General features: G+C 47.7%; 8 protein-coding genes across 14 annotated transcripts; 6 read left to right on the forward strand and 2 right to left on the reverse strand.

Moving 5' to 3' along the window:
* The first annotated feature begins 11,078 nt into the window (after positions 1-11,078).
* Positions 11,079-33,992, forward strand: LOC149364790 (uncharacterized). Its single transcript, XM_089574716.1, has 4 exons — positions 11,079-11,218; positions 24,618-24,760; positions 26,574-26,729; positions 28,165-33,992. Exons 3-4 carry the CDS (start codon positions 26,682-26,684, stop codon positions 30,064-30,066), a joined length of 1,950 nt encoding a protein of 649 aa, XP_089430842.1. The 5' UTR covers positions 11,079-11,218; positions 24,618-24,760; positions 26,574-26,681; the 3' UTR covers positions 30,067-33,992.
* LOC149364791 (gastric triacylglycerol lipase-like) lies at positions 11,080-82,831 on the forward strand. Of its 5 annotated transcripts, none has more exons than XM_089574717.1 (11): positions 11,080-11,218; positions 40,870-41,376; positions 42,089-42,283; positions 58,906-59,119; positions 64,973-65,084; positions 65,985-66,135; positions 72,337-72,429; positions 74,984-75,139; positions 79,103-79,174; positions 79,783-79,851; positions 82,426-82,831. In XM_089574717.1, exons 2-11 carry the CDS (start codon positions 41,356-41,358, stop codon positions 82,693-82,695), a joined length of 1,353 nt encoding a protein of 450 aa, XP_089430843.1. In that variant the 5' UTR covers positions 11,080-11,218; positions 40,870-41,355; the 3' UTR covers positions 82,696-82,831. The 5 variants fall into 5 exon arrangements, with proteins under 5 accessions (XP_089430843.1, XP_089430844.1, XP_089430845.1 ...); XM_089574718.1 differs by having other exon boundaries at positions 42,092-42,283; XM_089574721.1 differs by lacking the exons at positions 11,080-11,218; positions 40,870-41,376 and adding an exon at positions 41,392-41,970.
* Positions 82,832-92,365: 9,534 nt separating this feature from the next.
* LOC149364792 (uncharacterized) lies at positions 92,366-96,618 on the forward strand. Its single transcript, XM_089574722.1, has 3 exons — positions 92,366-92,888; positions 95,137-95,225; positions 96,002-96,618. The coding sequence occupies exons 1-3, from the start codon at positions 92,373-92,375 to the stop codon at positions 96,543-96,545; spliced, it is 1,149 nt and encodes a 382-aa protein (XP_089430848.1). The 5' UTR covers positions 92,366-92,372; the 3' UTR covers positions 96,546-96,618.
* A 9,790-nt stretch (positions 96,619-106,408) lies between these two features.
* Positions 106,409-127,732, forward strand: LOC149364793 (gastric triacylglycerol lipase-like). Its single transcript, XM_089570197.1, has 9 exons — positions 106,409-106,591; positions 110,236-110,470; positions 113,275-113,386; positions 122,026-122,176; positions 122,333-122,425; positions 123,195-123,350; positions 125,517-125,588; positions 125,818-125,886; positions 126,709-127,732. Exons 1-9 carry the CDS (start codon positions 106,463-106,465, stop codon positions 126,961-126,963), a joined length of 1,272 nt encoding a protein of 423 aa, XP_089426323.1. The 5' UTR covers positions 106,409-106,462; the 3' UTR covers positions 126,964-127,732.
* A 4,116-nt stretch (positions 127,733-131,848) lies between these two features.
* Positions 131,849-155,377, forward strand: LOC149364794 (lipase member K-like). Of its 3 annotated transcripts, none has more exons than XM_089574725.1 (11): positions 131,849-132,019; positions 135,561-135,804; positions 140,208-140,418; positions 142,393-142,504; positions 143,056-143,206; positions 148,619-148,711; positions 149,098-149,253; positions 150,061-150,132; positions 150,927-150,995; positions 152,177-152,314; positions 155,176-155,377. In XM_089574725.1, the coding sequence occupies exons 2-11, from the start codon at positions 135,667-135,669 to the stop codon at positions 155,296-155,298; spliced, it is 1,263 nt and encodes a 420-aa protein (XP_089430851.1). In that variant the 5' UTR covers positions 131,849-132,019; positions 135,561-135,666; the 3' UTR covers positions 155,299-155,377. The 3 variants fall into 3 exon arrangements, with proteins under 3 accessions (XP_089430851.1, XP_089430849.1, XP_089430850.1); XM_089574723.1 differs by having other exon boundaries at positions 131,849-132,008; XM_089574724.1 differs by having other exon boundaries at positions 131,849-132,008; positions 135,570-135,804.
* Positions 155,378-157,899: 2,522 nt separating this feature from the next.
* Positions 157,900-177,621, reverse strand: LOC149364795 (uncharacterized). Its single transcript, XM_089570198.1, has 6 exons — positions 177,449-177,621; positions 165,534-165,880; positions 163,668-163,715; positions 161,954-162,087; positions 160,656-160,933; positions 157,900-159,372 (listed from the first exon to the last, which is right to left on the reverse strand). The coding sequence occupies exons 2-6, from the start codon at positions 165,796-165,798 to the stop codon at positions 158,937-158,939; spliced, it is 1,161 nt and encodes a 386-aa protein (XP_089426324.1). The 5' UTR covers positions 165,799-165,880; positions 177,449-177,621; the 3' UTR covers positions 157,900-158,936.
* A 25,284-nt stretch (positions 177,622-202,905) lies between these two features.
* LOC149364796 (uncharacterized) lies at positions 202,906-210,248 on the reverse strand. Its single transcript, XM_089570199.1, has 2 exons — positions 210,067-210,248; positions 202,906-203,106 (listed from the first exon to the last, which is right to left on the reverse strand). The coding sequence occupies exons 1-2, from the start codon at positions 210,160-210,162 to the stop codon at positions 202,906-202,908; spliced, it is 297 nt and encodes a 98-aa protein (XP_089426325.1). The 5' UTR covers positions 210,163-210,248.
* A 2,090-nt stretch (positions 210,249-212,338) lies between these two features.
* Positions 212,339-214,069, forward strand: LOC149364797 (solute carrier family 22 member 7-like). The gene has a single exon (XM_089568757.1). The coding sequence runs from the start codon at positions 212,339-212,341 to the stop codon at positions 214,067-214,069; it is 1,731 nt and encodes a 576-aa protein (XP_089424883.1).
* The last annotated feature ends 2,769 nt before the right edge of the window (positions 214,070-216,838 follow it).

Raw genomic sequence — 216,838 nt, forward strand, 5'->3', positions numbered from 1 at the left:
GTGTAATCCTAATATCGCAATTACTGACGTCTACGTCATCACTCAGCGAATCCTGGGATTGTTGAGGCACGCCTCATACGACGCAAAAAAAAAAGTAAATTTCTTCGCAGCAGACGCTGCACTCTTACCCTTCTTCCGGAAAGGGTTTGCTGGAGCACCGCCCATGAGCGTGATTGCGTGCTCTCAATCCTTGAGAGAGAGAGAGAGAAAGGAAGCTTTCTCGCACGGAATGGAGCCGATGCTATCGTCGCCCCTGAATAGCCTGTGCGCTCCGCCGCCGCACCCGACGACTACAGTGTCAAGTATTCATGCCACGGCATCCTGGGTCTCGAGCAAGTCTCCCAGCGTGCTTCTCAACTATATACCGCTGCATCCTTGTAAATTGAGCATTGCACGAAAAAAAAAAAAAACAGATTCATTGTCTTTTGTTTCTTTCTTCGAGTTCCTTAAGCCGTGGCACGATACCAAGGCAGAAGTCGGGGACTCGTTTTTGCGTTGTGCGTAACCCTACTGGCATCTAAATTATGCGGAGGGATTACCGCCAAATCTCTTGCACTTATTAATTATCCCTTCATGTTGGCATTAGCGCTCACTCTCCTTATTACCGGATATCACCGATAAGGAGCAACCAATGGATTCAATAACTCGAGCTTTAACATGGAGTGGAGTGCCTTTTCATAAAAGAATATCAACACTAGGCACCGCGATTAAAAAAAAAATATCACGATGCTATGCCGCATGGTATGAGTGAGCGGTATAGAAGACTGATGAAATTTTCTGTGTTGGTTCCGTGTTGAATAATTGTGGCGGTGATTATGATAATATTGGTTAAAAATAATTACATGGTCAAAGAAAGGCCTTCTAGATCTGATACGAATCTTTATATTAGCAGCCACAAATAGCATTGGTGGACGGGCAGTGTCTTTGTCGGTTCATGTTTCAGGAAACTCTGTTCCTGCTTAGAGAGGGAGGAGAAAAGGAAAGAGGTAAACAGTGACGTAGTGTCAATGAATATTGCCTCTATCGCAAACATCACGAGGAAAAAGAAATAATACGTCATCGGGAACGATTTCTTAACAGACCAGCCTGAACCACCAGAGTGGGAGTTGTGTGAATGTGTTGACATAACACTTATTCTGCCCGACGCGCATGGTCCACATCCACCTATCACGGATTTCAATTCTCACTGGTAAGCATTTCTTACCGGACGGAACTCAGACCACAATCCCAATTATTGATCAGTGGTGACTCGTGAAGGCTTCTCAGATAGCGAATGCTATCTCAACAACGTATTACGCTTCAAACCTAGGAAGGAATTTATTGTATAGAAATCGTTGTAAATCGATTCAAATTTTGAGGCGCGCGTGTAATTAACTAACTGCTTAATTAATTCGTCTTGCGTTGAGTAAAATAAAAAGTAATAAGTGTTACCTTGCCTTGATCTCTTTAAATCTTTTTTTCAGAAATTACGAAAAACATACAAAAAAAGGTTCTCTTACACTTACAGAAGGCTTTTAAGCCAGGAACATGTAGTCTGCGACACAGTACTCAACAAAACAAGCACAACAGAACACAACTAAAAAACAAACAACTCAATACGGGACACAATGCAACACAACGCAATGCGATGCAACGCAACGCAACGCAACACAACGCAACGCAACGCAACGCAACGCAACGCAACGCAACGCAACGCAACACAACACAACACAGCACAGCACAACACAACACAACACGGCACAACACGGCACAACACGGCACAGCACAACACAGCACAACACAGCACAACACAGCACAACACAGCACAGCACAACACAGCACAACACAACACAACACAGCACAATACAATACAATACAATACAATACAATACAATACAATACAATACAATACAATACAATACAATACAATACAATACAATACAATACGATACAATACAATACAATACAATACGATACAATACAATACAATGCAATACGGCACAATGTAAAGCAGAAATAACCGAATAGACAGCTGGGCTTTTTGGAGGCTGTTCATGGTGAAATTTGTAGACGCAAACTTTATAAGCACATAGAAAAAGAGCACACAGGACACGCGCAGTATTGATTTTGGTTTTGTTTTCTTTTTGTTACTTTTTGTCGTGTCGTTGTTGTTCCATCTTGAAGCAACCGCGTCCTCTCAAATAAACCAGTTGCGAGAACAGCGCGTGTCCTGTGTCCTGTTTTTATCTGTACTTTTAAAGTTTGCGCCAACAAATTTCTTTATGAGAAATAAGCGAGCCCGCGGATGCGTCGAGCGTTTGTGGGCGACTACTGTACTGTGAAGGTCTTTCAGGCCTCTCCAAGGACGTGGAGCGTAACTTATTGGTTGTGTGTTCCCCTACTTCGATGTTCAGGAGTTACGAGGCCACCCGTGGGGGCTTGTTTACGGCGTCGTAAGACGCCATTAAGGAGATTGCAGATAGTAGTCACGTCTCGACCTGAACACTTCGTCGCCCGGCTTGTGTCATTGTTTCTCTTCTGTCTCCTTGCGCTGCCTTGCGCAGCTATGCCTTACCAATATTAGCCGCCCGAGAAATAACCGTTCTCCATTGCGAAATGGCTCTTGCAATAACTGCCCAAACTGTGGCCACAATACACTGAGCCGCGTATATCCATTCCCGCCTTCGGTAGCGTTGCTTCGGGGTAACAGAGTCTGTGGAAGCACTTATGGATTACATAAGTTTTAATAACACCGTGATTTTGGCTGCTGCATCACTGTGACGCATTGTTTACTAGATAATCAACATAGATCCCGAAAGAACATGCGCATGTAGGTATCTTCAAGGCGCACTACTGGTAAACATAGGTTATGGCTCCATATTATGGAATAACCTTTATAAAACGAATTTAGACAATTATGACCTGTTGCATAGCTTCCTTTATTACTATAAAGCGCTGAAATATAGAACCGGCGCCTAGTGACCCTCATCGGTGCCGTATAGTCAATTTCTCGCACTCGCGAACGAGCCTCTTACAGTGCGAGGGTCAGAAAGTGGGCCCTTTTCCGGCCTTGCTGAGGACATGTCCGCCAGGATACACCAAATGCGTACATTCGGTTGTTTGTATCGCACGTGGCGTCGATGTCGAAGTTTCGGAATGCGTCCCCGAAGGAACATTCGCTGATCGCCCTGTACGCCATCGTGTAGCAGTGGCAGCGACAAGCACCCGGGAATATAGAGTGCCTCTGCGAAAATGAAGCTAGGAAACAAGAGAGGAGGAACAGCAGGGGAGGGAAAGGGTAGGGAATAGAAGGAGGATGGGGTGGGAAGGGTGGACACGTCCCTCGGGAGTAGAAGGGAATCTCATTAGCCACATCGGCGTGTCGGCCGTTCCCGACACCCGGCGTGGTAAGCGTGCTATGGCCCTCCGAACCAGACACGTCATTTCGCCGCGACGCAATCCGTGCTTTCCCGCGGCATGCTCTCATTTTCGTTTATGCTTCTCTCTCGCTGTCATATTCTCTGCGCGGCTGTAATGTAAACAAAAAACAAAAAAATAACTAAGACAAAAACGAACAAAGCGAGAAAAAACACTTGTGACGAATATCTTTACAAGTTCTCTTCTGCCGCAGAAGGTCTGGCTTGTGTAACACTGTTTCTTTTTTCTCTGCGCCTGCTGCCGCAACGCTTCCCTCTCCCTACGACTGTTCTCCTTGTCGCGTTGCACGTTCGATCGGCTCTAATTTCATGCAGGCCTCCTGCTACTAATTTAATGAGTTGCAGCCGTGCAAATAATGAAAACGAGGAATCACCTGTCCCCGTTCCGCGAGATATTACATATGTTTATCGGGGTTCCTGGGAAGTCGTATGGTGTGTGGAGCCTGCGTGCTACGTCAAACGAAAGCGCTTTTGATCCGTTTGTTATTATTTGCAAGCAACTCTGCGACTGCATTTTTACTTATTTTGCTTTAAATTTGAGAAGCACTCGAACAGCACTGCTGGCTCACTAATGGCTGCAGTTTTATTCCTGGGTATAATCATTTCGTAAGTAATAATGCGGGTGCTCAAGGAGTGGGGTCAGTGGCCTGACGGCATAGGTACATACCTGTACGCATAGGTCGGAGATCACACACAAAAATAACAACAAAGGCGGAAAGCACAAATGAACAAAGAAAGAAAGAAAGAAGGATAGAAAGAGAGAAAGAAAGAAAAAAGAAAGAAAGGAACCAAGAAAGAAAGACAGAAAATAGAGAGAGAGAGAGAAAGAAGAAAACAAATAAAACAAGCAGTTTCATATCAGAGTTCTAGCGGCTCTAATTTCTATGCGGTCGTAGGGCGGCGTTCGGGCAAAAATGCCACCGAATAAGCATTGAATCGATTTTGATTTCGGCAGGTAAACAGTGTCCTGATATGTATGGGGAACGTCGGTGATACAATGTCTTTTGCCATTCGAAGGCTTGCCACACGCTGGTTATTTTATGTTTGTTTTTCTTTATACAACACACACCGTCATGGTGTTCTTTCGAAAACATTTACGTTACTTACAAATTTTCGTTTATGCCGGTACGCTTCGTAACTAGGTGAAATAGCAATGCGTATAGCCACGACGTTCACTGCGCCAAACAATGAGGGTGACAGAGGTTATATAGCTGAGTTTCCTTACAGGTCACTAGGCGAATGCTTTTAATGAATTAGTAACGTCGTGAGCAGAGGAGCATCTGAGCTGTTCTCTGGAAGATGACGAATAGATAATATTTATTCTAATTTAAATAGGACAGTAATGAAAATAAGCAAGCGCAGGCGAGTAAACATGCAAGAGAGTAAGTAGGGAAAGTACAAAAACTACTCTGCAATGAAAGCACGTGGGTATAAGTACTGGTGAACCTCCTTATAACGACGTTGAAGAGGATCGGTGATTACTTCGTTATAGCCCGTGTTGACTGAGCTTCCAAGGGAAATCTTCATTACTTCGTTACATCCATTATTTCGTTATAAACTGTTTCTTTATAACGAAGCTCGATTTGTTTAAGTGATAATAAGCGAAGTTTGCAAAGCGAGAAACCGAGTTAGCAAGTATAGTGTAATCAAACAAGCAATCACGAAACCGGGCGACGACTGAGCGAGAAAAGCTGCAACAGAATAAACCGAGGAGTGAAAGTAATCACAGGTGATTCGGCCGGTAGTTCGACTGCTTCCGTCCTGTCAAGAACTGACGAATAAAACCTCCGGGCTCATTGTTTAGCTTTGTCCTCGCTTGCCTAAGAGCAAAGCGGTCGCGCCCTTCGTGCGACGGATCTGTCAGTCGATCGGGCGATAAGCGACAAACCCGACTGCAAAAGACCCGCAATGTACGTGTCACCACCACGATGCCCCAGTTTTTTTGTTTTTTTTTTGCCTCAAGCACCCCGTCGGCCTTGAGGCATATTCGTTCGCCGCCACTGCCTTACGACAGCGCAGAGCCAGAGCAAGTGGAACGAATTGTGGTGGCTTCGCGAGACTGCACTATTTACCCGCTCATAGTCTACGACCCCTTTCTTGCGTGAACAGCATTGCACTGCAGCATTGCGAAGCACCGACGTTGCGAGGTGTTGTGTGGGAGGAACGGAGGCATTTCTGGCCAAACCCCTTGAAGTTCCACTGAAGGGTGCGTATTGCTGCATTTCGTTTTTTTCTTTTCTTTCTTTCTTTATTTGACCGCCACACCGCGACTGCGAACTAAAAGATGACGCCGGAGTAAAGAACGTTTAAGCAGAAATACCTGTCAAGATTACGGCCAACATTAACGGCCAAGATTAATATTAACGCAGAATGAAGAATAAGCTTCAAAAGTTAGAAGAGCATCGCCCTTACAGGAACTATTCATAGTGCAACGCAGAAATGGCTTCAGCTATCAAGGGGCAAAATTTAGAAATTCGTCCGCACGGTAAAACACACTGCGGATAAGCCAAGGCGCCAGCCAATATGGGAAAAAATATCGCGTTTTAAGCCCTCGAATCACTGATGATATACAAGTAAATCTTGAACGGTTCCCTTCGGTATTAGAGATATCAGCTTGTGTAATTTCCATAATGCTACTTCGGGAAGATCTAGATAGGGAAACGTGGCGGACGTGAAGTCAAAGTTAAACTCTAATTAAAGTTAGTTATTCCAGATGGTAGAATATAAAGATAAAATACACAATGCTGTGTCATGCCTGAAAATACTTATTATTTACATCCTGCCTGGCGCTAGAAGACGCAAGTCCTGTCAATTGTTTCTGCCTTTTGCCCATATTTGTTACTCTAGCTCAGCACGAGGCTTTGGATTATTGCCGGCGCATGGCAAGGCACGGAGGTTCCAGTTTATTTCAAGTGAGCAATACAATGAATCAGTTAGTTAGTTAGTTAGTTAGTTTGTGGGGTTTAACGTCCCAAAGCGACTCAGGCTACGTGAGACGCCGTAGGGAAGGGCTCCAACAATGAATCAATAAACAATTAAGGCTCTTAATTGGACTAACTGGGCTCTTAACAATTAAGGCTCTTAACTCTACCGTCTGTTTCTTTTTGCGCTAGTTACTATCACTGAATAAACAAATCTTTGGGCTCGAAAGATGGGGTCTTGGAGTTTATAGAGTATATAGGCTAGGAGTGGAGCGTGCGAATGCCGGCACAGCAAGCAGTGTCTCGTCGACGTCTATGGTGCGCACTGGTGCGGAACCGAACCTTGTAGACTTCGTGCATTGAAGCAAAGGTGCTGACTCCTTTACGTTTCCTTTTCTTGCCGATTCCTCACTGATTTCATTATTTTCTTAGGTTGCGTCCATGTAGCACGATGGAAAATTTCGCTAGTAATGTTTTAGATCTAATTATGTTGCAACGAATAATGAGAACGGCTACAACAAGAACGCAGTGCCTTGTTCCGGTGTCCTTTGTCCTGCCGGTTACTCCCTGGAGCGCTCTCCAGGGAACCACTGAGGTACATGCTTACGGCCACAACCTGGGGCATTCCAACGAACTTTGCAGTATGCCTGGTCTCGATTCTCTGAGGCCTGCTGACTCATGCGTTTAGCTACTGACGCCAGTGGTTGAGGGAATAATGAAGAAATCTATAAATGAATAAAAAAAGCGATACTACAAGAAGAACGTAAAACTAGGAAGAGAGTTTTGGTACCAGAGGTATTCATTATGCAGACAAATTGTGAAAATACACCATGAACCGCAGTACAGCAGAACTTATTGCACACCATGAACCGCAGTACCGCAAACTTCTCGAAGGAAACTTGAAAGGAGCAAACTTTTTTCGAGCTTTTGTGTGGAATCAAAGTAAAGGTAAGGTTAGTGCTGCTGTACTAAATCTGCAGGGCAGTATCTGTTTCGAATCGCAAGATGTTTGCCAGGCTCAAAAGTAAATGTAAGGTTTTTCGGCTGTATGCACAATGAGTTTGCACAGAGATTAGGAGTGCCTTAAGGCCGAAACTTGAAAACCGCTTTTTTTTTTTTTGTAGTGGTGATTTGCCGCCACACGAGACGAAATTTATAGCCTTCTTTTTGTAGTTCTTTGCTGATGATCAGAAATTATTCAGTAAGATTCAGAACTTACGCGTAGGAGACTATTGTCGTTTTCAAGCTGACATTAGCAATATTGAGCAACGGTGCTCGATGAATAGGCTTCAACTGAACATTAAAAAACTTACATGTTGTACCTCACCAGAAAGCGCGATACAGTAATGTTAAATAATACTTCTAGAAGGACAAATACTTCGTGTTGACTACGTAAGAGACCTCGGTGCTATTGTTGACACAAGACTCGTTTTCTGGTTACGTGTTTCGTCCATTTCTTTACGCCCAACTGATGAGACGCGTTGCTGTTATTTCTCGGTTAGCAAGAAAATGTCATCGGCACGAGTGTCTGTGCAGACATTACCCTGCCCTCCTGAGGCCATGTCTAGAATTCATATCAGTAGCCGGGAACAGCGTCTCTACTAGCTATATTAATCGAATCGACAATGTTCAGGACAAGTTTATACGCATCATTTATGATAGACATATCAAGGCGAAAGCCTTTAATGGCTCATACTGTCGTCCGTTAAGAAAGCGTGTCACAAGCGTTTAACCCGAGAACTAAAAAAGATAGAAGAAAACCAATGGTTGCTTCAGATAGAAGACAAAATGAACCCAGAAGCCAAGTTTGATGACTGCAGACTAATTAGTTATTAATTATAGGCAAGAATGTCGAAATTGCATCGAAATAGCGCGGACGTCAATATAACCACGGAAACAATGTGACGTCACATGCACCGGAAGTCGTCACGGCGTAGTGAAAATTATCACAGAATGGTCGGAAAAACTTCAGATTTGTGTCATACGAGGGGGTACCCAAAAGAAACCGGACTAAATTTTTTGGTCGGCAAAGCTTCTGTGGTACCGCGTTTTGCCACTAGGAGCGCATAGAACGAACATTCCAGAGTCAGTAAGCCGAGTGCCGTCGTTGAAGGAGCTCAGACTAGTTTAGGCAGAGTTTTAGTGTGACGACTGTTTTTTGTGAATGTCGTTTTTGAAATGGCTGATTTTCGTGAACAGCGTGCGCCGGTGAAATTCTGATTTTTGTTTTGAAAAAGTTGAATGTAAACTCTTGAAATATTAAGAAAGACGTACAAGGACGATGCTATGGGGACAACTCAAGTGTTCCTGAATCGAATCCTGAATCAAAGCAACAATAATGCCAATGGAAAACTTCAAATTCACCTCGCCTCAAGAAAGCTCGTCAAGTGAAACCAAACCTCAAAACAATGCTGATTTGTTTTTTCGACGTGAGAGGAGTCGTCCATTGAGAATTTGTTCCGCAGGGTCAGACAGTTAGCCAGGCTTTCAACTTGGATGTTTTGAAAAGATTGGGCAACAGTGTGCGGTGGAAGCGGCCAGATTTGTGGCGGTCGGGTGACTGGTTTTTCCATCATGGCAATGCCCCTGCTCACACAGCCCTGTCTCTACGACAATTTTGGACCAAAAATGGCATGACCCTTATTCCTCAACCCTCATACTCTCCCGACCTTGCCCCGTGCTACTTTCTTTGTTTCCTAGAATGAAAAGACAGGTGAATGGAAAGCGTTTCGCTGATGTTGCTGAGGTGAAGAAAAAAACGACGGAGGCACTGTCAAGCATCACAAAAGATGAATTTAAACTATGTTTTGAAAAATATAATGAAAGATTCAACAAGCGTATCTTTGCAAGTTGGGAATACTTTGAAGGAGATTGAAGGTCTGTACTTAAAATGTGAACAAATAAGTTCAAACAAAAATAAGTCCGGTTTCTTTTGGGTACCCCCTCGTATATCTCGTGGCTGTATCATTAATTAGAACCGTTTGTTCTGAAATTACTAACAGCAATGAAGAAAACGTGGTGGGGAGCATAGGTTAAAAATTTCTGCTTGTTCTCTGTAGTCCCATAAAAAAAAAAAATGTCTTCTCTTCAAACAAGGTTGGATGGTTCTAACAAAACAACGACAACAACAACGTTGCGACAAAAAATCGTCTTCAAACAAGGCTGGACGTCTTCCAACGCACAATGCAATATAGAAGCTCAATTGTCCATTTAATATACGACACTGGTTAGTGTCTACAATCCTGGACATGACATTAAACCGGGCGGAAAGATCGGCGACCTGTTCCCCAAGGGAAAACAAAGGCGAATTTTGGTTATGGCTGCACGCTGTCGGTTGTCAGGCTCTGTGAGGTCCCCTGGCATCCCTCCAGGTCTTTAAATTGTTTTCAAAACTCGCAGACGGGGGTAACTCTCGGTGGCATCATGCGCACTGGCATTAATTATTACACTGCACTGCTTGGTAACACAAAAGAACTCACGTGTCATTTTTGTTACGTTGGTTAAAACCGCGCTTCGCGTCGTTAACTCCGCCAACGTGACCAGGCACAGCCATAAGCGGCCGGCTTTTATGACAGTGGATATGATACGTCGCAGCCCATCAGCGTCTGTACAGTATAATGACTTCAAGGACGAGCTCGATCGCCAGCTGACATGACTCTGTGGGAAATTTTAACAACATGGCTGACCTTTCACCACGAAAAAAAGAAAGAGAGAAAATTTTATATAAGACAACCTTAATCACAGTGGATGGGGCGTAGAGTTTGTGAGCTCCGGTTTTTGGTCGCAAGGTATACCAGTGTGTAATATCGCGTTTACTGTCGGAGGAACTTTATGATACTGGACGGACTCTACTCAAGAGAAAACAAGAACACAATTAGTGCTTCGCCCACAAAATACAGCTGCCCGTCCTTGTCTGGCCTGCGTTGTGAACTTGCGCATGCGATATGAGCAACCCGCCTACTTTCCCGTCCTATCGAAAAGGCTTTCTGGACAGATGACTCTTCTACACGTACTGCGGGACAGACATGCCACAAATTCGCAAGCGTTCACAATACGTGCATCTGAAACAGCTGCACCAGCGGTAGCGGCAATGACCAGCGGTAACATTAACTGACCAACAACCAACCCGCTGTTTACTGTAACCCCGCCGGTGGCCGCACGTCCGTTCGGCGTACACGGGACGGGATACCGGCCACGCTTGGTTGGGGTCCTTGGCGCTCGCCGGCTGAGCCAGACGCGGCGATCGCGCGCGCGGGACGCTACGCTGGCTGCTCTTTTGTTCTTGTTTGAGAGGCACCCCTCCCTCCACCGCACCCTTTTCTCTCTGTACCACCTCGCGTGCTAGAGCCGGCGGCGATCTCTCTCTCTCTCTCTCCGCTCGCTTTTTCTCTCCTCCTCCTCATAGTACGGGCTGTGCGAGAGATCGATCCTACTACGCAGTCGTCGCCGGCCGGCCGCCTGTCCGGCCGTTTGGAGGTGGGGGAAGGAATAGAATTGAGGCGCTCTCCCCGCTCGCCCTCTTGTCGTTATTCTAGCGCGCCCTACTCTGGCGGCGCCGTAGACGGCGCAACGCTGAGAGCGATCGCGCGCGTCACACGCACCCGAGACGCCGACGCTGCCAGCGCGTGGTCGCGGCGGCGCGCGGTGGAAGCGCGCGCGTGGTTCTTCTTCGGGGCGGCGCCGGTTCTCGTGTTTCGGAGGCACCCGTAAGATATCTGTGCCGCGCGATGATGACGTTGCGCGGCCGGAGTGTGTGTGCGACTTGATCAACCCCCTCGCTTCCAGACTGGACGAGATGGAGATTGATTCGGACTTTCCGGCTCCGGGATTGCCTCTTCGGTTCTTTTGTTTTTCCTCCCCTTTTCGCCGTAGCCGCATGAGGTGAGTTTCGAAAGCAACTCCGTGCTTCGTCGGTTGCGCGAGTAGCCAATGCAGTCGAGCAGAGAATGACTGAGTGTTGCCGGCGACTGTTTCAGCATGCTTGCGTGCAAGCGTGTGTATGTGTGCGGTCTGCACGTGCATGAGGAAGTGAAAGTTAGTGATCAAGCGAGTGCGCTTTCTTGCATTTTTGAGAGAGATAGAGTGAATGCGCTGATTAATCAACATTGTCACAGTAGCCGAGGCTAACAACTCTCTTAAAATTGAATGCTTGAAATCGCTTCAATTGTTGCGTGCATGTGAGTTCCTGCCTTATTCTGAGCTGTTCTCAAGCGTATGGGGTTTGTTTATAAGCGGATATGCCATGGGCATGCATGAACGCTCGTACGTTTGTTTTGTTTTGCGTGCACTCAAGCGTTTCAAGCTCGGTCATGTTGTTTTAGTATCTAGACAACTCTGAAACTCTACAACGCAATTGGGCACCTGTAGCACGCTGATCGAACGTTAAAAGATCGCTTAGGGCCGGCAGGAGTAAATCGAACAGCGTAGACGCTGAAAGCTTATTGCTTTTAAAAGGGGCTTTCATCAAAAGGACAGAAAAACTTCTCAGAGGTTCCTGAAATTTAGACTGTGCTTACAGCGTGGGAGACAAGAACATTTAGGGCGGACCTCACCTTCCCCGTTAGACTGACCGCACACGAACGCTTTGCAGATGAATCAGAGTTTCAAGGATGCTTAAAACTAACCTAGATTGGCTGCTAACAGCCACGCAGCTTGTGGCTGGTGCTGCTTATAGTGCATTCAGCGATAACGCAAAAGCAAGCACTGGTTTCGGAATGAAAGCATTCGAAATTCGCCGCCATGTGGCTTGTCTTGTGTGTGTAGTTGTCGTATTTTGCTCGTGCGTAGGGTTTCAACTCAATCCTGAGGATCAGGATTTCTCATTCTTTGAGCCAAGCGAAAAAAAAAAAAAAATGTTTCGTCGCTTTTCAAATCTCTAAACTGATATTAGTAAGGCTCGCAAGATCCTCCATTATAATTGCCGTGAATCATCTAGCGGCAACCTAGAAAAAGTTCTTTTGTGAGCTTTAACCATTTTACTAACAAGTGTGCGTGCTTAGAATTATAGCGAACACGAAGTCAGCATTCTTTGATACGGATACTGCCTAAGATAAAGAAAGCACTAAGACATATGTACCTGATGGAATAGTAAGTGAAACACTTTCTTCTGTGTTATGGATGACATTTCGATGTGACACACTTGTGTACGTGGAAAAGGTATTCAGGAATTTGTGGAACTATATAGCTGTCCTTTGTAGCCGGATAGCTGTGCTTGGGTGAGTGCTACTGAGGATTTACTCCTTTATTGCAAAATCCCCCCCCCCCCCCCCCTTTTGGTACAAACTTGTTCAAGGCATGAATGATCAGCGATGATTACGCAGTGCACTGCGTAATCATCGCTAATCATTCATGCTTTAAACAAGTTTATGTCCGCCGTCTCCACTCTGTTATCGTGTGAAACAACACTAAAATGTCTGTTGCCGTTCCCGGCGTTAGTAAGATTTTTCCCTCCCACCTGTAATTAATTATCCTTTCTGGAACCGGCTACTCGTCCGTGAAATCGTGCGTTAAATAGCCCATTTCAACCTGCATAATAAAGATCGGTGCATTACCACTAAACATACATGGTCTGTTCTGAAAGTAGTAGGACTCATTTTTTTAAACTAAATTTATTCAAGAGAATAGTACAAACGATTACAATTTTTCAAGGTAGCACCCTTACGCTGCTGCCAATGAGTTTTACAATTTTCGTACGCCTCCAGGAACGCATGGACCGGAATGCTGTTTAGCTCCCTCGTCACGGCCTGTTGAACCACCTCTACCGATCCGTGATGTTTCCCCTTGAGCGTCGATTTTATTCTCGGAAATAGAAAAAAGTCTGGCGGGGCCAAGTCGAGACTGCAGGGGGGCTGAGGCAGCGTTGCTGCCTTGTGCTGGGCAAAAAATCTGGGTCCTCATTCACATGATGAAGAAGATCCTACCGGGCGCCTTTTCCTCCTCTGACAACACTCCCGGCACCAACTTCGCGCACGCTTTCCTCATGGATAAGTTTTCTGTCACGATTTCAAGAACTTGGGTTTAAGGAATGCTCAAGTCATCAGAAATCATTCTGATACTCATTCTACGACCATTGTTAAGTAAATGTTTCACTCGCTACACATTTTCGTTGGTCTTGCTGGTCGAAGGGCGTCTGGAGTGGTCGTCTTCCTCCGCTCTTTCCTTACCTTCTCGGAACAGCTTGTGCCACACAAAAAACACCTGATCTACCCATAGAAGCGTCACCGTAGGCCTCCTTAATCATGTTGTGAGTCTCTTTGCCCGTTTTACCAAGATATACTCAAAATTTGATCGCGTATCGCTGATCCAGTAAATGCTCGATGATTCTGCGTGACGAGACGTTTCGACAGGGGTTCACAGTACAAGCGACCTCCTCTCTTCAACGGCCGAGAGCCGACTGCCGATTTTCCCCAGCATTCCCAATATCCCCCTTCAACGATCCTGCACGCGCAGACTACCTCTCGTCCGCCCGTTCGCCCAGGAAAAAACCAGTCCTACTACTTTCAGAACAGACTCTGTAAGTGGCGCATTCAATTAAATTGAAACAGTTTTTTTGCAGCTGTCATAATCGAATTCTCACTTTCCCTCAGCAGCTCTGCTCTGAAATAGTTTCATTGTGGCTGTCCAGTAACCACTGATAAGTTATAACAGTTGGCAGTTGGCTAAATTTTCTTATTTTGATCGCGCAGCGCGTTGCAGCTCCTTTAGGGACATGATGTTGCATAACCTTCTCCAGGGTAACAAACGGCGCTAGTTAACGCACATTGAGGGAATGCGGCACATTAAGGCAAAAGGCAGTTTAGCAGTCGCCGAAGATGGATTAGCGGAGCTTGCTTAGTGGAACGTTGTTTCTTCTTGCCCTTTATCTTGCCCTAAAAACCACTAGCAACTTTTCAATTCGCTATTAACAGACCTCTTCAGTTGCATAATTTCCTCAGTCTCGTGTACTGCAGCTGAACAGAAATTCGGGCGAGTTTGTCCAGTGGCATCTAGAACCCAGGTAACGCCAACCTATAGGCAGCACGCAATGTTGGGCCCATGTGGGTCCCACATTGGCAACTAAGGCTGGGGCAGTCCCTTAGATACGTTCGTCAGGCCCCTGTGGGGAACGTTTGGGCAACTCGCAGATACGTGGTTTTAATGGGGGTTAGGAAAAGGTCATGTCATTCCAGCTTTGTTTTCAGTGTTTCAGAAACGCTTGAAAAAAGGAACGATACGAAAAATGCATGAAAGTTCGACCGAAGAAGACAAACAAACAACAATGTTGCAGCGTTTTGGAACTGCCTGGAAAAGTGCGTATCATAGAAACGCAAACAAGGGATCAGACAGAACGAATATTAAGCTCGATACCTTGATGATGATGATGTCTTCAGGCTCAATGGCACATACCCACGGCGGGGGATTCCTTGACTTGACACCATAGCAACTTCGAAACGTAGGCACACTACCACGCGAGAAGTTGTCGAAGAATTCTATATTGCTCATACCACTGCCACTTGCAGCCCCGTACAAAAATTTCTTAGACAGTCTATAGACTGTCCGTAGAGTTCGCTCTATAACGTCTGCAGATTCTCTATAGACAAATCCTAGAGAACAGTCTACAGGCAATACAAATGTTATCCACAATCTATAGACAATCTACAGAGTAATGGCCGTACACTTTTAGTAGACTTTTGTCTACAGACTATAAATAGACAAAAAGAGATATATGTAGGACGGCAGTAGAGTCTATAGGAAGTTTATAGACGGTCTACAGACCATTTTTATGAGGGCGGTGAGGAAGGGCACTCGGAAGGACCATGTTTTGGGTACTTTTGATTGTGAATTTTTTTTTGTTATTTCAGACTTTCCTTTCGCGTTGTGCACACAAGTGCAATTTTTCGAGAAAAGTTCTTGCTAGCAAAGTAGGCGCCCTCTGCCCGTGTGTTTCTTCCGTCTATACAGCCTTTTCGTCTTCCTGCTACGCACAATTTCAAAACTTCTCTCTCTATACACTGGCGGCCTTTCAATCCTCGGGTCTAACGAACGCGCCTCGTATTCCCGTATTCTTCTCCACTCGACGTGATCATGCAATCAGGCCTAGGCATTTCCTTCAGGCACGCCGCTACTTGCGAACGAACCGGCTCGCGGCCTGACCCGGAGTACCCGCCGAAGCTTGGATATGCGATTGTGTTGCTTCACGTTCGCGCCCTCGTGAAGGCTTTCACTCGGCGGCGCGAGTCGAAATTGCGAGTGGTACGAGGTTTTTGACAGCTCGCCTCTCGGTGAGCGCGATTTCGACTCACCCCGTCAAACACAAAGCAGCGCAAACGTGACTCGCGCAGGACTTCTAGACGAGCCACCAAATTGTTTCCTTCACCAGACATTCGCAGCAATGGACTCCAGTTGTCCATATTTTTCATTTAAAAAAATGAGGCTACGCAGTAAATGTTTTCTTTCACACAAAACTGAGAGTAAGATTGAGTGGCTATCTGAAACTGAAGCCGACTGCAAGATGCACTGTGTTTCATCGCCAAGTAGATGTTTGAAGAGCTTCTCGAACATACAAACAAACGCATGCTTTCGGTTCGTTGAACGAGGTAAACTGCATAAGACCGCAGGAGCGAACCATGCTAGTCTAGGCAGAAATTAATTTAATGTCATTGCTCGCATTCGTTCTCAAAGATGGGTTTTTGATGGTAATGGATTTTTACGGCGCAAGGACATTAAAAAGTGCCTAGGCGTAGGGCATTTTCTTTCCACAAGGCGTCGTCAAAGCCACATTTTCCAAGCATTTTGCCGAGAGAAGCCGAGCACGAGGACAGGGTAAAGGTTGTACCAACAGTGGGTACCTTGCGGCACTGGGGGGGTCGAACCCGAGACCTCGCGATTCGAGGCGAAGGCTCAAATCACCAGGTCACCGCTGCGGTAAAAAATATGGCTTTCTGTACAGTACGCAAGGAGTGTCATCAGGCTGTTCCGAGCACTTTGTGATTCAGCCAGTTCGAAGGCTGTACTGGCTCATTTCACCTTTTACATTCTTAATCATGGTTACCGGCAACAGGGGGCATGCGGCTTCGCTTACCATCAGCGCGTTCTGACGGGACTCGAGGAACCAGTGTACGTGCTCAGTGCGTGTCTGAAACCTGTCTGCGCTTTTCCCATTACTCCCTGAACAGCTGAACGGTTGGCGCGTTTTCGCGTCTCATGCGCTAGTCATAGTACAATATTTTGCGCGCCTAAGATAATACATTAGTACATGCACCTGAACTACGACATCACGCTTCTGTTAGTTGCGCTGAAGGCTGTGAAGCTCATAAACCTCAAATAACATTAGAGTAAAATGCTGAATTTGAATTAATTTTTGACTTTGGTGGGTTGTGTGCCGTGATTCGAGATGAGCAAATGCATTGGGCTTTTTTGCCTTGTATTTTTATTAATTATGATTCACATTGCTTCATTTCAATGCTGTGGTTTCAGTGAAGTTGCATAGGTTGCATAGCCGGGTGTAATTTTTCATTGTCTGCTGCTTTGTTCATTTTCCTCTTTTTTATGTTTTGTTTTTCATTTTCGCTTAAATGATGAATTATTACTAATGAGTATATTTCCAATGTCCTATGATGTGTTTTTGTTTTCTTCTTTATTTCTGGTTTATTTTCTATTTTTGACTAGTTGTCTGTACTCCCCCCTCCCCCGCCCCCTCTGCTCTATGTAATACCCTCATCCATGAGGGCCTTTAGGGGCATTTTGAATAAAAAAATTATTCCGAGCAACAACAACGAAACAAAAACCACAACTTTAATTTTTACCGTGGTGGTGGTGCGCACCGTTATTGACGAGGATAATGATAATGGACTGAAGATAATCGGAATAACGATGAGGGAATGAACGGCAAGTTGGGCTTGTCGGTATATATGCATGGTGGAAAAGCAGCACCAAAGGGAGGAAAGCACGGAGGTAAAGGATCACATAGGACGAGCGCTGTCCGAACAATATGGGTCAGATCAATGAACGGTGATTGAGCGCTAAATAAGCGAGCGCTCGTACCGTCTGCTCTTTTTCCTCCGTGTATGAAAGGAAATGGCTCTACAAACGGAAAGGTGCTTACTTTTCTTTAAAGAGCATACTTGCCTGCACCATGTATAGGGAAAAGGTAAAGACAACGGCATCAAAAGGCGTACGTAATCTCCATTTCGGCGCGGGATTGTTCGCAGCCGCTAACAGATAACGAATGAGCTGCGTTTACTCTATGCATGACCTGGTTAAGCGTACCGCGTCACACAAGCCAGAAGTCCTGACGATCGGTATAGCGTATCCGTAAATACCCGAAGAGCTCCAACTTTCGCCGGCGCGTCCTAGCCAAGATCTCTCACGCACGTGAGCACGACATAACGGAGGGACGGAGCGCAGAAAGAAGAAGTGGGCGTGGTCCCATCCCAAGGCTGGAAGTCTTATCGACGAGACACAACGGCTCGCGCACGCTACGGCGCGCGGCACCCTGCAGGCTATATTGTATACTGGGTCAGCGATCCACTTTCTTCCGAGGCGGGGCGGAGATGAGACGGCGGCGGCCAAGTGGGTTGGCGGCATGCCGACGGCCCGGCTAGCCGGCGTGTAGGAAAACTATTCGCCCCCCTTTTTTTTATTTGCTTTTCTTTTCACTGGCGGCCGGCGTATTCATGACGCGCCCTAACGTCTACTCTATATAGCGAGTAAAGTGAAGGGGATATTCAGGGTGCGCAAGCAATACAGGAAAACGCTGCCCAAGAAGCGGCGGACGTGAGTGAAGTTTCAAGTCGAAAACAGGTTTGTTAGCGAGACGTGCTTCTTCGCCCGCGTTCCTATAAAGGGGGAATCTTCAAGTACACTGCGGCTGCGCTTGAAGTTCTCAAATTACGGGGCTTTCCTTTTCCTCTCGGCAATGCAAGCGTGCTGCATGGTGCAAGGCCAGACTGTGTGACGCTCGGACAATGTTACGTCACTATCTTCGCATTTCTTTTCTTTTCCTTCCTTGTCTCGGATGCACCTCTATATGTGCTCTCCTCTTGAGTAAAAGGAAAATTGGTCCGCGCCGCTTTGCTTTAATGAGCGACGCAACAAATGTCTTGAAAAATGTCCCGTATTCGAGGAAACTCTAGACAGGGCTGGCAATGTTTTTTTTTCTTTCAAGATTCGTTAAACGAAGAAGTCTGAGTTGGCTCTTTATTTTATACGATTAAAGAGTTCCGGCTCATTTACGGGTAAAAATAAGCTAAAAGCACCCGAACATAAAAGCCGCTTGAAATCGGGCGCTATTCGTATGCTTAAAAGGCCCAATTGAATCAATGTTCTTCGATCTACGCAGCGAGTTGGAGACATTCCTTCAAAAACTAACTTTTGCGATTGCTTTTTGTACATTTTAATTGTTTTTTGTCGTGTGTGGATTTGTTTGAACACTATAGCGTTCCTTATTTTTCTAGAGATATTGTTAGCAATAGATGATTTCTTTCCTGCGTGAGTATGAGCGCAGAATTTTTCTGCTACTATAAAGCTCATATAATTGTTACGACTAAAGTTTCTGTACACTTACCTGCCCTCTCCTTCCATTTTTATCTTCCTTTTATAGCTCTGTCCTTGTGCGGAATAGTAAACCTCCCATTAACGGTGCTAACACCCATTTCCTTCGTTTCTTCACTATCTAGCGAATGATTTGCACTTAGTCACAAAAGACCGAGTGTTCTGCCGTGACGACAACTGAGCAGACCTCTCAAATCAGTCACCTCTCCCAATCTGTCGGCACAAGTCGGCACTGCCCAAAATCCAGTGTGTGCCCTACATAATGTGAGAAACCAGGCTGGGTTTTCTCGTTAAACCTGCTTACCTTGCGTTCATAAGAATACGCGTCGCGGGACTAGAGCCAAGTGACTATGTGCTGCTTTTAGATGTCCTATTTCAAGATGCCACAGGGAGGCACAGTTTAGTGAACGTTCGGTGAGTCCGCCTGGTGGCGGGGCCATTAGAGCGGTCGCTTAGCAACCGCGCGCTGTTGGACAAACAGCGAAAGTCATTAACAGATGGCTCCACAGGTAAATTTGGAGCACCTCTGAAGCACAGCGCGGCAAGTTTGAATTGTCAAAGCGGGAATATAGCCGCTGAAATGCCGGGCAGCTAACAACAATTATAAAATGGTCATAGTTATTAGAACACGAGAGCGAATAGTGACTGGGCTCGATATAGGAATATATGCGTAGAGGTTAAAATGAAAAGTTGATGATATCGTGTGTGCAAGAAGGCGTGCCAGGGGTCGCACGTCGGTTGGACCTAAGATCATGCTTTGGTCCATCGTCAAGCCCGCTGAGTTCATCCACAGAAACAATTTAGGGGAACAGTTTTTAGCTCTCGTGCTTCGTCGTTTATCCCGGCAACCGAGATAGCAGAGACACGACGCCAAGGCGTCGAAAGCAGTAAAAGGCGACGGAGGAAATCGAAAATGAGCGCTTCCGCAAGGAAGCTTCACTTGAGCATAAACAGTGCGACGTTTGATATCACATTTTAGTTGCATTCTGTTCTACAGAAAGCCGAATTATTTTGTTTCCTCTACTCGGATCAAGACTACGGTCTATTCCATTTCATTGAACTCAACAGACGTAAGAATCAGCGCCTATATAGATTTGGCTGTTTTTACCGTATTACACGCCCACTCGAAAAATGTTCGCTACACTCGAGTTTTCGCAATCTCTGCTGTATGCCATGCAAGTTTAAGAATAACCGAAGGGCACACGGCTCACAGGCACTAGGAGGATCATGGTAGGTTCTAGAAAAAAAAAAGCTAGAAACAAACACGAGCATGTCGATTGTACAGTACTTTCCGCGTGCTGCATGCTTCCAAGGTCACGGACAGATTATACTTCTTTTCTCCTGCAGTTGCAGTGGTCACCGACCACCCAAACAGTCGTCGATGGCTTTGTAACGACCGGGAAACCGCCACTTGAGAGGTCTATCTACTGGGCTCGTATATGTACGCAAAGCATGAATATAATAGAGCGCTCGTGTCAGCTGTTGTAAGCATGCAGCTAAGTGGCTCCTGCGTTTCCCATGACCGCGGGGTCATACGTGAACAGGTTTCATGGCGGTAATTAGCTGCGTTTATTTCCAACGTTCGTTCGCCATGTCGCCCAGGCGTTTTTAAGTAGTCTGCAGGCTTGAATTATAAGTCCTCTTCGTACACGCTTCAAACGGCATTTAAACTGATTGTTTGAAAATTATTTAGCATTACAAAGCATTACTAAACTCCGCATTGTTTTCTGAGTGCAGCAAGCCCTCGCTTCTCATATGAATGGGTCTTTTCCTTTTGGCATTGTCCACGAAAGAGCAAACAAAGAAAGGAAATCCCTGTGAAGAGTATCCTTATTATGTAGAGCACTGAAAAGTGGTAAATCTTACAGCCGCTGCTGCCTGCTGGGCCGCTGATTTTGTTATTTGTTCTCTTGTGTAGTCCACTGGATGACACTATTCACGCAGCGTAGAGAAGGAGGCACAAAGGCGGATCGGTTTCGAACAGCCTACCATTCTTGAAGTTGTCCCGTAAGCACGAAGGAAAGCCGACGGTAACAATTCATCAGTGCAATAATAGGAAGACGCATATAAAAACAAATCTTGTAAAAACAAACAATGTTCGAAAAGACTAAAAACTATTCATTTGCAGAACAGAAACCAGAAACAAATCTGCTGCGGACAAGTTTTGCTGCCAGGGCTTTCTTTTAGCGACCCAACTTAATGACTGCTAAGTTAGTAACGAAGCGACTTCAGTGATAAAGAAAAGCCGCGGTTAAATGAAGGCCGCACACTCGGCTTGCTCGTTTTGTACGACAAGCCGAATTGCACCATCCAGGCTGGGCAGCTGGTTTTAACTGACATTTACAGCCGCGCTTGCTGATGATGCTGACAAACAGCACAGCGCTTTGAAGCAGCTCTACGGCAGCAAACGCACGCCACAACTACTGAAACGTTACTGAAACCTGCCCACTTGCGCCCTCTCGTGCGCACACGCAGAAGGCTTTCGTTTTCCTTTTTATTTGCATGGATTGCTTGGCATCAAGCAACATGGCATTGTTTTTTTTTTATTATTCGAAAAGTCTGCCATGAGGCATAAGTTGAGAAAGTGGGAGTGGAATGTAGGATATAAAAAGTTAAAAGAAGGAGTGGAGACCAGTTTCGGCGAGGTAGTCGCATAGGCTGCTGGTGAACTGATTGTCCATAGTCCACTTCACATGGCATAGCTACAACACCCAACGACTTATACAATTCATAGCACTCCAGCAATGTTAACAGCGAACGTTAAAAGAAGAACTGTAAAAAGCACCTTTTCGTCACAGTCATCCCCTACATCAGCTATTGTATCTTCGTACTCATAATTGCTAGATCTCTTCATAACAATCTTTTAAACTGACAATCTTATATCGGTCACCACTTACCACTTCCCCATATTCGTCCCTGTGCAAAAAAAAAAAAAAAAAAACGAAATAAGCACGTTTAAGAGAGAGCTTCCAGGTTATTAAGAATGCAAATCTCCCGAAATTAAGGAGCACTTCAGAGAATGTTGACTGGACTTATACGCTTAACGAAGCAGGCAAACCCGAACAAAGCCTGCGGTAATTTTTATGGATCTTCAAAAAGTACCTATAATAAACGTTTTCTCACAAAAACAGCAAAGCGCAATCTTTGTACTCGAAGATCAAGAAATAGAACCGTTACATTAGCAGAAGACAAGTGCTTCAAGGTTGTTAGTTCAGAATTTCAGATATAGTGCCTGGCTCGGCTCGAGCCAGTTGGCAGGCCCGTGCAATTTCCTTTTCATCCTTCTCTCAGTCGCAACAACAACAATGCTGTATTTCACGAAAAAATGACCTAAGACGATCATATCTGTTTTGTTACCAGCAAACTGACACAAATTAATGGCTTAATATATCGATATCGCCTGCAGGTTCTGTTGCCAAGGGCAATTATGGCAATGCATCACTCACTGTAGTTCTCGCCTCAATTACGGTTATTCGGTTTTCGGAAGAACACCGAAAAAAAAAAAAGCATTGACAAGCTGCATATCTTACAAAAATCTCTTTAGAACAAATGAAAATGTATACGTCGGCATGCGGCTTCACGGCGCTAGCGCTGCCAGCAGATGCCGAAGGCCGCGCAACTGACCCGTCTCCGCACGCGACAAATAATCGAATAGAGCCCTTAGGAGAAGCTCCACTTATAGAGTCCTGGCACGCCGTTCGATTTATCGAATGACCGCCTAAATTGGGTTGGATGTACTGCACGAATGTACTGCACTTGTATACGTGATTTTCAAAGGGATAATCTGTGGGTTCGATATATCTAATAATTCCAAATATCCGCGTTCGATATATGCAATAATTCGAAATATCTGGTTCAATATATCCGGCCTTGACTTATGAACTGCTGCTGTGTCCGACAGCGCAGTTGTGAACGATTGTATGATTTACGGCAAAACCGATTAAAGGAACTACGCTAAGTGTGCTTTTTTTTTATTATTCTGGGGCTAGCAGGTCTAGGTGAAAATGCGTGTAAAAGATTAAAGTGGAGGGGCGTGAAAGGGAAGCCATTGCGCCCGCATCGAGCGGAGATGATGCGGCTGCCTCTGCTTCTTCGTGGACTGAGGTGTAAGGCGCAGTATAGTCTTTATTTCAGTAAGTTCGCCTAGCTGACAGGAACTGCAAGTGACGAAATGACGTGCTACAACTTCCGCATGTCCAAGATATGCAGGCCCGTTATATCCGGCGGCCTTGGCGGGACTTGGGTTTCTTTGCTTAGGTCTCAGCAGACTGCCTAAGGTAGACTTGCGTCACAAGGTTTGCCAGTAAAAAGGAGGAAGGTGTAGTAAGTAAGCGACGAAGTCTTCCTGAAGCGCCCTTCCTCCTCAGGCAGAATGCTTGGAGTGTTAGTCTTGATTCCGGCTGCTCTACGATATGATCTCTTATCGCCTGTTCCGTGTTGCTTTGTCGCGTCAGTTGTATGGCTGGTGCGAATAGTTTTTGTCCTGGTGACGCTTTGTGGCTGCAACCACATAAAGCCACCCGCACTTCCTGGTTCTAGAGCGAGCCCTTAGAGTCGGCAAAGGAAGGACGTAGGAAAGAAAGAAAGAAAGAAGGAAGAAATAAAGATAGAACGAAAGAAAGAACGAAAGAAAGAAAAGAGAAAGGAAGAAAGGAACGAAGAAAGAAAGAAAGAAAGAAGAAAAAAGGAACGAAAAAAAAGAAGGAAGGAAGGAAAGAAAGAAAGAAAGATAGACAGAAAGAAAGAAAGAACGAACGAGCGAACGAACGAAAGAAAGAACGAGCGAAAGAAAGAAAGAAAGAAAAAAAAAGAAAGAAAGAAAGAAAGAAAGAGAGAAAGAAAGAAAGGAAGAAAGAAAGAAAGAAAGAAAGAAAGAAAGAAAGAAAGAAAGAAAGAAAGAAAGAGAGTGAAGAGTGAGATGAGGTCAGTGCGGTTCTACAACAGAAGATTTCTCTCCCCGCCGTAAATCTATCCCCGGAAAAGTGCCTTCATTTTTGGCAGCGCATATCCTGGTGCATGCTGTGATGAGCCGTTGCATCAGTGAGTCACTCGCACTTCGCCGGAGCCTCCTGGATGACAAAACTACTTGCTCGCCGAGTGCTGTAACGGCCGACTTGTATAGCTGTCTGCGGGGCGGACGTGACAGTCGGTGACGGAAGGCGAACGCGAAGCGGGCGGCGGGTCAGGAAAGGGTCCGGAAGGCACGACGTCGCAGGCGAAGGCGGCGGCCTTCCAATTAAGAGTCACGAAAACAAAAGGCCCCGCACGTCCCCTGCACGCCGTTCCGAGCCACCGCCGCTCGCGTGCCAGTACATGCGCCTCAGGCTCACGCAAGGCGAACGCCGTACACAGGCCTGCGTGCTATACTCGTACGTGCGTGCGTCTCCATTGGGCGCGCCGCTGCCTCGGCAGCGCGGGACGCTCGTTAGAACCTTGACGCTGCCTGCTCGCGTGTACTACGTAGCAGTTTGGCTGGCTACAGCTCCGTGAGCGCGGCCCGCGGTCTTTGTCGGAACGCGCGCCGCACGCCTTCCTCTGTCTTTGTTTTGACGCGGGAACCGCGGGGGAGCTGTAGTAACAGCTGTCCGGCTCCTCGAGGGTACTACTTGCTCGCTGTTTGCGCAGGGTGACAATTTGATTGTCTCCTTCTTCTGCGCCAGCCCTGGGGCGGCTCGAGCGACTGTGCCACTCTCCCGGGCCTGGAAGGGGGCGGGTCTCCATCACCTCGTGGCGTTTTGTCACTGCACAGGCCGCCGTCTTTCGTCCCGGTTCTCCATGGCTGCTGCTCGAACGACGAGAGCGTGGACCTGTCAGGCGTCGGGAGACGGGATGGCCGGTTGGGTGCGGCTAATACTACCACTCGACAAGAATGCTGGGTGAAATACACGAACGGTGAGGCTTTCTCAATTCTTTTTTCTTGAAGGTGGTTATGAGGTACGGACTTTTTGATGGGAAGTTTTAATCTATTTTTAAGACGTCAACATGCAGTACAGACTTTATATCTTGCCACACTTCTCGTCTAAATACTCTACCGCCCATTGGGCCGACAAAACACAAAGGTAGGTTCAATATGCCAGGGACCAGAGAGCTTAAAAAACAAGAAGGAATCTTGTTGATATTTCTGCACTGGAGTTATAAATGACTCATTGGAACTGTGCCGAGGAAAACTAATTATAAGAAAAGACAATGCGTGCTAGTCATCCACACAGTGCTAACAATGTGCTTCCTTTCATGTTGCCATTACGTGTACGTACGGCCGAACAGAACTAGCGTTAATATGACATAAACATATGACATCAACGCAAGTGTTTAAGCAAAAGGTTTTCGCCTGATGAACGTGTAACTTGCATAATTGCTTTTTACTACTCGCCAGATTGATCTGGAAGTAACTCAGCTCGTTTTTAACGTCTCGTAGCAGTGTTGCGTATCTTTGGACGACCTTCGACAAACGCATGAGTTTTTGCTTGTCTGTAAAATTGACTCAAAGCTGAAGAACATGCGTAAAGGTCGAAAAGGGAGACGACAATACCTCAGTTAAGTGCAAACAGCGGAAAGTACAATTATGTGCTTGACCTTTGCATTTAACGAAGTGCAGTAGATCGCAAATTATCTTAGAAGACGGGGCGCGTAATACCCTCTGGCATTTTCGCTGAGATATTAAAGAATTCACATGGGCAGATGACCTCAAGGTCTATTGAAATAAATTGATTGCTCAGCAAAACGTATTCGTGCCGAGTGTAACGTGTCCAGATTATCTTTATCTTGTCTCGTTTCGCGCATTGAGGGAGTAAACGTACATTCACAGCGACGTAACTAATGAATACATGGAGAAAATCGCTTTCACAATCGCATTTTGTGAGGCGGAACAAAGCAGCCACCTTTGACGGCAATATAGACTGCTCGCCAGAATTTCGCTGAGTTCTAATAAAAGACTTTCTGCTTTTGTCCAGACATGGAAATTTTACAATGCTTTTCTTGTTGGCATGTGCAACAGCCAAAGAGCCCGCCTCATGCTGCAAGAATATCAAGCCTCCGCGGCTTCATGGGCAGCTGGCTGAAACAGTCTGTTTCGAAATCCGCGCGACTGAAGTGAAAGAGCGACTTCCACGAGCAGTCTCCAACTGCACGCTCGACTGTGCCCTCCGTTATGCAGGCTTCGTCTCTTGTCAAATTCGGTCGTCGTTCGCCATGAGTGTTCGCGTGCATGTAGTATTTGAGACAGGCGATAACCACAACCCCAGAAGCCTGGAAGCTCGGGACTTGAAATAGGTTTACCGAGCAATAGCGGCGTTTTGTCATCCACCACGCGGGATTGACGGCTCCGCACCGGACGCGCATCCGCAGCTTGCTAGCTTATCCTAGTTGGTTGTTTACAAAGGAACTGACGTCGACTTGTGGCGTAGATTTTTAAACGGTTGACCTCTTGCCTTCGGCGTAGAAACAGGGCTAGGCGATATACTGTCACAGCCGAGCAGAGTTATAAGGAAGTCCCAGCACGTGAGCCTCAGGCTATTGCATGAAAGTGTTCTAGCAAGTGTTATATATTTACGAGTGAAGCCAACAGTCCCTGAGACCTTATTGTCAAGTGCTGTAGGCTCCGGTCGTAAAGATACTCTGACGAGCCCTTCAACTTCTTTATTCCTATCTGTTCACAGAGAGGGTTACTAGCACTTATACTCTACGTGTTTTTTTTTATTTGTTTCAGCACAACCGGTCGTCATGACTTGAGGATACCGGGACGGCGCGCAATGCTCACCACGGTTTCCTGTAGGTTGCATTCAAGAAGAAATCGCTCTGCACCCGACGGAGACGAATGACTATGGCTCCGGCATCGTTGCAAAAGACGACGAGACCGTCAGTGGTAAGTCAGGGGCGCTTTTTTCGCCCCCTTCTTTGTGTTCTAATTTGCTGGCTGCTAAATGAACTTTTCTTGATGTGAGTGTGCTGTTTGACTGAAATATTCGTAGTTACAAACTTCACTTTAAAGCTATTTCAGAAGTTAGGTTGCTTATCGCGAAGTGAAGGAAATAAATATATTCGTCTTTTGGGGCACTATCTTGCAGTCCTAGCTACTTTGGGGTCCTTGGAGATTCATTCCAAATAAGAGTTCCTATCCCTTTCGTCGTGCGCTGCAGCAAATTTTTCCTAACGTCATTCTTGAAGGCAACTCTGTGCTTTCACATGGTGGTAATCCTGTGTTTGACCGAAAAGTATATGGCAAACGAAATGCGCCTCACGGAAATGAAGCTAGTGGAACCTTCCAAACTTTGCAAAGTACAAGTCTGGACCATCGGCATCGTTAACTTGTAAATGCAATTAACCAGAAAAAAGTTGTGTGATCCATTATCAGAGAAGGCTCCCATTGAGACATATAGAGGCGGCCACCAAGGGGCGCTACAGATCACAGTAAACTTGCCTAAAGGCTACAAAAATTACTGGGGCTCTTAAGTCACCTTAGGAGTGGAATGTGATAGCATGAGATTTCACATTCTTCGCAGCTTCTGTTGCAGCTTCAGTGTGTGTTTGCGTCAATTTCTTTGCAATTGTCGGTCCATCAACTATCATTTTAGACTGCTAGCTAGAGTAGTAGGTAGCCATTATGCTTTGGCGGTGCTGATATTTGCATACATAACATTTTTTTTCTGGTGTTCCATTTCGATACCGTTTCTAGGTTTCTGTATAGAAACTTGGTTGCTCGCAACCCGGTAGACAGGTTGTGACGACGTCACAAGCTCACGCGACGCCACTCGACCAATCACTAATTTGCCACCTGCCACGGTGGGCAGGTTATGATGATGTCACAGGGTCACCTGACCTCTCAACCAATAAGTGAATTTCGTCTTGGACATCGGCGGGGCGTAGTTGTGACAAATCTAATACCATAACACTAAAAACGTAGTTGAAGTCGGTCAGTTTTAAATCAGTGCTATGCTTCGTTTCATATTTCACAATATCCTTCACGCACCATTAACGGAAATAAAAAAAATACTCTGCCTTTCGCGTGTAGTAAATCGGTGGCACGTAATTCTTGGCTGAAATATCTGCCTACCATGTGCCAGCTTAGTGTGCTTTTGCAGTTGAATTTCGATACATAAATTACAAAATTTCGCAAAACAGCTAAGTGAGACCCTTTGCTTTGAAAGCTTTGAAAGCTTGACCGGCATGGCAACTTAACTTGCTGACGCTCATAATCAGGAATTATTTATAATCGTTACTCCTATTTTAATTCACGAATTCCTGCTCGCATGCTCAGTTTTCCCAACCACGTGCACACAACTTTAATTCAACTCTTCCAGGTGTCCGCGAAGTCCGTGCGCAAGAAGAACACGCTGCTTGCGGTCATCGGGACGGTCGGCGTGGCGTCCATTTTCTTCTTCTACTCTCGCCAGGACGATTCCTTCTGGCTCAAGCCCGTGATCGTCGCGAAAGAGCTTGTACGGTTGGGGCAACCCGGTTACGTCGTGTACACGAACGGCTGCAAGATCCCTGCCTTCGACCCGTTCCACTGGACCGTGGCTAGTCTGTACCGCAAGCAGACCATGTACGTGTGTCCCGGAAAGCCTAGTTTCATACGCCTTACGGCTAACGTGCCTTCTATAGATTCCCGCGTCCTCTGGGAGCACTACAGGCGCAAGCCTCACGACGTGTTGTGCACTTACCAGAAAATAACGCGCGATGAGAACCGGACAGAACCGGATTCGGCGGTAGTGTACCACCCTAGTTCTAAGCTTGCCTTCGGCGCACCGCTATCTACGGATTTTGTGTTTGTGACGTGCTCCGCCTATGGTGTCAAGATTCACGAGGAATTCCTCATGGTGCCTGTGCTGAAAGAGCAGGTGGAACGGCGTTGCAAGCTGGCGGAAGACTCGGCGAGGCCAGAGTTGAACAGTACGAAGGAGCGTTTGAACATTGTGATCGTCGGCTTGGACTCTGTCTCGCGGCTCAACTCCCTCCGTCACCTGAAGAAGACTCGCGAGTTCTTGTTGGACCAAATGGAAGCCATTGAATTTTACGGATACAACAAGGTTGGAGACAACTCGTTTCCGAACCAAGTCCCCTTACTGACCGGGAAATCGGCCGAAGAAGCCATGGCACAGTGTCCGGAAAAATTCTTTGACAATCTAGATTTCCTGTGGGACAGATACGCCGGCCTGGGCTATCGCACGTTCTTTCTGGAGGAAAGTCCGAAGTACGGGCTCTTCAATTATCTTCTCAAGGGATTCAAAGACATTCCGACCGACTACTACTGCCGTCCCATGATTTTTGCCATCGACAACTCGAGATTCAAGAAGTTTATCGGTGGAGGCAAAGGCTGCGTAGGCTCAAACGTCCAGACAGAAATGTACCTCGATTACTTCAGCTCTCTGGTCGCCTTTCTCGGAAACCGTAGCTACTTTACGTACACATGGATCTCCGATGTGACTCACGACAATTTCAATTCCGCTGGATTCGCGGACGAGCCGTTCCTTCGGACTTTCCTAAGGCTGAATGCCAGCGGCGTCGCGGACAAGTCTGTGATCGTGTTCCTCAGTGACCACGGCATGCGCTACGGCCCCATCCGGCAGACGCTGATTGGCAAGTATGAAGACCGTATGCCCTTTATGTTTTTAATTCTGCCCCGCGAGTTCCGTCGCAAGTACCCGGATGTCGTCAGGAATCTCAGGATCAACCAGCACCGCCTCATCACGCACTACGACCTGCACGCCACTCTTCTGGAACTCGCCGATTTCCCCAACGATCTCCCACCTGTCAGAACCGACCATGGTATGAGCCTGTTTAGAGAGGTGCCCGAGAATCGGACTTGCAGGGATGCCTTCATCGCTCCTCATTGGTGCTGCTGCCACGACAGTGGCCAGTTCCCGGTCAATGACCCGCTCTCAAAAAAGATGGCCAACTTCGTCCTTCGCACCGTCAATGGCTGGCTTCAGGATGGTGCGCCGGGCAAGTGTATGCGCCTGCAGCTTCGCAGTGTGGTGGACGTGTACGAGGTCACGGTCGATGCGAACAGTGAAGTCCGTTACTTCTGGGTCACCCTCAAGTGTTTCCCGGGCGAGGGTATGCTGGAAGCCACTGTGGCCGTGAATGGAACAGACGTGTTTGCAGCTGAACGCGTAAGCCGCCTCAACTGGCACGGTGCCCAGTCGTCTTGCGTCAAAGACCACCTACTCGAACTGTACTGTTTTTGTAAACACCAATAAGTTATGCACTGGCCTTCAGGGCACCGATGCCTTGGAAATGGGCCCTTCAGGGCAAGCTTTATGCACGTTTTCCTGTAAGCTTTCAGGCAGCGGTCGAGTCTCGCAACGCGATATTTCATTGTTAGTCCTTTGTACAGTTTTTTACTCATAGGTTCGCATCGCAGTTCTCTTTTTTACCTTTGTCAGACAATGTTAGATAAGAGAAAGGCATACTGAGGAAAGTGTATGCCAAGCGGCTGTTGTTATCACTTCATACTAGTCAAACTGAACTCCGTAAAAATGCTCTTTATGATCATAACAGACATGGGGTTCTTGAAAACTCAGACACCAAGTACATGCATCCATGTATGGCCGAATTTACGCAAGCAGATCAAGGGAAACTGACTAAAGAGTTTTATGTAGCGCACTCATATCCTTGCCGATGTTTGAAATGTGGTCACGTATATATTACTATGGTGTGAAGGGGTTAAAATTTCTCGGATCGCAGTTTATTCTTAGTTTGTGCAAAAAATTTTGCCTGGATCTCCAGCTGTATTCGAAGCGGAATAATATTTTTGGGACAAATGTATTTACCGCCGAATAATACTAACAGCGGGAGTCGCATCTGCTCCGGTTCAGCAGCTTCTCTTTTACGTAACGCCAAACTTCTTCAACGGCACAGTCGCCCTTTTTTAACCTTATATTTCAAGGATATAGTTAAAAATTAAGGAATGCACACCAAATCTCCGTTGCTCAACATATCTTGTGGCACGAACGCAGTGTTAAATTGCGTAAGAGCCGATTATTTTGCACCTAGCGGGCAGCGTCACCTTTACAATGGAAACCCTACAAACTGGTTTTGTGCTGTGAAACGAGAGGGGGCGGGTATTTATATGTATTGCGTACCATCCATTGCTTTAAAAAGCGCCGAGTAACCCACCTTTCTATATCGCTTAACCATAGCGAATTTTTAAAAATGTGATCGTATACTCCGCTTAGCTGTTGTTGGTAAAAGCGAACCTTCTGTGTTAATTTTCGCAATTTTAGTGCACGTTAGCTTGTGGCCAAAGCTCGCTGAGAGTGAGACAAGAACAGTGCTGCAGAACGACTTTACGGGATAGTGATTCTGTATGCAGAAAGCTATGCGGATGCCGTAGTCTTTAAGTTACAAAACAGTGCGGAGTGACGGAGCTTTCAGCGCCATTCAGCGATTTAGAAACGCTGTTATAAGAGTGGCTTTTGAGAATACTGAGGTACGAGAATGACACTGGTAGCATTTCTTGTTTGGATTTTTCTCTGTTCCTTAAAATAAGCGGATGAGATCGTATCGCTCATGCGGAGGATGGCGGGTGCACTTTTATTTCCCCGCCCATATAAAAATGGTCTATAGACGGTCTATAAACTTCTTATTGACTCTATTCACTTCCAGTAGATATTGCTTTTTGTCTATTCATAGTCTATAGACTGTCTATAGAAAAAGGTCTACTAAAAGTGCATCGCCATAAATCTATAGATTGTCTATAGACTGTCTATGGGATTTGTATTGCCTATAGACTGTTCTGTAGGATTTATCTATAGACAGTCTATAGACTTCATAGACAGAAGTCTATAGACAGTTTATAGACTGCTGCGGTGTAATAACTGCTAGAGCTTCTTGTCTCCTCCTGGTGTAATAACAAATGCTTTGCTGTTTAAAATGAATTAACTGCCTCATGAGTTGTTTGCTGGCGCTGCGTTGTCGGGGGCATTTTCAGTCAGTACTTAAGGCCTTGCTCTATTGTTCAAACGCGATGTATACGTACTTCAAGCACTCAGGCTCTGCAGTTGTGGCTGCATCACCCCATCTTGACATCTACTATTTTGTTCAGTCATTCATATATATAACCTTTTATAGCAAGCCTCCATTGCTACCTAATTCAACGATGCTATCGCGTTTTGGAGCAAACAGAATGAATGGTATAACCACAACAGTTTTGCCGAACATCAAGGCAGCTTCGGTTGGATGTGTGCGTTTTTTTTTACTCGTAAAGGCAGACCAGTTTCCCTCGCACGCGTTGCAGCGTTACTGGCGGTGTTATCTGCGAAAGCTATGCCCATTTTGGAGACAATCTAGAGAGCCGTGCGCTGGCTGTATCCCCATCCGTGCTTAGAGCTGCGTTCTTGAGCGCATGCAGCCTGCCTGTTCACTTTTTGCTATCGCCGATACCGTTCTTCACAACGATCGGGCTAAGCCCGAAGCCGTCGTCGTCAGCACTAACTCCACAAACTATCAGCAGTATTCAAAAACACCGCGTGGCCGCACGAACGCGATTTTCAGTTTCGCGAAGCGTGCTGTTCGTGTGATATAAGCGAGTGTTCGTCGCGTTCCTGCCTAGTGCATTGTGCTAGATGTTCACGGCGTATAAAACCCGGTAAAATGTTTTGCCGTTATTTCTTTTTTACAATTTACATAAGTTATACGCAGAGATATTATTTATACTAAGATTTTACACTCTTTTGCTGTGCTACATATTGTAGATGCACTCGTAAAGATGAAGGCACCTTACAGAAAAACTGTGTGCAGTAAACTATGCGCGATGCAGAGCACAGTGCATGCTTCTGCACAACGTCCTATTGGTCCTGTTTAGGGTGTTGCGACATCTGCAGGTGGCTTTTGGAGTCAGCGTGGATGCGTAGTCGCAGTGGACACTCTTTAGTTTATGTAGAACTTCGTGTATGATGTCTCTCCTTCGTGCCGGCAACCGTCGCCTGGTGGATGCAAATAGCATCAGTGTCTGCGCAGAAATAAACAGTGCGCTTTGTTTAATAAGTTTAGTTTTATGGGTTTCAACGTCCCAATGAGGGACGCCGTAATTTAGGGCTCCGTATAAGTTCGACACCTGGGGCTCTTTAACGTGCACTGACATAGAACAGTACACGTACAGTCTTTGTCAAAAGTAACCAGGCTGCATGGTTTTGCTTCTCAGTCGTTTATTTAAACTATTATGCCAGCCCTCAAGCTCTGAATCTCTGTATGGCGAGGAGAACCCCTGTCCTCACCTTCAAAGAACTTTTCGACCTTAGGGAAAGCTGTAAAGGCTCTACTATACAAATGAGAAGCAAACCATGCAGCCTGGTTACTTTTGACAAAGACTGTACCTCTAGCATTTCACCTCCACCGAGATGCGACCGCCGAGGCTGGGGTCGAACCCGCGTCTTTCGGGTCAGCAGCTGAGCGCCGTAACCACTGAGCCACCGCGGCGGATCGTTTAGTAAGTGTTCACACGTATAGCGTGAACATGCAGAAACGTGCAGAAAGAAAATACATGACATGAAGTAGCAGAACAATGGTGCCAGGCTTTCCAAATTCTGGTAAGTAACGCAGCAAAAAAAAAAAAAAAATACCTCATTGTGTTTGACAACACAGATGACACTTGTCCCAGCTTCGTTATAATATAAATATTCCTAAGAAGTGCGCTGTCTACTGGCTAAAGAAAGGAAGAGAACATACTGGCTGTTTTCCAAATACTGGGCGAATATTTTCCGACTCGATGCTCTCTCTACGCGGTTGTTGGAGGGTACTTGCATGGACTCATGATTTTCTCACTATGCACAGAATTTTTCGTGGGTAATAAACCCAAGGTGTAATTACTGACTACTATGAGCCGAGCAGCACTCTTTGCAACCTTCTGTCGAAACTCCGACACTGAAATTCATCGATAGATAATTAAGCTGAAAACATGTTACATTCATTGGGCTGGTGCTGCAGCTATTGTTTGTGTAGCTTTCTGCTGATTGTTGTTTCGTACTAGTGCGCTTGAAAACAGGTTTGCTAATGAGGTCGCACGTTTTTCTCTTTCTCTCTGTATACAGGGTGAACGTGCTCCTTTTTTTTTAAAGACATTCTGTGTGGGTTGGAATTTGAAATCAACGTGTGAGAATTAAAAAAAAAAGACGCGAAATGTTGTGGCTTGTTTGGTTTCTTTTGGTGTTATTTATTCAATTCCTCGCGAACAAGAACTACGATTCTGTTCTTTCTCTTCTCGGCTGTTTATGGCCGCCCTTTGAAAGAGAAGCTGCTGTAATAATAATAAAAAAAAAAGGTAAGTAAAACATTCCTCTTCCAATGTTTGGCCGCACTGGGGTGATGTCAAAGTCATACCCTGTCAGAGAAGCAAACTTAATAATCACAAAGTGAACAAGCTGAGGGGAAAGCCTCAGGGTGTTTGCCAACATTTCGACAGAGGACTCAACTGTCTTCGCCTGGGAATGTGATTCGAATCGAATGGCATTCGATGCATCTAATGTCATTCGATCTCTTTCGGTGTTACACATTAAAAAATAATGCCTTTGGCAGTTGATACCAGTGACGATCAGCGAAAAAAAATTAGTACAAAAGAGGTCCCAGTACAGTCACCGACTACAGGACCTACTTCTATATAAATATGTCCGCCTTATATTTTCTTCCTTGACAAACTGATTCTGATTATGTAAAGGGACATCAGTGCGCATATGCTTGAAATTGTTGTGTAGTATTTTAGAAGCAGGTGAGAACATTTCTGTGAAATATTATTATCTTCAAATATTCTGTCCCACCTCTGCAGCACTTTAGCCATCAAAAGCCAGGCAAGTACAAAGTCAAGAATGAATCCGATAGATGTAAACATACAAATGGCTGACACGTCGCAGCGAGCGCGGAGCGTGGAAATGACTTCGAAAACTGAAGCGTTCAGTAACAGATTTAAGTACTTGCGAGCTAAACGCACATGGAACGCCAACCAACCACAATACTCGACCTAAAACGATCGACGGTCATGGACGGGGCCATGCTTCACACTCGGCCGCTGCCGTTGGCTGCCGCTGAGACCGAGAGTAAAAGGTAACCACGACAACCTCTAGTGCGAGTAGTTCCACACCAGAATTAACATTTTTTAACAGACTATATAAATATAATTTCTAACTCTGGCGGTGCGCACCTTTTCGCGTTGCGTGTGTCTACAGCGTATCTGGCGCCCAGAGTGCACATCCGGTTCGATAGCATCCTCGATCGGCGGCACCGGTGCGCACCGGGGCGCCTTGGTGCACACCTTCCAATCCATCCTCGATCAACTGCACTGAGGCGCACTCGCAGTCCTCGATCACCGGAAGCGCACCCTACCGGGTCAGTTCTTCGTTGCCCCGACTCGCACCCGGAAAATCGGCGGTTTGCAAGGGTGTAATCCCGGCAAGCATTGCGGGACGCGTGCTGCGGACAAGCCGCCTTTAGCCGTCTTGTCGTGTCTGCGCAGAGACTCACGCGATGGAGAGGAGAATACGGATGGTTGCCGCTATTGATGAACTGCTGTCAAGTTCGTCTGATAGCGAAGATGACATGATAATCGACTTGATAGCCTAAACACGGCGATGAACGACCGAAAATTCGTTGATCGGGTCATCATGCGCCTCGCTGATACCTGAGTGAGCGTCTGTTTACATTGCACTGCTTGACATATATAGCTGCAGTGTGCATGGCCTTTGACATGTGAAGTATGTGATTTATTCGCAGTTCCAAAAGCATTTTCGGGTTAGCAGGGGAGCGTGTGACCGGTGTTGTGGTTTACAATCAAATGCACGAGCCAGGAGAAAGGCACTCTAAAGGCGGCGCTGCATGCACGAGCCCCCGCGGGGTGCAGCTTGTCCTCGATGTTGACCCTCGCCGGGGCGCCACCGCCGCGGTGCGCAGGGAACCGCGCTGGTTTCGGGGCGCACCTGGTGCGAGGTGATCGAGGACGCGGATAAGTTTGAAAGGGTGCTAAGTGGAATAAAGAAAACCACCCTCTCCACTTTTACGAGAGAGCAGGAAAATCGGCTGCAGGAGGTGGTTGGTTCGAAACCCACCGCCGGACAAAGATGGGTACAAGTGTTCCCTGGCCCGGCACCCAGCTTTCTCAGGGGTGGGCGCTTTCATGGAAAAGGGGGCAATACAGGTTTCGAACACAGGTGGTTCATGTTTCCGTGTTCAAACGGGGGTCCAACTTGGAAGTTCGTGCATGCTAACCAGCGCGCCTAAGCAGACGTACACGTTATGTGTCACTCCTTCAAGCGGTCTTTCGAAACAAGTTTACTTTGGAGTATCATTGCAGTCCTGGGCAAGTCCGGATCCTCTTTCGGCTGCCGGACTTCGTGAAAAAAAAAAAAATTGCGAGGACACTTTGGCTTGTGTTGAGAGGCGAAAGCCGAGGACACTATGCCGTGAAGACTTCCGGTGGATGTGACCTCACACAGTTTCCGTGGCTATATTGATACTAAAATTATACATTTTTCGGGAATCTTAAGTGAAAATTACGCTTAATTACACATTTTTCCATCTCATTTGACACAAATCCGACGTTTTTCTCCTCTATCTGAAGCAACCTTTGGTTTTCTTCTATCTTTTTCAGTTCCCGAGTCAAACGCGTGTGACGCGCTATGCTAACGGATGCCAGTATGAGCCATTAAAGGCTTTAGTTTTAAAAAGCAACACCACCTCTCCAACATTCGCGGTACACACTCGTAGCTGTCCTCTGTTTTTTTTTTCCTCCACATATCTAAAAATAATACACGCCTGAAAGGAAATGCAGCTGTAAGCGTCGAAACACAATCAGGAAAGTCGAAGAAGGAAACACGTGAAAGGGATTTCGCAACCATATAACTGACGTGCATTTACGGAGAGAAAACACAGGTAATGAGAAAGCACAAAAAGGACCAGGATAAAGATGATTCCATTCCAACTCTAAGTTATTCTCTTCATTTTTCGTTCAGGACACTAGCTTGGGCATGTTGGTTATTCATTGTTGGTTAGCGCTTGTCTCTTGTCCCGGTGTTTTGCGCTGTTCCGTCACAAATGTGTTATTTCAGTTTTGCTTTTCATGGTTTATGCCGCGAGCTACATTGCACCGCCTCGCGTTCGCTGTTCGATAATTAATCGGTTCAAGAGAAGAAATACATTAGGACGCGGCGTCATTTCGGCCAATCACCTAAAAAAAAAATACCCAATCAGAATATAATTTCTGCAGTTGGTTTGATATTTTTGGCATAAAATAACGGGGCTTAGAACCTTCGCGCTTTTTCGATAAGCAAGCCAGCCCGTGTGTGCGCGTGTCTGTGTGCGTGCGTGTGTGTGTCTGTCTGCGCGCGCGCGTTTGTGCGTATTTCGCCTCCCCTTAGTTTCGAGTAGCACCCGTTTTCTTCATGTTTCTCTCGTAACTGCACATTATCAACTAGCCCAACACTTAACACTTTTGAAGGATAATCCTTTCAGACATTCAAGGATTTACTAGAAATGTTTTCCCTTGGTTATTAGACCACCAGTTAGACAGAGCCTTCGTTACGTCATCGTTGCACACCGTGATAGGCTAGCGTCGGCCTGTCATGCCTCTCTGCTTTCGGCACTTGATGCCAGCTAGCAGGGCAATCACAGCCGGACAGGACACGCCGCGCGCGCGATTTGTAAGTACATATCTCTTCTTAAGCCCGACCCACATGGAGTGATTTTCTCGCGAAAAACCTGCGAACGGCCGCTTGGCCGCCGGTGGCCGTTCGCCGCCGACCAAGCCGTGCTAGATCAGCCAGGTGCGTTCGCCTGGCGGTCAGCCGCTCACCGGAAGCGGCGAATGCTAGCTGTCAGCGCGGACTTATGACGGTGCGGACAGGGCACTTTTTTTCTTATTTCTTTTTTAAGCCCAAACTAATATCTGTCAGCGCGGACCAATAAGGGCGCTCTGCTCCCTCGAAGCCGGACCCCTCGCTTCGGACTGAATTTTCGTTGCTGCTGCCCTTTTCAGTGCGTTCACTGGCTGTAAATGGTGCACCGGTCTTTCGCTTCGTCTCACCTTGCTTACAAAAAAACGTATAAGTGATGAATTTGCTTTAATTTTTTATTTAGAGTGGCAATTCTCCCACTTCTAGGCTTAAGAGGAGAGTCCGTTTGTTTACAGTAATGGTTCCTGTCTTGAGCACCAGATGGCGCCACTATAGGTTGAGTTTATTTTTGTTTCTCTGTTAGCGTACGCTGAACTAAGAGTGGGAATGCGCCTGCGTTTAGCGTACGTCAGCATGCATACGCTTATGGTACGTAGACAGCGCAAATTTAAGTTCTCTTTTCGCTGTATATGTGTAGGCCGCAAGCGCCGACCTGGTGTAGAAAAGCGAGAAACAGCAGCGGCGCGGCGGTTCCGCCTCGCCCGGGCGTCGACAGATCAGAACAGGTACTAGTTTTCGCGGCGAGCGAATCCGCTTCGGTTTTTGGACAAGTGTGAACGCGCCCTCACTCTGCCTACTCTAGCCTACGGTCTGATAAATAAAGACAAAATTGATAAAATTGAAACAAATCTAAATAATAATTTGTTTCCTTTGCCGCGCTCTAATAGACAATTGTTTTAGAGTAAGTTTAAAAATCTTTTTTTTTATTGCAGTTTACTATGATTAAGGCCATGCCGTTGTTAGCAACACTAAAATCAAGACGGCTGCGGTCTGGCAGCACGGCGCCAGCACGGTGGTGCAGCACGGCGCCAGCGCGTCGGCGTTCCGCCGCGCCGCATGAAATTCGCAGCGTCTGTTATCTCCATGTGGCTCGGTGTTTAGGTGCCCGCGCCGCCACTGGCCGCCCCGCGGTTCATGCGTGTAGCGTCCCCCCCCCCCCCTTCCCCCCCTCCATGCTTCGGCAGCGCTGTGCCTTGAAATCGGAGAGGACAAAGTGACTCTTGGAGCTCGCGCGGTTGCCGCCTAGGACGATTTGGGCGGACGCTGTGACACAAGTGAATGCCCCCCACCCCGCAGTGACAAGCAATGCAGTGTTAAGACAATGGCGGGCGGGTGTCGTGCTCACGTACAGCTACTACCATGCCCCTAGCACTGTCCCTTTTCCCTATCGCTCCCCTCTTTTATGTTCAGCTCTCTGTCACTTCGTTTCCACTGGTCGCAGCTCAGGTGCTTCAGTATCCGGCAGCAGATGCCACCACCGTCAAAAATCTTTTCCTTCCCATTTCTTTTGTTTAATAAACAACCACATAATTGTCAAAAACCACTGGCATGAGCGAGACTGGCTCGAGCCAGGCAACCGCGGCTGTGAATTCGCGGAAAGTCACTCCTGCGGCAAAAGCAGTTGTATCGCGTGGGTTATAAACAACATGAAGCTGTAGTAATTTTTTTAGCTCTTTTCATTTTTAAAAAGCTCGAACGTATTAGAACGCACAGCCAGGAATAAAAATAAGAGATCACAGAGGAAGCTGCGTCGGCGCGAAGGGTAAGGTGCCTGAAAATCCGCTCACCTGGCCATCGAAGCACCGTGGCGAAGGGGCACAGTTTATGACTGCATGTTACGCGGCTGGCAGTGTTTTATGTCCCCTGGAAAAAGAAGTAATGCTCCTAAACAAACGCCGCGTGGTAGAGCCTTGACTGCCAAGCTCACGCAGCTTCTTATGGCATGCGCCAACGCTCGCATCCTCAAACAGCGCCCCACCTTGCTTCGGAAACTTGGGAGGAAAATACGTTTCCTGTAGGCTAGACGGGCTTCTTGGGAACGTGCGAAAGCAAGACCGTACGAGGCCAGAAGGACTTCCACACAGTGAGCGGAGGGGGGGGGGGGGGGGACAAAGCGGGAAGGCTGAGCTCGGAGCCGAGGAGGTTACAGTCTATTCACGTGACGAATGCTTGTCATCACCACAATGGCAGGCTCCAGCAGTCGGCACTGGGCATAGCTGTCATTTCTTCCTCTCGACTACAGGTGAACTCTCCCCTTACACGTCAGCGGGGTTTGCATTGCTTCGACCGAGTCGCAGCGAGACCGGTTTTCCTCGCTTTGACGTCAAGTATTTGGATCGCTTCGCTACAGTGTCGCAGCGGAATGACTGCGCCAGCAGGAGGCGGATCTAGTCCCGACTGCGGCTCTCAGAAATGCATGTAAACCCGAAAGCTCGTCGCAGCGAAGCGAGGGGGCCTCGGGGCATTGTGGGAGCGCTGGACAAAAGCAGAAGCACTTGTAAGCGGGTAGTGGTGTTTCCGAACATAGCGGACATAGTTCGCAGGAGCCTCTGTCTGCGCGAGGTCGCCGTCTTCAAAGAGCCACCGAAAAACTGGAAAACGCAGCAGCTGGAAGCCGAAACTGGAAGCCGCAGCGGCCTACCAGCTGCGACACCAGGTGGCGCCACCCTCGCGAAAGCTTCGATGCGCTCTCAAGTAAACAGTGCTTTGTCGCAGCGGCCGGTGTGTCAACTCGCTCCGCTGCGACTCCGTCTGTGCCACGGAACCGCGGCTGGATTTTGTGACGCTTCGCATTTCGATCCTTTCATTCTTACTCGAAGAGAGACGAAAAGTGCAACCCCCCCTCCCAGCGGCAACACTACAGGTGCATGCCAACGTCTGGTATGCTGTCCAGTGAAAGTTCAGTGCACTCCCTCGTCTTCGTGCTCATATGTTTGCGCTGAATTCAAATTATGAAGCCGCTCCAACTCGCCGTGTTCAGCATTCCCTTCGGGACTAATCGCGGTTCATCAGGGAGTGACTGTTAATGCCTCTTGCTTAGAAATGGACTAATATTATGCGTGGAACCGAGGCTGTGCAGCCGCACAAGTGTCAAGAGTCGTCTTTTGAGGTAGGAAAGCGATTTGGGCGACAGAAGTCGACACCAGTCCCCTTTTTGAGGGAAAAAGCAGCTTTTGAGAAAGAAAGGCGTGATTCGCCCTCTACTCTTTTCGTCGACGTTTTGGCGCCTACTCTCAAAAAGTGGACTGCAGTCGACTTCTCTCGAATTCATGTAACCATCGCTTCTTGACAGCTCTTAGCTCTGAATACTTTTTAGTTGTTTTTTTTTCATTTTTTTTCTCACAGGGGATGGCCGACAGCAGTGCGACACGCTTCGCGGCTTGAGCTCGGCAACCGGCAGACGGCGCAGCAAGAAAATCGCAGAAAAGGGACAGTGAAAAAAAAAAAAAAAACCAGTCGGCGGTGCCCACGACGCCCCATCACAATAGAATGACATTCATCCGTATGCGTGTCACTCTTTCATAACCTGCTTGACCTCCCTTCAACCCTTCACTTACCCTTTACCCCCACTCGACTAACCCCTTTCCCCTGATGACTTCAGTGGGGTGTCATCACGTGACCAGTCAGGGAACACGTGTCCGTGCGACAGCTACAGCCCAGAGAAGGCAAGTGGCGAGCAACTGCACTGAGTGTGACCTCTCCAAACCCCCGGACAGGCCATTGATGACTTCAGACTGAAAAGTTCGGAGCAGTGTTTCGCTGATCATCGCGCCGCGCTGGATTTGAACGCGAAGGAGAGACGTTGCGCGAGTCGCCGAGGTTGAATCTCCGATGGAAGACCTCCCGGCAAAGGTAAGAGCACCCACAGTTATAGCGCGAAAGACAGGTCAAGACAGGACGACAGAACGCGGCGTTGTGTTCTGTCGTCCTCTTTTGTCCTGTATTTTGCGCTGTAACTATGGAAGATCCTCACCAACTCGCCCAGCAGCTTGCTTTAACGCTAAGAGCACAATCTTGAAGCCCTGCTTTGTCCGGCATTCGGCGGCGACAGGAAGATAGCGAAGATATCTTGGAGTACGTAACAGCCAAGAAGAAACAGAGCGAAGAAAAATTCCTAGCGGGAACGTTTGCCCGACAACGCTTTTCCCGCTCCTCGTGTTGGATCAGAGTGCATTGCACTCTGCAGCTGTTGCACGCCAAAGAGCCACGACAGGGTCAGGTTTTGCCGATGCCAGCGCTCTTATCTAATCGCCCTCCGCATCCCAGCTGACTCCTCCGGCGTAGCGTCACTTTCACTTGTGACCGCCTCGGTTATCGCCCCGTGCCATTTCTTCTGGCTCCGTCTATGAACGAGGAAAACCACCGTGGTTCCAACTGCGTAGTCCAGGCGTCAGCGCCCTTGAACCACGGGGATCACTCGATTAGCGGTAGATCTTCCTCCTCGAGGTAGCTGGTACACGACCGCGGACGCGGTGTTTACAATCCCGCGGTCGAGTTATACCTGTCCATTGTTGAGAATAGCTGGGGAAATCCGAGACGGCGTTAACGACCGCGTATGTTTCAGCAGGAGGCGGCGCCCGGCCGGTCTTTGTCGCCGGTCGAGTCGCCGTCGCCGAGAACACGGGTCCGCAACAGTGCGATGAGACTGATCGGGATCAAGCGGGCGCTGGCCGTTTTCGTCGCGTGCCTCTTGACCCACGTCTGGATTCTGGGATCGTCTGCCGTAGACAGCGTCGACCCGGATATCTCCAGAAATGTGGTAAGTACCCCCTTGTACGACGACTGCGTTTCTTTATTGAAGTAGCAGAGCATGCTGTATTGTTGATATTGTACACAACCGATCCACGAAGTGTGATACTATCAGTACGCTTTAGTGATAGTGCAGCTCACTGTAAACTTCTCGTCATGAAAGGAAGAGATGAACGGAGGTAGGAAAGCGAGAAAATTTAAAATTTAAAATTGTGCGTGTGGTACTTTTGGTTTTTGATTCCTTGGAATACGTTGTGACAAAACAGTCCTAACGGCCTCTTCCTAACGGGCTCTTACGAACCATGTTCACTGACCTACGCGCTGCGTGCATTGTACAATTCTTGCTTCGTGAAAAGAGCTCAGTTTGAAATTTCGCTCCTTTGTAATAAAGGTTTCATTCATTCATTCATTCATTCATTCATTCATTCATTCATTCATTCATTCATTCATTCATTCATTCATTCATTCATTCATTCATTCATTCCATTTCATTCAATACGATTTCATGAAATATAGTCCAGTGTAGTACACAAGACGATGATATATAATGCGTAGCGGCCGCAGTGATCCGTAATTCATTCTGCTCCAATATAACGACGTTTTAAATTTTAACCGCCGCCAACACCACTTATTACAAGCTTCCCGTGTGGATGAATGGTCATTGCCTTTCATACGATAGCCGAAATTACAGTTTTGTTTTTGTTCTCCCTTTAATATGACCGTCACGGTTTCGTGCAACTACGAAAATGTCTGTTACAGAGGTTCTAACACACTTCTAGAGTTCGCGGGTTTTTTTCCTCGTTACATCTTTTATTCTTTGCGTTTTCTCTGAGCAGTAGCAGTTGCAGGAAGCTATTAAGTGTAGCACCCAGTGCAGCCCGGGTTAAAAACAATATGTAACAATTAGAAACGAAAAAAAAAAGTCGCAGAGAGATTGGGAGGAGGTAGGCAGAAGGAGCCTGAAGCCACGTTGCTGCTTCGCGGTGAAACCTTTTTTCTCTCTCTCTCTCTCTCTGTGTTACGAGCCGGTTTAATCATTTCTCGTGGTCTCTCAAGTATAACACGTACTGTTCTAGTTTACCTTTAACTTTCGGTGCCTTTCTGAAGGATGCGGTTACGAGGACGCTCTCCTTCACTGTCTTGTAAGAAGCACAGTGACACTTTCTCCGCAGTTACGTTGATACCTGTGCCGAACTGAAGTCGACGAAGCATTGCGAGAGGTTGAGGGAAACGCAGTTACAGAAGAAGAACGCAGTTTGAAGCGGGATGGTCTGTAGATTGTCGAAAAAAAAATAAAAAAAAGTGGTAAGAGAAGGGGTGGGGGGGAAGGCGGGGGTTGAGGCTCTGTGATATTCTATACATAGTTTTCACCGACGTCACAGCGGCCGCCATCTCTGGGTACCGAAAGCGCAGCGAAAGCCTCGGCGTTTTGTTAACCCTCCCACCACGAACCGGTTCCCGCGTACACTGTGGAAGCTAGCCACAGTACCCTAAGATTGGCCAGCGTTTGTGCACGGTCTAATCACGTTGCGCTCTTACTTAAGAGTGTTTTCGAGAATACGGCTCCAGAATACAGGAACACAGAATACGAAGTTAGAAGAGGTGCGTGTCATAAGGCTCGTGAAGAAAAGAAAGATAGAAAAGGAAATGTTGGGGAATTGAAAAATTAGCGCGGAATGAACATCACGTATGTGTTTCGACAAACACAAACCACCACTCATGGGGTCACCGAACTCACGTCATCGCTTGCGACCATCATACCATGCTCGCGCCTTGGTCAGGCCACTAACGTGGTGTGAGGCAACAAACTTGTTGGCCTGTATCAGCGCGTCTCTCTTTGGCTGTGGTCGCCTCGAGGTTATCGTCGTTGGGGCGATTCCGCATAACGCCGCCCGTATCGCGCCACACATCTCCCTGCATACGGAGCCTGCCTTCAAGAAAAACCATCAGTGTTCGGGCTTCCGACGCCGAACGAGCGCCCTCACAACAGACTGCATGTAACTCTGCGAAACCACTCGAAACATCACCGGTGTTGTACTCCTCACGGATCACCGACCAGCTCGCGCCATCTTTATTGTTTATGCAGCACTGCACGGTTTTTGTGAGAAGGGACGTAACATCGCTCCATGTGCATGGTCTGGAGATGCGCTGATCCCGAGAGAATTACGCTCACTGTTGGAGACTGCGAGAATGCATACGAGGTGAAAATTTAAATTTTCAGGAGCGGGATGACTTTATTCTTCTTTATTTTCTTTTCGCTGTGTACTTTTGGCTCCTTCTCTGTGCTCCTTTTTGTAAGGGGCAGGCGCTTTGATAGCTGGGCGCCAACAAAAATAAAAAAGAAAGATAAGACGTTAGCAGCACAATGAGAGGAAGCGCAGACGTGTGATCTTCCAAGACGAGGGGAAATAAGGGCGTAATTGAATAAAAGAACAAAAAGCAAAAGTATTATGTTAGAATCTGCATGAAATAAGTGAATACAACGTGTGAGTAAGAAGTAATACGAGAAAATAAAAAAGTAAGTCAGCTTTGTCGTGCAAATGCCTTGATGGGGAACAGGCGCGTATAGAGCCCGTATAAGCTGACGACTATATCCAATCTTCAAGGAGGGAACTAAATCGCGTTACTCCATGCACGTTGCTTCACTTTTCCTTTGCTCTTCGAAATGTAACGAATAAAATAAATTAAAACGCGAGCAGCCTCCCCTTGCTGAAGAGATAAAAAGAAAACTGTTCTGACTAGATTAAAACGCGTCACCGCTGCATTCTTTTTGAACGGACGTTCTTCTGCGTGATGTCTTTTTTGGGGGAGCTGTTGTTTGTTCTCAGCATTTTTTTCTCCGAAATCTTCCAGTAGCGCTGAAAGGAGCGAATGAGAATGGAGCCAGTGACCCCTCAGTGCGGGGATGAATGTGAACACTCACGAATGCATGAGAGAGAAAAAAATATATAAATAAAAGCCAGGAAGGGGCATAATGTTACATCTTTGCAAGGCGGCCTGTACGTATGCTTACATTTCCCCCTTTTTTATATATATGTAGCGCTCTTGAGTTACTTTGTATCCTTGCAGCGAACTTGTCCGGGCGTCGTCTCTTCTTTGCAGTGTAGCGCTCGTAGAGGTGAATCCATTTCACGTGTTTTCTTTGCTCACTTTCTCTTCACGTAGAAGTCATGTGAGTGCGCACAAGAGAGAGGGCGATGAAGAGAGCGTAAATGAATACCGAGCGCCAGCTTCGTCGTCTCACGGGAAATTGTACTCATTTGCAGCGTGTGCAATTTGCAGAGACGCAATTGGTGCCAATTTAGGAGTAATAATAATAATAGTTTATTTTGTCCAACTGCTTACAAAGCGTACATTCCCGCACCGCTTGAGCACTGTTGTGCTTGTCTGCGGTGCCGGCAGCCTGCGAAATGCACATATTTTCTTGGTATCTTTCGTAGAACTAAGTAACTGGCTTGACAATCTTATCAAAGCACGACGTAAAAACAAACGCACATGTTACCGTCGTCGCTATCTGGACAGCGGAAATTTCTTAAGTAAAGCAGAAGATCATTCACAGTTTTTGTACACAGGCGCGACATGTCACCATCGTTAGTCTGTGGACAGATTGAATTTTGTTAGTAATTAAAGAATTGGGCAAACATACAGATACACTGCATCTTCTCTACGACAGAGGGAAATTCCATAAACAAACAAAGTAAAAAGGCCATTATGTATATTTACACGTCTAGACACTTGAATAAAGAAAATGAAATAGTGAATGTGGAAATATACAACGTAACACATATACAGCATGTAATGTTAAGGTGCAAACCTTTTCATAGATTTTTAAGTAAAACATCCTTTAGTACTCGTTTTACCTTTTTTATCGATGTATGGTTGATCTCGCCATCGGAGAGTTTATTGAATAATGCAGGTACATAGTAAGTGACTACGATTAGTCGGGTGCGTCTTGTATATAGAAGTGTGAGGAGAAAGGAAGAGAGGAGAGAGTAGGTGCGATGAGAAAGGAAGATAAGGTTTGCAATACTTGCAACATCTGCAAGGCGCTGAAATAAGCATGTTTCGAGAGATGCAACATGCGAGATACAAGCATATTGCTCAAAGGCAGAGAGGGAGCAGAACCGGTTTCGCTATCTTACGCAGGTGGTGGTAGGAACATAGGTCGGCACACTCACTCATGAGTGCACTCATATCGCCTCACTCACACTCACACTCACGTCTGTGAGTGTGAGTGAGTGGTCGTGAGTGCGAGTGGACGTGAGTGTGAGTGCGAGTGAGTGGATATGAGTTTCGGTAATCATGAGTCTGAGTGCGAGTGAGTGGATGTGAGTGTGGGTGGTCTGAGTGTGAGTGCGAGTGAGTGGTCGTGAGTGCGAGTGGACGTGAGTGTGAGTGTGAGTGAATGGTCGTGAGTGTGAGTGGACGTGAGTGCGAGTGAGTGGATGTGAGTGGGGGTGGTCATAAGTGTGAGTGTGAGTGGACGTGAGTGTGAGTGGACATGAGTGCGAATGCGATTGAGTGGATGTGAGCGTGAGTAGAGGTGAGTGGGTATGATTGATGAGTGGATGTGAGTGGGCGTGAGTGGCAATGAGTGGTTGTGAGTGGACGTGAGTGGCAATGAGTGGTTGTGAATGGACGTGAGTGGCAATGAGTGGATGTGAGTGGTGGGTGGAAGCGACAGTGAAGTCGGTCGCCCATGTTTCGTGACGCTGATGCCCGCTTAGCTATTTTCATGTTGTTGACAGCTGCGGGAAGCAAATATTCACTAGTGAATACGCTCGAGGCAGCATAAGGCATCATGCCGGTGTCTTTGGACAACCGAAGGAAAGGATTCCGCTGGCACGGGAACGGCAATCTTTCGTTGCTTTTGTAGTTCATCGTTGGCACGGGCGCAGGCCCTTCGCGCATGCCGCTACAAGTTTTTTGAGACCCTTTATCGAATTTCGCATTGCCAGTCCTGAAAATATAGATATATGTCTCTTGCCACGCTCCCCGCATGGCTCGATCTCGTATACATATGAGTTACAATGCTTACTGCTGAAACAACGACTGTCCGCTGCTCGGCAATAACTACCGTAAGTTGGGACCTCGGGTGCTGCAGTGGACTTAGGTTTTTTTTCTTTGCCCAGGTGTGCACATTGCAGAGCTCTCATCTGGCCGTAATTTGTTCATAGGCTCTGACCCATGCGGTAACCCGACCTCCTTTATCCCAGGTCTTGAACTGCACAAACCCGGCTCAAGCCCGGAAACGACGCGAAAACCAAGTGCGCTTTTCGGTAACGCCAGAGGATTCTTGTTTCTATCATGTACTTTAAAGAGCCCAGCGTCGGAAATCCAGCATGTGGCTTTTATAATTTATTTTTTTTTTGTATGCATAGCATCAGGCATGGTAATGTCTTTGACGCCCAAGGAGATATCCAAAGCGGCAATATTTTATGTTTTAATTTGCGCCAGAAATTATTGTTTCGTGCTGATGGTGGTAGTGAAGTTCGCGGTCCTGTGCATTGTTTGCCGCGTCCGGGTTCGCGATAAAGGAATGTCCATTGAGTTTGTTTTTTCTGCCCTCCGCACAACTGCAGGGAGGGAGATGAGTCACACTGGCTGCACAGCGGTATAAGGGGAGCGGGATAGCGACGGATTCCGAGAATAAGGGAAAGGTCAAACACCCTCCGGGAATATATACGTCAGGTCGCATTTCACTGGGCACGTTCTTGCGGAAAGGCGGATCCTCGTCGTGTAGCTTTTGTCCCATGTCTATGGCAGCACGCATTGACAACTTGAGGCGCGGTCAACAGGACATTGCGACGCTAGCTACAGGCTTGAAGACAGTTTGTAAGTGACGGTACTGAACAGATGGGCCTTGAGGTGACTTTCCCCGAACCTGAGTTTACCAGAGGTTGAAACAACCTGCACCGTGGGAAATCGAGAATGTTTGCGAAGCTCGCGGGACGAAGGGAAAAACCTCCGAAATCATGATGGTGGAAAATGTACATATTTGTGCAGTGTTTGTGGAGGTGAGTTATCTTCTTTCCAAAATCACTGATTGGCTGTGTTGTCCTTTTACAGTTGTTGATTGGCGACGTTTTCCTTTCCCCAATGATTTATTGGGTTGATGTTTGTGGAGTTACCTAATTGGTTACTGTCTCCACCGACGGCAGGGTCATAGGGTTTAAAATCAAGTGTTTGGGCGGGACCGAGGGCTGGTTTCGTCACGTAAAGCTACTGGTCAGTCAAATGTAAACAAGTTTTCTCCTTGCTTGTATCTTTCTTTGTTTTATTAATTGGTAATAAAAAGTTAACCTCTCCAGAAGTGTCCTCTGGCAACGTGATCGAGCAATATCGAATCTGCAAGACGTCAAGCACCCTTCAATAATCATCATCAACGTAATTTACCTCTACAAGATTGAGAGGGAAACTCAACTGTGATGAAACGTTGCGGCGATTTTCGGAAGTGGATATGAGGTGGCAACCAAATTGCCGGAACTTTTTTGATTGGTTGGACGTACAGTTCGAAATTAATTTTTATGTACTCGGGAAAGGGATATAAAATACAATGTGTCTGAGTATTGTCACCGTTTCGCTCGAGAAAAAAAAAGCTACAGAAGAAAAGCAGTACACGCGACTGAAAGTTAATAAGAATCAAGCTAGGGCGACACTTTTCGTTTGGCTTAAAAGTATTGTGCAAGCGAGTGCTGCTAAGGCACTGAGGAAAAAAACATACGACGCCACAGCCAAAAATGTGACTAGAAGAGAACAGAAAACTGAGGGCGGCGGGCGGAAAGGGGGCCAGGAGCTTTTCACAAACAGTTCGAAGGGTGCCGACATATTCGACTCTGGACTGTGCTCGCAGCACAGGAAAGAGTTGAATATTAAGCTCCCCCACGCTCTCCCCGGAGTCCAAAAAAAAAAAATGTTTTTTCTTTGGTCATGAATAGGCTTCCGTCAGCGTCATGTAAGCAGAACTACGCCGTTGGCAATATGAGCAGGTGGGGGCTGCCCTGGCAAGTCAACAACTCAAAAGAAAACATTCGACAGAAGTCTGTCTGGTTGGGGTGCTGGCAGAAGGGGTGCTGGCACCGCACAAACCGACCAGCTCTATCGGTCGCCTTCTCCCCCGCCCAAAAAACCGGCAGCCCAGAGAAAAGGCCCAGGGCGTCGTGTACAAAATTCCGTGTTCCGTCTGCCCGGCGTCGTACATAGGGGAAACGAAGAACTTCGCGGAAAGGATGAGCCAACACAAAGCGGACGTCCGTCACATCAATCGTCAACGCAGCGCCGTGGCCGAACACTGCGAAGGGTGTGACCATCCAATTGACTTCGACAGCACCATTGTATTGGAAACGGAAGCTAACCCACGCAGGAGGCGTCTACTTGAGTCGTGGCACATTCAGCAAACACGAGAGAATGTTAATCGTTCCCTGGGGACTCTCCCCTCATCCTATGTCCATGGGCTGCGGCCATTGACCCGGAGGTCCTCCACGCAGGGGCTTCAAAAGCCAAGCTGCGCTCGCCCGTAGTCACACCATGAAGAAGGGGCCGAGCCGGTCCCGAAACGTGGTGTTTTTTCTGTTTTTTCTGTATTTTACTTGGTTGGCGTCACTTACCTTCTCCTAACAAGTCAACAACTGCATACAAGCTTCCGCTGCATGTATGCGAGGCTTGGTTCTCATTTGTGCCGCCTAATCTTCGGCATTTGGCGAGTGAAACCGAAATGAGCTCGTGAAATGCGATTTTGTTCATTTTTCGTGTACAGCAAGGGGATTAACTTCTGTTGGCACGCACCGATTTCAGCAATCTTACCCTAACTGATATCTGGAGAGCATGAGGCATCATTTGAAGCAGATACTATGATTTCCACCAAGAACTTCTGGATAGCGCTTTTTCCCAGTAAAGTCATATCATTTCAGATTGGCTCAAATTGGCTAACAAGTTAGCTGTATATGCATTCTTCCGAGAACGACGTTGGAGAATAATCGGGTGCAAAGTAAGCACCCCCTATTACCACGCGGATACGCATGTGGTCTCCGCATGCACTGGCCTCAAAAACACCGCGTTGGTTTGTACAACTTCCTTCAGACAGGGATTATGGGCAATACAGAAAACGTACTGCCTGCAGACATGTACAGTACACAGATCGGTCACACATAGTAAGCTTAGTAGGTTTTGTAAATTGATTGATAATGGCAACCTCCCCTAGCATCGTTATTACGCGGGGAAATCCTCTACTTGCGACCCATTCCAGTCATTTTCCTTTGCGTGAGGAAATCACTCGATCTTTTGAAAAACACGCTCCATTTTCCATGCCGCGAAAAGTATTCATAATCGTCACTTGACTCCAATGAGTTGATGCAGAGTCACGGACACGTCATTGTCAAGGAAGACCAAATCTTGGTAATTAGACACCATCCAAGAATATTGTCAAGGCAAACTCATTATTATTACTTGCACACCGTCATAGGCACACGCACAAGAGAAGGAGGTGCGCCCCCCCTTCCCCCCTAATGGCCAAGTCTGCCCCATACATTTAATCTGTCGGACCTATTCGGTCATTGTTTACAGTGCAGTGCTACCGCCAAGCAGGTTTTTTAACGGTCAAAGACCTCTGATGTTGCGTTCCAAGAACTGTTTACTTGCCAGGTAATTTTGGAGGCAATCTTTTCAGTTTCTTTTTTGCTGTGACAGTAACCAAAAAACAAATCTGTCATAGTTTCTGTGGTCTAGAGAGAACGGAAATTACTCCGGAAGCGCGATGCTACAACAATGCCTCAGCGACGCAATGACTGCCTTCCTCTGCCGGTACTCACGTGGTGAACAAGGGAGGGAAAGCCTCAGGGTGTTTGCGAACGTTTCAACAAGAGGACTGTCTTCGTCTGGGTGGAGACAAGACCTCTTGTGGAGACGCTGGCAATACTGTAAATCTTTCCCCTCACTTGTTCACATTTTGAGCGTCAAAAAAACCAGCCGCTTATCCTCTCTATACCCTATATTCCTCTGCCGATGCTACAGATTAAAATAAAAAACTACACCTCTATAATATTCTGTATATTTAGCAATTCCATCACATGGAAATAAATGTTTTATAATCATTCCTCATATTTTCTCTCCGTTTTGGCGGCAGGGGCCTAGGTGAGAGGTGGTTGGGGTGGGGGGCGGGGAGGAGGGGGGGGGGCACTGCGCTAAAACTTGGCTCATTCTCATGGAGAACACTGCGCACGCCTATGGACACTGTTCAAAAACTTCTCTAAGCATCTCAGCTGCTGACGCTATACAGGCAATCATCGTCTCAGCAGCAAGCGCAGGAGCACAGGTGCGTTGCATTCGGTGCATGGAATATGCGTGATGAGTGACTACTTTCTTCGAGCATCGAAACTGTGCAAATTGGCCAAATAGCCCGACAAAGCCTGGGCAGCTCACCACCACATCTTTGCGACTCAGGGTAATGTTAGGGGAGCTACGAGGGCAGTCGCCGCGACAGTAAATCTCTCATCCCCTCCGTTGTCAGCAAACAAGGAAACAGTACACTGTGGGTTTTTTTTGCGCAAAAGACACGACACAAAGGAACGAGGTAGACAGGACAAGCGCTTACTAACAACTCAGGTGTTTATTGACATAACATTGCTTAAATACAGCAGCTGCTCTTATCAATCACGAAAAGGGAAAGAAGAGACTTAGCATACATATATCATATTTAAGCAATGTTATGTCAATAAACACCTGAGTTGTTAGTAACCGCTTGTCCTGTCTACCTCGTTCCTTTGTGTCGTGTCTTTTGCGCAAAAAAAAACCCACAATGCTTATGCACCAACTAGCCTGCAAAAACATACTCGCAAACAGTACACTGAACGTAAATGCGAGTGAGCGGACATGAGTATGAGTGTGAGTGGAAATGAGTGTTAGTGTGTGGTTGTGAGTGCGAGTGGTCATGAGTGCGAGTGAGTGGTTGTGAGTGTGAGTGGACATGAGTGCGAGTGAGTGGTTGTGAGTGTGACTTGTCATGAGTGCGAGTGTGAGTGAGTGGCTGTGAGTGTGAGTGGACATGAGTGTGAGTGCGTGTGAGTGGTTGTGAGTGCGAGTGGTCATGAGTGTGAGTGTGAGTGAGGGGTTGTGAGTGTGAGTGATGATGAGTGTGAGTGCGAGTGAGTGGTTGTGAGTGCGAGTGGTCATGAGTGCGAGTTTGAGTGAGTGGTTGTGAGTGTGAGTGGTCATGAGTGCGAGTGTGAGTGAGTGGTTGTGAGTGTGAATGGACATGAGTGTGAGTGTGTGTGAGTAGTAGTGAGTGCGAGTGGTCATGAGTGCGAGTGTGAGTGAGCCACCGCTCATGGTGCCGACGTATGCTTCCACCCACCACTCACATCCACTCATTGCCACTCATATCCACTCATTGCCACTCACGCCCACTCACATCCACTCATCAATCATACCCACTCACCTCTACTCACGCTCACATCCACTCAATCGCATTCGCACTCATGTCCACTCACACTCACGTCCACTCACACTTATGACCACCCCACTCACATCCACTCACTCGCACTCACACTCACGTCAACTCGCACTCACGACCATTCACTCACACTCAGACCACCCACACTCACATCCACTCACTCGCACTCACACTCATGATTACCGACACTCATATCCACTCACTCGCACTCACGACCACTCACTCACACTCACGTCTGTGAGTGTGAGTGTGAGTGAGGCGATATGAGTGCACTCATGAGTGAGTGTGCCGACCTATGGGTGGAAGCGACAGCGAAGTCGGTCGCCCGTGTTTCATGACGCTGATACCCGCTTAGCTATTTTCATGTGGTTGACAGCTGCGGGAAGCAAATATTCACTACTGAAGGCGCTCGAGGCATCATAAGGCATCATGCCGGTGTCTTTGGACAACCGAAGGAAAGGATTCCGCTGGCACGGGAACGGCAATCATTCGTTGCTTTTGTAGTTCACCATTGGCACGGGCGCAGGCCCTTCGCGGATGCAATGAGCCGATACAAGTTTTTTAAGACCCTTTATCGAATTTCGAATTGCCAGTCCTGAAAATATAGATATATGTCTCTTGCCACGCTCCCCGCATGGCTCGATCTCGTATACATATGAGTTACAATGCTTACAGCTGAAACAACGACTGTACGCTGCTCGGCTATAACTACCGTAAGTTGGGACCTCGGGTGCTGCAGTGGACTTAGGTTTTTTTCTTTGCCCAGGTGTGCGCATTGCAGAGCTCTCCTCTGGCCGTAATTTGTTCATAGGCTCTGACCCATGCGGTAACCCGACCTCCTTTATCCCAGGTCTTGAACTGCACAAACCCGGCTCAAGCCCGGAAACGACGCGAAAACCAAGTGCGCTTTTCGGTAACGCCAGAGGATTCTTGTTTCTATCATGTACTTTAAAGAGCCCAGCGTCGGAAATCAAGTATGTGGTTTTGATAATTCATTTTTTTGTATGCATAGCATCAGGCATGGTAATGCCTTTGACGCCCAAGGAGATATCCAAAACGGCAATATTTTATGTTTTAATTTGCGCCAGAAATTATTGTTTCGTGCTGATGGTGGTAGTGAAGTTCGCGGTCCTGTGCATTGTTTGTCGCGTCCGGGTTCGCGATAAAGGAATGTCCATTGAGTTTTTTTTTTCTGCTCTCCGAACAACTGCAGGGAGGGGGATGAGTCATACTGGCTGCCCAGCGGTATAAGGGGAGCGGGATAGCGACGGATTCCGAGAATAAGGGAAAGGTCAAACACCCTCCGGGAACATATACGTCAGGTCGCATCCCACTGTGCACGTTCTTGCGGAAAGGTGGATCCTCGTCGTGTAGCTTTTGTCCCATGTCTATGGCAGCACGCGTTGACAGCTTGAGGCGCGGTCAACAGGACATTGCCACGCTAGCTACAGGCTTGAAGACAGTTTGTAAGTGATGGTACTGAACAGATGGGCCTTGAGGTGACTTTCCCCGAACCTGAGTTTACCAGAGGTTGAAACAACCTGCACCGTGGGAAATCGAGAATGTTTGCGAAGCTCGCGGGACGAAGGGAGAAACCTCCGAAATCTTGATGGTGGAAAATGTACATATTTGTGCAGTGTTTGTGGAGGTGAGTTATCTTCTTTCCAAAATCACTGATTGGCTGTGTTGTCCGTTTACAGTTGTTGACTGGCGACGTTTTCCTTTCCCCAATGATTTATTGGGTTGATGTTTGTGGAGTTACCTGATTGGTTTGTCTCCACCGACGGCAGGGTCATAGGGTTTAAAATCGAGTGTTTGGGCGGGACCGAGGGCTGGTTTCGTCACGTAAAGCTACTGGTCAGTCAAATGTAAACAAGTTTTCTCCTTGCTTGTATCTTTCTTTGTTTTATTAATTGATAATAAAAAGTTAACCTCTCCAGAAGTGTCCTCTGGCAGCGTGATCGAGCAATATCGAATCTGCAAGACGTCAAGCACCCTTCAATAATCATCATCAACGTAATTTACCTCTGCAAGATTGAGAGGGAAACTCAACTGTGATGAAACGTTGCGGCGATTTTCGGCAGTGGATATGAGGTGGCAACCAAATTGCCGGACCTTTTTTGATTGCTTGGACGTACAGTTCGAAATTAATTTTTATGTACTCGGGAAAGGGATATAAAATAGAATGTGTCTGAGTATTGTCACCGTTTCAGTCGAGAAAAAAAAAACTACAAAAGAAAAGCAGTACACGCGACTGAAAGTTAATAAGAATCAAGCTAGGGCGACAGTTTTTCGTTTTGCTTAAAAGTATCGTGCAAGCGAGTGCTGCTAAGGCACTGAAGAAAAAAACATACGACGCCACAGCCAAAAATGTGACCAGAAGAGAACAGAAAACTTAGGGCGGCGGGCGGAAGGGGGGCCAGGAGCTTTTCACAAACAGTTCGAAGGGTGCCGACATATTCGACTCTGGACTGTGCTCGCAGAACAGGAAAGAGTTGAAAATTAAGCTCCCCCACGCTCTCCCCGGAGTCCAAAAAAAAAAAAAAGTTTTTTCTTTGGTCATGAATAGGCTCCCGTCAGCGTCATGTAAGCAGAACTACGCCGTTGGCAATATGAGCAGGTGGGGGCTGCCATGGCAAGTCAACAACTGCATAGAAGCTTCCGCTGTATGTATGCGAGGCTTGGTTCTCATTTGTGCCGCCTAATCTTCGGCATTTGGCGAGTGAAACGGAAATGAGCTCGTGAAATGCTATTTTGTTCATTTTTCGTGTACAGCAAGGGGATTAACTTCTGTTGGCACACACCGATTTCAGCAATCTTACCCTAACTGATATCTGGACAGCATGAGGCATCATTTGAAGCAGATACTATGATTTCCACCAAGAACTTCTGGATAGCGCTTTTTCCCAGTAAAGTCATATCATTTCAGATTGGCTCAAATTGGCTAACAAGTTAGCTGCATATGCATTCTTCCGAGAACGACGTTGGAGAATAATCGCGTGCAAAGTAAGCACCCCCTATTACCACCCGGATGCGCACGTGGTCTCCGCATGCACTGGCCTCAAAAACACCGCGTTGGTTTGTAAAACTTCCTTCGGACAGGGATTATGGGCAATACAGACATGTACAGTACACAGATCGGTCACACATAGTAAGCTTAGTAGGTTTTGTAAATGGATTGATAATGGCAACCTCCCATAGCATCGTTATTACGCGGGGAAATCCTCTACTTGCGACCCATTCCAGCCATTTTCCTTTGTGTGTGGAAATCACTCGATCTTTTGAAAAACACGCTCCATTTTCCATGCCGCGAAAAGTATTCATAATCGTCACTTGACTCCAATGAGTTGATGCAGAGTCACGGACACGTCATTGTCAAGGAAGACCAAATCTTGGTAATTAGACACCATCCAAGAATGTTGTCAAGGCAAACTCATTATTATTACTTGCACACCGTCATAGGCACACGCACAAGGGAAGGAGGTGCGCCCCCATTCCCCCCCCCTCCCCTTTCCCCCTAATCGCCAAGTCTGCCCCATACATTTAATCTGTCGGACCTATTCGGTCATTGTTTACAGTGCAGTGCTACCGCCAAGCAGGTTTTTTAACGGCCAAAGACCTCTGATGATGCGTTCCAAGAACTGTTTACTTGCCAGGTCATTTTGGAGGCAATCTTTTCAGTTTCTTTTTTGCTGTGACAGTAACCAAAAAACAAATCTGTTATAGTTTCTGTGGTCTAGAGAGAACGGAAATTACTCCGGAAGTGCGATGCTACATCAATGCTTCAGCGACGCAGTGACTGCCTTCCTCTGCCGGTACTCACGTGGTGAACAAGGGAGGGAAAGCCTCAGGGTGTTTGCGAACGTTTCAACAAGAGGACTGTCTTCGTCTGGGTGGAGACAAGACCTCTTTTGGAGACGCTCGCAATACTGTGAATCTTTCCCCTCACTTGTTCACATTTTGAGCGTCAAAAAAACCAGCCGCATATCCTCTCTATACCCTTTATTCCTCTGCCGATGTTACAGATTAAAATAAAAAACTACACCTCTTTGATATCCTGTATATTTAGCAATTCCATCACATGGAAATAAATGTTTTATAATCATTCCTCATATTTGCTCTCTGTTTTGGCGGCAGGGGCCTAGGTGAGAGATGGTTGAGGTGGGGGGCGGGGAGGGGGGGGGGGCACTGCGCTAAAACTTGGCTCATTCTCATGGAGAACCCTGCGCACGCCTATGGACACTGTTCAAAAACTTGTCTAAGCATCTCAGCTGCTGACGCTATACAGGCAATCATCGTCTCAGCAGCAAGCGCAGGAGCACAGGTGCGTAGCATTCGGTGCATGGAATATGCGTGATGAGTGACTACTTTCTTCGAGCATCGAAACTGTACAAATTGGCCAAATAGCCCGACAAAGCCTGGGCAGCTCACCACCACATCATTGCGACTCAGGATAATATTAGGGGAGCTACGAGGACAGTCGCCGCGACAGTAAATCTCTCATACCCTCCGTTGTCAGCGAACAAGGAAACAGTACACTGAACGTAAATGCGAGTGAGCGGACATGAGTATGAGTGTGAGTGGAAATGAGTGTGAGTGAGTGGTTGTGAGTGCTAGTGGTCATGAGTGTCAGTAAGTGGTTTTGATTGTAAGTGGACATGAGTGCGAGTGAGTGGCTGTGAGTTTGAGTGTGTGGTTGTGATTGTGAGTGAGTGGTTGTGAGTGTGAGTTGTCATAAGTGCGAGTGTGAGTGAGTGGCTGTGAGTGTCAGTGGACCTGAGTGTGAGTGCGAGTGGTCATGAGTGTGAGTGAGGGGTTGTGAATGTGAGTGATGATGAGTGTGAGTGCGAGTCGTCATGAGTGCGAGTTTGAGTGAGTGGTTGTGAGTGTGAGTGGTCATGAGTGCGAGTGTGAGTGAGTGGTTGTGAGTGTGAATGGACATGAGTGTGAGTGTGTGTGAGTAGTAGTGAGTGTGAGTGAGCCACCTCTCATGGTGCCGAGGTATGACCTCCTCCTCCTAACGTGGTGATTATCGTGGCCCACTTTTCTTCTTCGTTTCAAAATCTTACCTGTAAAACGCTTACTGCGCTCATACCAGCTATTTCCGACGGTCATAGATACAGTGAGATGTGCCGAGCATTCAAATTTCCCGCGGTGATTTTGAGTGTGCAGCGCCACGCGGAATGATGTCGGTATGGGACAGCGCTATAGCCTCCTCTTTACCCCTCGAGAAAGGAATTTTCTCTTCAAGAACTACGTTCGGCCTTTTCTTTTTAAGTATATAGCTTTGAAAAGGTTCAAAGCGGTAAAAAAAGGAACCCCCCCCCCCCATTCACTTTTTGCTTTCCAAGGATTGCCCAAAAATCCATCTATGGCTACCAGTTCACAACTATGGTCTGTAAATTGGGTTGTTTTACTGCACAGTAATACACCGGAACCTCGTCGCACATGCAGGTGGTTATCTACAGGAACGGGACAAGTACCGGCTGTGCCCAAAAGTGTTACTGTTAAGACGCCAGGGAACTGCAAAGAACACTTCCCTACTGGCTACCGCGAAAATTACCATCTTGGTTGAAAGGAAGCCTCGCAAAAACAATTAACATAGCACAGAAACACAAAGGAGAGAACATAGAAACAGTTGCATGTGTAGCTTCTTTTTAATATATGTTTCCTGTTTGCTCTGGTTTCTGTTAAGTATGAACGAACCCAATATAGCTGTCGACACCGTAGCCGCTTACTCTTTACAGTCGACGCACTATGGAGTCATCCGCATTGGAGCTGTTGGTCATCATCATCATCATCAGCCTGACTACGCCCACTGCAGGGCCAAGGCCTCTCCCATGTCTCTCCAGTTAACCCTGTCCTTTGCCAGCTGCAAACCGCATCCCTACAAACTTCCTAATCTCATCCGCCCACCTAACTATCTGGCGTCCCCTGCTACGCTGGCCTTCTCTTGGAATCCTCTCCGTTACCCTTAAGGACCAGCGGTTATCTTGCCTTCGCATTACATGCCCTGCTAAAGCAAATTTCTTCCTCTTAATTTCGACTAAGATGTGATTAATCTACGTTTGTTTCGTCACTCACTCCACCCGCTTCCGGTCTTTTAACGTTGCGCCTATCATTCGCTCCGGTACTCACCTACGGGTTAGAAAAGTGGCATAAGTTAAGGACCTTTCGATATGCAGTCGCAGATCATCGTCGACAAGGGCTACCCTGTGCAAGAGTACGACGTGGAGACGAGCGATGGTTTCGTGCTGTCGGTGCAGCGTGTGCCTTTTGGTCTGAAGGGCCGCCCAAGGAAGGCCCCCCACGGCCGAGAGAAGAAGGTCGTCTTCCTCCTGCACTACCTCCTCGGGTCCTCCGCCGACTGGGTCATGAACTACCCGGAGCAGAGTCTGCGTATGTTCACCTTTTTATACGCGCAAAGAGATTACGTTTTCTTGAAGAGCTACCTGCTAAGATTATTTCAACTCATTTCTTCGTCACTTCAAGGTAGTAAGAGCTAAATTCAACGAATGGGTGTGCAGCTTGTAACCCGAAAAGGTAGTTCGCTTCTGAAGCTCTCTGTCATTGCATAGCGCTTTTCCTTGTTTGTCTCGCTGTGTCCGTGTCAAATTATAGCGCTTCTGAAATGACGTATATGCACCAAATAGCTCGAACCGCCACATTTGTGGACTTATTACAGACAGAGAAACCCTTTCATTTAAAAGCAGAGATTTTAGCTGGCATGAAAAATAAGCTGACATGCCATTGGGATAGAAAGGTGGAAGGCTAAGGGCGCCCGCAGCCGACGGAGGGACCGGTTTTTGGATCGTTTTCCCCCCCAAATCGGGCGGCCGGTGCCGCCGGGTCCTGCTCTACGTTTTCGTAGAGCGGCGGCGACAGAACCTCGCCCCACGGAGAGCGCGCCTGTCAAGGCCGGTTCACATGCAAGCGACTGAGCGATTGAGCGGCGCGTCGCAGCGAAAATTTCCAACTTGTTGAAACCTCGCCGCTCGTCGCAGCGACGACTCAAAACCGGTTTTTCCGTCGCGGCGGCAGGATTCGCTAGTATATTCGCTTGCATGTGAAACAGGCTTCACAGCGCGAGCTCGCTTCACGTGACCCACCGCTTGCTTGCTGCGACCGAGAGATAGCGCTGGCGAGCGTCGCGGCTTCGGCGGCGATGTGCGGGTGCGCGGGCAGTGAGCAGCAGCGAGCACTGAGCAGCGAGCGCCCACCCAAACTGGCTTGCCGGTGTCCGGCGCCTCTCTCGGTTAGAACAACTCTCCGTTCCGTTGAGGCCGCGGTTTCCGCCTCCGTCGCCGCCGCGCCGTAGGGGAGACCGGCTGCGAGAATCAGACGTAATGCTACAAGATATTAAATTGTGAAGAGTGCATGATTGTCAGGTTTACAGAGATATTAGAGTGCCTTCTAAATAGGTAGATATAAGGTTGATTATAAGTCTATGCTGCGCAGAGCAGGTTAAGGGACCTAAGGGCTCATTCACACTTGCGAGTCGCAAAGGGCGTGCGACTCGCAGTCGCTTGCGACCAAGCAGCAGCTCGACAATACCGTTGTTCACACTTGCAAGCGCGACCAGCGGGTCGCCTTCTCGTTAGATTCTCGTTTGAAGCGAAAACTCTCGGGAATGACGTTGTTCGCGCGCTTACGAGAGTTTCGCCTGTTTTGGCCGCGCCTCCTGTACTCGCGCTCGATAGTCTAAACTGCTATTCGCAATGTAATACAACTACCCGAGCGAAGATTAGGTTGTCGTGACGGTTTTGATGTGCACCGAGGTCGTACAAGCGTCACGATGACAGAGGCGCGCTTCTCTGTAGGGCCGGCCTACCAGCCTGCAGTACGCCGGCCGCCGCGGCGTCACAAAAATGCGCAAATATTGCTTGTTCGCGTTCATGCCAAGCCCTTGGGTACAGGAATGTAAAAAATGAATCATTTTTGAAGATCGCTGGCCAGTACCGAGTTGCTGGTAGAAGGGATAACAGCGACAAAAGCAAATTTCTTCCCAGAGCGCCGCTTTGCTGCTGCTGCTCCATGCGGCTTGACTGTTGTCTGCTAGCTCCGCTGCTGAAGGCGTCGCGGAAGTCGAGCATGTCTTGATATTATTATGATACAAGGTCCACAATAAAGTGGTGACGAAAGCAGCATCTTAATTACTAGCGCTGGCCAGGATCCGAAGCGCCCTCAGTTGCGACATCGATATGAAACCGGCTAGGCTTAGCGACGACTACGGCAGCCCGCTGGGAGCAGCGCAGGTCGTCGCCCGGCGCGCCCGCGAGCGGTGTCGTTGCCGGAAGCTTGGCTCGCTCGCTGATTGGTTCAGAGGTTTGCGACTCGCAGTCGCGAGGCTGAAAAATCGAGCACCGAGCGACTGGCCCGCGACTGTCGCTTTTCGACCAGGGCGACCGTTTGCGACTGTCGCTTTTCGACCAAAACAGTCGCGCGACCTCTGCGACTCGCAAGTGTGAACGGGCCTTAACACACTGTGCACTAGGCACTTGAGTGAGCGGCACCATACAATGTTCCCAGTACGCACAGTCGTCGGCATACGCTTGGCCTTCAAACAGAATATTTTGTATACTGTTTCTATTTAGTGGCAGTTATCGCAATTCGGATAGTTCACTTGTTCTAAACGGTATCGCAACCTGTTTGTAATCACGCAGTTCAAACGTAGACGATAATAAAGCTTCCAGTTGGTGTGGAAGACTGGGCGGTAGCCTAGATTGGAGTAGTGGGTCGATTGGGTGGAGAAATGGGTAATAGTGTGACGGCGAGCTCCAGAGCTGACTCTTTTCTTCATGGGCATCTTTTATCCAGTTGGGACGTACTAGATTTAATGAAGAAAATCCTTTGTAGTTCTGATGCTGTAGGCCTTTCGGGCCTCTTCATCTGCTTTTCGTTGGTTAGAATGACACACTGAGCTGGTATCGACTGAAATGTTACGTAGTGACCAGGCTGGTGATTGATTTTATTCAACAGGTTGGGCAGGGTTTGTAGAGCTGCTTTGGAGTTGATGAAAATCGCCCATCGACCAGGGGTTCGGCGTAGGATACAGGATCATCATCATTACCAAGCTGATTACGCCCACTGCAGGGCAAAAGCCTCTCCCATGTCTCTCCAATTAACCCTGTCCTTTGCCTGTTGCGGCCACCCTAACCCCGAAAACTTCCACACCAGTTGTGCTTCGAAGTTGCCCTTGTTGATGACGTTTAATAACTTTGTTCACAGCAACTATGCTCCGCCATATTGCGTGAACGTAGATGTCGGTGGACAGATATGCAACGCGCTCGTCTCTGCAGGATACCGTGATGTCGAGAGAAGATCCTTCCACGGGAACGTCCGGGGAGCATTGGCCGTTTTTTGTGGGTGTCATTTAGAATCTCTAGTGGCCCTCCTATAACTCCTTCATGCGCACGCTTGTAGCACACGCTTGTATTCATTAAGATAGCTCGTCTTGCGTAAATAGTTACTGACTAATCCACCAGTTACCCGTGCCACACGCGCACAAGAAATGGCAGTAAATGCTTAAGGCCTTAAGTTTGTTAATGCCATTATTTTCGGAGTTGGTGCTACACGTTCACATTTAATGCCATTATCGAAAGTGAGGATGACGATAACGCTTGCAAGGCAGTCGAAAATTTCATCTGAATGTAAACAGTGCTAATGAGCACAATATATCGGGAATGTTGTTCAAATGTAATGTAAAAATGATTTTCCAGAAAATACGGCTATTCTTGCTTTACAAGTAAAAAAAGTAGCCATAAAGTCGCATGTCGGCACACAAGTCGAGAGTACCTGTCAAAAACGCTAGTTAAAACGGCGCTCTTCGCATCGAAAACACGGCATATATTAGATGCTTAATCTGGCAAAGTTACGAATCAACCGTTTGCTACTGGTTAGGAAGTTGTTACTCATGCTTTTCTGTGTGTGGAATGGGAACGAGAGTACGCATTGCACGGGCGAATGAGTTGTGGTGAACTCAGTAGGTCGCGAATGGCAGTAAGGCTAGTGCCATTAAATTTATGCGTGTGGCACCACACAAATGCCATTAAAACTTAAGGCAGTAAGCACTTAGTGACAATAAATCTGACGTGTGGCACGGGTATAAGGTTACTAGATATTCTAAGCGACTCCTACCGCTTATGTACTCAATGCCCTAACGCATGTTTTGTAGTGGAACGAGCTTCACTCGACATCGCGGCATCCTGGAAAGACGCGCGCATTGTATGCCTTTCCATAAACCTTTCAATCAGTGCGAGAGGGTGGAGGAGATATTTGTTATGAACCGAGTGAAGAAACATCGGCAACAGGGGCAGCTTGAATGCTATTCTATGCGTCTTTGCAATGACAATGAGAGCGTTAGGAGTGAACCACATTTTTGCCTTACAGGCTATGCCCATTTATTGATTTTAGTTTATCACATACAATGATGACTGCACTAACTTCGATTGTTTGAGTTTTTTGACGCAAAAATATTAACAGATTCTCACAGTATTGCACAAACCTCATTTCCCAGCTAATTTCTCGAGCCAGTTTGACCTTCCAGAGATGCATAAGGCAGGCTGCGAGATCATTCACGGCAAAAGTTATGCGTTACGGCGAAAGCACGTAAAATGTCACTGGGTGTCGTTTTTCATCAGCAGATTATGGAATGATGCTGGAGTCTGCTGCTGATTTCACATATCCGCCGGAGCATACATCTGGTAATTTTTGTTGGTTGGGGACGCTCAAAATTGAATGTAATTTGCTAGTTATTAACCGTGGAGTAACGTTATTTTTTGCAATAAATCGATCATTTGATTTTTACTTTTGTGCAATGTAAGGGTCAACGACGACATCCGGGGCATTCACAGCTTTTATTCGAAATTTTTATTGCTTGTACAATAGAAGAAAATGCTAAGGAACAACCGTGTCTTTACACTTTGCGTGCATTGGCGCTGGGCAGTGTCAACCTTGAAACGTAACGTTCGCGTAATGGGCTCATACCAACAGTGCCGAACCATCGCGCGAAGCGCAGCATAGCTGTAAGCGAAACCCCGGAAGCTCCGAGCCACGGCTTGTCTCCGTATTCCGTCCGGCAACCGAGTCCGGGAAAGGCACAGCTTCAGCGCTACAGCGTCGTGCTCATCTGCAATTCCGAGCCCGCAGAATTGCTGACGCGGCTATTACCGAGCGCACAATTGCCCAGCAGACGCGTACGTGTTCAAGATTCGTGCGTAGAAAGGCAGCTGCGGAATCGTGACTCCCTCTCCCGCGGCCTCTCGCCGTGCGTGTTTCCGTGAGTGCTATACGGGACAGCTTGGAGCGGGCCGTGACGGTAAAGGAAGCGGGACGCCGTATAGTGTGATCAATCGTGCGCGCCTGCTCCTTTGGACAGTGTCACGCGGGGAAGAAAAATGAACTTAAGGTGAAACACGGAGGCTGTTTATTAGGGACGAACTGCTGCCCGAAGCTATATGCTGCGGGAAGTACACAGGCATACTTCGACCCCACGCATAGTCCCCGCTCCATGCACACATATTGAGAGGTTCGTAGGCGTTGTTGCCGGGATGAGTGGTTGATTTATTGAGCGGACTGCGCCCCCTCCTAGCAATATCTCGCAACTCTGCGGAAGCGTATGCCTTGTAAAGCACGCATGCTTATTCCATAGGTGTACTCACGAAAGAAAAAAGGGGCAAAAAAAAAAAAAACGAACGAAAAAAGGGGGACTTTCTCCTTGCTGCCTGCTTAAACTTGCTGGAGACTACCCGCACTAAGTAAATGACTGCTTGTACGTGTATATTATTGAACGCAACTTTGGTGTCATCTAGTAGGAGCGCTCGGCAGACATGTTTTTAAACATTTAGGCCTACAGATCTTTCTTATTTGAACTTCTTCTTGCGGAGAAAGCATTTCCTGTAAGAAATTTAGAATATATGAAAACTTGGAGCGTGTTGAAGGCGGATATATGTTACCTGTAAGGCACTAACGAACACACGTTCTCGTAACAGCGAGCTGTGGCGTGGACAAAGCAACCAATGGAGAGTTGTGCCTCCGAAGTCGTAACTACGCCACTTGAATCCATGTGGCCGGAGGCAAATGTAAGCTTGAGTAACAAAAACATTTGCGAGACCATGTGTTCAAATACTTTACCGGTCAAAAGAGACCTAAACGCGCTGTAGTAATCGGCCTCACGTGTTCACACTGAGTCGGGAAGGGTATTTTTATAATGCAGTAAATAAGTCTGACGTCTATCTCGCATTTCTCTTTCAGCTTACCTACTGGCTGACGCTGGGTACGACGTCTGGCTCGGGAATGTGAGAGGCAACACGTATTCCCGCCATGTACGCTACCGGAGAGACCAGAGGGAGTTCTGGGACTTTTGGTAAGACGAATGTCACGACACGCTTGTCTGGAGAGTCATTCTCTATTGAGAGTGCGATTGCTTTATTTGTTAATCAACTTTATCTCGTTGTCTCTCCCTTGAGCGTTCAAAGGACGCTAAGGGTCAGTATAAAATACATTCACTCTTTTTACGTGACATGGAACGATGAGCGATAAGAAGCTCTTGAGGAGGAGAATTTGGACATTAAGCTCCGAGAATATTTCTCGCGTAGAATTGTTTGCGACAATTTTGCAAAGTGCCTTTGGTTACGCAGATGACAATGTAATGACATGCGTAACTAATGACGTGGCATTAACCACTATCCTGTAAAACAAGCGACAGCTGAATGTAGTCACTTCCACGTCAGTGAGAAAACACGGCTTTTATTGGGAGTATATAAGACGATCCTCCTCAACTTTGATTTCGCGAATGGCGTTCACGAAGGAAATATTTAGCTTTCTTAGCTTTCTTTTTTTTTTCTCAACATAGTTACTAAGTGAGATAAATAGTTGAGGCTGCAGGTACAAGCACGCCGAATGCTGAAGAGTAGGAGGTCAAGCAGGAATACTTCCGGGCAAGCAGCTAACTGCCTGCACCTAAATGGCTCGGTTAAGATAAATCACTGCTATAAGTACTGCAGAATATCTGCAGAAACTTATCATAGCGTGTTAATGAGCCCGAAAATTGCGCAAAATTGTCGGAAATTTAGAATGGAACGGTAAAACACATTTTTTTTTTTGTCGCATTCGTCGAAAAAGAAAAAAGGCGTTACGTCGAAAGGTGGTTTAGAAACCGCCCAGGAGCACTCTCTGCATGCAAGTTGAAACCGTCTTACAGTGCTTCTTGAGCAGCGCGAGATACGCCTGACGCTCGCTATGTTCGTTCCTGTACCGAGGGAAGCTTCGACGAGATGATCTCATACGACCTGCCGGCCATGCTGGACTTCGTACTCAACAAGACGGGAGAGGAGAAACTCTTCTTCGTGGGCACTTCTCAGGGAGCGCTGATACTCTTCGGACTGCTGGCGGATAAGCCCGAGTACAATGAAAAGGTAAACTCGCACGGTGTGAACGTCTTTAATTCTCGTTCTACTTATCAAGCCTCAGAATCTTCTTGCGGGGTTTGACCCCCGTGCCGCAGTGCACCCAGCGGTGATACAATGGCTGCAAGCTTTCGCCTGGCCTGGTGCTCGGCGTCTGAGGGGTGAAATGCTTGGAAATCGGTGTCCGACCCATTTTTGTGTACCGAAAGTAACTTGCGTCATGGATCTCATTGGCAAAAGCTGCCCTAATCATAATCATCATAACAAATCTTCTTGTTTCGTTATATTGAGGGGGTTATAGTTGTTACTGAAAATTCAAGCCCTCCAAGATTCTTTCAATAGTGAATGCACATGATTTCCTCCATCCAGCAATTTACGTGCTCAATGATTTCGGTGGTTAAAGGTGCACTGAAGAGGATTCTGAACTTGTCTTTTTGCCGCGGGAACTCGATGTACACGTTCCAAGCATTCTTAGAAACTGCAACTTATTACCCTGTATGGCCGATTTCCCTAATTAAATCGAATTAACGTCCGGCTCCCGCCCTTTTTTTTTGAATTCTGCCTCGTACGATGGGCGGAGTCGACCAACGCATGAAGTTCCTTTCAGCCAGCTCCGTGGAGGCTTTGCTTTCGCTTTATTTTGTTTTTTAGGTTTCCATGATTAAATAGTTTCATTCGCAGATAATATAGCCGCAAAATAACCCCGCAGAAATAAAAATACGCGCGGACTATTTGCTGCTACGGACTACTGCGTATTACTCCGCCGATGGCAGAGCGGCTAGCCGCCACGGGACTGGGTGAAAGGCACTCCACGCGTTGGTCGACTCCGCCCACCGTAGGAGGCAGAATTCAAAAAAAAGGGCGGGAGCCGGCCGTTAATTCGATTTAATTTGGGAAATCGGCCATACAGGGCAATAAGTCGCAGTTTCTAAGAATGCTAGGAACGTGTAGATCGAGTTCCCGCGGCAAAAAGACAAGTTCAGATTCCTCTTCAGTGCACCTTTAAGCTTAAGAGTAAACAAGCCAGGTAATTCATTTCGATGCAGAATTTCGCAGTTACCGGAGTTTTCTTCTGGAGATTAAAACTTATTACATTACATTGAACATTTTTGGAACAGACCTTTTATCACTCAACGCAAATTTTCTAAAAATAAGCCCGTGGGTGCGACTGTGCGTCGGTTTATTCCGTAACTGCGCTCTCCGAAGGGACACAATAGCTCGAACTGCTTCCACTCGTCTATAGGCGTCATGCAGGTGGATGTATTACGGCACATATCTATAACTGATATCGTCAGTAGTCGATGGGGCTTGAAATACGAACTGTGCGCCAAATAGGCGTATGCTCAAAAACAAAAATCGAAGAAGTTGTCATGAGCTCCACCTATTTTTATGTATGCCAGGGACCGCACGATCACAAAATAATTAATTACGAAAAAGCCGAACTAGAAGGCTGGTCCCCGCAGCTCTGCAGTGGCTCTAATATCTAAGGCCATTCACAAAAGTATCTGTAATAGTGCTCTCAGGCTGTATATATCGGCCAGATGAGCAGTGCCTTATCTTTTGTTAAATTTAGTTCATTTTCATTTGCTTCACACAACGTATATCTCCACGGTTCTTTGTGTCATAGTTGGAGTATTAAGCCCAGGAAATCTGGACAAATCTTCTAGTTTGCACGGCTGCCACGGCGCGCCGCGTGGCGCTGTACTCAAAATCATCGCGGGAGTTTTGAATTTTCGGTACATTCATTGGTTATGGCCGTCGGAATTAGCTGGTATGAGCGCAAAAAGTATTTTATAGGACTGATTTTACAGCGAAGAGGAAGAGTCATCATGTTCACAAAGATTCTCTCGGGACTCTAAGAGTTGCCTCAAAATTTTAAGTTCAGAATAGCTTCGTTTAGTTACACTGTGTTTGCTACTCGCGGCAACAGATGGCGCTAGTTGCAGATTGTCCATGAAAACCGGGCATGTGCGGGCACTTTAACAGAATGCTTTGCGGTGACGTCATACTGTACAAGGTAATTTTTTAAAACCTTTGTAGGTTATTATTTTAAAAACTATGAGAGATATGCGGCTGCGGACTGTTGAGCCGAATTGTGGAGCTAGGCGGTCACTATGTACTTCATATGGATGAATCATTAGACTGTTAGTTAACCTAAACTAACTATTTTGAAATTAATTTAAGCGCCCAAGAATACGCACACAAGAAGAGGAAACACACAGGACAGACGCTAACTTCATCTGATTTATTCGCAGCTAAGAGAGCAAAAATAAATACATAAAAGGAGACATGCGCAGTAAAGAAACACATCGTCAGTTCATAATACGTCCTCAAGATACCTGTACTCTGCCTGCAAAAGATTAACAGACGTGTCACTCACACAGTCATGCCCCCACTTCCTGATGTGAAAGGCTTCTAATAGTTCACGTGCCGTCTTATCACCGTCTTATGCATGACTGTGTGAGTGACCCGTCTGCTAATCTTTTGCAGGCAGAGTACAGGTATCTTGAGCACGTATTATGAACTGACGATGTGTTTCTTTACTGCGCATGTCTCCTTTTATGTATATATTTTTGCTCTCTTACCTGCGAATAAATCAGATGAAGTTAGCGCCTGTCCTGTGTGTATCCTCCTCTTGTGTGCGTTTTTCGTGTGCGCTTAAATTCATTTCAAAATAAGCTATGCACCATCTAGCCCAAACAGAAGTTTTGTTAAACTAAACTAACTATTTGTTTATTTTTTTTATTTTAGCGGGAAAGCTCATTTCGCGAAGTTGATGGCCGTCAACATCGGTGGTGAGCCCTGTTTCTAAAGTTGCTTAATCTGCAATGTGGTTCGAAATACCGCAGGTCAAAAATACGCCTTTTAAAGCTCATTGAGTTGGCTTTCACGCATTGCATATTTATAAAATGTCGTCTCCAGACTTCTTAGTCATCAGACAGGCGCAGTTGGTGTATTTGATGACGTAGAAGAAGTAAAACTTGATTTCGGCGAGGACAGCACGCAGAGCGACGCCATTTTATAGTTTATCATGCGGGAAAGCCAACTTAACAAGCTCTCAAATGCGTCTTTTTGGCATTCGTTATTTCGAACCACATTGCCGATTAAGAAACTTCACAGGGATCACACTCGATGTTGACGGCCGTCAGTAACGCAATATTACGTTGCCCCCTAAAAACAAAAATATAAAGTTATTAGTTAATTTAGTTATTAGTTACTAAATCTTGTAATGATTTATTTACATGAAGTACCTAGTGTCCGCCTTGCTGCACAATCCAGCTCAACAGACCACACCGACATACCTCTGAGTTTTCAAAATAAAAATTTGTAAAGTTAAAAAAAAATCACCCTTTATAAGGCACTTTAAAAATGGATAATGCAGAGGCAATAATCCTGCCGAGCGCTTCTCTCTGAGACGGCCTCCAAGATTAGAATGAAGAAGCGTTATAGAGCTTCTAGCAGCAGAAAGTTATTGAACGAATGCGCGCATCTACAGATTCCTCAGCGTAGCTGGTGTCGCCTTTTGGGTGACGAAATCTTTGGGAGCTGTACTCATACCCTCACATCAGACAACTCCGAGATTTTCCCCAGTTTCTAACAGTGTTGTCAGTAACGCGTTACAAGTAACGGCATTACCGGTAACGCGCTACTTTTTTCGGTAACTTAGTAATGTACTCGTTATAATTTTGGAACTGTAACGGGTAACGTACTTACGTTAACATTTTTCGGTAACGTGAGGTCACGTTACTAGTTACTTTCTATTTCAACTGTCCCCCCTCCGCCTCTCTTTCAGAAAAAAAACGACGAAAATGATGTTGCAAATAAACAAAATCTGCAGGTGTTCACGACGACCCTTTTTGCAGCTCGCATGCATGCCAGAAAACACCTGCCCTTGACCACGCACTCCACCAAAAAAAAAAAAAAAAAAAAAACACGAACACGCATTCACACACTTGTCGTCACCCCAAAACCACACACACACACAACTCTCTAAACAGTGGACCCATGCCGAGCCACCAATGGACCATTTGCAGAAATCTGTCAGTCAGTTTCTCCGTAAGCATGTTTTCCAACCAAAAGGTCTCAGGAAGCAGTTCCCTCTTAGGAGTAAACTCAGGAATGTCGCCAGTTTACTTCAAGATGGCCCCTAGAGAGCAGTCGAATAAGTACAATGGTACAGCACAGAAAAGAAGATTGCAGTCAACTGGCTGCAGCACTGAAGTAGACGAAAAAGGAAATGGGCCTTTGTTCCTGTGCCAGCTGCAGTGAGCTACGTCATACCAAACTCTCTAAAAATTTTCAGCGTAACAACACTGTCGCTCCAACTTTCTTCCAACCAAAAGGTCTCGTTCCCACTGACACTCTCGCATTCTTTGTGGAAGCATTTCCCTCTTCTGGGTAAAGTCAGGAATGTCACCAGTTTACTTCCAAGATGGCCCCAAGGAAGCTGTCCAAAGAGTACAATGGTACAGCACAGAATAGGGGATTGCAGTCAACCAGCTGTACCACCAGAGTAGAGGAAAAAAAGAAGGAAATGGGTCTTTGTTCCCGTGCCCGCAGTAGTGTGAGCTGCCTCATGCTAAACTTTCTAAAAATTTTCTACTCAACAACATTGTCGCTCCAACTTTCCCCCTTCATAGTCATACCCTCCCCTCTTTCTCCCCTTGCCAGAACAAAGAACAACCCACTCCCCACAGCACTGTGACAAAGGACGGCCTCCCGCTTTTTCCTGCCTAGACTCTGTTGCAAGCAGAGTTCGACCATCCGGAGTTTTCGTTCGTTTGAGGAATATGAGCGTGTCGCCTTCGAGTCGATAGACTATCGGTTCGAGGGCCTTCGAAATGTCCGTGTGCAGGGGTATACCCCTGTCACACGGCCAGTTTCAATGGCCATCGAGCAACACCACCTTCATCGAGTCGAGGGCCTTCGAGATTTTCGATCGCCATCGAACTCGAGGGAGTTGTGGTGCTGCTACACGGCAAATCTCAATGGCCATTGAAATCGTTCTCGCGTCTTACGCCAAGCTCGTGTGGCGTCACAATCGCTACGTTCGGTTTCGCGCAAATAACAAAAATATATTGACGAAACTTAACTAAATGTTGAAATCATAAGGCGCGTTCACACTAGTTCAAAAATCCGGCAAGCGAAGCGGATTCGCTCGCCGCAAAAACTAGGACCTGTTCTGATCTGTTGACGCCCCGGCGAGTTGGAACGGCCGCGCCGCTGCTGCTTCTCGCTGTGCGCACCACGTCGCCGCTCGCGGCGCACACAGATACAGTGAGAAAAGAGCATAAATTTATGCTGTCTACGTACCACGAGCGTATGCACGCTTACGTACGCTAAACGCAGGCGCATTCCCACATTTAGTTCAGCGTATGCTTGCAGAGACGCAAAAATAAACTCAGCCTCTAGTGGCGCCATCTGGTTGTCAAAACGGGAACCATTACTGCCAACAAACCGACTCTCGTAGGCCTAGCAGCGGCAGAATCGTCACTCTAAATAAAAAATAAAGCAAATTTATCACTTCTACGTTTTCTTGTAGGCAAGATGAGACGAAGTGAAAGACCGGTGCCCCATTTTTGACCAGTGAACGGACATCAAAAGGCAGCAACAACGAGAATTCAGTCCGAAGCGAGGGTAGGGTCCCTAGAAAGACTTGCTAGGGACCCTAGCGAGGGGTCCGGCTTTGAAGGGCGCTGCCATGTTTGTTGTCGTTCGAAGCAATGCTAGCAACCTTGGGCAACGCTCGAAGGCCCTCGAAATCTCGATAGAGTTCCGGGCTGCTCCGTCGACTCGATAGACTATTGAGTCGATGGCCATTGAAACTGCGGTTGGAAAAGAAGCCTTGCAGAGAAGACGAGTCACAGGATAGAGTTGCAGTGAAGACGCACTGATTAAAATTTACAGGCATGGAGTGACGGCAAAGTAACGTGCGATACTTTTTTTCAGTAACGGTAACGCGTTACTTTTTTTGTAGGTAACGTGGGGCGGTAACGCGTTCTTATTTTTTTAGCGTAGCGAGTAACGTATTTAGTTACTTTTTTTTCGGTAACGCCTACAACACTGGTTTCTAGACATGGACTACGTCGGTATTATTAGATGCTTACACAAGCTTTATTTCGATTACATTCATTTTAGACTTTGACATTTAGCGTGACTACTTCTCGTAAGCGTATAATGACATCAAAGCGACCAATGTTTTCGGCACAGATCGAACTGTTCACTGCCATGGGGCCGGTGACCACAGTGACGTACATGAGGTCGCCCATTCGCCACTTGGCCCCATTTGTGGAGAACGTCAAGGTGAGTATGAATACAGTATGTCCAAAGCACGACAGGTGGAATGCGGTTTCTGCTTATTTGTTATTTTTTTTCTGCAAAGCTTTCGAATCTGTTCGCCTGCACATCACTCAAGGCATTTCGCAAGCTTATGAATAAAGTCGAGTTTGTTATTTGACATGCACTCTATCATTCAGAGCAAGGGGCAGACAGGGGACTGGAATAGACAGACTAGATTGTACAGAAGAGTAGGCTGAACAGCGGAAATAGCACTGATAAGGGGAGAGCCGCCGCGGTGGCTCAGTGGTTATGGTGCTCGGCTGCTGACCCGAAAGACGTGGGTTCGATCCCGGCCGCGGCGGTTGAATTTCTTTGGAGGAGAAATTCGAGGCCCGTGTACTGTGCGACGTCAGTGCACGTTAAAGAACCCCAGGTGGTCAAAATTTCCGGAGCCCTCCACTACGGCGTCTCTAATAACCTTAGTCGCTTTGGGACGTTAAACCCCATAAACCAAACCAAACCAAACCAAATATTAAGGCGAATGCCTTTAAGGCCTCATACTGTCGTTAGCAGACGCGTCGGCAGCCGTGTCGACAGACGCGTCGGCAGATTTGTCCGCTTTTCGGCGTCACTGCTTAACACGAAACTGCGCCGAGGGTGGGAATTGAACCAGGGCCTTTGGCATTTGAAGCGGAGACGCTACCACTCCGCCACGAAGGCTCAAGGTTGGAGCACGACTAAAGGCGCATCTAGTGAATGCATGGGTTTCATAAATAAAATAAAAGGAATAAAGCCAAGAAAAATAAAAATTAAAATAAGGAAATAAGCAAAAATAAAACGAAATAAAAATAAGATATGAAATAAAAACAATAAAAATAAGAAAAGGAGCAAAAATTAAAAAAAAAAATATGAAAATAAAAAGTAAATAAAAACAAACAGTGCGCCAGGAAAGGCTTTCGCCTTGCAGCACTTTAGAGAGCCAAAGTTCCTCCTGAATTTTTTTTCTTCTTCGATGTTGGCTGCTCATAATAACCTGCTCTCGTTATTTCGTGAGCGAAACCATAACCTCTTTCTTCCGCTCACGTTACGGTTACGATGTAGTACATGTAGCGGCAATATGAAAGGGAAACACAGGAGCGCGTGCCACCGCGAGCTGGTGAGAATGGACGGCACAAGACGCATGCGCGGAAAGCCGCCCGTGCTTGTTGCGCATGCGCCTTTTCCGCCCGTTCTCACCGGATCTCGGAGGCAGCGCTTGGGGAAGGGCGGATGCCACGCGCTCCTGCGTTCCCTTTCATATTGCCGCTACATGTACAATACGGTACAAGCCAGCTGAACATTTGGTATTCTCTATAGATAGTTTTCACGTGACGTCACGGGCGCCATCTTAGGGTACTGTGGCTAGCTTCCACAGTGTACGCGGGAACCGGTTCGTGGTGGGAGGGTTAACAAAACGCCGAGGCTTTCGCTGCGCTTTCGGTACCCAGAGATGGCGGCCGCTGTGACGTCGATGAAAACTATGTATACTTGGAGCACTATTTAAAACCGAGCTTGTAGCTTTATCTAGAAGGAGGAGGAGGGAGAAAAGACATGAAAAAGAAAGGAAAAAGCAAAGAATATTCGGCCGCCACACAGATGCTGTTGGAAACGCAAGAGTGCTGCCACAGTTTTTATATTTGATCAACGTTCCTGCGCATTCCGCTTTCTTCACTTTCGATTAGGCTGTCCATGAAGGCTAATTTTCGCTGCATTCGTTTGCCTGACTTGAGGTAACTGAACATAAGCCAAAGCATTTCGGGGTGAGGGCATAAAGTAAGAACGAATATCGAATACGGAAAAGGGTATGAAAAATGAATAGGTGAATGGGCTGTTTGTTGAATAAAAAAGATAAGTGTATACTCCCGTGTACCGTGCGATGTCAGTGCATGTTAAAGAACCCCAGGTGGTCGAAATTTCCGGAGCCCTCCACTATACGGCGTCTTTCATAGCCTTAGTCGCTTTGGGACGTTAAAACCCCATAAACCAACCAACTTTTCGCTCGTTTCTTTAGAGAATCAATTGGTTCGAGCAAAATGACCTTGTGTAACCCAAGCTGATGCCTTTTGGCTGTCCACGAAATGTGAGTGCTGGAGGTTTTAGTAGTATCTTTCACTTATTCACTGATCCAGACTAACATAACTTGTTCCGCTTATTTTCTTACTGTGTAAGCAGAAAAATGAACTAAACCCGTGAAAAGATTACTTTTTGAAAAAAAAAAGTATAAAAACGACTTCGCCTTTCTACCTTTATCGCCTCATTGCAATTTGGCTAACTACCGACTCTCGAAGATAGGCGTGTACATAGTATTACTTTAATTTAATTTATAGTACGTTAATGAGACGACGCCTAGGCTTGTGCATATATTATAAAAGAGGGCTTCAGATTCAGGGTGGCGGCATCTTGCAAAGGACGGTTAATTGGAGAGACGTGGGAGAAGCCTTTGCGCTGAAGTGGGCGTAGTCATGCTGATGGGGATGATGATAATATCTGTACATGTCAAGACGAGATGCTTGCTGGACTGGCTCACTCGTGCGCGCAGGCCGTGTTCGCCCTGTTCGGCGAGTACGACTTCCTGCCGAGCAACGCACTGATGAAACTCATCGCTGGGACCCTGTGCCTGTTCGAGGAGTCTCGCAGCCTGTGCGAGAACACCATCTTCTTCATCTGCGGACCGGAAGGACCACAACTGAACAAGGCGAGCTCTAATGATCGATCAATCGATCTGTCAGTCGACTGAATGATGTATCGATCTACTTATTGATCCCGTGCTTTCAAGTCCGTATATTGGTAGAACACATACGCCTGTACCGTAGCAAACAATCGCAGGCAGAAAATCCTCTACTAATTCAGAGGACAGAATAGATGGAGAGGGGCAATAATATAAACCTTGCGAGAGGAGCAGCAGACTGCACGGGGAACATTTCTCGTTTTTAGCGAGAAGCAGGATCAAAAAGCGCATGGAACGTGGTTCTCGTCGTCCTGACGCAGCGGCCACAGCATGCTTCGCTGCTAACTTAGCTCCGGATGATTTCGCAAGAGAAGCAGCGCGGAAGTTTTTTCCGAAGTATGACGTGTTGCCTCCAAGGACCGCAGGAGCCTTGGCTGGCATTCCAGCATATGTCGACAGGCTTCCATCTACAGCCGACGCCGAGGGTATCGCAAGCCCATTTTCCATGCCCGAGTTGCTTGCAGCAATAGATGAGGCCCGTCGGAAGACTGCACCCGGCCCGGACTCCATTCCGTACGAGGTGTACAAGAACATGAGTTCCGCTCTACTGCCTCAACTCCTCGCCACCATCAACAAGGTATGGATAGAAGGCGTCGTACCAGAAACTTGGAAATCGGCTATTGTGATCCCCATCCCAAAGCCAGGGAAGCCGCCGACAGACCTTGGTAATTTCCGGCCTATATCACTTACGCCCACTTTGTGCAAGCTTACTGAAAAGATGCTTGCCACACGCCTGTCGTGGTGGCTTGAGCACCACGGTTTCTATCATCCCGCCCAAATCGGCTTTCGAACGTCCATAGGTACAGAAGATGGATTGGCTGTCTTGGCGTCATCAGTTCTAGCATCAACACGCAGCCACAATGTGCGTACCGTACTGGCCATGGACGTTGAAAAGGCGTACGACAATATCAGTCATGCTGCTATCCTGGAATCACTTGACATGCTGCATTTCCCCGTTAGAGTGCGCAATTTTGTAAAATCCTTTCTGGAAGGCCGACACTTTGCCATACGCCTCAGTGGTGAGGCCGTCGGATCCTTTGTGCCTCTTCGCGGCGTGCCCCAGGGATCGGTACTATCGCCAACATTATTTAATATTACTTTTATCCCCCTTGCTTGGCGCTTACATGAAGTGACTGATATTAAGTTTTTATTGTACGCTGATGACATCACTGTGTGGAGCACCCACCACGACCTGTTGACTCAAGCCTCCGCCCTACAGTCAGCCCTAGATATAACGTCGACTTATGCCTCTTCAATTGGTCTTCAGCTTTCAGTGAGCAAAACTACGTATGTGTCTGTTGCCAACCGCTGGGGACGCCGTAAACTCGCTGCGACACCAATTCGTCTCCATCTATCCGGAACTCCACTTCAAGAAAGTTCGATAGTCAAAATATTGGGCTTGACGATTCACGAGTCAGGAACAGGGACTGCTTGGCTTTCTCGAGCTAAAAAGCAAGCGATTCAGGCGTTAGGTCTGATTAGACGAATTGCTCCTAAAACAGGCGGCGCCCGCTCTCATGTTGCAAGGCAGTTGGTGCGGGCGGTTGTGCAACCGCGCCTCGTGTACCAAGCCCAATTCCAGCATTTGACGAGGGCTCAGTGGGATCGCCTTGAAGCCGTAAATCGAGAGGCAATGAGGGTCATCACTTGCCTTCCCCGCATAACCCCGATCGTGGCGCTCCAAGAACATGCGCAGCTGAATACTCTAGATGAGCTGGTGCAGCAAAGACGTGATGCTCGCCGGCTTAAGTCTAACCTTACACACGCAACGTGTGCACTCAGGGCGTATGCTTCCTCGCACTCCATTCGACAGCCGCCTCCGCCAGTTCTCCCTCCCTGGCATTTTGTGCAGCTAAGCGAAAATAAACCAACAGATCTACGCCGGCCATCATCTACCCTCGCGGCGGCGTCGTTTCGCGAACGAATTACACAAGAAGACGCCCATCTGCCGCATGGCTCCATCGTTTTATACGTTGACGCAGGCATCCAGGCTTGCGAAACCACTACTGCAATTTACTGCCCTTGCAAGCCTGCCCTCAACAAAACGTCTAGGTTTCGCTTCCCAGAACCTCCTTCCTCCTTCTGTGTGGAGATGCTTGCCGTTCAAGAGGCACTATGCTCAGTGACCGCCGTTCCCCTACTACCTACGGCTCGCATTGTCATCCGCACCGACGCTCTTCAAGTCATACGCCTACTACGACGCGTCAGTCGCACCCCAGGCATTTGCCAGGACATCCATCGTCTCGCGGCACGCATCCCGCAGCCAGTCCGAATACAGTGGGTCCCACGAGACCTCCTGAGTTCGCAAAGCCGTGCAGATTCTGCGACCCACCTTGTGACCCCAACTTCGTCTTCGCCTCGAGTCCTAACACTGGATGACACCACCCTCCTTTTAACAAAAAAGGAACACCTCCGGCGCCGCACACGTGCTCTAATCCCTCCGTGTGCGGTAACCCTCCCCCGTGGTCTTACCCGTGCAGAGGAGGTTGCGCTTCGGAGGATCCGGGTCGGGGTTGCCCTAACTCCAGCCGTTACACGAAAGTGGCCGCAATTTGAAGGTGTATTTCCCCGCCCCGGGTGTCCAGTCTGCAAGAACAGAAATCTTGAGGCCGACATTCACCACCTGCTGTGGGTTTGCCCGGCGCTGAAGCCTACAAGAATTCGGCACCTGGCGGCAGCGGGTCTTTCGCCCGAGAACAGTGCGTCATACACCGCTTGGACACAAGGACCTCATCATCGTTCACTGCTCGATTTCATTAGATCAGCGAACCTTTACTCATTTATTTAGGCATCCTCATTTATCATTACATGCCGTTTTATGCCCTGAGGCAATAAACATCGCATTAAAAAAAAAAAAGCGCATGACTTTGTTGAACAAGTCGTATTGAAGCCGCCAACGTTTACAGCTAGCCGTAAGGTACAGTTCAAATACGAACGTAGGCATTATTGGGAAAAAAACTTCTGTCGATACTTGTTCACAGTGATGCTAGTTCGTCATTTTGGGTTTCGAATAGCGCACGCAAGTAAGGCCATATCATATCATGAGCCGAAATAAAATGCGTAGCACTATGCTGATAGCCGACAAATCGGTCAATTGGAACACATCGCGATAAGTGCAAGGTCGAATGGGTAAGTTGGAACACATCGCGATAAATGCAAGGCCGGAAAAACCTGGACTACGGCAGAGGCAGAACTATGTAGTGTCCATGTGCGCGTGTCGCCGTCCGCGTTTTTTGTCAGTTTTCTTTTCCTTTTCCAGCAATATGTTGTCATTCTGGAAGTCAATTAACGGCCATGGGGCGAACTATGGATTGTTGGTTTCGGTGTAGACAGATGTGAAGTGACGGTGTCTGTGACGGAGTGCAAGCACATACAATTGTAGCTTCAAATATGGCCGGTAACGTTTGGACATGATAAAGTGACGTCATTTCATGTTCTGCACGCTCGTTACTGAAGCCGCAGATAGCAGAAGACTTCCCTGACAGCCCTTTTGCTTGAAAAAGAAAATGAAAAGAAAAGAAGGAAAGGTGCATTTTTTGCAATAACTGTTCAGAAAGGACATTGTTAAAGTCTTCCGTCAAAAAAGGGAGAGCAGAGATTGAAAACTTAAAGAAAAGAAGAAGAGAAAGGATTTATTGAAAGACAGCCTAGAGCCCATCCCGATAAGTTGCCATCCGGCTTGTTACTAAACAAAGAGAAAACGTTTGCGGAAGTTGCCGATGCATGAATCAATGTAGAAATCAATGCTAAATAAATCTGTACCCACCAGGGCTTGGCTGAGCTCTCGTGATGCTGTTAGAGAAGGGTGGACAGCACTCCGAGCGGGGCATCCAATGTTCCGTGCACAGTGCGTACATCCTGTGGGCACATCCTGTGCGCCCAAATGGCTGCCGTATTTCACAACGGCGATGGTTTTCCGTTGCTTTGCAGACTCGGCTACCTGTTCTCGTGAGCCACACGCCGGCAGGCACTTCGGTCAGGAACATGGCACACTACGCGCAGGTAAGAGGCCGGCTATGTCTTGTCCACGTGGGTTCGCGCATGCGCCGAGTTGTACGCAATAAAAAGGCTTGAAAACTAGCACATTAAAGGGGGACGCGGAACAACTATCACCGTTCATAATAGCCGTCGCTACTTTAAGTTAGAAAAGACACAAAGTTCCTGTCGTTTATTTTATTCTTTTTTTGTCACAATATTGCCGCGATGTTTGTAGTGTTTGTTCATTTTTCAAAGCTGCCGGTACGCCGCTTTATCGCTTTGTGATGCAAGACGCGCCTAGATTTATCTCGATTGATCGCATCCAGGCGGAGCTGATTTTACGTTGTTCCAGAATGTTCTGGTAACTTTCCGAGCTTTGTCTCAAGAGTTCGCTGTCAGCTTTAAAAAGAGCATGGCCGAGAGCGGCCGGCATTCTGTTCGACGACCGCCGAGCACGATTGCTGCTACGCCGCCGCCGAGTGATTCAATTTTCTTGCGGGTGCAAGTCAGCCCAAATAAAGAGTTTCGTTTAGAAGCCATTCTCGCTGTTTTCCTGTCCGCCGGACTGCAGTCACCACTACGTGACAATATTCTTTGTATTGTCACCGATTCGCATCTCGCTTCTGATGCAGCTGGTGCTGAGCGAGCGGTTCCAGAAATTTGATTTCGGCACGACCAGGAATCAAATCCTCTATGGACAGGTGAGATGATTCTCTTACTTTCTACCGTCATAGTCTACAACACGACTTCCACTGTGGTTTAATCGCACGAAGCAACTGGGTGAACATACAGGACAAAAAGTTGGGGGACACTAACCTGCGCCTTAAGGCTATGACGTGATAGCATTAATGGGTCCCTTTGGCGTCCTGGGGTACTCTTTGCATATCACTTCGCATACACGGACACTGTTATTTATTTTGTTTTTATTTACCAGAAGACGCACAAGGACTCCCTTTAACCAAGTCGAACGAACGTGGCTCAGTGGTGGAGGGGCTCACGACCAGGGGCAGCGGTTGGAGTCCCAGCTCGACCATTTGGCTTTGTCTTTGTTTGGCGTTTGACTTATCCGCGCTAGGTCATGTGGTTGTGACGTCACAATACTCTTGACCAATCCCGATCTTTTCGACACGGCAACTATGACGCCGGATTCTCCGCTCAACGGGACCCTTAAAGCTACCACGTTAAAACATCTTTGCTCATTAGGTCATCGCCACCATCATCATCTTCGTCGTTGTCGCTATCGTCAAAGTTGTGGCCGCGGCAGGACGGAGGCCAAATTAAGGTTGTTTTTTTTCTCCTGTATTAACGGGTATTACCGTCACGGCAGTATCCGTTGCCATGGATATGCCCTGCATATGCCATTTACTTTTAAGCGTCTGCCGAGCAGCGGCGCGTTAGGCAGGTGATTACAAGGAAATCGCACTGACAAGGTGCTCTCTAAAGTGTGGCCCGCATGAAGCGTTTTTCCGGGCGATTCGTCGGCGTCGACGGCACCGGAGCGTTTTTTTTGCCGCCGGAGAGAACGTTTTTGCCAAATCGTCGGGTTCTGTCGAAACAGAAAAAAACGTGGACGCCGCGCCGACACCGGGAGAGGGCAGCGACAGAGGGCCAATGAGAGCCGGAGCGGGCGTCACGTGACTCTGGACGGAGCCACGCCGGCCGAGAGAGACGCGCTCGCGAGCTCTCTCTGGCACTGTAGCTGCGTCGCTTCTCGGGTATCTGCGTCGTGTAACTGCGTCGTGCTTCCTGGAAAGACGGGCGTTTGGCGCTCCGAGGGTACCGAGTTCTAGTTCACTATAGTACCGGGGCTTGGGCTTCGGGTTTCTCGGCCGCAACGGCCGAGCGGCGTGTTGTCTTTCGGAGGAGTCGCTTTTAGCTGGCCGCGACTAAATTTTTAGAAAAGCTCATAAAGGGACTTTAGCCGCGACGTCCCTCAGGTAGCGCCATCTAGTGACAAGGCGCCAAAGCACATGAACGCTGTGTTGAAGAAATTTTTTATCCGTAATTACTGATAACTACGATGGGTGCGTTGCGAGCCTCTTTTCGTTCCAAAAAGAAAAACTGCAAATAGATGAAAATGTAGCAAGTGACAAAAAGCTAGACAACTGCTTCACCAGGTGTCGTTCTTGCGAGGTAAACACACAGTATTTAGTTAGGCCTAAGAGCTTGAAAATCGCCAAATTATCTGAAAAACAAGGTCTAGTTATCGCTTATACCTCTACGCGTGGGCAAGAGTAGGCGGAATAAAAGCGAACCGCTACCGTTTGTGCGAGCTATCACTTCGAAGAATACAGCGGTGACATGTATTTATTCCGAAGTGGGCAAGCAGGGCGCCGCCATCTTGTCAACGTATCCCGTAATGCGCCCGTAGCGCGCGCCGCTCGGCTGCTGACCATGCGGGAGTGAATTCGTCGACGCCGGCGCGGGCGTCGGGCGCGCGGTGCGATTTCGCGGGTAAAAAACGCTCCATGCGGGCCAGGCTTAAAGCGCGTTGTCCTGAATCAGAAGGTTTGACCATAGCGCTGCTGTATGTTGCTCCCGCATACCGCTACCGCCAGATGCCACCTTAAAGAGCTGGATGGCTGGATGCCTTCCGCCTGGGTGGCAGGCGGGTCACGTAGGTCACGTGACATTGTGACGTCATCACAACCTGCCCACCAGAGTGTGAGCAAGCTGCCCACCGTGACAGGTGGCTGTTCAATCAATAATTAGTTGCGGTTTCTCACAAGCCTCACCGGTGGCACCACCTGCGCCATTGCAAGGCAGTGGCGCATTACTTAACCGCTGCACCACAACGCCAGGGGTGGCATGATGACCTCCAGGAATCTATGAGTGTTAATTAGAGAATGACCAATTCTGCATATATAGGCATTACCCCTTTAACCCTATCGCGTCATGCCCTTACGGGGGAGCTTAGATGTCAATTCCAGATTTAGTGCTATCGATAGCACTATGGCCCCCACTCACAGGTTTCACCAAGTAAAACAACTAGTGCTTGCGCCCCTATGTCGCATTCGGCTAAACCAAGCTAAAGCGTCCGTCATTTTTATTCTTTTACACTGTACCGTTAATCTCCTTCAATACGCGAAAGGACTAGTCACAGACGAGACTACAGTCACCCTAAGCTTTACAGATTTGGCGAGCAAAGCCCTTGCTTCCTTTTGATGGCAATTAGTGTTGCCATCTACAAGGAAAAATATGCGAATCCAAATTTCCTTGTCACTGGTAGAAATAAAAGACGCACTCGATTGGGCCTGACGACTCCCCATTCGCAGGACACGCCCCCCGAGTACAACCTGTCGCGGGTGTCGGCGCCCGTAGCCCTGTACTGGAGCCGCGGCGACTGGCTGGCGGACCCGCAGGACGTGTCTCAACTGCGGAACCGGCTACCGCGTCTGGTGCTCGACTTCCAGGTGCAGGAGCCCACCTTTACGCATCTCGACTTCACCGTAGGCATGGGCGCGCGCCGACTCGTCTACGAGCCCGTCATGAAGGCCATGGCCAGCGTCCGAACTCTCCTGCACCACTTCTACGGCTGCTCATGATTCCTGCTGGCTCTGCAGCACAGCCTGGATGTGGCCTTGCTTCTTGCCAGCATGTTGGCGCGAACGGAGTATATTTCACAAGATTCCAGAGTTGCGAGATTGTTTTGCATTCACTAAACCATTTATTTGTTTTACGGTTCCTAGCCTCTTTGCTCTACGCAGTGGCTATGACGTTCGGCTGCCGAGTCCAAGAACATGGGATTGGATTACGACTACTGCCGTACTCCCATACGGCGTTCCGCATAGCGCATGTGCAGCTGCCCTTATATAAACGGTCTATAGACAACCTATAGACTTCTTATAGACTGTATTGCTTTCCTATAGATATTTCTTTTTGCCTATTTATAGTCTGTAAACTGTCTATAGACAAAAGTCTACCATAAATCTGGCCATAAATCTATAGATGGTCTATAGGCTGTCTATAGCATTTGTATTGTCTATAGACTGTTCTCAAGGATTTGTCTATAGAGAGTCCATAGACTTTATAGACAGAAGTGTATGGACAGTCTATAAATTGTCTAAAAAATTTTTGTAAGGGTGCGTGGTGGTAAACACTACACACCGTACGATAGCTAGTAGCCGTGGCATTAATTTCAAAATGTTGGGCGAGCACGTTGAAGGTACGATGAAAAAATTTCAACAAGATTTTAATAAATACAGGAGAGGTCTGCCTGGCTGTTAGTCCGGAAGATCGTCCGCTTGCATAACTGGCAGCATCATACTCTTTAGACAACTCTACAGCAGTGCGTGTTCGCGCGCATACCGCATTGGATAACAGCAATTTGAGTGGCTTAGTTTGTTTTTCCAACGGTGCCAACTGGATTCTAGACGCCAGCCGCGAGTTTAACGTAATAACAGTGATAGCCGGATTCCCTGTGTTATCAGTTGCGGAAGAAGTGGTCTCCTTGCCAATGCACCGTTGGGTAGGCTTAGCTAAGAGTACCCCACTCTAAACAGAACGGAATGAAAAGAGAGTAAGGTTGCACAAGGCCTTGCGACAGCTGTGGGCGTTATCGGCGAAGTGATAAGAATGCCGTACCCCAGCAAATCACCAACGACGAGCCACGCGCGTGCCCTTGTTTTAAAAGGGACAACGCGTGCGAGTTGAAGTCTTCGGTTTCGTAACTGCGGGCGACGCCACGGAAAACTAGTATTAGCCTCAACCATAGCCTCAAACTAGTCTCAAGAAAAAACTTTTAATTTTTTCTTCTCCCACGCACTGAAGTTGACTGGAATAACTGAAGATACAGTTAAGTGATTGCGGATAACATCACGCGATGGGTGGCTAGCCAGCATCCTCGATATACATAACATTCTGTACGCCATTCTCTGATGGCTGGGAATGGAAGATATGCTAAGATTTTTCTACAGAACAAAAAGTTCGGCGCAAAAAAAAAAAACTTTGGTTAAAAAGAGGTGGACTCGCGCGCTTAAGCGCACGGCTGTTTTTGCCGATATGAAGAACTTAAAATATATTTCGAGACCTGTGACAATTTTTAGACACAACCTGTAATTACAATAGAGTGCTCCAGGCATTCATGATTTCTGATATGTATATATTTTTAAGGTTTTGGCAAACTTGGTTCATAGGAAACTTTTTTAATGACTTTAGAGCTCCTGATTTTAGGGAGGAGGCTATAACCAGTTGTATTTTACTCTGCGTTCTATTAAACAATATAGAATTCATCAACGCATCTTTCAAGTATAGGGAAATATTTTTGCGCAAATTTAAAGAAATTTATTTATTTATACATACTGCAGCGGAATTATATGCGCTATGGCAGGAGTGGGAAAGACAAAAAGCGAAATACGCAACAAAGGTAACAAAATACAACAAAATGTACAAAGTGAGCACTACAATAAAGTCCAAATCACACAAAAAGTATCAAACAAGAAAGGAACTGTTAATGACACGGTAGGAATATTCAGCGATTATGCGTCTTCGATGGCAGTTATAAAACTTCGAACTGGAGATGAACGAATGGACCCAGGTAGAGAGTTCCAGGCTTCTATTGAACAGGGAAAAAAACTGAACTTGAACAAATTAGTACGTGCAAAATACGGTATAAAATTTTCACCCCTAGCAAAAAAATTTTTGACTGTGATTAGAGGAGGAAACACTTTTGTCATTCTTTTTATACTCTGCAGGAAATACTACATGAATATTCACATGTATTAAAATAATGATGAGTAATGTTGATGATGCTGATCATGAATTTCGATGGCGCAAGAGAGCTGTAGACAAAGTGCAGTGACACAAGGTATATTTCCTTACAAAAGGTGAGTTATCGAAGACCAATTTCCCAAGCATTTCACCACGGAGCAGCCAAGCACCAAACCCGGGGAAATCATGCACCATTGGATAACCGGTGGCTACCCTGCAGCAATGGGGTTTCAACATCCCATCTCCCGCACACAGCGGCTGCTCAAACATCTAGGTCACCGCTGTAACTTTCCAGCGGTAAGTTTTGTTCAGGTCCATGCAAAACGGAGAACCAGTCTCGCAAACAATACTCCAGGAAGACTTTCTGCCAATAGAGCAGAAGCTAAGGCGCCTAATCACGCCCTGCCTCCCACACATGGCAGTATAGCCAACGCTTGCAGTTATTAGTTTCGCAAGTATATTGGCAATCTTCGTTAAGGCATACTTTTAACATAGCTCCCAACTTTCAACGCTAAAAAGTAAAGAAAAACAGTTTATTTATTACAACGAGTTTGATAGGCACGTCTTGTTCCAAGAAGCTTCCATAGATGGCGCCGGCTATGCCAGCAACGGGCTCTCTCGCTCTCTCTTACGGCCTGTGCATGAGGGGCAGTTGCTACCTATCGCCGCAGCTCTCCGGGGCGCTGCGAGCCAACCCTCTCAGCTCGAGTGGAGCCGCTGAAATGTACCCTCGAGGTAGCCTCGGTAAAGCTCACTTTAGCTTCGGCGCGCGCTGGTTCTGATACCCGTGTTGCCGAACGGCTCCTCCGAGCACTGAGCAAGAACCTGACAACCATATCTTATGCAGCCACCGCTATCGGCACGCAAAGCATGGAACTGGTAGATGGATCTCAAAACACTGAGGTTGGCATGCAGTGATGGCGCATAGTATTAGCGGGTAGGGCTGTATTATTTGCAACTGAGAGGAATAAAAGTGAGGCAAGATATTTCAGTGCAAAACCAGGGTTAGGAAACATTTATTTTCAGAGGAGTATATGCTTGGGCTTGTTGGTTCATAATTGAAAGGTGAAAAACGTAGCGCAAAGAGACAAGGACACAGAAAGACAGACAACACACGGCGCTAGCGGCGTGTGTTGTCTGTCTTTCTGTGTCCTTGTCTCATAGCGCTACGTTTTTACCTTTCATTTATTTTCACTCTCAAGGCTGGCACTGTCTCTGTCGGTACTTGGAAATTTAGGAAGAAAATAATAGCACTTGCCGTTTGAAAAGGTTTAAATGTATCTGTGCATCTGTTCTCACAGTTCCGAGGGATCTCCGTTACAGTCTGAAATGCTTTCGCGTTGGCTTGTGGACGAAACCAGAAGGCTTGTCATTTTGGTCTGTCAATTTCTTCGAGTAGTTGACGAGAAGAATTCGGAGAAACTTCTCAGAAATCAGATGTGCTAGGCGTTTGGTGTGACTTCTATCAATACCTTCCGGGCAGCATAGGAGGGGCGAATCTTCCAGATGTGGCTCAACGATTAACTGCAAGGCTTCGAGAACCTTTGATCGTGGGAGATCCTTGACCGCCTTTTCAAAAAACGACGAAATCGTTTCCAGGAGAGCTAGAAACTCGGGCTTTGGGTAGTGAAGTTCACCATTTTCTTGACTACGCAGAAGTTTATACAGAGGACTGCAAGTGTTGTTTGTTGTCACAAGCATGACGCAAGCGTCACACCCAAGATCACTGATAAGCTTGGCAATATAACCACCTACATACACCAAGCCCGAACAAGCAACGGACGCAGGTGGAGCTGGAAGATGTGCATGCAGAGCTTTCAGTTCTTGAACCACTTCTGGAGGAACAGAGACGGCCGCTTCTTCAGCGTCTTCACTTTGTACGGTGACTTCTTTCGATGGTAGTGCTTTTTTCTTGACAATGTGGTCCAAAGCTGCTGTAACGGCTCTTGCGTCCAGCGCATCGTTACCTCCACACATAAAGCGCAGTTTTCCGAACAATGCCTCAATAGGATCACTATTGAATTTTCTAGTCAAAACGTAGTTGACGCCTCTTCTCAGAAGGAATTGGGTTACCTCCACTGTGGACTTTGTGCTAAACAGTAGGGCATGGTATGTTTCCTCTGTGAGGTTCCCAACACCAGTGGCAATGGAACATTCTTGAATCTTCGTCACGTAGCTGCAAAACTCATTTTGCAGCCACAGTAGTCGGTCATCGTCTTCCTTAGAGATGGGCATTTTGCAGTCGCTTCCTTTGTATGTCGTGTCGTGAATGTCAAACCACTTCTTCATTACTTTCATGAAGTTGATTGTGGATGTTGCGTCCTTGAAAGCAAAGAGAACTGAGCTGACTCGCGAGTTCTGCTGGAGATGTTCCAGCGCGGCCGTGACTTGCAGCGAAAACACCTGCACGGCGCGTAGCATGTTCATTTTCTCAAGGTTCGACGGATACACATGTTTTCTTGTCAGATTTCTGGCCAACTTGACAGTCATTTCCTTCTGGTGCTCATACAGCTTCTGAACAAATGTGCCACTGATGACGCCAGTGCCATCTGTGAGCTCCCGTTCCAAGAATTGGCTGCGGACATTCTTGAAAACATGGCAAGGATCGAAGCTTAAAAAAATTACTCGTTCTTCGTCCTGAGGATGTTTCACTACAGTTGACAAGGAACCACTCCCCATGAGCTTAAACATCGTTCTGTTCGCTGAGTAGTTATCGGTAACAATACGGATCACTACAAAGCCGCATTCCTCAGCTGCAGAGATGACGTCCTTCGTCCACGCGTACAAGTCTCTCCCGCTGAGCTGCTTCGTGAAGTAGTAAGAACATGGGATCTTGTACGAGCTTGCCACTCCGTGGAGCACGAAACATAGGACTCGGTTAGCAAGTGTTTCGTTCTTCGCACGGGGAGCACCGTTTTCTGGCTTGTCTTTGATCCCAAATATTACGTCAGACTTCCGATCATATATGCACTTTGGCTTTATTGCTGCTTCATCGATTATTAGTGAAGCCATGTGCTGTCTGTGGCTGAGAAGGGACGCCTCGTGAATCAGCCTTTCTTTCATGGCACTACTCATTCCAGAAGAAGTTGAGCTAGGGCCGACGTAGCGCTGTAGTGTACACTTATGCGGCAGTGTCAGCAGAGTAGAACGGGCATGATCATAACCTTTTGGCGAAAGGAAGCGCCATATGACGCACTCTCTGATTACTTCTTCGGGATAAGACTGCAATTTCTTCTGGTATCCTTCAACTTGGTGAAGCAGGAAGACAGCTTTTTTCTCTCCCTTCTCGGCGTCTGAAGCAATATTTTTCATGGATGAGTAGAGCTTGTCGTCACGATATGACGAGATCACCTTTCTCTCTGCTTCTAGTTGCTGCTGTGCTTTTGAGCAATTGGAGCGGTAGTACGCTACCTGCGAACGAAGTCTAGCTATCATTAAAACGTATCGACTTGCTCGCTGCCCATCGTTGTTTGTTGTTTGCGTGCATACAGTGGCTTTCTGCTTGGATTCACCTTCCGGCGACTCTGACACCGCATTCTCGCAATCTTCTGGATCTGCCTTTCGCTTTGCTGGCTTCCTTGAAGGAGCACTGTCTCTGACTTTTAACGTCCTACGTGCTTTCTTCGCAACGGGTGCCAGGTAAGATGGATAGCCTTCAAATACGGTTGGTACCGCTCCAGGAACCAGTTTTCTTATTTTGCGATCACTGACGTAGTCACTTGCCAAGAAGTGCTTGCTGCATACTGTAGTCGAAGGTGATTTGTCATTAATGACGAGATTTTCCCGAGAAATGTTTTTTTGCCATTTGGTGCACAGTTCTTGGTCAACTGGAAACTGGTGAAACGACACACCGGGAGTCTTTCCGGGACGCGACTTACAATACGGCACACAGCAGTACACCATAGCCACAATATTGATATGCGCGCCTTCACTTCACAAGTTTGGGAGACGAGTACCCATTAAAAGTCGATGCAAAAACTTACTGAGCAAGGCACACGAAGAATGAGGCTCCACGTGGCAAACTTTTCGGTCACGCGTTTAAGCACAGCGTCACAACCACAATGCGTAGCTTCAGAGGTTTCTGGGACGAATATCCATGGAAAATCCGATGCACAAAACTTGCTACCTCGTTAGCAAGACGCGCGAAGCATGAGGCACATGGCAGCGACAAAACAAACACGTGAAAAAATAGGCACGTGCGCGCCGACTGGTCAAGACAGGCTCCGATGCTGCCGCAGGAGGGGTTAGGAGGGGTTGGCTCGCAGCGCCCTCTCGCGGAGATCAGCGGTGGCGCAGCGCAGAAAAAAATGCTTTGTTCGCTCGGCGCCCGCTCAGGCCGTATGGAGAGAGGAGAGAGCGCGCGCGTCAAGACCGGCCGTGCAACGGGATGAAGGTACTACCACGGCCGCTCAATGGGGGCGCACTTGGTGTGGCCCGCCTAGGGTGCCCCTAGGCCCGCCGCGTCGCGCCTCAATGGCTGGGGAAGCGCGTATTGGGAGAAGTTGAAGTTTCCGCCGCTATTCTCAGCGGGGGCGCCACCACTCCGTGACAAGCCGCCGACGCGGAAGGAGTGCGCTGGCTGTGCTGGCGCGTTTTCGCTGTAACTACTCTGCATGACCGCGTGGTTCTGCTAGTTCTGCGTGCTTTTCATCGGTGCCTGTGTCAACAGCGTCCTAAGCGCATGCGAAACCATGCCACGCAACTGCTGCGTGCCGCTGTGCACCGCAAACGCAAGAAAAGATCCGAAGATCGGTTACCATGAGTTCCCGCAGAAGCAATGTCCGGAGTTGATTTGCGAGAGAGAAGACCGCAGTCACACCGAGGACCTCTGCAAAGCCTTTTTAACCAAACTAATGCGACCACTGCTGACCGATTTGGTAGAAAACATCAGTCTTACGGTGGAAAAAATCACACTTGCTCATAAACCGCTTTCGAGGAAAGTTCTTCGCTTGTAAAATAGGCTTGAATTCCTTCGGTGCATCACGTGGCTTCAAAATAAAACGAAAAACATTGGCTGAGCCTGCTAACGTCTGGTTGAACTGGCTGTCTTTAATTGTTTCTTTTGCAACTGTTTGTGACAGCAGTATATTTACGAGGGCAATCTTAAAAGTGAGGTCTCCAAAGGGCTGCGGCCGCCGGGAAATTATATGCGTGGCTGCTCGCTATACTGCTGTGTTCATTGTTCCCCGTCTTCCAAACAAGCCATGACTCAGCGCGAAAGGGACTGTCAGTCTTGGCCCGGCAACCATTTGAAACGGAGCTCCCGTTTGTCACTACCGCCAGGAGCGAAGTTCACGCAAATGGCGTTCAACCAATAGAAAATTATCGCCAGTTGACGGAAGTGTACGGAGAGTCTTGTATGGATGTTAAAAACTTCCCCAAGTGGTGTAGGAAGTTCGCAGCTGGTCGCACTTAAATTTACGACGAAGAAAGAAGCGGGAGGCCGTCAATTTTTGATGAAACAGTCGCGAAGGTCGAAGAAATGATGCAACAATAACGGAGGATCACACTCGATGAACTCTGCATTTTGGTTCCTGGCGTTTCTAGAAGCACTATTTATAGCAGTTTAACAGCAAAGTTTAAATATCGGAAGGTGTGCGCAAGACAGGTTGCGCGAATGCTCACAGACGACCATCAACAGCAATGCGTTGACTCCTGCGAATTTCTTCCGCGTTCTGGAGATGAAACGGAGATATTTGCATTCTATTGTTACGGGTGATGAAACCTAGACATTCCACTTCACGCCTGAGACCAAACAAGAATCACGTGAGTGGCGGCACTCATCTTCGCCCTAGCCGCGAAAATTCAAGCGAACACAGTCTGCCGGGAAAGTCATGGCAACTGTGTTTTGGGATCGAAAATGGGTATTGTTGGTAGACTTCTTGGCTCCTGGCACCACAGTAAACGCGGATAGATATTGTGAGACCCTTAAAAAACTCAGAGGGGCGATTCAAAATCGCAGAAGAGGAACAACGCTCGCCCCCACGTTGCCTGTCAAACCATCGCTCTCCTAGAACAGTTTGTATAGGACGTCATCAGCCACTCACCCTACAGTCCGGACTTGGCACTAATTGACTACCACTTCTTTCCAAAGCTAAAAGAACACCCCGCTGGAAGGCGCTTCACTGATGATGACGAAGTGAAAGATGCGGTCAAACGCTTCCTCAACGGCATAGCGGCGAGCTGGTATGACATGGGCATACAAAAACTGCCGCAGCATCTGTAAAAATGCAGACTCCAACGGCGATTATGTGGAAAAGTAGAATAATGGTGTCCCTTTTAAGGTTTGGTTTATGGATATTTAACGTCCCAAAGCGACTGAGGCTATGAGGGACGCCGTAGTGAAGGGCTCCGGAAATTTCGACCAACTGGGGTTCTTTAACGCGCACTGACAACGCACAGCACACGGGCCTCTAGAATTTCGCCTTCATCGAAATTCAGCCGCCGCGGCCGGGATCGAACCCGCTGTATCGGTAGCTAAGTCATCGTCCCGGAAGCCACGGGACATGCGCACACAGTCGGCCTCTGGGGAGAGGAGGTCGCCCTTCTTTCCAGTGGTGGCTATAAAACCAGCGCGCAATAAAGCACGAAGGTTCCTTTGCCCTGCAACCGTGTTGTCATGTTCTATCGACTGTGACAGCCGATACATGGTGTCAGAAGTGGGATGCCACCGACCAACAAGATGGAATTCCTAAAGCCACCGGAGCCGCTGCGTGTGACAGGGGACATCAGCAAGCACTGGGAGCTCTTTAAACAGAAGTTTGAGCTCTTCTTGACTGCATCGGAGCCAACCGGAAAACCTCGACCAGAGTATGCGAAGGCCGCGCTGCTCTTGAGCATCGCAGGTGAGGAAGGCATCGCAATCTACAACACGTTTACCTTTGCGGATGGCGAGAACAAGCTCGACTATGCGACGGTGGTGAAAAAGTTTGAAGAATACTGTGCTGCCCAACGGAACGAAGTCCACGAGCGGTATATCTTTAGGAAACGGATGCAAGATTCCGGTGAGCCCTTTGAACATTTTTTGCGTGATTTGAAGACTCAAGCCCATTCATGCAATTTCGGCTCATTGACGGAGTCAATGATTAGAGACCAAATAGTTTTTGGCACCAGTGATAGCAAAGTACAAGAGAAGTTGCTCGCAGACAGCCAGCTCACCCTCAAAAAAGCAGAAGGAATCTGCAAAGCCGCTGAGAGCGCAGCTGAACACCAAAAGATATGGAATGAGCGCCAGCAGCAAACGGTGGACTTGGTGCGAAAGGAAAGCCCGTTTTTGGGTAAAGCGCAATCAAAGCAATTCAAGTGCAGAAAATGCGGCCGAACTCATGCGCCGCGAAGCTGCCCAGCGTTCGGACGTACATGCAGAAAGTGTCAAGCAAGGAACCATTTCGCGGTCTGCTGCAAGGCAAGTAATCAGGTGGACGCACTGCAAGAATCCGAAGAAGACTTTAACGTACTCGACGTGTCGGTTAGCAGCGTCAGCAGTCGACGTGCATGGACCGTTGAAGTATGCATGAACAGTTTGCTGGTGAAGTTGAAAGTGGACACGGGATCCCAAGCTAACCTGTTGCCCTTCGGTCTTTACAGGAAGATGAATCCCAAGCCATCATTAATGCCGAGTAGTGTGATCCTGAGATCGTATGGCGGCGGCATTATCAAACATATGGGTGTCCTCAGAACTCAAGTGGAGCTGAATAACCGAAAGAGCGTTTGCAACTTTTTTGTAGTGCGCAAAGGAAATCAAGCAATCCTTGGTCTTGAAGCAAGCGAAGAACTGGGTCTTCTGCCGCGGGAAGTTCACAACGTAACAGTGAACAGTTCTGATAAAGTCATTCACGATTACCAACACCTGTTCAGCGGCACAGGCTGTGTTCGACGCGAATACCGCATGGCCCTGAGCGAAGGCGCCACACCTGTTGTCCAAACAGCGAGACGGGTACCTCTGGCTCTGCGAGAACCGCTTCGGCTAGAACTTGAACGCATGGAAAAGGCTGGGATCATCACAAAAGTCACAGAAGCCACAGACTGGGTGAGTCCTCTCGTTATCGTTCGCAAAAAAGACGGCAATATCCGAGTGTGCATGGACCCTAGAAAGATAAACGAATGCATTAAGCGAGAACACTACGAAATGCCAAGGCGAGAAGATATAGAATCCGAGCTAGCGGGCGCAACAGTGTTCTCCAGACTTGACGCAAACTCGGGGTTCCATCAGATCCCATTGCACGAAGAAACCTCCAGGATTTGTACTTTTGCAACACCGTTCGGTCGATATCGTTTTTTAAGGCGGAAGCCTTTAATGTCCCATCGTTGTAAGCAGCAGTTGTCGACAGAAAATGTCACGCTTTTCAATTGGTGGAAACGGTCGTGACGTCACAGTGCGCGCATTTCAAACGGGGCCAATTGCACTTTGGCTAGTAACCATACAACCAATTGAAGGGATCGTATAGTGATGCTCCAAGTAAGTGGGACTGAGCTTAGTTAATTGCTTAATTACCCAATTAGCCTAATTATCTTTACTAGTCAGGCCATATAAATAAATAAAAGCGATTAAGAAATTGTTCGAGCTCAGGAATCGAACCCCGGTCTTCGGCGTGAGAGACGAGCACGCTATCCACTCCGCCATGCCAGTCGATGGTTTGGAATGAACAAAGGCGCGTCTAGTGAATACCGTGTCTTCACTCACTATCATCCTCCTCCATTCCCTTCCGGCGAGGTTTAGGTGTCCACCGACAAATGAGAGACAGATACATTTCCTTTCCTCAAAAATCAATTTACCGACGAGCGAGGCGTAGAACCGAATGGGCGTTAGCGTTCTATGGACTCCTTGGCAGAGTTGCAAGACGCTGTCGCGTTCCACTCTTAGGGGCGAAGCTTAACATCTTAACCACACATCAGTGACCACACTTTAGGTCAAAAAAGTGCCCCCTGAATTTTGACGGGTGTCCACCGAGATATGTGAGACAGTTACTGCGTAATTTCCTTTCCTCAAATACAATTTTAATTTTCTTCATTACGGCTCCTCTTTATCTATCTTCTTTCACTCCCACCTCCCTTCCTCTAAGGTGCGGTTCAGGTGTCCACCGAGATGACAGAGAATTACTGTGCCATTTCCTTTCCTCAAAAAGCGTTGCGTTCAAAGGGCAAGGCATCGCGCCAAACGGGGGGTGGCGTTCCGTGGACTCCCTGGCAGCGCTACAACACGCTGTCGCGTTCCACTCCTAAAGACGAAGCTTAAGCGTCATTAATTAGCAGTTAATTAGTATTCAGGCATTAATCAGCAATTAACAATTAATTAGTGATTTGCCACCACTTAGTAATTAGTACTCAAATATATGTGACGCCACCAGTGCCACAGAAACAGCGAAGGTGGTGCGGAAAACGCTTCCGCCTCTACCCACTTTAGACAGTCAAAGTGCCCCCTGAATTTTTACGGATGCCTTTCGGTATTTCGTCGGCATCTGAAGTGTTTCAGAAAACACTAAATGAAGTTTTTGAATCTCTTCCCGGCGTGAAAGTGTACGTCGACGACATACTAGTCTGGGGCACTTCCCGGCAGGAGCACGACGTACGCCTTCGGTCAGCTCTGCAAGCAGCTGAGCAGGCCGGCCTCACATTTAATCGTGAGAAGTGCACAGTTAGCGTTCAAGAAATTGAGTTCTTGGGCGACGTTATCAGTGCAGGAGGTATAAAACCGAGCCCTTCACTAGTGAAAAGTATGTTGGAAATGCCCGCCCCCTCTGACAAATCGGGAGTTCTGCGAATGCTGGGGGTCGCAAACTACTTTGCAAAATTTTTACCCACGCTGGCGGAAAGAACGACTCTTCTCAGGAGCCTAATCAGACAAGATGCAGTTTTTGAATGGACAGATAACCATGCGAGTGAATGGAAACTGCTATGCCATAGCATGAGCCAACAACCGCTCCTGTCAATGTTTGACCCCAAAAAACCAACACAAGTGCCCTGTGATGCATCACAGAATGGGATTGCTGCAGCTTTAATGCAGTGTCATAGCGATTCCTGGAAACCCGTGGCTTATGCTTCCAAAGTGCTCACTGACGCGCAGCAGCGGTACTCTCAAATAGAGAAGGAAGCACTGGCTATCGTATACGGGTGCGAAAAGTTTCACCACTTCGTCTACGGCCGGCAGGTTATTGTGGAAACAGACCACCGCCCATTAGTTGCCATCCACAAAAAAGCAGTTGGCGATATGCCGCCAAGGCTGCAGCGGTTTTTTCTTAGGCTGATGCGTTATGAGATCACAATATTCTTCGTCCCAGGAAAAAAACTTCTGCTCGCCGACATGCTATCAAGGGCCCCCGCCGAGGACGATAAGAGCATCCAGAGCGATGACGTGGAAGTTCATGCCGTAAGTGTGGTTTGCTCACTTGTCAGCGACGACACGTGGAAGCGACTGGCCGTAGAGACGAGGAACGATCCTTATCTGAGCTCCGTTCTAAAATGCCTAAGTAATGGTATTCCTATCGAAGGGCCGCTGAAGTCAAGCGAGGGCGAACTGTCCGAAGTTAGAGGCGTCCTGCTAAAAGGCTGCAAGGTTATAATACCAACTACTTTACAACGGGAAATGTTAGAAAAAATACATCATGGTCATATGGGCATTAATAAGAACAAACTCAGGGCACGGCGTCTAGTTTTCTGGCCTGGAATGAACTCGGACATTGAGGCGTTTGTCAAGAAGTGTAGCGTATGTATGCAGTACGCCTACAGCCAACCAAGAGAGCCATTGAAAATGCGTCCTGTGCCTGAAAAGCCCTGGTACCGAGTGGGCATCGACATCTTCCAGTATGGTAGGAAATCCTACTTGTGTTTATACGATGCGTTGTCAAACTTCCCCGAAGTAGAACTGCTTAACGACTTGTCAGCGAGGAGCGTCATAGAGTCAACTAGCTCCATTTTTGCACGATACGGCATACCAATGGAGGTATGCACAGACAATGGTCCGCAGTTCGCATGTAACGACTTCGCTGCCTTTGCAAAGCGATATGATTTCAAACACACCACCTCGAGTCCGCGATTCCCTCAATCAAATGGTCTCGCGGAGAAGGGTGTGCAAATTGTAAAGCGCATCCTAAAGAAAACCACCGAACTTAAACAAGATTTTTGGTTGGGACTTCTTGCTTACAGGACCACACCTCTAGAGTGCGGTCGAACCCCTGCAGAGATCCTCCAAGGCCGCGAGCTTCGCACCACATTGCCGGACTTGCGCTGTAGTGCCAACTACCAGGTGTACAAGCATCGCCAGACCGAAAGCCTCAAGCGGCCGTTGGCTCCACTGCAGAAAGGTGACGTCGTTCGGGTGAGGCAGAACACGTGGTCACCGAAAGCTCGGATCTTGCGTCAGTCCAGGTTTCCCAGGTCGTACGACGTACTCACCGAAGGTGGAAGAGTTCTGCGACGCAACCGGCGGCACCTGCTACCGACCAGTGAACCCTTTGAGCGGGAGCTGCCGGACTTCGTCGACGACGAAAACAGCTCGGACAATTCGGCAACCTCGGCCCGCACTGGTCCACCGCAGTCGCGTACTATCATGCCACAGCTCGGCACAGCGCCTCCAACGCAGGATCCCCCGCGCACTGCCTCGCCAGCACCAGCACTAAGGAGATCAACAAGACAAATAGCACCACCTCGGCGGCTCTCGTACAACAAGGACTTTGTACAGGTGCCCTAAATTTCCAATGCAAGTGAAGTCAACAAGGCGTCTGTGCGAGGGCCATACACCATTCAGATTTGTTTGTAACAGAGTTTTCTTTTCTTTTCTCTTTTCCTTTCTTTTTTTTTTTTTTTTCCAAACGAAGGAGGATGTATCGGTAGCTAAGTCATCGTCCCGGAAGCCACGGGACATGCGCACACAGTCGGCCTCTGGGGAGAGGAGGTCGCCCTTCTTTCCAGTGGTGGCTATAAAACCAGCGCGCAATAAAGCACGAAGGTTCCTTTGCCCTGCAACCGTGTTGTCATGTTCTATCGACTGTGACAGCCGATACACCCGCGTCTTTCGGGTCAGCAGCCGAGCGCCGTAACTGCTGAGCCACCGCGTCGGTGTGTGCCCCTTTTAAGTGATTTGTAATTTGCTTAAAATAAAAATGTCTTTCGATTTATAAAAAAACTGCAGTCCTTAATTTTGGGATGACCCTCGTACGGGGTGGTACCCACTTGAAACTATTTCCAGCGAAAACGGAGCAACAGGCTGAACTATAATGCTGAATGTTACGACCTCAAACGTAAGTTTACAAAAAGTGCATGTTGAATAAGTGGCCCGAAACCTTGTCCCGAGTTCAAGATTATAATATGTAATCAGTTATTACAGTGGTTGAAACGCCTGTCACCGAATGGGTGACCGCTCGGCGAAGCGCACTTCTGCCTCGATTCTCGCTGTAAACGCACGGGCGATTTGGAAAAGCGCAGTGATGGTGCCATGCCGCTATCACGCTATCAATAGCAAACTTGCACGTGGCACCACCATAATCTGTGAAACGCAGCTTGTAAATGCTAAAATTATAAAGCGCCTACCGCGCGGAGTACTGCCTCGGCCGCTGCGCGCAGCTCTCCGCCCGGACTCGTCCCGGAGCGGTGGCGCCGCAGCGGTGGCGATGAGAACTAGGCGCGATACGGCTCTTTCGGGCGACGCGACGGGCCGCACCCAGTGCGCTCTCCATTGAGCGGCCGTGGTACTACGGTGAGAGCAACGCGTCAGGAGGCTAGGCACGCCGTCGTGCGGCCGGACTATGTAGCACACACACAAGGACACAGCCTTCCTACATTGTAGGGTTTCAGGGCTTAGTTACAAAGTGATAACCGCTCCGTTTTTTTTTTGTTTTTTTCAGCGAAAGCTGCAACACGCCCGTTTCTGGGTTTCGCGTCATCGCTATCGTTTTAGCAACAGTTCGTAGTATTATTATTTGTGACGCTGAGTGTGCCGCGCGGCATAAAACGTGGTGTTAGTGACTAACGGTGGAATATGTTACAAAAACGCATGGAGCCCGGTTGCGTGCAAAAGTAACATAAGCTTCGGGCGTAAATGTTTTTCGTTATCTACACGTGCAAAGTAGAATCATTGTTGGCAGACAGGCCTGCCTCTTGAAGAACTCGAGCGCGCACCAGTAAAGTTCCTGGACATGTCCACAGAAGGTGGTGGACATTGGTGTCGGAAGCGGGTGCCTCGCAGTGAGGGCACTTTTGCGGCGCAGGAATCTTGTCACTTTTCCACTGGTTGCGAACAGCAGGCGTAAGGGCCACTCCGACACGCAGCCGCCTCAGAGAGACCTCCTTCACCCGTGATAGGTTGGGGGGAAGGGGGTAGGTACACGGGGGAATAAGAGCACGTGTACGCTGCCTGAGGGAGGCTGAAGATGTTAGATGTGAGTTCGTAGTAGTCGTAGTCGGTGTAACCGGTGGGTGCGTTGCCACGGGAACCACCTGGCGGGTAATTACAGTGGGAGGAGAAGGGTTACCATGCCAAGAGGAAGGTATGATGAGAGCGTAAGGTATAAGCGTAAGGGGGTAGTAACAGGAACCGCCCGAAGGGTAGTACCGAGAAATGAGGAGAAGGAGCGTTTAGTAGAAGTATGAAGGTATGGCAAGAGCGGCGGAATGCGCAACCGGATGGTAGTTGCCGAAGCGCGCCGCACGAGGAGAGGGTCATCGCTGGCGCTGCACGCCTAGAGTGGCGGGCTGCAGAGCAGAGCTATTCGAAAAATGAATGGGTGTAGAAAACTAAAAAGTGTCTAGAACTATACAAATATCAAGTCGCTTTCATATTCTCTAACTCAACATATAGCAAAACTTAAATACCTTAACAGCTGTCGCTGAATCTCGCGCTACACACTGGTAACAACGCTGCCAGTTTTTTAATGCGTTAGCGCTAGATCTTTCATTCCGCCACTTAGCCGTTGCCTGTGAGGTCTCTCTTCTCACCAGGTTTTGGGCAACCTACCCTAGGTGGCCCCCTAGGTCAGGTGACCATGTGGCGTCATCACAGCCTGCCCACCGGATTGTGAGCAAAGTGTCCACCGTGGAAGGTGCCAGTTCAATAAATAATTAGTCACGAGAGGTTGCTCGGCAAGGGCTACCTGGGCCTCACAAGCCCCACCGGTGGCAGAACCTGCCATCGCAGTGCAGTGGCGTAATCGCTGCACCACTGCTCCAAGAGTGGTATGCGTACTCCCAGCGATTTATGAATTTAATGTAGAGAATGGGGTGTATGAATGTAGAGAATAACCAATTTCGCATATACGGTCATTAACGGTATCTCGCAAACCCATAGAGCGGAGCTTAAGTCCGGTTTCCCCGACCTTTGCCTGAAGCCTGCTTCTACCTTGAAAACCGAGCTTCGAACCGAAGTGAAAACCGAAGTTCTAGCGCAGCTAATTATCATTTGGCTGGCCACGCTAAATCGTCTGTTATTTTTCATGTCCATCGTGTGATGTCATCCTACCGCTGCCGCTGCTGGCTCTTCTCGCCGCCCATCACGCTATACACGACAGCTGGTCTCGATTCATTCCTGCTGTGATGGCTGCCTTGATAGCGTCGACATTGGCCCATCTAAACGCTCCTCAAAATGATGCTTCCTGTGTCAGTGTATACTGCAGCTGTTCAATTTGTCGATAAGCGTTGATGTAGTCGAATCGTTGTGCCGCAGAGCGTTTCAGATCTCGTGCGTCTCGCTGCACCTGTTGCGACCTGAGGGCGGGAATCCGCAGTGCGCAATGCTGCTGCTGCTGATGATGATGATGATGGGTTTTTATGGCGCAAGGATATCGGTGGCCAAAGAGTGCCATAGCACAAGGTATTCTTCTTTTACTCAAGGTGGGGCCATAAACCCATTTCCCAAGCATTTCACTCTTAATAAACCGAGCACCACACCAGGGGAAAGCTTGTACCCATTGTAACAAAGGTGGGGTACCCGGCGACACTGGGGATCGAACACCGCACCCCCCCCATGCGAGGCGGATGCTTAAACCAGTAGGCCACCGCAATGCATGGAGCCGCTCCGTCTCAACGTTGGGCGCGGTTGGTTTAGCCCCAGTCTTGTACAAGTCACAGAAAACAAGCAACCAATTACAATTACTTCCTTTGAAACGTAACTGATTCCAGTGGTCAATTGCAGCCCATGAAAAGTAACTGAGCAATTACAGATAAGTACTCGATTACTATTGCGTTATTTTTCTTCCATCTTTTATTAAAATGGAACGAGTATACATGGGCGAGAATGAGCAGGTGCGGCTTGAATGATTTGCATTATGCCGCAGAACTTACATTAAAATTTACCTTCGAGTTGCTTTTTTTAAATTTTTTTTCTATGAAGTTTTCTCCATGCTAAGTTGAGAAAACAGAAGTATATCGACACATAACAGTATCTCGATGTACAAGCTGGAAGAAAGTGCGAAATGGTTTCACACGTATACGAAGACTTTGCACAAACCCTTGAAGCTGTCCGAAGCGCCCCGCCTCGCTTTTGTTCGCCCCCTGAAGGAACAAAGCGCAAGATCATTAAACATGACATTCCCGTGCGCTGTCATGACGAAATGCAAAGCGTGTAACACGGGGCTTGCAAATTGCAGGCTGTTCTGCCGAATCTAGGCCTCGCACGGAGTAGATCGCTAATTTTGTCGCACTATAGTTGCAAGTTAACTCTTACATGAGCAAGTGTCATTTGCATAAGCTTTTATGACCTGCATGCCAGATGACAGGGTGGTATAGGGGGTATCTGTTACTGCAGCAGTCGCTTGAGCGGACGTGGCTGCGGCGACCCGCCTATTCTTTCAAGTCTCTTTCTTTCAAATTACTTCTCTCTGCACGCGCCAGTTATAGCGGCCCAGTTAGAGATAGCCATTTTATGGTGGCGTGGATGGACACCGAATGGACGGGCGGACGGACAAAAATCTGCGGACGGAGAGAAGCAAAAATGTAGCCGTTAAATACATTCCTGCATTAAAGCACTTTGCCGCAGCACACATTGGAGGCTTCGGCATTCCATGAAGAACTGCCTGCTTGCTGTATGCCCGGATACACTGGATATGTAATAAAATGTAATATACGAGCAGCGCATGAACCGGAGAACAATACTGTCAGTATTTAATAGGAGCAACGACACCTAGCCGGCGGGAGGTATTGTGAACAGAGACACTTATCTCAGCATGTGTTGCAAACAAAGCTAACGAGATATCTGCCGGCATCCTCGACAAATATCATCGTGTATTGCCTGGCCTATTTAAAAAGCACCTCGAGGAACATGCCGGTGGGCGTAAACAAGCTTTGTATCTGCGTTGGCTGCCGCCGCGATCGTTCCAAAATCGTGTTTTATGCCTGCCATAGACCATGCTAAACAAAGGAGCCGCAGGCAATCTGGAAGCTCCCAGGGGACTGACCCTTTGTTATTCCCTTAAAAAAGCAAGTACACACATAAACGCACGAAGGAACAGAAAAAGAAAGACAGCAACCAGGCGTATGATGCTACAAGTAACTCTAAGCACCCTGCACCGCGACTTCGATAATGGATTCAGGTCCGTGCCTTCAGCGGCGTTCTATCCGACGCAGGCGTCTGTTTTTCTTTTAGCAGGAAAGGGCGACGACATCTGACATCGCCTTCTCCTCCAGTCGCTTTCTGCTGGGTTTCCCCCGGCGTGATGGACGCGAAGTAGCGACCTTTCCTTGCGTTGCAGGCAGTGCAGTCGAACGGTGTTTTATTGCAGAATTGGAAGATCACCGTTGTGCGCCTCACTTGGATATAGTGTGTGTCTGTGTGTGTGCTTTTTCGGTCTCTCTGCAACACCATCCACGCTCGCTTCAAGGCGTACACACAGGGCGCTGGCTAAGAGAGGCAACACGGGGCTCGGAGCTCCGCATCTCCCCAACTGACAAGGTAAGCAGAGATTATTCGCCATCCGCACGCTTTCACAGGCTTAAATATGCACAACGTTCAATCTTTTCGCAAAAAAAAAAAAAAAAAAATGGCTCGTCAGCATCGGAAGCATCATTTACTATTCATAGCCTTAAATTCGGATAATCTATACTTCATTTATGGGTTCTAAGACGTCCTGAAGAAGTAAGGTTTGTTCCTTATCCGACCATGAGGAATGCGCATAGTTTACTATGTGTACTGAAATATCAGTAAACACTAAATGCTTAACGTAAGCAAAAGCTAAGCGGGGATGAACACTCGCCAAGGAACCTACAAATTTTATAAGGGTGATGCTGTATGATCCATAACATAAGAGTAGCGCAGAACCAGGACGACGGACAAAAGGGGAGAGAACAACACCAACAACAGAGGCGCTAACTTCCGACTGACGAAGAAAGCCAAACCCAACCAAGTGAACGGAACCTGAGCAAAAGTAGCGCATGCGCGGACCTAAGAGAAAAAATCGAAAAAGAAAGAAAGAAAGAAAAAAGGTGCGATAAAAAAATGTGACAAAAAATGTGAGATCACGGACGTTTTGAACCCAAGAAGGCCAGCTCTCGTTTAGACAAGAAAATTGACGGAGTACTAACGCAGTTATCTTGTAAGGCAGCAATCTGTGCAGCCTCCACAATTTCGCGAGTTAGCGTATCTTTACTCTTTGCAACGACTGAGCATTTGTCCAAAAAAGGCACGCACTTGCAATCTTTGCAGTGCAAAGCTAGATTGCTGCCGGTATAAGTCTTCATGTTGTTATTGTGCTCTCGAAGCCTATCGCTCAGGCACGAGGAGCAAGGCGGCTGTCATTCCTTACGTCCATTGTCTCGTGCACAATCTCAAGAAAATAGGAAAAAAGGCAAACGTTCGCGTGGTGTTTTCAGCTCCAGAGAAGCTCAGTGTGTTATGCAAAAGGTCCGTGCCCTCCGCACTAAGCTCCCAAAAGCAGCAGTGTACCATCCGCCACAGGAAAAGATTTGTTAAATGTACTGAGGGCATTGTGCACAGTATTCCGCTTTCCTGTGGCAAGCAGTATATTGGGCAATCTGGTAGGTGCCTGAACGATAGACTTCGAGAGCACAGTAACAACATGAAGACTTACACCAGCAATCTAGCTTTGCACTGCAAAGATTGCAAGTGCGTGCCTTTTTTGGACAAATGCTCAGTCGTTGCTAAGAGTAGAGATAAGCTAACTTGCGAAATTGTGGAGGCTGCACAGATTGCTGCCTTACAAGATAACTGCGTTAGTACTCCGTCCATTTCCTTGTCTAAACGAGAGCTGGCCTTCTTGGGTTCAAAACATCCGTGATCTGACATTTTTTATCGCATTTTTTTATCGCATTTTTTTATCGCATTTTTTTATCGCACTTTTTTTCTTTCTTTTTTTATATTTTTTTCTCTTAGGTCCGCGCATGCGCTACTTTTGCTCAGGTTCCGTTCACTTAGTTGGGTTTGGTTTTCTTCGTCAGTCGGAGGTTAGCGCCTGTGTTGTGGGTGTGTGTTCTCTCCCCTTTTTTCCGTCGTCCTGGCTTTGCGCTACTCTTATGTTATGAATCAATACCGACTTGCCCAAATTTCCACCCTGGTGAAGCTGTATGATACTTTAGCTTTAAACGTGCGCGTTTATCATTTACATAAGTTTATGCTGTGCATATCAGAGAATGTGCGCTTTTGCATGCATGTTGGCGTTACAACTTCCAAGGCACGTGTATGCGCTTACGCGCGGGTACGAGCGCATGCAGTGCGTAAAGAGGCGCTGAGCTATAGATAGTTTTCATTTATATTGTGCTCAGTGGTTTTATCTAGCGAGTATGCGCTCTTCCTTTGGCAACACTATCAAAACAGACGTGCAGGAATCAAAATTTTAGGCAGAACTGCCGTTTTCCTTGCTACTAGCCTAAAAATTAATTCCTTATTTTGATTTGCAGCCGTTCTTCTGAAGCCCCTTTATTCTTGACAACCAGATGGCTTTTGGACGATATGACTTGTATTGCGGTAAAGTTTGCCCTTCATCGAACCATAAGCGATCATTGTTAACCGTTTAGTAAAGAACTGGAGCCCGTTTCCTGTTGTATTTAAAAGTGTGCTCTTCCGAATAGCGATCATTTTTTTGTGTATACATTTGCTTATTTTGCCTTTTTATTTGTATTCTTACTTGATTTCTCGGATTTTGCATACATATAGGCAACTATTATCATGGAGCTACTAACTTTACGGTCAGTAGTATTTAAGGAAATAAATACTTCGATCAGGTGAACAGAGCAGAAATTATTGCGAAATGACGCGGAGAGCAGCAGTCTTACAGAATTAGGTTACGATTTATCACGTATTTGAGTCGCTGGAACTGGACGCAACTGAATGAATGAATGAATGAATGAATGAATGAATGAATGAATGAATGAATGAATGAATGAATGAATGAATGAATGAATGAATGAATGAACTAAAAAGCCAACAAATTAACAACGAAATCACGAATGAAACACAAGCAATCAATAAACTGCGATTTAGTTCCGGGCCCTTAATAAAAGGTGTGAAACTTAAAGCGACAGGCGAACTGCGTGGTTGTAAAACAGGGAGCAGACATAAAAATCAGCGGGCGGACAAATCTGCATACTAGAGACATTTCAACCCACAGGAAACAAGTTCTAGCGAAAAAGCCCATGCCAAAAGTTGAGAAAGAATCTTATGTGATCTTGTGTGCATGTGAGTTCCATTAGAAAGCATATCAGCTGGTCGCACGACCTTTCTAGCAGTGGGTTGACGCCTGAGATATCGGGCAACGTTTGTTGAAGGCACGATATTGGGCAAGGAGGCGAAAGGGGGTTAAATGAATAGAGGCAGGAACAGATCAGCTTCGCTGACCACTGCACGAGAGCACTATGCCATCACCGCATGTGTTTTTTCTTTATTGCGTGGGAATGAAACCCTCTGAGCTACCAAATGCTTTACGTACACACACAATATTCCGCGATGCACACACACATTCTCCTGTCTTCGTGCACTGCACTCCACCTGCACACTGAAATTGCGGGAGACGTATACGTGCGTCAAGAACAGGCAACCATTCAAGCGGCCGGTCCTGCGGCGCATAAACCCCCGAACCATGGTACACTGTTCACTGAACAGCGACTTAGTTGAACAAGGTGGTTCTGCGTGTCGACCCATCATGCCGCTCTTCCACACGCTTTAAAAAGTCCAATCAGCACTAACAGATCGCACGGAATCCCGGAGTCCTTCAGGACAGGCAAAAGCCCTATAGTGTAAGGCGAGATCTTAATGTCCTTTCTCATTGACCGTTGAAGTATGTCCCAAAAAAACCCTGCATCACGGCATCACAAAAAGCAAGTATCGATCGTCTCTGGTTGGCCGCATAGGCGACAGTTCGCCGACCGCGGCACAAAAGTCGCCTTAGAGCGAAGCCAGGCCTTGACGCGTAGAGTTGATCTCTACACCCTGTACCCGTGTATCGAAAGCCTTAGCTTGGCTTTATAGATTCTAGTTTATTGAAGAAAGCTCAGCGAATGCATATTCAATCTGTAGCGAAATCCTGCTTTTTTAAACTCTCTTTGCTATCGCCACAGCCGATCGCACCTCGTCTTAAACTGAAACACACTCTAGCGCAGTGCACTGCGCATCGCCGTCTTCATCAACTTCGATCAGCGGCGCGAACAGGTCATATCAGCCTAACCTCGGTCAGAGCTTAACATGAGCCCAGTATCATCGCCAGACGTTCTGACGACAGAGCAAAGCAAAATCACAAGCCAGTCAGGCTAAACACATGCTTTCGAACGTCTAATCGGTTTCAATACGTCAATACCCAACCAGTTTTTATGCTTACCTTAGCATTTTGGCGATGTGCAACATTATTTCATTTTATTACACCTGCATGGCCACCTGCTGTTTGATTTCTGTATCTCTCCTTTCGCAGAGCAAATTGAAATTTACGCGAAGAGAGCGCGCGCTGTCGCTAGCCCGCCGGAACAAGCTGTCAACGCCACTGCATTCTGTTCGGGTGATATAATGAGGTCTTTTTGTTAAATGTCGAGTAACGTGACCAATGTGCAAGTCAGTGCACGCACGAACGAGCGTTATTAGTTTTTGAGCTGCAATTCGCGATATGGCATGGCTTGATTAAGCAGTAGCCGATGACCTTCGTGCTACATACGAAGAACCAATCCAGATTACAGAGCCCAATTTATCTGTTAACCCCGTTCCTGCCTCCGCTCTCCACTATTATTTTATCTCCCGCTCTCACACTCATACACTGGTACGCGACCAGTCGGACAGCATGCACGCGCGCCAAGCATAGTAACCGGATCTTTTTCGAGTGCCCCGCTTGTATAGCGAGCGACAACATCGTCATTGGCGCAGCACGCCCTTCACAGTGCCAAGCGGGCGGGTTTCCGGTCGCAGAGAGTCTTTGATCGGCGATATTGAAGAGAGCAGGTTTTATCGGCATGCCGAGCTTCCCGTTCTGAAGCCATATCTGTCACTGTGAGCAGAGGAGTGCAGCGCAGTCCGAGGAGCGTCTTCATAAGTTTTGTTTATGTCGCTGCTGTCGGAGCAGTGTAGGGTTTTCTGACGTGGAGAGAGACGCGTGCATTGGGAGAGTGAACCGCGTCGGCGCTGTAGCCTCCGCAGGCTGCGTCGATTTCTCGTTGCTATTCCACACAGCGAAAGGCGGCGCCAGCATGAAGGGCATCGGCTTCTCGTCGGGAGGAAAGTACAAGCTCGGCGCATTCGCCGTGCTCCTGGCGTCGTTGTTGTGGCTGCGACAGCCGCCCTTGGGCAGCGTGGACCCAGACGCCGAGAGGAACGTGGTAAATAAGCACCTGGTCCTGCTGTTTCTTTCTTTTTCTTCCTTTCTTTTTTCTCAGCGAGCCTCACTCTCCTCATCTCTTCCAATCTGCCTGTCGTCATTTTTGCAGCTGGACAAAAACAACAGGCACTGCAACGTAATTTTTTTGTTTTTTTTTGTATGTGTTATTTACTGACAGCAGCTACGTTGTTAATGGTTCTGCGCGGTCATGAGGAAAATAGCGTAATAAAGTAACGAATACACCGGGCAGCTCTGGCTGTTAGCGTGAACATTGAAAGAAGAATGCTGCGGAGGGCATCGCGGAGCGCTGCTAATTATTTCTTTACTCGTTTTTTTTTTTTTACTTTTGGAATGGACAGCGAAACGAGAAAGGGACTGTTTTATCAAAGGTTGGGATCTGGCTTAACTTGACTGATTGTACACGCACCAAATTCGAACAACGACATGCCAGGGACGTACCCATAGCACGCTGCGGACATACTATTGAGGAGTGCAATGGTGAACATAGAAGACACTCAGGCATAGAGGTCGCTGGGGATTGCGATGTCATATGGAAATAGAATACGCATGCTGCTGCGTGCTTCGCGCATGACAGGTGCTGCAGCAAGCAAGCAGTAGCAAGCTTTTTATTTTATATTTTGTAATAGTCTGATTAAACCGCAAAGCATGTACCTGCCACTAATTTCTTCTTAATCCTATATGGCGCTGCCGTATATACATTCTATCTGACCGACATTAAGGATCTCGAACGCCTTAATGTAGGGCTACACAACGAACATCCCCGGGCTGCATTAGCACAGCAAGGTGCCTGCACTTGAAAGCGCTGCTGCTTGGCCACCACTGTAGGACATCAACCGGACATCCGACGCCACGTTCGCTTGTAATATACCCTACAAGGCCGGCACCCTCTGGCTCGGGACTTCCAGTGGCATGACGATGCTGCCCCCTCACTCAATCTTTATCCGCATGGGATCAATCTCTGAACACTGTTTTCTGTAGTGCTCTATTTTCAGTAAGAATACTTTCTTTTAATTATCAATACAATGCTCTCTCCACTGCCGCCAGTGAAAATATCTGTGCATATTTAACAGTCCAGGGACTCAAACAAATTGTGCTATGTACAGTTTGAAGTTGTGCTATGTACAGCAGCGGGGATTTGGGGGGTTGCTGGTGCAAAAAAAAAACAAACAAAAACCTGTAAAGCTGCAGTAGGCAGAGGGCACAGTATCAGCGATGATTTCGAATTTTGATTGAGGCGAAATTCTAGAGGCCCGTGTACTGTGCGGTGTCTGTGCACGCTAAAGAATCCCAGGTAGTCGAAATTTCCGGAGCCCTTCTCTACGGCGTCCCTCAGCTTTAGTCGCTTTGGGACGCTAAACCCCCATTAAAGAAGGCTATATAAAGGGGTTGGTTTTCTCAATCACCTGATTGATAGCGTGAATATCTTCTGCTGTAGAGTTACTGCACCATTTCCTTTCCTCAAAAACGAATGTTCAAAAACCAATTTTCCAATTTCGCTTTCTTTTTTCGTTTTTAACTGAGCGCGCCTGGGCTTTATTGTGGGTACAACTGAATCATCACCAACTGCGTCAGACTGCCAGCGAGTTGTGTTAAAGGAACAGCAAAGCCACCAAGCACCCTTTGGAAGCCGTGTGGCAGATTTTTTTCGTTACAATCGACGCTCTTCCGGCGTTTTTTTTTTTTGCGGGGGGGGGGGGGGGGGCACCAGAGCTGCACTCGGCGCCGCGGTGGGTACTCCTGTCAGTTACACGGTGGGCCTTGCCCACCTGAGACGAAAAACGAACAGGAGTAACAGACTACCGAGTAGAACTTGTTGAAATGATTGTGATAGAAGTAGTTGCGAAGACTAAATAAAGAAGTGGTAACCAATGAACGTAATTCCATAAGGGCGCAGAAACTACTTGGAACAGAACCCAGAGAATCGAACAAGTCATCAATGTCCGTGCGGCTCTTTTCGGGGAGAAAACACCATGAATTCCATATACACTTTTTAACAGACTTTCCATAGCCACCATGAATTCCATATACAATGACTTACTCCTTAGGCGATTTATAGGAAGCAAAAAACAGGGTAACAATTTATTTCAAGAGCTATCTAACCTCACAAGAAATACTAACGCTTACGATACCCGGCATAACGAAACATGGTACATTCCAAAAACACGAACTAACTACGGAACCCAGGCACTAAGTTACAGACTGCCATCATTACTCAACTCACTCGGCAATATTACATGATCATTTGTGTCCAGCGATAAATGTCTGTGTGGAAAACTTTTTCATACTGTTTGATTTGAACTGTTATAATTTTTGATAGTTTTGTATTTTCCAAATTCTGTTTTGCATTTTTGATTGCTACTTCATATTGCTATGTTGAATTGTATAGTAAACTATTAATAAGCATTGTTATTGTAACATATCTTAATCACTTGTATTCCAAATTGACTTTATTAATAACCGTCATTGCTATTTCATACTCCTGTGTCGAATTGAATACTAAACTGTGTTTTTTAAAGGTGATCTTTGTACCATTTCCTAATCGTTGCTGTTGCCAAATTGTGTTTGTTACCAGAATTCATAACATATGTAGCCTTTATTCATAGGGAACATGGGCCCTGTCAAGCCGCGCTTTTTCCGGCTTTTTGCCCATGTTCCCGACATTGTGTACACATGATGTCAAATAAATCTCTGTCTGTCTGTCTGTCTGTCTGTCTGTCTGAGACATTTACCGCAACCAAATCTAAACTCTCAGTCAGAACCGAACGGGGGGAACATAGAGGGGAATGAGGGAGGCACTGATAACCGTCACATGTGTAGATATTTCAGCTTGTTAATCTTTCATCTTGAAACGGCCAAAATATGTTTTTTTTTTATTTTCTTCTCGATTGTTTTGATCTCCCACCCGATATGTCCAGATATCTATCAGCGAAAACCATCGGAATGATGGACTAAAGATTCCGCCCATCGGACTCATCCAACATTTAAAAAAAAATTAAGCTTTATCTCTATCTTCTATCTCTCATGTGCTTCTCTCCATCTTTCTGGCACGTGCGCTTTCATCTGTAGAAACAATGTCCTTTTCCATGTCCTGTGTGCTTACGTCGCTTGTATTACGGCACTTTAATTTCCCCGCTGCCTCAAGTGCCTGCCTTATAAGCATTGGTTTTACATGTCATTTCATTTTTATTTTGATCACCTTGCCATGGCTACTTTTAATTTCATTTCGGCGTCGTTTTTTTTTGTTCTCCTGCCGCGTCGGCTTCTGTTGGGTGCAGGGAAGAATGGTGGGCCTGTTGGTAAGGCATGTCAAGGGAGAAAACCAGCCAAAAAAGACGGAAACACAAGAAGAGAACGACACAGGACAACGGCTGTTGGGTGGACGCCTCCGGAGGGTGGAGGTGGGGTGAGCCTGCGGAGGATGGATGTTGGAGGGTGGGTGGTGGATCGTAGGTGGGAGGTGCACCCATCGGAGGGTGTCCGGAAAGTGAAGGCTTCACACGCGCACACGTATGAACAAACAACAGATTTTTCGCCGGAACTGGACTACACTGGTTGCGCAGGAATAATAACGATAGACCGCGCAAGAGTGAAATCTGCAACATGTCCTTCTCACCCTCGGCGCAGACGGAGATCATCACCGACAAAGGCTACCTGGTGCAAGAGTACGAAGTGACCACGCGCGATGGCTACGTGCTGCGTCTGCAGCGGATACCGTACGGTCGCCACGGGCCCGAGTCGTCGCCCTCGACTTCCAGGGGCCTCCGAACGCAGGGGGTGCCGCGGACGCCTGTGGTTGTGATGCACGCGCTGCTTTTCTCCTCTGCCGTCTGGGTGGTCAACGGGCCCGACCAGAGTCTGCGTGAGTATCTCTTGGGATAGTGGAAGCGCTGCACACACCATGCACAATACAGGAACACAGGAGAAGGGCCGCCGCGGTGGCTCAGTGGTTATGGTGCTCGGCTGCACACCCGAAAGACGCGGGTTCCATCCCGGCCGTGGCGGTTGAATTTCTTTGGAGGAGAAATTCTAGAGGCCCGTGTACTGTGCGATGTCAGTGCACGTTAAAGAACCCCAGGTGGTCGAAATTTCCTGAGCCCTCCACTACGGCGTCTTTCATAGCCTTAGTCGCTTTGGGACATTAAACCCCATAAACCAAACCAAACCAACCAAACCACAGGAGAAGGTGCTATAGATGAAGGAACACTCGAAGAAGTGCCCTATGTAAGAGATAAATGTTTCTTGGAATGACACGCACGCACGCGCACACGCACGCTCTCTCTCTTCGAAGACATAGCATGTTCGAGAGCGCTGTGAAGCGCATGAATGCAAGCTGAGAAAGTTGCGAAAAGCAGGGACTGTGAGAGAAGGATTTGTTATTCATGGGGTAGTGACAAAAGGTGAGGGGGTGGGATGCAACAAAAATTTATTGTTCCTTCTCAGAAGCACAAAGCTTTTATTTAATTACTGGCTTTGGTACTGGTATGTGGATTTTAACGTCCCGAAGCGCCACATGGCCTTAAGAGAGTCGCTGTAGTAGGAAGTGTCGGGTTATTTTAGACCATGTGAAGTTTTTTAAAGTGTACTTTCAATTACTGTGGGCGATAAGTGCACTGGGCATCCCGTCTCTTCACTGATCAACAGCAGCTCCCTACGCGCCATTCGCCACTGCAACCTCTTCAAACTCCCACGTCTAACTCGCCCCAGATAGTGCCATTTACACATTCGAGCTTTAGGGGAAGGAAGTATAAACAGAGTCAAGAACTGAACGTTCTGTCCTCGGCAAAGACAAGTCTCCTTGTGCAAACGAATGTCAGCTCCGTTAACTTCCGGCCCTTGTAGGTCTCAATGCACCTTTTTTCTCAATATCTTTTTTGCCTCTGTCTTTTCTGTTTCCTGTATTATATTAAATATTGGAAGAGCAGATTTTCACGAGGCTTCACTTGTAGAAGTCTGTGTTGCCAGCACTTCGCTGTTGTCTCAACTCAAACATTTCGGGGCTCAAATGAAGAAGACACTGGTACAGAACTCAGCGTTGACATTTTTACTTACTGCATGTGTTTGAAACATTACGGATTTATTTCGTGTTACGCCGCGAAACAGCAAATGCTGCTACTATTATTACTGCATGCACCCCTTATCAGTCTATATCTAACACTGTAACGTACGTGAAATGCTGTTTCTGAAATTTCTTGTCCTGAAGGTGCCGTAGGTTCAATATACGGCATCTTCAATCATTGCAATTCTTCAATACTTGTTTAAGGACGCGCCTTTCCAAGCTGTGCGGTAAATTCGTCGCCCCGACTGTGCACTGCACAGGAAGGGTCGAGTCATGATATGTGCATGTAAGTTCTGAATCCGCAATTAGAAAGGCTCATATTAATATTGCTATGCCATCGTACCGACTATAAAGGAAAAAAACAATTTATCAAACAATACCCTTTCGCGGAATACTTCACGAGTTGTAGCCTTCAAGGGGCGATAAGATGCCGCCGAGTATTAATGAAATCAAGGGGCGTCGACTGTCGCGACAGATTAGAATTCGAATAGGCAGAGATAACAAAGGCGAGTAACGTGTAGCAAATGGCATATGTGCTTCTCTATGCCATTTGTTTTAAGATCGGTGATTGTGTGATAAATATGCACTCAAGTGAAAATGTATCGTTTTATGAATGCGGCACTCTTCTGTTTATTATTTTTTTTCCAACCTGTTCATGCCTGCTGACCTCTGACAACAGCTTTCTGTCTTTGGCAGCGTATTGTGAATTGCGCCTCCGTTATGAACGTCGCCTTCACGCGAAGTATTGAGGCTAGCAACCTTGTCAGCCTCTATACGCGGAGGTTGGCGACCGTCTTCTCGATAGAAAAGTGGCAGGGTTTTAACGTAGTTAAACTGAGTAGACGTGCGAAAGCATGTGTTCCTTATTAGCCTTTTCTTTCTGGAATCTGCATGCGCACGCAACCGCGTTTCTCGCTGTTCATCTTCACACCTTCTCTCCAGTTGGCAGCAACTGAGACAACGCCCGCCTCTCATTGGCTGCAGCATGCCCGACGCTCCTCCGAATTAACCCGAGCTTACCCGAGTTAATCCGAGGCTTCACACAAGATTCTTGGTTGGGTTTGAACGTGTTAGGTAGCGCTTTCATGCTAAAACAATACCAATAAAACGATCCATGCGCTGCATCTGCTCGCTCGGCGACCAACGGAATGTTTTTTTTTTTTTTTTGCGCCACTTTGGTCGCCTCAATTTCACACCTAAATTTTTATTAATAATGTCGCCTTCTCGCGCAGGTAGTTTCTTCTCTCGCTGATAGGCTTATTAAAATGGTACCCTCTCTACCAAATTTATAATTGCAGTCAAAGCTGCATTTGCCACAAGCATACAGTTGACCTCAAGTTAATAAAGCTGCCATATAGAGTGCAGATGGTGTGGTGCTCATGCATTATCAAGGTTTCAATGTGGCTAGAGCTGTTACAGCAGTCTCCACAGCTTCGCAGAGCAGAGTGAGGGGCTGAAGGCAGCCCGACGTCGTGTTCACTGCGCGGGTAGCCCTTTAGTTTTTGCAAATGTTGCATGGCATTCACTGAACGCAGAACGCTTTCGCTGAAGGCTGCTTGACCTGTACCGTAAATGAGCAGATAACGAAGCAACAACCTTAACCGCAGCGTACGTGTTGGCCGACGCTGGATTCGACGTGTGGCTGGGCAACATGAGGGGGAACACCCAGTCCAGGCACCTGCACTACACGCGGGACCAGAAGGAGTTCTGGGACTTCAGGTGGGATGCCTAATTTTATCGGAGAAATGTTATTTCAAAACTCATTGATTTCATTCATTTATGCATAGACCTAATTAAGCGCTTTTACAGGAGTGGATGATGACACAAAATCAATAAAAGAAATACCAAAAAAGCATTGAATCCATAATGTAATTCTACATAACATCCAGAGTTCGCCCTTATACACAGGTCACTAGAACGAAATAAAACTAGAAGATAAAGCACTGTTTAGTTGACCGAAAATTCGCTCAGTGATTGTGATGTGACAACGGAGTTCGGTACCACGTCCCATTCTTGGATGGTTCTCGCAAAAAAACTGAACTTGAAACAATCCTTTCGGACAGACGGTATTAGGTAGTGTGCACATTTTGTGACAATTCAATGATGGGTCTCGTGTTATAATTTTAAATCGTTTTGATCTGTTATTTTTGCTTTATCTTTAGCAGTCTGAAGAAGAAACTTCATCCTGTCCTATTCAGCTCTCAAATGAAGCGTTTGGGGATCACATTTTACAGTATAAATGATCGCATAATGCACGGTTCACGATGTACAGTATTTACCTGAGATTGTGGCAAGACGTGATACACAACTGCGAGAAAAAGCGGTCGAACGAAAAACCCGCTGAGCAACATCGATGACCTTGGGATGTCCTTGGGCTCCATCTGTCGCGCATCAATAGAGAACACCGTGTAAATGAAATGGAATATTTTCATTTGTAATTGAAAGAAAACTGAAGCCTTCCGTGAATGGTGTGCAAAGTTGAGGCTGATGGCTTACTCTTCCTAAGTGCTTCAAAATGTGACTTACGAAGTTCTTGTTACGCTCGCACCGTAAAGGTTTGACGGCCATAGGAAATAATTGTAGTGTGCCAAAGATTAAAAATTTTCGTAGTAGTTTTTCATGTTCAGACCCATATAGCCCAGGGTGGCAGCCACACAGAGTATTAGCGCTGTCCAAATTTGCTGGGATCGAGTGGTAAGCCGTATAAGTAACTAACCATGGCATGGATTACCCTCGTTCAACGGAGACACAGTTTTACACATTGAAAGGTTTGCAGCGCAGTTTCTTCCGTGTTCCCTCGTTGTGGCTTCCTTCGTGTCCCTGCTGCCATTCGTATCCTCGTCTTTGCTACTTTCACAATGTCAGCTGATGCGTTCGTCACCACCGCAGTTACGCAGTCGAGGCATTGAATAGCCACGCAACAAATGAGTTCGCTGTTCACATTCGTAGAAAATAGACCTTTCCACAAATTCCGCCGCGCCACCAAGCGGCCGCGCAAAGCACTCTGGGAAAACGGAGCGCCGCGGCGCCCGCGGCGCCGCTCTCGCGTCTTTTCGTTCCGTCTCTCCGACTGCGCCTGATCACCGGAAAGCCTTCCTCTGCCATCTCGTCGCCATCGCTGTTGTGCTACACGGGAACGTTCGAATGACATCTCAGTCGAATGACATTCGAAAACTGGAATGACATTCGGACTCGACGGACGCGCGCGGTGCTACACGAAACCTTCCAAGCGCATTCGAAAGCCTCAGCTCGTTTTCAGTGTACAACGATGACGACGGCGGTGGTCACACTGCTCCGACAACGACACTATCACGGTCAACAGCAGCATGTGATTATAGTGAAATATCTAGTTTATTATAATATGATTGCAGTGGGACACGTTTTTCAGGCCAACGACACCGACGAATCCGATCGGCGGACGGTCAGCCTTGTCGGCGGCTGAGCGAAAGCACGGTGATGAGGCGGCGGTGCAAATATGTTCGCGCTTCTAAATGAGCGAAACGAACGGCCATATTTCACATGTGCACACCTGAACAGTCACCAGCGATAAGCGCTTGCCAAATTAATTTCAGTCGACGACGACTCCCTCCGCGACGACTAGGCCTAGCGGGTCCGTGGGATATGATCTGTGATTGCGGCGGTTGCGATGAGCGAATCACTAGCTTTAGCGAATGAAAATGGTCACCGAGTGTAGTTTTGGCAATAGTGACCCGAAATTAATTATTGCTTACATCGCTGGGCACGCATATGATGAACGTGAAACGCCGGTGTGACCCAGACTGCCGAGCCGTGCTTTACGGCCAGCAGCAGTCGTCGCCGTCGGTATAGCTTGTGGATGACAAGTTAGGCCGTTTCAGTTAAAGCGAACGGTCGCCAAACATACTTCTGGATAAAGTAGTTTAAAATAAAGTACTGATCACGTCGGAGGAAGCCGGGACAAAAAACGAGAAGCGCCGGTCCTGCGCAATGTCAACAGCCCGCGGTTGTTAAGTGTTTTTCAGGCGTGCGATCGCACCATCGCTTCCCACACATTATCGCACTGCGTAAACAAGCACGGCTACAGCCGGTAAAAAAGAAAACAGGTTGATTAATAGAACTAAAGCGACGATTGCGTTTTATGTCATAAAAACGAGTACTAACTGTTCGTACGCAGCGATGTAAACAACAGTATGAGTGCAGTTGTCCTCATCGGCGCACTCCTGGGGAAATTTCATGCTGACGCGGTAAATGTTCACTGCTGTAATATATAATCTTCAAGCACTCGCTTAGACAGAACACGAGCTATTTGCTAAACATGACACAGTTGGTTGACACAGTAAGCGTGACACAGTCGGATGTTGCGTTCCGCGGCCACGGATCACCAGCCGAGCACCAGCAGACGCAGACCGGCGTTCTCCCAATGCATGTATACACAGAGCCCTCGCCGCTCATGTGTCCATGGTGGTGGTGAATAACTTTATTCATAAAAGCCCCCCCCCCCCACAAAAAAAAACGAAAATTATTCAGCAGCATTGCGGGCGGCCTTCAGGCTGCCGGTTGTGGCTTCCGCCGTACCTAGTCGCGACGCCCTCTGCTCTGCCCCGGTCACCAGCCGAAGTTGGAGATTCGCATGTGCCCACTGCTCTGCGTAATCACAGCAGGCGTCCGTTCCGCATACACTCGGTGTGGAAGATCGTGGAGAGACGATCCATGTATTCCTTGCGCCCGCTATAGGTTGAAATGCGGGTACCATATATTTTGTGGTGTTTCAAAGGCTTCCACAGGGTAAATCGCCCTTGCGAACCTTGCCGATTTATCCTGCGCACCCATTCTAGCTTCAGCTTCTTGTCCTTGGGGAATACGTGGTATGAAATGTTGATGCCCTTTCTCGTGTTGTTACTACAGCCGGGCACGCAGCACCTTTGACCGCCACCGCGATTCTAATCTGCACACATGTCGAATGTCTAAAAAAATCCCCACATAAATGCAGAATAACCACCACAGCAGTGCGCTGCAACATTTATAACGCGCACGAGAAGACGCACAACGCCTGAACACGGCGGCACAACACAGCAACACGCTTGACAGCAGACGACGCGGGCGGCGACCGCTCCTTTCTCCCATCATGCTTTGCGCGGATCCGCTAGGGGATGGCGCGGCGCTGCAATTTGTGGAAAGGTCTATTCAGGGGGCACTTTGACTGTCTAAAGTGGGTAGAGGCGGAAGCGTTTTCCGCACCACCTTCGCTGTTTCTGTGGCACCGGTGGCGTCACATATAATTGACTACTAATTACTAAGTAATGACAAATCACTAATTAATGGTTAATTACTGATTAATGCATGCATACTAATTAACTGCTAATTAATTACGCTTAAGCTTCGCCTTTAGGAGTGGAACGCGACAGCGCGTTGTAGCGCTGCCAGGGAGTCCACGGAACACCACCCGTTCAGCGCGATGCCTTGCCCTTTGAACGCAACGCTTTTTGAGGAAAGGAAATGGCGCAGTAATTCTCTGTCATCTCGGTGGACACCTGAACCGCACCGTAGAGGAAGGGAGGAAGTGGGAGTGAAAGAAGATAGATAAAGAGGAGCCGTAATGAAGAAAATGAAAATTGTATTTGAGGAAAGGAAATTACGCAGTAAGTGTCTCACAAAATTCAGGGGGGGGGGGGGGGCACTTTTTTGACCTAAAGCGTGGTCACTGATGCACCTGAGTGTGGAACACGACAGCGTCTTGCAACGCTGCCAAGGAGTCCATAGAACGCCATCGCCCATTCGGTTCTACGCCTCGCTCGTCAGTAAATTGGTTTTTGAGGAAAGGAAATGTATCTATCTCTCATTTGTCGGTGGACACCTAAACCTCGCGGGAAGGGAATGGAGGAGGATGAGAGTGAGTGGAGACACCGTATTCACTAGACGCGCCTTTGTTCACTCCAAACCATCGAGCTGGCATGGCGGAGTGGATAGCATGCTCGTCTCTCACGCCGAAGACCGGGGTTCGATTCCTGAGCTCGACCAATTTCTTAATCGGTTTTATTTATTAATATGGCCTGACTAGTAAAGCTAATTAGGCTAATTGGGTAATTACGCAATTAACTAAACTCAGTCCCACTTAATTGGAGCATCACCATACGATCCCTTCAAGTGGTTGCATGGTTATTAGCCAAAGTACAATTGGCCCCGTTTGAAATTCGCGCACTGTGACGTCACGACCGTTTCCACTAACTGAAAAGCGTGATATTTTCTGTCGACAACTGCTGCTTACAACGATGAGGCATTAAAGGCTTCCGCCTTAAAAGTCAGCATTCCATTCTTCAAAGCAGAATCATTTCCCAAGACGATAAGCTCGCTGCCGTCCCTTTCTCTGTGCCAAAAATTTATCAGTAGTTTCCTCAGTCAAGCACTTCACAGCGCATCCGCATCATGCATATCTCGTATCATTAAAGTCGCGGACCCCGCACACCGTTACCTCATATGGGCCCCTGCTCATCAGGGGTTGGCAGGAAACGAGGCAGCAGACGCAGCCGCCCGCGCGCTCTCTCACCGGGCTGTTTTCTCCTCCCCGTCCGATCAGGAACCCGATTTTAATCCGGTCTATACATTCAAAGATATTACAACATATTATCAAAATTGTCATCGCCTTTACCCTAGCCCATGTAAAGGCCTGAAGAAGGCGGATGAGCGGCTCCTTCTCCGCCTTCTCACCAATACATTGCTGTGCCCGGCAGCGCTAAAACATTTTGACCCCTCCTTTAGCGGCAGCTGCGCTCACTGTAGTGCAGTGTCTTCTGACACTTATCATATGGTGTGGGCCTGCCCCTCCAACCCCGCTATTCCCCCCATCCCCAACCCAACCCGGGAGGACTGGGAGGCGACCCTGCTCGGCTGCCACGACTTACAAGCCTTAGTCGGGCGCGCCCGGGCGGCGGCAACCGCCACTGGGGTCCCATACTAGGGACCTCCACCTAGTGTTTGTAAGGATCGGTCCCTTACGGGCTGATCCAAACATACCTCCTGCTCATTCGTAATAAATGTTTTCACCACCACGACCACCAGTACGAGAGCCAGAAGTGCACCACCGCATGTCAGCGCAGATTAATGAACACGAAGTGGCCGAAACAAAATTCGAAGCTTTCAACTTCGACCTTTATCATAGCCCAAATGCGGGTGTAGGACGTGAAATCCACATATCATAACACCGCACGAACTCGCGTGCCCGTGTGTCCAAAACTGTCGTTCCAGTCATCATCATCAGCAGCAACACCATCCTAACTACGTCCACTACAGGGCAAAGACCTCGTTCACTGACCTCCATTTTAACTTGTCCGGTGCCATCAGCAACCAACTTTTCTTCGCAAACTTCCTAACCTTGTCCGCAAACCGAACTTTCTGCTTCCATCTGCAACGTTTCAGAGCTCTTTTTTTAGTTTTTTTTTCGAGCATCTACAGGATGGAACTACCTCTCACGGGACATTGTTCATGTCCCAGCAACGTTCAACTGTTGATCTTTTACACCAATAATTGGGGAAACTTGCTGTTGTAATCACGCCCCTCATAGGTATAATAGCCTCGTGCCGTGTCTTCGAACAATTGAAAAGGCTGGAGACTAATAGATTCTTCATCATCGAATCAAACTGAGCCGATCTCTAGAGTGATGCGTACGATACCACGGTAGTGGTGGTGAAAAACATTTATGGGCAATTAAATATTTTACAGAGAGGTGATTGGGGTAGGCCCTATTGGCCCTTTCCCCTCACAGTACTAGGTGGAGCCCCTATTCCGGGGCCCCATTGGCAAGCAACGCCGCCCGCGTCCGTTGAACCAAGGCCTTTTGGCTCTTTAGATCTTGACAGCCGAGCAGGGCCGCCTCCCAGTCCTCTCTGGTGGGGTTGGGGTTGGGGGGGATAGATGGGTTAGATTGACACGCCCAAACCATGTGGAAGGTGTCGGACACCTCCCCACAGAACTGGCACGTGCCATCAAAGGATGTATTGAAATGTTTAAGCACCGCCGGGCACAGTACAGTATTAGTGAGAATTTTGATGAGGAGGCGCTCGTCAGCGCGATCCAGACCCTTACAAGGGGCCGGGTAGCGCCGGTGCTCCTCCTTGTAGTAATCGGTGATTTGTTTGAATGTAATGGCCAGATTGTCTGATTGGGAGTACCCTTCCAAGGACAGGGAGATAGCCCGGGGAGAGAGTGCGCGGGCGGCCTGATCGGCCTGTTCGTTTCCCTGGAGTTCCTGGTGACCGGGGGCCCAAATCAGGTTGCGTGGAGTTGGATCTTCAGATCGACAGCTATATTCCAGTATGCGCCAGGCAAGCGGGGGAGCCCAGCCCAACTCGTAGTTCCGACAGGCCCCTCGCGAGTCGGTGATGATGTGTTTTGAATTGGGATTCGTGAGAGCCAGAGCAATGGCAATCTCCTCCGCGTGTGTTGCGCTGTAGGCTTTGAAAGTGAGCCCGTTAACTGTGTTTGTGTTGTGTACGACTGCGGCCGTGTACCACCCCTCGTGGTGTGGGCCGGCAACGTCTACGTAATACACATGTTCTTGGTTACCATAGTATCGCGCCAACGCTTCCGCGCGCGCCTGGCGACGACCGCTATGGTCTTCTTTGGACATGTTGCGGGGAAGGGGTCGGACCCGGAGGGCGCGTCTCCAGGGTTCTGGCACTCTCTCCCTTTCCTCAATGTGGCAGTCGTGTTTGATGTGTAGCCGGTCCAAGAGGCGGCGACCGGACGTGGTCTGTGCAAGACGCGTGTATTGGTTGACTAAGTGGGCTTCTCGAAGCTCCCGGAATGTGTTCACCACGCCCAAGGCCAGAAGTCTCTGGTTGGATGTGGTGACCGGGAGATCGAGAGCCCGCTTGATGACTTTCCGCAGGACGACCTCCAGTTGGTCATCATCGTGTTTGCGCAGGTGCAAGTAGGGAGTTGAGTAGAGGATTCTACTCGTTACGAAAGCATGGGCAAGCCGCAGTGCATCCTTGCTTCGTAATCCGCCCCGCTTGTTGGAGACCCGGCGGACCATTCGGCCCACCTGGTCTCCCACCGTGCGAAGTTTGGCCATGGTGGTGTCGACTCTGCGTTGGTGGTGTATGAAGAGGCCAAGGACGCGGATCTCCTTGGCCTCCCGGATCGGTCCCGAGGGGAGACTGATGCGAAGCGGTGTTGTGTCCCGTGGGGAGGGACGTAAGTGCACAAATTCTGATTTAGCTGGGGCGCACTGGAGTCCGCAGTAGGCCGCGTAGTCGTCGACTACGGTCGCCGCTGCTTGCAGGCAGGACTCCATGTGGCCCAGGTTACCTTGCGTGGCCCAGATTGTAATGTCATCCGCATAAAGAGCGTGATGTATCCCGGGCAGAGAAGACAATTTGGAGGGAAGATGAAGCATTGCCAAATTGAAGAGGAGGGGAGACAGGACCGCGCCTTGAGGTGTTCCCCTCGAGCCGATGGTGTATGGCCCGTGTTCCGCGTCTTGTATGCGTATGTAGGCTTGACGGTCTGTAAGAAATTGTTTTATGTAGTTGAATGTTTTGTGGCCACAGTTGGTGTTACTGAGGTGGTCCAGGATTACTTCGTGTTTGACGTTGTCGAATGCGCCTTTAAGATCCAAGGCCAGGACCACCTCGTCGTTGTGGGGACATTCGACAGGATCTAAGATGTCGTGGTGAAGTTGCAGAAGTATATCCTGTGCTGACTTGTGAGGGCGAAAACCGAACATGGTGTCCGCGAAAGTGTGCTGTGTTTCGAGAAAATCGGAGAGTCTGTCGCGCACCATCGTCTCCATCAGCTTGCCGACACAAGACGTGAGGGAGATGGGGCGAAGGTTCTCCACATCAATAGGTTTTCCGGCCTTCGGAATAAAGGTCACGAGAGCCGATTTCCAATCGAGAGGGAGAGGAGTCTCTCCGTCCCAAATGCTATTGATGTATTTGAGGAGCGCGGCGTAGGCTGCGTCGGGAAGGTTGGCCAAGAGCTTGACCGTAACCTTGTCCCGCCCTGGTGCAGTGCCTCGCTTCATTTTGCTTAAGGCTGCCCGGAGGTCGTGGAGTTGGAAAGGCTTGTCCAGCTCCGTGTTCTCTTCGCCTGCATACGAGAACGCCGCCTGCCTGGGGTCCTTAGTGGTGCTCAGGTAGCGATCCCTGAGCGTGTGCGCTAGCTGTTCTGTCGTTCCTGTAAAGTTGTGCAAGGCCCTATGTAATTGGCGTTGGGTTTCCGTGCGTGTTTGTATTGGATCGGTGGTGCTTTGGCATTCGCTTGATCATTTCGTTATGAAGTATGCTGTTTTCAGCTACTTTCGCATGATACGCTGTGCTCTGTACGAATGGGAAGACCGCCGATTTAAAACTTCCGTGTTCGTCTTTTTCTACTTTCAGCTTCGATGACATAGGCAAGTACGACGTGCCGGACACAGTCGACTTCGTGCTCAACCACACCGGCCACAACAAGACGCTATACGTCGGCCACTCCTTGGGCGCAGCGACCTTATTCGGGCTGCTCTCGGAGAGGCCAGAATATAACGACAAGGTGCGGACATTCCCGTTTATTGCATGAAAGCCTTGGTGAACTTTTTCGCTTAATGTAAAAAAAATATGTGTGGTGTAGGATATCCGATCGTAGCCGCTTGCGGAATGTGACCGAGAATTTTGAACTCGAAGCTTATAATTGTTTCTGTCCTTGCAGATATTGCTGTTTTCGGCATTGGCGCCGGCGGTACATTTCAACAACATGATATCCCCAATTGCTCCCGTTCTGTCTCTCATGGACGAATTAGCGGTGAGTCAAACAATGGTTTGTCGCCGGTTTTTCGTATTTCTTGTAGTTCGCACGTTCGCGAGGAGGAAGACAGATAAATTATAGTTTTGTAAAGGTGAGTCTTCGAAGCTCAGGTCGGTGGTCGTTGATACTTCGTCGACCTCTTCATCCCCACCGCTTGAACGATTGCCGGTCGCTCCCATTACAATTTTTAAAAATTTTACTGATTTGATTCATAATTTTAATTTTAACCGTATCACAACCTGTAACTTTGTTGCATTATACATTCCTAGACATAAAGAGTGCGGGACAAGATGGCGACTCTTCTCTGTTGTGATGAAAAGTGCCTCGTCTTTCCTCACATTTAAGAAGCACGTGTGTGCAGCTATTGTACGCCTCGTATCTGTAGATCACTCGCAGTAGGTCTAGACGTGCGTTCCAAGACTAATCATGTACGGAGCTGGGAGTTTTTGCTCAGCGGAGACTTGCTGGCGTAGAAGTATACCAGACCAGCCTGGTGCTAGCCGCGCATGCGCCGTGGTAAGTTCACGTCCCCACTTGGCCACTGCGCAAAATGAAGGAGTACAACTAGTGAGATGCAACGAAATACTACAGAAAGAGCACAAACACAGCGCACGCGCAGATTGTGCTCGCCTGGAGCGGTACATGTCGACCCTATAGTACGTTCCCTCTGCGCTGTCGCTCTGGCAACGATTGCGTTTAACATCAAGCACCTGCAAATAGTTGCGTCGTTTGATTCTTTACATCTGTTGTTCGCTTGCGTTTGCAGGCAGTGGCGGCGTTGTTCAGCAGGTATGACTTCCTGAGTCACGGATGGGTGGTCGAGACGTTCGTAACCACCATCTGCCGCTATCCGGCCACCAAAGCTTTCTGCCACGGGGTCATCACGTTCGTCTCAGGGCAGCAGACACGCCCCGTCAACGCAGTGAGTATGGGTTGCGCCTGGAGTGGAAGGATATGAAATTGGCAGTACAGGTGGCCTGCAACAATTCTAGAGCTTGATCGTTTCAATAATCCCGTTTGGCGAATTATCTGCACGCAACTCAACTCCTTTGTTTGTGTCCTTCTTTGCTAAGTCTTGACCAACGGCAACGACAAGAAATAATGCGATAGAGAAATACCATGGGGGCGGAAGTTGACAGGTAATTTTAGGTCCGGTACACTTTGCCAACATTATGAGGTGTAATTCTATGCTTCCATTCGTCCTCTGGAATCGTGTGCCTATATGTGGAAACAGGCTGTACAGACCCCACCTCCCTCATCGAGACTCTCTTGCTGGATAGCGCTACATGAAGGAAAACACGAACGGTCAAAAAAGTTTCTCAGAACGCCGTACCCAGAGCCGTATACGGCTCTGGCCGTACCAATACAAATAGGTGAACCAGATGAAAATAAAAAAATGCTTTTTAGGGAAACGAATGACGCAGTATCTGTCTCACATAAGTCGGTGGACACCTGAGCCGCGCAGTAAGGGAAGGGATAAAGAAGGGAGTGAACGAAGAAAGGAAGAAAGAGGTGCCGTAGTTGAGGAATCCGGATTAATTTTGACCACCTGGCGATATATAACGTTCACTCATATCGCACAGCACACGGGCGCCTTTTGCGTTTCGCCTCCATCGAAACGCGGCTGTCGCAAACAGGCTCGAACCCGACCACGTCACTTTATTTTCTGTTTAAAATAAGCTTGCGGTTAAATTGGCTTAAAGTGTTTCTCATAATGCGAGTTTTTTTTCAAACCACACGGGGCTCTTCCATGCCAAAATTTTTCCTGGGTAGTGAAAGCATGTGTGGACTGAAAAATATAGAAGAGCGTATTCTTCTTCCTGTGCCTTTATTTTGTTGAAGCTGAATGGTCAGTGCTACTCATCTTGGACAAATTCTCACCTACAAGCCTTCGCACATCGCTACTTGTCGTTGAGTTTCTAATTTATATTGAGTTGCACCCGCCGGTAACCTTCAATGTGTTGCGCTGTCTAGACGGCAAAGGGAATAAGTAAGGTTCCGAAACACTTAAATGAGGAAAATGGCACTTTCTCCACCCCCCCCCCCCAAAAAAAAAAAAAGAAAAAGAAAAATTTGAAAAGGTTTACGGGCACCGTACTTTTTGGAACAGAACCTAGAGGGCACTGATATCGCACAATGCACAGGGTGTCTTATATTTCTACTGCATCGAAACGCGGCCGCCAAGACCAGGACATAACCCGCGCCCTCGAGTACAGCAGCCGTCCGCCTTGTAACCACTTCGCCACTGCGACGGGGACTCGATGCTTCTGGTTGGAACGGTAACGAGTACTACAATGCTGGCGTAACTATCACACTTGGTGCAACGAGGTGATTAGGTGACTTAAACAAACAATAACTCCATCCCTCCATCTGTTGGGTTAGATAAAGTATCTGATCACACAGTGCGCGAAAATCTCAACACCAACCTGTGGAATTAAATTGATTTTTCTTCTCTCTCCCCTACCCTTCCCCCGAAATAACAGCGGAGCAATTGTGTTCCAGTTGGTCGGTGGGGGACTTAGAGCTAATATAACCAACTCGTGGGGGAGAGACTGACGGTACGGACCAGCCCACTTGTGAGCAGATAAGGAACTGATGTGGGTTTGCCTCCTACTGCGTAGGTGGCGCTAGCTGTAGAGCCTTGTTAGAGTCAGTGGATAAACTTATCCAGTCACTCTGCTATCCACTGAAACGGCGCTGCCCGTGTGCTCATACATAAAAAACTTGACCCCCCCCCCTGCTTCCTGCCACCATAAAGTGTGACGCCTCTTCGCCACTATTTAAAGCCATCATCTGGCGTGGCATACTGGCGGGTAACCAGTTGCTTATCGTACTCTATGCACGACTCGTGAGAAAAAAGGAATAACACCACTTTTCCTTCTGGGTGAACGTAGAAAAGCTAAAATGTGCCTTCTGTGATTCGTGTTAATTGTTCGCGTTCTGTTTCAGTCGGGTAGCACATTAGCAGTCTTCAAGCATTTCTTATCCACCGTTGAAAGCAAAGTAACGAGACTGACAATGAGCGATAATGATCTTGCCGCCGAGGCCACAGCATAGCAACAATGATAACAATACTATTTCCTTGCAGACACGCTTGCCTGTGTTCCTGAGCGACGTGCCATCGGGAACATCGTTCAAAAATATGATACACATCGGTCAGGTGAGCTAAGACAATGATGAGTGGTCTAATTAGTTGTGCATATTATCTGAATGTTGCTGTTAATATTGTGGGCATCGCCTGTGCTATGTATGCCCTTATAACATAATGCGTGTTTATGCAGTTTGTGAAGATGCCTGTGGCGACGCTTTCTGCAGCCGCAATGCTCAGCTTTGTAATGATTTGTGCATTCTCATACACGGAGGTTTAAGGCTTTACGGACTGCATGCAGGTCTACGAGGCGGGCCGCTTCGCCAAGTTCGACTACGGAGAGCAGCGCAACGTCGATATCTATGGGCAGGTGAGAATCATAACTATATATCTACACTTACGACTACTGCGTATGCACTCGTGTTTAATTAAAAGTGGGTAACCCATTTGTAAAGGGCGATCTCCTTTGTTCTGCACTGCAGTTTTTCTGCAACGTGGTATGGCTCTGGTCACAGGGAACTTACAGGGTATTAAGAATTAACTCCACTCATAATTGCTCGCTAGCTCTCTCGCTCGATCACTCACTCACTCACTCACTCACTCACTCACTCACTCACTCACTCACTCACTCACTCACTCACTCACTCACTCACTCACTCACTCACTCACTCACTCACTCACTCACTCACTCACTCACTCACTCACTCACTCACTCACTCACTCACTCACTCACCCACTCACTCACTCACTCACTCACTCACTCACTCACTCACTCACTCACTCACTCACTCACTCACTCACTCACTCACTCACTCACTCACTCACTCACTCACTCACTCACTCAATCATTCAATCACTCACTCACTCACTCACTCAATCATTCAATCACTCACTCACTCACTCACTCAATCATTCAATCACTCATCACTCACTCACTCAATCAATCAATCAATACAATAGTCTATGGTTATCTTCAAAAGTTTCCAGGACGTTTTTTTTCTTGAACATTAGCCGAGCTGAATGTCAGACATCTGTAACGTTCTGGATGCTTAGGACATTATAAAGCCAGAAGAGCCGTTGTTCCAGCTTATGGAAAGACTATCGGTTGTAACTGATGAAATTTTTATACCATCTGCATAACCATGAGTGTGAAAATGAAAGCACACTTGTAACGGTACTCGCTTTTTCCCAGAGTACGCCACCAGAGTACGACCTGCGTCGTGTGTCGGCACCTGTGGCTCTGTTCTGGACAGAGGGGGACGCGCTGGTTCCGGCCGAAGACATGCCGCTGCTGCGCAGCAAGCTCCCCAACCTGGTGCTAGACTTCCGAGTCGCTGACGAACGCTTCAGCCACCAGGAGTTCGCCATGGGCGTCACCGCCAGGGAAGCAGTGTACGATGGTATAGCGGACGTCATGCAACGCTTCTCCAGACAAGACGTGTTATGAGTGCGACCGGCCAAGGAACAAAGGAACAGTGTGTTTCCTCAGGCGCCGTTTGACAAGGTTTCAATATTACCAAAAATGTTTTCCAGTGTGCTGGTTAATATTAAGCTAAAAGACAGGAATTTCAGTCTTTCGGTGGACAACAAAAATTCTTCTGACCAACGGGGACAGTGACTTCCTCGCTGGTTACGTTTTCTTTTGGCTGTAAGACGCGAAGAGGTTTGCATGGTGCGCAAAACGCATGCAGAGCTTATTTATTGACTCAGCACGGGATAAGTGGAAACAAATACAAATTGCAGACGTGTATTTTTTTTTGGTGTACTACATGCTAACATTTCAGTTTTTACTGTTTCAAAATTCTTACTTGGAGCCGAAACTTAGGTTCAAGAACGTGCAGACGATGTGCCTCCAAGAACGAAGTGAGAAAGCGACCTGGATACGATATGAAGCAGGGAAGTTCTAATGTAATGAGCGTAAGGAGAGAGATAGGAACCTCAAACAATCGGGAAAGGGGAGACTAAAATTAAAAAGGCAGCAGCTCCCCTATACTTTGTGTTTAGTCCTTGTTGACCCTCCGCTCACATACTGAAACGGAGGGAATGTGGCGTTTATATTTATTCAAAACAGTGAGATGCATCACTTATTTCTTTTCATGCTTTAATTTTGTTTGTTCTCTATCTTGATATTTAAAACTACTTTGTATTTGTCATCCGTGATATCTGCGGCCGCAAACGAAAATGACGAAGCAGAGATGTGTCAAATGGTGCATGAATTAAATATGACATTTGAAGCGTCAATTAAACATCGAGTTCTTTATTTTTTTCATCTCATTTCTGTTTTTATGCACTACTGTCGTGTGGCGTGGCTAATCTGACAAGAAAAACTTGCAGACGGTTACTACATCTGTGTAACGCGAGATTCAGCGGCAACAATTTGCGATGCTGAACGCGACTTTCACCGCGGAAGAGGCGCTGGCCCATCGAGGCGCCATCATCAGGTACCACCTAGTGGCGCCCTCTGTGCACAAAAGCGCAAACGATGTGAGCGTTAGTTCGCACCGCTTGGCAGATAAGCCGGCACGAATCCGTGGGCCGCAGTGGGGCGGTGAACGACGTCGCTTTTTTTTTTTTGCTCTTCATTTCTCCCTCCTGCTACGACAACACTGACACCACAGATGCCGCAGAAAAGGAAAAGATGACCTTAACAGCTATCGTTGTAAAAAAAAAAAAAAATGCTCTACAACCTGGTACACATCCATTAGAAAAAACTTGATTGGAATCCAAGGTCCGACTCGTCTATAATCCCCGGAGGCTGATGAGCATGCTGCAGCCGGTAGACGTGAGCTTCAACCGCCCGTTCAAAGTGAAGTTATTACATTCGCAACCTGTGACATTGTGTGAGAAATTGCGAATCAAATGCATCAAAGAGGCACAAATCAGCGAGCTAAAACTGTCTGATCGTCCTCTATACCCTAACAAACTCAAAGATGGCTCGTCATTCAACTTTGATTATCTCGTCAAAAAAGCGGCAGCTTGGCAACGGTATTAATGAATGACTGTACGGGCAGGACTTACATGGCTATACAAACTGCACGACCCAACATTTCGACTAAAGCACGAAGTTTATAATTTACGCTGAGAAGCAACCGATAATGCCTTTAAAACTCCACTCTCAGGGGCATGTTTTCATTAGAAGAATCATGTTCTAGAACGCCAAAAATTTATAAAAAGAACACGTTAACAGTCGAAAAGTTGTACGCTTACAAGTGCGGTTGATACAACTGAAGTCATGCTATTCCTTGGTGTCAATAAAATTAATGTTTTTAAAATGACACAATTATACAAGACGACTACGTAATAAGAACGCGCCAAAAGCATACCCAGAAAGCAGAGTTGTAGAGAAGCAACAAAACGAAGGAGGCTACAGGAGGTAATAACTGGCTTCCAAACGCTGCCCGACACTTTCTATTCAACCGTATGCTGCCATCTGTCGTACGGAGAAAGGTAATAACATGTGACGTAAAAGCCACGCAGCAGAGGTAGACTATCGGAAGGCGCAGAATAACAGCGGGCTCTGTTTCCATTGCATTGTTATGGCTGCACACATTCTCCTTAGGCAGACATTCATTGCTTATTGCAATTTTGCTCTGCCTGTGGCAGCCATCAGGAGGCGTCATCAACGGAACGTCACTCGGAGGACTGCGCCGAGCGCCATCACAAGGGTAATGTCTTCCTACGCCGACGACGAGGATGATGTCTTCGCGCGCCTGCTTCCATCAGCGTTGAGTGTTTTAAGCAGCGTTACCGCATACCGCTATCATACGCTGCTAACAGCGCATGCGCTGTTGACGGCTGGAGGTTCTGGCGTAAGCGGTATGCGGTAACGGTGCGCCATCACCCAAGCCGGTCTAATAGCCTTACGGCTGGTAACGGTAAAAGCTTTGCGAGGGCAGCTGCAAGGCACTGGAGGACTGTAAGTGGCCGAGATGGTTGGCTGCTGTAGCTGTCGTCGAGTTGACGCTGATGATAAAATGTGACGCGGGAACGAAAACAGCCTTGAGTACCCGACGAAAAGCAGCTAAACAAAACAAAACAAAAGTTTAATAAGCAAACGTTTGGAAGGGAGACAATCTCATCAGCAGAGCAATGGCGCCCTCAATGTTGCAGCCATAACTGTCGCGCAAGTTTTAGTTTTTTTACTGCACTTCGAAATCTACCTGGATTACGAGAGTCCTCTCTAGTGTTTTCCGTCCTTTGTTTCTTGCCGGACGTTTGACCTGTTCTGAAGGGCGGTCGATTGTACATCATGGTGCAATTTCTGTGCAAGATTCACCAGAAGCTGCTTCTTTTGGTGTTCAGCTCATAATTCATATCTTTGGCCTGTCGCACTGAGCAGAACTTTTCAGAACTCGCTTTGGAAACAGGTGTGAACCTACATTGGCTCTCCTGCGGCTATTTGCTTTAAGGCATGCGTTTATGCTAATTATCACTTTTGTGAAGTTTGGCATGCTTATAGTTTTAGTCCAGCAGGCAATCGTGCTTTAAGCCATTTTAGTCAAGTTCAGTTTACACTTGACAGATAACTGTTGCGCGCCGGATTGGCCTTATAAGCTGGGATGGCATGCCATTCGTTTAATGAACATGACGAAACTCGAGACTCTTACAGTTCTTTCGTTACAGTTAAATGGTTTAGAATTTGTCCTAGTTTGACCGGAGCTAACAGACACATTTTCTTAATCTATTTTCTCTTTACATCACTTTGGAAGGCACGCATCAGGGCAGGCAACGTCCAAGTAATTAGTGGTTTTATTTTTCATGAAAGTAGGCGTTTGCTGATAGCGCCATAAAACACGAACACAAAGTAGTTTTTTTATTTAATTTCTCAGAAATTCGTGACCAGGAAATATTCTTGTAATTGTTGCCAACAGTTGTTCTCATAGAGACACCCTTTTTGCAGGCGTTTTTATGAGTACCCCAGTGAGCCATGGAAGATGTTGGAGCTTCAAAAACACGCCATCTAACTAACCACGAACGACAAAGGATTCTCACAGATTTTTCGCATAAGACAATCGAGGTGAAGGAGGGAAAATTACAACAATAGCTGCTCCACACATGCTTTAGCTGTACAATTAACAGCCACGCTGCTCGTGAGTAGTTGTTTCGCGTTCAGAGCCACCATCGCATACAGCCTATATTAGAAATGTAATATTAAATTCACTTCCTTCTTTGTTCTTTTTTTCATTCAAGAGCTCTCTTCTTTCGTTTCGTATTCATGGTAAACAATCGCACAATTCTTTGATGCATTAAATCTTTATTTTCCTCTTAATCGGTAAAGTATGAACGAAAATGTTTGGTTCGGTGAGCGCTTGCTTGCACCTGTTGAGGGACTATTGCTGTCTCATTCACCTCCGTGTTGTCAGAGTTGAAGTTTTGGGTGAATGTCTGCGAATTACGCGTTTATATCGATTTTTGTTTATTCAAGATATGTTTTCTCTTTTTGCTTGCTCGGTCACTCCATCGTAAATATGCTCATTTGTGGACATTAGCATGCTAGTCCCTCTCATTTTTTATTTGCGCAAATTTGAGAACAGACCCATAACCAGCGGGTCCAGACGCTGACGATTCCGCAGTATGCTTGAGGCTAATGTTACAACAAAACCATAGTGCCTTAAAAACACAGGGACAGCATCTCCTTCAGCCGTCGACGGTCCCCATTTTGCGCCTGCATCTCAATTTCTGCTCTCCCCCCAAACTATGTATACTCTACTCTCACTAAATCCGCGCAGTACCGAGGAGCGAGCTGTATCCGTTCGTCTAACCAGCAACGCTTGTTCACTCACAAGATATCACTCCGCTCCATCACGCGGCAGTCATCTTGGCATCTGGAACCTTTCTCAACTGTCTTCTGCGCTTTTATGTCCCTCTATAAAGCAAGAAATGAACTAGATACTAGAGCATCAATACTTATCCGCTCTGCGACATGCGAAGCATAAGCTCCTACAAGTTGCGCTATAGGCGCTATAGATCAAAACAGAACTCCGCTCTCTCTGACAGAAGTGTGTAGACAGGCACAGCGCGGGCGGCATGTCGACCTTGACAGGTTAACTTTCCTGCGAAAAGAAATGGCGCGCCCCCTCTCATCCAGACTCACTCACACCGACGCCCCGTTTAGCGGTGTGTTTGACGCGGCTAGCGACTCCAGAGATCGTGTTTTGTCTGCGCGGGTTTCGAAGGCCGCCCACTGCCTGAGAGGACGACGCGGAAGAGAGAAGAGTGGCGTTCAGCTCCACATGTAAGCTTAGCTCTCTCTCTACCTACTCCTCCTCCTCTCACTGAGGAGGGAGAGAGCACTGCCGGACGTCACCAACCGACCGAGGGAAAGCTGATATCCAGTCGTACGGGCTGACGCAGTGCTTAACGGCGACGCCGCGGATTCCGGAATAGACGCTTTGGCGTCGGACTTCTGTTTTTCTCCGCAGAACCGTTGTTGACGTCGCTACCTGTGGAGGGAAGGAAAGGCAGGAAGTACAGGGCCACCGCCGTCGCCAGGTGAGCAGAGGGTGAGGATGTGCATAGGTGTCGAGCACTTTCTTTCGCCCCCAGCAACAACGAATGAATGAAGCATTAATTTACGCTGTCAATTTGCCCTTGAGAACGTTTCCTGGTAAAAGCCTATATACCGTTATCGACTCAAAGAAAGCGCTTTTGCATTGTTTACATATAGGCAGAAAAGAGATATACAATGTTTTTTTTTAAGTGATAGTTTAGAGCTGTACATTACTAGTGCCTTTACTTTTTATTTGAGGTTTGTGCAAAAGTTGACTCCCAGTTCGCCGGAACTGGCCACAACACGCATTGCGAGCGACAGCAGTGTGCAACGCCCTAACCGTCACAATGCTCAGTGGGAACAACTTACAGAGGCCGCTTCTTTCGGCAGGACCGCTCGCCAACACTTGTCGACGTATACAGGAACACAGCGTCTCGTAAACTAGCAGCTCCTGCCAAATAACGCGTATCAGATAAAGTTAAGCGGCACTGTTGCATACCGACATGCCAACAGACATGTCCTTAATCAAAGTCTAACTCGTACATTGCACTTACGGTGGGAAGAAATAAGCGAATGGATAATAAAGATAAAAGAATAAATAAAATAGGCCGCCTAAGTGAACCGCTCTGAAATAATGGCCACCACCTAGCGTCGCTGAACGCGTAGAGAAAGCTCAATGTTTGGCGCTTCCTCTTTCATGGAGATCCTGTCGTAGTGTAGTGCGGTATCGAACCCACGACCTTATTCCAACGTTAAAGTGTCGTGTCCACCGAGCAAACACGGTTGGATGCAATGCGAGCAATTATGGCTTGTTTTTCAGTTTCTTATCAGGAAGCAAAAATAAAAAGCGTAATTTATCGCATAATCTGAGTGTCGGTTCACGTTCTCTGGCCTTCACTTTTCCGCGGCCAAAACAGAAGCAAAAAATCTAGAAATAGAGAAAAACAAAGAAAGAAAAATTGCACAGCCAAGAGAGAGAGATTCGCGCGTGAATTTGAGTAGGCGCCGGTCATGAGCCTTGATAATACGAAAGCAGACAAGCGATCCTCGGTCGTGTGCGTCATTCGCAGCTAACGCAGTCAACTTCCCGGCCGGGTTATTACGGTAGGCCGATTGCTCGCTCTTTCCTTGATCTGAGACAACCGAGGCTTGAGCGGGTGGCGTGACAGAACAGCACACTGAAAAAAACTACAGCCGCCAGAACACCACACGAGAAGAAAACGGCTCAGGGACAGAAACAGCACGACAAAAAAATAAAGCCCACAGAAAATGGCCCAGCGAAATAACATCACGCACTAAGAAACAGAACAGCGAAATAAACAATGAGACAAAAGAGCATGCCGAAGAAACAGCACTAAAAAAAAATGATGCGGAAACAAGAAAACATGGTGACAGAACAGCGCAGTGAAAATCTAAACAGCGTTATGGGACAAGCGTGTATTAAACCGGAACAGCGAAAGGCAATGAAAGATAATGGGAAGCTATGGAGAGAAAGGAGCACAGAATGAAGGGGTCGGCGTTTCAAACCAGTACACACCCATAATAGTTTTTTTATTGCAGGCAACGCTCTTTTGAAGACCTCGTTTGTTTTCCTAGCAAACTTTGCAAGCTGTCTGCACTGACAGCTGCGTGCGTGCGTTCGTGCGTGCGCACCGTATTTCCCGAGTAAAAGTCGCGGCTCCTTCTTTTGTTTTCGCGGCAGGCAATTTTTTTTCATAGTATCAGCGTAAACTACGCCAGCTGTCTGCGCGGTTTGAGCGGCGTTCTCTCGATTGTTTTTCCAACGAGTTCCAAATTTCTAGCTGGCTTATCACACCGAATGGTCTAAGGAGCTGATGGATGCCATGGGTGCCAGTGATGCAGAGAAACTGTTCTTTATTTGTTGTTGTTTTTTTGTTTTGTTTTTCTTGGCGGGGGGGGGGGGGGGGGAGGGGAAGGCAGGAATTAGGTGCCGTTGACCGCTTTGACCCTAACGAGAGCATTCAGCCACATCCTGCTATCCGTCACTTTGGGTGTTCCGATTAACCGGCTGCCGGTCAGGTGTTCGTTGTTCGCGTGTTTGTAGTGTGTCGCAGTTTCATTGGAACTACTGAAACGTAACCGCCGCTGGGCAACACAGAGTAATATTGCCGCGGCAGTTCCCTACAAAATATGAAGAATACAACTTCCTGTAGTGCTGCGCTGTGCAGTTTTGTCGCAGTTCCGTCTCATCACTGCTTTTCTGTCGCTATCTATTTTTTCGTGCGCATTTTTTTTTTCTTAGGCCATGGTTTTGATGTTCTGACATTTTGTCGTTTCCTGCTTCGCTGTATGCCAGCGAGATTAGGAGCATGGTGCATGCGCAGCGTTTCGCAGTACAATTGATTGACTGGCAGTGAGCGGAAAACCCATAGTAATGAACAACGAAAAAGGTTCCTTAATAACTTGCAGCCACCGTGGGACACTGACCTGCGTAATTAAGTTGCGGTCTGCTCCAGGTTGAATATATTACATTTAGCTCTTAGCTTCCACCTGTCTGAAATTTACTGCAATTTCTATAGACAAGGCAGCTTTGGCGGATTGTCTGCATGGTGGCGATGGGCTCGCAATGTGATGGCTTGAAGGCGTGTTTCGTAAGAATTTTTTTCCATACTCCTTGTTTTGCTCTCTTGCAATTGGCCAGCACTACCTTTGGCATCTACGAATGGCAATGCTTGTTTGGTCGGTAGCTGTGACGTCACAGATGGCAGCTGCCAATGATAAAGGAGCACAGGAATGATTTGGCCTTCGGAGCGTTTTAAAGTATGGCTCCTAGAGTGAGCAAGTTTGGGTAAAAAAAAAGTCCACTCACTCATTCACTCCCTCACTCACTCACTCCCTCACTCATTCCCTCCCTCACTCACTCACTCACTCACTCACTCACTCACTCACTCACTCACTCACTCACTCACTCACTCACTCACTCACTCACTCACTCACTCACTCACTCACTCACTCACTCACTCACTCACTCACTCACTCACTCACTCACTCACTCACTCACTCACTCACTCACTCACTCACTCACTCACTCACTCACTCACTCACTCACTCACTCACTCACTCACTCACTCGAAGGAAATTGCTGAATGCGCAGAGTCGATTATTTGGTTCTATGCGCCAAGTGTAGACTGTGTTATGGAGGCTAGAAGTGTGTAGGCTAGCTACGACACATTTCGAAGTATACAGAGGGTTGCGGGCTAACTTCGGCCACCTGAGTTTCCTTAACGTGCACCAGAATCTCAGAACACAGATCCGCCGCAGCCGGTGGCTATGTGAAGTGCTTAGGCAGGAACACACACACGCACGTACACACATATCACTCGTACATGCACAACACACGCGCATTGACGCTCGCACATAAACACGCGCGCGCACATTTAGATGACTCGGCAACGGCTACGCGCGTGCGCGTATATATATTGTGCACCACCCTTGACTCACTCAACTGAACGACCAGCGTCAGCACACGCTCTATGGCTCGAGTGTGCCGATAAGAGGCAAAGGGAGTGCCGCCAATTCCGATTGTTTGACAGCTCTTGCAGATAAACAGCGACTCTCGCGCGATTCGGCACGCCAGGCCGCTGCCTTGACCAACCTCGTGAGCGCGCCATCCACTCCGCACTGCGGCAGCTCCTCACCATGGCGCTGTTCCTCAAGGGAAGCCTGTCGCTCGCCTGTCTCGCTGCGCTGCTGCTGTCGTGCGCAGCCGACGACGAATGCCGAATCCCAGGCTACAAACACGGAGCTCCTGTCGACCCGGATGCGTGCAGGAACGTTGTGAGTACACGACTCAACACTCGTCCGATGGCCTATAGGATGGGAATTTACCTGTAGTGTGACGATCCTATAAGACCACCGTATGTGCGCCAGCATGGACGTTGATCATGAGAAATAGAACAAAACCTTGTGTTTTATCCCGTCTGTTATTAGTGTAGAACTCAATGAACACCCGTTTACGCACTTAGTGTGCCCAATATAGGCCCGTTAGCGCAGACTGAACACACTTACCCGAACTTGAACGCGGGCTTCATTTATACAACACAGCACTTGTAAAACAATTTGTACAAATGCCAGTCATATGATTAAGCAAGCTTCAACCCCCTATGACAGGTGGGAAGTTTCGTGCAGCATGCCCCCCTCCCCCCGCCCCGAAACAAAAAAAATACACTTTTGCAAATGCGGAGGTACATCTACACAATGGAGCATTATATAAAGGGCAGACATATATTAACAAAAACTTAATTAAATCCAAATCAGCTAATGGAACAAGCGTAAAACAATAAACAGACCTTGAGAAAGAGACAATATAGTTTTACGCGAAATATATATTTGTTGGGTTTGTGAAAAGCGCCCAAACGCAATCGAAGCAAATAAACAAGGTTTACTCATAGTGTTTTGACCAATACACCGTAGTATGTTGCAGAAAGCGAATTAGAAGGAATATAAGGTGGCTTACCCGGAGCAATGTCAAAGTTTGTCCATATATCTTCCACGTTGAAGGGTCACTCGAAAATCTGGGATATGTTAAGGAGACCTATAAAGCTATATTTAATTTACTCAAGATTACAGCGCCGTAGCAACAAGGATAAGGCAAGAAAAAGACGCAAACATAGACGCTTACATAAGCATGCGCAACATACTAGCCAGTCACTACGTATTAAGCAATTATTTTTAATCTTTCCAATAACACAACATCCGCGCTTTGAAAAGTGAACACAGCACGAACTGGCAATATCACTGTTTTAGGTGTAAAGTGCAATCGAAGAAGGCATAACAAGGAGCGCGAAGTAAATGTTGCCGTTGGTAAAGCAGCTACCTTTAAGGTCCCTGTATACTGAGAAGGTGTCAACATACATACCCTCCATCTCTGCCCGTTTCTGCCTGGAACTTTCTTGCCCGCTACTTCTTGTGATCGCTCTCAATAAGGGACGGACGTGGTCGGCAGATATAAAGGAAAGAGACGCGTATCTTTGTCTCTGTCCTGCACGTCGATTATAATCAGTTAAAACAAAACTACTGCACTCAGTGGGTAATAATCACTTGTGCAAGTAGCCTTGAGGCGAGCGTGTGTTACACGCTCGCTGAGGCTTTGACTCTTTTCCTAATCTAAGTAGAAAAAGAAAACTCCGCTAGCTCTACGAAGCTTCACGTGTGCACAATGGGGCAATCACAGGCGCGGAAGAGTGGAAAACTAATGATGTCAAAGTGGGGACCAAGACAGCAACAACAAAAAGCTAGTTGCGCAAGTTACGTGTGAGATTGGTTTGCTGCCAAAGGAAGACGTGTAGTTTAAAAGACAATCTACTCCATTGGGGAGTTCTCTCTCATATAATAGAGGACAGTCCTATTGCTGCCGGAAATTCTATTTATATTTTTGAGCGCGTGTTATCCTTCAGGAGTAATCGAACCAAGGTTATCTTACAGTATCATACAAAGAAAGTGACCGCACTTTCGATCGAATAGCCTCAGATGTGCATACATCTGCAGATAAACTACGTTATAAACAAGTACCAGATGGAATATGCTCATTCATTAGCACGGTTCTTTTGCTCCTGGTATAGTTAGGGCTGAGTATGGCGTCTACGAACTCGGACTACTGCTATTACTAAAAAATTAACAACGAACACGCGCTTTCTTTTCCCTTGTGAAGAGTCTCCGTGTATTCTTGCGGTTTCAGTTCCTCAACGTTCATCTGCATTGCTGATTCTTTGCCCGCTAAGGCCAGCCTTGTTATAACAAGCTCCTCGTCTTATTCATTAAGGGCCACAGGGCAGCGGAGCTCGAACGCAGAGATACTGCGGCTTTTGAGCGCCGCGCGCCTACTTGAGTCGATATTTTCCATCCGCCTGGGGCCGTTACTGGCTCAAGGCCAACTGATAGAGCGAGGACGGAGACTATGGCCACTGCGAAATAGTGCGGGCAAACAATCGAATTCTGAACATGACGACCGTTACGTACATGTTGACCAGCACACAGGTCACGTTCGATACCCTGTATTTAACGAAACTGGATACGAAGAATGATAATATTAGTACGTGTTCATTCTCCACAAAGATCAAAGGTATTCATTCCGCAATGTTATTAGGGACCATTCTAAAACTGAACCAGCCGAGGTAGTTCGGCAAGACTGTTAAAAGGACTCTGAAAGCGGCTCTAATAAAGTTGAGGTTTTTCTGCGTTGTTAAAGGACGCCGCTACACAAACATTCTCCAGCAAGGCCTTCTTGAATGCGTGTGTTAGAAGCAGTGTTATCGGTAGTGTAAATAGGAATTTTAGTGCCTTCGCGCCTTTCCCTCTCCTCTCGTCCCTCTTTGCACGCTGAAAAGTCTGTGCTCCACGGAAAGCACTCGCTCGGTCCCACCGCTGGCTGCCGACACGAGCGGGAATTCCCCGGGGGCCGTAGCTTCCCGACTCACCAGGGCCGCCAGGGCGAAGCGGCTGACTGGTCGCGGCCATAGCAGCTGTGTGACGTCTGAAAGAATCTAACCGACAGCCATCTTTTGACCGACATACTCAGAAGCGCGAGGCGTAGGATGGTGTATGACAAAATCACCGGAAAGTGCACGCCAACTTTCGCGCGCGATTGTGGGTTCTCTGCTGGTTGTAGAGGTGTATTATTTGGCTCAGGTGTACATGTATAAACAATGCAGTGGTTGAGCGAGGTGATATGCTCTCCTCAGAAGGTGTTGCAAGGCCCCTTTAAGTATATAAGTTCGCTTCTGTATGACTGATTGAAGCGTCAAGTGAAGGAATAGAAATAAAAAAAAAATATTTAGTGCATAGAGTGCTTGAAACCGCGAAGTAGTTGACCACGGAAGAAAGTCAACTTTTTTTTCGCGGTCGTCTTTTTCTCGTGTATATTTTCTCGCAGCAATTCTTTCGCTCTGAGCAAGAGGTTGGTAATTTTAGGGAGATCCAACGAAACTGCTCAAACTACGTAGAACAGTTTTGTTTTATCGGCTTCACAATGGCCAGCTTTCAGGATACTGCAAAAGCAACGTTATGCCTGTTTTTTAACCTTATTTGTTTAGCGCCAGTGGAACGCGGCCTTATCATTGTTTGCTACGAGAGGCGCATTATCGGTCAAATGTTCGCAAGGTGTGACTACTTCGGTCGGGACGGATAATGGTCACGAACGACTGTTTCCAGGATATTCCGGACTGTATTGACTACGTATAGAGGAGTGTTACCCGTCGCCGCGGGGCTCAGTAGATTTGGTATTAGGCTGCTGGGCCCAAGGTCGCGGAATTGAATCCTGGCCGCACCGGCGGCATTCTAATGCAGGCGAACTGCAACAACGCCCGCGTGCTCTGAGTTTTCAGTATACGCTAAGGAATCTCAGGTGGTCGTAATTAACTCTTCACTACGGCGCACTTCACAGCCAAGGTGCATGTACAGTCGCGGGTAAAAATGATTAGCACACATGACGGAACACCAGAGCGCCGGAATGACAACGCGGGGCGCTGCGGGTGGCGAATAGGGTGATAACGAGAGTGCCGGGACGTTCCATTCTACAGTATTAGGGGGTTCAGCGGACCATCACGGACCGCAAAATTACTGGCTAAAAGCAGCGCTATCATCTATTATTCCCGCGAGTTCCTTTTGACAAACCACCGCGGACACAAAAAAAAAAACAGTAATAAGAAGAGGCCATCTTTGCTCATGATAACCAAGCCAAAATAAACGCCGCAAGCACAGTCACGTAGGGTCGGCACTTCAACGCTCGGGCGGTGCACGCTTGATAAAGCTTACTTCCTGCCGTCCCCCCTACGCTGCAAACACGGAAACGGCCCGTTGGGCTGGTTTGCGTACCGCAGCGCCGCGTGGTGAGATATACGAATTCTGATCGCCAATGATCTGTGCTAATATTTTTTGCTCGCTACTGTACGGTACGTTAAACCACAAGTAGCATAATGTGCATTTGAAAGTGTTGCCCGGAAAGTTTTCGTCATATTTCGATAGACTGCAGCTGAGCGCGGCAGCCATTCAGATACCGACAAATACCCAGGGCTGTACACCGCCACCGGTGCCCAACTCCTATCTTTAAAGCACGAAAGATCGCACAAGTAAACAGCTAGTTTCGCGTTCTACGCAAGCTTCCGCGCAAGGATGACTGATAACTGTGAAGCTTTTCGGGCTACTAAGTTCTTGACACTTTCCCTCGTCTTCTTTGACGGCAGACAGAAATCATCAGGGACAAGGGCTACCCCGTGGACGAGCACACGGTGGTGACCAGCGACGGAGTCGTCCTCAACATACAGCGCATCCCCAGCGGTCGCTGGGGCCATGGCAAGGGTCGTCGCAAGGGCCCGAAGCCGGTGGTCTTTCTGCAACACGGCCTCCTCAGCTCTTCAGCGGACTGGGTGATAAACTTCCCCAACGAGAGCATCGGTACGCTTTAAGCTTGCCACACCTGCCGCGTGTGACTCGGTAACCATCCTGAACTCGATGGTATGGGTTCGGTCTCGGATGCTATGGCTGCATTTGCGCGGAAGCGAGATGCAGAACGTTTTATTTTTTTTTTGCTGAGATTTCGGGGCAGGTTAAAAAACTGCAGATGGTCGACATAGACTCGGGTGCACGCTTGCCAGCGGGGAGTTTTGTTGTTTACAAAATAAATGCCTAGCTTATTTGTGCGTTATCCTTTCACTCGTGAAGCGAGGAGGGGCCCCGGCTTAAAATGTTCAGCAGGTTATTTCAAGAAAAGCCGCTGTCGCTTTAAAGGCGTTCCTTGGGTTTCAGCAGCAACCGTCTTAATTTCCTATTGACAGCATCAAATGGCCACAGTTTAACAATGTAATGGAAAGATTTTCTTTATCCTGCTGGAGAGGCATTTTGTATGTGAGTATTTGTTCAGAAGTGTCGTTGTTCTTGTCTACTGTGAGAGTTCATTACTGCATAATTACGAAAAACAGTACCGATGCCAGCTGTAATTTCCGGCAGAACTTAAAGATATCACTAACAATTATATCAGGGACTATTTAATTAGAAACAAATGTTCATAACGCTGTCGACAATGGTTGTTGTTTTATGTGGAAACCGTAAACACTTAGACACATCGATGCCCGACCACACACGGGCAGCGCCCTGAAGTGTCACTGTGTCTTCAGAGTCACTTCTTACTTTTCTCTTTAAACTGTACTTACCTCGACTTATGAGCAAAACTCTACAGTATTTAAAAAAAAAAGAGTTGAAAAATTTCGCTTCCGTACATTTAGTTTTTCATTCGTAGTCATTGCGACAGTGGCGATCAAAACACTAGCAAAATTCCGCACAACCAGCTGTCTGTATGCAGCGGTAAGAATTATGTATAACAAGTATCGGCTACAAGTATCAGCTACAAATCGAGCTCACCACCGGCTTCCTGTGAGATTTTTCTGTATTCTTGACGAGCAGAAATCGCCACGGGTTGTATTGGCTCAATCCACCATGACGGATAGGATGCAAAACGGATAAGGGTTAAGGCGTCACAGCTTCCTTTCTGGGAAGTGTATAGCGTGAGCCAAAAGTAGCGAAAGCCAGCGGCAGTGAACGTAGCGATCACTATCAGCTAAAGGCAAAACGTTCGCTCCATGGGGATCAAGGTTGTTTTGAGTTGCCTCTTTGGATAGCATTGCGATTACCTTGGCGATTGGGCAGGCAGCAAGGACCTCCTGATGTTATCACTACGAAAAAGGCGGAAGTTCACGGAATACGTATTAGGCAAGGTAGCAGTTTTTATCGTACGTTGCTTATTACAAAACCACATGACGAAGCCTACCATATGCAAGAAGCATCAAGATATGCAAACAAACCGCACTATGCTTTCCAGGCATCTCTTGTCGTACTTGTTAGCGCACGGTGGAAAGCTACCGCAGCAGAAGACCAAGACAGAACGAGGGCTGTGATGGACTCATTAATGGACAGCTGTCTTGTTAGAAACACAAGGATTAAAATAATATTCTATGATGGTTGAAATCCTTGAAGTCTCTGACTTTAGTGAGCCGAAGTTGCAGTTAACAAAGATGAAATCAGCAACAGATATAAAAATTTTGATTACGTCCATGCCCTCTGAGCGACTGAGAAAGTAACAAGTTTAGCTAAAGACAGGTTACTGAGGATCAGGTCTATGACAACACGATGCATATATCTTCCTTTTGAAGGTAGGGTTTTTCATTCTAGTTTATGAATGTTGACTTCAAGTGAAAGCTTAAAAGGTTGGGTAGCCAACCGGAATCCTTTCTGGTTAACGTCCCTGCCTTTCCCTATCTCTCTCTCTCTTAAAAGGTCATGCTGTTCGTGTCTGCCTCTGTCTTTCGTCTTGTGTTGAGATACAGATTTTCGCAGTGGGTTCAAGAATTGAAGCAAAATTCCCTTTTATTTCAGCGTATATCCTGGCCGATGCCGGCTACGACGTCTGGCTGGGGAACGTCCGCGGCAACACCTACGCGAGCCACATCAGATACACTAAGGAGGACAAAGAGTATTGGGACTTCAGGTGGCTGTTTCATTCCAAAACTTTTCCTAAGCATGTTATCTTATTCGCTCACATATAAATACATATGCTTTCCGTAGTTTTGTCCGACTGACTGACTGAAATCCTGCCCGAGGATTCTGCTTAAAGTAAAGTATGGGTAATTTGAACGAACGCCCAAGTCTGCGCTTCCTACACTGGGGCTCCGGGACTGCTAAGAGTATTATCGATTCTTCACGCCTTGAATTCGTGAGCAGCTTAGAAATGTGCTCAGCTCATTCAAATGCTGCTAGATTATCACGGGGCAACTTCGCCAAGGCCGTGCCCGACGAGAAAAGTCTGAACTCAAGAATCCAGCCAATGTGGACGTTGGTCGGGCTTCCCAGCGGTGCCGTATTAGCGAAAATTTGACTTTCAGATTACGCCGCCGTAGGTCGTTTCTCTCGCGAGATAAGAGGTAGCCGGCTCAAGTAAATTTAAACACGATGCTTCCGAACCAAGACTGCTCGCCACCGTCTCGCGCAGCTTATATCCGCTTGGAAGCCTCCTAACTCCTTTCGTGTATCCATCCGCAGCTTTGACCAGATGATCAGGTACGACCTGCCGGCGATGCTCGACTATGTGCTCAGCATGACGCAACAGGAGAAGCTGTTCTACGTCGGCCACTCGCAGGGAACCCTCATACTCTTCGCACTGCTCTCGGAGAGACCAGAGTACAATGACAAGGCGAGTACGCTATAGGCGAAATTCGTTACTTGCGAGCGTATCATTTTAAAGTCACGAAGCCAGCGCCTTGCAGGATATGCAGCCACATGGCGGTCTCCAATGGCATTTCAAGATATGAAATAACCAAGCCGACGCTTTTCACACCTCCGGTATTGTAATGTTTGAGCACGGACAACGATGGTAGAAAAGATAAGACACGTATTTGTTGCCCTTGCCTGCGGGCGCTCTCAATTTATCGCACAAGTGGATAAGCACAAGATGGAATATTTGTCCGCCTACGATCTCGTACGGCCTCATTGCTAGCTGTACACTTGCTCCTCAGGGGCCCTGTATCACTTATGAATGAGAAAAAAAGACAACTAAATACTCTAGGCCTTTCTCTTAATTCTTTTCAAGGACTCAGTGTATAGGCGATTTATCGTTCTGGTCATGGTGTGTCGCGGTAGCGAAGTGGTGCTAACGATTTCCGGTTCCTAATGCAGAACGAACGGATGGTGAAAACGACTAAATCCAACGCACAGTGGGAAAGGGTATATCTTCTAGAACACACAGCGCGAGAGGCAGCTGTGGAATAGTGTAAGATACTGTTATGAGCATAATGATAGGAATGGCTTACGCTTTCGATGCGTAGCAAAATCTTGCATTTAAAGTTTGTACGACGTTCGCGCCGAGTATTTAAGACTGCCGTAGAAAACGAATGGAGTTGGTTTTTTTGAATAAAAACCAGAAGATCGCAAGCCTCCCGAGGAAGGGCGTGAGGATAGATTTGTTTTTGTGGTGTAATCTCACGATATGAGAAAAAATTGCGTTTATATACAACTTCGCGTTGAAAAAAATGCACTTGTCCAGAATTTCTGGATACAAAGCAAACTGTTGTGTTTGCACTTCCGCTGGTTGAATCTTACTCGACTCTGAAGTTTACAGAGCGAAAACTATCTACAGGCGGCATTCCACGAAGTAGTCATGTTTGAATGCGTGACACTACAGGGGAGCAGGTGGTGTACGTGAACACGAGTGAATCTGCGCCCCACGCGAAAATGTCGAAGGTACACCGCGATATCAGGTTGGCTGGCGCAAAAGTTTCTCGAAGAATTCCAAGCCATGCACACAGCCGCGGCAGCAGCAGCGATGGCTCTCGCTCCTCACCGCGCTCTGCAGTGAGACTGCAAGCGCCGGCGCAGAGAAGATTCCGTCGCGCGCGCTACCGAACGTCACGCTGACCGGCGTACAGGCCAGACCGAGCGTTGACGCCATTTGCAAGCCGTTGGTGCGTATGAACGTCGTGAGTGGCATCGGTAGGCTTTGTTGGAGGCTTTGACCGTCCCCGGACCGTCGACGGCTGCTGCCGAGCCTACTGGTATGCTCAAGAAGCACTTGAATTCTGAAACGCGAGCCCGCAGCATCGAGAGCGTCGTTAGCGCCAGCGCGAGGCGGTGTTGAAGAGCCGGCGCTGCCGCTAAAGTGCACAACGCAGGTCATCGCGAACTCTGAACACGAGCGTGAGATGCGCGCGAATCCTTTCGGCCACTCGTGCTTTGTGGGTGGAACGCTTGTATCGAAACTCTCCACTGCTGGATCTGAAAGCGTTCCAAAGGCAAGGTGCCGCGCCTGCAGGTGTTCAACGGGTACACGAATCCGCCGAACCTGGCGCATTTTCAGCCGCCCAGCATTTTGTCGCTTTCGCTAATTTAGGCACGTTACGCGGCCGTACGTAACAATGCACATTTTTAGTGCGAAAACTCTACTTCGCGAGGTCAAACAAGCTCACCGGTTTCTGTGAAGCTTTGCCTTGAAGGTGAACCTCAACACACTCACGTTGTGCATTGCACATCGCCTTCTTCATTAACTAATACTACTATCAAACTAATATTCGCAATTTGAGCTATGTGGTGGCAGTGACAGAGAGATAGATGAGCGCTGCATACTTTGGCATGGACAACGTTGTGACAGAAACACGACACTAGAGCAATACGCGTTGGCGCTGATAACATCGCTGCAGAAATGCGACACTGGAGCACAGGCCGCCGGCGCACATTGGGCAAATTGGCTATGGCGATGAAAAAGTTGAAGACGCGCATAACTGGCTCTCTGGGTCAGTGCACACCTCAATCACGCTTTCAGGTACGTGGTGGCGGTGTCCACCTGCAAAAAACTGTGCTTTCGCTCAGTACCTCGTGCTCAGCAATGCTAAACCGCCAGCCATTTTTTTTTTCCTCTCCTGGGCACCAGTCGGACTGAAAGTTTCGAAATATTTCGGATTAGTGTGCCTTGAAGTCCAACTTCGATTTTGCCGCGGTTTCCGGGACACGTTCGCCTTGATTTGCGAAAAATGGCAGCTAAAAGCATTTCAGGCTTGCTTTATTTTCATTTTTTTGGGGGGGAGGGGGGGGGGGGGCGGGACAAGGCATACCATCATTGACGTGTGCCTACATTTGTGACAGAGTGACGCATCCTGATTTAGGAAGGCCTCGAAGACAAGCAATCTCAAAATCTTAGTCTTAAATCACGCTGCTAATTTCTCGACTGGTTCCCATTAAACTTATTTTGCACTTTCTAATTGTTAGCGGAATCTTCAGAAAAACAAGATCAAGTAATATGACCAGGTCTTTGTGTCACCGCAAAGATGCATCGATACACGTTGATCTAAGCCGTCTATAGCTCGTTAATTCGTGGCTTGTTTTAATTAAAGCACTGAAGCGTTGATGATTGCGTGCTACCTATATACCCGCGTTCGTGCATATCTCGACGTCATCACCGAGTTGACATGTTAGCTATAAAGTTAAAAAGCCTGCAGTGATTTTTTTTTCTGTTTCTAGGGTTCCGTTCATATTTATTTTTCATTCCACTTTTCGGTTCCACGGCGACAACGCGCAATCCCAGGTGATGAAAATTCTTTCGATAACACGAAAAGTTTGAAATCGAAAATGAATGTTTGGTTTCATCTTGTTGGGAAGCTAAGCTCAGTAACCTGATACTATCACCGATTATTGTCCGCACTGGTTTCCCCACTCCGGCTCGAGTTCTTGGTTTTCGTTTTTTTCTCACTCGCATTACACGATCCTTTCATTGTCCGTCATATATATATATATATATATATATATATATATATATAGGTTGCGAAAGCGTGAAGTACTAGACTGCTTATAAGAATATATAGCGAAGTATACGCTTCGTTAAAGGAAACATATTTATTCAACTCGACGTTTCGATCGGAAGACCGATCTTCTTCAGGAGTGATTTTACATTGTGAATGCATCCCCTTTTATAGGGGCTTTTTTTTTTATGTGTGTGTGGGTCGCACTGCCTCTAATAATTTTTTATGCGTATTTTTCTGCTATGTGCTTGGTGTTTCCCACTTTCCTGTTCTGTGCCCGCCCCTATAAAAGGGGATGCATTCACAATGTAAAATCACTCCTGAAGAAGATCGGTCTTCCGATCGAAACGTCGAGTTGAATAAATATGTTTCCTTTAACGAAGCGTATACTTCGCTATATATATATATATATATATATATATATATATATATATATATATATATATATATATATATATATATATATATATATATATATATATATATATATATATAAAGAACGAAAAATTGCATTCAGCCCCCCTCTGTCTGCACTTTGCCCGCACTGGACTTGAAAGGGTGAAACTTTGTTCGTGGCCGCTGGCTTGAACAGCAACAGCCCTCGTATATTGCGCTTACTATTGAGAGAAGAAAAGCTCGCCCGTAAAATATGATGGATGTCGCCATGCCGTCGAAGGGCTTTTAAGTCTTCTTTGATAGTTATCGATCATCTGCGTTGCTATGCGACAGCTAACTCGTTTTATGTGACTGTCGTTAGGATCGATGTAGCTCCGGCTGGGCCTCTCGCGATGGCCGGCTTTGCTTCGCCGAAGTGGCCGGTCGAAGTTTTTCTTTCTTTCTTTCCTTCTTCCTTTCTTTCCTTCTTTCTTTCTTTCTTTCTTTCTTTCTTCCTTCCTTCCTTCCTTCCTTCCTTTCTTTCTTTCTTTCTTTCTTTCCTTCTTTCTTTCTTTCTTTCTTTCTTTCTTTCTTTCTTTCTTTCTTTCTTTCTTTCTTTCTTTCTTTCTTTCTTTCTTTCTTTCTTTCTTTCTTTCTTTCTTTCTTTCTTCATTTCTTTCTTTTTTCATTCCTTTCTTTTTTCATTTCTTTCTTTTTTCATTTCTCTTTCTTTCTTTCTGTCTTTTTTTTCCTTCTCTCTTTTTTTCTTTCTTTCTTTCTTTTTTTTGCTTCTTTCTTTCTTCGATAGCCTTCATGGACCTTAAAATCTATCGTATCCCTTTGGCTACGGCTCCAGCGATAGAAATTTGCAAAGAATTGCATGAAACAACCACTTGGTTGCTAATACCGAAAGAGGCACTTCAACAGCCAGATCGAGAGTATTGCGTAAAGCACAAGAAAAAACCGCTGCCCCGAAGCCTGAGACATGGAAGCAGAGTTTCGAAAGTTATGCTGGCGTGACTAATGACGCCGGCTTATGCGCAGACTTCGTACTTACTGCAGCGGCTTTCATCCTCCTTCGATCGTTTCAGGATGTTTTGGTAGTTTGGGCTAGCTTTTCGGCTATAGGGACTGATTGCAGTTTTCAACAGCTGCGACCTCCAGCATGTTGCGCCAGTTTTTTTCCTTTTCCTTGTTTGTTAAGCAGTGGCTGATTAATTTATTTAACATTGTTTTCATTTGCCGTTTTTTTTTTGTTTTCAAGGAATGTAGTCAGCTAATTTAATGAAGAGTAGTATAGGGCAGCATCACCAACATTGCTGAAAGCTGTTCCTTTCGTGGGCTTCCTTCTCCCACAAGCACTCGGCAAGCGACCAGCCCATATGCTAAGCGCGGTTGTTTACAGTTCTCGTATGAGCTCGAATTTTTCTTCCACTGTTGGGATTGCAATAAGCTGTTTCACTCTCTTTTTAGCCCGGTTGCTGGGCTCAGTATGGGGACGTTTTTCTGAACGATTCGTAAATTTGCAGGAATATATAAGCGTACATATATCAGTTTATCTGCAGATTTTCATACGTAGCTGAGGAAGGTTACAAGCTGCGGTATTAGTGCGAAGGCAATATTCCGGTGGGTGAACTCCGAGTAAGATCGTGCGATGTTTGCAGGTTTGTGCCATGAAGATGTTGCGATGTTTGTTCGTGCCTTCACTGCCGACGGGGTCACCATCCCACAACATCGTTTACACTCCTAGCGCCCCCGCTTGACCGATAGGAAAATATTGGTCGCGTGTGTGAAGTCTCGGCTTAGAATAAAACATTCATTAAACTAAAAACAATAAAGTAAAAATCACGGAGAAAATCCAACTACTATAGAAGCTTTTTCGCATCAGGTTTCATGATTCCCTCTTACTTTTTTTTTTTTTTGTCTCTCTCTTCCTATTCCAGATCCAGCTCTTTTCCGCGCTAGGGCCAGTGACAACTGTGACATACATGACGTCACCAGTGCGGCTGCTGGCTCCGTTCGCGAAGGAAGCAAACGTGGGTATCTTCTGCATACATTTGTCTTACAATTCTTCATTGTATATAAAGTGAATCTCTTAACTGGCTTAGTTTTCACCCAACATCAATTTTTCTTCGTCTGCTAGATTTGTCATCTGATGGCGTTGTAGCGGCGCAGTACACTTAGCAACACCTTTCATTCTACCCCATGGGAAAAATGTAGTGTTAAATTGATGCAGGATTATGAAAAATTTAATTTCAAGCAATTATTTGCAGCGCACAACGTGTTTCTACACTTTCATGCGAAAATCTGTCGTTTACAACCATTCCCACCTTTTATGAGAAACGCACCATTCGTGCTCAGAGCTGCAGTAACTGTGGTCTGCAGGAGAAAGACTGACGCGTCGCGCCTCTCCTCTCCGCAGCTGCTGTTCAGGCTGTTCGGCATCTACGACTTTTTGCCGAACAACTGGTTCATGAAGTTCCTGGCCGACACCATGTGCAGATACCACGTGATCAGGGAGCTTTGCGAGGACGCCATTTTCTTGATCTCCGGCACTGACGCGCACGAGTTCAACGTGGTAAGGTTAACAATGCAGACTCTTTCCACCGGTCTGATTCCGGAGTCTCTATCAGTTACGAAGTAATGTCGCCAGCATGCGTATTGGCCAACCAAGGTAATTAAAAGTTTGTTGTGATACTTGGGTATAATTTGTTAGCTGCGCTTGTAGTGTGAATGTAGCCTCTCAAAGACAGAGGTTTAAGCCAGCCGTCTGCTTCGCAATGAATTGGTGCAACGCATAGGTCTTGTACAACGACAACAGGGACGTCGTTGACCACTGATCAGCTCGTCCGCTTCGATACAGGAGCCGGCCAATAACATTGCGTTTTTAACTTTCAGTCATGACGTCGCAAGTCGGAACTAGCAGTGGTAGAACGGTAAAAAATTAATCGGGAAGAGAGTTGCTGCAAATGCCGCCCCAACCAACATTTTAAACCAAGGATCTGTTCGCTGGATGTATGAAAACGCGATACCCCATTATGGCTGATGTTACCGTAGCGCGTAACGAATTCTTAGCACAACAAAGTGTTGCTTAGTAAGGTCGAGCTGCCACAGACCGATCAAGATAGCCGACATTGCTGCGAAAAATCTCGCCAGGCATTGTAAGTTCCTAGCTCGTTCTTGGAGAATTACCAACCTCACTGCGAAGTTGTAAGCGTCGCCCTATGAGACATCCTGCGACGCCCTGTGCGATCAAAAGTCCATCACTTCCATGGTGAGTGGCCAATTGCACTAGGAGTGAAGGGATGCTCTTTTTTCTCAAAGTTTTACTAACAGTTTGTTCGTCTGTCGATTCCTTTGTTAAGATGAGACTTCTACTTCGCAGACACGCCTGCCGGTGATCATTAGCCATACTCCGGCTGGGACATCAGTCAAGAACATGATTCATTACGCACAGGTGAAGTATTCGCAAGCAGGTCGACGTTGTCACGCCAGTTTGATCTTCCTAGCTTCTTCTAGGAAATTTTAGCATCCAAGCAATCTTTTATATGTCGTAGTTTAGTTCTACTTATAAGAAGGATGAATGCGCTAGCTGTCCCTGCAAAAGAGACCTTCCTGTGTTTTTTTTTTTCGGAACTTTAGGTCACCAGCTTGTTATGCTTTATACATCAAAGTGATGGCAACAAAAAAAAAACAGTTACCTTAATCAAAAAGCCTTTGAGTTCTCTGCATTTCCGGAATAGGCTGCAGATACAGTAGTCTATGTGTGGAGTGGAGTGAACTGCGTTTTGAAGGCTTACTGCTCTAGCTGTAACTGCACCTTTCAGCGGTACGTGTAGATCTTGGTGCTAATATTTCAGCATCAAGCTTGACATATTTATGGCATTTCATCTATCATGTAGTCGTTCAGAAAGAGAGGCCTCACAAGCGTCCTGCGTTAGCATCTATCCTATCCTTTTGATGTGTTGCGTTGCAGTTTTATTCCGCGAGACTTGTTAGCGCTGATTTGGCAGATAACTTATCAATACGAGTAAAAATATTTATACAAATTTACTGCAAAGTATCATGTTCCATATTCGTGTTTGTAGAAAGATCACAATAACGCAGAACTCCACAATAACTTCTTTAGTACTTTTGTGATAAGATTACGGACAGGATATAGTTAGTTTATCATGAATATTTCGACGTAATGAATAGTCTTTCGCTGACACAAGGCATATGTTTTGTTTTCCACTTTTTGCCATCAAACAGCTTGTTCGGGAGAAGAAGTTCCAGATGTTTGACTACGGCACCGATATGAACCTCAACGTTTACGGACAGGTTGGTGTAATTGAGAACTCACATGACTTTTGGGAAAGTGAACACTTCCTGGTCCAGGGTTTTAGATGGATTCTTGAGTTGAAACACAGACTATGGTAAACAAGGCTACAACCGAAAGAAATGATATCGAGCGCTTCATGTATCTGATGTCAGAACTGCTTGATTTTGTGTATATTACAAAAGCGTTTCTTAATAGAAAGCTGTTCCGAGCATTACGAGAAACAGCTGCAAGTGCGTAAATGTATAGTCCTTTCTACGCTGAACTTCTTTTTGTGTGCTAATGATGTGTTGAGAATACCCTTAAATATTCACAGGGGTTCAGTAAAGCAAACAATTGAGGCTAGTCGGTGTCTCATTATTTAAGGAATAGTGCTAACTTTTGCACAACAAAGGACGAAACAGTAGATGATCAACAGGACACAGCGTATGCGTTCTATCTGTCGTGTATTGTTTTAGCTAACTTTTATTAGAGTGAGAAGCGTACAATATATGATCACGTTTCGTTAAAACGTGTTATAAATTGAGGGATTTTGGCTTCCCTCAGTATTTTTGCATAGAAATTAGTTACGCTTTTGGTAAGCTTCTCTCTAATAAGCTGCCGTATGTTGCCAGCACATTGTATAAAAATATGATCGCTACCTGCAAGAAAGTCTTCTCCTTACTATTGTCATCCACAAACTATACTTAATCGGGGAAGTGTCAACGTGTTCCTGCGTACTCTTAACACTGTCACGCCCGTGGCGATGTTAGTTTCTCTTTGACAAGTTCTACCTTAGTTGGGCGCAAGTGCGACACAGGCAGGTTAGCTGCCTCACTACAACTTTATGGAAAGAAGCAGACCTGCACAGCGGAAACAAGGTGAGCGCTTCTCGCCAAATGGCTTGGGTTCTGACGCTCGCAAGAACAACGCAAATATTTTGACTACAGCGAAAATGCATAGAGACGAGCGATAACACAGAAAAAACATGACTTTTTCCGCTTCGCTGCACTGAAACAGTGTAAATCGGAGTATTTCATAGAAAACGTATGTTGCTAGATGAGTGAGTGTATATTGCACATCGGTATCAGGCAGTGGGAGTGTCCACAAACGTGGAAAAACTGTCCCTATGGGAGCGCAGCGTGAGGGGATAACGAAGAAGCAGTAACCTTGTTAACGTCCAACACCTTCTTTGCTTTTCCAGGAAACTCCCCCGGAATACAACGTGTCACGCGTGGCTGCCCCCGTGGGCCTATTCTGGAGCCAGAACGACTGGTTCGCGGACCCCACGGACGTCAATGACCTCAGCAAACGACTGCCGAACGTCGTGCTCAACTACCAGGTAACAGGAATGCTACGTCCCGACTCAAGATTCTCTCATTCGTTACATGCAGTACAATAATTTACAATACGGGTCTTCCAAGGTTCAAAAGCAATGCTCTGGTCAATGTTGGCTGTGTGTTCTGCACAGTGCGAGTGCTTGAGTAAAAAAGAACACACTGAAGGTTACCATCCCTGCGTCAACTGACCCGCATGGAGCGTTTTTCATATGCGAAAATGCGCCGCGCATGATACGCACGCAGCCGGGCCGCCGAACTTCCTACATCAGTGGCGCAACAACCGTGGATGAGGAGCATCCATGGCACTGCAAGTTCGGCGGCAAGGCCGCGTGAAAAGCGCCTCATGCGAGCCAGGCTTAACAAGACATTCTCCGACAGCTTTTCTCTGTGATTAATATTTCTTTATTAATTTATTTTACTCGCTCTAGAATATTTGATGACGTGAGTCGTAACGTGACCAATCGGACCGCAACAATATTTGGCTTTCTTTGTTCGTCGCCGTCCTTCATGTTACGCCGCCAACACCGACGCCGCAGCATCGGAATAATTGCCCTTAACAGCTATTGCTGTAAAATAGGAACGTGAGTGGAGTGGCAAGTGCCTAGAACGTCCATTTAGCTTTAAGGCATTCAGAACTGCTGGAGCTTTGGGGAAGAGGAATGATTTGTCTCGTCGTGTCCCTTGCACTTTATTGCACGCGCACTTGCGCCCACCTAAATAAATTTGTGTCGGTGAATTTACTACCATAATATCTCGCAAGCAAGCAACCAAGGAGAAATTGCGGCCCTGTCGTAGAATTCATCGCTATTCATCTACTGCAGCACCTCGAAGAACTTAGCAAAAATTTTTTTACGGTATTTTACAATGAACACATTCCATTTCATCCTGCATTGCTTTTAGGCGAGCAAATACTTGTCGAGTTTTCACTTGTTTAAGTTTCTAAAGAAAGCCAATGTTTTAAATCTATTATAATGTAACCCCTATACACTTAACATAACATCATCTAACCTTGTGTTTGGCGCATGACAGCCATAGCTGCTTATGCGCCATAAAACCCCATATAACTAAATCATCTACTGCATGTTAATGAAATGCTTAAGGTATAGCTGCTATGCGACGAGGACTGGCTGGCAAAAATTGAGTGAGAGCGGCACAAAAGTGCAGGAGCAGAAACCTCAAATTTTTGGATGAATGTTCTTTTTTTTAATGATGCGCAAGAAAATAGTTTACCTTAGCCATGACGCACAATTCACCTACGCCAGCCGAATAATTTATAACTGAATTTTTTAATGCGAAAGCACTAATCCGGTGGTTCTGACCCGGGAAAAATCGTCTAGCGTTTGTCTCTCTGTCCGAGAGCGACCTGGATCTCACAAATTCCGCCGGTGGCAGCACCTGCCATATCAGGGCCATAGAGTTTCTTACTATTACCTAGAGGGAAAGCTGGCGGCGCTGCACTTCAGCCACCATGGACGCCCAAAGCATCATGGGGCGGTGAGCTACTTGTTGCGGGGCAGTCGTAGTTTTTCGGGAACACGGAGTGGCACTACTGAGACGTTTCATTCCGAAAACGCTGTTCGTGTGTGCGCAGACGACTTTCCCGCGAACGCAGTGTGCAAAAACCATAGTAATAAAACCGCAACGACACACAACGCCAATAAAAGGTTTCACTTTTCCGAAATGCCATTAAAAAACCTCTTATAGTATTTAAGCAACAACATCTTTTTTGAAAACATATTTACTTTTAAAAGTGCGCCTGTTAAGTACGAAATATTAGTCTTTATAGTGTTCATTACTAGGCCAATAGGAGAGCGAGTCGTCTCTAATTTTGGGCAAACTTTGCACTTAAATGCTTTTCTGCTCGTTTGTTGCAATCATTAGACAAGATTTTCAATGTTAGGACGTTTGTAGTTATCAAACAGCTTTATTTTTCTATTATTTTTTGGCCAAAAGTTGCAGTTCCGCAACAAGTAGCTCACCGCCCCATGATGCTTTGAGCGCCCATGGTGGCTGAAGTGGTCTCGAGGGGTCGCCATGCAAACTCCCATAGACGGGCTGCCAGCTTTCCCTCTAGGTAATAGTAAGAAACTCTATGCACCGGACAGTGGCGAACCCCCTTAACCACTGCACCACTGCGCCAGGAGTGGAATGAGGACTCCCACGGATCTATGAACGCTAAGTAGAGAAAGACCAATATATATGAATACTCGGTTTTCACACCGTATACGAATGATGTAAACATTCTCTCTCATTTTTTTATTTCGAGCCCTTTCACTTTCGGTTTCAGAAACAGAACGACGGCTGACATAAGAGACGATTTCAGGTCACAGTGTGTGATGCAAACGCTTCAACACAATCGCTTTTTTCGCTTTTTTGGGATTTCGACACTTGGGGAGGCTTGCGTAAGGGTTGGTGGGAATTAAAACGAAGAAAGCAGCGACCATACTGCACGTTTTGCATGCCTCAAGTGATCTAGAATAGTCTGTTACGTCACAGCCATCGTTCGTCTTTTGAAACCGAAACAGCATAAACGAGGACATTCAATTAAAAATTATTTCACGCTTGTTCGCGCAATCCACGCGCCTCTCCATGTGCTACTCTGCGCGTATCGATCAAAAGAAAGAACACACTACTAAAATTTGTTGTCAAGGCCTCCAACCTTAAAGCGGACACGTGGCCATATTCTGTAAGTGTGTTAATTAATGCTATCGCGTCATACATTTAAGGCGGAGCTTAAGTGTCCGCCCCCTCCTCCCCTCTTCATTAACTTAAACCGCCCTTCTCCCCGAATGAAGCTTCTTCCTGCTTTAACCCCTCAGCCGATGCGCTGGTTCCTCACTGTCTGGCTTCGCGCATCACGCAGGTTCCGGACCCGCAGTTCACACACGTCGATTTCACGTTCGGCATACACGCCAAGGACATCGTGTACGACACTGTGATGAAGCTCATGTCCAGCCGCAAGATGAAGAGGAACAGAAGGTACTAGTCTGCGCTGCGCGTGCTCCCAGGGGGACACGATCGAGTCTCGGTTTCTGTAAAATAAATCGTTTGTTTGCTTTCCCCTTTCCGATTTTCTTTGTTGTGGTGCACTTTCTGCTTTTCAAATGGGGAGAAGAGTGGGACTATGCCGCTCTTCAGATCGGGATACGAACAAGTCGGTTTGAGCATGCGCAAAGAGTCAGCCCGAAATTCGGTTCATATAACCACTTGACACCAACATCAGCATTACAGGCTGCCATTTAAGAATAGCGCCTCGCAATAAATGTGCGTGCATATATACAGCGACGTTCATGGCAGGGCTAAGTCACTTTCGCACTGCCAAGCACAGAAGTGAATTACATGGAACCTCTACGGAAGTGGCACTCCGCCTGTGTGTGCCGGAATGGTCTCGATAGACTTCAGTAAAGTGTTGTCCACCGTTAACGGGCACTCTCGTTTACAGAGCGCACTTAAAATATGCTGTGAACTGCAGTAAACAACCAGAATAAATCGATTCCCAGCGCTTACATAAATAACAAACATCAGACTCTTCAAGCGTTTCTGCGCGAAGTTCCGCAAAAGTTCAGGAGGCACCAAAATGTACATCTATTACCAAGATAAATAGGCAGCACGGTATCACAAGTGATCAGGAAGCAATTTCTAATACTTTAACGAATATTTAAAATTTTTTTCTTTACCGATGATAATCAGCCAGTAGTGTTTGAATTCTCGCCCGGTGCCCTCTCGTCCCTTGAAGGGATTACGGCATTGTTACTTGAACTGGCCGAAACAAAATCTCCTAGTCCGGGTAATATCTCCACCAAATTTTCAAAAAGCTACGCTGATTACGCTGATTACACGATTGCACGTTTTCTACGCCATCATAATTAGTCTTGTGCTCGTTGATAAAGAGAGTCCATTTCGTGATTAACAAGCACTGAAGATCCTAGGCATGTGGAAGAGAGAAAGTTTCCAAAGGACTGCATGAAATATTATTTCTTCGTTCCAACAGCGCGAGACTGGAATAAGATACACATACTATATGCGCAAAGAGCCGCGAGGAGTTCGCGCCGTTAACTGAATTATTGCAGTCGCACCTGACATATATAATTCATAAATTGCATTTGCTATGGACACGACTGTGTGTGTGCACATATCTGGAGGCTGCTGTTATGAGCAGTATCCTTGTACCTGATATATGCAAGCCATGCATTCTTGTATTCCTACGTAAATAACAGCTTTGCATGTTCATTTTCTGAACTGCTGTTGTGGTCCGTATAGTTGTAAATAATCCACTCCCATCTTCGTCCTGAACAAGACTGATAGTATATATCAAATTTAAAAAAATTAGAGTCGGCACTTCAGCCTGTATCCTCGGTAAAAGAATACCTTCTGAAACACACGAGGCAACATCCCGTCTTGCTGTGTTGACATGTCATGTCAAGAGCCCGATCAACCGAGGGCATTTTATCTACAATGCCGCAAGATAGCTTGCGTAAAAGAAAAAAAAAACGCTTTCGACGCCTGGAATGATTGGTGTGCTTTATATTTTTTCAGCCCATTCGCATCAAAGGAATTGAATCACCTTCCGCTCAGTATTTTTCTTAAGTCTAAACATGTCATTGTGTGCTTTGAGGCTGTTTCGTTCCCTGCATGTAATTCGCGCCAACCGATTATGTGTTATAATACCCTTCCTTCGAGTTATCTTTTATTTCTTATTTAACTGTACCCTACCATCTGCATATCGGCTCCATGGTGAAATGTTAATGTGCGTCGCAAACACGCTTTACTTACCCGTGCATCCAGGTCTCAGGTTAGCCGCCGCAGTGGCTCAGGGGTTATGGCACTCGGCTGCTGACCCGAATGACGCGGGTTCGGTCCTGGCCTCGGTGGTCGAATTTCGATGGAGGTGAAATTCTAGAGGCCCGTGCGCTGTGTACGATGTCAGTACACTTTAAAGAACCCCAGGTGGCCGAAATTTCCAGAGCCCTTCACTACGGCGTCCCTCATAGCCTGAGTCGCCTTGGGACGTTAAACACCAGAAACCGGAACCAGAACCAGGTCTTAGGTTAGTTGTAACTGATGTGATCTACTTTTCCTAGATGTCTAAACGTACCTTGGCACGTGTGTAAACGTTGTGATTGAGCTTTCTGTGCCTGGCACTGTGACATACGGAAAAACAGAACTCCCAAGCATGAGCACAGGAAAACCAGTGCAGAAAGGATAATCAGACACAGCTTGGAGTTGAAAATTTTCGACGACTACTCTTCAACTGCCATGTGTCTTGTCACTAAAGGGAACTTATATATCGTTAAGTTACACTGCGCGAAAACAAATCGCAACCGTCAAATGGTCTTACGAACAGAGTCATCGGAGTCATAGCATCGCAGCATAGAGAGCGTCTCCGAACGGCTTCGAAGCTGTGCACTCTGTGTTCACTTAATCAGCCTGAGTCATGCTCTCGCAATGAAGTCATCACGAAAGCCACGAAAGCCCCCCTCCCTCAGGAGAAAAAGAACAAGTGAAACATCAGCACTTCGCTCCTTATTGAACGGGTGTATTCTTGAGCCATTTCTTTTACTGCCTGACAAGAAAAAAACGCCAGAGAAAGAGCGTGGAAAGTTTATTTTCTACGCTGGCGCTACTCTAACGGTATCCAAGTGGCGAGCTACCATAAAAGCAGCAATCCACACCACACTTAGATGCCCTTTTCTTCTTTTCACTGCATTCTCTAGGAAACGACTTACGCTGTTCACAACCTGACCAACATGGTCACGAGTACAACCACAACATCACATGTTTCGTGCGTCCGAATACAGACATGATGCTGACTCAGAACGTGATTAGCCAGTGACCTTCTGCGAAAAAACACACGACTTATATTTCAACGTGAAGAAAACCCATCTTAAAGGAGCGTCCTGAGAAAGTTGGTAGCCACGGCAGCGTCAAAAAACGACTTTCGCCTCCATGAGTTGCACGAGCCATTCCGACGACTGAAGGAATAATGAAGAGGTTCGTTTTTTTGTTTTGTGCGCTCTTCCTTGAAACAAAGCACAAGCTTCTTGTTTTTTTTTTTAGAAGAACCGGGTGCACCGCTCGTAACCGTCTACGCCTGGCTTAATGAACTGTGTCCACTATCTTGAACGGCAGTGGTCGTACAGCGCAGTGGCCACATGGTAGCACCCAGACAGTAGCTTCTTTGTGTCAGCGCGAAACAATGTCTTTCGCCCCCGTACTCATTGGCATGGTTTAAAATATACCGCCGTGTAATAATCTCGACTTCGACGAAAACGATATCTCTTTCATAACACGAACTCTTAACTTCCGGTACAACATGCCATTCTAGCTTTCCCCGAACAACGTCATGAAGAATTAGGTTACCATTGTTCAGAACTATAACTGCACTGTACACATATTACACATCGGACAACTCCGGGATTGTACTGACACGACTTGGACGACTACATGACTTTTGCCGCTTCGCATTCAGACGCGGACTTGCCGGTAATGCCTAATGCTTTTCATCCCAACGTCGCACGACGTTTATGTCCGACTGGAGGCCATAGACGACCAAGATATTTCATGCCGTACGTAGCGTGGGAATTCTAGTCTGTGCGTAAATGTGCACTCGGTGCACACAGAACGTCACTTGGTGGACACCTCGAGCACCCTGTTCCCCATTTTCTTGGGCTTGAGTTCGGGCGAAGGGACGCGGTCGATGGACAGTTCCTCGTCGGTGCTCAGGCCAGAGTCGCAGTGCACCGCCGACAGCTGGTGGTGCACCAGAGAGCGGGCCGGGAACGCAAGAGCCCGCGTCGGGTCCACGAGCGGCGGGAGGCGCAGCTGGGCACGCCTGCGGTCCGTTTCGATGCTTCGGCTCGCTGCGGGCTGCGCGTTCTTCTTGCTGCTGCCACTGTTGCCGGCCGAGCCGGAGGCCGGTAGGCACTTGGCCGAAGCTGCCCGCGCGCCGTTGTGCGGGGGCCTGCGCGGAGTGCCGGTTCTCGATGTGGCCGTACTGGATTGCGAGGAATGGGGAGCCTCGTCGTCGTCGGGAGGCCGGTCGCGGACGATCACCGGCAATCTGCGCAAAGAGAAACGAATCGCTGTCACAGAAGGTACCAAAAAAAAAAAAACAGATTTCAAAGGTGAAAGGTCATAAGTTTGGAAGTTTCAATGAAGTACCTTTTCAAGAAGCGCCGAACTGCTTCCGAACGAAGCATCTAGTGCGGGATTTTCTCAGTGCAAGATATGTGGTAATGATTGGTGCTAACAATCGCTGGCAATGAACCAATTTTGCTCCGAAGGTTTCAGGTAAAGGCACGTTTATTGTGATCCCTCAAACTGATACAATCGCTTTAGGAGATCGGATCATTTAAGCTAGCCACTGAAGATCAAATTAAAACGACTTATTTACTCGACTATGGCAGTCTTGTCCCCACAGCTCCTGCATGAAGGTTTAGGGTGGTGGGTCACGTAGTGGTCACGTCGAAGAAGAAAAGATATATACATGTTTATCCATTTCATAAAGTAGATACCAAATGCAAGTGCAATAGCTAAGAGACTAACACGCACCAAATTAAGAAACACAAAAAACGAATACACGTTTCGAGACCCGTATGGGTTCCTTATTTATTCACAATGACTTTGAAAACAAGGGACCCGTATGGGCCCCGGAACACCATTTTTTTCTTTTTCTATATTTGGCGAGTGTTCGTTTTGTAGCTATTCGTTTCTACCTCGCCAGACTGGATTCCGTCAAACGCTCAACTAATAATACAGGTCGCCACATAAAGATGAATTGCTAATCTGGACTCTATCAAGACTAAAAACCCAGTCAGTATTGCTAACGTTAATATTATCATGTAGAGCATTAGGCCAGAGACACGCTCCTCGTGCCAGCTTCTCCCTTTTCCTCGGTTACTTTCTCTCCTTTTATGCGAAGCAAACTAGCCGCACAACCGAGCTCTCGTAGCTACCACTTGACCTACATCGGCGCACCACGTGATATGACGTCACAACAGCTGTGAAATCTGGGGCTCAACTCGTGCGCTCGCTTGCGGACGCGCAGCCTCCACCGGCGGCCTAACTCCCACTCCTTCCGCTAGGGGCGCTGACGTCACAACAGCTGTGAAAGCTGGGGCTCAACTCGTGCGCTCGCTTGCGGACGCGCAGCCTCCGCCGGCGGTATGCTTCGCATCCTAGGCTTAACCATAAGCTGAGCCAGGCCATTTTTTTCCTTCCCTCCCTCCATTCTGGTCACGACACTCGCTACATGCGCAAGTAACCTCAAAAGGTTGCTCACAGCGAGCCATATATATCTAGGACACTGTACTCTGACAACACGCTGTTTGGGAATGATCGCACCTATGGCTGCACTTGCGTGCTGATGTGGCCCCAGCTGCAGCCTTGGCCGATGCCCCTGTGGCAGAGCCTCTGTGGGACGGAGTGCGCACCGGCTCGACGGGCTCCACTAGCGAGGACGACGTCATGGACGCGGCCACAGGCCCCGACAACCTCCTCGTTCCCCGGCCGCGGGTGGCCATCTCGAGCTCGGCGAGCGTGCGGCATTTCCACTCGAGCTCCCTCTGGAGGTTGGCGATGATGGAGTTCTTCTCCGACAGCTCCGCCTGGTGCTGCCAGTCCTGCGAATGGTGACAGCCACGGGTTCTAATTTTCCTATCGTTCCCGATTTATGTTTCAGGTAGTCATAGCTAGCTTAGACGACCTTGTGTTCCAATCTTAGCGCGAACGTTAACGCTTGTTTTACGTTGCCTGCAGACCAGCGTTTCTGCTACAGTAGCCCCAGATGGCACAAGTCTGTTAAAGTCACCGCCGAAAAATTATCAGTTTCTCTTATACACTCCTTCATTTGGCGTGCCGATGGCGCCTTCTCACATTGGACACCCAAACCACAGTAGCGCAGCAATGAAAGTTAACGGCGACTAAAGTATTAAAAGTGAAAAAAAAAAGACAAAAACAAAACTTACTGTGTCCGCGAAGTCAAGGTCTAACGTCGCTCAGAATATTCATCATTACCAACATCATCAGCCTGACTACACCCACTCCTCTCCGATACCGTAGAGGTAGAGAATCCGCCTTGCGTGCAAGACGACAGGGGTTCGAATTCCGGTGCCACGCGAATCTCCACAGGATTGAAAATAAAAAAAACTCCGTGTGTCGATGCAATTGCATAACCAAGCCTAGGGCGCGGCCTGATCTCGGTGAACTGAACCGATAACGCACTCTCTCACCAGAACAGGATGTGACCACACTGGAGTTTTAATTGGCCACCATAAAAAAGCGCCCAGAAAGAAAATGGCTTTCGGACCTACAAAAAATCTGAAAGCAAGCCGGTCTGTCGCATCTCGGCAAAGCGCTACGCGCTAAGCATCTCATTCTCTACTTCCCATGCACCATAAAGTGAAAGATTGATTCTGCACCCACGTTTCTCAGGAGACGTTTGTTAAATCTGACCTCGATCCAGCCATTCACCGCTATGTACACATTTCACACCCACCCATGTGCTTCTTCGTTTCTTATTTGCGTACATTTTGCCATTAAATGTGTTCATCTGAAGAACAGAATCGGCCACTGTGACGTTGCTCGCAGAGGCACAGCTCTGGCCTAGTTGAGTGACTGCACCTGTGGCAGCACCTACCCACCTGCACCTGCAGCCGCTGGTTGAGCGAGACGAGGGCGTTGTTGGCCTGCTCCAGCTGAGAGCTCAGGAAGCGGCAGTGGCAGCACCACTTGTCCAGGTCTTCCTCCAGCTGCGCTATCTTGGCCTGGTAGGATGCTGCGATGTGCCGCCCATCAGTTAGAATTTAGGAACGGTCGCCTCTTGGCATGCTTAGCATGACGCGCGCGGATAACGCAGCCGTAACGTCCTTATTATTGTTCGCATCTTGTCCTTGGTTGCATTTTCCCGCCATTGAGAAATGAAAGGTACACGCATCTAAAGGTTTATCAAATGTGCTTGATCTGAACTCAACTTAAATGCAATTTTACAGGCCTGGACAGTCACTGTGAAGGTTCAAACAGTTTATAAATGACGCTTTGTCTGACAAATGGCAGTAGCGTTTTATTATAAATGATTCAGTAGAAATGTTCAAAGGATGCTCCATGGAGGCGAGGAAGTAAACGCAAACAACGAAAGGTAGCAAACGCTAGAAGCGCTTTTTAAATGTTCGGGAGCTGCAAGGAATGTGTAATAAAGATGAAGTGTGGCAGGTGCGCTGCACGCACTCGCGCTCACGGGAGTAGAGAAGACGACGAAGTAGGAGAATACATCAGCTCGACCGTATGCTACGTGTACGGTTTAATTGCTAATTATCATTACAATACAACAGAATGCCCACTTTTTCATACACTGAGGTCACGTGCCGTACGGAAACGGTTTAACTATGCATGCACTTGTCACTTTCTGTGTACATAGCTGTACCCCGCAACTTTAATGCATTAAAATAGCCCATGACTGCCATCACTCAAGTGTGCTTACAATAAGGAGCATTGTAACGTGGTCACAGCGCGAAAACGACATCACGAAAGGGAGAACAGGATGCCATTTTCGCGCTGTGACCACGTTACACTGAACAACCAACTCGCCCGTATTTCCACCCTCGTTAATGAGGAGCAGTCTGCGCTTTCTTCGATGCAAATAGTAAGCAAACAATTAGTGCGAATAATGAGCAAGCAATTTGTCAATAGTATTAGCGATGAGAGAAAAAAAAAGGAAGGGGGAGCGAGTAAGAACACTCGACGCACACACAAATTAGTGAGAATAAACAACGGATATATTGCAGTTACAACTCAATTCTTGTTCGCGCACTTCAATAGGGCTCGCACTGTCTTAACTCACGTCCGCTCAGATCGCTCGCGCACCACACGCTCTGCGCTTCCCGCCGTCCACGCTGATGATTCGACGCACTCGCGAAAAAACAAACAAACATCACAAACACAAACGGCGTCCTGACGGCGCCGGGAAGAAATGGAAGAGGATAGGCAGGCGATGCGGTATGCACTCCGGACCGACCAACGCACCGAGCCAGATGTGGTATACACTTTGGACCGACCGGCGCACCGAGCCAGATTCACGTGAGCGCCACTTGAGTCGAGGACACGACTGCCGCCGTCTGAACGGGAGTAAGCGCCGATGAGGAATTGCGTCTTACGATCGCTTACAGTAGGTAATTAGTTCTGTTGACAATTACAGCAGTGTTCAGCCTAAATGGTTTCGTTCTTCCGGGGGGGGGGGGGGGGGGGGGGGGGGGGGGGTACGGCTGTCAAAATTGATGTCTTCATTTGGCCTGCCATTCTTAACCAAATACTTGCTGTAACTGCTTTTTGCGAGGGAATGCAACAAGTGCGAATGCTTACCTTCGTCCACTAGCGTAATCCCGTTGGTATAAAGTGCGAACTGCATTTCTGCAAAAAAAAAAAAAGTGTTGAAAAAGGATGATTAGAAGTGACAGAGACAAAGAAAGAACATGAACCAGCAGTCACAGCACACCATTTATCTCGCGCATGAGGTTTTCAGCACAGAAAATCATCACAAACAAGAAAGACTTGCACTGATATGTCCTAAGCGTTTGATGATACCCTCCTAACAACTTGGAGGCTGACTTTTGCCGCCGTACAGTATTTAATGCCAGCGACACGTAGCTAAATGCACCTATTATTGAAAAATTGATTTTTCCTGCAGCCGCACTGAAACAGGTGGAAAAGTTTTGGCTGCAACCCGCAAATTTCAACTTCTGAGAACGAAACGACCGACCGTGAAGTGCCAAAGCAGGCGCCCTAACTATAGAGATTCAAGTTTGTTTTGGTTGGCTATTTTCCTGATCAACTTCTCATTCCGTTTTCTCTTATGAATGAAGCTGTCTTGACACTTTCCCGAAACTGCGACAGCACTTGAGGTAGGAATGAATTTACTAATTCTTGCAAACTGTGGGTGAAAATGTATGCAGATATATGCAGCAACACGCTCTCTGATATTATTTAAAATAGCGCGATGGCACACAACTCACAAATATAGGTCGTCAAGTATTCAGTCTGGGTTGTCTGGGCCTCATCTGCCTTGAACTTTTTTACAGCACAATACCAGCGGCTGCGTGGTTCGACTACCGTTGCCACCGTTTCCCTGTCTGTTTCTCCAAACGGGTAGAAGCTAACCCCCGGCCTGGTGCTCGGCTCTCCTAGGTAGATAATGGCTTGAGAAACGAGTCCGCCCCTTCAGATCTCGTCAGTGTGAGCTTGAACAGGTGATCTATACGGAAAAGGGCCGTAGTGGAGTTTTAACATGCAAGGAAGAATTAGGTTCAGCGAAGTTCAACGATCCCTCAAAGCGGGGGTCGGCCAAAGACCTTCTTCCCAAGCATTTCACTCCAGAAAGGCCGAGCACTAGGCCGGGGGAACGCCCGGCGGCACTAGGGATCGAACCTAGAACATCGGGCATGCAACGCGGATGCTGAAACCATAAGGCAGGCCACTGCTGCGGTTTCGCGGGTTCCATCTTCAGTACGTGCTGAAGATGTCATGGCGCGGAATGAAATAATGGCCACAGAAAGTACAAGAAGAAAAGCTTTTCTCCACATAGTAGGCGTAGTAGAAGAAAGCGGTTTCGATCATGCCAGTACTAGATGAGATATATAATCCTGAGACATGGGAATGGGAAATTTGTTCAATACATTGTATAATGGAATCGCTGCTACGACACCCACAGAAGGACGTTTAATGGCTCGAAAACTCTTTCTCAGTTATGTTTTGGAACATGTGCTGCTTTCTGGTGAGTGTGGTAAAAGACATATAGCTTTTCTTCTCTTCTGGTGCACAGGAGAAGTTAGGAGTTAGTGCCAGCAGATTTTACGGTGGCTGTAAAAAAAAAAGAGAGCAAGCAGATACACATGCATTTCAACCGGCAGCAAAGCACCTTTTTGAACTTATTAGCACTCGTAACGGTTAAACCAACACTTGTAAGCGCATATTTGATCCATGAAATCTGTAGCTTTTCTCTGTGCTACGCAATTTTTACACCTTTCTCTATATTGCTGCAACTCATGCCCCAAGCCGAAAGTTCGAAACGCAGCAAAATACATTTTAATTTCGAACCTAAAATAATCCTATGCGAGATGTTTGAAAAGAATCGATGAGAGTTTACACTCCAGCTCCCAGGAGGATGTATTTCTGACCATGACCGGCAGATGGCCATCAATCTACTTGAATACAGACAGCACTGGCGCGCACCTTTGACGGTCTTCTGAAGCTTGGCGATTTCGGCGTGTAGACCTCTGAGCGTGAGCCGGTGCTGAGTCTGGAGGAAGACGAGGTCGCTGCGCGCAGACCGCAGCTGCGCCTGCAGCCTCGCCGGGTCCTTCTCGACCACGGCCGGCAGAGCGGAGGCCGTCCCTTCGTCTCCGTCGTCGCTGGGACTCCTCCTCCTGGCCGGCTTCCTGGACTCCGCGCGGCTGCAGCCATTGCGGTCCGTCGCCACGCTCGGCGCAGCGCACATGGGTCAAGACCGGCCGCCGCGCGACAGCGCGCGTCCGGTCAGCAATCCTTCCTCCTTGTCTGGACCATCTTCATTAGCGCTCCTGCAGAGTTGTCATCAGGCAGGTTGACGCATTAAAACTGTCAGCTTACTAATGGCGATTTTCACTGGCCTCGCTTCGGATACACCAGTGGATTTCGCCATAATTAAACTTTTCGAAAGAACCGCTGTTTTTTTTTTTGTCATTATATAACCCACGCTTCCCACGAACTTCACGCATATATGTTCCGGCCTTTCCATTCCCACCCTCTGGACCATCTTCATTACTGCTTCTGCAGAGCTGTCATCAAATAAGTCATGATCAAAGCACTGAAAGGGTCAGCGTAGTGTAAACAATGGAATAGACTGACCCTGCTTAGCGCTATTTCTTTCTAAAATTTGATTTTAGCGCCCACGCTTCAAAAGGACTTCGTTTTCAAGTTCTAGTTACTCCCTCGCTTTTCCATTTTCGCTCTCTCTCTTTTACCTCTTTCATCCCTTCCCCTCTCCCTAGTTCTCTGCGCGAAGCGTATGAAAACACGTACTCAACTCCTTTAAAATTCCGTTCAGCTCCAGCATAGTTCGCGGAAATGGTCTCCGAAAAGCGCAGAGTAGTTCCATCAGTCGCGAAAGTAGTTTTTGATGCAATAGTGAAAGTCTTGCCGCGTTCTATATTCCGTATGTATGGCTAGCAAGTATAGATAGATCTAATCACTACCTAAAATGATAGGTAAGCTGAATCATTAATGAATATTGTGATTGAGAAGGTCCCGTGGAATACACTGAACTCCATTCGTGAGCACTGAACACACTGAACACAGTTTGGCCGCAAATGACTTTAGATATATCTCGATTCAGAGAGGCGCAGTTGGACGGTACTGGGCGGAGCCTGCATAATGCAGCTGACATGTTATGGTTGTTACTGATGATGATAGCGGTTGCGATGATAATGAATACATGTTTCTCTTGTTTAGTGATTCTGACTCAAGCACCGACAAACACTGCGTCGATATACACCAAGGCCGGGCGCGTGACCCTGTTTCTGCGCACATCGCAGCAGAAGGTAACGACCGACAAGCAAAAACTAAAACACAAAAGACCACCTACAACGGTCAACGTCGCCGCTACAGGGGCAAGTACGCTAAAGCAGAACGCATCCGTCTGCTTCGGGCACGTCCCGACCTGGCCCCAATACTGAGCGCATTTCAACGAATTGTGTACCGGCCTGCGCTCCGGGCCGCGGTCGCGGTGTGCCGGCGGATCCGCTCCGGTTCCCCGGGCCCCAGCCTCGCGGCACAACAGAAAGCGGACGCGCAGAACTGCGCAAATGGAATGACCGCGCTTTTGCAGTGGGACTGCGCTCACGGACGGCACGAGCGGCTTCCAGCTTATACGTCGGTTAATTAGGATTCAGGAAACGCAGCTTGGCTCCGAGTGCTAAAACGTAGCACGGTTTCTGATTTCTGTTTTATTTGTCTGCGGAGGGAGAGCTATTAAATAAGCCACTTGTTATACAAAAGGCGCCGTATTTAGGGACGCGAACGCTGTTAACATGGCTTGGATGTACAGTCATGGCCAAAAGTTTGGGCGGTGCGAATTCGCGAAAAAAAAATTCTGCATTGCCTCATTAGCCAGTCAGGTAGTATTCGATGTAGCGGATGAAACACGCATGTCACTTTATGCATCTCCACTTACCGTTGGCCTATTTTGCCTGCCAGCGAAGGAATAAAATTTTTACATGTCATTCTCAACAGACTAAACACATTCATGAAAGATTATCAGCTTTTTCCGCACACCAAGCTAAGATTTAGATTGCATCTCTCAGAACAGAACTTCATATTTCAACTGTCTCATCACGACTTGGCTACACCATCTGGAGCGGAAAAGAGGGCAATACCTGGTTTCGTTCTAACTATTCTTGGAGAACGCACATACAACTGCATTAAAGACTTTCTGACTGACCGTACCGCCGAATTTCAAACTAATACTCTCGCTTTCACGCTGCAGGGCTCCGTGTTGTCGTCCTTACGTTTCAATGTGGCACTGCTATCATTACCAGAGAAACTAAATTGCATTCCTTACCAACACCACACATTCCATGCAGATGATAGTTTCCTCTGAACTGCGATAGCTAGCGACGCTGATATCAAATCTGTAGGCTTACCATGTTCTCCACAAAAGCCGAAAGCTTTTCTCACTAGCGGCAGCATTCCAAATACTGGACCATCACCCGACATTCGCCTTAAGGCACGAGGAGAATTTATCCCACAAGTTTATACCATCACAGTATTGGGTCTCTTCATTCAAAGTAATAGAAAAATTTCCGCAACGTCGTAACTAACCAGCGCCGTCTCACACACTTCGCCTCATCAAACGTATCGCCAACAATCATAACGTGATCAAGGAAGCTGTTCTCAGACACATAGTCCAAGTCTTCGTGAGCAGTAGTCTCCCATACCTTCACCTTTGACAGGCAGAATAAAATAAAGTAGATATCTTGGTCCACTCGACCTAGAAATCGGCTCGAGGTCTTCATACCCGAAGGATAACGGAACGTCTCCTCTAGTTGGGACTTCACAATACGCTAGATGAGTTAGTCGAAAGGCATCTGACAGTACAGTACGAACGCCTTACATATGCCCCTACTGGTCGTCACACGTTTTGAACACAACACATCCCGAATGGATCGGCTTTCACAGATAAGGCTTCACTTCCCAGGCATATTCAGAGCAGGCTATCCATCCCTCCGATACCCAAGCAAATGCATCCGACTCATTACACTGACCGATGTGATGAGCAAGTTAAAGATTTTCACAAAAAATAGCAGGATCGCGAAGGAACCACATGTGTCGACGCCTCTGAATATACTCAGCAGAGAGCTTTTGCTACCGCAGCTGTATCCCCCTCCGGCATACGCGACAGTTCGCACTCGCAGCATGGAAGAGCCAGAGGGATAAGCTATCCTCGTGCGTAGAGACGAATGTCGGGTGGTGGTTCAGTACTTGGAATGTTGCCCCTAATGAAGAGAACTTCCGGCTTTTGTGGGGAGCTTGATAAGCCCGCGGATTTAACATAATCCTCAACAATGTCTATCGCTTGCTGTGCGGTTAGCTCTATCTGCATCACTACCTATCGCGGTCCAGAGGGTACTATCAACTGCATGGAATGTGTGGTGTAGGTAAGGAATGCAATTTAGTTTCACTGCTAGCGATATCAGTGCCAAATTGAAAAGTAAGATGGACAACACGCGCCCATAGGTTCCCTATCATGCACTACTATTCTTAGTGACTCAGCCTGCAGTATGTAGCTTTGCCAAAGGCCTGGTTTATCCCGCAGCTCTTTCCATCCTTCGGACAGCCCCAATCGATAGCCGCACCATTTCCATCATCTGGATCCCCGCCCACACTGCACACGCACCGAGAAACAGGGCCTTACACGACGCTGCTCGAGGCCTCACCCACCAAGCAGGGCCGTTGGCCAACTCTCGCGCGGTATTTTCCTCGTAGGACCATCTGTTCACGTACCATGCCATCATGATGCATTAACGACTCGAACGACTCCAGCTTCCTCGGGTGATAAACTTCTTACAAAATATGAAAGACTCCTTTGGAAACAGCTTCAAGCACTGTCTCCCTACGCCGGCCCAGTATGCTGCCTTGTTTTCAGGTAGCTATAGCGTCGGCTGCGCCCCCTGTGCGGTCAACGCGCCGATAGTGCCCGCATCCTATGGGCTTTCCCCGCTGACCCCCAAAATCAGAGCTGCAACTCTACTTTTGAACAGTGCGAGGCCGCTCTGCTTAGCCCGGACCTGGCTGTTCAACGCCGGGTCCACGAGCGGGATACCGAGATCATCACGAAGCAACATCTTCCGATCACCTAGCGTCATTTCAAGTTCCGGTTTTCCTTTTCTGGAACTAATAAAGTTTTCCCATCTCTTCCTACCAGGAATCCGCACCCCGAAAACTTTTGCGCATGGCTGTACATCCCATCCAATATGTGAAAAAAAAATATGAAAAGAAAAAAGTAACAGAAACAGCGTCTCAGCGTGCATCGTAAAACTGGATTACAGGTTTCACTCAATCGAAAGGGAGTAAATGAAAAGGGACGACAACCTGACGTGTACAAATGAAACAAGGAATCGACAGCAGCGGGTAGAGCCGAATAATATAATGATAGCACAGAAATAGTTAGACGTAAATTAACCACTGGTACGCGAAGAGCAATCTTGAAGACTTGAGTTAAATTCTACCACTTCATCTTCTAAGCCTCACCGATGCGTTGCTCGTGTGCGATACGTGAACAGCGCTATGCTTTTCATGGAGTTCTGAACATATGCATCTTCTAAACATTGCCGAAATTAACTCTGAAGTGGGATCCATGAGGTCAATAACAAAAAAAATGCAAGAAAAAGAGAAAATGTTACAGCTATTACCAGGAAGGTGAGCTTTAAAGAAGACGGATCTACGTACCTCAACAGAATATTCCTTCATTCATCGTGTTCGGTTAACTGAGGTAATGTGAGCTTATACATCCCGGGTTTCCGAGCCACGCTCAGAATACCACCCAGCGAGCCGGGCAGATGTCACACGCAGACCTTTGTTCTGCAAGACCGATAAGCAGATAGCGGACCAAGCGCAGCATAACTGGCAACATGTTTACAGTGTTTGTGAACGCGGAAACGGTCGAGTTTTGCCCCAAGAAGAACACTGCCACTTTGTACAAATACCTGCTGTGCATACCGCTACTCTTGCTGACCACACCCCCTTTTTGCCCCTTCGAGGCGCGTGGCGCATAGTGACCACACCGGCGCGGTCAACAGGTCTTTAACGCCACATGCAGGAAGTCGAACAGAAGGGCATTAGCGATGCGTGAACGTGTAATGGACACGGCTCATCTCATTTATATATTCTTTCTCTTTTGTTTCTTTTGCAGCTTCCGGCTCGCCGTCTTTTCGTATTCCAATCCTGGCTCCATATTTCCCTGGGCGGTGCCACTTGGCGGTCGCCTGGCAACTGCGCTATATTTACTTCCGATGACTGTGGCTTCGGCGAGCAGTCGCTATATAGGAACGCAGTGTGAGGGAGAAAGAAAAAAAAGCAAGTTGAACGCTGTGCAGCACGCAAGGCACAGGCACTTGCGTTGTCCATGTCCAGGTCTGTGAAAGCACGATGATCATCGATCAAGCTGTGCTGAACATCCTGAGCGACATTAAAATAAATGAAGGAATAAGCGGGGTTGTGGACACAAGACCACCCAGGAAGAAAGGTAATGGAACGAAAACGACAGTTAACAAAGCTTCTGTTAAGTGCACTGATGTGTTCTCATTTTTATTTTATGACGGCTGTCGTTTGTATCTTTTGTTGGTTAATATCCTTGTTGGGACTCGCCTATATACATTTTTTTTTTTACTCCGAGAATGCGAAAGTCTTCATTATGGTCAACGCCAGATATTCGGTTTTTATTTTTGTTTTTACCTTCGTGCAGACAGATTCGGGCCTCTAAAACTATTTATTAATGCACGACACACACGTCCATATACATGCACCCGCACAGAACGAAGCAGGGAGCAAAGGCAAGAGGAAGAAAACCAAAGGGCATGAATGACGACAGTCTGCCGAAAACAGCTGGGCGTGGGAAGCGATGTACGCATGAAGCTTTCCCCAGCGATTTTATCTCCAGGGTAGCTTTGGCTCCGCGTCAAAGAATTATGGAAGATTAACGACACAGAAAAGACGTAAGCGTGCCTTCTTAGGCAATCTTCTCTTTCTTTTTGTCTGATTCAATCTTAACTTTCTTTGATTACAACTGTGGAAATGGAACTCAGATAACTAAGACAGCGCAGGTATTTGCCATGAATGGGGCAGCGCAATGAAATAGTTTCAAGCAGAAATACCAACTGCTTCGGTTTCAGTTGTTCGTTTATATATCGAATAGTAGTCAGTGGTAAAACGTAGTCTTCAGAAGAGCGCCACATTTCAGAATACTTCCTGGCACCTCAAGGAGTGCACATCAGGCTACGCTTTGGCTTCTCCACCCTGCAGTCATTTTAAATATCCCGTGCTACAATAAGCCGTTGAAGATAACAGTGAGCTCGCACAGAGTTTGTATAGCACCCCGTTGTCTCATAATGGCACTCACAGGGGAAAGAAAGATGCAAGCGATTGCACACAAAAACAAATAGGGATGAAGGGATGACTACTCGGAAAGAGATAGCAACCTGTTTTATTGACGGCCAAAGGGGTTTTAAATCGAATAATATCCTCTTTACGTGCTAAATTTTATGTGAGGGGAAGAAATTAATAAGGGGCCGAAGAAAATAAGACGATAAAAGAAAACACGAACATGGCACGCAGACTGCCTGCGATAACCAAAGGCTTCACCAATGGCCATGATACGTACTACATGAATATATCATGGCCTTTTTTGTTGGCTCATGTATACGATACACCACGGACGGTTTATGAACCTACAGCATAGAATGTTCCCTTCCGTCCGTAGATCGATTCATTCTGCGTCGTCGCTATAATACACTGTAACGATACACCATGAACAACTGCAGAAAAAAAAAATGGCTGAGGCTTAACTTGGTTAAGCCTGGAGAATGCGAAGCATCATCGTGTCGCGTAATTTGGAGGCGCACAACCACAGCGACGGCGCGAGGTGGGCCCCCGTTTCTCCACTGCCGTGACGTCATCGTGTCACGTGGTGTGGCATCATCGCGTCACGTGATTTGGAGGCGCACAACCACAGCGACGGCGCGAGGTGGGCCCCCGTTTCTCCACTGCCGTGACGTCATCGTGTCACGTGGTGTGACGTCATGTATCACGTGATTTGGAGGCGCACAACCACAGCAACGGCGCGAGGTGGGCCCCCGTGTCTCCACTGTCGTGACGTCATCGTGTCACGTGGTGTGACGTCATGTATCACGTGATTTGGAGGCGCACAACCACAGCGACGGCGCGAGGTGGGCCCCCGTTTCTCCACTGTCGTGACGTCATCGTGTCACGTGGTGTGACGTCATGTATCACGTGATTTGGAGGCACATAACCACGGTGAAGGGCTGAAGTGGTAGCTAAAGTAGTATGCTTCGCATAAAAACGAGCATGTTTTCTTCGTATTAAGATTAACTCAGAACTCGAAAATCTACCCGCAAACTCAGTGTCTCTAGTCGAAGGGTTTACGCTCTGAGCACAGGGGACACAGCCATCATCACACAGGCTAAACGCCCGCATGTACCGGTACGTGTCAATAGCTATACCGTTACGCACCTACCTGCACAACAATGAACCTGCACATCCGCACTTGCGCACTATTGTGTACATTGCACAGCAACTGCATAAATACACTATGGACGTCGGCTGCAGCGCATGATTATTCCAAAATAATATGCACATAATACAATCAAGGGCGCGACACAGGAGGCCGACACGGAGGAGGACAATAATTCGTCGTGGTAAAAAGAGACGCTGCATCGGTGAACCTAAAGTTCCTACGCCGGGCGCCACCTACACAAAGCAGAAATATGTATTATTTCTCTATAGCTAGTTTTCTTTCCCCCTTTCCCTTTGCCTCCGTAAAGCAGCAGGTCAGATAGACGTCACTCCGGCCAACGTCTGCGCTCTTCCTGGTATTGCGTTTATATTTGCCTAATCTTCTGCTCGAATCTTGTGCAGGTTATCCTTTTGCTTTCTGCCTCTACAGCCAAATAAATAAACATTTGTCAGTCTGCTCGCCACCCTTGGCTCGCATCTCTTCCTCCTGCCTATGTTCTTAACGACTCCGCTGAAAGATCGAACGCCCCAATGGCTTGAATCAAAGCGTCTCTCCTGGGCGTTGTGGCGTGTGGTGAGATCGCGTTGTGCAAACCGGGAGGTGGGGGCTGGACCACGTTTCCGGCTTCCCGTCTATCGATCGCGGCCTCTGTCTGGCCGTTGCGTTACACTCGCACTTGCAGCTGCTTCTCCACGGCTGCAGGCTGCGCGTGTCATGCAAAGCCCCCTCCCATCGAACGAGACGACGAGGACGACGGCGCACAGTTGACGCGTCGTGCGGGCGACCAGACGCACGTCACCGCGGCACCGGAGCAGAGCATTACTCAGCGGCATTTGCGTGATTCACGGGGACAGCGCGGAGACATCGCAACAAAAGGAGGAAGAAATAACCCGTATTCTACTGAGGATAGTGTATGACGTCAAGGGCCGTGCGGCTCTGAACGTTTGTATATATTTACGTGGCATCAAACTCGAAACGCTTCCATATAACATATAATAGGATGGCTGTCAGTGGATGCAAAGGCTAATTTGTGAAACTAATTGTTTGCTAAGCGAACTTGCGCCCGTCAGATTACGGGCACAAATGGAAAATATTTCTGCACTTCCTTGTATAAATAGACAATAGTAGGTAGCCACCTCAGCGTTAACGCCCTGAAGGAAGATAACTTCTATTTCCCTTTGATGTTCTCTTGTACAGGACCTCAGGCTATCCAAGCTACTTCCGCTTTGGTGCCGCCCTTTTTCCATGTTGTGCGAATGAGTGGGCACCTGTGATCCGTTTTCTATCCTTGGTTCTGAGCCCTATTATTCGTTTTTCAATTCATGTCCTTTCATGTCGTTCTTTATCGCCGTTTTATTTAATCTTCTTGCTTTAACTCTTTTTTTTTAATCTGCGGGTGCGACTTGCACACAACGTGCAAGTCAACGTAAAAAAGGCAAAAAAAACACAACAAAATTTTCCTCGGCCCCATGTAGCCTTTCCGCAGTACTCTCTTATCTGCACACTTTGCATGCGTCACTTTCCACGACATCTTCACTGTTGGAAACAATCGCCAGCCGGTCAACGAGTGCTAAACAAACTTTGCATAAAATAACTGCTTGGCAAAAAAGAATTGTTCGTATAATAGTTTATATTTCACATTTGGCATTGGCAATTGGCATGTACGTTACTTCAAAAATATCAACAGGTTGAGATAGAACTTTTGTACAGGTATCGCATTCTATCCTCGTTTCATACAAATTCTACAGCCCTGAAGAATTATTTCATATCTTCTGGATCTTGAACAAGCAATGTCGGTGATGCAGGCATACGTAACACAGACCGATGGTTTGTGCCTCAGTTGCGTACTAATTACAAATTACAAGCATTGCATTACACTGTTCTTACCCTTCTCAGCGAACATCTAGACTAGGAGCTTATAACATTTAAACTATTGAGACATTATTTTGCACAACTTTAACATATTGTACCTGTATGATACGCTTTCCCTTTGTTAAATTGCTTACTACACTGTTCTTTTGTTGTGTGTTTATCAAATCAGTTCTGAAGAAGCTAGATTTTAAATGTAAACATAATGAATTATGAATTGCACTGTGAAATTCGCTTTCGTCTTTTCTACCATGTGACGCTCAGTGTCATGTTTGTCGTTCGTTTGTTCGGTGCTTTGAAACTAAATCGTATAACTAAATTCTTATCTAGTGTAAAGTAACCTGAGATGTGCTGTGTTTTTATTATTGTAAATTGATTTCCACTTTTCTGTCGTTTCTGCGAAGCTGGGTGAGAGTTTCAGAGGCCAGTTAAAGCTGCCTAGAGTTGCTTTCTGCCCTGAAAACCCTCCAGCCTGTTCTCAACAATGAAATAGATTTATTTATTGTAATGTTTTATTCTTCTAGCATAAAACAACATAAAGCAAAAAAGAAGGAAAACATGGGTGACGGCAGCTTAAACTGCTGTCTAATACTGAAGAACCCTCTAAAGCTGGCGAAAATAAAAGAGATAGGGAACATGATAAGGAGGCGAAACTAAGAATGGAGTACCAATAAGAAAAAGTACCGGGAAGAAACTATTTATAACTGTTTGCAGTCCACTTTAACAATAAAATGACTAACTGTCCGCGGCCACGTGTCTTTTCACAGTTCCGCATCGCGCTCGAGCGGTCAGTTTAGAAATCGCACACTACACACACACACACACGTAAACGCATGCACACACGCACACGCACGATATGTAAACCAGCACAACATTGAAAACTTCCGGTTAACTCACTACACCGACCGTGGGGCTCTTAAACCACTAATTCCCTTATTTAGCAACCCCTGAGGGCATATCTGAGAGGACGGTGACGAGCGACGAACGAAGAAGTAATACAGAAAACCAATGTGGTAATGAAACCGAAAGCGGCCTTGTTCAAACATGCCAAATATGCTTTCACAGGAGAATGATTCAGAGAGCCGGTCGGCCCACATGTCAATAGAGACGCCGAATAAAGAAGTAGTGATGGTATTATTTTACCTAAATAAATATAAAGTCGAAAATAAAAGATGGACGCCAACTGGGGAAGCTGCCATATATTTTCCAGGCACTTCAATCGCTGCACGCGAAAAAATGGCATAGGTAGATGTAGATACGAACATGATGCAAATCTAGGAAGCATAGTAAGTAAGCATAATGGTGAGTGTACCGTTTACCAATGTATACAATGGTCGCACTGGCTCAACATTCACACACTACTAAAAAAAAAAGGCTATAAATGCTCCAGCAAATGTGGCCTCTCGCAGTTCAGTGCAGTGGGCGAGCATGCTCACTGCGGGAGCGGAGCAGACATAGCAACAGGGACAATGCGCGAACACATGAAATAGTATAAAGAAACAGGTGTATGAAAGCAACAGTGTCAAGCCCAATCTTTTCGAAGAAAACAAAATTAAAACAAACGCTGTATTGCGGTTCTTCAGCATTAAAGATTACATGCTCGTCCCGATGGCAACAAGGTAAGGAAATCAAGTGTTCGAATTTTTAATCCATGCAATGCAGCCGGCTTGCTCATGGTCTTCTGAATAGTTGCCTTCAAGTGAACTAAGCTTACGACGAAAGACTATTCCATCGGCATAACGTAATCATAGACATCTTCTATGGAGATAGTAACGCAGCGAATAATCACCGTCTGTGCTGAAGCGATTGTGTAATTTTATATGGCCTTTTGCTCAGTGCAGTTTAGCAGTGTGCGAAAATCTCAGTCCGTTGAGAGCAAGAATTTATCATCGGGATATACCTATAACGCCTTACAACACAGGAAATGATACATTTTTTTTGTTTTTGCATGAACCGCTTCGACAACATTCACATACATCATTTCAACGTTTCCGAGTGAGCATCTTACTTAACAGGATAAAGCAACCTGCCACTGCGAGGCCCTAGCACGGCAGGCAGTCGCAATGTGCTTCACGCAAAGGTCAATACAACCGGCGCCCCGGTAACCGCCGGCCAAATCGAGATTACATTCGTGTTCGTACCGGCAGCTGCATTTTGCGCAAAAATCAATCTGTATCAATGGCCTTGGGTTCCCACAGCATTCCCGCTGCCTTCATTGGAGAACATTTCGTACTCAGTCCGAAGCATTAGCACTTTCGCTCTCGCTCCCAGATCGCAGGCAGTACTAAGATCGTACAACCATGGCGTTCACACAATGATATGTTGCGTACATTACATCCGAATGAATCCAGAATGAGGTGTATGGTCGTCACTGTGAGGTTGTTTGCGCACACGAGTATCAAATACAGTTCAATAGATCAACTAGCTTCTGACCAGAAGACAGTGAGCGCCGTCAGAGAGAGCAAACCGCAACGAGCTGAATGGGTCCCACCTTTCCTCTCCGGCGACGGAGGAGATATTCGCCGCAGCTTCGTCTCCGATGGGGTCAAGTGCAGGGAATGGTCGCCTGTCGTGGCACACCAATGTAGAAGATGCATCGGATGTTACGCAGCTTCTTTCAATATACCGGTCATCCTGAGCAGTGTGAAAATCCCGAGCTGTTCAGCGAGTGCGGCGGAGGTGGAAAGAGAGGGAGGAGGGGAAAAAGAAGGGGGAAAAGACAGGCAGAGGGAAGCGGCAGCGGCCGTTGCCTAGGCGACGTGCATTGAGTTGACAATATCGACGCTAGGACCAAAAGCGGCGCTTACGTCGCCAGCGTGGTAGCATCTCCAGCTTTACAACTCTATGAGCTTTGCAGCGGAGCAGCTACCGAAGCAGGTAAGTTGTGTACGCAGAAGTCGGCTAATCTAGAAGCATTTCATAATAAGGCATTCCACGACCGATAATTGTACCTTACACATGCATCATTATAAAGCCCATTATTCTGCATATATTTTAGCTTTCTTTTGAGTGTGCGTGCGCGTGCGTGTGTGCGTGTCTCGACATTTACATGTGTGTAGACACAGACAGAACTGCAGCGGCTTATCCTCAGGAAGTAGGGCGATAACAAGATGTGAACTGCAATGCAGATGAGGCTTACTGGAAATAGAACGCTCTCGGTGCGCATGTTGTCGATTTGGCCCATTTATATCTTTTGATAGCCTGAAACTTGAAAACTTTTAGGGTTTGGCACTTTATGCACAGCTCATTTTATGATTAACAGCTGAACGGAGGTGGTATGATGGATGATCACCTTACTTATCGAACGTCGCTTCGACTTTTCAATCCTTTGAGTGCACAGCGTATAAGTGGTTCCACAAACTCGTTCAATAAATCTTTCTTGTTGAATGGAACTAGATTCCCGAAGTCATCGTCAACGAAAGCGGCAACTTTAAATTCAGGCAGCTGATATCAGCCCACCTTGCTCCATTAAACATAAAACATCAATATATCAGCAAAAAAAAAAATCTTTCTGCTTGACTTAATTACGAACGCACGTTTTGATCTTGTGTCTACTACTTATTGTGACTCATATATCACATATTATTGTGTTCCTGCATATTGTTTTGTGCGTATTGTGCTTTGCAAACACTTTCTTTCGAATACACTCTGAACATATGCGCGTACGAATACGGTATTTTTTTCGTTTTTTTTTTCGAGTTGTGTTACATTACCGCCGCACAGGTTCACAGAATTGCATAAAGTTTCCATGCCTTTTTGTCTGTTTTTCGTTATATACAAATATGCAACAAATATATAACAAACGCAGGTTATCCTATAGTCGAAATCAAGAGGAAGAAAAGGGCTTCGGCAGGGCATGTAATGCAAAGGCAAGATAACCGCTGGTCTTTAAGGGTAACGGAGCGGATTCCAAGAGAAGGCAAGCGTAGCAGAGGGCGACAGAAAGTTTGCGGGGATACAGTGGTTGCAGCTGGCAAAGGACAGGGTTAATGAAGAAACATGGGAGAGACCTTTGCCCTGTAGTGGGCGTAGTCGGGATGATCATGACAATGATGATGATGCTTCTCTACAGGGCACGAATCCTGCGTTCGAGACGTGCTCATTTTGTGTGCCGCCTTGTATCACTCCTCAAAGGCGTCCTTTACTGGGTGGCGTTCGCTTCGATGGCGAAGCCAAGGGTTCGGTGCACCCGGTCGGCAAGATCGCATCGAGGATCCCGAAGGGAGACAGGGCGTCCCCGGGGACCTCCATTTTTGAAGTTATCGGCGAAGCCACACCGGACGACTTCAACGCTAGTGGGTTGCACTTGCGCTTATTCTTCGGAAGTCGCCCGCGGCCCATGCCGTCCATAAGTTTTGCGGGGCGGGGCGCAGCACGTCGCAGTGAGTCCCGTCGTCTTCGTATGCACCTCCTCCGTTTTATGCTGTTTAGCTGCTAGACTTGGCGACACAGCTGGTGCCTTACAGCCACTATGCGTGATTGAGCTGAGATTGGATGCCGAACCAAAACTTTTTTTAATGGCAGCACTAGGTTGAGGAATATGGCGGAAAGTGCTATCTTTCTTATCTTACCTTAACTCCTCCTTTGACCTTAATAGCACGCCTTTTCCAAAAGGCTGCACTTTGTGCGAATGTGGGTTTACCATCGTACGGTCTGTTACTTCAGCGTCACCGCTCGCAGTGCTGTGATTTTTACGGCAGTACCCACACACCCCTCCTGTTTCACACGGTATCATGACTGCACTCTTGGCAGTCCCTTACGTCACTCCTCTGGTGAAGCGATGTGAGAGGCTGTAGCTGTAGCATATCCTCGGCGCTGCTTATCCACTAAAGTATGTGACTTGAGAGGAGTTTCTATTTTGGGAGTTTTACACACACAAAAAAAAATTGCACTTATTTCCGCCAATATTGTACCACCAATCTTGAGTGTCTGGGTGAGCTGTTTGCGCTTCGACAGTTATTGCGGCAGTTATTCTTGCGAGAGCTCCCATAAGAGTCAGACAAACAAACTGACAAACATACAACGGATAAATGTGGGGAACGGCCACTTATAAATAAAGTCTGACTTGCAAAGAAACCTCTATCCACTTTCCTTCCTCGAAAACACGCAAAGATGGCTTCACCTTAGAAGCCTGCTTCCGAGGAAAGTGCAAGTACGGCGTGTCCCTTTGTGATTGCTAAATCGCTGGGGCGTAAAAAATTGACTGATGCGAGCACGAAAGAAGCGAGTACGCAAACCAGAGGTCTCGACACCAGAGTGCAACGTCAGATTGCGCAGCGATGCAGCTCTGCCAGTTCTTGCTGGCAATCGCATGGCCCGCCTTAGTTTGTCGCCAGCTGTACATAGGCGAAACTAAAGATTTCACGAGACGCCTGAGAGAACAACAGAAAGACTAAGAGGATTCTCGTGTGGGCTAGTTGGTTCATGCTTTAACAAACAGATTCACACAGCGCTAAGGAAGGAGGACAAGAAAGAACACGAAACACAGGACGGGCGTTTTGTAGCGCTTTGTGAATCTGTTTATTAAGCATGACAGCGCCCGTCCTGCGTTTTGTGTTCCTTCTTGTCCTCGTTCCGTAGCGCTGTGTGAATCTGTTTATTAGACAGAAAGACGTGCGAAGTGAAAAAGTAACAACAAACGATATCGCTGAGAGTCCGAAGAAAAGTAGCGAAGAGATTAACTCTGGCGAAGCAATGCAACACCGACTGAGTCAGAATGGAGAATGCTGCTGGCATCGTTGAACTGAAAACTCTAAGTAATCAGTTCAGTTCAGTTCAGTTTATCACCTTAGAAGTCCCCCGTAGGGGCATTACATATGGAGTGGGTTTTTATACAAACAGTAAGGATCATGGTAAACAGTTATAGAAAAAATGGTCAGATACAAGTTGCAAAAACGAAGATGGGCAGGTAGTAGAAGCGATTTCGTGGGGAAGGCCGTTCCAGTCTGGGGGGGTTCGGAAAAAAAATGAGGCAGTGAAGGTGGTGGTCCGGGCACGTGGACGTGCAACTTGAAGTGGATGGCTGGTTCGATATGATATGCGTGCTGATGCTGTGATGTATGGTGCTTGATTAAGGGACGAAAAGAAGAACTTGTGGTATAGTGAAAGGCTAGCAATGCGACGTCGACAGAAAAGCGGTGATAAACCAGATTCTGCTTTGATAGATGAAACGCTGATATTATATGAGTACGATAAATGAATAAATCTAACAGCGCGATTTTGAACTGATTCTAATGCGTCGGCGAGATATGCTTGGTGCGGATTCCAAATGGGCGACGCGTATTCGAGTTTTGGCCTGACAAGTGATTTATAATCTAGTAATTTTACATGCTCCGGGGCGTTTCACAGATTATGTTTCAGAAAGCCTAAGGTTTTGTTAGCTGCGGCGATAATGTTAGTGACATGTGTGCTCCAAGACAAAAGGGACTGCGCCGGCGGGAGAAGTACATGCATTTACATTTGTTGGCATTTAGCGTCATTAGTGAATTGTGGCACCATTCTGAAACGCTGATTAGATCGTTCTGGAGAGCAGTTTGGTCAGATATGTTTTTGATTGTGCGCGCAGTCGTCTGCGAACATTCGTATATTAAAAGAAATGCACTGAGGTAAATCGTTAATTTATATTAAAAACAGCAAAGGACCAAGGACAGATCCTTGGGGCACGCCGGAAGTTACTGGGAGGGGTCTAGATAAGTTACTGTTGATTAAAACCATTTGCGTACGATTGGACAAAAATTCCTGTATCCACATTATAACGTTAGGGTCTAGGTTCAGCAGTTGAAGTTTTAGTAACAAGCGCTGGTGAGATACCTTATCAAAGGCTTTCGCAAAATCCAGATAGATTGCGTCAGTTTGCACATTAGTGTCCATGTTAGTGTGTAAGTCATGAACAAAAAGAGCTAATTGGGTTTCACAGGAGAAACCTTTGCGGAACCCATGCTGCGAGGGATGAAAAAAGCTGTTACAGTCTAAGAAAGAAATAATTTGAGAGTAGATGACATGTTCCATGATTTTGCATGGCACGCTTGTTAGGAAGATAGGTTGGTAATTTAATGGAGAGTTTCTGCAGGTTTCTGTTGCCTGTTTTGTAGACTGGAACGACCTTTCCCACTTTACAATCCTCTGGCATGGTTCCTGAAGAAAGTGACTGGGAGAACAGCAATGACAAGTATGAAGTAACCGTGTGTCTCGTGTTCCTTAGAATTTTAGAATTAATACCATCAATGCCAAATGATGACGACAGCTTAGTCTTCTGGATTATGGATGAAATTCCGTCTTCACAAAATGTGATGTTTGGCATGGTACCTTCCATATTGGAATAAGGAAAAGAAAAGGGCATTTCGATTTCTTTCGTGAAAACAGTGGCAAATGCGGAATCGAAAGCGTCGGCACATTCAGCATCGGTAATGGTTTCTTGTAAATCATTGGTGAGAGTGATAGCGCGTTGTGGGTGAGGGTTTATTACTTGCCAAAACTGTCTTGGGTTACTGCGCAACAAATTTGGATGTGTAGTAGCATAAAATAAACGCTTTGCGCTGCGGATCGCAGTCAAATATTCATCTTCAGCTTCGTAGTAGGCTTGCCATCGGGATCAGCTCGTGAACCTACTAAGTAACGCGTATACTCGATGCATCCGATGCATCGCGTACCGGCGGCGGCGAAGTGAAGAACCACTGAGCTCACATGAAAGATGACTTCAAGGTAACGATGACAGTTATACCGCAGAGTTGACACTTGAATACTAGGAGGACATTTCTAACGAATTTACACGAAGGCAGTCGCCGGTTTACATTAAGGAATGAGTACGTCTGACCGCTAGCCCGCTGAGCATAGCGAACCATCCTCGGTCACCAAGTGGTATTGGTCGGCGCGGTCGAGTGAAGGGGGCCGAGTGGTCAGACGAAGAGCGAGAACGAAGATAGACTTAATTTAGTATAGATTGGTATTTACGGGCCTTAGACACGTGGTCTGGAAAGAGCCAATACACAAGTGCTCACACACATGGAGGCATGGCGACAAAAAGGTAAACCCGAAAACTGAAATTTGTGATACAGTACATACTATTCATTCAGTGTCAAAATCATTGAACCCATGCTGCTGTCCTATCCCACCTTTGTCGCAAAAAAATCGGGTGTAGTGAAACACCGAGGTTTTTAAACGGATCGTAAGAAGAGCAGAACAGTGCCCGAACAAAAAATTTCTTTTCATGAAAACCAAATCGATTGCTATTATGACAATTTAGCACATCGCATGGATGCACTCAACTCTGTCATGATGATGAGTGTGAGTGGTGTCGAATATAACGTCCTTCACAGCACACCTACCACTTAGCAAATTTGAGCCCAGCACATCGTATACCACGCCATTATGAACATCATCAACAAAACAACGCATAATAGTTTTCCACCCGCTGCACGAGGTGCGGCGAACGGGGCCCCGTGCGAGCATTCAACGTGCGCCATCGCGCGAGCAGAAGAAGAAGACCTCCAGAGGCGCAAGCAGGTCCTGCAGTGCTCCCGACCAGACCGTCAGCCATGCAGAACAGGCGTCGCTCTGGTAGCCGCTCGAAGAAAGGTTCTTCCCAAGGGCTGCAGCCCTCGTCCAAGCGGCCGTCGGTGTCCGGCCATGGCCTTGAACCGCGGCGGATTCCCTCCGACAGCAAGCTTGGGCACCGCATCATCGCTCCAAGGCCGCTGCCCGTCGAAAGCACCGAAGAACCACAGGCCAACACGGTCACTTCGTTCCGCGCCGATGCCTCTTCCACTGCGCTCGCCAAGCAGGCCATGGACTCTTCAGGCCCTCAACTGGAAACGCACACGACTGCTTCCAGGTACGGCGAAACATGTTTGTTGCTTGTTTGTTTTAAGGGAGTTTAACATCCCAAAGCGACTCAGGTTATGAGGGACGCCGTAGTGGAGGGCTCCGGATATTTCGACCTAGGGTTCTTTAACGTGCACTGACATCTTACAGTACACGGACCTCTAGTAGCGTCCATCGAAATGCGACCAGCGCGGCCGGGATCGAACCCACGTCCTTTGGGTCAGTAGCCGCACACCATGACTGAGCCAACGCGGCGGCCGGGAGAAAGGGGGGAGGCTAAGGTTGTTGCTGTTGCGACTGAGACAATGATGAAAAGGAAAGTGCACGGGCCTGCCGACTGGCTCAAGCCGAGCCACCACCGCTGCCACGTGCAGATAGGAGAGAGTTGAAAGATAAGAGGAACGAGAAAAGAGAAAAGGACGCGCGTCGCAACAACCGGCGGACGCTGTCTGAAAAAACAGATAAGCGGCCTTGGGAGGCTAAGGTAAAGTCATGGCGGAATAGCACCTAGCTCCAAGTGCATCTACTAGGGCCGGCTTCTAGTAGGGCCACGCGGTTATCAAGCGGTTAAAAAGGCCTAGCTTTTTGATCGTACCAGTTATGAAGTGAAAGGACGTGGAAAGTAAAAGAATTATTATCCGAGGTAATGTCTCTTTGGCTACCCTACACGTGGGGAGCGGCACAAATGCAATAAACGTAAATTTGAGCTCGTTGTGTTAACGGAACGCATTCGTATAGCCTTGGCTCCTTCTTTTGAATGTAAGCAAAGAACATTTGCAGTATGCGAATGATTGACGCATTAGCCTTTTGCTTTGATGGTGTTCTGAAAGTCAAGGCCATGGTCTCAGTGTCTTGCCCGTCGTTAGGGGAATTGAATCAATCAAGATTAAACTACTGATAAAACTACGGGATTATCGAACAGATCGAACTGCGAGATAAGACTTCCAAACGCTAGTTATGATATCGTGGTCAAAATCTAGAAGAAGAAACGACCATGGGCAGGACGTATGCAATGCGAAGTCATAACCGATGGTCTTAAAGGGCCCGTGCCCACCCCAGCGAAGCAGACACTCTCTACCTCTCTTTGAGCGAGCCTCCTCTCCTTCCATTCCCTCCTCGAAATTCTTCTCTCCCGCTCCTCGTCGAGTAGGCTCGGCAAGGCAAAATCACCCCTTCGTTCTCCGGTGTAAGCCGGAGGCGTGGTGTCTGTGGAGTGCGTCACAGGGCGACGTCATGGCCCCGCCTTCAATAGAATTCTTTTCTTGGTTTTTGCATTTTCTCCGCACACTGAACGATCGAGAGGCGCGATCGGCTCGACCACCTAGACTTGTTAGCGAGCGCATCCTTTCATACATCTGTTTGTCATTCCCAGTTAACGAGCCACCTTTTCATTTTCTTTTAGGCCTCCCCACCGTTTCACGAGCGGAGGGGCGGAAGTCGGCTGTGTTTGAAACACACGGCGAAGCGCGGACCCGGCAACCGCCCGTTTGCTTTTCTCCATGCGTGTTTGTGTTCTGTGTGTTTGTGTCTTTTCTCCGCTCCAAAGCATATGTCATTCATTGGAGTCAAGGCGTACGCAAGATGCACGAAAGATAAGCGGTATGTGTGCGGAGCGGTCAAGTGGGCGAGCGAGGGAAAGGCTCTGCTGCACTACTAATTAAAACCTTGTTTTGGGGGGCTCGCATAGAAGAAAAGAAACTGAGAAGGGAGCGCGCACGCAGAGCGTCTCGTGACGTGATCACGGCGGGGGGGGGGGGGGAGGGGGGGGGGGCGAACCAACTCCCTCAGTTTTACTATTTTTTTACTTTTTATGGCTAGGGTTCAAGGCTGTCGCCGCACGCTCCCTCCGCAGTTTTTTTTTTTTTGTTCCTTCATGCGGGTTTGTAGGCATGAGCCAGAACAGAAGGCGCTGCGGAAAGCCTTGTGCAGACGACGCGACGCCAAGGCTACGCCCAACCTTCTCCCGTCAGTCAGAACGATGCACCAATGGAGTGCCTTTAGCGAAAGTAGCCCCCCTTGACGTCAGCGGGGTGCAGAGTAGTGGGCCGGGCCCGTTTTTGAAGGAAGGAAAGAACGAACGAGCTTTGATTTGAATTTTCGCAGCTTTTCGGGGCGCGCATGGCTCTAGTATTTTGCAGAGGTTATCTTCGATGCCTCATCTATGCAGTCGGCTTGTTTTTCAAAAATGTCCGGACCCTGGGCAGTGGCCCTTTAAGAAAAACGGACTGAATTCCAACAGAAAGGCAAGCATAGCAGGGGCCGCAGCTGGCCTATATGAGCGGGTTAAGTGGAGAGATATGGGAGAGGCTTTTATCCTGCAGCGGTGGGGTTTCAGTTGGCAGTCATTTGCAAATGACGCTGTGCTAAGTGGTGCTGTAGCCAGTCTGCGGCTGTAGTAACATGGCTCTGCCATTTCCTCCGTGTTATTAGGAAATCCGTCCGCAGCGTTAGAAAGGAGAGCGCTGAGGCTGGCAAACTGGTCACGTCCCCATCTTCGACAAGTAAGAGCAGCTTGAAGACGTTTGCCACAAGCACTGATCATGAGCCGACACCTAAGGTGAGTTCGTCTGTTCCTTCCGTGCAGTTTGCAAATAAGCTGGACAGTTCGCTTCGTAAACTTTTTTGCCGCATTAGAGATTAATAAGAGATTAATGTTCCCACTACGTGCCAATATTAGATTTAGAAAGTGACGAGAAAGACGCAGAGAGGGCCTATTTCTCACACTCCTAGACCGCAAAGGCACCGTCTCTAGCCAGAAAGCGTTTCGGCCTCTCCAGCCACTGCGATAACTATCTTTCTCAATAAAGATAGCCACGAAGAAGACTTGTCAGGATGCAGCTTATGAAAAAATAAGACAGCCTCAAAACTGCCCAAAAGGTTGGAGAGGAGGAATAACAGCGAACTTGATAGGACTGAAGAACGAGAAGAAGACAGGACGAGCGGTCTGCGGACGAGTCCTGTCAAGTTCGCGGTTATTCCTCCTCTCCAACATGTCAGACCAACTGGCCCAAAGCTTCCCCTTGCTGCCCAAAAGCATCATATATGCATCAAGGTCTCCTTTACGAAACAGAATCACAAATTCAATATTTGTGGCGCATATTTGGCGGGGATACGTATCCGGGAGTATGACTGGCTTTTGCCAAACACCGCGTCTCTATGACGCTTATTCTAGGACCCTTTGTGCCACAGGTTGTGCACACACCCCCTGTACCACAGAATGTTTGAAGTAGCCAGACTAACTTAAAAATTCAGAGACATCTTTGTAACAAGAGTGCTTAATTTTATACTTCAGTGATTGTCTGACGAATAAACCAAAACTAGTGCCAATTGATCCTTATAGTGGCCGGGCGATGCTGTCTTTGGCTCGTGTCTGACTGTAGAAGGCTCTCACTTTGCAGTTGAAGTTCAGCACCGATGCGCTTGAAGGCGACGAGCCCAAGAGGACCGGCTTCGCGACCTTGACCGGCTCTTCCCCGGGTCATCGGCGTCCAGAACGCCGAATGGGGACGCCCCGTTGTGGCACGCCCGAACGTATGGTACCAGTCACGTCGCAGGAACAGGCTTCGCCGACTTACCGCGGCAGCACTGGGTGAGCGCCGTAATTACCCTGTAACGACGCCCACTTCGGTAAAACAGATTGGAAAAGCAAAGTTCCCTATAGAAGCTCGAAGCGCCATCTATTCCTGTCTTCGTGCATGTGTGTCCTCATCGCTCTTGGGCAGTTCTCTCTCACTGCCTACGCACGACAGCACGTTGTCCTGTGTGCCGTCTTAGCGACGAGTGTTCGTAGACACCGCAGCCATTTTCGCTCTTGAACAACAGAAAGAATGTCTATGATGGTTGTCACGAACGATGGTGAGGGTAACAGTGAAACATATTATTTTTGGACCTTATGCCTATAGAATGTGGCAACTGTCAACGCCAATAGATTTAACTTTCACCATGTAATAATACTGGGACTGTGCTTAGCGAGGTATCAGTATCGCTCCCTATTCTACGCGCATGCCCAAGCGAGGCTTCATTTTCACGAGGAAGGTTCCGCTGGAATCCCTGACATCACGTGCTGTCGCATGGACTGCCAGGCGGCAGCACCCGTTTGCAACTCACGACCCTGACAGCAGCTTCGAGCGCGTAAGAAACCGCTACATCTATTCGTCATCATGTTGTGAGGCATGATGGATAGCTCTAGGAGTGCATGTGATCAAGCTTGCCTTAGTTACGAAAAGCAAATCAGGAGCAAGAGCTACAACGAATACTGTATAAGCGCCGTTACTCCATATGTTTCTTACCGTACATTACCTTATACTGTTACGAACAGACAATGAAAGGCCTGAAGGTGGTGTCGATGCACCTTTGAAGCCAATAAGACTTTGCGGTAACCTCTGGCGATGCCGACGAGGTTGAAAGTACAATGAGTACGCGTGCTAAACTTGGTTATTTATTATGCGAAGCATATTAACGTAGGTTTCGGGCCTTCGCGCGGTGGCCACCATTGACCTTGAAGTGAGATCACATGATGTGACGTCACGTGATGACGTCACACCGGCTGCAGATGGGGCCTCATATCGCGCCGTCGGACGTCGCCCGGCGGAGGCCTCCACGCTTCGGTTCGCGCCGTTACAGTGCTCTAGAACCTTGGGTTCTAGAGCACTGTAGCGCCGTCGCGCGCGACGCGGCGGCGGCGCCACCATCGCTGCATCATGTGATATGTGACTTCACGCCAGGGATGAAGCGGCGCGCGCCCGCCGTCGCGTCAGTCTCTGTGCCCGCAACCGCGCCAGCGTCTTTGCGCCGGGCGTGTATGCGGTCAAGATGCCTCCAAACGCTAAGGACGTTAATAATAAGAATGCAAAACGAAGGCTGCTTCGCATCCACTGGGCTTAACCTTGATAAGCCTCCTACTTTTTTTGATAGTGCAGTGGTCTTGGTTCAAAGATCTTGCGCGGAAGAATGGATATATTTCTTTGAAACACAAAATATTCAAAGACAGATATGTAAACTTATTTGCCGTCACTCGCAGCATACAGAGACAGGTGTTAACTTTCTCGACAGTATTGTGGTGTACGTTGCAAAACTGTGGAGAAAGCTACGGAAGTTCCGCACAGCTTTCCATGCTCTTGGGTCCGTGCATGAAACACTTGGTATGAAACACTTCAGTGCCACCAAATAATTTTGAAAAATTATTTATTCTTGTCTAGTATAGCCCCGTATAAGCAAACCTTTCAAAAAAATTATTAAGAAAGTATTAACATGATGCTTACATTAATCATTTTGTTTTGAAGATTGCAAAAACTCTAATCATCGCATAGCCTGCACGTAACTTAATTTAACTCTTCTTTGATGGAGCTTTATCAGAGCAATCTCTTTGCCCATGCGAGGACTCTTTAATGAGAGAATGAAGACTCTGTCCCGAGTCGATGGCAGCGCCTCTCGTAATGGCTTGCTATGTCCCCATATGGTAATTTTGGGGGAACTTCTGTGACCAGTGCAGCCTTCAGAGGACACAGGATGCATGAATGAGCCGAACTGCGCATCCACGCAGGACTCACTTGGTAACCGTCGGTGTCTCCGTGATGCTCGTCGTGGTGATCACCGTGCTGGCCATGGTATTCATGTGGCCCCGTCGCAAGATCCCTGAAAGCAAGTCTTCCAGCGGAAGCGTGGTACCGGACGGCAGCACCTCCGCGCCCGCCGCTTACGCGTGTGCTCCTCGCGAACAGCTGAGCGTATGGATCAGTGGCGCCGAGATCGTGGGTGCAAAGGGTCGCTCCGCGAAACGCGGCTCTGGCAAGAAAACTGTGCGGCATTTTTTCGGCATCCCGTACGGCAAGTCGACCAACGGCGCTAGTCGCTTCAATTACTTCGAGCCGTTTGACATGCCGGTAATTTTTCTTTTCCCATTTCTTAAAATATGTCGCTTCACAGTGAAATAAAGCGTAAATGCTGATTCACGCAAAGAATATCTTGCAATGGTATTTGTGTTGCAGTTTCCCAGCGACATGCTGAGGGAAGCTGAAGAATTTTTTGTCGGAGAATCCGATGAGCTTTAAGGGTTCGAATGCATGAAGCTTGAAGGTAAACCATGGATTTTTTTTTTATGCAAGCTGTTTAAAGTAATGACGTAATCGCCGCTGAAAGCCGAGAAAAAATTTAGGCTTCTGTGCACATCCGGACGTTGTGCGGAGAAGACAGGCAATGACGATATGTATTGGCGCTGCTTGCGCTCGCGGCCTGCCTCGCTTAACCGAGTGGTTCGAATCAACGCATCGCGCGGTTTACCTTCGGTACCGTTTATTTTCTTCACATAAGGTGATTTTTGCTTTATAAATGCGCCGCTCCCGTTGTCGCCGTAGCTCAGCGGCTTTGTGGATCCGCTGCTAATTCCAAAGTCGCCGGTTTGACTCCTCGCTCCTGTAGCAGCAGTTCGATGGAGGCGAAATGCAGAAAACGGCCGTATACTGTGTCATCTCAGCGCATGTTAAAAATCCTAGGTAGTCAAAACTCGGAGCCCTCTGCCACGGCATGCCTCATATCCCATGCGGTCGGTTAGGGACATTAAACCTCACATGTCGCGTATCTACCCCTCCCCCCCCCCCCACCCCCTCCAGCTCCCGCGCATGGCGTCATCAAGCGGTCCTCAAAATTCGGAGCCCTTTGCCACGACATGCTTCATATCCCATGCGTCGGTTAGGGACGTTAAACCTCACATGTCGCGAACCTACCCCTCTCCTCCCCCCCCCCCCTCCATCTCCCGCGTATGGCGTCATCAAGCGGTCCTCAAAATTCGGAGCCCTTTGCCACGACATGCTTCATATCCCATGCGTCGGTTAGGGACGTTAAACCTCACATGTCGCGAACCTACCCCTCTCCTCCCCCCCCCCTCCATCTCCCGCGTATGGCGTCATCAAGCGGTCCTCAAAATTCGGAGCCCTTTGCCACGACATGCTTCATATCCCATGCGTCGGTTAGGGACGTTAAACCTCACATGTCGCGAACCTACCCCTCTCCTCCCCCCCCCCCTCCATCTCCCGCGTATGGCGTCATCAAGCGGTCCTCAAAATTCGGAGCCCTTTGCCACGACATGCTTCATATCCCATGCGTCGGTTAGGGACGTTAAACCTCACATGTCGCGAACCTACCCCTCTCCTCCCCCCCCCCCTCCATCTCCCGCGTATGGCGTCATCAAGCGGTCCTCAAAATTCGGAGCCCTTTGCCACGACATGCTTCATATCCCATGCGTCGGTTAGGGACGTTAAACCTCACATGTCGCGAACCTACCCCTCTCCTCCCCCCCCCCTCCATCTCCCGCGTATGGCGTCATCAAGCGGTCCTCAAAATTCGGAGCCCTTTGCCACGACATGCTTCATATCCCATGCGTCGGTTAGGGACGTTAAACCTCACATGTCGCGAACCTACCCCTCTCCTCCCCCCCCCCCCCTCCATCTCCCGCGTATGGCGTCATCAAGCGGTCCTCAAAATTCGGAGCCCTTTGCCACGACATGCTTCATATCCCATGCGTCGGTTAGGGACGTTAAACCTCACATGTCGCGAACCTACCCCTCTCCTCCCCCCCCCCCCCTCCATCTCCCGCGTATGGCGTCATCAAGCGGTCCTCAAAATTCGGAGCCCTTTGCCACGACATGCTTCATATCCCATGCGTCGGTTAGGGACGTTAAACCTCACATGTCGCGAACCTACCCCTCTCCTCCCCCCCCCCCCCTCCATCTCCCGCGTATGGCGTCATCAAGCGGTCCTCAAAATTCGGAGCCCTTTGCCACGACATGCTTCATATCCCATGCGTCGGTTAGGGACGTTAAACCTCACATGTCGCGAACCTACCCCCCCCCCCCCCCTCCATCTCCCGCGTATGGCGTCATCAAGCGGTCCTCAAAATTCGGAGCCCTTTGCCACGACATGCTTCATATCCCATGCGTCGGTTAGGGACGTTAAACCTCACATGTCGCGAACCTACCCCTCTCCTCCCCCCCCCCCTCCATCTCCCGCGTATGGCGTCATCAAGCGGTCCTCAAAATTCGGAGCCCTTTGCCACGACATGCTTCATATCCCATGCGTCGGTTAGGGACGTTAAACCTCACATGTCGCGAACCTACCCCTCTCCTCCCCCCCCCCCCCTCCATCTCCCGCGTATGGCGTCATCAAGCGGTCCTCAAAATTCGGAGCCCTTTGCCACGACATGCTTCATATCCCATGCGTCGGTTAGGGACGTTAAACCTCACATGTCGCGAACCTACCCCTCTCCTCCCCCCCCCCCCCCCTTCCATCTCCCGCGTATGGCGTCATCAAGCGGTCCTCAAAATTCGGAGCCCTTTGCCACGACATGCTTCATATCCCATGCGTCGGTTAGGGACGTTAAACCTCACATGTCGCGAACCTACCCCTCTCCTCCCCCCCCCCCCTCCATCTCCCGCGTATGGCGTCATCAAGCGGTCCTCAAAATTCGGAGCCCTTTGCCACGACATGCTTCATATCCCATGCGTCGGTTAGGGACGTTAAACCTCACATGTCGCGAACCTACCCCTCTCCTCCCCCCCCCCCTCCATCTCCCGCGTATGGCGTCATCAAGCGGTCCTCAAAATTCGGAGCCCTTTGCCACGACATGCTTCATATCCCATGCGTCGGTTAGGGACGTTAAACCTCACATGTCGCGAACCTACCCCTCTCCTCCCCCCCCCCCCCTCCATCTCCCGCGTATGGCGTCATCAAGCGGTCCTCAAAATTCGGAGCCCTTTGCCACGACATGCTTCATATCCCATGCGTCGGTTAGGGACGTTAAACCTCACATGTCGCGAACCTACCCCTCTCCTCCCCCCCCCCCTCCATCTCCCGCGTATGGCGTCATCAAGCGGTCCTCAAAATTCGGAGCCCTTTGCCACGACATGCTTCATATCCCATGCGTCGGTTAGGGACGTTAAACCTCACATGTCGCGAACCTACCCCTCTCCTCCCCCCCCCTCCATCTCCCGCGTATGGCGTCATCAAGCGGTCCTCAAAATTCGGAGCCCTTTGCCACGACATGCTTCATATCCCATGCGTCGGTTAGGGACGTTAAACCTCACATGTCGCGAACCTACCCCTCTCCTCCCCCCCCCCCCCCTCCATCTCCCGCGTATGGCGTCATCAAGCGGTCCTCAAAATTCGGAGCCCTTTGCCACGACATGCTTCATATCCCATGCGTCGGTTAGGGACGTTAAACCTCACATGTCGCGAACCTACCCCTCTCCTCCCCCCCCCTCCATCTCCCGCGTATGGCGTCATCAAGCGGTCCTCAAAATTCGGAGCCCTTTGCCACGACATGCTTCATATCCCATGCGTCGGTTAGGGACGTTAAACCTCACATGTCGCGAACCTACCCCTCTCCTCCCCCCCCTCCATCTCCCGCGTATGGCGTCATCAAGCGGTCCTCAAAATTCGGAGCCCTTTGCCACGACATGCTTCATATCCCATGCGTCGGTTAGGGACGTTAAACCTCACATGTCGCGAACCTACCCCTCTCCTCCCCCCCCCCTCCATCTCCCGCGTATGGCGTCATCAAGCGGTCCTCAAAATTCGGAGCCCTTTGCCACGACATGCTTCATATCCCATGCGTCGGTTAGGGACGTTAAACCTCACATGTCGCGAACCTACCCCTCTCCTCCCCCCCCCCTCTATCTCCCGCGTATGGCGTCATCAAGCGGTCCTCAAAATTCGGAGCCCTTTGCCACGACATGCTTCATATCCCATGCGTCGGTTAGGGACGTTAAACCTCACATGTCGCGAACCTACCCCTCTCCTCCCCCCCCCCTCCATCTCCCGCGTATGGCGTCATCAAGCGGTCCTCAAAATTCGGAGCCCTTTGCCACGACATGCTTCATATCCCATGCGTCGGTTAGGGACGTTAAACCTCACATGTCGCGAACCTACCCCTCTCCTCCCCCCCCCCTCCATCTCCCGCGTATGGCGTCATCAAGCGGTCCTCAAAATTCGGAGCCCTTTGCCACGACATGCTTCATATCCCATGCGTCGGTTAGGGACGTTAAACCTCACATGTCGCGAACCTACCCCTCTCCTCCCCCCCCCCTCCATCTCCCGCGTATGGCGTCATCAAGCGGTCCTCAAAATTCGGAGCCCTTTGCCACGACATGCTTCATATCCCATGCGTCGGTTAGGGACGTTAAACCTCACATGTCGCGAACCTACCCCTCTCCTCCCCCCCCCCCTCCATCTCCCGCGTATGGCGTCATCAAGCGGTCCTCAAAATTCGGAGCCCTTTGCCACGACATGCTTCATATCCCATGCGTCGGTTAGGGACGTTAAACCTCACATGTCGCGAACCTACCCCTCTCCTCCCCCCCCCCCCTCCATCTCCCGCGTATGGCGTCATCAAGCGGTCCTCAAAATTCGGAGCCCTTTGCCACGACATGCTTCATATCCCATGCGTCGGTTAGGGACATTAAACCTCACATGTCGCGAACCTACCCCTCTCCTCCCCCCCCCCCCTCCATCTCCCGCGTATGGCGTCATCAAGCGGTCCTCAAAATTCGGAGCCCTTTGCCACGACATGCTTCATATCCCATGCGTCGGTTAGGGACATTAAACCTCACATGTCGCGAACCTACCCCTCTCCTCCCCTCCCCCCCCCTCCATCTCCCGCGTATGGCGTCATCAAGCGGTCCTCAAAATTCGGAGCCCTTTGCCACGACATGCTTCATATCCCATGCGTCGGTTAGGGACGTTAAACCTCACATGTCGCGAACCTACCCCTCTCCTCCCCCCCCCCCTCCATCTCCCGCGTATGGCGTCATCAAGCGGTCCTCAAAATTCGGAGCCCTTTGCCACGACATGCTTCATATCCCATGCGTCGGTTAGGGACGTTGAACCTCACATGTCGCGAACCTACCCCTCTCCTCCCCCCCCCCCCTCCATCTCCCGCGTATGGCGTCATCAAGCGGTCCTCAAAATTCGGAGCCCTTTGCCACGACATGCTTCATATCCCATGCGTCGGTTAGGGACGTTAAACCTCACATGTCGCGAACCTACCCCTCTCCTCCCCCCCCCCTCCATCTCCCGCGTATGGCGTCATCAAGCGGTCCTCAAAATTCGGAGCCCTTTGCCACGACATGCTTCATATCCCATGCGTCGGTTAGGGACGTTAAACCTCACATGTCGCGAACCTACCCCTCTCCTCCCCCCCCCCCCCTCCATCTCCCGCGTATGGCGTCATCAAGCGGTCCTCAAAATTCGGAGCCCTTTGCCACGACATGCTTCATATCCCATGCGTCGGTTAGGGACGTTAAACCTCACATGTCGCGAACCTACCCCTCTCCTCCCCCCCCCCCCTCCATCTCCCGCGTATGGCGTCATCAAGCGGTCCTCAAAATTCGGAGCCCTTTGCCACGACATGCTTCATATCCCATGCGTCGGTTAGGGACGTTAAACCTCACATGTCGCGAACCTACCCCTCTCCTCCCCCCCCCCCCTCCATCTCCCGCGTATGGCGTCATCAAGCGGTCCTCAAAATTCGGAGCCCTTTGCCACGACATGCTTCATATCCCATGCGTCGGTTAGGGACGTTAAACCTCACATGTCGCGAACCTACCCCTCTCCTCCCCCCCCCCCCCCTCCATCTCCCGCGTATGGCGTCATCAAGCGGTCCTCAAAATTCGGAGCCCTTTGCCACGACATGCTTCATATCCCATGCGTCGGTTAGGGACGTTAAACCTCACATGTCGCGAACCTACCCCTCTCCTCCCCCCCCCCCCCCTCCATCTCCCGCGTATGGCGTCATCAAGCGGTCCTCAAAATTCGGAGCCCTTTGCCACGACATGCTTCATATCCCATGCGTCGGTTAGGGACGTTAAACCTCACATGTCGCGAACCTACCCCTCTCCTCCCCCCCCCCCTCCATCTCCCGCGTATGGCGTCATCAAGCGGTCCTCAAAATTCGGAGCCCTTTGCCACGACATGCTTCATATCCCATGCGTCGGTTAGGGACGTTAAACCTCACATGTCGCGAACCTACCCCTCTCCTCCCCCCCCCCCCTCCATCTCCCGCGTATGGCGTCATCAAGCGGTCCTCAAAATTCGGAGCCCTTTGCCACGACATGCTTCATATCCCATGCGTCGGTTAGGGACATTAAACCTCACATGTCGCGTATCTACCCTCCCCCCCCCCCCCCTCTAGCTCCCGCGTATGGCGTCATCAAGCGGTCCTCAAAATTCGGAGCCCTTTGCCACGACATGCTTCATATCCCATGCGTCGGTTAGGGACATTAAACCTCACATGTCGCGTATCTACCCCCCCCCCCCCTCTAGCTCCCGCGTATGGCGTCATCAAGCGGTCCTCAAAATTCGGAGCCCTTTGCCACGACATGCTTCATATCCCATGCGGTCGGTTAGGGACATTAAACCTCACATGTCGCGTATCTACCCCCCCCCCTCCCCCACCCCCTCCAGCTCCCGCGCATGGCGTCATCAAGCGGTCCTCAAAATTCGGAGCCCTTTGCCACGACATGCTTCATATCCCATGCGTCGGTTAGGGACGTTAAACCTCACATGTCGCGAACCTACCCCTCTCCCCCCCCCTCCATCTCCCGCATATGGCGTCACCAAGTGGTCCCCAGGTCCGTCACTTCTCCCTTCTATCCAGAGATGTGTTGTGCGCACAAGCCTGCACACCTTTAATCTTTAATCGCTTTAATCGCTGATTACATGACTGAAAAACTGGACGCTATACCTTCAAGGCTCACGCATTCGGCCTCAAGCTCGCTGCATTCCAAAACTTGTTCAGCTCCACTTTAGAGTGGGTTAATTGAACAACGCGTTATCACGTGGCAGATGTACACTCCACATCAAAAAATGAAGAAAATATTCGCTAAGCGCACCAGTTTTTTCCACTTAGATTGGTTAGTCCGTGAAGAGTGTAATCGCGTCCTTTCCACCTTTGCAACTGATCTCTAAAGCAGCGAAAGTTGCTGTTTTCAGACAGTGGGCGTAGAAGCCACGGAGTGGAATCGATGGAGGATTGAACGTTCAGTGATATCTGTCTTAGACTATACACTGAAGATTCTTCACTTTTCTTACTTCTGTCGCGCGCGCACTAACCGTAGCCAGGTTTTCGACTTCTTTCGGTGCAGAACGTAAAATATAGCTGGTTGTCGCATGTCAGTTCCCAACGACACCAGGACAGGATGTGTGCGACTACGCCATATTACAGGGCCATGGAACCGCGTTACAGTACACATTTCAAAGGTCCATCTTGCGCTAAACGAAATGAGGCATTAAAACAGACAGCGTCTTTACTGCTAAGCTGTGAAAGATGACGCTGTGCGGAAAATATGATCAGAAGGCAGCGCCCTCACAGCCATGCGTTCTGGGAAACAAAGTATTGAGCATGAAAAACTTGGGGGCATTCTGAACTATTTTCTTAAAGAAAAAAAAAAGGAATACAATTCAAGTTGCCTGCTATGGTGTTTGCAATAAGTGTCTAATGTGCTTGTAATTTTCCCGCGAAAGCTCAGGTTGGAACCGGTTTCATTGCCCTTATATGGCACGCATGAGTCATCACCTTTTATACGCTTGAGTACCTTCAGTTTGATTATCAGATGATATTACGATAATCCGACTCATAAATCCACCCGTTAATCCCCTCCAAGCCACCTTAGTTTTCTGGGGTGGACAAACTTTTAAAATTTTTGAGGTCTTCAGATTTTCAAATTTGGCGGTGCCCTATGATTGGTGCGCTGATGGTCACGGGAGGATAATGACGTCAGGCCCCTCTGAATCGCATTCATAGATCGCGGGTAGTCCTCATACCACTACTGCAGCAGTGGCGCATCGCTTGACTTCTGCACCCCTGCGTCAGTAGTGGTACTGGTAGCTGTTTCGAACAGAGCTACCTGCAGGGGCGTCTGAGGCCCAAGTTGCTCTTTTCGAGCTCCTGTAAAGCTCATGCGCAGCGCCACAGTGGGCCGGTAACAACTTCAATGGTGGACAATTTGCTTACAATCTTGTGGGTAGATTGCCACCTGCCACAATGGGCAGGTTGTGATGGCGTCACAAGATCACGTGACGTCTCTCGAACAATCGGGGAATTTCGTGAGAGAAGAGCCGGAAATTTTTTTAAGACTACCAAAATGCTATCGCATTATTAAGTCGAACAAATGATTTCTTCCGAAATGTTACATATGCGAATTCTTTTCGGGTCTGAAGTCATGGGAATCTTCGTGAATAAAAATCTGGCCGCCTGGCTTCCAGAACAAGGTACTCTCGTGCTTAGTTTTTCCGATGCCGAGAATATCGTAGTAAACTAAGGTAGATGAAGAAGAAATAGTCTTAAAAAAGTGAAACAAAGCGAAATAAACGGGGCATGAACGTAAAAGCGTGATTCTTGGCACCTAGGACACAGCCATAGTGTAGAGTTCTGTGCTGTGGGAACTTTTAAGGGCACCAGTACGAGCATCAAGTTCACGGTAGCGAGTGACGTCCTAAGCTACTCATTGACATCTGAATTCTCGGTGCAAATCAATACGTACTTGTCACTACATGCTAGTGATGACTCGCGTTTTGCGCACTTTAAACATCAAATTCGTCATGGTCGCCAGCCTTCGCTGACACCTGTCGTAATTCGTTCCACGTTCAAAAGGGGTCGTTCCAGGCCCACCATCACGGCCCGCACTGCTTGCAGCCCTCGGCCCAGCCTCCGGAAAATGTGTCCGAGGATTGCCTGACGCTCTCCATCTGGACACCCTTCATATGCCAAACGGAGGAAGCACTGAAGACGGTCGTGGTAGTCGTGTCCTCCGACTGGTTCCAGAAGGGACACGTGAGCGACTACGAGGGTGCGTGGGAAGAAATAGCCTCTCTCGACGTGGTGGTCGTGGCGATCAACTTCAGGCTTGGCGTCTTCGGCTTTCTGCGAACAGCCCCTTCACAGAACGTGCCAGCCAACGTGGGTTTCAGGGACATAGTAGGGGCCCTGAAGTGGATTCGAACCAGCATCGCTGCCTTTTACGGAGACCGGAATGCCATGGTCGCTTTGGGACTCGGGTCCGGCGGCGTGTTGCTGTCGCTTGACCTGCTGTCCCCGAAGTTCGAAATGATGGGATTCTTCAGGCGACTCATCTTGCATGGCATGGTGGCCGGCTCGCTGATGCCTCGTAGCAGCGTGGACAACATGCGAGCCCTCGCGAGCAGTCTAAAGGACTGCGCTAGATTCACGCTGGACCTGGCCGCTCTGTTGCTGTGTCTCCGGAACAGGAGCGCCCCCAGTTTACTTGCCGCTAGCCAACAGATGAAGCCTCTTCGCTTCGTGCCAAGCCTGGACGAGAACTTCACGTCCGGACCGCCGTCGCAAGCCGCTGTCACCCCGTGGAGCACGTTTCCACTGAGGCAGCTAAAGGACGTGAGCATCCTTTGTGGATATAGCAAGGAGGACGGCCGAAAGCTCTTCGAAGGCTTGCTAACGCAGTCCGAAGGCGTCGCCAGTGGAGCGGATCCCAAGACAGTGGTCGGCCACCTCACGCACTTCTTCACAATGCGGAGGAAGCCAGAGATCTACGACGAGCTTCCAGAAAGCGCCAAGGGTGCGCTTAGCCGGCCGGGGCACGATGGGTTCCGCGATTTCCTCTCTGACGCAATTTACTACTGCCCGTTGATTGAAATGGCGTCAGCGGTCACTGCGAAGAAAGGCGAGGTTTTCGTGTACGCCAACGTTGGCAGCGAAGCCTTCTCACCGACGATGAACTACAGCGAGATCACCGCCTTCGCCAAGACTGGGTGAGTTTCCCTTCATGTGCAAACACAGGCCCAACCGGGGATTTTGAAATTTCAAATGGCGTGCAGGGTGGCGCGTAGTGCGGTACATGCATTCCTCTCTGGGTAGTGCTGCCATGGTATTTAGCCGCAGAAACATAGAAGCTTACTGCGCTCACACGGGCATGTTTATTTTTCTTTCTTTCTAAAGCCCTTTCTAATAATTGTCACTGCAATTAAGTGGTGTCATAGAAGTCAGGAAAGTTGGATGTCTTGTTTCAGGGGCATGAGATTCGTGATCTGCACGTGGCAGCCTCGTTACGGCCTGCGGTCGCTGTCCAAAAGTGTACCTTTCGCGCTCGGAACTCCTTGTTCGATTATATGAAAATTGCACTCGTAGTCAAAAGCGGCGGCTTTTCAAGCACTACTTTTCACAAGCGACAAGTTCTGGGAACAACAGCCTTCGTTGAACGAAACTTTCAGTCACAAAAAGTTGAAAACACTAAAAAGAAGAGAAGCAAATGTGTGTCAGGTAAACAGCGAAAATAGCCAGTTTATAGCAAATACCGTCAAATTTGAAAGATTGGTTAGAAAAATATAAATGAAAATACCACCAGCATGGTGACGCCCGCCACCACCCCATTTCAAAGAAGATGCTGCTAGCATTCATCCATCCATTATCTTTTTTCACTTTCGACGGGGAATGTATGCTTTCACTAACAGTCGAGCAAAGTCCTTGATCACAGCAACTCTCTTTAAGGGAGGAGCGGAGCATTTGTATTCTGTTATTCATGTGGCGCACTTGAACGACAAATATTTGCTCAGGAGCGACACGGTTGGTGACATTGACTCCGAAAGCGCAAAAGAACTCGTCTGAAAATTCGAACTATAGCGTTGTCTCGGCCCACTGTTGATTCAGGGGTTTCATGCGCGCTGGAGATGTCGAGGTACCTCTCAAAGGCCGCTTTCGCGCTCGTTAAAGCGTATTTTTGGGGAATTCTCGAAAATATCTCGTTGTTTTTATAGCCACTGATTTTTCTTCTAGCGGCTTCTAGTGCTGCGAGCGACAGCAGAGTACACAAAGTTCGCGCAAACTGCGAATCCGAGCCCGGCATTATCTGAACAGTGACCTCTAGCTTGTGCCGTGCAGTCAACCCGCTCAACCCCGATAGAATAACAAGATGGCGGCTGCCTCGAAGCAACTGAGTGCCCCTCACCTCTTGAGGAAGAAAAAGTCTCGAGAAGCTGTTTTCATAGTAATGGGATAAAAAAAAAAAAAAGAGGTATCTATATTGGAAACGTGGCAATATGAAGCACTGTGGAAGTTGCTATGTTACGTAAACAGCATTTGAATTCAGTAGATCGAGGACCAGCAAACTGATATGGATCAATTTATATATTCCGCAGCGAAGCTCCATGGTCAGCCTTCGGTGCCGCCGGGGCAGTCTTCGTCGTCGATGGCAGCAAGCGCGACCTCTTCAAAAAGTGGCGCTCCGAAGAGTGTCAGTGGGTGCAGCAGCTGTCTCGGCGCTTGCAGCTGCTCTAGCGGGCACTCACTTGAGCGCCAGCGTTGCTCGGGCACCTCACTACGCAAGAGCGCACTACTGCCATTTTGTTGTTTATTGTTTCGATCATAACGCCTACCACTATCAGCAGTGCCACAGCAGACGACTGACTTTGTAAATTACAAGCAGCAATTGTGTATGTTAAGAGCATTTCATGCGACCATATTTATAGACACGGCCAAACACTGAACTCTGACTTGACTCGCTTGCGAATGAAGAATCGGACGCGCACACATTGTTTTTGGCAGGCATACAGCTCGCTCAGAAGATGCTTGGCGATGGGGATTTGTAAAGTAGTGGAACAGATTCTCTTCTGCGCATCTGCGACGTGGATCAAGAGGACATCACTTCGAGCTGCCGCGTTGTCTGCTGGTGCCTGCACGGAGACAAAGGGTGCGCTCTGTGCTCAGACTGACGTTCGCAGGCACCGGCACATCGGATCACACTGCACTGCCTTGATGAGACTATGCAGCATGCTCTGCAGTTTGAGATAGCATTGAATGCGCCTTGAACTGAATCAGCATTCATCCTAGTAAGGACAGCACCCTCATCTTTTCCACGAACTGTGTGGTTTGTCGCTAATACAAACAAACCCTACTCTGATGTACATTGCATGGCAGCCGGTTTCTTTGCGCCTTGTATGCCGATGTTTAGGAGTAATTAATTAACCACATAGAAAGCGTAGCACTCATTAGCGTCTGCAATGGTTTAGTGTCGTCTCTGTTAGCGTCTGGTGCTATGTTGGTTTAGTGTCGTCTCTATTAGCGCTCTGATTACTGCAGTGAACGTGGATGTTCTCACTTATCGTTTTGAATAAAAGGAGGGCTGGCGGGGAACGGAAGGAAGGCGGGTACTTGAAAGCATTCGCCAATTTGTCTAGCCTCAACGACTGTGATGAGCGCGGTGAGTGGACAGCTCACTCTCTCTTTACTTCCATATAGGCGAATGTGTGTGTCCTCGGATGCAACGCTTCTTGGTGACGAGAAACGCCTATAGGGGAAGCCCGAAGCAGTCGCGGGTTTAGTAATTGGCGGGTTTAGTAATAGTAATTTAATACTGAAGCGATATGGATAAACCGCCGCATTGTCGCGATAAAACACGCCTGAAGTTTAATCCCAAGTCGAATTGGCTTGAAAGGGAGTGACTGTTCAGTGGGGTATACTATGCTATGAACAATGTATTCAGCGCTGGCCTACTTCTCAGGCTTGTTAACGCTGAACGCAGAACTAAACCTTCCATCGCCTCGATGCAGATTTCAAGACAGGTTGTGTCCCTTGACCGGGCTACCAAAGTCTCAACTTGAAACCTAGGCACGAAGTTTGCGTTACATATCGGGGTAGAGTGCTTCGGAACTTCTTTTGTTGCGAAAGCAACACTACGCTAGTCGTGGAGCCATTTCGCGGAGCCGAGGCCATACTGCGCATGCGCGAGGACCAGTGACGTCACACGGCGCACAGCTAGCGCGCTACCGCCGTCGCTGCGCAGGTGACTTGGGTGCCGCCGCCGCGCTCGCCACTTGCGCATGCGCAGTAGCGGCGCATAGCTAGCGTGTCGGGGCCGCCGCTGCTGCCGCGCGCTCTCCATCGCCTCTCTCTCTCCTCGTTGCTTTCGCAATCCTCCAGGTTTAACCAGAGCTAAACCACTGCCAGTTTTTTTGGGCTGAAATTGGCGTGTAAACATTCGCATATAACAGAGTTGTCTCGCATGAAGATGTAAAATGGACTGGGCATGCGTGCGCGGAGTTGCTATACGACCACGCTGTCCCGCAGCTCATTTTAATGGGAAATCAGTGTACTGCAAGGAGAAGGGGCGGTCACCGCCGACCCTTCTTTGCCGGTGTCCGTGTCTTCTCTTTGGGTAGGAAGAGCACGGTGCGCAGGGTTGCCTCCTCCGTGTTGTCCGTCAGCGGATGCGTCGTGGGCGCACCGTAGTCAGCGTTGCTCGTTCTGCTCGCGTCGACAGCGGCCTGCCTGGACCGTCGCTGCGCCGGGATGGCCTCCACACGATCCCGCACCTGTGCCGCCATTAAATGCTCATAACACGCCGAATTCTCCGCCGCTGTTTTCTGTATACCTTTACTGCCATTTTGTGCTCGCTCCATTACTTTGATTTCTTTGAATTTTTCATTGAGCATCAATTTGTATCTAACTGCAGTGATTTAAACGTACACTGTTTTCTTTTTCAAGCGTGATTGCTGTGATGCCATTGTAGAAATATAAATTTGTATGGAACGGCAGTGAGTGGTTGCTAACTCATTTATCTGATTCCTGTTTCCATGATGTGTATTTAAGTCATCAATAAAAAAAATGCCAAACTTGTCGCCATTTATTCCTTTACGCTTCTCGATCCATACAACAGGAAGCCTTGATTAATGAAATGAAATGAAATCTTTATTTGCCATCAAATACAGATGGGGGGGTTGTGGAAAAAAAGCTTTCCTTGGACAGCTTGACGGGTCCACAATCCCTTATTTTGGCAGAGTGGCGGCATCACATAACATATTCTTGATATGCAAACATATACATACATTTTTAATATGATACAGACTTTGTACTCGTAAACGAAAACAACAGAAAACAACAAAAAGAACAGAAAACAACAGCGGAACTCACTTCTACAAATCCAAACGAAAACAACAGCAAGGCTAGATAACATTACACAGAAACCAAATACATCTGCCGGAGGTCCTTGTAGGTTGCCGTGAAAAGGTCAAAACGGACAGAATTATAATAATTCAAAAGCGTTGGTATTGTGTACTTAAGGCACTGTTTCCCGTAACTTGAACGTGACATTGGTACTGACCAATCCTCGAAGTGTCTTGTAAGGTAACTTGGAGTTCTGTCCTGTAATTGGGATAGGTTACGTATATTGTTGATGTTCCTGTGGATTTCTTGTTTATATACATGGCTTAAGCGATATCTATACAGATTGTGAGCTGGAATTACACCAGAGTTGCTAAAGAAAGTTGAGGTGGAAGCAGTATAAGAAGCATTATATGTGTGTCGGAGATATTTTTTCTGTAACAGGTGGATGTGTTCAATATTAGTGTATGTTGTGTTTCCCCATACTAATTGACAATAGTTCAAGTGTGACTGAAAGAGTGAATGATAAAGCAAACGTTTGATGCGTGTGGGAAGGATATACCTTAAACGACCTATTGCACCAGTTATTTGACTTATTTTGCTTAGAACATGCTTGACGTGATTATCCCAGGACATATTTGCGGAAAAGGTGACACCCAGACATTTGAAATTCTCGACTAAAGCGATGCATCGTGAGTTTATTATAATATCTTGATGCGGAGGTATGTGCTTGTTCTTCGGCCTGAATATAATCGCTTTTGTTTTGCTTTCATTTACCTTCATTGCATTTACTCTCGACCATTCCTCTAAGGATTTCATTGCACTGTTACATTGTTCAACAAGAAGATTAATATCATTGCCATCAAAAAAAAATACTAGTGTCATCTGCATAGATAATATATTTTGCTTTAGGGTTAATAGTGACGATATCATTCAGATAGAGATTGAAAAGTAAAGGTCCTAAAATACTTCCCTGCGGCACTCCACAATTAACAGCTTTAGCTTTCGATGTAAAGGCACCTATTTTCACAACTTGGGTTCTATTGGATAGGTAGGATTTCATAAGAGCTAGTGCCTGTCCTCGTATTCCATAGTGACTTAATTTTTCCAGCAAAATGTTATGGTTAACTAAATCGAAGGCTTTAGAAAAGTCAACGAAAATGCCAACAACTATTGCTTTGTTTTCAAACGCCGTTAATATATATTCTTTCTGCTCTAGCAACGCTAATTCAACTGATTTGTTTTTACGGAAACCAAACTGGTGTGGTGTTAGCAGATTATGTTTTTCAATGAAATTTGCCATCCTCGAATACAAGACTTTTTCAAACAGCTTTGAAAAGATTGGTAAAATAGATACCGGCCTGTAATTTCCCAGCTCATTACAATCTCCTTTTTTGTACAGAACAGTAACTTTTGCGCACTGCATTCTCGCTGGGAAAGTTGCTGATTCTAAACACATGTTAAAAATGTGGGTGAGGATGGGGGCAATAATATCAACTACATGTTTGATTGGGCGTACTTGAAAACCATCGATGTTACAACTGCTAGAGTTCTTTAAGGCTTGTATAACGGACATGATTTCATCCACTGTTACGGGCTGAAGGTATATTGTGTTGTTAATATAAGTGGAAACATATTTGCTAGCATGAGAGGATATAGAGGAAGCAGAAGCGATACTAGTGAAAAAATTGTTAATGGCAGGATAAATACTCCACAGTCTACCTCAGTTAATGAGCGGCGATACTGACGGCACGAAACCTGACCCGGGGCCTGGGTAGACGATGTAAGCTCACCAAGTTGCCAAAGTTAAATTAAGCCTCCGGAATGCTCAAGACAACGAAGATGTCCTTGATATACGCTTCAAAAGAATACCACGAATCCCACGTATAAAACTGAGGTCTCTTCCAGTTGTCATGTCAAACTTACCATAACGGCCAAAAGCAAAATAGACTGCGGACAAGTCGCTTAAAAATATTTGCAGCGCCCTGAACGATGGTTTACTTGAGCAGTAACAAAGCGTGTTAGGAATATGGCACACTAAGACCGATAACGAATAGCAGAGGACATCATGGTAGTCTCCCAAGTTCAGCAGCTGGCGAAAAATCTACACTTTCGCCCCATAAGACATCATACAGAGCTTGAGCGTCGTTAAGAGTTGCGTGAACAGGCCGCGGTGTTAGGAGCTGTTGAGTTAAACCCTGGCTACCGCATGCATCCTGACTCCTGCACATGAGAGCTACAGGGAAAAAATGCAAGCAAAAACCTCAAACCATAGTTAAGAAGAATGTGCCGTTCTAGAAATGGAACTATTAACGCATTCGCTGGTCGCAAAGATACGGACGAAATACGTTATACAAAGCCTCGAGCGCCGTTAGAGACTTCAAAACAGAAGGCCAAGGCATCTGAGACCCCCTGTGCTAGAATGTAGCAACCAATGTAGCAACTAGGCAACCATTTCTCTTATTCTACTTGTCATTGGTGGTCGGAACATTTCTTTTATATCATTTCGAAAATTTCACAGTGATTTTAGTAAGAATCATTAACAGGTTTTCTAAAACCTAAGGCAGAAATAAAAAGTCGGCAGCGCTCCACAAAGACTGGAAGCAAACGGTAGGGATCGCTTGTTTCAGGTGTGTGTCACGAATTGGGAAAACCAGTAGTTTAAGAACGATTTCCCCCTCTTTGCATAAAAAGATGTGGAAAACCCGCCGCCTCTCGTACTCTTTCGTACTCTCTTTATCCCCCTCTCGACCTGTGCTGGAATCACAATACACCCTTCGACTGAACCAGAGTTTAAGCACTGAGAAGACCTAACCTGATTTCGCTGATTGGTTAACTGCCACCTTTAGACCCTTCATCTGGAGCTCAGCCAGCAATGTCAGTCTGCGAAATTCATTCTCGTACTTCACCGTGGCATCTCTAGACAACGCTATTGGAAAGCAAGAGGGATTACCAATATCAGCCGCTGCAGCTAAGATCAAGCTGACCATACAAACTCTCATAGAAGCTTCGCTCTGCGGAGAAACACGCAGGGCTTGATCTTGGACTTAGCTGACTATTGCTAAATGAAGCACAGTGTGAATCAGCCAAGCTTTTTGAAGGCATCATTTCGAAACGATGAAAAGAAGTTCCGCACGGTGCATTGAATAGAGCAGTCGCCAATGAGTCTGACTTGTGCGCGAGTCAAGTTATCAAAAGCGGTGACGGATAGAATAGAAATGGAATGACTGATTACATGGAATGACAAATTTGTGCACCAGAAGGACGCTGTGGGCTAAGAAGCACGCTGTTGTGGAGGAATTCTGATTAGCGTAAATTTTCGGCTTTGACGAAATGTCCAACGCAATTCTGTGTACCAGATATGGACTATACACCGGGTGCAGACTATGTACAGGTTGCGCACATAGCTTTTTTTCTTTTCAGACAAAATTAAGCTCTGAGGATTATACACCGGTTATGAATTATGTAACAGAAATTACAGTTATTTCTGCTGCTTTGAGGATTTTTTTTAGAGTGCACCGACATTTACTGCCCGCATTTTTTTGCCTAGTTGCAGTGGACCGCTGTTAATTTTTTCAAGTACACTGGTCGGAACTGAACGCCGTCAAGCATAAAGTTGTTCAGTAGACCTCATTTGGCGAATGGAACAGGCGCTCAAGTGATGGGCGGAGTGCGAGCATGCATAAAATCCCCATGCCGAATAAGTGCTGGCCCTTCGCTGTGGCTATTGAGAATTTGTAATGTGCAAAGGCTAAAATAGTGCGGGACGTACGCGGCGATCTAATTACTTTCAAAAGGCACCTGGCAATATGCTTTATAACTTAAGAACTTTCCAAACTTACTGTTTATGCTGTATGTAAGGTGGGTATGTACGACAGATACGTTCACAAATGACAGAGAAAACTTCCGAACTTATTCCACGTAACACGTCAGAAGAGATTAATTGCTGATCCCTGCTACATAAGGCAGGGACTTTAAGAATATCGCACGGCTAACCACTCTGCTGGCGCAACCATGCGGTTAATTTACATTCCAGAAGAGTGCAAATACGGGCTGGTTGGTACATGTTTGAAGAATTGGAAAAAAACAGCGCAATGGAAGACGAGACAAGAGAAGGACAAACACCAGCGCTGCCTAACAACCAAGTGGTTCATTGCTACAGGTGACGTAGCATATAAATGAAATGGCACGAGTAAAAACACAAGAAAAAGCATGAGAAAAAGATACCGCACAACCACACAACCTGACTGAAAAAAGACACGTCACTGATTAAGATACGCAAGTTCCTTAGGTAGTAGATTTATCGATGGACTGCTGACACAGGTGTTACCTAGCTTTTTAATATGGCAAGCCTCCGAAATGAGCCTTGTGGTCTCATCTTTACAACGGGCGATGATAGTGGTCCGATTCAGATGCGCTTCGCAATCTTTACACTCTGCACAATGCGAAGCAAGATCGTTTCTGCGAGACTTGTTCTCTATATCTTTTGCGTGTTCACGTAGTCTATCACTGATGCAGCGTCCTGTCTCACCGATGTAGAACCTGCCACAAGAGGTCGGGATCTTGTAAACGACACCAACACGACACTGAACAAACTTTCGCTTATGCTTGTTTTGGCAGCCTTTTATTGCGAAAGCAGTACTACGCTCATGAACAGCCTTTCGCGCAGCGGCGGCCGGTAGCCACGCGTGACATTTAGAATGACCTCTGACGTCATGCAATGCCTAGTGACGTCATAGCGTGACGTCATACCAGGGTGAGAGATGGGCTACCAAGTCGAGTCGTCGCGCAGCGGCGGCCGGTAGCCACGCGTGACCTGTAGACGTGGCGCACTGCGTTCCCTCTTTAGACGCGTCGCGCCGTGTTCATTCCGTTAGAGGCGCTGCGCTCGCTTTCGCAACCTACCAGGCTTAACCAAAGCTAAGCCCTCGACAATTTTTTTTTCCTTCCATCCTCGTCTACACGTTTGCACAATCCGCTAAGTTTATTCCTGGCTGAAAAAACCAGCCTAATGCCTCCTTTGCTCACTATCTTCTTTAGATTGTGCGAAACTTTGTGCACATACGGGATGCACGCTGTTTTCTTTCTTTCAGCCTGACCCGCATCGGTGCGCTTGATCTTACGCAAACTACATTCAGCAAGCAGGGACTCAGCAACATTTGTGACCATCATCTTGGGGTATCCCGCTGAAGTCAGGTTCTGTGGTTGTGCGGCATCTTTTTCTCATGCTTTTTCATGTGTTTTTACTCGTGCCATTTCATTTATATGCTGCCTCACCTGTAGCAATAAACCGTTTGGTTGTTAGTCAGCGCTGGTGTTTGTCCTTCTCTTGTCTCGTCTTCCGTTGCTCTGTTCATTTCAATTCTTCAATTTACATTAGTTTACACCTAACTAGCCTTATTAAAAGCTAGGTCCTCCCGGAATTTTCACCCTCAACTGAGCTCACAGCACTGCTTCTGAACAAAACTTTTATGCTAATGTGACAGCATTTAGGTTGTCGTCTTGCAAAAAAGACCCCATTTCTCCGTAACGAAATTCCTTGACTGATCGACAGGGTCGTGACATCATCTTTTTTTCTAACGCAAGCCAAGGTACATGAGCAAACAGGCGTTCGTACTTTGTACGTGTGACTACGACGTAAAATAGAACGGAAAAAATTCAACACATTACACCACCAGCGCGGCCTAAATTAAGGTCTAGGAATATTCGTACTTCGCAAAAAAAGAGAAGGCAGTGCTGCAAGATAAAGCAATGCATTCGATAAAGCCTTTCCTTTGTATGTGGCAACACCTAAAGTCGGCAGACACTCTTAAGACTGCTTATTTGTGAGAAGGAGTAATCCCGCTCCCTGACTTTATCAACGCAGTCGCCGCACGCTGCGGCGCGATGTAACCCAATGCCACGCAGGTGGCAATTCTACCTCTGCATGGCTCAACGTAGCTGCCGGCGCGACGCCGCCGCACCCGTTCTGATCTGCGCGCTAACTTCGCGAAGGCAGTCGCCGCCGTACCTCGCCACCTCGCCCGCGCTCCGCCTTCAAAGTATGACGCGATAGCAAATGGGTTAATCGCTAAATATGCAGAGCTGTTCGTTCTCTGCTTAACATTCATATATCCCTCGGAGTCCTCATACCACTCCTGGCGCAGTGGCGCAGCGTTCAAGCGATGCGCCACACTGCCCTGCGATGGCAGGTGCTGCCAGTGGTGGAATTTGTGTGATTCAGGCAGCTCTTCCTGAGCAACCTCGCGCGACCAATAATTATTTTAATTGCCACCTGTGAGGTTGCATGAGGCCGCCATTTTTTATAGGTACCATCGAGATTGAGCACACAGACGCACAGAAAAGGTTTCGCTCAATGGGGCCAGTAAGGCTTGCGCCTTAATAACGCGCACCTGGAAGAAGGCGGCCACGGCCAGAGCCACAATGACGACGAAGGCGATGGAGAAGACGACCACGGGGTTGGGCCCCGGTCTCCGGCTCCGGTCCATGATGGGCCACGGAGGAGGAGGGGGAGGGGCCGCAGATGCAGGGGGAGCCGATCGTTTCGGTGGCGCCTTGTGCGGAGCAGCAGGGGGCGGCAGGCGCACCAGGTGGAAGGGTGGCATCGCAGCCGTCGGCGGCAGGGGTAGGCGGCGTCCGCGCTTGGAAGGCATCCTTTCCTTCGCGCCAGGGAGGCTCTTACTCGGACAGTGTTGGCTAACGTTGCTGGCGGTGTCGGGCCCGGTGTTTTTCTCACCCGATGCTAGCGCCGCAGGTGCGACCATGGCGATGGCGTTGTCGATGGGGACATCGTGCAGAACGGCAGTCCTCTAAGAAAAGACGTGAAGCTAGTTGATTCGATGACAGTCATTGTCCCATCTTCGATCTCCCAGTTAACAGGTTCCGTATCGTTAATGATCTACCAGCCTATACCGTATTACTACTCCTTTTCCCCCTCTGAACGCTCCTGTTTCCAGCAATTCACCGCCTGTGTCGTGGCCACTCCCCCGTAATGGGTACGCGTCGTCTTTATTTGAAGCCAACCATCCAGCTGTGACCGGCGTTAGGAAGGCGGAACAGTGTATGCAGCAAAACATGCACTGTTTTTTTTTTCTTCTTTTATAGGGATTGTCGACTGCGGAGCACATAGCAGCGATCTAGGTACAAGAGCAGAAGTTCGACATGAAAGACGTGCACTATACTTGGTTCGGCATAACTACAGCGAGTTGCACAACAGAGGAAGGGACCACACAACAACGTATGCACTGAGGCACTTGTGCTTAATATTGCACAATCCCCATTAAAGCTACGTTCTAAATTTCAGTGCAGTGAGCATAAATTCGCTGCTCGGTACAGCTTCTAGTAATGGTGGCGACTAACAAGCGTAGTGGTTTTTATTATTACCTAGGGAGAAAGATAGAGATACCATCTATGAAAGTTTCTTGAAGAGCAGTTCATCCACCGCTGGAACGCCTGGAAGGCAAGTTTCTTAATTTGGATTGGATCATGCTGAGCCGAAAACCTAGATTCTAAAACTAGTTCCTAGATCTAGTTCATAGAAACCAACATTCGTATCGCTTAACCGCTGCACCACTGCGCCAGGCCTGGTATGAGGACGCGCAGGAATCTATGAATATAAAGCAGAGAATGATCTTCTGCATAACTAACTAACTAACTAACTAACTAACTAACTAACTAACTAACTAACTAACTAACTAACTAACTAACTAACTAACTAACTAACTAACTAACTAACTAACTAACTAACTAACTAACTAACTAACTAACTAACTAACTAACTAACTAATTAACTAACTAACTAACGAACGAACGAACGAACGGGCAGACGGACGGACGGGCGGACGGACGGACGGACGGAGGGACGTGCGGAGGGACGTACGGACGGACAGCGCGCTGAAATAAAATGGCTGTGGGTGCAGCCAGGTTCAACATTCTCCCTCTGTGTCGCAACTATTTATTTCACCCCCAAAATGTACAGTAGTTTATCCCTCGAGAAAATTGTAGGTTCCAGCTAGCTGAACGCAGTCCGCTCCACCAAGCAGAGGCCGCCGAAAGGATAACAGAGGTGCAGGATGTGCGCGCTGGTCTCCGTCGCATACTCAATTTTCGCACGCCGAGCCGTGTCTTAATAAAACAAAATAAGAAAATTATTTATTACTGTGGTTCTCAAACAACGGCCTCATTCCGAAGTTTTACCGCAGCAGAAGAGGCCGGGCGACAAAAAAAAGCTCCATGAGGCTGTCAAGTGTACACGTGCGAGTAATAGCTTGGGTCATGATTACGAGCATACATATCTAAGGCCTTGAACACTACAAATGGAAAATCAGAACTGGTGTAACTACGAAGTTTCTGAGAAAGCAGTATAGCTTTCCTCTGTAGCCGTATCGCTGCGGTCGGGTGGATGCAAATGAGTAACTACTCACTTTTATAAATCTACTCCACCATGGGGGATACCTCTAAACATTTGATCAGAATTGCTGTGGTCAGATATTGCAGCATATTTATCACTCCCTTGAGCATGAGGCCCTGCGTGTGAAGAAGAGAAAGCTTTATTCGCGTAGTGAAAGAAGAAGCTACCTGCGAGGTCGCTGAGCCGCTTGCTTTCCCAGGAATGCGCACCTAAGGGTTGCAAGAATTATTTCGGCACTTTCGCGGACAGGAGACATGGATCTTTTCCTTCCTCGTCGACTGGAAAATCAGGATCTTCTATCAAGCGAAGAATTCAACTGTTACGACGGGTTCGGACATGGCGTCTTCCAGAGGCGCTTGCTACTTCTCTGCATCCTCGCGATATTTGTCAAGAACTCTCACGTTTACGCCACCACGCTTACAATGGCAGAGGTTGACCATTGGTGCAAGCGACCACAGCATTGGAACATGTCCACACAGGAATGGAAGAATGTGGCCATTCCCCTGGAAGCGGACGGACAGTACAGCAAGTGTCACCAATACGCAAATCCCTACAAAGGCAATGACACCAGCATGGTGCCGTGCACAGCGTGGGAATACGACGAGGAGTACGCGTCGACATCGATGGTAAGCCAATGGGACTTGGTATGCGACCGGATGTTCCTGCGCGTTGTACTTGTATTCTTGAACGTTGCTGGCTTAATCACTCTCGGCATCGCCGCGGGATCTATCGCTGACACTGTAGGCCGTAGACCCGTCCTAATGGCAACCACAGCAAGCTTGCTGGCATCGACTGTTGGCCTCTGTCTCGGAGGGACCTTTCCTGTGCACGCTGTGGCCAAATTCATCGCGTCGGGAAGCGCGGCTGCTCACTTTATCGTCGCTGGCACCCTCTTCTTCGAAGTCACGACCCACGAGAACCGACCGCTACAAATTGTGGTCGCCGGTGCAGCGGCGGTCGTCTTGTCCGAACTGTGGCTCATAATCATGAGAGTCATGAGAATTCACTGGAAGCTAAAGCAGGCAATTTTCCTGGCGCCTACGTTCTTGTCGGCCGCAGCTTTCTGTGTGGGCGTGGAGTCTCCGCGGTGGCTGATCGCAAAGGCCCGATTCCAGGAGGCAGAGGATGTCATGCTCGCTGCTGCCGAGACCAACCTGTTTCCACTTTATAACACGGCGTGCCTGCTCGACAAGCTCAAGGGTAAAGCCGCCGACAGCTTACATCCAGACCAGCGTACCGCCGCCGTGGAGATGCTCCAGGGTGTATCGATTCGCAAGCGGGCTATGGCCATATTCTTCACCTATTTGTCCGTATATTTCGTTTTACAGATCGTAGTCTACTACTCGCTAATGCAGCAGTCTCTCATGTTGAACTGCGTATCGTTTGCGCTGGTCGTGCTCAGTTTTGCGGGGATGTTCTACGTGATCACTAGAGTCACCTTGTTGCAGTTAGTCAGCACGTGCTTCGCAGTGCTTGGCGTTCTGCAGTGCCTGTCGAGCCTGACCGTCGCCTCCGATTCGCTGGTCCTGAAACAGAGCCTTGTCTTGTCAGCCAAGGCTCTGGTCTTTGTTGGATACATTATCCTCGCCACACTTAGCCTTGAGCTCTTTCCGACGGCCATTCGCGGTACCTCTAGCGGCTGGATTTACGGATTCGGTGGTCTGGGCGCAGTCATGGCGTCTGTGAGCATAATGCTGGCAATGGTTATCCGTGAGGACGTGTGTTTCGCCGTCGCCGGATCTCTGATGTTTGCCTCCCTCCTCGTACTGCGAACACTGCCTCGCAACACTACGGCCGAATGCGCCAAGATCGCTGTCAAGTGCGCATCTGTCTTCAGGGAACAAAACGTCGAGCGCATGAAGAAGACACTGGAACAAAGGGAGCCCAGGGACAGCCGGGATCATGGCAACCGAAGGAGAAGATCCAAGTCCAGTATCAGTTCGGAGAAGTCAGCAACGAGCTCTCGCAGCCGGCACGCTAAGTGAACTTGAATTTCCCTTCAGCTGTTCAATGACTTTGTTCCTCTGGATATGTGGTCTTTCAGGGTGTGTTTTTGGATAGCGTCTGTGCATAAGCAACTGCGATTTTTTTTTTTTTGAACGATGCTTACTGTGCCGTGCAGTTGAGAACGACTGACTCTTGAGCTGCTTCTTATCAGGGACTAGTGGGCAGTTGGACATCATCTGCTGTGAATAGTTGGCCGTACTGGACAGTTTGGGGTTCCGAAAAGTGCCTAGCAACTTTCATGAGCTCACTATATTTACTAAGAAGTTTAGCGACCACTCCATGAATGTAATCTTGTACCTGAAGTGACTATGCACACGTGACAGTTCAAACTTGTTTCCTTTTTTTATAATTTTCGGCGTAAATAACTACGATTCTTGCAGTTGCCAGTCTTTGATGTCGGTCGAATTCAGGGCTGCCTCAGAGATTGGTTGCCTATATCTGGCATTGAGGAATTAATAAATTCCAGCGGCAGAAGCATAAATAACGTGCTGCTGTTGCTGCGACGACATATGATCAAAATGTGCAAAGCAGGAATTCGGTAACTGGAAAAATAAACATAACGTGATCGTTGTCTTAAAACGCAGGAATTCTTAACAGCTCCGTCTGTTCACGCAGCAAGAGAAGTCATGTGATCGATGCTCGCGCCGATGCTAGATCGATGCTCGCGCCGTTCGCTCCAGTAGGGGACGTCGCGACCTACATCCTGCCGCCGTAACGGCCGACTCGACCGCTCATGGGACCGGTGGGGTAGTTTCGGTTTATGGGCGCTGTTTCCGGCCTTTGGAAGGGGTGCCTCTGACTGGTCGGAGAGCTCCACGGCGAATACGTCATAGAAATGACGACAGGGTGGTTCATCTTTCGTTGGCGCTTTCAATGTGGAAGGGTTCTGGGACTATTTGCGGTTTCCTTACCAAAGCAGTGTATCTCGAGCTGTGCGACAACGCGGAATGATGGAGAAGTAAAGGAAACAGACACTCTTCGCCTGGAGCGGCTGCAGCGCGTCATTCTTGTTAATAGAGCACTAGACTTTGGTAGCCGTTTTCTTTGAGGTCCTTCTTTGCGCGGCTGATTTCTTGCGTCCTTTTTCTTGGGCTTGAGCAAAGCTTGAAGGCCAGATTGAAAAGCACCGAGCCGATTGATCGCTTTTGTCTTATTGGGTGCGGCGAAAGAAAATTCAGGTGCTTCCCTGTTTGTATGGGTTTTCTATATACACTCGTCGCGATACTGTTTGTTGTTTGCTCGATGAAAACGTCGAGGAAGGGGAGGCGCCAGTTGATTTCTTCTTCTGTCGTGAACTACACGCTTGAAGCAAGTTCAGGTGCCCCCGAAATATTTAGGCGTCCATTCGTCGGATGACACAAAAACAGCCATCAACGTACCGCTGGAACAACCTTCTTCGTTTCGAATTCGGACACCTTCATTGACTCTGCTTTACTTATGTCAGAATGGACCAGCTAGCCCAGCAAAAAGTAGTACTTCAGCAACTTCCGTAGCGGGTCGAATGACGGAAGTGCGCAGTTTCCGATCTTTTCCAGGGCCAGATAGGTGTAGACCACGGAGATCGACGCACCCTTTGTTGTCCCGAAGATCGGCGTATAGAATGTCTAGTTGAACACGAAGTATGTATTCGACGGGCAGACTTTCAGCAGCCCAGTTTTCAGTTCGCAACATTGGCTTTGCGCAGCAATACAGCTAGGCAGAAGTATTTTTATGAGCTCTTTCAAAATAATTTTCATTCGGATTCTAGCTTGCATTTGAGGCCGCTCGGAATAGTTTCATCTCGTTCTAATCATCCCTTTGCAGTTATGTCCTAGCTGTTTTAGAGCGATAGCTTTACTAGATGAAAAAGTCGATCTCCGCATATGTACGATAATCGGTGCGATCCTTGAATTCTTGACTGACCTTGACAAGCCGCTTAGTTACAGCCTTAGGTTAAATGTCAGATGTCCAACCATAATTAATCATGCCCTACACAACGGCGACTCCCAAATTTAGTCCGGGTTATTTCCCAAATTTGGTCCGGGCCACCCTCGAAATTTGGCCTTGGCCGATTTGGTCCAAAATCAATGCCCAACCATAACTTAATGTGCCCGACACGATGGCGACATCCCAATTTGGCCCGGGCCACTGCCCAAATTTGACCGTGACGATTTGGGAATGCTCTCGCACTGAATATGTTTAACCAAGTGAAAACCTTATTATGTACCATATTTACTAAAGGTACACCATGTTGCCAGACGTCCACCATGGTGGCTTGCTCTATGACCCTTGAACTTTAACATCTCACCCCAAAATGAGTTTCGTAGAGGTGGCGCTACTGTCAGGTCACGTGACGTGAGGTCAACATATGGCGCGCATTAAACGCCGCATAGTCGAGCTTGCCTCATTACCCATGGAAGGAGTCCGGACCGTCTGTCTAGCCATGCCAGAGTTATAGCTCGCTCAACCTTTTGGTATAACAGTGGTTATACTCTGCCTAATGTGGTTTAAACGCCGATATCAGAAAGAACAGAAACTTTTGCACTGACGCCGAAATTAACATTAACTACCTAAAAATAATGGCACCGGAAAATGCAGTCACTACCTCGAAACATAGCTGTATAAACCTCTCATTTCAAAATGAGGACATCATGCGAAGGAGCGCATAAGCATTCATTCTACAGACCAACAAGGCCTTCGCCGCTGTGAAGAACATTCCTCAAAAACAAGACAGTCTCCAAATCTTGAAAATAAACCATGAAAAAAAG

The sequence above is a fragment of the Amblyomma mixtum genome, chromosome 2 (assembly GCF_055824585.1).
Source record: "Amblyomma mixtum isolate Tamu chromosome 2, ASM5582458v1, whole genome shotgun sequence".
Lineage (NCBI taxonomy): Eukaryota > Metazoa > Arthropoda > Arachnida > Ixodida > Ixodidae > Amblyomma > Amblyomma mixtum.

Coding starts and splice junctions, on each gene's coding strand:
- LOC149364790 (XM_089574716.1), top strand. CDS start 26,682: ATGACTATGGCTCCGGCATCGTTGCAAAAGACGACGAGACCGTCAGTG. Junction 26,730..28,164: donor AGACGACGAGACCGTCAGTG/GTAAGTCAGGGG, acceptor CAACTCTTCCAG/GTGTCCGCGAAGTCCGTGCG.
- LOC149364791 (XM_089574717.1), top strand. CDS start 41,356: ATGGAAGACCTCCCGGCAAAG. Junction 72,430..74,983: donor CATTTGTGGAGAACGTCAAG/GTGAGTATGAAT, acceptor TCGTGCGCGCAG/GCCGTGTTCGCCCTGTTCGG. Junction 79,175..79,782: donor ACATGGCACACTACGCGCAG/GTAAGAGGCCGG, acceptor CTTCTGATGCAG/CTGGTGCTGAGCGAGCGGTT.
- LOC149364792 (XM_089574722.1), top strand. CDS start 92,373: ATGAACAGTTTGCTGGTGAAGTTGAAAGTGGACACGGGATCCCAAGCT. Junction 92,889..95,136: donor TCACAGAAGCCACAGACTGG/GTGAGTCCTCTC, acceptor TCTTCGTCCCAG/GAAAAAAACTTCTGCTCGCC. Junction 95,226..96,001: donor ATGACGTGGAAGTTCATGCC/GTAAGTGTGGTT, acceptor TCTTGCTTACAG/GACCACACCTCTAGAGTGCG.
- LOC149364793 (XM_089570197.1), top strand. CDS start 106,463: ATGAAGGGCATCGGCTTCTCGTCGGGAGGAAAGTACAAGCTCGGCGCA. Junction 106,592..110,235: donor CAGACGCCGAGAGGAACGTG/GTAAATAAGCAC, acceptor CCCTCGGCGCAG/ACGGAGATCATCACCGACAA. Junction 122,426..123,194: donor CTCTCATGGACGAATTAGCG/GTGAGTCAAACA, acceptor TTGCGTTTGCAG/GCAGTGGCGGCGTTGTTCAG.
- LOC149364794 (XM_089574725.1), top strand. CDS start 135,667: ATGGCGCTGTTCCTCAAGGGAAGCCTGTCGCTCGCCTGTCTCGCTGCG. Junction 143,207..148,618: donor GACCAGAGTACAATGACAAG/GCGAGTACGCTA, acceptor TTCCTATTCCAG/ATCCAGCTCTTTTCCGCGCT. Junction 152,315..155,175: donor ACGTCGTGCTCAACTACCAG/GTAACAGGAATG, acceptor CGCATCACGCAG/GTTCCGGACCCGCAGTTCAC.
- LOC149364795 (XM_089570198.1), bottom strand. CDS start 165,798: ATGTGCGCTGCGCCGAGCGTGGCGACGGACCGCAATGGCTGCAGCCGC. Junction 163,716..165,533: donor GCTTCAGAAGACCGTCAAAG/GTGCGCGCCAGT, acceptor TTTTTTTTGCAG/AAATGCAGTTCGCACTTTAT. Junction 160,934..161,953: donor ACCAGCGGCTGCAGGTGCAG/GTGGGTAGGTGC, acceptor CACCATTCGCAG/GACTGGCAGCACCAGGCGGA.
- LOC149364796 (XM_089570199.1), bottom strand. CDS start 210,162: ATGGACCGGAGCCGGAGACCGGGGCCCAACCCCGTGGTCGTCTTCTCC. Junction 203,107..210,066: donor CCGTGGCCGCCTTCTTCCAG/GTGCGCGTTATT, acceptor ATGGCGGCACAG/GTGCGGGATCGTGTGGAGGC.
- LOC149364797 (XM_089568757.1), top strand. CDS start 212,339: ATGGATCTTTTCCTTCCTCGTCGACTGGAAAATCAGGATCTTCTATCA.